We start from the raw sequence: 237,387 nt of genomic DNA, 5'->3' as shown, positions 1-237,387 counted from the left end.
CGGGGTTTCACCGTGTTAGCCAGGATGGTCTCGATCTCCTGACCTTGTGATCCGCCTGCCTCGGCCTCCCAAAGCCCTGGGATTACAGGCGTGAGCCACCGCGCCCGGCCTATTTATTATTATTATTTTTTTTTTGAGACGGAGTTTTGCTCTTGTTGCCCAGGCTGGAGTGCAGTGGTGTGATCTCAGCTCACTGCAACCTCCTCCTCCCGGGTTCAAGCGATTCTCCTGCCTCAGCCTCCCCAGTAGCTGTGATTACAGGCATGCACCATCATGCCTGGCTAATTTTTGTATTTTTAGTAAAGACAGGGTTTCACCATGTTGGTCAGGCTGGTCTTGAATTCCTGACTTTGTGATCCGCCCGCCTCGGTCTCCCAAAGTGCTGAGATTACAGCCATGAGCCACCACACCTGGCCAAGACCCTGTCTTTAAAAACAATCTTTTTAAAAATTTCCAGCCCTCGTTCTGTGTTGCCCATTTTCAATCCAGCGCAACTAGGACTTCAGTATTTTGGAGGGCTGGACCTCTGAGTCTTAGGTGTCCCATCTGCAAAATATGAGAATCCTAACGAAGTTGATGCGGGGATTGAACAGGGGCTTGGGCACAAGGGTCTGACACACACACAATAGGTTCCCGAAAAATGTTCATAGGGAAAAGCAGTCACTCAATAAAGCTATTTGTGTTTACTTTTGAGATAGGGTCTTGCTCTGTTGCCCAGGCTGGAGTGCAGTGGTGCGATGACAGCTCACTGCAGCCTTGACCTCCTAGGCTCAAGTGATCCTCCCACTTCAGCCTCCCAAGTAGCTGGGAATCACAGGCGTGAGTTACCAAGCCTGGCTAATTTTTGCATTTCCTGTAGAAACAGGAAATGTTGCTATGTTGTCCAGGGTGGTCTTGAACTCCTGGCCTCAAGCAACCCTCCTATCATGGCCTCACTACTGCTGATGGAGCTGTTAAACCTCCCCCTTAGGGACGTATGATCCAGGCCTGGCTGATCAGAACACCATACAACTCTGGAACATGACTAGCTCTTAATTGTAGGTCATGTAACCCCCCAGGGAAGTCCAGTCATATCTAGGTGCTGAGAGAACTCTGCCTTGACCTGGGTTGGGGTCTGGGGAGTGGTTGGAGCCATCATATACCTTTCGATTTATTGGGGGGTAAGCGGGGCACACTGACTGGCAACCATGTAGTACCCTCCCCAATGGCAATGTTGTCCTGGCACCTGGATATAGCCAAACCTGAAGCTGTTGTCTTGGCTTTTTCATCTTTTTTATTTTTGAACTTTTCATTTTTATTTGAGAAAAGCTCTCGCTCTGTCACCAGGCTGGAGTACAGTGGTGCGATCTCAACTCGCTGCAACCTCTGCGTCCCAGGGGCTTTTTCATCCACAAGAAAGCAGCCACTCACCTTTGCTCAGTGGCTAAGTTTTCCGTCACTTGCAATGAAGGTGATCCCAATTAACGCAAAGTGATTGGTGTGGACTTCGGTTAACGAGTCTCAAATTTTTATTTTGATGGCAAAAATCACACAGGGAAGAACAAAAATTATCCATGACAAACTAGGAGTGGAAATGGGCTGGGAAACACGGAAGATGGGTGCCCACAGTTCCTGGGATCCCTCCTGGAATCCTGGGTTTCCCTCCTAGGACCCCACAAGGTACCCTAGGTGCCTCCTGGAACCCCCTGACCCCAGAGGTCCCAAGGAACCCAGTATGAGAACCAAGGCTTTAGGCCAAGGACTTCCTTGCACAAGAAGATGCAGATGTACAGGGATGATTCAGACAGTGGCCTCAACCTCAGTGGCTTCATCCTCCTCCTCCAGCAGGCTGTAGGAAGCGTGGCTCTGGCAGGGCCGCTGCAGGGGGTGGGCCAACAGTTTTGCCATGCAGTTGTGCAACTCCAGGGCTGGCCCAGCCAGCGCCACCTCATACTTGTAGCTGGTACCCTTGGTATCCAGGCTGCCCATGAAGGCAAACATGTCCTGGGGAGGGGCGGGGGTCAGTGAAGGACTGTTCAGGCAGAGGTTACCCCAACAGGCCCTTCATATCCCTGGAGGGCTTCTCAGAAGAGGGGACATCTGGGGTGGGTTCTAAAGGGTGAAGAGGAGTTTGCCAAGCAGAAACCATTCATACATTGAGCAAACATTCCCTGCCACGGACCCAGTGTTAGGGATCCGAAGAGGTCCTAGTCATGGACCCCAAAGAGTCCCCAGTGTGGAGAGACACAGTCAGATACAGACACATTCTCCTGGCCCCCACTTTGATCCTTCTTGAAAAACAGGGAGGGCTTCTCAGAGGAGGGAGTTTTTATTTTACTTTTTTTTTTGTTGAGATGGGGTTTCGCTGTGGTTCCCAGGCTGGTGTGCAATGGCACCATCTCAGTTCACCACAACCTCCACCTCCCAGGTTCAAACGATTCTCCTGCCTCAGCCTCCTGAGTAGATGGGATTTCAGGCATGCGCCACCATGCCCGGTTAATTTTGTATTTTTAGTAGAGACACGGTTTCTCCACATTGGTCAGGCTGGTCCGAACTCGTGACTCAGGTGATCCACCTGCCTCGGCCTCCCAAAGTGCTGGGATTACAGGTATGCACCACTGCTGCCTGGCCCGATTTTTATTTTTTGACACAGGGTCTCCGCCCTGTCACCCAGGCTGGAGTGCAGTGGCTTGATCATAGCTCACTGCAATCTCCACCTTTCGGGCTTAAGCGAGCCTCCTGTCTCAGCCTCCCGAGTAGCTGGGACCACAGGCATACACCACCACCCCTGGCAAGAGGGGGGACTTTTGATTTGGGTATTGAAGTATGAGGAGGAGCTGGTCTCAACTCCCTGTTCATAGTTGGGTAAACTGAGGTTCAGAGAAGTAAGTAGTCCACTCGAAGTCCCACAGCTAGTTCAGGTCTGGGATGTGAAGGCCCAGCAGGGCCTTTGTAGTCCAAGAGGGATGGATGCTCCAGGCTGAGGGCACAGCGAGGTCAAAGGCAGGAAGAAAGGGAAGAGGGAGCCGGTCGCGGTGGCTCACGCCTCTAATCCCAGCACTTTGGGATGCTGAGGCAGGCAGATCACCTGAGGTCAGGAGTTCAAGACAAGCCTGGCCAACATGGTGAAACCCCGTCTCTACTAAAAATACAAAAATTAACCTGGTGTGATGGCAGGTACCTATATTCCCAGCTACTCGGGAGGCTGACGCACGAGAATTGCTTGAACCCAGGAGGCAGAGGTTGCAGTGGGCCGAGATCGTGCCACTGCACTCCAGCCTGGGAGACAGACAGACGGAGACTCTGTCTCAAACAAAAAAAAAAAGAAAGGAAAGCAAGGAACACTGGGGATGGGGGAGGCAGGACTCAAGATGTTTGCCTGGACCATCGTCCCAATGGCTTTCACAGCAGACAACTGGGAAACAGCTGTTCAATGACCAAATGCCATGACCCACCCCGGCCAGGGCTCCAGGGCTACCAAATGGAGGTAGAGACCCCCAGACCCAGCGCAGGTGTGTTCCAAGACATCCTGTCCACGCCCGCCTGCCACTCACACCTGCTGCGGCCTCTCACCTTCCAGCTCATCTCCTCCTCCTTCTCCTCGGTGCCATTGTGGATGTAAACAACGTCAAAGAAGAAATATGGGCACTGGAACATTTTCTGTGGGGGAAGTAAAGAACACCAGCCTCTGGGGCTTGGGTCACCCCATGCCCCACATCTATAACTCCCCTATTTCTGCCTCAGACTCTGGGAACTTGCCTCTAGGCACCCCAGCCTCTGTGGTTGGGAAGTCCCTCCTGGTGTCTAACCACCATCCTCATGGCTGCAGGCACCCCTCCCTCTCCCAGGCCTCACCCACCTTCATGGGCTCCGTCAAGGAGAACTGGGGCTGGCAGGGTGGACGGCTGTAGACAAGGATGGTGCGGACCACATATGGCGGGGGAATCGTCTGCACGTTCTCTGTGACCGGAAGCTCAGTTTTCTGCTGGCTGCATACCCGGGAGGAGGGAGCAGTCAGAGCAGCCTGTGGGGGTCTGCCCCTCTTATTACCCTCAGAGAGACCCTAGATGCTCACCGGGCAGGTGAGGCCCCACTGATGTCTCCCAAGTTCACTGCTGCCTGTGAGGCGTCCCGTAAGCGGTTCCCTCTGCCCTGAGCATGTGCCCAGCCTCACCCCTCTGAGTGCAATGGTGAGATCTCGGCTCACTGCAACCTCTGCCTCCCAGGTTCAAGGAATTCTCCTGCCCCGGCCTCTCAAGTAGCTGGGATTACCGGCGCCCATCACCACGTCCAGCTAATTTTTGTATTTTTAGTAGAGATGCACTTTCACCACACTGGCCAGGCTGGTCTCAAACTCCTGACCTCAGGAGATCTGCCTGCCTCGGCCTCCCAAAGTGCTGGGATTACAGGCCTGAGCCACCACGCCTGGACCACCCTCAGTGTCCTGAGCATCCACCATCACTGCTGTCAGCTGGAGCTGCCTAGCAACACGTGCATCTCCATCGGCCCCCATGCTCCCAAGACACATAAATGAGGAATTGCTCAGGGCGAGGTTGGAAGGGAGGAGGCTTTAAGGCTCTCTAGATTATTTCTGGGCTATTTGGGGCTTCTTCCCACAAGTGACCCTTCTCTTTGAAGGTGAGTAAGAATTTCTCCGCAGGGGACTTACATGAGGCTGAAAAGTCCTTCCAGATCTGGTGGGGATGCTAAGGAGAAGGCTGGTAGAGCACGAGTGAGCAGGAACAGGTGGCTTCCCTGGTCCTGACGCCAGAGGAGACCCGGCACCCCTGCAGACGCACCATGTGACCCTGGCCAAGTCACTTGCCCTCTCTGACACTCGAATTCCCCTCAGCATGGATCACAAAATAGGGTGCTGGCACCAGATGACTTTAAGACTCTTGGTATGCCAGGCACAGTGGCTCATGCCTGCAATCTCAGCACTTTGGGAGGCCAAGGCAGGTGGACCACCTGAGGTCAGGAGTTTGAGATCAGCCTGGCCAACATGGTGAAACCCCATCTCTACTAAAAATACAACATTAGCCGGGCCTGGTGGCGCATGTGTGTAATCCCAGCTACTTGGGAGGCTAAGGCAGGAAAATTGCTTGAACTTGGGAGGTGGAGATTGCGGTGAGCCGAGATCGTGCTGCTGCACTCCAGCCTGGGCAACAAGAGCGAGACTCCATCTCAAAAACAATAATAAATAAGATCCACAGGGAGCCATGGGAGGTTTTGGACCAGAGATGGGATGGAATCTAATTTGTTTTAAAACAGAATGGGGCCGGGCATGGTGGCTCATGCCTGTAATCTCAGCATTTTGGGAGGCTGGGGTGGGAGGATCACTTGAGCCCAGGAATTCAAGACCAGCCTGGGCAACATAGCAAGACCCCGTTTCTAAAAAACATACAAAATTCGCCGGGCGTGGTGGCTCAAGCCTGTAATCCCAGCACTCTGGGAGGCCGAGACGGGCGGATCACGAGGTCAGGAGATCGAGACCATCCTGGCTAACACGGTGAAACCCCGTCTCTACTAAAAAATACAAAAAAACTAGCTGGGTGAGGTGGCAGGCGGCTGTAGTCCCAGCTACTCGGGAGGCTGAGGCAGGATAATGGCGTAAACCTGGGAGGCGGAGCTTGCAGTAAGCTGAGATCCAGCCACTGCACTTCAGCCTGGGCGACAGAGCTAGACTCCGTCTCAAAAAAAAAAAAAACATACTAAATTAGCTAGGTGTGGTGGTGCACACCTATAATCCCAGCTACCTGGGAGGCTGAGGCAGGAGAATCACTTGAACCTGGGAGGTGGAACTTACAATGAGCCAAGATTGCACCATTGCACTCAGCCAGGGCAATGAGAGCAAAACTCCGTCTCAAAAAAAAAAAAAAGAGCAAAAAAAAAAAAAGCTCCCCTTTCCTGCATGGCTGGGGCCACTGTCCTCAAAACAAAAGAGCCAGGGGTGTTCTCGTCCTCCTGAAAAAAACTCTAACCATTTTTTACCGTTTTAACTTAGAAGAGTCCTATTCTATTTCAGTTTGGGGCCACATATGAGCCTTTTATGTCCAAATTACCATAAAATGTCCTGCGCCCAGGTTCAAGGGGCTGTAGGAGGAATGATGACATTTCTGTCACACACTGCCATTTATTGAGCATCAACTGTATGCCCAGCCCTGTGTGAGGTGATCCCCTTGTGGGTAAATTCTGGACCTCATAAGTACAAAGAAGGTACTTTTTTTTTTTTTTTTTTTTTTTTTTTAAGATGGAGTCTCATTCGGTCATCCAGGCTGGAGTGCAGTGGCGAGATCTCAGCTCACTGCTACCTCCGCCTCCCGGGTTCAAGTGATTCTTGAGCCTCAGCCTCACAAGTCGCTGGGATTACAGGCGGGGACCACCGTGCCTGGACCAAACAAAGTACTTTCACTTCTGTATTATTACAGCATCTCCATGGGGTAGGCAGCTTTGTGCCTTCCACAGTACGGATGGGGAAACTGAGGCTCAGAGGGGTGACCTTCCCAGCCTTGGCAGGACCGAGATCTGAACTTCAGCCAGCCAGAGTCAGAACTCAGACTTTCCTGAGCCCCAAGGACGACAGAAGGAGACAGCCCCCTTCACAGGGACACCTCTGCCAGGAAGGATACTGAAGGTGGAACAGGAGGCCGTCTCCAGATCATAGAGGCAGCTGCAGAGCTCACGGGGGTCGGAGGTCAGGCCGGACAGCTGCAGGGAAGCAAAGGTCTCAGCGCGGTGCTCCCCGGGCCCCAGGGGACCCCCAGGCACCCAGCGCCTGCCCAGGCCTCACCCAGGCCGTGTCGTCATTCACCACCACCAGTGCAAACTCGTGGCTTTTGTCGATCTTGTGTTTTGTCCGTACGAACATCTCGATCATCTTCTGGGAGACGTTGAGGGCATTGGTTTTGGAGCTGGAGAGGCAGAGTAGAGGGGAATTAAGGTTCCCTCAGGGCCGGGTGCGGTGGCTCACGCCTGTAATCCCAGCACTTTGTGAGGCCGAGGCGGGTGGATCACGAGGTCAGGAGTTCAAGACCAGCCTGGCCAAGATGGTGAAACCCCGTCTCTGCTAAAAATACAAAAAACTTAGCCAGGCGTGGTGGCGGGCGCCTGTAATCCCAGGTACTCAGGAGGCTGAGTCAGAGAACTGCTTGAACCCGGAAGGCAGAGGTTTCAGTGAGCCGAGATCGTGCCACTGCACTCCAACAGAGCGAGACTCCGTCTCAAAAAAAAAAAAAAAAGATTCCTTCAGCCACCCTCCTCTGAGAACCCTGTACCAGCTAGATAAGGCCCTAGAGGTACAGGTCACACTGCAGGGGGATGGCGGAGCTCAGCCACAAACCCAGTAGTCTGGCTGACGTCTGAGCTCCTGCCCTCTCCAAATGGTCCCTCTGTGCATATGGGGATCAAGGTTCGTCTAGACTCACTGCAGGAACTTTGCTCAGCCATGGGCTGATTGCCGCTGAGGGGAAGGAGGTGCCATCTTCAACATCTCCAAGGAGGCCCTCAAGCCCCATCCAGGCCCTGCCACTCAAACTGCCTCCTACCCCAGATACATGACTCCAGGCAAGGGCTTCAGGGCCAGCTGGGCCTGGGTCCCAATCCTGGCTCTGCCCCATTGCTCTGAGCCCTCAACTGAGCAGGTCACTTTGCTTCTTGGCATCTCCAAGTCATTGCTATGAATGGAGGCTCAATGGGTCATAGCCTTAACATTACCAGTTGTCCTTACTACTCTTTTTTTTTTTTTTGAGACGGAGTCTCGCTCTATTCCCCAGGCTGGAGTGCAGTGGTGCGATCTCGGCTCACTGCAAGCTCCGCCTCCCGGGATCATGCCTTTCTCCTGCCTCAGCCTCCTGAGTAGCTGGGACTACAGGCGCCCGCCACCGAATCCGGCTAATTTTTTTTTTGTATTTTTAGTAGAGACGAGGTTTCACCGTGGTCTCGATCTCCTGACCTTGTGATCCGCCCGCCTCGGCCTCCCAAAGTGCTGGGATTACAGGCGTGAGCCACCGCGCCCAGCCACTACTCTTTTTTTATTTTGCTTTTTGTGAGATGGAGTTTTGTTCTTGTTGCCCAGGCTGGAGTGCAATAGCGTGATCTCGGCTCACCGCAACCTTCGTCTCCCGGATTAAAGTGATTCTCCTGTCTCAGCCTCCCGAATAGCTGGGACTACAGGCATGTGCCACCGTGCCCAGCTAATCTTTGTATTTTTAGTAGAGGTGGGGGTTTTACTATGTCAGCCAGGCTGGTCTCAAACTCCAGACCTCGTGATCCGCCCACCTCGGCCTCCCAAAGTAATCCCAGCACTTTGGGAGGCCGAGGCGGGTGGATCACGAGGTCAGGAGATTGAGACCACCCTCACTAACACGGTGAAACCCCGTCTCTACTAAAAACACAAAAAAATTAGCCGGGCGTGGTGGAGGTGGGCACCTGTAGTCCCAGCTACTCGGGAGGCTGAAGCAGGAGAATGGTGTGAAACTGGGAGGCGGAGCTTGCAGTGAGCGGAGATAGTGCCATTGCACTCTAGCCTGGGCGACAGAGCAAGATTCCGTCTCAAAAAAAAAAAAAAAGAGACAAGGTCTCGCTCTATCACCCAGGCTGGAGTGTGGTGGCAAAATCATAGCTCATTGCAGCCTCAAACTCTTGGGATCAATCGATCCTCCCAGCTTGCCCTCCCAAGTAGCTGGGAGTCCAGGAGCATGCCACCATGCCCAGCCAAGGCAGGCAGACTTCAGATCAGGAGTTTTGAGACCAGCCTGGCCAACATGGCAAAACTCTTGTCTCTACTAAAAATACAAAAATTAATCGAGCATGGTGGTGCATGCCTGTAATCTCAGCTGCTCAGGAGGCTGAGGCACAAGAATCACTTGAACCTGGGAGGTAGGGGTTGCAGTGAGCTGAGCTCACTCCATTGCACTCCAGCCTGGGCAAGAGAGTGACACCCTGTCTCAAAAACAAATAAATGAATAAATACATATATATATATTTTTAGAGAGATGGGGTCCATGTTGCCCAGACTAGTCTTGAACCCCTAGCCTCAAGTGATCTTCCTATCTCAGCCTTCCGAGTTACTGGGATTACAGGCATGAGCCACTGCACCTGGCTCTTGCTACTCTCTGATACTGCCAGTCCTGAAGCCAGACCAAGCTGGTGTGAGTTTCAGAGTAAGAGCCCCATATCTTTTGGGCTGGACCCTCCCAGCCATGGCCGCATGTTCAAGCCCTAAAATGTCCCTCTTACCCGTTGAATGACTCCAGCTTTGGCAGTGACATTTCCTCTGACAGGTCCAGGCAGATAATCTGCAAGGTAGTTGGAGGGTGGTGAGCGTCCTCTGACCTTAACGTTGGCCCCCACACCACTCACTGGCCCTCTTCAAGCTGCCCTGTCTGAAAAGGCAGTACGGTGACCCCTAATCGTGAGCCAAGCCATCCACTTTGAAAAGCAATGGCTTAGAAGCATGGGTGCTGAACTGGGAGTCCATGTAGAAAAGCAAATCAATGAGCCAGAGAATGTGTGACACAGAAACACAGAAATGAGGATATAGTGGGTCGAACTGTGGCTCCCAAAAGACATGTCCACCCAGGCCGGGCGCGGTGGCTCAAGCCTGTAATCCCAGCACTTTGGGAGGCCGAGACGGGCGGATCACGAGGTCAGGAGATCGAGACCATCCTGGCTAACACAATGAAACCCCGTCTCTACTAAAAATACAAAAAAATTAGCCGGGCGAGGTGGCGGGCGCCTGTAGTCCCAGCTACTCAGGAGGCTGAGGCAGGAGAATGGCGTAAACCCGGGAGGCGGAGCTTGCAGTGAGCCGAGATAGCGCCACTGCACTCCAGCCTGGGCGACAGAGCGAGACTCCGTCTCAAAAAAAAAAAAAAAAAAAAAAAAAGACATGTCCACCCAGAACCTGAGAATGTGACCTTATTTGGCCAGGCACAGTGGCTCACAGCTGTAATCCCAGCACTTAGGGAGGCCAAGGAAAGCAGATCACTTGAGGTCAGGAGTTTGAGACCAGCCTGGCCAACATGGCGAAACCCCATCTCTACTAAAAATACAAAAAATTGGTTAGGTGTGGTGGCATGCACCTGTAATCCCAGCTACTCGGGAGGCTAAACCAAGAGAATTGCTTGAACCCGGGAGGTGGAGGTTGCAGTGAGCCCTGATTGCACCACTGCACTCCAGCCTGGGTGACAGAGTGGAACTCTGTCTCAAAAAAAAAAAAAAAAAAAGAGGCCAGACATGGTGGCTCCCACCTGTAATCCCAGCACCTTGGGAGGCTGAGGCAGGCAGATCATGAGGTCAGGAGATCAAGACCATCCTGGCCAACATGGTAAAACCTGGTCTCTACTAAAAAATACAAAAAGTAGTTGGGTGTGGTGGTGAGTGCCTGTAATCCCAGTTACTCGGGAGGCTGAGGCAGGAGAATCGTTTGAACCAGGGAGCTGGCGGTTGCAGTGAGCTGAGATCACGCCACTGCACTCCAGCCTGATGACAGAGCGGGACTCTATCTCAAAGAAAAAAAAAAAAAGAATGTGATCTTATTTGGAATCAGGGTCTCTGCAAATGTAATTAAAGTAAGGGTCTTGAGATAAGATCCTGTTTTGATGACAAGTGTCCTTATAGGAGACAGAAGAGAAGACAGTGAGAAAGGCTTTATGAGGACTGGACAGAATTGGGCAAAGACAGCCGAGTGCAGTGGCTCATGCCTCTAGTCCCAGCACTTTGGGAGGCCAAGGCGGGTGGATCACCTGAGCTCAGGAGTTCGAGACCAGCCAGGCCAACATGGTGAAATCCCGTCTCTCCTAAAAATTAGCTGGGTGTGGTGGCATGCGCCTGTAGTCCCAGCTACTAGGAGGACTGAGGCAGGAGGATCACTTGAACCCAGGAGGTGGAGGTTGCAGTGAGCTGAGATCGTGCCACTGCACTCCAGCCTGGGTGACAGAGTGAGATTCTGTCTCAAAAAAAAAAAAAAAAAAACATTGGGCAAAGACTAGAGTGATGCAGCCATAAGCCAAGGAATGCCAGGAGCCACCAGAGGCTAGAAGAGGCAAGAAGGGGCCAGGTGGGGTGGCTCATGCCTATAATCCCATCACTTTGGGAGGCCAAGGCAGGCGGATCACCTAAGGTCAGGAGTTCAAGACCAGCCTGGCCAATGTGGTGAAACCCTGTCTCTACTAAAAATACAAAAATTAGCCGGGCGTGGTGGCGCACGCTTCTAATCCCAGCTACTCGGGAGGCTGAGGCAGGAGAATTGCTTGAACCCGTGAGGCAGAGGTTGCAGTGAGCCAAGATCGTGCCATTGCACTCCAGCCTGGGCAACAAGAGCGAAACTCCATCTCAAAAAAAAAAAAAAAAAAAAAAACAGACAGACAAAAAGAAGAGGCAAGAAAGAATCCTCCCTTAGAGCCTCCAGAGGGGGCGTGGCCCTGCCGACACCTGACTTCTGGCCCCAAGAACTGTGAGAGAATAAATTTCTCTGGTTGAAAGCTACCAAGTCCATGGTGACATGTGGCAGCCACAGGTAACTAATACAAAGGGAATGTCTGTAGAGTGAATCCCAAAAGACAAGATGCTAGGTTTCCTAGCATCTTAGAGCCCCAGGCCACCCCTTCTACTTACCACCTTCTCTGGACAGTTGACCCTTGGTGTCCGAATTTGGACCTCAGGGGCTGGCGGGGGCACTTGCCAGGACTTAGGGCCGGCTCCTGAAGTGTTGGGGCTCCCATCATCAGCACTGGCGGCCTCACCCTCACCCTCGCTGCGGCTGCCCACGCTGGCCTGTGCCCCCACCGCCCGGTCCTCAGCCCCTTCAGGATTGGAGCGAGTGCGGGGCCGAGGCTCTGCTGCGTGCTCCTCTTCCTCCTCCTCCTCTTCAGTGGGGCTGCTGGGCTCCACCACTTCCATGGCTCCTGTGTGGCTAGATGGAACACGGACAGGGGAAGCCAGAATCCTCCCCTTGGGAGTTTTAAAAACATTTGGTTACGGTCAGGCATGGTGGCTCATGCCTGTAATCCCTGCACTTTGGGAGGCCGAGGCAGGCGGATCACCTGAGGTTGGAAGTTCGAGACCAGCCTCACCAACATGGAGAAATCCCATCTCTACTAAAAATACAAAATTAGCCAGGCGTGGTGGTGCATGCGTGTAATCCCAGCTACTCGGGAGGCTAAGGCAGGAGAATCGATTGAACCTGGGAGGGGTGGTTGCAGTGAGCCGAAATCCCGCCATGCACTCCACCCTGGGCGACAAGAGTGAAACTGTCTCCAAAAAAAAAAAAAAATTTGCTTACTAAGAAGGAAGAGGGGCCATGAGCTGCTTACTGATGATGAGTCACTCCTCTTAGGGAGTCTGTTTCCTCAGCTGTAGAACGAGTGCCTTTTACACCTATCAGCCGAGCAGTCACTCTGACATAAGATAACAGTCCCCCCTCTTTTTTCCTCTTTTTTTTTTTTTTTTTTTAACGTAGTGCTAGCCTCATGCCCCTACTCGGCCAGTGAGCACATCCCAGCTCTCTGGCCACTGAAAATGGCTCGGGGATGGGCACATGACCCAAATCAGGCCATTGAGTGGCAGCTCTGCAACTTCTAACACTGCCATCAAGGAAAAGAGACTCCCATTAGAGTTGCAGAGCTGGGAGAATAAAGTTGAGAGCTGCGAGGCGCCCCTTTTGCCTCTAAAGTAAAAAGCGAAATGGTCTCTACCCAGAAAACTGCTGATCGAATTCTGACCACCTGGACCCAGCTCCTATTAGACCCAATCTATAAGCCACTAACTTCCTTTTCTTCCTTAAGCCACATTGAGTAGGGTTTTCTATTACCTAAAACTGAAAACGTCTTGGTGAATAAAGGAATAATAACCTCTAGGACACCCTCGTGCCTAGCGGGTGTCTGCATGAGGGAGAAGCAAAATATTAGGACTGTGGTTCCTCTTGGAGAGAAACAGGACACGAATGGAACAGTTTGTCTATCTGGGCAATAGGCACGGGCTTCCCAAGATGGTCTTTGAGCTCCTTGCAGTCCCCACGCCTCTAAGGAAAACAAAGCTTTAGTGACAGCAAGAAGGATGGAGGCTAGACTGCAGGAGAAACCAGAAATAAAGGCGGAAGCCCCAGGAAAGGCTAGGAGCTGGATCTCTCGGGGCAAAGGGAGCTGGGCCCCTAGGAACAGGCCCCGCACGCTTTCACCACCCAACTTCGGCTCACCGTAGCCTGAGCCTCCTTCTAAATCAGCCGCCGACTCTCTAGGAAGCCGCCATCTTTACAGCCGGAAGTTGTGCGGCGCAGCCCCGACGCCTCCTGGGAAATGTAGTTCAGCGGGTCGCAGAACAAGCGGAGACAGAAACTAGTTGCGGCTAAGAAGGACTTGGAAGCTGATAGGCTAATACTGGGCTAGGGGGTGGGGTTTGGAGTGCGACAGTGTCAGTGCTTCTACCCTGATAGGCTAAAACGTGGACTACAGGTGGAGTTTGCAATGTGATAGGCTAAGAGGGACGAAGAAGGCCGATTTAGGGAAAGAGGAGGAGCTGATTGGTGATTGGTGGAGCTGGCCTGAGCCTCCGTGTGAGGCAGCTATTCCCATGTGGGCGTGGCCTAAACATCCAGGACCCCTCCCAACTACTTAATTCCTGCTCCTTATTTTACATATATTTGCATGAATCAAAAAATACTTACTCTGGTCTTATTGGGTCACTGTAGGTGGAGGGAAGCTAAGTCAGGCCTATTTCAAGCCTGCCTCCTTTTTCATGGTTTTTTTCTTTCTTATTTTTAGAGACAGGGTATCGCTCTGTCGCCCAAACTAGACTGCAGTCACGCGATCCTGGCTAGTCACTACAGCTAAGCGATCTCTCAAGCAGCTGGGACTACAGGCGAGGACCACCGCTCAGGCTAAACCAGCCTTCCATTTTTTTTTTTTTTTTTTTTCAGACGGAGTCTCACTCTGTCGCCCAGGCCGCCGTTGTCTTCTTAGTGCACACTTCCCCCTTAGCCCCAGAAGTATTTATTTATTTATTTATTTATTTACTTATTTATCTATTTGAGACGGAGTCTTTCTGTCGCCCAGGCTGGAGTGCAGTGGCGCGATCCGCCGCCTCCCGGGTTCACGCCATTCTCCTGCCTCAGCCTCCGGAGAAGTTGGGACTACAGGCGCCCGCCACCACGCCCGGCTAATTTCTTTGTAGTTTTAGTAGAGACGGGGTTTCACCGGGTTAGCCAGGATGGTCTCGATCACCTGACCTCGTGATCCGCCCGTCTCGGCCTCCCAAAGTGCTGGGATTACAGGCGTGAGCCATCGCATCCGACCTTCTTGTTGTTTTTTGGTTTTGGTTTTGGTTTTTTGGGAAGGAACCTCTCTGTGTCGCCCAGAGGTCTGTCGCCTAGAGCAGCTCTTTGAAGGCTCTAAGCCTTTGTCCAGGCAGTTCCTTCTGCCTGGAATGCTGTTCCTCCTGTTGCTTTGCTGGCAAGTTCTTCATCCTTCAAAGATCACCTTTACACAGCCCCTCCGGCTATTCTCGAATTAGAGCCTGGCCAATGTGGCAGGCTTCTTTGACCCTTAAAAAAAAAAACTGAGGGGTTGGGGGCAGTGGCTCACACTTGTAATCACAGCATTTTGGGAGGCTGAGGTGGGCGGATCACGAGGTTAAGAGTTGGAGATCAGCCTGGCCAATATGGTGAAATCCCGTCTCTACTAAAATTACAAAAAATTATCCGGGTGTGGTGGTGCACACCTGTAATCACAGCTACTCGGAAGGCTGAGGCAGAAAAATCGCTTGAACCCAGGAGGTGGAGGTTGCAGTGAGCCGAGATCCCGCCACTGCACTCCAGCCTGGGTGACAGAGCAAGATTCCATCTAAAAAAATAAAATAAATAAATAAACTGAGGCTTCAAGTGGCTCTTAAACATTTCTGGGGCTGGTGGGGTGGATGACTCATGCCTGTAATCCCAACACTTTGGGAGGGTGAGGCAGGTGGATCACCTGAGTTCAGGAGTTTAAGAGCAGCCTGGCCAACATGGCAAAAACCCATCTCTAGCCGGGTGCAGTGGCTCACGCCTGTAATCCCAGCACTTTGGGAGGCCAAGGCCGGCGGATTACTTGAGGTCAGGAGTTCAAGACCAGCCTGGCCAACATGGTAAAACCCTGTCTCTACTAAAAACACAAAAATTAACCAGGCGTTGTGGTGGGCACTTGTAATCCCAGCTACTCGGCAGGCTGAGGCAGGAGAATTGCTTGAACCCAGGAGGTGGAGGATGCAATGAGATCGCACCGCTGCACTCCAACCTGGGCGACAGAGCGAGACTCCATCTCAAAAAAAAAAAAAAAAAAAAAAAAAAGAAGGTTGGGCGTGGTGGCTCACGCCTGTAATCCCAGCACTTTGGGAGGCCAAGGCAGGTGGATCACGAGGTCAGAAGATCGAGACCATCGTAGCTAACACGGCGAAACCCCGTCTCTACTAAAAATACAAAAAAATTAGGTGGGCGTGGTGGCGGGTGCCTGTAGTCCCAGCTACTCGGGAAGCTGAGGCAGGAGAATGGTATGAACCCGGGAGGCAAAGGTTGCAGTGAGCCAATATCGCACCACTGCACTCCAGCCTGGGCGACAGAGCGAGAAGAGAACTGTCAGCCCACAGTGAAGAGACAGGCAGAGAAGAAGAGTTCACAGGGGAGCCAAATAAAAGCCATATCAGCTCAGGGGAACATTCTAGCTCTTTTTTTTTTCTTTCTTTTTGAGACAGGGTGTTGCCTTGTTACCCAGACTGGAGTGCAGTGGCGTGACCATGGCTCACTGCAGCCTCAACTTCCAGGTGTTAAGCAATCCTCCCACCTCAGCCTCCCGAGTAGCTGGGACTACAGGCATATGACACCACTCCTGGCTAATTTTTATATTTTATGTAGAGACGGGGGTCTTGCCATGTTGCCCAGGCTTGTCTTAAACTCTTGGGCTCAAGCGATCTGCCTTCCTCAGCTTCCCAGAGTCCTGGGATTACAGGCGTGAGCCATGGTGCTCGGCCCATTCTAGATCTTGAGAAATAAAATCCAAGCGTCAGAGCTAGAAGGGCCATGGGCTTGGAGGCTGAGACGAGGAGGGGCTGAAACCTTGGGAGTCAGGTATGTGTGCCCCGCTAGGGCTGCAGGAAGCTGCTGTCCTCAAAAAGGAAACAACACAATAACAAGTCACATGACCAGGGGAGTGGGTTCCTGTTTCCTGGTCCCTCCCAGGCCAGGCTTGGCCAGCCCAGGCCTGACCAGGCAGTGGCCAGAGTGACCCCAAGACGGCGTCCAGGGACTCAGGCCTCTGATCAAGTTACCCCCAGAAGATCAGAGAGGTAGAGAGCTGAACCCGTCATTTAGGAGGGCCGCGGAGGAGAGGGAATTATTGAGATTGCATTTCCAGGCTCAAAGAGAGGAGGGAAGGGGACAAAGACGTAGTGAAGGTAAAGAAGGCAGAGAAGAAGGGGGAGATCCAGACAACCTTGTTAGGTAGTGAGCTGCCTGTCCAGGAGGCATTCAAATGTGCCCAATCAACATTGATCACAAAATCCCTTCCTGAGGGGTAGTCAATGTCCCATTTCACAGCAGAGGAAATTGAGGTTGTCCTTTGTCCAGGACAACAAAGGCAAGAGGTCATGGCAGGCTGTGGTTTTAGGGGTTGACGAAGGAGAAGCATTCAGAGAGCACTGGCTTCTGGACAGCAATGAGTGCCCGGGCCACGCGGCCCCGAAGCCGGCGAGGGAGGCATGCTCCACCCGTAAGTGTCGCCCTCTCCCCTCCACACCCAGCTCCTGGGGACCCCAAGGTCCCATCCTGCCTGGCTCAGAGCGGGGCCACGGGGGTCATTTGCAGGGTGAACTGGACCCCGTGGCTGAGAGTTCAGAGGAGATTGAGGCAGCCAGTGGGAGCTCCAAGCTCAGCTTTGCCCCACCTCCTGTGAGCTCCGGGCTGGAACAGCTGGGCCCCATGGAGGAGGTCAGTGGCCAAGGCCTAGGAAGCAGGTAAGACCCCCTTGGTCTGTGCCCTTCACTCCAGTCCACATGCATCTTTGCCATCTGCAGATCTGCTGATGTGCCCTCTCTGCTCACACACCTACCATAGCTCCCTGTTGCCTTCAGCCTGACTTTCTTTTCTTTTTTTTGAGTCTTGCTCTGTCACCCAGGCTGCAGTGCAGTGGCACAATCTCCACTCACAGCAATCTCTGCCTCCTGGGTTCAAGAGGGAGCCTCAGCTTCCCGAGTAGCTGGGATTACAGGTGTGTGCCACCACACCCAGCTAATTTTTGTATTTTTAGTGAGACAGGGTCTTGCCACGTTAGCCAGGCTGGTCTTGAACTCCTGACCTCAGGTGATCCCCCCACTTCGGCCTCCGAAAGTGCTGGGATTACAAGTGTGAGTCGCTGCCCCAGAAGACCCCATTTCCAGAATCTTCTGTCTCTCACCTTCAGGACTTTCCCACTGCCCGTCACAGTCCAACTTACTATTCACTCTGCTTCGTAGCCCCAGGTCTCCCCTCCAACTTCTCCACCACCTCTGTCCAGCCTCTTCCCTGAATTCCCAGCCTCCCAGTCTCTCCCTGGGATGCAAGTCCCAGAACACGCAGCTCTTGCCAACTCTGCCCCGCTCACACCTCCCGAAGACCATGAAGTTTAAGCCCTAAGAATTCCCTGCCCTGGGCTGAGCGTTGTGGCCCATGCCTGTTATCGCAGAACTTTGGGAGGCCAAGTCGGGCGAATCACCTGAGGTCAGGAGTTTGACATCAGCCTGGCCAACATGGTGAAACCCTGTCTCTACTAAAAATACAAAAATTAGCCGGGCGTGGTGGTGGGCACCTGTAATCCCAGCTACTTGGGGGACTGAGGCAGGAGAATCACTTGAACCCAGGAGGTGGAGGTTGCAGTCAGCTGAGATCGCACCACTGCACTCCAGCCTGGGCAACAGAGTGAGACTCTGTCTCAAAAAATAAAAAAGAATTCCCTGCCCAGCATGGAGCGACTCAAGTGCCTGAGTTGGTGTCCACAGGACCGACAAGAAGACGGATGGGGGCTCTGGCAGGGGACTGGCCTCAGCCCCCGAGGTGCCCCACAAACCTGCAGTGGAAGCCTACCAGGCCCCAGAAGCAGCCCTACAGTACAAGGAGACTGTGCCCCCTGGGATTGGGGCCCCCGATGTGTTTCAGACCCTCCAGCACGCTCTGAGCTCCCTGGAGGCAGCGGCTGCAGCCTGGCGCCACCGGCCCCCCAGCCATCCTGGGCCAATGGAGTTGGAAGACACAAGCAAAGGGGGACCAGGTCCCCTTGGGAAGCAGGAAGGGGCAGGGAGCAGCCAGCGAGAGGCAGCTCGCCTGGCTGAGAGGAATGCCTGGCTCCGGCTGGCCCTGAGTAGCCGAGAGGATGAGCTGGTCCGCACGCAGGCCTCCCTGGAGGCCATCCGAGCTGAGAAGGAGACGCTGCAGAAAGAGGTGAGTGGGGCCATCCTGAGTCCTATGTGGCTCTCTGTCTGAGGGAGGAGGCAGGCCCGATGTAGGCAATATTCATTCATCTGTTCATTCCAAAAACCTTTTGAGGCTGGGTGTGGTGGCTCACGCCTATAATCCCAGCACTTTGGGAGATGGAGGCAGGAGGATCCTTTGAGGCCAGGAGTTCAAGACCAGCCTGGGCAACACAGCAAGACCCCTACCTCTGCAAAAAATAAAAAATAAAAATCAGCCAGGTTGGCCAGGCACGGTGGCTCACACCTGTAATCCCAGCACTTTGGGAGGCTGAGGTGGGCGTATCACAAAGTCAGGAGTTCAAGACCAGCTTGGCCAACATGGTGAAACCCCATCTCTACTAAAAATAAAAATAAATAAATAAATAAAAGCCAGGTGTGGTGGCATATGCCTGTAATTCCAGCTACTCAGGAGGCTGAGGCAGGAGAATCACTTGAACCCGGGTGATGGAGGTGGCAGTGAGCTGAGATCACATCAATGTACTCCAGTCTGGAGAACAGAGTGAGACTCTGTCTAAAAAAAAAAAAAAAAAAAAAAAAAAAAATCAGCCAGGTTGGCTGGGTGCGGTGGCTCATGCCTGTAATCTACACCAGCACTGTGGGAGGCCAAGGTGGGTGGATCCCTTGAGGCCAGGAGTTAGAGACCAGCCTGACCAATATGGTGAAACCCTGTCTTTACTAAAAATACAAAAATTAGCCAGGTGTGGTGGCACGTGCCTGTAATCCCAGCTACTCAGGAGGCTGAGGCAGGAGAATTGCTTGACACAATTCTGCAGCTACCAGGGAGGCTAAGGCACAAGAATCGCCTGATCCTAGGAGGCAGAGCTTGCAGTGAGCCGAGATCGCACCACTGCACTCCAGCCTGGGTGACGGAGAGAGACTGTCTCAAAAAAAAAAAAAAAAAAAAGCCAGGCATGGTGGCTCACGCCTGTAATCCCAACACTTTGGGAGGCCGAGGTGGGCAGATCACAAGGTCAGCAGATCGAGACCATGCTGGCTAACACGGTGAAACCCCATCTCTACTAAAAATACAAAAAAATTTAGTCGGGCGTGCTGGCATGCACTGGTAGTCCCAGTCCCAGCTACTCGGGAGGCTGAGGCAGGAGAATTGCTTGAACTCAGGAAGCGGAAGTTGCAGTGAGCCGAGATCCCGCCATTGCACTCCAGCCTGAGCGACAGAGGAAAACTCTCAAAAAAAAAAAAAAAAAAAAAAAAAAAAAAAAAAAAAAGAAAAGAAAAGAAAAAGAAAGAAAACTGAGGGTGGTGAGATCAGGCCCTGGGGTGGCAGCATGACTAGCCTGTTCAAGGAACCCGAAGGACGCCAGTGTGGCTGGAACACAGGGCGTAACAGGGAGAGTGTGGGGAGCCAGAACAGAGGGAGGACAAATGCAGATGGCGCAGGGCCTCGTGGGCTGCAAGGAGGCACTTCACTTGGGCTTTGCTCTGATTAAGGTGAGAGCCCCGGAGGGTTCTGAGCAGAGGAGGCCGTGCTCGACGCAGGTGTTCAGAGGCGCCCTCTGGTGGCAGAGGTAGGAACCGTCTGAGAGGGTGAGGGTGGACTCTTGGAGAGCCAGGAGGTGACTTCACTGGTCCAGACACGCAGGATGGTGGAGGTTGTGGAGGCGGAGAGATGCGGACGGATTCTGGGTGATGTGGACGGATTCTGGGTGATGTGGACGGATTCTGGGTGATGTGGAAGATGGAACTGACAGGTGTGAGCATGAAGGCTAGAGAGAACTTCAGGCTTTGGGACCTGAAGCACTAGAAGGGAGAGATGGAGGAGCTACAGGGTAGGCAGGTTTGGCTGGTGGTGACCAGATCTCTTTAGCCCTTGATAAGCTCCAGTGCCCATGAGACATCCACGTGGGGTCCTCAAGGGAGCAGCTGTATGTCTGAGTCCAGGGCTCAGGGGAGACAGCAGGGCAGGAGGGAGACACTTGAGCATCCTTAGCATGTAGGTGGCATTTAAAGCCATGTGGCTGCCGGGTGCAGTGGCTCATGCCTGTAATCCCAGCACTTAGGGAGGCTGAGGCAGGTGATCAACTGAGGTCAGGAGTTTGAGACCAGCCTGGCCAACATGGTGAAACCCCATCTCTACTGAAAATACAAAAATTTGTCAGGCATGATGGCAGATGCCCATAATCCCAGCTACTCAGGAGGCTGAGGCAGGAGAATCACTTGAACCCAGGAGGCAGAGGTTGCAGTGAGCTGAGACTGTGCCACTGCATTCCATCCTGGGTGACACAGCAAGACTCCATCTCAAAAATAAAAATAAAAATAGAAAAGTCATGTGGCTGAATGAAGTATTGAGAGGGAAACCCTCATCTCAGGCTGGTAGGAAAATTCGAGGCTATGGGAGCCCAGTCCAGGGATTCATTTTCCTCCACAGTGGGGCCCATTTTTCTGCTGGGAAAAATAAAATCCTCAGCAGCTGGCAAACATTCCCAAGGTCAGATAGTGAGATTTTTGGCAGGCTAAGTATCCAAGCCTCCTGCCTTCCAGCTAGGGTTCTTGCCACTTCCCCAAGAACAGGCCTTGGGGAGGGAAGGCTGGTGGTTGGTTTCAGCCCCTAGGCCTGACATTCCCCCTCATCCTTCCCAGGTTCAGGAGTTGCAGAATTCCCTCTTGAGGCTGGAGCCCTTCCCACGTCTTTCCCACAGCCAAGCAGGTGGCTCAGGCAGTGGTTCTACCAGCTCTGAGGCAGACAGGGAACCCTGGGAGACTCAGGTGAGTGTGAGAAGTTCAATCCCATGGTCTTGATGTCCTTAGTCTTCAGGGGGATGAGACTCAAATCTTTGTCATGGGATCCAACAGCTTCTGGGGTTGCAAAATGCCTACCATCCCAGGCTCTTGGTGACAATTGGGGTCAATTACATCACCTGTTCTTGGCAGGACTCCTTCTCCCTGGCTCACCCCCTGCTTCGGCGCCTCCGCAGCCATTCCAGCACCCAGATCCTTGGGTCTCTTCCCACCCAGCCCCTCAGTCCTGAGATGCACATCATGGAAGCCCAGATGGAGCAACTCCGAGGGTAAGAGACTCAAATGCTGAGCTCATAAGGGCACAGGCACCTCCTCCAGCTGAGTTAGAAGGCCTGGAGTCTGAAGCTGCAACAGGAGGGAGGGTAAGGGTGGAAATTGAGGCCTGACTGCCTTAGAAGGCCTCTGACTTTCCCTCTTCCCCACCTTCGGGGACAGGAGCATTGAGAAGCTCAAATGCTTTAACCGTCTGCTATCGGCTGTGCTCCAGGGATACAAGGGCCACTGTGAGGGCCTCAGCATGCAGCTAGGCCAGCGGGAGGCTGAGGCCACAGCATTGCATCTGGCCTTGCAGTACAGGTCAGTGCACCCTGCCAGTGATGTCACCAGCTGGGGAGGGAATGGGCTTTCTGAGGATGGCCCCAATCCACAGAACCCTCACTGGAGAGCACCTTCCCCACTTCAGAAATTAATTTTTTTTTTTTTTTTGGGACAGAGTCTTGCTGTGTCACCCAGGCTGGAATGCAGTGGCGAGATCTCAGCTCACTGCAACCTCTGCCTCCTGGGTTCAAATGACACTCATGTCTCAGCCTCCTGAGTAGCTGGGATTGCAGGTGTATGCCACTATACCCAGCTAATTTTTGTATTTTTAGTAGAGATGGGTTTCACCATATGGGCCAGGCTAGTCTCGAACTCCTGACATCATGATCCGCTCGACTCGGCCTCCCAAAGGGCTGGGATTACAGGTGTGAGCCACCTTGCCTGGCCCAGAAATTAACTTAAGGCAATTTTAGTTCAGGGTTGGTAAGGGAGTCTACATGCTTCCAGAGTTGAGGACAGTGGGGAGAAGAGGAGTTCAGGAGCAAGTGGGGACTGGCACCTATAGAGTGAGATGTAGCTAAGCATTTTTTTTTCTCTCTTTCTTTTTTTTTGAGACAGAGTCTAGCTCTGTCACCCAGGCTGGAGTGCAGTGGTGCCCTGTTGGCTCACTGCAACCTCCACCTCCCTGGTTCAAGCGATTCTCCTGCCTCAGCCTCCTGAGTAGCTGGAACTACAGGTGCGTACCACCACACCTTGCTAATCTTTGTATTTTTAGTAGAGACGGGGTTTCACCACGTTGGTCAGGCTGGTCTCGAACTCCTGACCTCAGGTAATCCTCCCGCCTCAGCCTCCCAAAGTGCTAGGACTACAGGTGAGGGCCATTGCACCCAGCCAAGCTGAGTGTCCTGAAGCACTCAGAACCAGTGTCCCATAGTGAGCACTGTGAAGAGGCATACAGGGTTCTTCTTGCTCTGCGGGAGGCCAATTCAGAAGCAGGAGACGAAGCCCCCACGAGTGACCTGCAAGCAGCTGAAGAGGAAGCATGGAGGCTGCTGGCACAAGAGGAGGCCACCATGGATGCAGGGGCACGGCAGAATCCACAGCCAAGGTACCTCCCCGGAACCCTGGGAACTGGCCTGGTTGAGGAGTGGGGTCTTGACTGGGGATTGGGGCTCCCAGAACTCACCATGTTTGGGGGCTTGGTGTGGCTGTGTCCAGCAAGGTCGGTATGGAGCACACTGTAGTTGGTTGACATGAGGCTCAACTGCAGTTGGCCTGTTGCTACTTGACAAAGTTAGCATGGTGGTTGACAGATATTGCAGTTGGCGTGAAGATGGATAATGATGCCTACTGGTTAAAACTGGCACCCACAGCCGGGCACAGTGGCTCACGCCTGTAATCCCAGCACTTTAGGAGGCCAAGGCAGGCAGATCACTTGAGCTCAGTAGTTCAAGACCAGCCCTTGTAACATGGCAAAAGTCCTTTTCTACCAAAACTACAAATAAATTAGCCGGGTGTGCCCATGTAGTCCCAGCTACTTGGGAGGCTGAGGTGGGAGGAAGCCTTGAGTCTGGGAGGTGGAGGCTGCAGTGAGCTGAGATTGCACCACTGCACTCCAGCCTGGGTGACAGAGTGAGACCCTGGTTTTTTTTTTTTTTTTTTTTTTTTTTTTTGAGACGGAGTCTGGCTCTGTCGCCCAGGCTGGAGTGCAGTGGCTGGATCTCAGCTCACTGCAAGCTCCGCCTCCCGGGTTTGCGCCATTCTCCTGCCTCAGCCTCCCGAGTAGCTGGGACTACAGGCGCCCGCCACCTCGCCCGGCTATTTTTTTGTATTTTTTAGTAGAGACAGGGTTTCACCGTGTTAGCCAGGATGGTCTCGATCTCCTGACCTCGTGATCTGCCCGTCTCGGCCTCCCAAAGTGCTGGGATTACAGGCTTGAGCCACCGCGCCTGGCCAAGACCCTGGTTTTTGTTTTGTTTTGAGACGAATTTTCACTCTTGTCACCCAGGCTGGAGTCCAATAGTCTGATCTCGGCTCACTGCAACCTCCGCCTCCCAGGTTCAAGCGATTCTCCTGCCTCAGCCTCCCGAGTAGGTGGGATTACAGGCTCCCACTATCATGCCTGGCTAATTTTGAATTTTCAGTAGAGATGGGGTTTCTCCATATTGGTCAGGCTGGTCTCGAACTCCCGACCTCAGGTGATCCACTTGCCTCTGCCTCCCAAAGTGCTGGGATTACAGGCGTGAGGCACTGTGCCCAGCCCCAGCTAATTATTTTATAAAGACGGATTCTCACTCTGTTGCCTATGCTGCTCTCAAACTTCTGGCTTCAAGCAATCCTCCCACCTCAGCCTCCCAAAGTGCTGGGGTTACAGGCGTGCATCACCACACCTGACCAAAATGTGGTCTTGATGGAAGATGGTGCCTAGTGGGGTACGTTGGTGTGACAGGGGCCACCACAGATGGCAAAGACTCCGTCGTGGCCAGTGAGATGGAAGATGATGGACCCTACCAGGATTGGCATGAAGTTAACCCACCTATGCCTGCCGGTGTTAACATAGGCACATCTTCTGTTTTCTGTAGCCCTGAGGGCAGCAGTGTGGATAAGCCCACACCACAGGAAGTGGCTTTCCAGCTCCGAAGCTATGTCCAGCGTCTCCAGGACCGCCGTTCTCTAGTGAAGATTCTCTCAGAGCCTGGCCCCACCTTGGCATCCATGCCCACTGTGCCCCGTGCAGAAGCCATGGTACAGGCCATTCTGGGGACCCAGTCTGGCCCAGCTCTTCCCCGACTGGAGAAGACACAAATTCAGCAGGACCTGGTGGCCACAAGGGTACAAATGGGCTGTGGTCACTGTCAGTTTTTCTTGATGGGACAAAATCCTTTACTGAGGTTGGGGGATCAAGGAGCAAAGGAGAATTCTCCTGGGCTGGGTGCAGGCATTGTGAAGGAGAATTGGAACTGGGGTTTTGAGGGATTAATAGGAGTTTGTCTTCTGGGGTTCATTGTCTCAATAGACTACAAATCTGGCTCTCCAAAATGCCCTTCGTATGGGAAGAGATGGGAGCAAAGAACACAGTCTTGGGTTTGTAGCTTGGCATGAAAACCTTGAGGTTCTGAAGCTGGAGAAACTCCAGAAGCTTTGACAGAACTGCTCTATGACCTATGTAAGCTACTTGCCCTCTAGGAAATGCCATTTCTACAGCTGTGGTTTTTTTTTTTTTTTTTGAGACGGAGTCTCGCTCTGTCGCCCGGGCTGGAGTGCAGTGGCCGGATCTCAGCTCACTGCAAGTTCCGCCTCCCGGGTTCACGCCATTCTCCTGCCTCAGCCTCCCGAGTAGCTGGGACTACAGTAGACCGCCACCTTGCCCGGCTACTTTTTGTTTTGTTTTGTTTTGTTTTGTTTTTTTTTTTTTTTTGTATTTTTTAGTAGAGACGGGGTTTCACCGTGTTAGCCAGGATGGTCTCGATCTCCTGACCTTGTGATCCCCCCATCTCGGCCTCCCAAAGTGCTGGGATTACAGGCTTGAGCCACCGCGCCTGGCCACAGCTGTGGTTTTTATGGGAGGAAGATATTTCCACCTCACAAAAACATGGTGATCCTGGCGAACCCGGTGAAACCCCGTCTCTACTAAAAAATACAAAAAACTAGCCGGGCGAGGTGGCAGGCGCCTGTAGTCCCAGCTACTCGGGAGGCTGAGGCAGGAGAATGGCATAAACCCGGGAGGCAGAGCTTGCAGTGAGCTGAGATCCGGCCACTGCACTCCAGCCTGGGTGACAGAGCGAGATCCCGTCTCACCAAAAAAAAAAAAAAAAAAAAAAAAAAAAAAAAGAACATGGTGAAGGTCCTAGTTTGTTTTTTGTTTTTTTTTTTTTTGAGACAGAGTCTTGCTCTCACCCAGGCTGAAGTGCTGTGGCGCTATCTCGGCTCACTGCAGCCTCTGCCCCCACCGGGTTCAAGTGATTCTCCTGCCTCAGCCTCCTGAGTAGCTGAGATTACAGTTGTGCACCACCACACCTGGCTATTTTTTGTATTTTCTGTGGAGACGGGGTTTCGCCATGTTGGCCAGGCTGGTCTCGAACTCCTGACCTCAGGTAATCCACCCACTTCGGCCTCCCAAAGTGCTAGGATTACAGGCATGAGCCACCGTGCCCAGCCAAAGGTCACAGTTTTTGTCTGAATAGGCCTCAGTGGGTGCCTCTTGGGGCCTCAGTTTCCCTGCAGTTGACGGTAGAAGCAGAAATTCTCTCCCCTCTCCTTGGTCCCGCAGGAGGCCCTGACGGACCTGATGCTTCGGCTGCAGCTGGTGCGGCGTGAGAAGCGGGGCCTAGAGCTGCGGGAGGCTGCCCTCCGAGCTCTGGGTCCAGCTCACGTGCTCCTGCTGGAGCAGCTGCGGTGGGAACGGGCGGAGCTTCGGACTGGTGGGGCAAACAGCAGTGGCGGACATAGCAGCGGAGGTGGCAGCAGTGGGGACGAGGAAGAGTGGTATCAGGTGAGCCGCCCTGCCTGAACCTGGTAGGGGTAGTAGCTTACTAACGAGAACATAGCCCTTGTCAATCACAGACCCCCCCTTTTTTTTTTTTTTTTTGAGACGGAGGTTTGCTCTTGTTGCCTAGGCTGGAATGCAATGTTGCTATCTCTGCTCACCGCAACCTACGCCTCCCAGGTTCAAGTGATTCTCCTGTCTCAGCCTCCTGAGTAGCTGGCATTACAGACACACACCACCACATCTAGCTAATTTTTGTATGTTTTGTAGAGATGCAGTTTCACCATGTTGGCCAGGCTGGTCTCGAACTCCTGGCCTCAAATGTTTCGCCTGCCTCCGCCTCCCAAAGTGCTGAGATTACAGGCATGAGTCGCTGCGCCTGTCCTTAATGCAGCTCTTTGAATCATCTCTCCCACCTCCAAGCCTTTGTACATTCTGTGTCCCTGCCAGGAACTTCCCTCTTTGTGTCATAAAGTCCTTGACCTCCTGTAGATCTCAGCTTAGACATCAGCTCCTCAAGGAAGCCCTCCTGGAGTGACTTCAGATGAGGTTTCCTGTTATTTATTTCCCTTATCAGGTTACCCAGGCAGGGTGGTCCCAGCTACTGGGGAGGCTGAGGTGGGAGAATCACTTGAACCCAGGAGTTGGAGGCTTCAGCGAGCCACAATTACGTCATTTCACTCCAGCCTGGGCCACAGAGCGAGACCTCATCTCTCTTTATTTATTTATTTTTTGAGATAGAGTTTTGCTCTTGTCGCCCAGGCTGGAGTGCGATAGTGCAGTCTTAGCTCACTGCAGCCTCCGCCTCCCGGATTCAAGCAATTCTCCTGCCTCAGCCTCCCAAGTAGCCGGGATTAAAGGCGTCTGCCACCGTGCCCAAATGTTTATTTATTTATTTATTTATTTAGAGACGGAGTGTCGCTCTGTTGCCCAGGCTGGAGTGCAGTGGCACAATCTCGGCTCACTGCAACCTCCGCCTCCCAAGTTCAAGCGATTCTCCTGTCTTAGCCTCCTGAGTAGCTGGGATTACAGGGGTCTGCCACCATGCCAAGCTAATTTTTGTATATTTAGTAGAGACAGAGTTTCACCATGTTGGCCAGGCTGGTCTTGAACTCCTGACTTCAAGTGATCCACCCGTCTCGGCCTCCCAAAGTTCTGGGATTACAGGCGTGAGCTACCACACCTGGCCCCTAAATTTTATTTTTAGAGATGAGGTTCGAGACCAGCCTGGCCAACATAGTGAAACCCCGTCTCTACTAAAAATACAAACAGTAGCCAGGTCTGGTGGCATATGTCTGTAATGCCAACTACTTGAAAGGCTGAGGCAGGAGAGTCGCTTGAACCTGGGAGGCAGAAGTTGCTGTCAGCCAAGATCGTGCCACTGTACCCCAGCCTGGGTGGCAGAGTGAGACTCTGTCTCAAAAAAAAAAAAATTTTTTTTTTTAATTAAATAAGGTATTTCCCTTATCAGAGTGTAATTTCGCTCTTATTGGGGTATGGAACCAGACGGGGGTCTCTGAGAGCACAGCAGCTGCCACTGTCTGGGCAGCTTCAATGTCCAGTGAGGGCCAAGCACGGACTTGGCCCAGGTTAATGTCACTTTGTTGTCTTCTCTCTCCCTTAGGGCCTTCCTGCTGTCCCTGGTGGCACCAGTGGCATTGATGGTGGCCAGGTGGGCAGGGCCTGGGACCCAGAGAAGTTAGCCCAGGAACTGGCAGCATCGCTCACCAGGTGTGTGGCTGGGTGGGGATGGGCAGCCTATGTGACAGCCCCCGGGGGGGCTGTCTGCAGCAGAAGCTAAGGTGTACCCCTGTGTACCGGTGTGTTTACATGACAATACTGTGGGCAGGTGGGTAGGAGGAGACGTGGGAAATAGGATGGGCTAGGGCTGTGAGCCCTCCTCTTCCCCTTCGCAACAGGACGCTGGACCTGCGGGAGCAGCTGCAGTCTCTGCGCAGGGAGCTGGAACGGGTGGCTCAGAAGGGGCGAGCCAGACGGTCTCAGAGTGCCGAGCTGAACAGGGATTTATGCAAAGCCCACAGGTGGGACCCCTGTTCTGCATCCCTCCAATCCCCCTGGCACCATCCCCCACCAGGATCTCAGAAGTATCCCTGGCTCTCTCTGGGCCTTAGCCTTCCCCGCTGCCCCAAAATAGGCAATAAAGGCCAGGCACGGTGGCTCATACCTGTAATCCCATGTTGGGAGGCTGAGGCTGGCAGATCACCTGAGGTCAGGAGTTTGAGACCAGCCTGGCCAATGTGGTGAAACCCCATCTCTACTAAAAGTACAAAAATTAGCTGGGCATCTTGGCACGTGCCTGTAATTCCAGCTACTTGGAAGAAAGGAGAATTGCTTAAACCCAGGAGTTGGAGGTAGCGGTGAGCAGAGATCACACCACTGCACTCCAGCTTGAGCGACAGAGCAAGACTCTGTCTCAAAAAAAGAAACAACAGGCTGGGCCAGGCACAGTGGCTCATGCCTGAAATCCCAGCACTTTGGGAGGCCAAGGCGGGCAGATCACCTGAGGCCGGTAGTTCGAGACCAGCCTGACCAACATGGAGAAACCCCATCTCTACTAAAAATACAAAATTAGCCAGGCGTGGTGGCGCATGCCTGTAATCCCAGCTACTTGGTAGGCTGAGGCAGGAGAATCGCTTAAACCCGGGAGACAGAGGTTGCAGTGAGCCAAGATCAGGCCATTGCACTCCAGCCTGGGCAACAAGAGCAAAACTCCGTCTCAAAAAAACAACAACAGGCCGGGCGCGGTGGCTCAAGCCTGTAATCCCAGCACTTTGGGAGGCCGAGACGGGCGGATCACGAGGTCAGGAGATCGAGACCATCCTGGCTAATATGGTGAAACCCCGTCTCTACTAAAAATACAAAAAACTAGCCGGGCGAGGTGGTGGGCGCCTGTAGTCCCAGCTACTCGGGAGGCTGAGGCAGGAGAATGGCGTAAACCCGGGAGGCGGAGCTTGCAGTGAGCTGAGATCCGGCCACTGCACTCCAGCCTGGGCGACAAAGCGAGACTCCGTCTCAAAAAAAAAAAAAAAAAACAACAACAACAAGAAAAAACAGGCTGGGCACAGTGGCTCACACTTGTAATCCCAGCACTTTGGGACACCAAGGCAGGCGGATCACCTGAGGTCAGGAGTTCAAGACCAGCCTAGGCAACATGGTGAAACCCTGTCTCTATTAAAAAATACAAAAAAATTAGCTGGGCATGGTGGCGGGTACCTGTAATCCCAGCTACTTGGGAGGCTGAGGCAGGAGCACTGCTTGAACCCAGGAGGCAGAGGTTGTAGTGAGGGGAGATCTTACCATTGCACTCCAGCCTGGGCGACAAGAGCGAAATTCTGTCTCAAACAACAACAACAACAAAAAGACCAGTTAGCTGGGACCCTGGGAGACCCAATGTGAAAAAGCCCCCATTCTGGGAGTGGGAGTACATGGCCCCTGCCTTGGGTGGAGTCGGGGGCTATTTCTTGACCCAGCCACCCACCCCTTCCAGCGCCCTGGTCCTGGCCTTGCGAGGAGCCCACCGGAAGCAGGAAGAGCAATGCCGGAAGTTGGAGCAGCAGATGGCACTCATGGAGGCTCAGCAGGCTGAGGAGGTGGCGGTGCTCGAAGCCACTGCAAGGGCCCTGGGGAAACCCAGGCCGCCCCTCCCGCCTCCCCAGCTTGGGGATACCATTCTGTAGGCCCCTTACCCAGCCATGTCTGGACATGCCAGACCGCTGTGGCATGTCATAAACTATCCTGGAGTGACATCATGTCATGTTGCATGATTTGGCGTGTTGGGGCACATTTGGCATGAGGGAAGCTGGTGCACATGGGTGTCCAGGGCCTGATGGGTGTGGCCACGCAATGCAGAAAGACTTGGGTGTCTTTGGCCTGGCACCAAGTGGAATGTGAACTTCACATCAGTGGGGTCAGGCCAGAAGCAACCTGGGCTGTGGGACCAGGTCTCTGGGACTGACGAATTTTGGAGGTCCGTGAGGTTGCATAGCCACAGCTGAAGTTCCAACTGGCCTGTCTCCCGAAGCCCAGGGAGGGATTCATGGGGACTGGACAAAGCTTCTCCTGGCAGCTCCTTCCCAAGGAGATGCTGGGTTTGGCTGGCAGATTTTCCTGAAGGGGGCCGGGCGCAGTGGTGCACGCCTGTAATCCCAGCACTTTGGGAGGCCAACGTGGGTGGATCACTAGAGCCCAGGAGTTCAAGACCAGCCTGGACAACGTGGTAAAACCCCATGTCTACAAAAAAAAAATACAAAAATTAGCCAGGCATGGTGGCATGTGCCTATAAAGCTATCTAGGAGGCTAAAGTGGGAGGATCACTTGAGCTTGAGAAGCAGAGGTTGCAGTGAGCTGAGATCACACCACTGCACTCCAGTCTGGGTGACAGAGTAAGACCCTGTCTCAAAAAAACAAAACAGGCTGGGTGTGGTGACTCACGCCTGTAATCCCAGCACTTTGGGAGGCTGAGGCGGGGAGGATCACCTGAGGTCAGGAGCTTGAGACCAGCTTGGCCAACATGGCAAAACCCCTGTCTCTACTAAAAATACAAAAATTAGCGGGGTGTGGTGGTGCATGCCTGTAGTCCCAGCTACTCAGGAGGCTGAGGCAGGATAATTGCTTGAACCCGGGAGGCAGACATTGCAGTGAGCTGAGATCACGCCACTGCACTCCAGTCTGGGTGACAGAATAGGACCTTGTCTCAAAAACACAAAACAGGCCGGGTGCGGTGGCTCACACCTGTAATCCCAGCACTTTTGGAAGCTGAGGCGGGCAGATCATGAGGTCAGGAGATGGAGACCATCCTGGCTAACACGGTGAAACCCTGTCTCTACTAAAAATACACAAAATTAGCCGGGCGCAGTGGCAGGCACCTGTAGTCCCAGCTACTCAGGAGGCTGAGGCAGGAGAATGGCATGAACCCAGGAAGCAGAGCTTGCAGTGAGCCGAGATCGTGCCACTGCACTCCAGCCTGGGTGACAGAGCGAGACTCCGTCTCAAAAAAAAAAAAAAAACAGGGCCAGGCACAGTGGCTCACGCCTGTAATCCCAGCATTTTGGGAGGCCAAGGCGGGTGAAGGCGGGTGGATCACAAGGTCAAAAGATAAAGTCCAACATAGTTAAACCCCATCTGTACTAAAAATACAAAAATTAGCTGGTCGTGGTGGTGCATGCCTGTAATCCCAGCTACTTGGGAGGCTGGGGCAGGAGAATCACTTGAACCAGGGAGTCGGAGGTTGCAGTCAGCCGAGGTTGCGCCACTGCACTCCAGCCTGGTGACAAAGCGAGAGTCCGTCTCAAACAACAACAACAAAAACAGGCCGGATGTGGTGGTTCATGCCTGTAATCCCAGCACTTTGGGAGGCCGAGGCAGGGAGGATCACCTGAGGTCAGGAGTTTGAGACTAGCTTGGCCAACATGGTGAAACCACCGTCTCTACTAAAAATACAAAAATTAGCTGAGTGTGGTGGCGCATGCCTGTAGTCCCAGCCACTAGGGAGGCTGAGGCAGGATAATTGCTTGAACCTGAGAGGCGGGAGTTGCAGTGAACTGAGAGCGCCAATGCTTTTCAGCCTGGGCAACAAGAGCAAAACTCTGTCTCTAAATAAATAAATAAATAAAACACAAAACAAAACAAAAAGGAGGATGCCTATATTCCAGAGGGAAGACTGAAGCTGGAATGGTTCAGATTCAGGATGATGAGTTGCTACTAACTCAAAGCTAAGGTCAAGGGTTTCTGGACTCCATGTAGTCGAACTTGCCTGTAATCCCAGTGTCTCAGGAGGCTGAAGCAGGAGGACTGCTTGAGCCCAGGGGTTTAAGACCAGTTTAGGCAAAATAGGAGAGTCTGTTTCAAAAATAAATAAATAAAATAAGGTAAAGGGTTTCTGGGTGGGGGACAGGCATAGCAAAGGTAACAGTCTGGGACTCAGGTGGCATTGTACTTCAAGAGAAACTCAGAACGAATGCCAATGGGGGCCAGTTCCAGCTTTCTCCTGGGGGCCCAGGAGCTGTGGGAAGTGTCAGGTTAATAGCAGGCAATGGATTAGCACGTCATTTGCATAAGCCATATCTCCCCGCCCCTCCACACCAGAACTGGCTGAGTCCGGGAAAGGGGAGCTTGGAATGATCCAGCCAGGCTTGGATTAGTGGCCAGCTGTCCCCCTTCAGGGCGGCAGCTGAAACCCAAGACGGGGATTAGAAAGGTTTTCATTCCCAGCCTTGGGGGCGGGTGCTCCACGCCTCACCTGTGCAGGTGTGTTCACCGCCTCTCCCAGGGCAGGACCACGCCAGCCTGAGATCAGCGCCAGTCAGCGGCCTGGACTCGAATCCAGTCAACCTGACCCCAGAAACAGAACAAGAAGTATGGTAGGGAGCACAGTCCCCTCCAGCGAGGTCTGGGGCTAGTGACCTTCCGACCTACACGCTGTTCCTGGACTTGGGCCAACTTTGAAAAAAGCAGGGAAACGGAGGCAGACCACCTTGCTCGTTTTGGGGTGGGGCAGAGAAGCGGAATTTCTTCTCTGTATCCCGCCAACCCCCAGAATCTAAGCCCCTGTGTTCTTGGTCCCACCAGGTAGTTGCCTGTGGAGGGGGCAAAGGGAGCCAAGGTCACATGTGGGGGGGGGTGGGGACAGGTTCCCAGGCTGCCCCAGCAGGATCTGGCCATTCCCACTGGTGCTCCCTCGGCAGATGGGCCTAGGCCCCTTTGTCCCCAGTTTGCGGCCGCCTCAAGGTCAAATGTTACCGCGGGGCCGCGGGCAGGGGTCAGGGAGGTGGAGTAGAACCTCGATCCACCCCCAGGCGGGTCCCAGGGGGCACAGGGGTGGCCAGGCTACTGTGAGGGGGTGGGGCAGCCTTTGGGACGGGTACTACTGGAGTTTCTGGGATCTGCATGGTGGTCTTTCTTCACCCGTCTCCCACCCAGCCCTCAGCCCCCTCGCAAGACTTGTCTCCCTCAAACCTAGTTCTCTGCTCCCTCCCCTTCACAATCCTCCGATTCCTTGAGTCTTCCCTCCCTCTTCTTTTTTTTTTTTTTTTTTTTTTTTTGAGACAGGGTCTTGCTCAGGCTGGAGTGGAGTGACGTGATTATAACCCACTGCAGCCTTGAACACCTGGGCTCAAGACAAGTCTCATTTTATTGCACCGGCTGGTCTTTAACTCCTGGCCTCAAGTGATCCTCCTGATTCGGCCTCCCAAAGTGCTGGGATTACAGGCGTGAGCCACAGCGCCTGTCTGTCTCTCATCAAAGTCTCTTTTCAATCCCTTCGGTGAGACCTCCACCCCAGTGCTCCCCACCAAACATCCTAGCAGGTCCAGGCAAGGGGCCTAGGATCCCTGTCCTCACAAATTACTAGTCGCATTCCCATGCAGCCTCAGAACCAAAGGGTCTTCTCTGCCCACCCACGCCTTCCTCTCTCCCAGCAGGGATTACATCAGGCTGTAGGCAGAACCCGACTCTAGACCCACGGGAAGTCCTTGCTCATGTCTAATCCTAGTCCTTCCTGCTTTCTGTATTTACTAACGCCTCCTCCTCCACCTTGCAGGCAGCCAGAACGTCCCTGGAACAGGTCGAGAGGCCCAGGGCTGGGTGTGCATGGCTCTCCCAGAACCTCAGTTTCTTTTTAAGTGTTGGGAGATCTCTAAGCATCTTTTCCCCTACTCCAGGGAGGGCAATTCTTCAAGTCTCATCGGGGCTCTGGGAGGCAGAGGAGGAGGTGCGCAGAGGGCACAGTCCTGGCCGGAGCTCTCAGAGGCCCAGCTGCATGCTCTGGTGTCCAGCTCTGGGCTCAGGGTGGGGTGGGACCACAGTCTGGGTGGCTGGAGCCGCAAGACTCCGAGGTGAAAGGTCACTCCTGGAATAACTTTTCCAGCCGGTTAAAGGTTAACCTGTCCAGAGCCAGAGGCTCGGGCTTTTCCAGCTCGCCAGCCCGGACTTCGCATACAAAGGGTGCTTAATAAATGCTGGTCAGGCGGGCCCCAGCCCCGGTTCTGGGGGATGGGGTGAGTTGGAGGTGGCGGCAGCTGCGAGGCTCCAGGGCGCCTGGAAGAGACATCTGCAGTCCAGCCGGCCGCCAGGCCAAGCCCTTTCTGCAAAGCACAGAAAGAAAAGGAAATGAAAAGGGAAAAGGGGCAGGCCCCCGGCAGGGCTGGTGGGCATGCCTGTCGCCTCCAGCCGCGCGGGGCGGGTGGGCGCCCTGCCCCCGGAGGCCAGAAATTCTGCAGAGGGGCTCCCTGACCTCGCGGCCCCGGCCAGCCGGTCTCAGACCACAACATCCCTTCCCCCTGGAGATTCCGGGCACCAGGTGTTAACCCGAGCAGAGAAAGGGTGGGGTGGGGGTCAGACGCGGCGACTTTCTGGAAGAGGAAGCAAACACAATCTAGGATGTGTGTGTGTGTGTGTGTGTGTGTGTGTGTGTGTGCGTGCGTGTGTGTCTCATGCGCGCGTGTGTCTTGCGCAGGGGCGTGCCCCCCCCGGGTGCCACTGGCCCCCCATCATTGCTTTGCCGGGAACGGTGGGGTGGGGGGAGGTTCCGAGGGGCGCCTCGAGGGTGATCGAGCGACCCAACGTCCAAGGCCAGAGGTGGAGGGGAGGGCCTTGGACAGACATCTTGGTGAGGCTCGAGGAAGGGCAGAGGGCAGGCGCGGTTCAGGCTCCCGCCGCGGCCCGGCAGGGGTTAAGGCTGAAGCCGGGCGAGGGCGAGGGCGGGGGTGCGGGGGGGAGGGGCAGAGGGAGGCGGAGGAGGGTCAGGCCCCGCGGCCCCGCGCTCGGCCCCCGTCCCTCCCGCCGGCCCGTTCGCCGGGCGCCGCGCGCGGCCACCCATGCCCTTATAAGGGCGGCCGTCGCCGGGGCAACGAGCGCCCGCCCCCAGCCCGCGGCGCGCGCCCCTGCCCCCGCCCCCGCCCCCCGCCCGCCCCGCGAATGGAACGCTGTGTGTCAAACCGGCCGCAGCGCGAGGCCGGCGCGCGGGGTCGGCGGCGGTGGCGGCGGCGAGAGCGAGGCTCGGGCTCAGGCGCAGGCCCAGGCCAGGCGGGAGCGGCCGCAGCGGGAGCGGCAGCTCCAGAGGCGCCGGCCCAGCGGCCCTGCAGGCCCGGAGCGGCAGCCGCGGGCGCCGGGGGACCCAGGGGGCGCGGCGACCGGCCCCGGCGCGCACCCGCCGCCCCTCCCCCCCCGTCACTGGCGGCCGCGCAACTTGCGGCCAAACTTTCCCCCCGGCCTCCCGCGCTCGGATGGCTGCCCGCTGAGTTGGCCGCAGCCCCCGGGCGAGCGGCGGCCAGGCCAGAGGACGCCCCCTGCGCGGCTCGGGCCGGGCCATGGCCCGCGCGCCCCCGCCGGGGCCCCAGGGCGGCGGGACGCGAGTCCTTTGGGCCCCTGGCCCTCGCCTCTAGCGCGCCCCTCCCGGCCCCGGGCCCGGCCCCGCGCACGCGTGGGAAAGTTGGCCTGGAACCGGCCCGACCAGTTCCGCCCGGGCGCGCGGACCGGCCGCAGGAAGTTGCTGCAAAACTTTTTTGGGGGGTGCAGCCCGTGTCCCCCGTGCGCCGGGGCCGGATGCGCGCAGCGTAGGGTCCCCCGGGCCGAGAGGGGTGCCCGGAGGGAAGAGCGCGGAGGGGGCGCCCCGGCCCCGCTGCCCTGGGGCTATGGCCATGGTGACCGGCGGCTGGGGCGGCCCCGGCGGCGACACGAACGGCGTGGACAAGGCGGGCGGCTACCCGCGCGCAGCCGAGGACGACTCGGCCTCCCCCACTGGTGCCGCCAGCGACGCCGAGCCGGGCGACGAGGAGCGGCCGGGGCTGCAGGTGGACTGCGTGGTGTGCGGGGACAAGTCGAGCGGCAAGCATTACGGTGTCTTCACCTGCGAGGGCTGCAAGAGCTTTTTCAAGCGGAGCATCCGCCGCAACCTCAGCTACACCTGCCGGTGAGCCCCCCATCCGCGCGCCGCCGCCGTGCACCCCGCCCCGGCCTGGGGCAGGCCTCTGACCTGCTCGGTCACCTTGGGCCTGGCGCTGACCTTCCCTGGGCCTCCACTGCCCCCTCTGAGATAGGGGCACAGCACCCGCCTCCCGCATTCCATGGCTGGGATTGTGTATACAGTCGGCGCTGCATCATTGCAGGTTTCCCCCCATCAGGTGGTCCCTGGAGGCTCTTGCCCCAGTTACTTGCTTCTCCTTCCCCCCTGCTTTTCTCTGGGGAGGGGTCATCTCCGCGCTGGGGTGGGGGTAGGGGTGCTGTCAGGGGTGGCAGCCCAACCCCAGGGCACCCGTTCTCGGGGATCCCAGCGCGCGGGATGCCCTCGAGGGAATCGAACGTGGAACTTGGACCGTGGAGCTCGAAGCGTCCAGGGGCCATTGTCTGCGGCCGCGCGGATCGATACGGCGCGCCCTTGGGGTCAAATATCACTTCCAAAGTCGCTGTGGCTACGGAGGCGGCAGACGGAAGGAGGCTGGGGTGGCACGGGGCGGTCTTCTTCGAGTGAGGGGCCCAGCGGTGGGGGTGGGGGTGCGAGCTGGCCTTGCCCATCCCGGGGAACCCCTCTGGGCTCACTCGGAGCCTTGGGTCACCGGAAATCGCCACTGGAAGGCCGGCAGGGCCACCGGAATTGACTGAAACGTCCCCCTCCCCCAGGGGTGGGTGCAGACCTGGGGCTCCTGGAAAAATCTCTTAAACTTTGGGTGTCTCTGAGACGGGCAGGGAGTGAAACGTTTCCGAGCAGGATCGCTGGGCTGTCCCAGGTCGGAGACCTCTCTGGCAGGGCGTGGCCTTTCTAGCTGTTCGGGCGGAAGGTCCCCAGGGAAAGCGATCGGGGTTGTCCAGCTCTGGAGTTCTTTTCTCACTGTTCCCGGGCGAGCATCCGATCTGTCCGTTTATAAGCCCCTACTGTGCATCCCAGGAACATGCAGGGTGTCTGTAGAGCCGGTCTAGACGGTCCCATTTCCCAGCTGCACAAAACAGAGGCCCAAAGGCCCAGAAAGAGGTCCTGGTGCCTGCTTTGCGTTGGACATGGAGGGACCCTGCCCGAGTTGGGGCTTTGCAGGGGGGAACTGTGGGACCAGGTAGGGGACCGCTGAGTTCGGATCGGGGTGCCCCCAGGGAGAACGGCTGATGGAAGGCTTGTTGGCTGAGGCCACCAAATAGGGCCTCAGGTACCCGCGGGTGGAGTTTGACCCCAGGTCCCGGGTCAGGGCTGGCCTGGTGTGACCATGTGTGGCGGAGCTGCCTTGCTCCCTCCTCCAGCACAAACTGGGCCACTAGACTTTGGCCTCATTCTTGCTGCTGGAAAACCGGCTTCTCTCCCGTCATGTCTTTAGGGAGGGGAAGGGAGGGGGCTCAGGCAGTTTTGGGGTCCCAGGGGCTTCCTGAGGGTGGGGTCAGGGAGCACCAGTTTCGGCGGGGATTGGGGGGGGGGCCTTGCTTGGAGCTGGCAGGTTTGTGCTGTGTGAGTTGTGTGACCTGGTGAAGTCACCATTCCATTCTGAGCTTCAGATGGATTTAGCAGGGTCTCGCTGGGGCCCATCCTGGGTGGTTTGATGCCAGCCCCTGCAGAGAGACCCCAGCTCCAAGTCTAGCTCCTGAGAAGCCCCCAGTCTGGAGGAGACACAATGAGACAGATGCCCCAAGCCTGCGGGATCTGGGGTCCCAGGGAGACAGCAGAGGCTCTGCCTGGAGGAGGCTAGGGGACATGAGCCTTGAAGCATGGAGTTGGCAGGTGGAAGAAAGGCCACAGGGGCATGCCAGTGTGTGGCCCAGACAAAACATTTAGTGGCAGACTGGGGGAGCTGTGCTGTAAGAGGGGACCGCGCAGCCATGGGAGAAATCATAGCCAGGTGGGCCTGAAATGCTGGCTGAGGGTGATGGGGAGCCTTGGAGGGTGTGTGAGCAGGGGAGGGCTCTGATCAAATTGGACTGGAGGTCAGAAGCTCAGGGAGGAAGCTGAGTTGGGCCATGGGGTTGGGCAAAAAAAGCATGCACTCTTTAGGTGGGATAACAGGAAGAACTTAACTGCTTCCCTCCTTGGAGGGACGGATCTGTCCCAATTCTACAGCTGGGGAAGTTGATACAGAAGGTTCAGGGCCTCCCCTGAGGTCAGGGGAAGTTGATACAGAAGGTTCAGGGCCTTCCCTGAGGTCAGGGGCCCCTGAGCCGGGCCTCTCCCTGCCTGCAGGGCCGCCCCAGGCCAGGCCGTTTCCACCCGGCTGCCCTGGATCCTCCCACCACCCTGCGGCTGGGCTTTGTTCTGGTTCTGCCTGAGCTCCCTCTGCCCTAGTGGGGCCTCTTCCCAGGGGCTCAGCGGCTGGTGCTGCGGGACCCAGGCAGTGGTTGGGGGTTAGGGGAGGATGGGGGTGTTGGGGAGATGGGCTCAGAGCCTCAGCTTTCCTAAGTTGGGTTCCTCGCCTGGGGTCTGGGTCTTGACACTGTCCCCCGTGAACCCCTCTGACCCAGTCCATCCCATATAGGACGGTATCTGGCCTCCCATTTTCAGATGAGGAAACCAAGGCTCAGTGGGGCAGTCACCACCTGAGGGGTGGGGCTGGGTGTCTGCAGCTGAGATTCATCTGGGTTTTGTTTTGTTTTTGAGACGGAGTTTCACTCTTGTTGCCCAGGCTGGAGTGCAATGGTGCGATTTCGGCTCACTGCAACCTCTGCCTCCTGGGTTCAAGCGGTTCTCCTGCCTCAGCCTCCCAAATAGCTGGAATTATAGGCATGCGCCACCACGCCTGGCTAATTTTGTATTTTTAGTAGAGACGGGTTTTCTCTATGTTGTTCAGGCTGGTCTTAAACTCCCAACCTCAAGTGATCCGCCTGCCTCAACCTCCCAAAGTGCCGGGATTACAGGCATGAGCCACCGCATCCAGCCTTTTTTTTTTTTTTCTTTTTTTTTGAGGCAGAGTCTCACTCTGTCGCCCAGGCTGGAATGCAGTGGGTCAATCTTGGCTCACTGCAACCTCCACCTGCCCAGTTCAAGCGATTCTCCTTCCTCAGCCTCCCAAGTAGCTGGGATTACAGGCATGCGCCACCACGCCCAGCTCGTTTTTTGTATTTTTAGTAGAGATGGGGTTTCACCATGTTGGCCAGGCTGGTCTTGAACTGACTTCAGGTGATCCACCCTCCTCCGCCTCCCAAAGTGCTGGGATTACAGGCGTGAGCTACCACAGAGATGCATCTGTTTAATTCCCTTAAGTGAGGGTTCTACTCTGTGACTGTTTCTGCGTATCCCCTGGGTGGCCCCAGCTGGGACCCCACAGGTAGTTGCTCCAGGCGCAGGCCTTGGAGAGCCCCCAGCTCCCGGTGGCAAGAGACCAGGGGAGTCCAAGGGAACGGGCCAAGGGGAGAAGGTTCTGGGGACATTTGAAGAATAAGGCCTGGACCTTCCTGCTTGGGGCTGATCCAGGACGGGGAGCTCACCTCCTCCAGGGTGGGGCCCCCTGTCTCATCCCTGCAAGAGGCAATGGTATTCACTGAGGGCTGACCAGGAGAATCTCGAGCTTGCATAGGGGTTGGGTGGTCCTCCCAGAACACAGCAGTGGGGCCTTCAGGGCAGAGGACCCGAGTGACTTTGTTTACTTATTCATTGGTGTGGGCTTTGTGTGGGTGATAATGCAGGGGCCCCACAGACCACTAGCCTCTGGCCTGACCCCTAGTTAACTCACAAAGCCTAGCTTTCTGACCATGTCGTCTCTGCCTTCACATCATTTTGGGGACAGTGACCCTGCTCAGCCTGACAGTGACCAAATAAAATGAAACCCTTTAGGCCTCCATATTTGTGTATTTCAGCCGTTTTGCTCTGGCTATACTCTGTCTGTGGGATCACCCCTCCAGTCACCTGGAGAACTCCTATTCATCCTTCAAAACCCAGTGCCAATGTACCCTCCCTGGGGTGCTCATCTGCTTTTCCACAGATTCCGCTTCATCCATCACCACCCATCCAGGTTATCCTGTCTGCTTTGCAGACCTGCAAGCTGAGCTCCTGTACCCCTTCGGGGCTACCTTCCCAGTCTAGAGGGCCCCTACTAGTATTTCTGAGGGGCAGCCTCCAAAGGCAGCTCATAGGCTGGTTGGGGGAGGAGGACATGGGGGTCTCAGGGAGCCCTGGCTTCTGTGTGCCCCCAGGTCTAACCGTGACTGCCAGATCGACCAGCACCACCGGAACCAGTGCCAGTACTGCCGTCTCAAGAAGTGCTTCCGGGTGGGCATGAGGAAGGAGGGTGAGTACACACTGGGGACACACTGGGGACGATCACAGCAGCTAGGGCTGGGGTGAACAAACAGCTTCTTCCTCCCTTTTTCCCTCCCTTTCACAGGGGTCTAGGTGCCTCAGGGGGTGGGGCCCAGCGCCTGCTAACCTCATTACCACTGATCCCTTGATCCAGTGGGCTGTGGTCTGGCCCTAGGCTGGAGGAATCCAATTAGGATCCCTGGCCCCCTGGTTGCTGCCGTGGAGCTGAAGAGGCCAGGGACGCCCCACAAGGGACTTTCCCCAGCCCCATTCTCTTGCAGGAGCTCCCCTCCCCAGTTACCCCCGAGTCCGGCCTCAGAGGCCGGTTCCCTGGCCCTGACACCTTGGTGACCTCTTGTCTGCTAGCGTGGCCACTGCTTTCTGAACAAGGATGTGTGTGTGTGGTATTTTTTTTTTATTTGATTTGCTTCCCCTCCACCCTTCACCCATGCTTTTTGTTTGCCCAAGGCAGGAACTCTGCCTGATTAAGGCAAAGGGCAGCTTACCCTTTCTCCTGACCCGGGGCACTGGGAGCAAGAGTGAGGCCCAGCTGTCCCTGCTCAGGGAACCTGGGTGGATGGGCGTATTCTGGGCCAGTGGGCCTAGAACTCTGTCAAACCCCCTTAGAATTCAAGTAGAACCCAGAGATTTCCATATGGATTTCTAGGGTTCAGGAATAGAATCTAGCCTATTGGTGGCTCACGCCTGTAATCCCAGCACTTTGGGAGGCTGAGGAGGGCGGATCACGAGGTCAGGAGATCGAGAGCATCCTGGCTAACACGGTGAAACCCCGTCTCTACTAAAAACATAAAAAATTAGCCGGGCGTGGTGGCGGGCGCCTGTAGTCCCAGCTACTCGGGAGGCTGAGGCAAGAGAATGGCGTGAACCCCGGAGGTGGAGCTTGCAGTGAGCCGACATCGCGCCACTGCACTCCAGCCTGGGCGACAGTGAGACTCCGTCTCAAAAAAAAAAAAAAAAAAAAACCAGCCTATTGGACGAGATCTCCTGTGCTGGGTTTCAGGTTCCTCTGGGGACTGCGTCGTGGGCCAGGCTGGCAGTTCTTTCTAGTGTCTAACCTGAGCCTCTCTTGCTTTGAAATTTTTTTTTCTTTATTTTATATTTTATTTTATTTTATTTATTTTATTTTGAGATGGAGTCTCGCTCCATCTTCTAGGCTGGAGTGCAGTGGTGTGATTTCAGTTCACTGCAGCCTCTGCCTCCCGGGTTCAAGTCATTGTCCTGCCTCTGCCTCCTGAGTATCTGGGACTACAGATGCAGGCCAACACGCCCAGCTAATTTTTGTATTTTGTTTTGGTTTGTTTTTGAGACGGAGTCTCGCTCTGTTGCCAGGCTGGAGTGCTGTGGCTGGATCTCGGCTCACTGCAACCTCCGACTCCCTGGTTCAAGCGATTCTCCTGCTTCAGCCTCCTCAGTAGCTGGAATTACAGGGATACGCCACCATGCCCGGCTAATTTTTGTTTTTGTTTTTTTTTTTTGTTTGTTTGTTTGTTTGTCTGTTTTTGAGACAGGGTCTCGCTCTGTCGCCCAGGCTGGAGTGCAGTGGCCGGATCTCAGCTCACTGCAAGCTCCACCTCCTAGGTTTACGCCATTCTCCTGCCTCAGCCTCCCGAGTAGCTGGGACTACAGGCACCCGCCACGTCGCCCGGCTAGTTTTTTGTATTTTTTAGTAGAGACGGGGTTGCACTGTATTAGCCAGGATGGTCTCGATCTCCTGACCTCGTGATCCACCCGTCTCGGCCTCCCAAAGTGCTGGGATTACAGGCTTGAGCCACCGCACCCGGCCTGTATTTTTAATAGAGATGGAGTTTCACTATGTTGGCCAGGATGGTCTTGATCTCCTGATCTCATGATCTGCCTGCCTGGGCCTCCCAAAGTGTTGGGATTACAGGCATGAGCCACCGCGCCCGGCCTAATTTTTGTAGTTTTAATAGAGATGGGGTTGGCCGGGTGCGTTGGCTCAAGCCTGTAATCCCAACACTTTGGGAGGCCGAGGCGGGTGGATCGCAAGGTCAGGAGATCGAGACCATCCTGGCCAACATGGTGAAACCCCGTCTCTACTAAAAATGCAAAAAAATTAGCCGGGTGTGGTGGTGGGCACCTGTAGTCCCAGCTACTCAGGAGGCTGAGGCAGGAGAATGGCGTGAACCCGGGAGGCGGAGCTTGCAGTGAGCCGAGATCGCGCCACCGCACTCCAGCCTGGGCGACTGAGCAAGACTCCGTCTCAAATAAATAAATAAATAAATAAATAGAGATGGGGTTTCACCATGTTGGCCAGGCTGGAGTCTCCCAACTCCTGACCCCAGGTGATCTGCTCGCCTCAGCCTCCCAAAGTGCTCGGATTATAGGCATGAGCCACCCCACTCGGCCGCTTTTTAAATTTATTTTCTAGAGACAGGGTCCCACTGTGTGGCCCAGGCTGGTCTCGAACTCCTGGCTTTAAGTGATCCTCCCACCTTCGCCTCCCAGACTACTGGGATTACAGGAATGAGCCACCATACTTGGCCTAAAGCTGTTGTTTTTTGTCTAGGCCTTGGTGGGAGAAGCTGAGAGAGGCAGCTGAGGAGCTTTCTTTTAAAACTGATCCCTCCCTGTGGCCCCTTTAAGTTTGGGGGTAACTTTCTTGGCCCTGCCCCCACAACATGGATTTTGCCTCTACTTGTCTATTTTACCTGATATCCTCATATATCTCAAGTCATGGCCTCAGAGCAAACAGCCTTGCCAGAAGTCTCCAAAAGCCTCGGGTGGAAATATGTATGATGACAGCTCATGCTTTTTTTTTTTGAGACGGAGTCTCGCTCTGTCGCCCAGGCTGGAGTGCAGTGGCCGGATCTCGGCTCACTGCAAGCTCCGCCTCCTGGGTCCACGCCATTCTCCTGCCTCAGCCTCCCAAGTAGCTGGGACTACAGGCGCCCGCCACCTCGCCCGGCTAGTTTTTTGTATTTTTAGTAGAGACGGGGTTTCACTGTGTTAGCCAGGATGGTCTGGATCTCCTGACCTCGTGATCCGCCCGCCTCGGCCTCCCAAAGTGTTGGGATTACAGGCTTGAGCCACCTCGCCCGGCCAACAGCTCATGCTTTAAGCACAGTCCTGCCTCAGGGCCTTTGCATGTGCTGCCTGGAGTGCGCTTTTTCCAGATCTGTACATGGCGCCCTCCCTAACCTTGCCTTCAAGGTTTGCTCAAACATCACCTCCTCAGGGAAGCCCTCCTGATCCCCCTGTATTTGACGCCATCTGCCTTGTTCTTTTTTTGTTTTGTTTTTGAGAGGGAGTCTTGCTCTGCCAGGCTGGAGTGTAGTGGCGCCATCTCAGCTCACTGCAACCTCCTCCGCCTCCCGAGTTCAAGTGATTCTCCTGCCTCAGCCTCCTGAGTAGCTGGGATTATAGGCATGTGCCACCAGGCCCGGCTAATTTTTTGTATTTTTAGTAGAGACGGGGTTTCACCGTGTTAGCCAGGATGGTCTCGATCTCCCGACTTCTGGATCTGCCCGCCTCGGCCTCCCAAAGTGCTGGGATTACAGGCGTGAGCCACCGCGCCCAGCCCTCCCTTGTTCTATAATTTGCTTACACCCAGAATGTCCATTCCCTGTGGGCAGGTATTTTTGTCTATCTTGTTCCCCAGCGCGTAGACCAGGGCTTGGTACACAGTAGGTGTTCAATAAATGGTCCTTGGCTTGAATTACCATCTATTTAGCCCTTCCTATGTGGCAGGCATTATTTTAAGTTACATCGATTCTCATTTAATTCAGTGATTGGTGACATCATTTTTTGAGACAGGGTCTCACTCTGTCACCCAGGCTGGAGTGCAGTGGTGTGATCATAGCTCACTGCAGCCTTAAACTCCTGGGATGAAGTGGTTCTCCCACCTCAGCCTCCTGAGTAGCTGCAATTATAGGCGTTCGCTACCATGCTCGGCTAATTTCTTAATTTTTTGTAGGGATGGGGTCTCGCTATGTTGCCCAGGCTGGTCTCGAACTCCTGGGCTCAAGCCTCAGCCTCCCAAAGTGCTGGGCTTGCAAATGGGAGCCACTGTCTGCATTTTACAGATGAGGAAACTGAGGCACACAGCAGATTGGTGAGGCCATCTCTCAAGAGAGCAACAGAGTTGTGATTGGGATTTGAACCTCCACAGTCTGGGCTAAAGAGCTGGAGAGTGGTTTGGGGAGGAGTGAACAGAAAGTGCAAAGGTCAGCTGGGCGCAGTGGCTCACGTCTGTAATCCCCGCACTTTGGGAGGCCGAGGCGGGTGGGTCACGAGGTCAGGAGATTGAGACCATCCTGGCCAACATGGTGAAACCCCGTCTCTGCTAAAAATACAAAAATTAGCAGGGCGTGGTGGCAGGTGCCTGTAATCCTAGCTACTCGGGAGGCTGAGGCAGGAGAATCACTTGAACCCGGGAGTTGGAGGCTGCAGTGAGCCGAGATCATGCCACTGCACTCCAGCCTGGTGACAGAGTAGAACTCCATCTCAAAAAGAAAGAGAGAGGAATAAAGGAAAGGGAAGGAAAGAAGGAAGGGAGAGCGGGAGGGAGGGAAAAAAGAAAAAGTCCATAGGCCCTGGGGTGGGAATGTGGCCATGTGAGGGAGTGGTGGCTGCTCACAACCTAGTGAGCAAAGGGGGAAGAAGCTCCCTGGAGGACCGGGGAACCACTTTTGGGCCTCGTCCGCCTGTCCTCATTTGACAGTTGACTTAGACTCAGGGACCCCTTGGAGCGGGCTTCAACCCGGGTCCCGGCTTCTCCGCTCAGCGCTGTTCGCCCCCGGATTCTGCCCGCATTCCCCTCTGGTGTTTGCTGTATGCAGAGTTGACCTGGAGTTCACGGAGGTGATGAGATGGGGCATGCCAACTCATTAAAGCTCATTAATTAGTCTGCTGGCAACCAGCCCAGTCTGCCCTGCCACCCTGCCCACCGCGGCACAAGCCAGGCAGGCACGTGGCCAACCCTCTGCCTCTTTGTGCCTCAGTTTCCCTTTTCTCACCCACCTGCTCACTGCGGACATGTGCCCAAGTCAGCAGCAGGGCCTCCCCGCTTCATAAGCAAGGCTACTGATGGCGACTAATGTTTACTGAGGACCTACTGCAGCCCCCCCAGGACACCTCCCTACTGTGGGTCCCCCCCAAACCTTCCCTGCATTGTGGCCTCTGCAGGGACCCAGACCGGCCCTCAGGGGTCATCATCTGGTGGGGAGGGGATGGAAGGTAGAGAAATGATCCCCGCTCCATAGGAGACAGCTAGTGCTGGGTGGGTATTGATTTCTTGCTTTGGGGACCAGGCTGGCCAGGGTCCCCAAGTCCACCTTGGCCCATCCTCAGCTCTGGGAACCCCGTGACTAACAGATGGAGGCTCCAAAAGGTTTATTAGATGCTCCTCCTTGTCCCCAGGAGCTGGGGGTGGGGAGTGGTGGCTGGACCTGGACAGGGGCTCCTGGACCCTGACTTTAACCAGCCTGGTGCCCATGGGGTGGGGTTAGGTGTTCTGGGAAAGGCTGGGCCTGGGGGCTTTGGAGGGGAGGGCCTGAGTGACCCCTTAATGACTTTTGTCTCCCTTCCCCGTTATTCTCCTTACTTTTCCTACCTTGTCCTTCCCTACCTGCCCCGCCCCCCATGTCTCTCTGGGCACCTACTTGGCCCCTCATTCCTTCCCCTCTCTTCTGTGCCTCTCCTCTCTCTATACCCCTCGCTCCCCTTCCTGTCTGCCCCATCTCCTATCTCCATTCCTCCCGGCCTTCTGTGCCCCGCCCTCCCCCATCTCCTGTCCCTCCCTCGTTTCCTGCTGCGGCCACCCCCTCCCCCCCCCCCCCCCCCCCCCCGCCACCCGCATCCCCTCCCGCCCGCATGTCCCTCCTGTCCCTGCTTCCCGCAGCGGTGCAGCGCGGCCGCATCCCGCACTCGCTGCCTGGCGCCGTGGCCACCTCCTCGGGCAGCCCCCCAGGCTCGGCGCTGGCGGCGGTGGGGGGCGGCGGAGACCTCTTCCCGGGGCAGCCGGTGTCCGAACTGATCGCGCAGCTGCTGCGCGCTGAGCCCTACCCTGCGGCGGCCGGACGCTTCGGCGCAGGGGGCGGCGCGGCAGGCGCGGTGCTGGGCATCGACAACGTGTGCGAGCTGGCGGCGCGGCTGCTCTTCAGCACCGTGGAGTGGGCGCGCCACGCGCCCTTCTTCCCCGAGCTGCCGGTGGCCGACCAGGTGGCGCTGCTGCGCCTGAGCTGGAGCGAGCTCTTCGTGCTGAACGCGGCGCAGGCGGCGCTGCCCCTGCACACGGCGCCGCTACTGGCCGCCGCCGGCCTCCACGCCGCGCCCATGGCCGCTGAGCGCGCCGTGGCCTTCATGGACCAGGTGCGGGCCTTCCAGGAGCAGGTGGACAAGCTAGGCCGCCTGCAGGTCGACTCGGCTGAGTACGGCTGCCTCAAGGCCATCGCGCTCTTCACGCCGGGTGAGTCACGCTCCGAAGGGGGCCGCGGGATGGGGGGACCCAAGGGAGGTTAGGAGGAGGGCAGCCTAGACCCAGACTCCAGCCACCATAGCGCCCCGCTCGCTGCCTAGGCCTGGCGCCCTGCAAGCTCCGTGAGCGAACGCTCATGGGTGGCCATAGAGGGGTGATGTAAGCAGTGGGACACAGTGACACCCCCACTGCGTGATTCCAAGACTCTTGGAGAACTCTGAACCCTGGACCCCAGACCCCTCTTCCTGTTCCCAGGCTCCCTGAGACCCCCTACTCCCTCACCAAAGGTCTCTTCACGCTCAGTGAGCACTGATAGCACAAAGTTAGGGGAACGTGGGAGGGACGGTCCTAACCCCGTGTTTCTCGCCCCCTCTGGCCCCCAATGCCTGATTACTGGGCTCTCAGGGCAACCTGCAGGTAGCCAGGATTGTAGGGATCTGGGTAGGGGCGTGGCTCGGAGGCCCCTCCCATTGAGGGGCGGGGCAGCCCCAGAACCTTCATAACCATCAACTATCGAGCAGTGCTAGCCCTATCGTATTCCAGCGACTGGCGGTGCAGCCAGCTTTTTTTTTTTTCCCCACTTTATTTTTTTATTTGTATTTCTATTTTTTGAGACCGGGTCTCACCCTTTCACCCAGGCTATGGTCCGAACAGGGTTCACTGCAGCCTCGAACTCCAGGGCTTGAGCAATCCTCCCTCCCACCTCAGCCTCTTGAGTAGCTGGGACCACAGGCGTGCACCACCATTCCTGGCTAATTTTGTTTTAAAAGTTTTCTGTAGAGACACGGTCTCACCATGTTGCCCAGGCTGGTCTTGAACTGGGCGCAAGCAGTCCTGCCTCAGCCACCCAAAGTGCTAGGATTACAGGCGTGTGCCACCATGCCTTTAGACAAAGATCTTTCCAGTGTGTCTCCTGGGAGTTCTTTCACCTACTGGAAGCCTCTAGATCCCATCAGAGGTATCTTTGGGGCTAGGAACCAGATCCAGGCTACTCTGGGAGGTGGCTTTCATTTGATAAATACGGTTTTGGTCCTGCAAGGTGGCTCAGGCCTGTAGCCACCGCACTTTGGGAAGCAGAGTTGGGAAAATCGCTTGAGCCCAGGAGTTCCAGGCTCCAGTGAGCTCTGATTACCACACTGCACTCGAGCCTGCGCCAAGAGTGAGACTGCGTCTCGAAAATCAATCAATATGGCTTTATTTATTGTTTTCTCAGAAGATTCTTCTTGGCTTCCCATCGTCTCGGGTCTCTCTAGAGGCTGCCACATTCTCTCACACCACAGGCCCTTCTGGGCTCTGTCTTCCTCATCAAATTCCCTTCCCAGCCCCACCTTCCCTGCGAGCTTCCTTAGAACCTGTCTCGTTGGCCAGGCCGCTGGCTCTGTAATCCCAGCATTTTGAGAGACCGAGGTGGGGAGATTGCTTGAGATCAGGAGTTCAAGACCAGCCTGGCCAACATAGCGAAACCTGTAAAAATACAAAAATTAGCTGGGTGTGGTGGAGCGTGCCTGTAATGCCAGCTACTCGTGAGGTTAAGGCAGGAGAATCACTTGAACCCGGACGCGGAGGTTGCAGTGAGATCGTGCCACTGCACTTCTACCTGGGGGACAGTGTGAGACTCCATCTTTTTTTTTTTTTTTGAGACAGAGTCTCACTCTGTCACCCAGGCTGGAGTGCAGTGGCGCGATCTTGGCTCACTGCAAGCTCCACCTCCCGGGTTCACGCCATTCTCCTGCCTCAGCCTCCCGAGTAGCTGACACTACAGGTGCCCGCCACCTCGCCCGGCTAATTTTTTTTGCATTTTTAAGTAGAGACAGGGTTTCACTGTGTTAGCCAAGATGGTCTCGATCTCCTGACCTCGTGATCTGCCCGCCTCGGCCGAGACTCCATCTTAAAGGAAAAAAATTAGGCCGGGTGCGGTGGCTCACGCCTGTAATCCCAGCACTTTGGGAGGCACGTGCCATCACACCGGGCTAATTTTATTTATTTATTTATTTAGAAACAGGGTCTCCCTCTGTTGCCCAGGCTGGAGTGCAGTGGCACGATCTTGGCTCACTGCAACTTCCGCCTCCCAGGCTCAAGCGATCCTCCCATTAGCCTTCTGAGTAGCTGGGACTACAGGCACATGCTACCATGCCTGGCTAATTATTCTTAATTATTAGTAGAGATGGAGTTTCACCATGTTGGCCAGGCTGGTCTTGAACTCCTGACCTCAAGTAATCCACCTGCCTTAGCCTCCCAAAGTGCTGGGATTACAGGCGTGAGCTACCGTGCCTGGCCCCAACTAATTTGTTTTTGTAGAGAAGGGATCACACTGTGTTGTCCAGGCTGGTCTCAAATCCTGGCCTTAAATGATGCTCCTGCCTCGGCCTCCCAAAGTGCTGGGACTGTGGCCGTAAGCCCTCATGCCCAGCCCCCTGTTCTTACCCACAGTTGCAAGTGGTAGCCCCTAGTCACCCCTGTGGGCCCTGTGTTCTCTGGCTGTCTCCCACCCTGCCTGACTTACCTTTGTCCCCCTAGATGCCTGTGGCCTCTCGGACCCGGCCCACGTGGAGAGCCTGCAGGAGAAGGCACAGGTGGCCCTCACCGAGTATGTGCGGGCGCAGTACCCATCCCAGCCCCAGCGCTTCGGGCGCCTGCTGCTGCGGCTGCCCGCCCTGCGCGCAGTCCCTGCCTCCCTCATCTCCCAGCTGTTCTTCATGCGCCTGGTGGGGAAGACGCCCATTGAGACACTGATCAGAGACATGCTGCTGTCGGGGAGTACCTTCAACTGGCCCTATGGCTCGGGCCAGTGACCGTGACGGGGCCACGTGTGCTGTGGCCAGGCCTGCAGACAGACCTCAAGGGACAGGGAATGCTGAGGCCTCGAGGGGCCTCCCGGGGCCCAGGACCCTGGCTTCTCTCCTCAGACTTCTATTTTTTAAAGACTGTGAAATGTTTGTCTTTTCTGTTTTTTAAATGATCATGAAACCAAAAAGAGACTGATCATCCAGGCCTCAGCCTCGTCCTCCCCAGGACCCCTGGCCAGGATGGAGGTAAGGGATGGAGGGTCCAATCCTGGGACAGCCTTGTCCCTCGGCACCCCAAGCATGAACTTGTGGGATGGTTGGGTTGGCTTCCCTGGCATGATGGACAAAGGCCTGGCGTCTGGGCCGGAGGGGCCGCTCCCGTGGGCAGGGGTAGCTAGCGTGTGCCAGGCAGATCCTCTGGACACGTAATCTATGTCAGACACTACATGATGACTCAATCAAGGCCAATAATAAAGACATTTCCTACCTGCACAGCCTCCCTGGTCTTTTTTTTTCTTTTTTGAGACAGAGTGGTACTTCGTCACCCAGGCTGGAGCGCAGTGGCGCGATCTCGGCTCACTGCAACCTCTGCCCCACAGGTTCAGGTGATTCTCCTGCCTCAGCCTCCCCAGTAGCTGGAACTACAGGCACCCACCACAATGCCCAGTTAATTTTTTTTTTTGTATTTTTGGTAGAGATGGGGTTTCACCATGTTGACCAGGTTGGTCTCGAACTTCTGACCTCACGTGATCCACCACCCCTGCCCTTGGCTTCCAAAAGTGCAGGGATTACAAGTGTGAGCCACCGCGCCTAGCCTCACTTAATTATTTTTTTTGGTCGGCTCTTAATCTTTTTTTTTTTTTCTTTTTGCGATGGAGTTTCGCTCTTTCACCCGGGCTGGAGTGCAGTAGTACAGTCTTGGCTCACTGCAACCTCTGCCTCCCGGCTTCAAGCAGTTCTCCTGCCTCAGCCTTCTGAGTAGTTGGGATTACAGGTGTGCACCACCACATTCAGCTGATTTTTGTACTTTAATTAGAGATGGGGTTTTGCCATGTTGGCCAGGCTGGTCTCGAACTACTGACAGGTGGTCCACCTGCCTTGGCCTCCCAAAGTGGTGTAATTATAGGCATCAGCCACCAGGCCCTTAATCTTGTTTGGGCTCCGATGTCCTTGGGAGAAACCTCTGAGGCCAGTCCTGTCACATGATCTCAGGCCAGCCAATCAGACCACCATTCCGTGGGCCACAGCAACTGGTTTATGGAGGGCCTGAGATTCCAAACTAGCCAGTGAGATTCCACAGCAGGATTTGGAACTGGGAGAATCTAATTAAAGCAGAGCCAAGGATGGAAGATCAATTTCCCAAGATGCCTTTGGAGCCCCTGGATCAAGCCATACCTGAAACCCTCAGGTGTTTTAAGTTCTATGAACTCAGTCGTCCCCCTTTTGTGCCTGAGTCAATCTGACTTCAATTTTTTTTTCCTCACATGGAACTAAAAATCTGTTTCAGAGATTGACGTTTGGGAGGCAGGGACCTAGAAGGCCAAGACTTTGAAATGTGGGCTTCACTGGGTGATACGGAATCATGTGGGGTACCAGGGACTCTCCCGTCCCAGCCTCGGGAGTCTGTGGCACCGCTCTGTGGTGGGAAAGGCACCTGTGGAATTGGGCACCAGAGCTGTAGGGGGGCAGAGAGAAAGGGCCCGAATGGTGGTGGGGGTGGCACCTCTCACTGATGTGCTGTCAAGCAGAGGCAAGTCCTCCATCAAAGATGCCCTTCTGTAGCCAGGCGTGGTGGCAGGAGCCTGTAATCCCAGCTACTTGGGAGGCTGAGGCACGAGAGTCACTGGAACCTGGAAGGCGGAGGTTGCAGTCAGCTGAGGTTGCACCACTACACTCCAGTCTGGGCGACAGAGGGAGACTCTGTCTCAAAAAAAAAAAAAAAAAAAAAAAGATGGCCTTGTGAAAACAGCAAGGGAAGAAGTCAAATCTGTCACGCTGCTTGCTGGGCCAGTGCTCAGCCCTTATGCAGCCCCAGTTTGCCAAAATGGTCCCCAGTCTCCCCATGTCCATCTTGAAGACAGCCTTGGAAGATGAGAGATTAGGCCCCTCCTGTGGAGTCGGTGAGGGTCTCTTGTGGGCAGGTTCCCAGAAGGGAACTGAGGCAGGGGCGGGATGGAGAGGACACCTGGTTCCCATTGAAGGCTGCACTGGGTTCTGCATTAGGCCAGGGTTTCCCACAGTGTCCCGTGAGTGAGTGGGTCCATGTCTACAATCAAACTGGACAGCAAGGTCCCATTTATCTAATGCATGGGACATCTGAGGGTTGAGTGAGACCATGGTGTCCTGCTGTTTGGCCCCAGGCCAGAGATCTGGATGTCTGTCCAAGGCCTGACTGCCGAACTCCTACTTTTCCTACAAAACCCTACCCACATGGCCCTTCCTGCAAGACGAGATCTTGAGCCTCCCTGGCTATTAAGACTCTGCTGGGCAGCTTTCTGTTACTGGACTCAGGGCTATCTTCCCCAGACTAGGGCCTTCTTGAGGACAATCGTGGTGGCTCAGTGGTTGACACTGTCTTCCCTGCATGTAATTGGTCTTCCTGGTTGCTTCTGTCCCCTGTGGCTCCCTTGGGAGACTAACAGAGCACAGCTTCTGGTCTGCTGTTACATGGCCCCCATGGGGAGACTGGCTCCACCTGTGCCCCACCCGTCACAGCCAGGGCCTGGGATGGGTCGGACACTGGAAGGCCCTCCCCCTAGGCCATGCATATGGATGTGCCCACACAGTGCCTGGGGTCAGCTGCTGTCCTGAAGTGCCCAGGGAGACACAGAATGGAGGAATCCAGCTGGGTGTGGTGGCTCATGCCTGTAACCCCGGCACTTTGGGAGGAGGAGGTGGTGGGCAGATCACTTAAGGTCAGGAGTTCGACACCAGCCTGGCCAACATGGTGAAACCCCGTCTCTACTAAAAATACAAAAATTGGCTGGGCACGGTGGCTCAAGCCTGTAATCCCAGCACTTTGGGAGGCCGAGACGGGCAGATCACAAGGTCAGGAGATCGAGACCATCCTGGCTAACACGGTGAAACCCCGTCTCTACTAAAAAATACATAAAACTAGCTGGGCGAGGTGGCGGGCGCCTGTAGTCCCAGCTACTCGGAAGGTTGAGGCAGGAGAATGGCGTAAACCCGGGAGGCGGAGCTTGCAGTGAGCTGAGATCCGGCCACTGCACCCCAGCCTGGGCAACAGAGCAAGATTCTGTCTCAAAAATAATAATAATAATGATAAATAAATAAAATAAAAATACAAAAATTAGCTGGGCGCAGTGGCAGGTGCCTGTAATCTCTGCTACTCAGGAGGCTGTAGCAGCAGAATCACTTGAACCTGGGAGGCAGAGGTTGCTGTGAGCCGACTGCACTCCAGCCAGGGCAATAGAATAAGACTCCAACTCAAAAAAAAAAAAAAAAGTGGAGGAATCCATTTGTCTGGGGTGCATTCATGGCCTCCTGCAGGGCTTCCAGGCTGAGCCCACTCCCTTTAGGTGGACCCCAGCATGGCATCCCTTGGATCTTCCAGAAGGCTGTTCTACCAAGACTGGCGTCCTAGCGATCTTGTCTCCATTATTAGACCCACAGAAACTCTTGGTCCCAGCCAGGCAGGGTGGCTCACACCTGTAATCCCAGCACTTTTGGAGGCTGAGGTGGGCGGATCATTGGAGGTCAAGAGTTCCAGACCAGCCTGGCCAACATGGTGAAACCCCGTCTCTACTAAAAATACGAAAATTAGTTGGGTGTGGTGGCAGGTGTCTGTAATCCCAGCTACTCGGAAGGCTGAGGCAGGAGAATCACTTGAGCCAGGGAGGCGGAGGTTGCAGTGAGCCGAGATCATGCCACTGCACTCCAGCCTGGGCAAGAGCGAGACTGTCTCAGAAAAAAAAAAAAAAAAAAAAAAAACAACTTTTGGTCCCTGGTGTTCCCCGGCAAGCCTGGCCGAGGACGTGACGCTGGATGTTGGCCTCTAACTGGAAGGCAACTTGAGGCTCTTGGGGGAGAGAGAACCCCCATTAAGGGTTCAAACCCTACCCAGAGATCCTAGACAAATCCCTTTTGTGGAACCTTTTTTTTTTTTTTTTTTGAGACAGAGTTTCACTCTTGTTGCCCAGGCTGGAATGCAATGGCAAGATCTTGGCTCACCGCAACGTCCGCCTCCAGGCTTCAAGTGATTTTCCTGCCTCAGCCACCATAGTAGCTGGGATTACAGGCACGCACCACCACACCCAGCTAATTTTTTTTTTTTTTAAAGTAGAAACGGGGTTTTACCATGTTAGCCAGGCTGGTCTCGAACTCCTGACCTCAGGTGATTTGCCAGCCTCGGCTTCCCAAAGTGCTGGGATTACAGGAGTGAGCTACAGTGCCCAGCAGGAACCTCATATTTTTTCTCCTCTGGAAATGAAGGAACAATTTTGTGGTGATGGCTGGGTGCAGTGACTCATGCCTATGATCCCAGTACTTTGGGAGGCTGAGGCAGGAGGATTGCTTGAGCCCACGAGTTTGAGTCCAGCCTAGGCAACATAGACCCCATCTCTACAAAAAATAAACAAAATTAACCGGGGCGTCATGGTACATGGCTGTGGTCCCAGCTACTCAGGAGGCTGAAGTGGGAGGATTGCTTGAGCCTGCGAGGTTGAGGCTGCAGTGAGCCATGATCGCGCCACTGCACTCCAGCTTGGGCGACAGAGTGAGACACAGTCAAAAACAAAAACAAAAAACTTTTTGTATGCATGACAACTGAGTGAAATCAGAAGTGTTAAGTAATTATACTCAGTAGGTGTCTAATATATGTTTATTTCACTGGGATGGAGAGCAGGCCCTACTTCCAGGGAACAGGTTGAGATCTGGAGTCCCTATAGGGTCAAAGCTAGAGGGCCCAGAGGAGGAAGACCTGGAAGGCCTTCCTGGAGGAGGAGCTGTCAGCGCCGAGTCCAAAATGAAGAGGCATTTGCAATCCTGGAGAAAGCTACCCCTGGTAGGGGGAGCTGCAAGAGGAAAGGCTGAGGAGATACCAAGAAAAGCAAGGGGCCTGCATCCCCATGCAGCCCTCTGCCCATCTGCAGGGGCACTCAGAAGTACACAGAGCCCTCGCTGTCTCCTTGGTCATTGAATTTCTGGATCTGAGTCTTGAGATGCCTCAGTTTACCCTTCAGGTAGTGGCAGCGAGCCTGCTTGTCCAGGAAGCCAGGATCCTAGGCAGGGGGAGACCCGGAAGTCCTTGCAGCAGTCTGCCCTGTGGCCCTCAAGCTGCTCAACCCTCTGCCTTTCATTCTCCGAGCCTTAATTTTCTCTCCTTGAAACTGGGCACAGGCAACTGGGTGAGCTGGGTGAGGTGGCTCATGCCTGTAATCCCAGCAGTCTGGGAGGCCGAGGTGGGCGGAACACTTGAGGTCAGGAGTTCTAGACCAGCCTGGCCAACATGGTGAAACCCTGTCTCTACTAAAAATACAAAAATTTGCCAGGCGTGGTGGTGAGCGCCTGTGATCCCAGCTGAGGCAGGAGAACCGCCTGAACCCGGCCGGCTGAGGTTGCAGTGAGCTGAGATCTTACCACTGCACTCCAGCCTGGGCGACAGAGCGAGATTTTGTCTCACAAACAAACAAACAAACAAAAAAACCGACACAGGCACCCCAGCCTCACAGAAGTCTCGGGGTGCAAGACCAAGCTGTGGGATGCAAGACTCACCGTTCGCTTCTTCTCAAACTCCCTCCAAACCCGGGCTGCAACTTGGGCCTCCTTCTGCAAGGCGAGGAGTAGAAAGGGGGTTTAGGGAGAGTTGAACTCAAGGAGGGATGGGGAAACTGAAGCTCAGACACACTAAATGCCCATCTAGTGGGGACTTCAAGGGCTGACCTAAGCCATGTGTCGTGTGGCGCCCAGCCAACCTAGAGTAGAAAGAGTCCCAGAAATCTGGATCCAGTGGGTGTCCCACAGGCTTGTGTCGGGCCACTCAGAAGGGCTGTGGGGCAGGGCTTTCTCCCCAGTGCTGACCTGGCTTTGGGGTGGGGGCAGGGAGCTCAGCAGGGCCTCCAGCTGCCTGAGCTTTGCCTGTGCACACCCCACCTCCCGCTGGAGCTCCACGAACTCTCCGTACTGGTCCTGGAACACTGCGGCGTAGCGGCTCCGCTCCCTCTCACTGCTCACCGGTGGGTACTTACTACCAGGTTGAAGGGGGTCAGAATGTGAGCGTAAAGAACCCCACCCTTTCCCCCAGTCAGTGTAATTTGCTTTCCTTTGTCCATGCCGGGCCCCTACTAAAAATGTTCCTTTTCTCCTCGTCTTTTTATTATTATTATTATTTTATTTATTTATTTTTTTTGAGACGGAGTGTCGCTCCGGAGTGCCGTGGCCGGATCTCAGCTCACTGCAAGCTCCGCCTCCCGGGTTCACGCCATTCTCCTGCCTCAGCCTCCCGAGTAGCTGGGACTACAGACGCCCGCCACCTCGCCCGGCTAGTTTTTTTGTATTTTTTAGTAGAGACGGGGTTTCACCGTGTTAGCCAGGATGGTCTCGATCTCCTGACCTCGTGATCCGCCCGCCTCGGCCTCCCAAAGTGCTGGGATTACAGGCGTGAGCCACCGCGCCCCGCCTTTATTATTATTTTTTGAGATAGAGTCTTGCTGTGTTGCCCAGGCTGGAGTGCAGTGGAGCGATCTCGGCTCACTGCAACCTCCACCTCCCGGGTTCAAGCAATTCTCCCACCTCAGCCTCTTCAGTAGCTGGGATTACAGGCATGCGCCACCATATCCAGCTAATTTTTGTATTTTTAGTAGAGACGGGGTTTCACCATGTTGGCCAGGCTGGTCTCGAACTCCTGACCACAAGTGATCCACTCACCCCACAAGGGATCCTTTTCTTTTTACTCTTTGGTAAACTCTTATTCAACTGTCAAAGCCCCAGCCTCAGTGCCCCTCTCTGATCTCAGGCATGAAGAATCACATGGGGGACACTCACAGCTCATAGTCGGGCACTGGGTGGGGCCTAGGCTTATGCCCCTTAGGGATGGCTCCAATAGGCTTCTTGGCATCCAGGAGGGCCTGGGAGAGCAGCTCATCCTCAAACACAATCTTCCTGGGCTTTGCCTTGTGGGGTCCCGGCTGGGGCTGGCACGGAGGGCGGGGGGCGCTGGTTTTGAGGCCTCCAGGCGCCAGTCCTTGCAGCTGCCACAGGAATCGTGGTTTGGAGTTAAATCGGGGTGTCGGGAAACCGGAGTCCTTCAAACTGGGGGGACTAAATCTTTTGCCTAGAGGCCCGGCCTGGGGACCCCCTCCCGGTCAGGCTCACCGGGGGCCCAGGCCCAGGCGGGTGAGTCTGCAGGTGCCCCCGGGAGCCGCGAGTCTTTGGGGGCTCCTGGGTGGGCATCGGCCTCCGGGAGAAGCAGCTCGTGGGTTTCCGGGCTGATGGGCGGGTCCTGCGGGGGGTGTCGTGTCCCGCGCGTGGCGGGGGTGGTCTGCAGGCGGCCTGTGGGTGGACACGCGGAGAGGACACGCCTGGCGACGCGCACGGAGAAAGGACGCGCGGGCAGCACGGCCCGAAAGCAGCCAACTCTCACCCAGCGGGAGCAGAGTTCCCCAGCGCGGCCTCTATTTGCATAGACGCACGCGATTGGTCCGCAGCGACCTCCAGACCCCGCCCACGACTGCGTAACCCAAAAGAGCGCTATGTAAACGAGCTCTGACGTCGCCGCGCAGCCTGGGACCTGCTCTAGTTAACCCCCGCGCTGCCGGAGCCTCGCCCTCTGGGGCACGCGGAGCCCACGGACAACCGCGCCCGAGGAGCTCCCCGGGACCTCCGCCCCACCTGTAAGGCCGTCCGGCTGGCTACCGCCCCGGGTCACCTGTCCCAGCGTCTGGAGCTCCGAGCCTGGGTCCGCTGTCAGAGAGGCACTTCCGTCCCAGTTGTGCATTTACTGCAGGACGGACCCGACCAGCGGGGTCGCTCGGCAGGGCAGTGGGGCGGGGTCTGACGGGAGGGGGCTGGGCCTGACGGCCTGGGGGCGGGGCTGACCTGGCTGGGCGTGGCCACACACCTTCGAAACGTGGCCGACTCCGACCTCGACTCTCAAGTTTGTCTGATAAAACGGGATGGTTTTGCAAATTTAAACTTATTTATTTTTTCAGCAATTATATGAAAAAAAAATTTAACAAGAGCCTCGCTTGCCCAGGCTGGAATGCAGTGGCGTGATCTCGGCTCACTGCAGTCTCCGCCTCCCGGGTTCAAGAGTTCTCCTGCCTCAGCCTCCCGAGTAGCTGGGACTACAGGCGCCCGCCAACACGCTTGGCTAATTTTTTCTATTTTTTAATAGAGACGGGGTTTCACCGTGTTAGCCAGGATGGTCTCGATCTCCTGACCTCGTGATCCGCCCGCCTCGGCCTCCCAAAGTGCTGGGATTACAGGCGTGAGCCACCGCGTCCGGCCTCTCACGTGTACTTTCAAAGTTGAAAATACTGACTACTCAGGCCAGGCGCGGTGGCTCACGCTTGTAATCCCAGCATTTTGGGAGGCCGAGGTGGGCAGATCATGAGGTCAGGAGTTCGAGACCAGCCTGGCCAACATAATGAAACACCGTCTCTACTACAAAAAATTAGCCAGGTGTGGTGGCAGGTGCCTGTAATCCCAGCTACTTGGGAGGCTGAGGCAGGAGAACCGTTTGAACCCAGGAGGCAGAGGTTGCAGTGAGCCAAGATTGCGCCAGTGCACTCCACCTGGGCGACAGTTGAGAGACTTTGTCTCAAAAACAAACAAACAAAAAAGGCCGGGCGTGGTGGCTCATGCCTGTTATCCCATCACTTTGCGAGGCCGAGGCGGAAGGATCACCTGAGGTCGGGAGTTCAAGACCAGCCTGACCAACATGGAGAAACCCCATCTCTACTAAAAATACAAAATTAGCTGGGGTAGTGGCGCATGCCTGTAATCCCAGCTACTTGGGAGGCCAAGGCAGGAGAATTGCTTGAACCCGGGAGGTAGAGGTTGCGGTGAGCTGTGATCGCTCCATTGCACTCCAGCCTGGGCAACAAGAGCGAAACTACGTCTCAAAACAAACAAAAAAACAAACAGGAAATATTGCCTATTGCATGAGTGAAAAAATTTAGAAACTATTTCATAAGTCTTTTCCTGTTATATCCTGCAAATGTTTTTGCTTGTTGATTTTTAGAGTTCTTCAGGCCGGGCGTGGTGGCTCAAGCCTGTAATGCCAGCACTTTGGGAGGCCGAGACGGGCGGATCACGAGGTCAGGAGATCGAGACCATCCTGGCTAACACGGTGAAACCCCGTCTCTACTAAAAAATACAAAAAACTAGCCGGGCGAGGTGGCAGGCGCCTGTAGTCCCAGCTACTTGGGAGGCTGAGGCAGGAGAATGGCATAAACTCGGGAGGCGGAGCTTGCAGTGAGCTGAGATCCCGCCACTGTACTCCAGCCTGGGCGGCAGAGCGAGACAACGTCTCAAAAAAAAAAAAAAAAAAAAAAAAGTTCTTCAAATGTCAGCTGGGCAAGGTGGCTTATGCCTGTAATCCCAGCAGTTTGGGAGGCCAAGGTGAGTGGATCACTTGTGGTCAGGAGTTCGAGACCAGCCTGGCCAACATGGTGAAACCCCGTCTTTACTAAAAATACAAAAATTAGCCAGTCATGGTAGCATGCACCTGTAATCCCAGCTACTCAGGAGGCTGAGGCAGGAGAATCACTTGAAACTGGGAGGCGGTGGTTGCAGTGAGCCATGATTGTGCCGCTGTACCACTCCAGCCTAGGCGACAGAGCGAGACTCCAAAAAAAGTTCTTCAAATGTCAAGAAAATTCTTGTAACCAGGCAGTGTATCTTTTTTTATTGCTGCTATAAATGGGATGCTTTAATACATTTTAAAGCTATATACATATATAGTATACAAGAAATGAATTTTAAAATATCCCTAAGTCTCTTGCTAGCTTATAGAATTCTTTTATTGAAATATCTTTAGTCACATTGCTTGGGCCTATCATATATACAGTCATCTGCAAATAATTTTGCCCTCTCATTTCTTATTTTTCTTCTTTTCTTATTTTTCAATCTCATTTCTTTCTTCTTGTTTTAGAGACAGGGTCTCACTCTGCCACACAGGCTGGAGTGCAGTGGCGCCAACATAGCTCACTGCAGCCTTGAACTCCTGGGCTCAAGTGATCATTTGCCTCAGCCTCCTGAATAATTGGAGCTACAGGCGTGCACCACCACACCTGGATAATTTTTTTTTTTTTTTTAAAGATGGAGTCTTGCTCTGTCTCCCAGGCTGGAGTGCAGTGGTGTGATCTCGGCTCACTGCTACCTCCGCCTCCTGGGTCAAGCAATTCTTCTGCCTCAGCATCTTGAGTAGCTGGGATTACAGGTGCTCGCCACCACGTCTGGTTAATTTTTGTTCTTTTTGTTTTTTTTTTTGAGAGGAAGTCTCACACTGTCGCCCGGGCTGGTATGCAGTGGGGTGATCTCAGCTCACTGCAGCCTCCACCTCTCGGTTTCAAGCGATTCTCCTGCCTCAGCCTCCCGAGTGGCTGGGACTACAGGTGTACACCACCACACCTGGCTAATTTTTGTATTTTTAGTAGAGATAGGGTTTCACCATCTTGGCCAAGCTGGTCTCAAACTCCTGACCTCGTGATCCACCCGCCTTAGCATCTCAAAGTGCTGGGATTACCGCCATGAGCTACTGCACTCAGCTGATAATTATTATTTTTTTGAGATGGAGTCTTGCTCTGTTGCCCAGGCTGGAGTGCAATGCAATGATTGTGGCTCATTGCAATCTCTGCCTCCTGGGTTCAAGCAATTCTCCTGCCTCACCCTTCTGAGTAGCTGGGATTACAGGCACCTGCCACCACGCCCAGCTAATTTTTGTATTTTTTAGTAAAGACAGAGTTTCACCATGTTGGCCAGGCTGATCTTGAACTCCTGACCTCAAGTGATCCACCTGCCTTGGCCTTCCAAAGTGCTGGGATGACAGGCGTGAGCCACACCAGGTGGCCTACATCTGGATAATTTTTACATTTTTAAATTTTTATTGGTAGAGATGGGGTCTCGCTATATTGTCCAGTCGGGTCTTAAACTCCTAGGATCAAGTGGTCCTCCTGCTTCAGCCTCCCAAGTAGTTGGGACTAAAGACATGAGCCCCATGCCTGGCATTTTATTTATTCTATTTACAGGGTCTTGCTATGTTGCCCAGGCTAGTCTCTATCTTCTGGCCTCAAGCAATCCTCCTGCCTCAGCCTTTGGAGTATCTGGGACCACAGGCATGCACCACCATATTTGGCCCCATTTCTTTTTTTCTTCTAGTTGTGCTGACTACCACCTCAAGACTATGTTAAATTATGGAGGCAGGGTGACTGTGAGCATCCTTCCCCATTCCACTCCCCCAGTTTTTTTTTTTGTTTTTTGTTTTTTGTTTTTTTTTTTGAGACGGAGTTTCACTCTTGTTACCCAGGCTGGAGTGCAATGGCGTGATCTTGGCTCACTGCAACCTCCGCCTTCCCACAACCTCCGCCTCCCAGATTCAAGCCATTCTCCTGCCTCAGCCTCCCGAGTAGCTGGGTTTACAGGCACGCGCCACCATGCCCGGCTAATTTTGTATTTTTAGTAGAGACGGGGTTTCTCCATGTTGATCAGGCTGGTCTTGAACTCCAGACCTCAGGTGATCTGCCTGCCTCGGCCTCCCAAAGTGCTGGGATTACAGGCATGACCCACCGCGCCCAGCCTTGTTTTTGTTTTTTAAGCCAGAGTCTCACTCTTTTACCCAGGGTGGAGTGCAGTGGTGTGATCTCAGCTCACTGCAACCTCTGCCTCCCAGGTTCAAGTGATTCTCCTGCCTCAGCCTCCTGAGTAGCTGGGATTACAGCCACGTGCCACCATGCCTGTCTAATTTTTGTATTTTTGGTAGAGACAAGGTTTCACCATGTTGGCCAGGCCGGTGTCGAACTCCTGACCTCAAGTGATCTACCTCTTTCGGCCTCCCAAAGTGCCGGCGTTACAGGTGGCGTTAGCCACTGTGCCTGGCCTATTCCTCATTTTGATGGCAGAAATTTTGAGTATTTGCCCATTAAAGTCGACACTTCCTTTGGTTTGAAATTGTTCAGTGAAGTGAGGAACATCTCCATCTATTTCCTTTCTTTTCAAATTAGGAGCCTTTGGGTAATGGAGGCTAAACAGTACAATTTGTCATTTTAGCATCTGTGATTTTGTTTTCTGAGGCATTAATGTACTGCCTTTTGCTGCTGTTGATGTTTGAGACAGGGTCTTGCTCTGTCGCTCAGGCTGGAGTGTAGTGGTGTGATCACAGCTCACTGCATCCTCGAACTCCTGGACTCAAGCCATTCTCCTGTCTCAGCCTCCCAAGTAGCTGGGAGTATTTTTTGTAGAGATGGGGTTTTACCATGTTGTCCAGACTGGCCTCAAACTCCTGAGCTCAAGCAATCCTCCCACCTTGGCCTCCCACAGTGCTGGCATTACAAGGCATGAGCCACGGTGCCCCGGCCAATGTGGTTTTCTAATAAGGAATCATCCCTCTGTCTCAGGCATAAACTTCCTTTTTTTTTTTTTTTGTTTGAGTAGGGGTCTCACTCTGTCACCCAGGCTGGAGTGCAGTGCCGCATGATCACTGCTCACTGTAGCCTCCAATCCCTGGGCTCAAGGGTTCCTTCTGCCTCAGACTCGCCAGTAGCTAGGATTGTAGGTGTGAGTCACCATGCCTGGCTCAGTCTCCTTCTTATGATCTACTTTTTTTTTTTTTTTTTTGAGATGGAGTCTCGCTCTTGTTGCCCAGGCTGTAGTGCAGTGGTGCAGTCTCAGCTCACTGCAACCTCTGCCTCCTGGGTTCAAGCAATTCTCCTGCCTCAGCCTCCCAAGTAGCTGGGATTACAGGTGCCCACCACCATGCCCAGCTAATTTTTTGTACTTTTAGTAGAGATGGGTTTTCCCCATGTTGGCTAGGCTGGTCTTGAACTCCTGATGTCAAGTGATCCGCCTGCCTCAGCCTCCCAAAGTGTTGGGATTACAGGCGTGAGCCACTGCGCTCGGCTCTATGATATACTTTTTTTTTTTTTTTTTTTGAGACAGAGTCTCTCTCTGTCGCCCAGGCTGGAGTGCAGTGGCTGGATCTCAGCTCACTGCAAGCTCCGCCTCCTGGGTTTACGCCATTCTCCTGCCTCAGCCTCCCGAGTAGCTGGGACTACAGGCGCCCGCGACCTCACCCGGCTAGTTTTTTTGTATTTTTTTTAGTAGAGACGGGGTTTCACCGTGTTAGCCAGGATGGTCTCGATCTCCTGACCTCGTGATCCGCCCGCCTCGGCCTCCCAAAGTGCTGGGATTACAGGCTTGAGCCACCGCGCCTGGCCTTGATCTACTTTTTAAAAGCTGCCAGTAGCGCTTTTAAAAATCTCTACTTGGGCCGAGCACAGTGGCTTATGCTGTAATCCCAGCACTTTGTGAGGCCGAGGCAGGAGGATTGCTTGAGGCTAGGAAGTCAAGGCTGCAGTGAGCTATGATTGCACCACTGCACTCTAGCCTGGACCACAGAGTGAGACCCTGTCTCAAAAAAAAAAAAAAAAAAAAAAAAAAAAAATCCCTACCTAATGATTTTACTCACTGTGTGATGGGGTCCATTGGGTGGGGGGTCCACTGGGCACCTCCGAGGGTCTCCACAATGCCGTCATGCTGCCATGGGGCAGACACCCCAAGCCCTTGTCACCAAGCCCCTCAGCTGCTCCCTTACAGGCTGTGCCCTGTCTGGAGCTGGTGTGAGAGCAGGGCTCAGGACCCCAGAATTCCTACTCCATGACCCTTTTCAGGACCCCTACCCTAGTACCCACCCAGTTCTCCTTTGAAATGATCAGACTATGACCTGGGGAGGGCAGGGTCTCCAGGGAGCGCTGGGCACGACCCATGTGTGTTTGTTGAGTGACTGTATGAGGGATCTGTAGTGTCCCAAGAGCTGGGGCTGCAGTGTGGCTGAGCTGTGTCCTCAAACTATTGCCTTCAATTCCAGGGAAGACCTAGTGTTGAGACCCCCTCCTCCAGGATGAGCTCCTGTCATTACCCCACTCCTCCTCGACCCTCCAAGCCCCTGTCCTACCCTTTGGCCTCACTCTGGCCTCACATTGCTGAAGGCATTGAGTTTGGCTGTGAGTCTGCTAATCGGAGGCTCCTAGGGCCTCCTGGGGCTGGGCCTCGTCCATTATGGGGTAGGCTCCAGAGGAACATGGGCGGAGGGAGAGTTTGATGAGTCACCACCCGCCAGCCTGACTTTTTCTGTTTTTTTTTTGCAATAGAGTCTTGCTCTGTTGCTCAGGTTGGAGTACAGTACCGCGATCTCGGCTCGCTGCAACCTCCACTTCCTGGGTTCAAGCGATTCTCGTGCCTAAGCCTCCCAAGTAGCTGGGACTACAGGCATGTGCCACCATGCCCGCCTGAGTTTTGTATTTTTTGGTAGAGACGGGTTTTCACCACATTGGCCAGGCTGGTCTCGAACTCCTGGCCTCAAGTGATCCACCTGCCTTGGCCTCCCAAAGTGCTGGGATTCCAGGCGTGAGCCCCCGCATCTGGCGCTGAGGTTCTTCTTTCCCTGCTCACACACTCTCTGTGGCTCTTCAGGGACCTCCAAAGACCCTCCCATCTCATTGCCCACCCTGAAAGGCATTGCTGGATGGGGACAGGGGACAGAAGGAAGACAGACAAGGTGGGCGGGGGTCTTTATTTGAGTTTGGGCATGATTCGAATGAAGAGGATCATACTAATGAAGATGAAGCAGACGATAATGAGCATGGCCCAGAGGAACCAGTTGACTGACTTCTGTGTGTGCTGCTCCAGCCGCTCTGACTCTGTCTTCAGCTTCTCCAGGTTCTGGTCTGCCATTTTCAGTGAGTGTGACAGGGTCTGCGGGGAAGGTGGAAAGGGTGTCAACAGGACTGGGGCCTGAATAGCTTCTCTCTACTTCCCTGGGGCTGGCCTGCACCTCTTGTCGCTTGCTGGTGCTGTGCCCTCTGCAGGGAATGCGATTGTTGCCTTCTACAAAACTCCTATTCATCCCACAAAGCCCCAGCCACCATGCTCCTGTGCTGGGAAGCCTTCTCTGATGCCCCAGGGCAGAGGCTGGAGAGCTCCCCCAGTTTCCACACCTGGTTGTCCTTCTTGATGACACTCTGGGCGGCCAGCGTATTGGTCTTGAGGCTCCGGGCCAGTCCTAGCATCTCTTCCGCCAGCTTTTCCTGGAGATTCTGATGTCGCTGCAGGACGAGGTCTAGCTCAGCTGCCGACTGCTTCTCACTCACTGGCTGGGACCCTGCCACTCCACTGATCTCACACATGGTGGGAGGAGGGCATGAGAGATGGAGTGGGAAAGAGGAGAAGACCAATACATTTTCTTGTTTTTTTTTTTTGAGACAGCGTCTCGCTCTGTCGCCCAGGTTGGAGTGCAATGGCGTGATCTCAGCTCACTGCAACCTCCACCTCCTGGGTTCAAGCGATTCTCCTCCCTCAGCCTCCTGAGTAGCTGGGATTACAGGGACCCGCCACCATGCCCAGCTAATTTTTTTATATTTTTAATAGAGACGAGGTTTCACCATGTTGGCCAGGATGGTCTCAATCTCTTGACCTCGTGATCCGCTCGCCTGAGCCTCCCAAAGTGCTGGGATTACAGGCATGAGCCACCGCGCCCGGCCAACCAACACATTTTCAAAGCAAGCCAAAGGTCATGGCTTCAGCCACAGCCCTGCGTGGGACTCAGTTTCCCCTCCTCTGCTTTGACTTTTTTTTTTGGGACAGAGTTTCGCCCTTGTCACCCAGGCTGGAGTGCAATGGCACCATCTCAGCTAACTGCAACCTCTGCCACCCGGGTTCAAGCGATTCTCTTGCCTCAGCCTCCCAAGTAGCTGGGATGACAGGTGCCTGCCACCACACCTGGCTAATTTGGTGTTTTTAGTAGAGATGGGGTTTCACCATATTGGTCAGACTGGTCTCGAACTCCTGACTTCAGGTGATCCACCCGCCTCGGCCTCCCAAAGTGCTGGGATTACAGGCGTGAGCCACTGCATCCAGCTCTTTTTTTTTTTTTTGACTGAGTTTCACTCTGTTGCCCAGGCTGGAGTGCAATGGCACCATCTCGGCCCACTGCAACCTCCGCCTGTCGGGTTCAAGAGATTCCCCTGCCTCAGCCTCCTGAGTAGCTGGGACTACAGGCGCTCGCCACCATACCCGGCTAATTTTTTGTATTTTTAGTAGAGACAGGGTTTTGCCATGTTGGCCAGGCTGGTCTTGAACTCCTTGCCTCGGGTGATCCGTCTGCCTCAGTTTCCCAAAGTGTTGGGATTATGGGCGTGTGCCACTGCGTCTGGCCTACTTTGACTTCTGCGAAGAGCATCCACAGAAGTGGCTTCTGGTTCGTTTAGATCCTTGTGGTAGTGCCTCAGTGGTCCAGGGTTTGGCCAGTGCCACCCCGTCCCTGCCGCACCACCCAATTGCCACTACTGCCCCCCAGGGCCACAGACACTCACGTTCTCTTCCTTACGTCCATCTCAGGCTCTGAAAGCAAAACAGGCCAAGCAAAAAGGCAAGTGTTTGTTTCCTGTTTCCGGCATCCTAACCATTGCCTGTGCTGGGCCTACTGTTTGGAATGTTGTTTCCTCATCTTGTCTGCTGCCCCGTTGGCTTCTGACCATGCTTGAATACCCCCTCTTCTAGGAGAGTCTCCTTACTCCTGTCTCATTTCCCTCAGACCCCAGATCCCTCCCTCCAGCCTAGCCTTGGTCCCATAGGCTGGGCGTGCCTAGCTTTAACAAATTTATCTATTTGCTTATTTTTGAGATAGAGTCTTTCTCTGTCAACCACGCTGGAGTGCACTGGCGCGATCTCAGCTCACTGCAACCTCCCCCTCCCAGCCTCAAGCAATCCTCCTGCCTCAGCCCCCCAAATAGCTGGGACTATAGGTGTGCGTCACCACGCCTGGCTAATTTTTTTCCTTTTTTTTTTTTTGAGAGGGAGTCTTGCTGTGTCACCCTGGCTGGAGTGCAGTGGTGTGATCTCAGCTCATTGCAACCTCCACCTCCTGGGTTCAAGCAATTCTCCTGCCTCAGCCTCCTGAGGAGCTGGGACTACAGACAGGCGGCACTGCATCCGGCTAAGTTCTGTATTTTTAGTAGAGACAAGGTTTGGTCATGTTGGCCAGGCTGGTCTCAAACTCCTGACCTCAAGTGATCCACCTGCCTCAGCCTCCCAAATTGCCGGGATTACAGGTGTGAGCCACTGTGCCCGGCAGGAGTGCCTAGCTCTGTTTCCTCTCGGGGTCATTTCCTCTGTCCTGGCTCTTCCTCCACGTGTAATTTGGTTATGTTGCTGTTGGAGTCAGGCTGGGCATGGAGGCCCCAGGGCAGCAAGGATGTATGTCTTGTCCTAGGCAGCTGGCCCTCAAGTCCTGTTGTGTTCATGGTGACTCACCTGCAGAGTCCTGTGGAAAGAAGTAAGTGGCATGAGACTGGGTGCGGTGGCTCACTCCCAGCACTTTGGGAGGCCGAGGTGGGCAGGTCACCTGAGGTCAGGAGTTCGAGACCAGCCTGGCCAACGTAATGAAACCCCATCTCTACTAAAAATACAAAAAATTAGCCAGTTGTGGTAGGGGTGCCTGTGATTCCATGGCTCAGGAGGCTGAGGCAGAAGAATCTCTTGAACCCAGGAGGCGGAGGTTGCAGTGAGCCGAGATCGCCCCACTGCACTCCAGCCTCGGCAACAAGAGTGAATCTCCATCTCAAAAAAAAAAAAAAAAAAGTAAATGCCATGAAGTCACCCCCCTTGTCTTGTTCCCAAACCTGTCCCTTCTGATCTCAACCTTTTCACCTTCAGTCAGGACATAGGGAAATCCCATGACCTCTGAGCCTGTTTCCTCAACTATAAACTGGTAACAACCACTCATATATATATATTTTTTGAGATGGAGTTTTGCTCTTATTGCCCAGGCTGGAGTGCAATGGCTCAATCTTGGCTCACCGCTACCTCTGCCTCCCAGGTTCAAGCGATTCTCCTGTCTCAGACTCTTGAGTAGCTGGGATTACAGGCATGTGCCACCACGCCCAGCTAATTTTGTATTTTTAGTAAAGACGGGGTTTCTCCATGTTGGTCAGGCTGGTCTCTAACTCGCGACCTCAAATGATCTGCCCGCCTTGGCCTCCAAAGTGCTGGGATTACAGGCTTGAGCCACCGCGCCCGGCCAACAACTCATATTTTAAAAGATTGAGCTGATCCACATAAAGTGCTCAGAAAGGAACTTGTCATCTTCTTTTACAGCTGAAGAAACTTTCGTGTCTTGTAAGTTGCAAGCCAGGACTCAAACCCTGCTCTTGGGCCAACTCTGGGGCTTAACCTGACACGTTCCATTTCTGCCTTGTACCAAATTTGCTATTCATCTAGCAAAGCCTTAGCCACAGTGCCCCTCTGTTGGGCGGCCTTGTGTGATGACCCAGGGAAGCGATTGCTGGACCCCCTCAGAGCCCCTGTATCTGACAGTATTGTGGTTCCGGCTGCCTGCAGGCATAGAACCCCCGTCCCTGTCCAAGGGGTTCCCAGGGACCAGGAAAGGAGCCCTACCGTGCCTAGTAGCTCACTCCGCATCTCGCTGGTGTACCGCGCCCGTGACTGCAGATGCACCGTCTTTGTGGCGGGCACTCGCTCTCTGGCTGTGGTTGGCACACGGCCAGGGGCCAGGAACTGGTTGGCCAGTGCTTTCTCTGAGGAGGAGGTCTGCAAAAATGTGGGAAGAGAAGTCACTGGAGGGGCAGGTCCTGGGGACGAAAGTGAGCAGTGATGGGGGCTGAGGGGGAGGGGCACCCCTTCTCACCAGCTTCTCGGCTTGCAGCATCCCCTTCAGAAAATCCACCTTCCAGGAATATTCATTGATCACCTCAGAGGCCGGTTTGCTGGGAGGTAGGAAGAAGAAAAAGAAAACCTGTCCATGGTCCCCAGCTCAGGGAAGGGTCCCAGCTGGGACAGCGGTACTGGGATGTCCCAGAATAGCCACGTGCTGATGTGAAAGCAGTAAGGCTGCCTGCACTCACCTCGCGTGGACCTTCAGGGCCTGCAACATGTCCTCCAGGGCTCCCACGTACTGGGGAGGAAAAGTGGATTGTCACCCGGGGGTCGTTCCCACGTCCTGCTCATGGGAGTGGGGGGCGGGGCCGACAAATGGGAGGGGTCAAGCGCAAAGGAGGCGGGGCCAGTGGGGGAGGGGCGGAGTCCCAGGGACGGGGGCGGAAGCTACAGGTAGACGTGGCGGGACTGACCGGAAAGGGCGCTGCCCGAGAGGCTACTGGGGCAGGGGAGTCCGGCTAGGTGGCTTCCAACCCTAGGAACCACCCCCCGGGAGTCGGACTCTACGCGGCAGTGCGAGATCCCCTCACCTTCTCCAGGCGCCACTCGTCCGGGTCCCGTTTCTCCGCTGCCATCGCCTCGCAGCGGGATAGTAGCCGCACCAGGTTCAGCTCCAGCCTCGACGCCGCCATTATCGCCCGGTCCTACCCCGCCCCTTCCGCCGGCGCCATGTTAAGAGAGGGCGGAAGTGCCTTCAAGTGGCCTTCCGGGCGGATGTTTCGCCTGCTCCAGTTCGCTGGCCCATCTTTGTTTGGAGCAGAAGTAATACCTTGTTTTGAGGCGGGGCGCTGGGCCGGGCGCGCTGCCTCAGGGCTGTAATGCCAGCATTTTAGGAGGCGGAGTTGGGAAAGGATTGCTTGAAGCCAGGAGTTCGAGGCCAGCCCGGGCAATATAGCGCGACCCTACCTCTATTTTAAAAAAATAGGAGAGGCGCCACCCCATTCTTTCTTACTCAGGCGAATCACTTCCTTTTCTTCGAGAGCGTGTTAACCCTTCGGGAATGATAGGACGACCGGGATCTTCGGGTGTCAGACCCCCCTGCACTGTGCCCTCTTGTTCTGTTTTGCTTGCTCGAAGTACCTCCCCCCACCCCACTACTACCTGGATTCTTCCCAGTCGGAGCTGTTTCACCTCCGCGCGCCCTTCCCGATTTCTCTTGTAGGAGGGGCTCTAGCCTGGAATTCAGGAATCCAAGGCTTCCCCCACCTCAGCGGGGCTCATCCGTATTGTGGTTATGAGCTTCCAGGTCACAGCTCCAGCTCTGATTCCATCCCCGGCCCTGGGCGAGTTTAACTTTTCTTGATCCGTTTCTTACCCCGGGAAATGTACAGTGTGACAGTACCTGCCTCAAGGGTGATATGGGGCAGCTCTGCCTCAGAGTGAGCAAGGTGGGGCTGGGTCCCCCCTAACGCCCAGACCCCCGTGGAGAGAACCCCTTCCCAGCCCACCTCATTACCTGGAAGCTGAGTACCCCTATGCCTGCAGTGCCACGCTTCTGGAGTGAGAGGATGAGGGTGGGGGCTTCACAGGGACCAGGGCCTGGCATGCAGCCCTCATGTTTTCCCATACCTTAGATCACCTGTATCTTGGTCACACCAGTGGGCCTGATGTCCTTGAAAAATATCATAGACGGATGGGCGCAGTGGCTCACGCCTGTAATCCCAGCACTTAGGGAGGCTGAGGCAGGTGATCAACTGAGGTCAGGAGTTTGAGACCAGCCTGGCCAACATGGTGAAACCCCGTCTCTACTAAAAATACAAAAATTAGCTGGGTGTGATGGTGGGTGCCTGTGATCCCAGCTACTTGGGAAGCTGAGGCAGGCAAATCGCTTGAATCCAGGAGGCAGATGTTGCAGTGAGCCAAGATTGCGCCATTGCACTCCAGCTTGGGCAACAGAGCAAGAATCCATCTCAAAAAAAAAAAAAAAAAAAAAAAAAAAAAAGAAAAATACAATGGAGGGCTGGGTGTGGTGGCTCATGCCTGCAATCCCAGCACTTTGGGAGGGTGAGGTGGGTGGATCACTGGAGGTCAGGAGTTTGGAGCAGCCTGGCCAACATGGTGAAACCCTGTCTATCAAAAAATACAAAAATTAGCCAGGGGTGGTGGTGCACACCTGTAATCTCAGCTACTCGGGAGGCTGAGGCAGGAGAATCGCTTGAACCTGGGAGGTGGAGGCTGCAGTGGGCTGAGATCGTGCGAACTGCACTCCCGCCTGGGCGACAGAGACCATGTTTCAAAAAAACAAAGAAACAAAAAAAACCCACAACCATGGAGACCAAACCCAGGGCCCATCAAAGGGGCCTCTAGAGGCTGGCAGGGCAGAGTCTAAATCCCAGCCATGCCCCTCCCAGCTGTGTGGCCTTGGACAAGCCCCTCAACCTCTGGCATGTGCAGTCTGGACTTGGGTTCTTCAGGGCCCCCGAACCAACACCAGCCAGCCAGTGCCCACAACTCCCATCTGATGGCAGCCTGGGAGCCCATCTGTTCCTGTCCTGCTGGGCCCACAGGGAACTGGCTACCTCTGATGGATGGGTGGTGGCTGCAGCTGACATTTAGGCTCCAGAGACTGGGCATTGAAACAGGGAGGCCAGAGAGGCTCCCAAGGACAGCAGGTGCTCCTTGCCAAGTGAGGCTCTGCTGGGAGCTCCATTTGCTGGAGGGTCAAGACAGATCTTTGAGGACAGTGTTCCACCATCCCCTGCACCCTTCTTGGCTGAGGCCACAGGGCAGACCCCCCCTCCCCGGCCCTGCTCTTCCAGGCCCGATCCCACATGAGCAGGCATCCCAGGCACACACTTCTCAGGCACTTTTTATTTCACGCCGTGCGGAGGGCCCTTTGTCCCAGATTTGTGGCCATGTGTCCAGGTGTCTGGGGGAGTGGGCCAAGCCTGAGAGAGGAGGGCCCTGCTCCAGAGATCCCCAGGTTGTCCCTGTTGACCTGTAGGGAGGTCTGACTTCAGGCATTGCCCTCCTGGTCCGTGAGCAGTCCTGAGTCACTGGCTCCTGTTCTGTCACATGGGGTGGGTAGTGCCAAGAGCAGCCAGCCTCCTGCAGCCCTTGGCGTCCGGAAGAGTGACAGCCACATTCAAGTCTCCCTGGCATGTGAGGTCTGTGGTGCCCCTGACTCATGTCCTGGCTCCAGCCAATAGCCTAGACCCCCATAGAAGGTTCCAGCACGTCCTCACATGCACATTGGCCAGGTGGCTGTCCCCCGGAGACATGTGTCAGACGGGCACGGGTCAGGTGGCCCAAGTGTCCAAAACTCTCATGGAGGGTCCCAGCCCACTGGCCACCCCAAGCCAACCATAGCAGGGGTCTGAGCCTCAGACGCACAGGGGCCTAGTGGCCTCCGCTCTGACAGCTCAAGTCCAGGTTATAAGGGAGACGGGCAGCGTTAATAGAAAACTTTGTACATACACATATAAAAAACCATTTGGTCTTCCATTAAGGCTGTTACAGTTTAAAGTTACGTAAACCACGTACAAAGAAACGGTTAAACGTACAAAAGGGGAGTGGGGAGATGTGAGGCTGCAGGCGGAGATGTGGCGCTCCCCGCAGGTGCGTCGGTGATTTGGGGGCTGGGTGCGAGGGGGGCCTGGCTCCAGCCGGCCTCTCCCTGCCTTGACTCTGCACTTGGGGCCGGTGCCCACCTCACGTCGCTCTTGAGCTTTTGATTCTGGATCCTTCTCTGAGGGCCGAACACTAGCTCTGCAGCTCTGGCGCCCAGCTCCAGTGCAGGGGCCGTCCTCGGACATGCAGACTTTGTCAGCTGTGGCCCTCAGCCATTGGCCTGGCCCGAGGCGGGGGGCAGGCAGTACTTTGGGGGGTCCGAGTACCTTCGCTTGGCCCCAGGTGGCTGGCCATCCTCTTCTAGGGGCTCCAGGGCGCCCTGCGTTGGCAGGTGGACCCCGGGCGTGATGTACACGGAATGTACCTGGTCCGGGCGGCGGGCAGGTGGCTCCCGGCGCCGCACTGGGGCAGCCACCTCCCGGGCACCCGGTGCCCAGCAAGGCAGGTGGGAGGGCAGGCCTGGTGGGAGCTTGATGTTGGCCGTGGGCATGATGGGGGTCCGCCGGGGGGTCTTCACTCTGACCGTTACGAAGGACGACGGCCTTCGTCGTGGAGGGGCAGCCACGGTGGGGAGGGGGCTCGGGGCGGGCGCGCCGGGGCAAGGGAGAGCAGGCGCAGGGGGCCCTTTTGAGAGACAGATGGCAGGGTTACTGCAGCTTCAGGGCCGGCAGTCGGAGGACCCTCGCCCTGGGGCCTGCTGGGATGGATGGGAAGGAGAAAAGCAGACGCTACCTTAATACTGACCTTCCGAGGCCCCCCGCCCGGCCCGCTCCTCCAGCAGGCTCTCAGTGCTGGCCGACGTCTCCGAGTCCAGGTTCTCCTCGTCTGAGCCCCTTGGGTCCAGCTCCGGCAGCCGATAGGTGATGTCCTCCCTGGAGGAAAAAGCGTCGTGGTGTCCAAAGCCACTCCACCAAAAGTGCCAGGCCAGTGTGGAACAGAGCAGGCCGTCCTGCTCCTAGATGTAACTCCATGTCCCCAACCTCCCCCCACCCCAAGCAAGAAGATTGCTTGAGCCCAGGAGTTTGAACCCAGCCTGGGCAACATAGGCAGACCCTGTTCTACAAAAAGTAAATGAATTAGGCAGGCGTGGTGATGTGCACCTGTGGTTCCAGCTACTGGGGAGGCTGAGGTGGGAGGACCCCTTGAGCCTAAGCGATTGCGGCTGCAGTGAACCGTGATCGCATCACTACAATCCAGCCTGGGTGACAGAGCAAGACCCTGTCTCAGAAATAAAGGCCGAGTATGGTGGCTCACACCTGTAATCCCAACACTTTGGGAGGCCAAGGTGGGGGATCACTTGAGGTCAGGAGTTCAAGACCAGCCTGGCCAATGTGCTGAAACCCTGTCTCTGCTAAAAACACAAAATTAGCTGGGTGTGGTGGTGGGCACCTGTAGTCCCAGTTACTTGGAGGCTAAGGCAGAGAATTGCTTGAACCTGGGAGGCGGAGGTTGCAGTGAGCCGAGATCGCACCACTGCACTCTAGCTGGGTGACAAAGCGAGACTCCGTTTCAAAAAAGAAAAAAAGTGTTGTTTGCCCAGTATCAGGGATGACAGGACCAAACCTGGCGAGGCCAAGCGGACCACCAGGGATGGAACCTGCGCTCCAGCTTGCCCTAAACATGAAGGACTGAGGGAGGGGACCGGGCCACTTGCTTCTCCTCCTTGATGGACTGGATCCGTTCAATGAGAATCTCTTTTTCCCGGTCCTCATCGCCACCGGCTGCCTCCTCCTCCAGCAGCACCTCCAGCTCCTCCCCCTGGCTGTCCCGGGCCTTGGGGCTCTTGTTCTGAAAGAAAGCAGCAAGGGGTCTGACTGACTCCTCTGAGTGGGCGAGGTTAGTGCCAGAGGTGTGAGCAGGTCCCAGGTTAGTTCTGATGTGGATGCGCTGGGCTCTTAGTGAGACTTCTCTAGGAATCCCACGGGACAGAGTGGTGGTCGTGTGGCCGATTAGTCGTCCTGGGCACAGAAGCTCAGCAGGCAAGGGGCCTCCCCAGCATGCACTTCTGGAAGGTTAGGACAGGCTCCGTCTATCCTACGAGGGGCCCAGGGCCCCAGGGAACTCCAGCATGCACCGCACCGGGAGACATGCACTGCGGGCCCACCGAACGCGTACATACCAGGACCCCCTCATAGGGAGACGAAAACCCCAGTTTGAGAGGCCATAGCTGGGAGAGAGATGAACACAGGGTGACCACATGGGCCAAGACAGACACAGGCATGAGCTGGGGATACATCCAATGACCAGTACCAAGACAGGGGGTCCCTGGTTCCCACAGGAGCCCAGAGCCCGTTCCCCACTAACGCACCCCTGCACTGTGGGGCTGATTCTTCTGCTCTGGGGACATTTCCCGGGGGCAGAGGGCCCAGGTCAGAAAGGACAAGGCTGGACTGATGACCTGAACCACCAGCAAGTGGGAAACTGGTCCCCCACCTGCCTCACCTAGAGGGACACAATTGGAGTGAGGCTGAGCGAGGACCATCGTCTTTTGTTCAAGGCAGTAAGTCTGCCCCTGCCTGCACGGCCCGGTGGCCCCAGCCAGGCTGGTTATGGCTGTGGCCAAGGGTGTGGTAAGAGTGGGCGGGTAACTGGAAAGGGAGGCCCCGCCCGGCTACCCGAGACTACATCCACTACCCAGTCCCATCCTCGGCATGGGAGGTCCCGCCCACCCAAGGCCCCCCTCCCACCAAGACCCCGCCCAACAACCTTCCCAGCAACAAAGCCACGCCAAAGGCCCTGCCCAGCACCAGACCCCGCCCACCAAAGAGGCCCCGCCCCCGCGATCACCGGTACTCACAGCATTTTGTCGCAGGAGCGAAAGCCTGCGGAAGGCGATGCTCTCTGCAGCCTCCAGTTGGCTGATCTCCTCCATCTTCACTTTGTATTTCCTCATCTGCTCCTTGATCAGCATCTCCACGCACCTACAGAGAAGGCCCACGGGAGGAAGTGACTCAGTTACCGCCCCGGGCACATTTGAGGTCCAGGAGTTGGTACCTGGGGGGCAGTGGCTGAGGCTCAGAGACCAAGCAGTGCCTGGGACACGGCTGTGAAGGCTCCCATGCTGTGTGACCTTTGGCAGCTCACTCCACCTCTCTGACCCTGAGTCTCCTGTCTCTGCACGCCTCCTTGTTTGAAGGAGGGTCAGAGTGAACTGAAGCCCCTAGTCACCAGCAGGGTGGGGATTATCTTGCCTCCCAGAGAAGTCCAAGCTGCTGGGCAGTTTGTCCCAGGGGCAGCAGGCAGATGGCCCCAGGGGCTCCAGACATGTGCTCTGACCCACAGTATGCCCACTTGGTGGTCAAGGCCAGCCTGGTGGTGTCAGTATCAGAGGGTCTCAGCTCGGAGTGGTCAGAACCAGAGGGACTCAGCTTGGAGTGGTCAGAACCAGAGGGACTCAGCTCGGAGTGGTCAGTACCAGAGGGACTCAGCTCGGAGTGGTCAGTACCAGAGGGACTCAGCTCGGAGTGGTCAGTACCAGAGGGACTCAGCTCGGAGTGGTCAGTACCAGAGGGACTCAGCTCGGAGTGGTCAGTACCAGAGGGACTCAGTTTGGAGTGGTCAGTACCAGAGGGACTCAGCTTGGAGTGGTCAGTACCAGAGGGACTCAGTTTGGGTGAGCTCTGTGGTGCGAGCTGCAGGAGCTGCTGCTTGTTCCTTATCCTCCCCTGACAGGACGCTGTGTAGCAGAGACAGGAGTCCACTATCATTCGCCTATCATCCAGCCTTTGCTAAAAGTTCGGTTTTAGTACAATGGGGTGTGCTCATTAAAGCACATTCAGAAAGACACAACTGCTGGGACCACTGCCATCTGGATAGTTGCTTTTTTTTTTTTTTTTGGAGATGGAGTCTCGCTCTGTCACCCAGGCTGGAGTGCAGTGGCGTGATCTCGGCTCACTGCAACCTCCACCTCCTGGGTTCAAGCAATTATCCTGCCTCAGCCTCCTAAGCCGCTGGGATTACAGGTGCCTGCCACCACACCTGTCTAGTTTATATATGTAATTTCTTAAAATTTTCTTTTTGAGACGGAGTCTCACGCTGTTGCCCAGCTGGAGTGCAGTGGTGCAATCTCAGCTCACTGTAGCCTCCGCCTCCTGGTAGCTGGCATTATAGGCACATGCCACCAGGCTCAGCTAATTTTTGTATTTTTTCTTCCTTTTTTTGAGACGGAGTTTCGCTCTTGTTGCCCAGGCTGGAGTGCAATGGTGTGACCTCGGCTCACTGCAACCTCCGCCTCCTGGGTTCAAGTGATTCTCCTGCCTCAGCCTCCCAGGTAGCTGGGATTACAAGCATGCGCCACCATGCCCGGCTAATTTTGTATGTTTAGTAGAGACGGGATTTCTCCATGTTGGTCAGGCTGGTCTCGAATTACTGACCTCAGGTGATCCGCCCGTCTCCGCCTCCCAAAGTGCTGGATTACAGGCGTGAGTCAACTTGCCTAGCTTAAGTTTTATATTTTTAATAGAGATGGGGTTTCACCATGTTGGCCAGGCTGGTCTTGAACTCCTGGCCTCAAGGGATCCACCCACCTCGGCCTCCCAAAATGCTGGGATTACAGGCATGAACCACCATGCCTGGCCTAATTTTTAAATTTTCTGTAGAGACAAAAATTTAAAATTTCAGAATTTTTTGTAGGGTCTCACTATGTTGCCCAGGCTGGTCTCAAACTCCTGGCCTCAAGTGATCCTCTTGCCTTGGCCTCCCAAAGTAGCTGGGATTACAGGTGTGAACTGCTGCACTCGGCTCTGGACTTTTCTTACACATTTATTTACACAGAGATGGATGGAGTTGTCGTGGGGTCCCGGGGCAGGGCGGGCACTCACGTGGTAATCTTGAGGACATCCTTCATGCTGGTCAGGGGGTCCGAGTTGTCAGGGCAGCGCAGGAGGCAGGGTGCGAAGATAATGGCCAGGGCCCCGGGCGACATGCGGTTGACATCCTCGAGCAGGGCCACCCTGCACAGTCACTGGCAGTTAGAGGACGGCTACGGCTGAGGGAGGGAGGTCCCAGGGAGCCCCGAGACTGAACTTCTGAGCCCTGGGGTGCCTGTTAGGAAAGCAGTGCCGCAGCCCAGCGCCGCAAGATGCTTCTGCAGGACAGAGAGGTACCTCAACGGACCCGGGCGGCCCAGCAGCCTGGCCCTCTCCCAGAACCCACAACAGCGGTCTGCATCCTGGTTCGAAACCACCACAGAACGCCAGCTCGGGTCTCCCTGGGAAATGCTGCCTCGGGGGTTCCCAGTGCGACCCTAACCCCACAGAGGGCAGGTGGGGAGGCACTTGCTTGACGAGGTGGAAGATGAGTCTCTCCAGGGAGTTGTGGTTGGCTTCCGGAAGGTGCTCCAGGACGGCATAGATGGCAGCCAGCTGCTCCTGCTTCTCTGGCAGCTCTGCAAGCAGTGGGGTTTGAGGGCGTCAGCTCCCAAGGGTCCCCAAGGTGCCTGTTGTCCCCACCAACACGACCTGAGATGCACGGGTGCCATCCACCCTGTGGTGCCCACGCAAGAATGGATGGCTACAGAGGTGTCCTGGCCCCACCCCAAAGTGGGAACCCGGTTTGGCTGGGCCGACTGCTTCGGGCCTCAGTTTCTCAGCTTGTGGACCGGGTGGTCCTGCCTCCTGGGCTGGTTACAGCAAGCGCTGTACCCTGGCCATGGCCACCTGCGGGTGGGGCTCACCAACGGCTCGGAGGAAGTCGCCGTACTGTGCGAAGGTCATGAGGGGCTCAGGCAGCTCCCGCAGCCACTGCTTCAGCACCCCCGTGATGGCATGGATGGGGAAATTCTCCAGCTTGACTGCTGTGGGGTCTGTGGGGTGAGTGGGGTGGGACTGGTGAGCGGCACACTGGTGAGACGGCTGCGCCTGGGGCCTGGCACTGCGCCCACCTGCCCGCAGTGCCCACCTGTCTGCAGCGCCTGCCGGAGCTCCCGAGTGCGGTTGGCGGCGCCCGACTTGCGGTAGAGGCCCTCGGTGTACAGGCCATGCATCTCCACGTGTTCCAGGAGCTTCTCCAGCACAATGGGCACTGAGGCCTTGTCGCTGGTCAGGCTGTCCACGCACACACCGAAGTGGCCCGGCTCAGCGCCTGGCTCGCCCTGCAGTGCCGGGTGTCGGGGGGTCAGGTCTGGGCCTGGCTGTCTTCCTCTCCAGCTGTCTCTGGGGGCCTGTCCCTCCTGGTCCCGCACAAGGCCCTCGGGGCTTCCTCTGCTGTTCTGTCCCTCCCTGTCTCCTTCTGCATAGTTGTTGGGGGTGTGGGGCTGCAGAGGTCAAGGCCAGTGTGGCAGCCACTGGGTAGGGGCTTCCTTTGTAGGCTACCCAAGGCATGGGTGGTCCTTCGTGGGGTGAGAGCTATAACCTGGCCCCCACAGCCGCCTCACAGAAGTAGACCCTGACTCTTGTTGCACCCCTACCACCCAGGACCCCATCCTTAGGCACAGAGTTGGGGGGCCTCCCTCTACATGGCTCAGGACTCTCTCGGGAGCAAGGATGAGCAGGGCTGGGGGAGCTGAGACACACACACAGGCCTGGGCCCTGCCTGGGGGCCTCAAGGGGTTTGGACAGAACCAGGGACAATGGTGTATTCTGCAGAACCAGAGGCCACAGCTGCCCCCTGCTGGCTGCTCAATGCTGCGCTTGGCCCTCACATCAAGCACCACCTCCCGGTGCACCCGGCTCTGAGTGGAGTGTCATTCTAGAGAGTTCCAGGCCTCCTGCACTCACCTTCCTCCCGTAGGTGTAGGAGCAGTGGCTCTGAATCTTGTGCACACACTTCTTGTGGCAGGTCATCTTGCACACTAGGAGGTCACAGGGTGGGAGTCACAGAGGGTGCTGGGGACCCCAGATTCCTGCAGCTGCCCACCCAGCTGGCCGGGGGCCGCCGACTGCCTTTTTTTTTTTTTTTTTTGAGACGGAGTTTCACTCTTGTTGCTCAGGCTGGAGTGCAATGGCGCAATCTTGGCTCACCGCAACCTCTGCCTCCCGGGTTCAAATGATTCTCCTGCCTCAGCCTCCCAAGTAGCTGGGATTACAGGCGTGTGCCACCACGCCTGGCTAATTGTGTATTCTTAGTAGTGACAGGGTTTCTCCATGTTGGTCAGGCTGGTCTTGAACTCCCAACCTCAGGTGACCCGCCCACCTTGGACTCCCAAAGTGTTGGCATTATAGGCGTGAGTCACCGCACCCGGCCTGGATTGCCTTCTTTTTGGTTTTTGGTTTCCTTTTTTTCGTTTTGAGACAGGGTCTCACTCTGTCACCCAAGCTAGAGTGCAGTGGTGCTATCATAGCTCACTGGAGCCTTGACCTCCCAGGCCCAGGTGATCCTCCCAAGTAGCTGGGACTACCTCCCAAGTAGCCATGCCTGGCTAATTTCTGTATTTTTTGGTTTAGACTGGGTCTTGCCATGTTGCCCAGGTTGGTTTAGAACTCCTGAGCTCAAGCGACCCTCCCTCCCCGGCCTCCCAAAGTGCTGGGATTACAGGTATGAGACACTGTGCCTGGCCTGCCGACTTCTAAACCCACACTGCAGGCACCTGTGCCCTGACTCCTGAGAGAGGAGGCCGTGTGGGCAGGCTTCAGAGCTCAAGGTGGCCATTCGTGGCCTCAGACCCAGTCTGGCTAGTGGAACCACGAGCACGTGTTTGTGGGGACCTGTGACATCCTTGCCCCAAGGCCTCAGGGCCAACTCCTGGCAGAACTAAAGGTCTAAAAGTCCTGCCAGGAGGTGGTTTTGGGGCCTTGGGATGAGGATGTCATGGGGCAAAGACAATGCTACTTTTCCTTCTTCCAACCACACTGAATCCCAGGCCACCCAGCTGACGTCTTGGGAGAGGGTACACTGGCTACGCTAAAGAAGAGAGTGTCTGGCACCTGGGAAGGATGGAATCAGGTGAGGGGATGGGCCTGGGTCCCGCATCTGTGTCTCAGGACCATGACAACTGACTGTTGGACAGATGTGGGGTGGTGGGGCTGCTTTCTGGGCTGAAAAGACCCTGGCCCGACTGGTTCTGGCAGAAACACACATACGGGAGAGGCCCTCTTGGCCCTGCTGGGCCTCTGGAGGCTGCCTGGGCTTGGGTCCTGGCTTGGCCACCTCAAAGCTGTGTGACCATGGATCGGCTGGGTCATTCCTGGGCCCTGTCTGTCTCTTAGGGTCCCCTGGGGCTGAGTCTGGCCTACAGGGGAGGGACCATGAGGAGCCTGGGGAAGGAGGGGCCAGTGGTTCAGGCGGTGGAGCAGCGTATACAGACAGAGAGGCAGGGCCCAGGAGGAGAGGAGGCTGCAGATGGGGGTGGACGCTGGCTACTGGGGGCCTCAGGGCCAGCTGAGAATTGGGCTCTGCCCCTCGGGTGATGGTGGACAGTTTGAGGGGGTGGGATATGGCTGGGGCAACGGTCCAGAAAGATCTGACCTGGTGGCTGGGCTGGGGTGAAGACCCTTTTTTGGTTTTTGAGACTGAGTCTTGCTCTGCTGGCCAGGTTAGAGTGCAGTGGCGTGATCCCGGCTCACTGCAACCTTTGCCTCCCAGGTTCAAGTGATTCTCCTGCCTCAGCCTCCTGAGTATCTGGGATTACAGGTGCCCACCACCGTGCCCAGATAATTTTTGTATTTTTAGTAGAGATGAGGTTTCACCATCTTGGCCAGGCTGGTCTCGAACTCCTGACCTCGCTATCCCCCTGCCTCGGCCTCCCAAAGTGCTGGGATTACAGGTGTGAGCCATTCTGCCTGGCCCTGAAGCCCTCTTGAGCAGTGAGGGGTGGTGGGGGACGTGGAGGGGTTTGGGGCCTGGGTGGGGAGCCACTCACCGCTGCAGAGCAGGGCCTTGTCCATGAGCCAGATATAGGAGAGGCACTGCTCGCACGACTGCGGGATGCTAACCTGGTAGCTGGCGAACACGTGCCCGTTGTGCTCCTGGACCTGTGAGGCCAGAGAAGGGCGCTGGGCGGGGGAAGGGGAAGGCAGCCCTCCCCAGCCACTGGTGGATGATGGCCCACGGGATCTCAGGGGTGGGTCTGCTTATTCAAGACTACGGCTCCGTATGTGCTGGGGAGAAAACACACTCACACGTATCCACGCACACATACGTGTGCAGACGGGCCCATGCACACACTGACACTGACACACACGTGCACGCTCCTGCCAACGTTCGCCTGCTGGGACTGTCATCCACGTGCAGCCTACTCACAGCGCGCTCCTGCTTCCGCTTCTTCTTCTGAGCTTTGCTCTGCTGTGAGGAACACAAGGAGGAGGTCGACGGGGGCCCCCTGGGAAGTGACCCAACCCACCCCTGGCACCCCATAACCCAGGAATCTGGGTACCCTGAACCCTCCCTCACCTGGAGTGGCATCATTGTCCCTAACACCCCCCATTCAGACACCCCACGCCCAGAAGTGAGGCCCTGTTGGGGAGGGTGCAGGACTCCCCACCAGGAGGTAGGCGTAGCACAAATGGGTGTGGCATGTAATCATGGCAAGCGATGGGTAGGCATAGCATGTTGCATGTCATAGGCGTGGCATGGGTGGGCGTGGCATGTCAGGTGGGTGTGGCATAAGTGATCATGGCAAGGCACAGGTAAGCATGGTGTAAGCGATCATGGCATGGCATGGTGGGCGTGGTATGGGCAGGGCATGGGTGGGCGTGGCATGTCAGGTGGGCTTGGTGTAAGTGATCATGGCAAGGCATGGGTGGGCGTGGCGTGCTGGGCTGCCCACCTTCACTGGCTCGAAGTCATTCTTGGTGTAGCCACGGGTGAACTCATCTAGCAGTGACTGGAAGAGGTTGAGGACCAGGTTGGTGTCCTTCTCGCCGCGCTCAGTGGCCAGGTTGCTGACGACGATCTGGTAGTTCTCCATCAGATCCTTGTAGCCCACGTGGATCTTCCCGTTCTGTGGGAATGCTAGGCGTCACCCCGCAGGCCCGGGCAAGGGGCGGATGGGAATGACGGGTCTGAGCAGGGTATGGGAAAGGCTGAAGGCCGGGCCGCCACATACCGGGACAGAGTACATCGTTTTGATGTTGCTCCTGAACTTCTCGGTGGCTTCGATAAACAAGCTCTCGATGGGCGTCTTCTGGGAACGGAGGTCATTTATCTGGAAGGGGAGAGGAGCTGACCCTGCGTGCCTCAGGCCTGGGGACCTGCGTACCCGAGGAGGTGCCCAACGGGTCACTTGTATCCTCTCTTAAGTCATCCCCTAGGCTCTTGGGATAAAATCCAGTCCCTCTGGCCAAGCCTGATCTCTCCTCTCAGAGTTATAAATGTCAGAGTTATAAAGCCACTGATATTCACGGCAGGACTACTCTCCACAGTGGGGCCTGCCCTGTGCGCCACAGCAGGTTAAGCAGCATCCCTGGCCTCTACCCACCAGAGGCCAGCAGCGCCCTCCCTCCAGGTTGTGATAACCCCAATGTCCCCAGACATTGCCAGTGTTCCCTGGAGGGCAGAATCCCCCCTAGATGAGAGCTACAGGTCAGTTCAGGGCCTTCCTGCTGCCCCACACAAGGGTTCAACACCCAGCCATACCTTAGGACCGGGATGTCTGGAATGGTCTGGTCATTTCGAGATGCCTCTACTCCTAGCAGGGTTTCCTGATCCTTCTGTGTCCCCATCGACCCCCTGTGGCCGCTGTGCAGCTCCCAAACGTAGCTCTATCTGCTGCAGGATGGCCCAACCCCCACCCCCATGGGGTATAACCCTCCTGAAGGCAGCCACAGCTTGCTCGCCTCCACTTCCGTTGCACACGGTGCTTCATCAATCTTTGCTTTGAGACCAAATATGCATCATTATTATTTTTGAGCCAGGGTCTGCTCTGTCGCCCAGGCTGGAGTGCAGTGCTGCGATCATGGCTCGTGGTGCCTCAACCTCTTGGGCTCAAGCGATCTTCCTGCCTCAGCCCCCAGAAGCTGGGACTACAGGTGTGTACCACCACACCAGCTAAAATCTAAACCTTTTGTAGAGATGGGGTCTTTCTGTTGCCCAGGCTGGTTTTGAACTGCTGGGCCCAAGTGATTCTTCTGCCTCAGCCTCCCAGGGTGCTGGGATGACAAACATGAACCGCTGTCCCCGGCCTGAGCCTGCGCTTTGTATTCTTGACCTGCTAAGCCCTGTGGTGTGTGTTTCAGAAAGCACTGCCTGGCTGTGATGGTTCCCCTGCGGACCGGGCCTCATGCCCCTGGCTCTCCCCTAGTGGTCCCACCTTGTTGAGCAGGAACTCGTCCAGGTACTTGAGCTCATTGGCATTGGTGATCTGGCGGAATACCGATTCCCGCCACTTCTCTGACACCGTGATCTTCCCAATCTTGACGTTTCGGTTCTTCTTCCCTTTGCCTCCTGGCTCCTTGGTGCGCTTCTCACCTGCGGCGTGGCGGTGCTGGTGTCCGGAGGGGGCTGAGGATGGGACAGGAAGCAGCTGGTGAGGGTGGGTTTGGGGGAAGGATGCAGAGGACCTCCTACGGCATGCCTTTATCCAGGGCCAGAAACCCCTGGCTTTGTGCCTAGGGTTTGGCCCACAGCCAACTCAAGGCCCCATTTGGGGACAATGAATGTCCCCAGGGACACTGGTGGCTCTGCTGTCCCTGAGGCTGCAGGTGACCAACCTTCCAGGCCCTTCTTCATGGTGGCAGTTTCCAGCACCACATGCCCGGACACAGCATTCTCCAACTCCTCCACGCCCTCCAGGCTGTATTTTTTATCCTTGGTTTTATGCAGAAATAGCCTCTTAAACGTGGATCTGCTGGAGAAAGTACATGGCTTAAGTCTGAAGTGAGAATGGACATGAGGCCCAGCCTCCCTGTGATTGGACACATGGCAAATGCTCTATCATTGCCTGACTCAAAAAAGGATCTGGGCCGGGCGCGGTGGCTCAAGCCTGTAATCCCAGTACTTTGGGAGGCCGAGGCGGGTGGATCACGAAGTCAGGAGATCGAGACCATCCTGGCTAACATGGTGAAACCCCGTCTCTACTAAAAATACAAAAAACTAGCTGGGCGTGGTGGCGGGCGCCTGTAGTCCCAGCTACTCGGAGGCTGAGGCAGGAGAATGGCGTAAACCCGGGAGGCGGAGCTTGCAGTGAGCCGAGATCGGGCCACTGCACTCCAGCCTGGGTGACACAGCGAGACTCCGTCTCAAAAAAAAAAAAAAAAAAAAAAAAAGGGATCTGGCCTGGCGTGGTAGCTCACGCCTCTAATCCCAGCACTTTGGGAGATCGAGGCATGTGGATCAACTGAGGTCAGGAGTTCAAGACCAGCCTGGCCAACATGGCAAAACCCTGTCTCTATTAAAAATACAAAAAATTAGCCGGGCGTGATGGGTTCCTGTAGTCCCAGCTATTTGGGGAGGTTGAGGCAAGAGAATTGCTTGAACCCAGGAAGCGGAGGTTGCAGGTTGCAATGAGCTGAGATCGCACCATTGCACTCCAGCCTGGGTGACAGAGTGAGACTCTGTCTCAAAAAAAAAAAAAAAAAAAAAGAAAGAAAAAACCACGGATCTGGCTAGGTATGGTGGCTCTCACGCCTGTGTAATCTCAGCACTTTGGCAGGCTGAGGTGGGTGGATCAGCTGAGCCCAGGAGTTTGAGACCAGGCTGGGCAATATAGTGAAACCCCTTCTGTACCAAAAGTACAAAAAAAAAAAAAAAAAAAAAAAATTAGCCGTGCATGGTGGTGCACACACGTAATCCCAGCTACTTGGGAGGCTGAGGCAGGAGAATCGCTTGAGTCTGAGAGGTGGAGGTTGCAGTGAGCTGAGATCATGTCATTGCACTCCAGACTGCCAGACTGGGCAACACAGTGAGATTGTTTCAAAAAAAAAAAAAAAAAAAAGGATCATCTTATAAAGAGCAATAGCCCTTTCTTTGTACTGGCAGAGGAGTTACGTGAAGAAAGAAGGATACCAAACAGAAGCCACAGGGGGACTCCATTTTCTTTTCTTTTTTGTTCCAGTTGGGGTGTCACTCTGTCACACAGTGTGGAGTGCAGTGGTGTGATCGTAGCTGACTACAGCCTCAAACTCCTGGCCTCATGAGCACAATCCTCCCACTTCAACCTCCTGAGTTGTTGGGATTATAGGTACGAGCCATGCGCCTAGCTCATTATCTTTTTTTTTTTTTTTTGAGACGGAGTCTCGCTTTGTCGCCCAGGCTGGAGTGCAGTGGTGCGATCTCTGCTTACTGCAAGCTCTGCCTCCCGGGTTCCCGCCATTCTCATGCCTCAGCCTCCGAGTAGCTGGGACTACAGGCGCGCACCACCACGCCTGGCTAATTTTTTTGTATTTTTAGTAGAGACGGGGTTTCACCGTGTTAGCCAGGATGGTCTCGATCTCCTGATCTCGTGATCCGCCCGCCTCGGCCTACCAAAGTGCTAGGATTACAGGTGTGAGCCACCGCGCCTGGCCAGCTCATTATCTTTTAAGTTAGAAAAAGTTTTTTTAGAGACAGAGTCTCATTCTCTTGCTCAGGCTGGAGTGTAGTGGTATGATCACAGTTCACTGCAGCCTTGAACTCTTGGCCTCAAGGGATCCTCCTGTTTCAGCCTCCGGAGTAGCTGGGACTACAGGCATGCACCGTCCTGCCTGGCTATGTTTTGACATTTTTTTTATAGAGACAAGGTTTTGCCACACTGCCCAGGTGGTCTTGAACTCCTGGCTTCAAGTGATCATCCCACCTTGGCCTCCCAAAGTGTTGGGATTACAGGTATGACCCACGGCATCCATCCAGTCATGTGTCCTTTTAAGGGACAGAAGACAGAAGATAGACACAGAGGGGAAGGCCAAGTGCTGATAGAGACAGAGATTAGAGTAATGTAGCCATAAGTCAAGGAACACCTGGAGCCCCCAAAAACCAGAAGAGGCGGGAAGGATTCTGCCCTAGAGGCTTTTTTTTTTTTTTTTTTTTGAGACGGAGTCTCGCTCTGTCGCCCAGGTTGGAGTGCAGTGGCCGGATCTCAGCTCACTGCAAGCTCCGCCTCTGGGGTTCACGCCATTCTCCTGCCTCAGCCTCCCGAGTAGCTGGGACTACAGGCGCCCGCCACATCGTCCGGCTAGTTTTTTGTATTTTTTAGTAGAGACGGGGTTTCACCGTGTTAGCCAGGATGGTCTCGATCTCCTGACCTCGTGATCCACCCGTCTCGGCCTCCCAGAGTGCTGGGATTACAGGCTTGAGCCACCGCGCCCGGCCTTTTTTTTTTTTTTTTTTGAGACGGAGTCTCGCTCTGTCGCCCAGGCTGGAGTGCAGTGGCCGGATCTCAGCTCACTGCAAGCTCCGCCTCCCTGGGTTCACACCATTCTCCTGCCTCAGCCTCCTGAGTAGCTGGGACTACAGGCGCCCGCCACCTCGCCCGGCTAGTTTTTTGTATTTTTTTTAGTAGAGACGGGGTTTCACCGTGTTAGCCAGGATGGTCTCGATCTCCTGACCTCGTGATCCGCCCGTCTCGGCCTCCCAAAGTGCTGGGATTACAGGCTTGAGCCACCACGCCTGGCCAGCTTTTTTTTTTTGAGATGGAGTCTTCCTCCGTCACTCAGGCTGGAGTGCAGTGGTGTGATCTCGGCTCACTGCAACCTCCACCTCCCGAGTTCAAGCGATTCTCCTGCCTCAGCCTTCCGATTGGCTGGGATTATAGGTGTGTGCAATCATGCCCAACTAATTTTTGTATTTTTAGTACAGATGGGGTTTCACCATGTTGGCCTGGCTGGTCTCCAACTCCTGACCTCAAGTGATCCATCCGTCTCGGCCTCTCAAACTGCTGGGATTACAGGCGTGAGCCACCACGCCTGGCTGCCTCATGCAGTTTCTACTGAGCAAATGCCTTCGCGAACGTGCTTTGTAAGTATGATTGGTTTAGGAGGCCACAATGCTGCGAGGCCCTGGCAGGGACCCCGGGCATCCTCTGGTGGCCTGAGTTCCCCGCAAGCCCCATACTTACTTAGAGTCGACCTGAGAGCCCGGGGACAGCCCTGCGTCTGGGATGGAGGATGCGTCACCTGACTTCTTCTTCTGGACAGCCGGCTTCTTCGTGCTTCGCTCTCCGTCTGTGGTTTCTGTTGCAGGCTGCAAGATGGTGCGGGGAGGGCTGCTAAGGAAAGGCTGGCAGGCCTGTACTAGATGGTGAAGCCCCTGCAGGCATTTACACTCCATCCACCCACCTCACTTCCCGCTTTTTTTTTTTTTCTTTGAGACGGAGTCTCACTCTGTTGCCCAGGCTGGAGTGCAGTGGCTTGGTCTCAGCTCACTACAACCTCCGCTCTGCCATCGGGTTCGAGCGATTCTCTTGCCTCAGCCTCCAGAGTAGCTGGGGTTACAGGCACGCGCCACCACACCTGGCTATTTTTTGTATTTTTAGTAGAGATGGGGTTTCGCCATGTTGTTGTTACCTGAGCCTTGGCCGGGGATGGGAGGAGCTTGGAGACATCGCTCGTGGAGAAGGAGATGCGCCTCTCCCTGCGAGATCACAGAAACATGGCTTTTACTGACTAGAGCGAGTCAGTGGCATTCTCTTGTCTCAGTGGTTCTTAGGTTCTCACTTGGGCAGTTGTGACCCTGCCAGGGGACACTTGGCAATGTCTAGAGAGTTTTGGTTGTCACCACTGAGGTGGGGGGAAAGGAGTGGGTGGGTACTTCTGGCATCTGGTGAGTAGAGGGCAGGGATGCTACTCAATACCCTACAGAGAATGGTCTCCACTCCAGAGTGGTCCAGCCCCAGATGTTGAGTGTGAAGGGTAGGAAACCTTGCCTTAGCCCAAGAGAGCCTGTCTGCCTGCCTGCCTATCTATCTATCTATCTATCTATCTATCTATCTATCTATCTATCCATCCATCCTTCTACTAATTGTCTATCTAATCTATCTATCCATCCATCCATCCATCTATCCTTCTACTCATTGTCTATCTATCCATCCGTCCATCCTTCTACTAATTGTCTATCTATCCATCCGTCCATCCTTCTACTAATTGTCTATCTATCCATCCTTCTACTAATTATCTATCTATCCATCCATCCTTCTACTCATTGTCTCTACCTTCCACCCATCCATCCTCTTTATCTGTCTTCCATCTATCTCTTCATCTATTATCTCTACCTATCTTTATTTTATTTTTATTTTTTTAGATGGAGTTTTGCTCTTGTTTGCTCAGGTTGGAGTGCAATGGCGTGATCTCGGCTCACTGCAACCTCCGCCTCCCAAGTTCAAGTGATTCTCCTGCCTCAGCCTCGTGAGTAGCTGGGATTACAGGCATGCGCCAACACGTCCGGCTAATTTTTGTATTTTTAGCAGAGACGGGGTTTTGCCACGTTGGCCAGGCTGGTCTCAAACTCCTGACCTCAGGTGATCCATCTGGCTCGGCCTGGGATTCTAGGTGTGAGCCACCACACCCGGCTCTACTTATCTTCTACCCATCCGTTCCTCCATCATCTCTATCTTCCATCCATAATGTCTACCTATCTTCTCTCCATCCCTCCATCCATCAGCTCTCTATCTTCTAGCCATCTACCCATCCTTCTGTCTGTCCATCCATCCATCATCTCTACCTATCTTCCGTCCCTCCATTCATCGTCTCTACCTATCTTCCTTCCATCCATAATCTCTACCCATCTTTTTTTTTTTCAGATGGAGTCTCATCTCCGTCACACAGGTTGGAGTGCAGTGGCTTGATCTCAGCTCACTGCAACCTCCGCTTCCCAGGTTTAAGCGATTCTCCTGTCTCAGCCTCCCGAGTAGCTGGGATTACAGGCATGTGCCACCACGCCCAGCTAATTTTTGTATTTTTAGTAGAGACAGAGTTTCATCATGTTGGCCAGGCTGGTCTTGAACTCCTCTCAAACTCTCGGCCTCCCAAAGTGCTGGGATTACAGGCGTGAGCCATTGCGCCCAGCCTAATCTCTACCCATCTTCTATCCATCCATCATCTGTACCATCCATCCATCTATCCATCCATGCCTCTATCCATCATTACTACCTGTTTTCTATCTATCTATCCCTTCATCCATCATCTGTATCTGTCTTCCATCGCCTCTATCCGTTTTCCATCCATCCATCCCTCCATCATCTCTATCTTCCTTCTATCCATCCCTCCATCATCTCTATTATCCATCCATCCATCCATCCACTCACCCACCCATCCACACATCCTTCCCTTTCTCTCTCCCTCACTCCATCCATCGTCTATTTATGATACTCCTGGCACGTGGTAAGTGGAGGCCAGGGATGCTGCTCAACATCCTATGATACACAGGACAGCCCCACTGCAGAGAATGATCCGGCCCCCAGTACAAGCAGTGGGAGGCTGAGCAGGCCTGCTGCAGGGAAGGCCTGTCTCCTGCCTGACTGCTTTCCTTTGGTCCTGCAGGCCCTCTGGAAGAGGGAGCTGGAGATTCCAAGTCACCGACACTTGGCTTACTAAGGCTCAGGCAGAGCGAGCCCCTGCTCTTTTAACCCCAAGGAGTATAGTTAGTCCTGTTCACCAATTAGAAACCAAGGCCCAAGATTGCTGGGGAGCAGGGACCTTGACCTGAGGAGCCACCTCCCTCAAGGCCAGGACCTTTCTATATGAGCACAGCTCCTTCTGGGGACCCCTCAAGGCTCCGGGTCCCAGCCTGGGCCCTGGCTGGGTGCCTTGTTTTCACTTGGCCTTTAGCATGCCCTGCTTGTCCTCCTCCCTCAGGGCTCCCGCACACCCACTGGGCATGATCACACACGTGTTTCCAGGATGTGTGGTACTGCCCCTGGCCTTGCCCACCTGGTCTGGACCCTGGTGCTCAGACAGAAGAGGGTGTGGGGCTTACTCTGTGGGCGTGAGGGCGGCCCCTGTGGCCCGGTGTCTGTCGCTGAGGTCCAGGGACTGGCTGAGCATGGCACTAGGGCTGGCGGCGGCCACCAGCTTTTTGCCCCGCCACAGCTCCACGGCGCTGGCCAGCCGCTCGGAGTCCAGGTACCGCTGGATCTGTGTGGAGCCTCCGGGGCTGTCGGGCTTTTCCTGAACCCTTGGGCTGCCACAAGGTTTGCTCTTGTCCTCGGGGGTCTCGGGGGTGCTGCCGGGGGCTGGTGGGCTGATCCTGCTGTCCAAGGCCAGGCTGGTCGGTCGCTCCACCTGGCTGGGCCTGGGGCTCCCAGCCGGCAGCGTCTTCTCGGTTTCTTCAGAGACCTTGCCAACTGCCATGGCCTCGGGTTGCTCTGTGAGCTGCTTTTGGGACGTGTTCTCAGCCTCCGTCTCTACGATTAGAAGGGTTTCATCTTCTCTGCTCTCCTTTTTGTCTTCCAGGAGACTCACCCCTTGCTCCTGGGTGACCCTTCTGGAAGGTTCTCTGAGGGCGCTCTCCTCCTTGCAGGACTGAATGTGTTTGTTCTGGAACTTGACGTGCTCCAGCCCTCTTTGCCGACGCGACTCACGCTTCTCCCGGCTGCTGGGGACTTTCTCGTGACTTTCAGTGGCCACGGTTTTCTGGGGCGGGAGAGTCTTCTCCGGGCTCAGGGCCTCCTTCTCAGGTGAGGAGTGCTCTGGCGGGGACCTGTCACTTGGCCACACCTCAGGCTCTGATGCCAGGTGCCTGCCATCCTCTGCCGGCTCTGGCCCCTGCTCAGCTACCTGCTGCCCGCCGGCCGCCTGACCCAGCCCGCCCTCCTCAGCGCCTGCTCTTTCGGCTTCCAGGGCTTCCCTCTCCTTCTCCTCTGCCTTCTGCTTCTCCAAGATCATCTGGCTGAAGCTGGAGTGAGGAAAAAGCAGACAGCTGGTTCAGAAACAAACCTTCCTTCCACCTCCCACTGAGTTCCGATGGGACCTCCAGCCTGTGGGCTGCAGACGGGGCTTCGCCTGTGCCTAGTGGCCCTGAGAGATGTTTCTGGAAAGCAGGAATCTCCTCGATCAGGAAAGGAGGCTGAGGGTGGTGCCCCCTCAGTGTCACAGATACTCCTGCCCTGTGTCTGCCTGGCTGCCTTGTTAGGGGAGAGGACCCTTGTTGGGGCTGTGGTGGGTGGGTTCTGTTAAGAAGCCTCAAACTCGTTTGGGGTCCACTGTGGGCTTTCCCTTGAGTCTTTTTCTAGGAGGCTTTTTGTTTTGTTTTTATTTTTATTTATTTTATTTTATTTTTGAGACAAAGTCTCACTCTGTCATCCAGGCTGGAATGCAGTGGCACTATCTTGGCTCGCTGCGACCTCTGCCTCCCAGGTTCAAGTGATTCTTGTGCCTCGGCCTCCCCAGTAACTGAGATTATAGACATACACCACCACGCCCAGCGAATTTTTGTATTTTTAGTAGAGATGAGGTTTTGCCATGTTGGCCAGGCTGGTCTCAAACTCATGTGATCTGCCTGCCTTGGCCTTCCAAAGTGCTGGCCTTACAGGTGTGAGCCAATACGCCCAACCTTTTTGGTTTTTAGAGACAGTGTCTGACTCTGTCACTCAGGCTGGAGTGCAGTGGTGTGATCATAGCTCACTGCAGCCACCACATCCCAGACCCAGGTGATCCTCCTGCCTCAGCTTCCTGAATAGCTAGGGCTACAGGTGTGCATCACCACACCTAGCTAACTCTTTAATTTTGTGTAGAGATGGCATCTTGCTATGTTGGCCAGGCTGGTCTCATACTCCTGGGCTCAAGTGATCCTCCCACCTAAGCCTCCCAAAGTGTTGGGATTACAGGCATGAGCCATTGCACCTGGCCTAGGAGGCTTATTTGCACATGTGGGTAGGGCCTGCTCTGGGAGCTGGGATGTGACCTGTGGCAGAGCTGGGTCTGTGTGGCAGGGGAGAGGTGCACAGGGTGCCTAGGTCAGGGAGGGGCTGGGCTTGTAGCTGTGGGTGCCGGGACGGGAGTTGCTGATATCCTGCTGGGGGGTTCTCTGTGCCTGGTGGATGCCCCAGCTCCATGCTGAGTGTTGGGCTGGTCCAGGCGGTCCCTCCAACCCTGAATCCAGGTGTTCCCTGACCGATCCAGGTACAGGGGAGTCCCTGGGCAGAGAATGGGTGCAGCCAATGGCAAAGCAGAGCTTTGTCCCTGAGTGCTGCCTGCCAGCCTCAGAGCCCCTCTCTGTAGCCCATGTGTGTCCAGGCATCTAGTTTCCCACCAACCCTTCCCTGTGTCCAGAATGACATCCCCTTAGTGCCACAGGCCAGATGGTATATCATGGGCAGCAATTTGGTGAGTGACCCTTTTGGCTTCTGGAATATTCTGGGGAGCGTGGCCTGGCTCTGCTCACCTCTTGCGCTGCAGGTGCCCCCGGCAGAGGCTCTGCAGGCGGATGATGCTCTGTTTCCGGCGCCGGTAGAGCTTCCGCTGCCAGTAGCCCCTCCATGCGGCCTGGAGGTACACCGCGGCCTGCGTCCTCTCCAGAGCCCTCCGGACCCGGTAGGACCGCCAGCAGGCCTGGATGGTGACGGCGGCCCGCTTCATCTGCAGGAAGTGCCGACGCTCCAGCACCATCCGAAACCAGCTCTGCAGCAGCAGGATTTTCCGCACCACCTCCCGGTGTAGCGTCTCCTGTAGGGCTTGCCGCTCCGTCTCCTTCAGGAAGACCTGGTGGGCACGGGGTCAGGTGGGGTCAGCCGCGCTGCCCCTGACACCACCTCTGTGCCTGGGAGGTCTGCAGAGCCCACTCCAGAGTGAGACCCAGGCTGCTGTGCTGACCAACCAGGGCTTTATTTATTTATTTATTTATTTATTATTATTTTTTTGAGATGGAGTCTCACTCTGTTGCCCAGGCTGGAGTGCAGTGGCGCCCTCTCGGCTCACTGCAACCTCTGCCTACTGGGTTCAGGTGATTCTCCTGCCTCAGCCTCCTGAGTAGCTGAGACTACAGGTGCCCATCACCAGGCCTGGCTAATTTTTGTATTTTTAGTAGAGACAGGGTTTCACCATGTTGGCCAGGCTGGTCTCGAGCTCCCAACCTCAATTGATCTGCCCACCCTGGCCTCCCAAAAATGCTGGGATTACAGGCATGAGCTATTGCACCTAGGTGTGGCTCTGTTTTTTTTTTTGAGATGGAGTCTCACAGGCTAGAGTGCAGCGGTGCGACCTCAGCTCACTACAACCTCTGCCTCCCGGGTTCAAGCGATTCTCCTGCCTCAGCCTCCTGAGTCGCTGGGACTACAGGTGTGTGCCTGTAACGAAACCCTGTCTCTACTGAAAATATAAAAATTAGTCAGACGTGGTGGCGGGCACCTGTAATCCCAGCTGCACGGAGGCTGAGGCAGGAGAATCACTTGAACCTGGGAGGTGGAGGTTGCAGTGAGCTGAGATCGCACCACCAGTCTGGGTGACAGAGTGAGACTCTGTCTCAAAAATAAAAACAAGAAAGAAAAAGAAATGAGGTCTCGCTTGGTCACCCAGGCTGAAGTGCAGTGGTGCAATCACAGCTCACTGCAGTCTCAAACTCCTGCCACAGCCTGCCAAGCAGTTGGGACCACAGGTGCATGCCATCATGCTTGGCTAATTTTTAAATACTGTATAAAGACGAGGTCCTGCTATGTTTCCCAGGCTAGTCTGACACTCCTGGGCTCAAGGGATCCTCCCACCTCAGGCTTTCAAGTAGCTGGGACTCTGGGCGTGTGCTACCTCGCTTGGCTGGAAGGGAATTTTTTTACACCGGGTGAGGCCTTTGGGGGACTGACCTTGGCACTTGTTAAACAAGGGTGGCTGAATAATGCCCCCACAGCAAGAGGCAAACACATGCCCAGAGATGGGAGACGATCTCTGAAAGGGACGACAATTGCAGGCCGCCTCCCACCTGATACTGTAAAGGGGATGGACCAGCTCCTAAATCCTGCCAGTTAGCATGATCGTCCCTTTCCTACCTGTGACGCAGCAATAAACAGGTGATGCAGAGGGAGTCTCTGAGCCCCGCTGAAGAGCAGCAGGTGGGGCTCAGCCAGGGCGGCCCCTATCCCTTAGGTGCAGTATTCTGCTGGGTCCCTAGAAATGCATTTCCTAGACAGAGCCCTGTATGTTTCAGAGAGTGGCCCTGGGGGCCTGGGAAGACACGGTGTGCGGTGGAAGGCAGGGTGTGGGTTTGCAGTGCCCCGAGGGGCAGGAGCACTGACCTTGGTCTTCCCGATCTGGTAGTTCCTCTTGTCTACCTTCATCTTCTCCAGGAGGGTCGAGATGACCTCCCTGCAGGGCTGGGCATCCTTGGGCAGGAGCACCTGGAACTGCTCGGTGAAATCCTACATTATTTGGGCAGAGAAAGGAGAATCTGGGTGAGTGTTGCGGCCAGCGATGAGGAGACGGGGATCTGGTGACCCCGGTTAAGGTGAAATTGGGTTTGATGGGAATGGTAATGACAAATCTGAAATTTCAGGCTTTCAGAAATAGCCTGGGCTGGGCCGGGCGCGGTGGCTCAAGCCTGTAATCCCAGCACTTTGGGAGGCCAAGACGGGCGGATCACTAGGTCAGGAGATCGAGACCATCCTGGCTAACACGGCGAAACCCCGTCTCTACTAAAAACACAAAAAATTAGCCGGGCGAGGTGGCGGCGCCTGTGGTCCCAGCTACTCGGGAGGCTGAGGCAGGAGAATGGCGGGAACCCGGGAGGCGGAGCTTGCAGTGAGCTGAGATCTGGCCACTGCACTCCAGCCTGGGTGACAGAGCGAGACTCCGTCTCAAAAAAAAAAAAAAAAAAAAAAAAAAAAAAAAAAAAAAAAAAGAAATAGCCTGGGCTGGGCATGGTGGCTCACACCTATAATCTCAGCACTTTGGGAGGCCGAGGCGGGTGGATCACCTGAGGTCAGGAGTTCGAGACCAGCCTGGCCAACATGGGGAAACCCCATCTCTACTTAGCTGAGCATGGTGGCACACACCTGTAGTCCCAGCTACTTGGGAGGCTGAGGCAGGAGAATCATCTGAACCTGGGAAGCTGAGGTTGCAGTGAGCCAAGATCACGTCATTGCAATCCTCCTGCCTCAGTCTCCCCGGAAGCTGGGAGTACAGGTACTTAGTCCTGTAGCCACCACGCCCGGCTAATTAAAAAAAAAATTTTGGGCCGGGCGTGGTGGCTCAAGCCTGTAATCCCAGCACTTTGGGAGGCCGAGATGGGTGGATCACGAGGTCAGGAGATCGAGACCATCCTGGCTAACCCGGTGAAACCCCGTCTCTACTAAAAAATACAAAAAACTAGCCGGGCGAGGTGGCGGGCACCTGTAGTCCCAGCTACTCGGGAGGCTGAGGCAGGAGAATGGCGTGAACCCGGGAGGCGGAGCTTGCAGTGAGCCGAGATCCGGCCACTGCACTCCAGCCTGGGCAACAGAGCGAGACTCTGTCTCAAAAAAAAAAAAAAAAAAAAAAAAAAAATTTTTTGTAGGGACAGGGTTTCACCATGTTGCCCAGGCTTGTCTCAAACTCCTGAGCTCAACCTATGAGACCAGCCTAGCCAACATGACAAAACCCTGAATCTACCAAAAATTAGCCAGGCATGGTGGCAGGCGCCTGTAGTCCCATGTACTGGGGAGGTGGAGGCAGGAGAATCACTTGAACATGGGAGGCAGAAGTTGCAGGGAGCCGAGACGCCACTGCACTCCAGCCTGGGCGACAGAGTGAGGCTCTGCCTAAAAATAAAAAAAGAAAAAAGACATGGGTTCTTAGCGGGGTGCAGTGGTGCCTGGGTCATGTGACCCAAAGTGCTAGGATTGCAGGCTAAGCCACCATGCCTGGTCAATAGTCTGTAATCTTAAGAAAGACCACTGCAGACACAAGGTCCTAGGTCTTTTAGATGGTCGAGGTGGCTGGGAACCGGGGCCACCCTTGCAATGGGGCTTACAGTCTAGGACTTGTGAGGGAGTTAGATCATAGCTGGAGGAACATGTTTTTTTTTTTTTTTTGAGACAGTCTCGCTCTGTTGGAGTGCAGTGGTGCAAACATGGCTCACTGTCGACCTCCCAGACTCAAGCAATCCTCCTGCCTCAGCCCCACAAGTAGCTGGAAGTACACTGCATGCCAGCACGCCTGGCTTCTGTATTTTTGCGTGGAGATGGGGTTTCACCATGTTGCCTGGACTGATTTTGAGCTCCTGAGCTCAAGCAATCTGCCTGCCTTGCCCTCCCAAAGTGCTAATTACAGGAGTGAGCCACCGCACTGGGCCTCTAGTTTTTTTTGAGACAGGGTCTTGCTCTGCCATCCAGGCTGGAGTGCACTGGCTCAGTCATAGCTCACTGTAGCCTCAAACTCCTTGGGTTCAAGTGATCTTCTCACCTTAGCCTCCTGAGTAGCTGGGACCACAGGTGCACAACACCTTGTCTGGCTAATATATATATATTTTTTGAGGCAGAGTTTTGCTCTTGTTGACCAGGCTGCAGTGCAATGGTGCAATCTTGGCTTATTGCAGCCTTCAACTTCTGGGTTCAAGAGATTCTCCTGCCTCAGCCTCCCAAGTAGCTGGGATTACAGGTGTGCCCCACCGTGCCTGGCTTTTTGTTTTGTATTTTTAGTAGAGATGGGGTTTCACCATGTTAATCAGGCTGGTAACGAACTCCTGATCTCAAGTGATCCACCCGCCTTGGCCTCCCAAAATGCTGGAATTACAGGCATGAGCAACTGCACCTGGCTAATTTTTAAATTTTTTGCAGAGACAGGGTCTCTCTAGGTTGTCCAGGCTGGCCTCAAAACTCCTAGGCTCAAGTGATCCTCCTGCCTTGGCCTCCCAAAGTGTTGGGATTACAGGCGTGTGCCACTGCACCTGCCCGGAACATTTCTTTTTGGTGAAGTATTATTTCAAATATTTAAGGGTCAAGTATTGGTAAAACACACCAGCATTTCTGCATTTTTTATAATTTTGCCTTTCTTATCTGCATAGGATTAGAAAGGCATTATTTCTAGTCAATGGATGAGAAAAGAGGCACATTATATTATTCTAGTCCCTGGGGCTATGAAGGGAAAGCATGAAAGGGAACCAGGCGCTGTCATCTCTGGCTTTGGGCTCAGGGTGACACAGGTACCAGCTCTTGGCATGAGGCAGGGGTTTCTTTCTTTCTTTTTTTTTTTTGAGATGGAGTCTTGCTCTGTTGCCTAGGCTGGAGTGCAGTGGCTCAATCTCGGCTCACTGCAACCTCCGCCTGCTGGGTTCAAGGGATCCTCCTGCCTCAGTAGTTAGGAGTACAGGCAGCTGCTGCCACACTCGGCTAATTTTTGTATTTTTAGTACAGATGGGGTTTCATCACGTTGGTCAGGCTGGTCTTAAACTCCTGACCTCAGGTGATCTGCTCGCCTCGGCCTCCCAAGGTGTTGGGATTACAGGCGTGAGCCACGGCGACTGGCCAACCTGCTGGGTTTACGTTCCAGCAAGGAGCTCTCTTTGGAAGAGGGCGATTGCCTTTGCCATGAAACAGGTGTGTCCAGGTACGTGTGCTTGTGGCCTACCTGGAATGTGTACTTGGCACTGTACCCTGACCTCCGGATGCGCACGGTCTCCAGCATACCGGTGTAGCGCAGCTGCTGCAGGACCAGCTCGTCGTCAAAGCACAGCTCTTTCTGAAATGAGAATGTGAGAGATCACGCAGGTGGCCTTGACCGGACAGGATGCCCAAGCCTGTCGGTGGCTCAGGCCTGGGAACTGTGAGATTAGGGCACTGTGCCATGTGACCACTGCCCCTTGGGATCCCTAACACAGACTTGGTCAGGGTGTACATGTGGGTGCTGGCTAGCCGACCTGGGAGTGTTCTACGGCACAGCAGCCAGGAGTGCCTGGACAAGGGGTCCTTCCTTGCTCCAGACACTCCTTCTGGAATGAGGCCAAGATGAGAGGATCAGTTGAGGCCAGGAGTTTGAGACCAGCCTGGGCAACATAGTGAGACCCCATCTCTAGTCATTTAAATTTATTAAAACAAACAAACAAACAAACAAACAAACAAAACTAAATGCAAATGTGTCCTGGGCTTGTTCTCCGTGGCAGGCACGGGGTAAGTGCTGGGGATTTGGTGGAGAAGAGAGCTTGGTCTGGGGGCAGGAGCCACACACAGGTGATAGAACAGGCAGGGAGCAGCTGGGTGGAGGCCGAGAGGAGGAGGAAGAAGCCAAGGGGCTGATGGGGACACAGGGAGATGCTTCCTGCCAGGGGAGAGAAGAGGCTGGAAATGCGGCTGCCTCAGTGGGCTTTAAGCCTGGAGCTCAGGGGTCTGGACTTCACCCTGGTGGGCAGTGAGGGATAAGGCATGGTGTTGTTATAAAGACAAACGGTGCTGGGCGCGGTGTCTCACGCTTGTAATCCCAGCACTTTGGGAGGCTGAGATGGGTGGATCACTTGAAGTCAGGAGTTCAAGACCAGCCTGGCCAACATGGTGAAACCCCGTCTCCACTAAAAACACAAAAATTAGCTGAGCGTGGTGGGCACCTGTAATCCCAGCTACGTGGGAGGGTGAGGCAGGAGGATGGCTTGAACCTGGGAGGTCGAGGCTGCAGTGAGCCGAGATCGCACCACTGCACTCCAGCCTGGGTGACAGACAGAGATTCTGTCTCAAAAACAAACAAACAAAACAAACAAACAAAAAAAGGCAAACAGGAAAGAATGGGGAGGGTTGTCATGACTGGGGGTGGATGTGGGGGCCAGGGATGCTGCCTGACACCCTCCAGTGCACAGAATGGCTCTTATCATAGAGAACCATCTGCTGGCACAGCCCACGAGCAGAGACGGTGCACGACGGAGCATCTCCCCAGGTACAGTTGGTGGGAGGTTCCTGCCTGGCTGTGTGCTCACATTTGTCTGGGAGCCCACACCCCTGCTCCGTCCCTGGTAAAGTCCCCGAGCTGTCCTCCCAGGGATGGAGTGGACCTCTGGGGTAAAGGAAGCCTGTGCCAGTGCTGAGCCTGAAGCCCCCCCTGGTGCTTCCACTGGGGCTCCGAGGGTCTCTCTAGACACTTGCAATGTGAGCAGCGGGCTGTGTGTGCCTCTAAGACTCTGCTATGTAACCTCAGCTCTTGCCTTTTGGTACACTCCTTGCACTGGCTACTCTTTGGGATGTATCTGAAGAGCACCCCTGACCTGTCGCTCCCTAATCAAACCTTCTCTGGGCCTCTCCATGTTCCAGATGATGTCCCTACTCTTGAATGGCCACTTGGGCCATCCTCACTGCTAACCCTCTATCCCCAGCTGCCTCTGGATGGACTGCTGCACTGTCCCCCATACTGAGTGGAGGCTGGGGCTGGATGCAGGGACACCGACACCCCTAAGAGTCTGGCATGGGCCTTCTCCTCCCAAACACCTTAGAGAAACTCACCTTTTCAGCATTGGAACGGATGCACCGGATAAAGAAGGGCTCTGCTTTCCCCAGCGCCTCCAAGAGCTTGTTAAGGGATGTCTGTTAAGGGAAAGAGAGAGCATTTGGGTTGAGTTAGGGACCCTGGCAGCCGCTGTTCTGTGGGAGACCTGGGATGCTCTAGCATCAGTGTGTGGTGGATGGGGTCTGCACAGATGTGGGTCCCTGGTGGTGGGACACAAGAGGTTCCAGCTGGACGTTCTGACCCGAGCCTGCGCTATCCCTGGAAACCCTCGAGGGAGCTACGTGGTCCCCATGGTCCCAGGGCCACCAGTGCTTGTCTCTGCCTCAGGTGGAAGGCTGGGGCTGGGGAGGACCGGACAAACGCTTTCTGGAGATTTGAAACATGTGTCAGCCTCTGAAGGGACCATGGATGTAGTGTTGTTTTTTTTTTTTGAGACAGAGTCTCACTCTTGTTGCCCAGGCTGGAGCGCAATGGCCTGATCTTGGCTCACTGCAACCTCCGCCTCCCAGATTCACGCAATTCTCCTGCCTCAGCCTCCCAAGGAGCTGAGATTACAGGTGCCCACCACACCTGGCTAATTTTTGTATTTTTTTTTGAGACGGAGTCTCGCTCTGTTGCCCAGGCTGGAGTGCAGTGGCGCGATCTTGGCTCACTGCAAGCTCCACCTCCCGGGTTCACACCATTCTCCTGCCTCAGCCTCCCGAGTAGCTGGGACTACAGGTGCCCGCCACCATGCCCAGCTAATTTTTTTGTATTTTTAGTAGAGATGGGGTTTCACCGGGTTAACCAGGATGGTCTCGATCTTCTGACCTCGTGATCCGCCCGCCTCGGCCTCCCAAAGTGCTGGGATTACAGGTGTGAGCCACTGCGCCGGGCGAATTTCTTTATTTTTAGTAGAGACGGGCTGTGCTCGGTGTCGGGTGAAGCTACACAAGCGTAAGGCTGAGCTGAGCACCGCCTCCCGCCTCTCCTGCTGCACCCACCTGGAACTGGGCGCTGATGCTCGGTGGCTTTTTCTTCTTGTGCAGGTGCAGCAGGGACTTGGTGGTGCGGTCGTGCAGGGTCATGCTGATGATGAGTTTCAGGGACTTGGAGTCCAGCAGGTTCTAGGACAGACACATGGGGTCCGGCCTGCCCTCCCACAGCCCACACGGGCACAGGAAGGCATCACAGCGTCCCCGGAGCCAGGGCAGAACAGCGTCCCCGCAGCGAGTGCCCAGGCGGCAGCTCTTAGGTTTGGTCTTGGGACCACGCTGTTGGAGAGGGCCCAGTGGAATGAGGTGGGCTACACTTTGCACACAGCGCTGGTTCCGGCAGGGCTGATGGCAGCCTCTTTCACCGCCTGAGTGGCTGCCCCATTTCCCCTTCCTCTGGGTTAGAGAGGAAGCCAGTGCTACTGAACCTGGCCGACCCTCTCCTCTGCACAGCTCCTACAGTTTACGTTACTTGAGGCAAGAAGGGCCAGGTCTTTTTTGTGCCATCCGCATGAGCTCATCGGACAGGCCACCCTCATGTGTCAGCCAGTTCTATCAGCTGACAAGAGGAATTAGCCCTCTCCCATCTGCTAACTAGACTGCAAGGCTAGTCTTACTCTTTTTGCCAATTTCCTAAATTGCTGCACTTGTACGTGGAAACGAGACAGAGCGCTTGGGAGGTGCTCTGTCCCATCTGGAAGTGGCCCTGTAGCCAGGGACTGAAGATGGGGCTGTTAAACGGAAGGGTCCCATTACCTTGGGGCAGGATGAGCTCTATGGTGCTATGAACCCACTAGAGCTCCCTGTGGGACCAGGCTGAGGCCAGACTTCAGCTGCGCTTATGCCCCTGGCTTCCTCCCTCACCCCTTCTCTCTGCTTTCTCCTGTAAACCCCCCTCCATAAGCCGCTGTGTGTGCAAATATCCCCATCTCAGACCGTGCTTCTGGGAAACCCATAAAGAGCCAGCTCCAAATCATCTCAACACAAGAACATTTTTTTTCTTGGAGGGAGGGGGAGATAGTGGGAAGAAGGAGGTAATGAAGCTGCAGAAGTGAAAGCTCTCAAGACGGGCAGAGAAGCAAGATATCTTGGAATGTGTCGCGCGGGGTGTGTGTTTTTTTTTTACCTTTGGAATGATCTGCTTTTGTTTGATACCTTTACTTTTCCTGTCAAAATATTAAAAATGGTTTTGTGAACAAAAGGAACACAGCGTCGGGATTTGGGTTAGTTCAGCAAGCCACGCCTGGCGGGTTAGACTGAGACAGAGAGAGATGGGAGAGAGCGAGAAGGCGCAAGTGCAACGAGGCCGCCGCCACCTCTCCACACCGCACACCGAGGCGTGCCTCAGCCACTGTCTGTGGACACCAGTTTCCCTGGGATGGCGGCAGCCGGACTCTGCTGGTGGCTGCCCCAAGGCTAAGAAAAGCATTTGGTCTGGGGGCCATTCGGATGTCTGAGAAGTAGGAGGGGCTGGCTAGGAAGCTACAGGGTAGGACGTGCATCCAAAGGGGCTCGCTATGGAGGAACTGACATATCCCCAAATCACGGCAGGATGCCCTAAATGGGGCAGAGGAAGCCTGAGCAGTCCTGGTGGAGACCAGGTGACCAGGCTGTCTTTGCCATGCGCTGGTAGACACCAAGCAGGCCCAGAGGCCCTTCTGGAACCCTCTGCCGGCAGGGCAGGGACTTGCCTTGCAAAATAACCAAAATGGGGCCTGGGTGGGAGCTCCTTTCAGGATCATGCTGGTGGGAAAGAAGAAAACCAAAACTGGCCAGGCGCGGTGGCTCACGCCTGTAACCCCAGCACTTTCGGGGGCTGAGGCAAGTGGATCACTTGAGGTCAGGAGTTCAAGACCAGCCTGGCCAACGTGGTGAAACCCTGTCTTTACTAAAAATACAAAAATTAGCCAGGCGTGGTGGTGGGTGCCTGTAATCCCAGCTACTCAAGAGGCTGAGGCAGGAGAATCGCTTGAACCCAGGAGGCGGAGGTTGCAGTGAGCCGAGATTGTGCCACTGCACTCCAGCCTGGGTGACAGAACAAGACTCTGTCTCAAAACTCCCCGCAAAACCCAAAGCTGCTCTTTTGGCCGAGGTAAGGAAGCGGGCAGCTCCTGTGTTCTCAGACACCTTATGAAATCTTGCAGACCAAGGGGAAAATAAATAAATAAGTAAATATATTTATTTATTCAAAAGGCCTGGTGCCTTTTGAAGACCGGCTAAGGAGATGATAGCTTGCAGATCTGTGAGATGCCTAGCCGTTCGCAGTTGCATTCAGTTTCACCTGAATCCCTGTGGGGTAAAATAAGGCATAACAACAACAAAAGTTTGAGGCTGAGGTGGGCGGATCACTTGAGGTCAGGAGTTCGAGACCAGTCTGGCCAACATGGTGAAATCCCATCTCTACTAAAAACACAAAAAAATTAGCCAGGTGTGGTGGTGCACACCTGTAATCTCAGCTACTTGGGAGGCTGAGGCAGGAGAATTGCTTGAACCCGGGAGGTGGAGGTTGCAATGAGCCTAGATTGAGCCACGACACGCCAGCCTGGGCGACAGTGAGACTCTGCCTCAAAAAAAAAAAAAAAAAAAAAAAAAAGGAACAAAAGTTTGAAACAGGCTCCTGCTGGGTACAGGGGCTCATGCCTGTAATCCCAGTGCTTTGGGAGGCTGAGGCAGGAGGATCGCTTGATCCCAGGAGTTTGAGACCAGCCTGGCAGCCTGGGCTATAACATAGCAAGATTCCACCTCTACAAATAGTAAAATTAGACAGGTGTGGTAATGCACGCCTGTATTTCCAGCTACACTGGAGGTTGAGGCAGGAGAATTGCTTGAGCCCAGGAGGTCGAAGCTGCCGTGAGTAGTGATTGTGTCACTGCTGTACTCTAGCCCGGGCAACAGAATGAGACCCCCATCTCTTAAAAAAGAAAAAAAAAAAGGGCCAGGGACGGTGGCTCATGCCTGTAATCCCAGCACTTTGGAAGGACGAGACAGGCAGATCACCTGAGGTCAGGAGTTCAAGACCAGCCTGGCCAACATGGTGAAGCCCTGTCTCTACTAAAAATACAAAAAGTTAGCCAGGCGTGGTGGCAGGTGTCAGTAATCCCAGGTACTTGGGAGGCTGAGGCGGGAGAATCGCTTGAACCTGGGAGGTAGAGGGTGCAGTGCGCTGAGATCGTACCCCATTGCACTCCAGCCTGGGCAACAAGAGTGAAACTCCGTCTCAAAAAAAAAAAAAAAAAAAAAAAAAGAAAGAAAGAAAAAAAGAAACTGGCTTCCATTGGCTCCCATGCAGGTGCAAACTTTGCTCTCAGCCAGCCCACACCCCAATGGCCACTAAAAGGCGGGATGTGGTGACCGCAGGTGGATGTCCTGTCAGCTGAGGCTGCTGCCTGCCTAGTGCTGGGTCAGCATAATGGAAGCATGAGAGTCATTACCCCATTTGGAGGCCGAAAGCATAGAATACTCAGGTCCCACAGTGTGCTAACGGTTGGGATCCCAACCCAGTTTATGCACCTTCTGGGCTCTCTCGACTGGCTTATGTGGCCACCTGCAGACAGCAGGGCCATCCTCTCAGGAAATTGCATGCCCTGCTGCAGACGGCTTCTCTGCAAACTCACAGTGGCAAAGGCGGGAGCAAGCTTTGCTCTGCAAGCCAGACAGGCACGGGGAGGAGACGGAGGATGGCACGTTTGCGGGTGGAAAATTAGATGCCTCGAGGAAGGAGCGCTCCTGGGAAGCTGCCCCGTGTGTTGGGAAGCTGGCCGTGCCTGGGCCACAGTGCAGACAGCGGCCAGGGGTGTTATTGATTGGCATTTAGTGATGGCTGGGGGGTGAGCTACCAGACAGCATTGTGGTTTTAGTGGCCGATGCAAATTAGGAAGACTGCAGGCCCCGCCAGGGTCGTGGGAGTAGGGGGAGGCGGTTGTTGCACTTGTAAGCAGAGTCTTGCTGGGGGACTCACAGGATGAAGGCGCGGGGTTTCTGGAGCCGACTGAGGGACTGGAGAAGCCTACGGGGGTCCTCGCCCTGCCAGGGCAATCCTTTGATGCTCTTGATCATTTGGTTATGCAAATCGCTGAGGGGAGGGTGGGGAGGGCGCAGTGACAGAAAGAAGATGGAGTTAGAAGCATGCCTGCCACCTTGGGGTTCCCAGAGCCATTGGGACCGTCCCCAGGCCACTGAAGCTAAAACATGCAGCTGGGGAAAGACACTGAGCTCAATGCTGCCCCTCTCTCTTCTGCCAGAAATGGGGACTGGGTCAGCCTCCCCAAGACCTGCAGTGGGGTAGGGCTTTGAGGCAAATTGGACTTGGCCACACGGATCATTGATCCTTTTCAATATATCATTTCCAGCTGGGCGCCGTGGCTCACGCCTATAATCCCATCACTTTGTGAGGCTGAGATGGGTGGATCACCTGAGGTCAGGAGTTTGAGACCAGCCTGGCCAACATGGCGAAACCCTGTCTCTGCTAAAAATATAAAAAGTTAGCGGGGCATGGTGGAGGGCACCTGTAATCTCAGCTACGTGGGAGGCTGAGGCAGGAGAATTACTTGAACCCAGGAGGCAAAGGTTGCAGTGAGCTGAGATAGCGCCATTGCACTCCAGCCTGGGAGACAGAGCAATACTCTGTCTTTAAAAAAAAAAGAAAAAAAAATTATTTCCATCTGATCATTCCACTTCATTGGATCCTTTTCATCTGGATCACTGAGGAAGTTCTCATATTTAAGAGGCTTTGGGTATATTTATTTACTTGTTGAGACGGAGTCTCGCTCTTTCTCCCAGGCTGGAGAGCAATGGTGTGATCTCAGCTCACTGCAACCCTACCTCCTGGGTTCAAGTGATTCTCCTGCCTCAGCCTCCTAAATAGCTAGGATTACAGGTGCGCACCACCCTGCCCGGCTAATTTTTGTATTTTTAGTAGAAATGGGGTTTCATCATGTTGGTCAGGGAGGTCTTGAACTCCTAACCTTGTGGTCCACCCACCTCAGCCTTCCAAAGTGCTGGGATAACAGGTGTGAGCCACTGCATCCAGCCGGGGATATTTATTTAGTTTTAAATTTATTTTTATTTTATTTTATTGAGACAGAGTCTCACTCTTTTGCCCAGGCTGGAGTGCAGTGGTGCGATCTCAGCTCACTGCAACCTCCACTTTCCAGGTTCAAGCGATTCTCCTGTCTCAGCCTCCTGAGTAGCTGGGATTACAGACATGCATCACCCTGCCCAGCCTATTTATTTTTAAAATTCCATGACAGGCTGGGCATGGCTCATACCTGTAATCCCAGCACTTTCGGAGGCTGAGCGGGGCAGATCACCTGAGGTAGGGAGTTCAAGACCAGCCTGGCCAACAGGGTGAAACCCTGTCTCTACTAAAAACACAGAAATTAGCCGGGCATGATGGCGCATGCCTGTAATCCCAGTCACTCCAGAGGCTGACGCATGACAATCGCTTGAACCTGGGAGGCAGAGGTTGCACTGAGCCGAGATCGCGCCACTGCACTCCAGCCTGGGTAACAGAGTGAGACTCTGTCTCAAAAAAAAAAAAAAAAAAAAAAAAAAAGGCAGTTGGGGAAACTCAGAAAAGAAGACCCTAAGGAGGGTCTCTGTGGGAGGAGCAAATTAGTCTCTCTCCATGATTTTGTGGCCAGATGTCAAACTCCTTGTTGGCTTCATTAAGGCCTTTGGAGGAATTAATTTGAATACAAGAGCCACAGGTTGAGCACAGCAACTGGGGTGGTACCATCTCCATCAGGGGACATTTGCCAATGTCTGCAGACATTTGTGGTTGTCATGACTTGGGGGTGGGGGTGCTCTCCTGGCATCTGGTGGGTGGAGGCCAGGGATGCTGCTCAACACCCTATAGTCCACAGGACGGGTGTCACCCCAGAGAATGATCTGGCACAGTGCTGAGGCTGAGAAACCCTAGTTTTTTTTTTTTTTTTTAACAGAGTCTTGCTATGTTGCCCAGGCTGGAATGCAGTGGTGCGATCTCGGCTCACTGTAAACCCTGCCTCCCAGGTTCAAGTGATTCTCCTGCCTCAGCCTCCCGAGTAGCTAGGATTACAGGTGCACACCACGCCTGGCTAATTTTTGTATTTTTAGTAGACACAGGGTTTCACCATGTTGGCCAGGGTGGTCTTGAACTGCCGACCTCAAATGACCTGCCCACGAAGGCCTCCCCCAAGTGCTGGGATTACAGGGGGTGAGCGACTGCACCCGGCCAGAGAAACCCTAGTTTAAGGGGGTAATAACCCTCAAAGCACTCAACCTTACTCGCTTCATTTTGTTTGATGGCTGTGGGCTTAGGCTTGAGCATGCACGCTAGAGGTGCAAACTTTGGCACTGATAACGTGTGTGAATTAGAATGCCTTAGAAATGAAAATTGGATGCTTTCAAACTAAATGTTAGTGAGGAATGTCTAAATTACAAATGTTTTTGACAGAACTTCTAGAAATGAGGATCTCGTTTTTCCTGTTTTTTTTTTTTTTTTTTGAATTCCTTACTCCAGACATTTTATTTATTTTTTCTTGTAGAGGTGGGGTCTTGTTATGTTGTCCAAGCTGGTTTCAAACTCTTGGCCTCAAGTGATCCTCCCGCCTTGGCCTCCCAAAGTGCTGGGATTACAGGTGCGTGCTACCGCGTCCTGCTGGCAGTCGTTCAAAGCACATGTTTTAGCTCTGGGCAGGTGGCCTGGAAGGACCCAACCCCAGCCCCTGTGCTCCATGCACCATGCCAAGTGTCCACATGGCCCCACTTACCTGTTTTCCCCAGCCCTCCAGGGAGGCAGAGCAAAGGCAACAGAGGGGTCGCCTGTCACCTCTATATGCGAGTGGCCTTCATACCCAGGGTGGTCAGTGCAGCGGCCACGGCTTGGAATGATGTCCATGACTTTGGCCCACCCCTAGCCCTGCCGACCCGGCTAAATCTGCAAATCTGGCAGGAGTGGCCCCTGTGGGCCGTGGCATTCCCTGAATGGCCAGTCCTCTCTGTCTGTGCCCTGGACGCAGCACTGAGCGCCTGGGGAAGATGGCTCCCCTCGGTGCCTTGCTGGCCTCGGGATCAAAGGCCCTTTCTGCACTTACTTCTTGCTTTCATATAAAGCAATGATGTCCTCAAAAGCGTTAATATCGAACTCCTCAGAGCCGTCAAATGAGAAATCTAGCATTGAACAGCTGAAAGGGAGAATCTGTATAAACTTAACATGCTCCTGGGGTGGGACCCGCAGCCCTGTGGCCAGGCCCTGGGGAGATGGATGCTGCTTCTGCTACCGCAGGTCAGAAGTTACTTTGTCTTTGAGGTAAGGGAGGCAAGGAAAAAAACAAACGAGGACTGGGTGTGGTGGCTCATGCCTATAATCCCATCACTTTGGGAGGCTGAGGTGGGAGGATGCCTTGAGGCCAGGAGTTCGAGACTAGCCTGAGCAACATAATCAGACTCCGTCTTTATAAAAGGAAAAATTAGCCAGGCGTGGTGGCCTGTGCCTGTTGTCCCAGCTACTTGGGAGGCTGAGGCGGGGGGATTGCTTGAGTCCAGGAGGTCGAGGCTGCAGTGAGCTGTGATTATACCACTGCACTCCAGCCTGGTCTCAAGCAAAACAAAACAAAACAAAATAAAACAAAAATGCAACCCATACAACAAAATAGAAGGAAGCTTTCTAGCTCTTGGGAACTTGGGGGACCCCCCCCCAAAAAAAACCAAACATAATAGAGGAATGCATTCTCCTTTCTTGCGTCCCATTTTGGGTGAAAAAGGTGATTCCTAAAACTTTTATATATTTATTTTTTTTGAGACAGAGTCTTGCTCTGTCACCCAGGCTGAAGTGCAGTGGTGCGATCTTGGCTCACTGCAACCTCCATCTCCCGCGTTCAAGCAATTCTCCTGCCTCAGCCTCCCGTGTAGCCGGGACTACAGGTGCCCGCCACCGTGCCCGGCTAATTTTTGTATTTTTAGTAGAGACGAGGTTTCACCATGTTGGCTAGGCTGGTCTTGAACGCCTGACCTCAAGTGATCTGCTCGCCTTGGCCTCCCAAAGTGCTGGAATTACAGGCGTGCACCATCATGTCCAGCCAGCCTGCTCACTTTTCTACCCTGGTGCTGTCACATGCTTGGGTGCATGCAGGGCCCTTGGGGTCATTGCTAGGGTCCACAAAAGACCCCGCATCATCTCATGTGCAAATCAAAGTGTATGTGTTTCTGACTGTGAATGAAGTAACTTGGCAGAACAACTTTTGGGCCACCCCAGGCAGGACGAGGGAAGAACTCTCCAATCAATCAAGCCCGTCTCTCCACACCACTAGCGATACTTAGGCTTCACCTCCCAGTGCCCACCCTAGGCCATAAAATGGATCCTTTGTAAACTGAATCTCCTCCCATCTCCCTAAAGCGCATGATGCACCAAGGCGTGCTATTCTGTGTTTAGAAAAGCAGCCACCAAATGCTACTTGGTTCTAGAGGGTCTTTCTGGTTCTAAAGGCAGCTCAGTGACTTACTCAGAGCAACCCTGACCTGGGTTTAGAATGTAGCATTCCCCGGTGGCTCACGCCTGTAATCCCAGCACTTTGGGAGGCCGAGGCAGGTGGATCACCTGAAGTCAGGAGTTCAAGACCAGCCTGACCAACATGGAGAAACCCCATCTCTACTAAAAATACAAAATTAGGCCGGGCGCGGTAGCTCACGCCTGTAATCACAGCACTTTGGGAGGCTGAGGTGGGTGGATCACGAGGTCAGGAGATCGAGACCATCCTGGCCAACAGGGTGAAACCTCGTCTTTACCAAAAAAAAATACAAAAAAAAAAAAAAAAAAAATTAGCCAGGCGTAGTGGCAGGCGCCTGTAGTCACAGCTACCAGGGAGGCCGAGGCAGGAGAATGGCGTGAATCTGGGAGGCAGAGCTTGCAGTCATCAGAGATTGCGCCACCGCACTCCAGCCTGGGCAACAGAGCAAGTCTCTGTCTCACAAACAAACAAACAAACAAACAAGAGGTCAGCTGAGGTCAGGAGTTTGAGAACAGCTTGACCAACAGAGTGAAACCCCATGTCTACTAAAGACACAAAATTAGCCAGGCACAGTGGCACATGCCTGTAATCCCAGCTACTAGGGAGGCTGAGGCAGGAGAATCAGTTGAACCCGGGAGGTGGAGGTTGCAGTGAGCCAAGATCGTGCCATTGTACTCCAGCCTGGGCAACAAGAGCGAAACTCTGTCTCAAAAAAAAAAAAAAAAAAAAAAGAATGTAGCATTCCCTAAGTTGTTTGGAACAATGCTGCTGCCACCTAATGATCTCAGTATGGGCAAATTAGGGTCTTGCTCACCGGTAAAGTTTTTCTGAAGGGGTGCTGGCTCCTCTTGGCAGCTCTTCCGGGTGACTTTGGGCACCAGGGCTGCTCATACCTGCTGGAGACACAGAGTGGACGCTGGTTGGGATGGCCTCCTGTGGAGGCTGCAATTATTTTCACCCATTTTATTTATTTATTTGAGATGGAGTCTTGCTCTGTTACCCAGTCTGGAGCACAGTGGCGTGATCTTGGCCCCCTGCAACTTCTGGCTCCTGAGTTCAAGTGATTCTCCTGTCTCCGCCTCCTGAGTAGCTAGGACTACAGGCCACTGTGCCCAGCTAATTTTTGTATTTCCAGTAGAGACAGGGTTTCGCCATGTTGGCCAGGCTGGTCTTGAACTCCTGACCTCAGGTGATCTGCCCACCTTGGCCTCCCAAAATCCTGGGATTATAGGCATGAGCCTCTGCGACACCCCCCCACATTTTTTTTTTTTAAATTGTTTACCGACAGGGTCTTGCTGCATTTCCTAGACCGAGTGCAGTGGTGCGATCACAGCTCATGTAACCTCCAACTCCTGGGCTCAAGCAATCCTCCTGCCTCAGCCTCCCAAGTAGCTGGCGCTAGAGGCACATGCTGACACACATGACGAAGTTTCAACTTTTCTGGAGAGATGGGGTCTCACTATGTGGCCCAGGCTGGTCTCAAACAGCTGGCCTCAAGTGAGCTGCCTTGGCCTCCTAAAGTGCTAAGACTACCAGTGTGTACCATTGTACCCTGACACTTCGACCCATCTTATTATTCATTTATTTATTTATTCACTTACTTTTTGAGACAGAGTCTTGCACTGTCGCCTGAGCTGGAGTGCAGTGGCACGGTCTCGGCTCACTGTGACCTCCGCCTCCCAGGTTTAAGTGATTCTCCTGCCTCAGCCTCCTGAATAGCTGGGATTACAGGCGCCTGCCATCACGCCTGGCTAATTTTTTGTATTTTTAGTAGAGACGGGTTTCACTATGTTGGCCAGGCTGGTCTCAACTGTCTGACCTAGTGGTCTACCCACCTCGCAAAAGTGCTGGGATTACAGCGTGAGCCACCGCGTCCAGCCTATTTATTTATTTTTTGAGACGGAGTCTTGCTCTGTCATCCAGGCTGGAGTGCACTGGCATGATCTTGGCTCACTACAACCTCCGCCTCCTGGGTTCAAGCGATTCTCCTACCTCAGCCTCCCTGTGGTAGCTGGGACCACAGGCATGCACTACTATGCCTGGCTAATATTTGCATTTTTAGTACAGATGGGGTTTCACCATGTTGGTCAGGCTGGTCTTGAACTCCTGACTTCAAGCGATCGTCTGCATCAGCCTCCCAAAGTGCTGGGATTTCAAGCGTGAGCCACTGTGTCTAGTAGACCAATCTTAAAAAGCAGCTCATCGGCCAGGCTCATGCCTGAAATCCCAGCACTTTGGGAGGCTGAGGCGGGCAGATCACGAGGTCAGGAGACCAAGACCATGCTGGCTAAAACAGTGAAACCCCTTCTCTACTAAAAATAAAAAAAATTAGCCGGGTGTGGTGGCAGGCGCCTGTAGTCCCAGCTACTCTGGAGGCTGAGGCAGGAGAACGGCATGAACCCGGGAGGCGGAGCTTGCAGTGAGCCAAGATTGCGCCACTGCACTCCAGCCTGGGCAACAGAGTGAGACTCCGTCTCCACACACACACACACACACACACACACACACAAAGCAGCTCATCACTCAAATGTGGGCAAAGTCGGGTTAACGGTGAAGTTTTGGATCCCCAAAACAGAGCACTGTCTATTTCCTATTTCTCATGAAAGCTTTATCCTTCCTCCTTTTCATCAAGCCCCTTCCGGAGACAGAAGCCACAGCTGATAACTGAAACTGAAGCTGAGGACGGAAAGTCGGAGCCCTTAGACCCGGGTGAGCCACTCAACCATGCAGGCCTCAGGTTGCTTTGGGAAAAATGAGGACATAGCTTTCTGCCGTCCTTCTATCAGCAATTCTATAGGGCTGACCCAAGTCTTCAGTGGATCAGGCACACCTCCTGCTTCAAACCATCTCTGTCTAGGACAGGGGAACAGAAATGTCCCTTTGAGGCTGGGTTCCCGGTAGAGAGTGTCCAGATAAGAGAAGAGGCTGAGGCCGGGCGCGGTGGCTCACACCTGTAATCCCAGCACTTCATGAGTCAGAGGCAGGCGCATCACTTGAGGTCAGGAGTTTGAGACCAGGCTGGCCAACATGGCGAAACCCCATCTCTACTAAAAACACAAAAATTAGCCTGGTGCGGTCGCCTGTAGTCCCAGCTACTTGGAAGGCTGAAGCAGGAGAATCACTTGAACCGGAGAGGCGGAGGTTGCAGTGAGCCAAGATTGCGTCATTACACTAGTGCCTAGGCAAGAGAGAGAGACCCTGTCTCTTAAAAAACAAAAAAAGAGCAAGAGAGAGAGAGAGAGAGAGAGAAAGAAGAGGAAGGGCACTAGGAAGAGTTACATTATCACAATCAGCAAACTCCCAGGGCCAGCGGATCAGGAGGCATCATTAGCAAAGGAGAGGCCGGATGGAGCTGCTGAGAGCATGCCCTGAGGTTAAATTACACTCGCAGGTCGAGTTTCTGTTCAGGGTGATGGGAACACTGCAGGTAGACAGGTGGCGTTTGCACAACATAATGCATGTACTAAATGCCAATGAACTTTTAAGACGAACTCAGGATGTGCCCCCCTCTCGACAGTGACGCTTGTGTGGGCTCACGCCCCAGCTCCCACCTGCAGCCTTTTCAGCCCTCTCAGCCCGCAGACGTCCGGCCTCCCGAAGCACAGCCATGGCCCGGATAGCGGCCCGGAGCACAGCCCAGCGGAACACGGCCACAGGGTCCATGCCAATGAGCTCCCGCACGTAGGAGCTGTCACTGCCCCGCAGCAGGGCCACGATGTCTGGCCGCATGTAGTCCATGTTCTTCTCCCGGAAGTCCTGGTGGGGGATGGATGTGGGCGGTCACTCAGGGATAGTCACCAGTGCCTACCAAAGACCCGGGGCTGGCGCAGGAAGGGCTGGTGGTGGGGTGGGGTCCATCCTAAGCGCAAATGGCAGTTCTTGAGCTATGGAGTCTTGGGCATTGGAGCTGGGGATTCGCGGTGGGTTCTGAGCACCCTAGAACCTTGGCCACAGGAGGATCCTCCCACGTGGAATTCTGGGCTGACTATGGCTTCCCTCAGGCTTCCGCCAACGGTGATGGGCAGACACCTACCTTGATCTGATATTTCACCTTCCCTGCGAAGTGCTGGATGATGAAGGCTGGCTCCATGACCGGGGTGCCCAGGAAGTACTTATTGTCCTCATGCTGCTGTTTGAACTTGGCCAGCAGGGTCTGGCTCGTGGCGTGGGGGAAGCTGGGAACAGAACACGGAACCTTTGCAGGCATGAACAGCGGCTGATTTACCTGCTGTGTATTTTACCTTGCAGACCCCTGGTGCGCAAGGTGGGTGGGTGCACAGGGTGGGCAGAGCAGTGAATTGGCACAGGGCTCTGTGAGCAGAGGGGTGGGTGAAGGAGCGAAGAAAAGAAGGAATGACAGTGAGCCTGCCTGCCTCATGCCAAACATGCCAGCGGAGGGCTGGGACGCTGCTATCTGCGTGCGCCTGCCTGCCTCATGTTGAACACGCTGGCGGAGGGCTGGGACTCTGCTCTCTGCGTCAGCAGGCGCAGCCGCAGCCTGGTACAAGGAGGCTGAGGGTGAAGTGATGCTCTCAAGGCTTCAGGATTTTTAAAACAAAAACATATTTTTTCCTTTGGAGACAGGGTCTCACTCTGTTGCCCAGGCTGGAGTGTAGTGGTACGATCACAGCTCACTGTGGCCTTAACTTCCTGGGCTTGAGGGATCTTCCTGCCTCAGCTACCTGAGTAGCTGGGACTATAGTGCAATGTTTTTCTTTTTTTAAGAGAAGGGGTCTTGCTATGTTACCCAGGCTGGTCTTGAACTCCTGGCCTCAAGCGATCCTCCTGCCTTAGCCTCCCAAAGGACTAGGATTACAGGCGTGAGCCACCGTGCCCAGCCAAGGTTGCAGAATTAACATTGAGTAGCTCAGTGCCTGAGTCTGGGTGGCTCACTCTCTTTGTCCCCACATGGCTGTTTTCTAGGGGGCTTGGAGAGAGGTCGCTGACCAGGCTTGGTGGCATCTGCAAAGTCTGTCCCGTGGGAGGTCTGGATCTGTTACCCATCGTAGGCAGCTCCTAAGAATAATCCTGGGCCCGGGTGACTTCTGGTCTTGGAGCCATTTGTACCTGAATGCCATACGTTGGACAGGGGGTCCTTCTCCTGCACCACAGTTGGAAGGAGAGGCTGGGAGAGGAGGATGAAGCAGGGCTCTGTTGTGCTCCGGGGAGGGGGAGGTTGTGGGGGCAGAATAAAGGACTCCTTGTACCTGACTGCTTCTACCTCCCAGGAGGGAAATGATGTTGTTGGTTTGGCAAACGCTGCCTGAGCCTGGCCCTACTTTTGAAAACACAGGCAGCGGAATGCCTGTATTTTCATCGGGGGCTCCGTGTTAACGGGGCCAAGGAGGGGAGAGTCTGTAGCTACGAAAAGTATCATTTCCAGAACCGTAAACACAGTATGGAGTGTGAGGCATCTGCCTTGAGTGTCCCCCAAAACCCTCAGTCATTGAGATAGGTAATATTTTAGCACACTATTTCAGAAAATCTAAATCAATGTGCAAAAAGAAACAAAAAATTCCATGATGAGCAAAAATAGCAAGATTTTAAATAAAGAGACCTGAGCCTGCTGGGCTAGGCCCTGCCTCACGGGCTTCCCCTGATCTGGCCCTGGGAGTTTCCTGGTTGTGATGATGTAGCTCCTCCTACTGCCGTCTCTACTTTTTTTTTTTTTAATTTTTAGAGTTGGGGTCTTGCTCTGTTGCCCAGGCTAGAATGCATTGGTGCAATCACAACTCACTGTAATCTTGACTCTCTGGGCTCAAGTGATCCTCCTGCCTCAGCCTCCTGAGTAGCTGGGACTATAGGTGCATGCCACTGTGCCCAGCTAGTTTATTTATTATTTTTCTGTAGAGATGGGGTCTCACTATGGTGCCCAGTCTAGTCTTTAACTCCTGGTCTCAAGTGATCCTCCACCTTGGCCTCCTGAAGTGTTGGAATTAAAGGTGGGAGCCACTGCATCTGGCCCAAATGCTCTTCTCTTATCTGAACATTCTCTACCTGGACCCCAGCCTGAAAGGGATGTGTCTGTCCCCCTGTCCTGGACAGGGACTAGGTTTGAGGCAGGGGATGTGCCTGATTCATCTGAGACTCTGGCCAGTCCCTTAGAGATGTCACTGGCAAGGGATGGGTCTGATAGAGTTGCTGATAAAACAGTATGTCCATATCTTAACCCCCTCCACCGACTTTTGAATGTGACCTTATTTGGAAAATAGGGTCTTTGCAGGTGTAATTAGTTAAGATGAGGTCATCATGGTGGGACCTAGTTCCACATGGATGGTGTCCTTCTAAAAAGAGGAGACAGGGTCAGGTGTAGTGGCTCACACCTGTGGTGCCAGCACTTTGGGAGGTCAAGGTGAGAGGATCGCTTGAGCCCAGGAGTTCAAGACTAGCCAGGCAACATAGGGAGATTCCATCTCTACCAAAAAATTTTTTAACCAGCCTGGCCAACATGGTGAAAAAACCCCATCTCTACTAAAAATACAAAAATTAGCTGGGCATGGTGGCAAGGCACCTGTAATCTCAGCGACTCAGGAGGCTGAGACACGAGAATTGCTTGATCCTGGGAGGTGGGGGTTATACTGAGCTGAGATGACGCCAATTAACTTGAGCCAAGATGGTGCCACTACCCTCCAGCCTGGGTGACAGAGACTCTGTCTCAAAAAATATAAAATAAAATAAAATAAAACGTAGCTGGGTGTGGTGGTGCATGCCTATAGTCTCAGGCACTTGAGAGACTGAGGCAGGAGGATGGGAGCCTGAGAGGTCGAGGCTGCAGTGAACCAAGGCTGTGCCACTGCACTCCAGCCTGAGCAACACAGCAAGAGCCTGTCTCAAAAAAAAAAAGGAGGAGACAGGACTGAGAGATGAGAGATGGAGACACAGAGGGAAGAAGTCCATGTGAAGAGGGAGACAGGGACTGGAGTGATGTGGCCAAAAGCCAAGGAAAGCCTGAACCCCCAGAAGCTGGAAGAGGCAAGGAAGGGTCCTCCCTTGGAGCCTCTGGAGGCAGCACAGCTCTGCTGACACTTTGACTTTAGACTTCCAGCTTCCAGAATCGTAAGATAATAGATTCCTGTGGTTTTAAGAACTCCACCTCCTGGGTTCAAACGATTCTCCTGCCTCAGCCTCCCAAGTAGCTGGAATTATAGGCACCCGCCACTATGCCTGGCTAATTTTTGTAGTTTTAGTAGAGATGGGGTTTTGCCACGTTGGACAGGCTGGTTAAAAATTTTTTTGTAGAGATGGAATCTTTTTTTTTTGGGACAGAGTCTTGGTCTGTCACCCAGGCTGGAGTGCAGTGGCGCGATATCCGCTCACTGCAACCTCCGCCTCCCAGGTTCAAGTGATTCTCCTGTCTCAGCCTCCCGAGTAGCTGGGATTACAGGTATCCGCCACCATGCCTGGCTAATTTTTGTATTTTCAGTAGAGACGAGGTTTCACCATGTTGGCCAGGCTGGTCTCCCAACTCCTGACCTCAGGTGATCTGCCTGCCTCGGCCTCTCAAAGTGCTGGGATTACAGGCGTGAGCCACTGTGCCCGGCCAAGATGGACTCTTTCTATGTTGCCCAGGCTGGTCTTAAACTCCTGGACTCAAGAGCCCACCTGGCTTGTAGTGATTCCTTAGGGGAGCCACAGGAAAGTAGTTCAGTACATGTCACGTGACTTCAGTGACTACAACTGGGTGACCCAGCATGAGGCGCCTTATTGACCTCCCTGTCTGCCTTCACGGTACCCTGTGGACTGCGGGGATGAGTGTGGAAGGCTCAGAAGTGAGTTCAGAGCCCGGCAGCATCTGGGTCCCAGTTCCACACACTGTACTGCCCTTTGCAAGAACTTACCAATCCTGTCTCTTGCTCCATTGCTCAGGCTGGAGTGCAGTGACACGATCACAGCTCACTGCAGCCTCGACCTCCTAGGCTCAAGGGATCCTCCTGCCTCAGCCTCCTGAGTAGCTAGGGCCACAGGTATGCCCCACCATGCCCGGTCCCCATCTCTATTTTCTAGACACAGGCCCATAATCCTTTGCTGAAAACTCCTGGTGGATGTGCCTCAAGTGTACAAATTAATCACATGTGTTGATGTTTTCACAGTGAGGTGTTTGTGCATTTTGCACACACAAGCTTGGGTTTTGTGGTCAAGTGAAATTGAACAGACACAAGTTCTCTGGACAAGGCCTGGTGTGGTGGCACACGCCTGTAATCCCAGTACTCTGGGATGCCGAGGCGGGAGGATCCCTTGAGCTCAAGAGTTTGAGACCAGCCTGGACAACGTGACGAAACCCTGTTGCTACAAAGAAATAGAAAAATTAGCCGGGCATGGTGGTGTGACCCTGTAGTCGCAACTACTGGAGAGGCTCACGTCGGGGGATCACTTGAGCCCAGGAGGTCGAGGCTGCAGTGAGTTATGATTGCACCACTACACTCCAGCCTGGGTGACAGAGTGAGATCCTGTCTCAAAAATAAAAAGGAGTTTTTGGGAAAGTCTGGATTTGGGGTAAGGCTCTGGGGGCTGCAGAACCCGACCCAGTGCCCATGTGTAGATGTGCCGGGAGGGATGGGGTGTGGACACTCACTTGCTCTCCTCGTCCAGCAGGTAGAAGAGGCCCGTGGGCTTCTTGCTGATGAGATGGATGCAGCCGACATTGTCTGTGTAGCCGATGTTGTGCCACGTGATCCCCTCGCCCTGATACTCCTCCTGCAGGGGTGATGTGGGGTCAGTACGTTTCTTATCTCCCAGATATGTAATATCTACATAACATGTATTGCGTACAGGTCGAGTATCCCTAATCCGAAAATCTGAAATGCTTCAAAATCGGAAGCTTTTTAAATTGATGCGTGGCTTACAATTAACTCTAATAGGGCAGGGCACGGTGGCTCACGCCTGTAATCCCAGCACTTTGGGAGGCCAAGGCGGGTCGATCACCTGAGGTCAGGAGTTTGAGAACAGCTTGACCAACAGAGTGAAACCCCATGTCTACTAAAGACACAAAATTAGCCAGGCACAGTGGCACATGCCTGTAATCCCAGCTACTAGGGAGGCTGAGGCAGGAGAATCACTTGAACCCGGGAGGTGGAGGTTGCAGTGAGCCAAGATTGTGCCATTGGTCCTACTCTAGCCTGGGCAACAAGAGCAAAACTCTGTCTCAAAAAAAAAAAAAAAAAAAAAAAAAAAAAGCTCTAATAATACACTTAATTTAATACTATATATCCAAAATGTGATCATGTTAACATGTAATTGACATAAAAAGTAACTGAGAGGCTGAGGTGGGAGGATCGCTTGAGGCCGCGAGCTCAAGACCAGCCTGGACAACATAGCAAGATCCTGTCTATGCAAAAAAAAAAACAAAATACAGGCCGGGCGCGGTGGCTCACGCCTGTAATCCCAACACTTTGGGAGGCCGAGATGGGCAGATCACGAAGTCAGGAGATCGAGACCATCCTGGCTAACATGGTGAAACCCCGTCTCTACTAAAAATACAAAAAAAAGGCCGGGCGCGGTGGCTCAAGCCTGTAATCCCAGCACTTTGGGAGGCCGAGACGGGCGGATCACTAGGTCAGGAGATCGAGACCATCCTGGCTAACACGGTGAAACCCCGTCTCTACTAAAAAATACAAAAAACTAGCCGGGCGAGGTGGCGGGTGCCTGTAGTCCCAGCTACTCAGGAGGCTGAGACAGGAGAATGGCCCGAACCCGGGAGGCGGAGCTTGCAGTGAGCTGAGATCCGGCCACTGCACTCCAGCCTGGGCGACACAGCGAGACTCTGTCTCAAAAAAAAAAAAAAAAAAAATACAAAAAAAAAACTAGCCGGGCGTAGTGGCGGGCGCCTGTAGTCCCAGCTACTCGGGAGGCTGAGGCAGGAGAACGGTGTGAACCCGGGAGGCGGAGCTTGCAGTGAGCCGAGATCGCATCACTGTACTCCAGCCTGGGCGACTGAGCAAGACTCCGTCTCAAAAAAAAAAGAAAAAAAGAAAAAATAAACAAACAAAAAAAAATTGCTAGGTGTAGTGGCACATACCAATAGTCCTAGGTACTTGGGAGGCTGAGGCGGGAGGATGGCTTGAGCCCAGGAATTTGAGAACAGCCTGGGCAATATAGCAAGACTCCATCCCCCCCCCAAAAAAAGAATCCAAAACTTTTGGACTGCCAATGTTATGTGATGCTCAAATACAATGCTCATTTAAGCATTTCAGATTTTGGGTTTTCAGATTTGGGATGTTCAACCAGTAAGTATAATACAAATATTGAAAAATCTGAAAAAAATCCCAAACCTGAGACACTTCTGGTCCCAAGCAGTTTGGATAAGGGATCCCCACGCTGTAGGAACGTATTTGTGTATCAATAGGCATGTTTACATGTAAATGTATCTGCATGCATGTATCCTTTGCAGCACTACGCATAATAGCAGAGAAATGGAAGTAACCTAAATGCCCATTAATGGATCGAGAAAATGTGGTGCATATACATCAAGGAATACTATCCAGCCATAAAAAAGGAAAGAGATCATGTCCTTTGCAGGAACATGGATGGAGCTGGAGGCCATTATCCTTAGCACACTAACGCAGGAACAGAAAACCAAATATTGCATGTTCTCGTTTATAAGAGGGAACCAAATCATGAGAACACATGGACACACAGAGGTGAATAACACACACTGGGGCCTATTGGAGGTAAAGGGTGGGAGGAGGGAGAGGATCAGGAAAAAACAACTAATGGGTACTAGGCTTAACACCTGCATGATGAAATAATCTGTGCAACAAACCCCCATGACACAAGTTCACCTACATAACAAACCTGCACATGTACCCCTGAACTTAAAAGTGAAAAAAATATACATAAATATATCAATAACAAAATGCATATGAGTACATCAATATGAATACATTAATAGTTATATAAACTTACTAGATAAACGAATGATTGTAAACAGGAAACAAGAATGCACATTCTCAAATACTCACCACAGCTTGGTGCTTTAAATATCACACTTAAGGGCTGGGCGTGGTGGCTCACGTCTGTAATCCCAGCACTTTGAGAGGCTGAGGCGGGCAGATCACCTGAGGTCAGGAGTTCAAGACCAGCCTGGCCAACATGGTGAAAACCTGTCTCTACTAAAAATACAAAAATTAGCCAGGCGTGGTGGCGCATGCCTGTGATTCCAGCTACTGGAAAGGCTGAGGCAGGAGAATTGCTAGAACCTGGGAGGTGGAGATCGCATTGAACTGAGATTGCACCATTGCACTCCAGCCTGGGTGACAGGGCAAGACTCTGTCTCATAAAAAAAAAAAAAAAAGAAAGAAAAAAAAAATCACACTTTAAACCATCTAGAGGTTGGCAAACTTTCTCTGTAATGGGCCAGATAGCACCTTATGAACCAGAAACTGTCTGCTGCAACTAACAGTTGTGATGTGAAAACAGCCACAGATGATAATGTAAACCAATGCCAATAAACCTTTATTTATAAAGACAATTTGTGGGACTAGATTTGACCCATAGGCTGTGGTTTGCTGGCCCCTGCTCCAGAGCTATGTTGTCCAACAGGAATCTTCACATTTTCTTTTTTTCTTTTAAGAGACAGGGTCTCACAGTGTTGCCTACACTGGAGAGCAGTGGTGCAATCATAGCTCACGGTAGCCTCAAACTCCTGGGTTTGAGTGGTCTACCTGCCTCAGCCTCCCCAGTAGCTAGGACTACAGGCAGGTGCCACTATGCCTGGTTAACAAAAAAATTTTTTGGCTGGGCGCAGTGGCTCATGCCTGTAATCCCAGCACTTTGGGAGGCCGAGGCGGGCGGATCACAGGGTCAGAAGATTGAGACCACCCTGGCTAACGCAGTGAAACCCTCTCTCTACTAAAAATAAAAAAAATAGCCGAGCGTGGTGGCGGGCGCCTGTAGTCCCAGCTACTCAGGAGGCTGAGGCAGGACAATGGCGTGAACCCAAGAGGTGGAGCTTGCAGTGAGCCGAATTTGCGCCACTGCACTCCAGCCTGGGCGACAGAACGAGACTCCATCTCAAAAAATTAAATAAAATAAAAATAAAATATATAAAAAATAAAATAAAATAAAATAAAATAAAAATTTCTGGCAGAAACTCTGTCCCAATTTTTTTTTTGAAGACACAGGGTCTTGCTCTGTTGCCCAGGATGGAGTTCAGTGGTGTGACCATAGGTCACTGCAGCCTTGAACTCCTGACCTCAAGCAATCCTCTTACTTTGGCTTCCCAAAGCACTGGTATTGTTAGCATTAGCCACGATGCCCAGCCTCAAATTTTCTAATAATCACATGTAAAAAGTAAAAGAATAGGTGAAATTAATTTTTTCTTTTTTGAGACAGGGTCTCGTTCTGTCACCCAGGCTGGAGTACAGTGGCACAACTGTAGCTCGTTGCGGCCTCGACCTCCTGGGCTCAAGTAATCCTCCCACCTCAGCCTCCTCAGTAGCTACAGATATGTGCCTCTGTGTATAGCTCAAAATTAACTTTAGTAATACACTTAATTTAACCCCGTATATCTAAAATGTGATCACGTTAACGTGTAATTGACATAAAAAATGACGGAGAGGCCAGTGTGGGAGGATCACTTGAGGCCAGGAGTTCAGGACCAGCCTGGGCAACATAGCAAGACCCTGTCTCTACAAAAAATAAGACCAAAAAACTAGCTGGGTGTGGTGGCGTGCAACTATAGTCTCAGCTACTCGGGAGGCTGTGGTGGTAGGATCATCTAAACCTCAGTGTTCAAGGCTGCAGTGAGCTACTGAGACAGTGTATGTTCTTTTTCCTCACACGCTAAGTCTTCACAATTTAGTGTGTATGTCACCCTTCCTGCACAACTTAATTCTGACCAGCTACACTCCTAATGATTCACTGCCAAAAAGCTTAATAGAAAAATCAGCTGGATATTTACATAAGCCTGCCAGTTTCATTTTCCCATCGGAATCATCAATGTGAAGGAGAAGACATGAATAAGGATGGTTGACTATTTAGCTGTGAAAAGACACGTCAGGGCCGGGCGCGGTGCCTCACTCCTGTAATCCCAGCACTTTGGGAGGCCAAGGTGGGCAGATCGCCCGAAATCAGGAGTTTGAGACCAGCCTGGCCAGCAGGGTGAAACCCCATCGCTACTAAAAACACAAAAAAATTAGCCGGGCATGGTGGCACGTGCCTGTAGTCCCAGCTACTTGGGAGGCTGAGGCAGGAGAATTGCTTGAACCAGGGAGGCACAGGTTGCAGTGAGCCAAGATCGTGCCACTGCACTCCAGCCTGGGCGACAAGAGACAGACTCCATCTCAAAAAAAAAAAAAAAAGACACATCAGATAGGTTATCAATGTCTTTGAGCTAAGCAAATCCTTAAAAGGCAGCCCAGTTTCTCTCTCATCAAAAAGATTTTCTGTTTGGACAGAGAAGCCCCCAAATGAACTATGGCTCAAAACATCCCTGACATTTGCCTCATCCCAGGCTGGGTGGGTTTTCTTAAATTTTCCTTCTGACTGAGAAAAATTCTGCAGCAAGTTCACCAACGATCTGGGCCTCCAGGGAGATTCCAGTTCTAGCTCATTCTATTTTCCCTTTGGGCTGGGTGTGCAACAACATGGTATTTCCTTATAAAATGCTGCAGCTGTTATGGAAAACAGTATGGTGGTTCTTCAAAAAAGTTAAAAACAGAATTACCATAGGATCCAGCAAGTCCACTTCTGGGTATATACCCGAAAGAATTGAAAGCAGTGTCTTGAAGAGATATTTGCACACCCATGTTCAAAAAAGCATTATGCACAATAGCCAAAAGCTGGAAGCAACCCAAGTGTCTACTGAAGGATGGATGAACAAAATGTGGTACATCCAGAAAATGGAATATTACTCAGCCTTGAAAAAGAAGGAAATTCTGACACATACTACCATGTGGATGACCCATGAGGACTTTATACTATGTGAAATAAGCTGATCACAAAAACACAAATAATGTCTAATTTCGCTTACATGAGGCACTTAGTAAAAAATGACAGAGACACAAAGTAGAATGGGCCAGGCACGGTGGCTCACAACTGTAATCCCAAGTACTTTGGGAGACCGAGGTGGGCAGATTGCTTGTGCTCAGGAGTTCGAGACTAGCCTAGGCAACATGGCAAAACCTTGTCTCTACAAAAAATACAAAAATTAGCCAGGCATGGTGGTGTACACCTGTGGTTTCAGCTACTCGGGAGGCCGAGGAAGGAGGATCACTTGAGCCTAGGAGTTTGAGGCTGCAGTAAGCTATGATTATACCACTCTAGCTGGGTGACAGAGCAAGACCCTGTCTCAAAAAAAAAAAAAAAAAAAAAAGTGGAATGGTGAGTTCAGGGCTTGCAGGAGAGGGAATGGGGAATGAGTATTTCATGGGGACAGAGTCTCAGTTTGGCAAAATGAAAGAGTTCTGGAGATATATGGTGGTGGTGTTTGCATAACTGCGAATGTGTGAATGCACTTACCGCCGCTGAACTGAATATTTACAAATGGTTAAGATGGTAAATTTCACGTGATGTCTGGTTTACCAAGTTCAAAAAATTGACAAAAAAGCCCTTTCCGCACCTGCTCCAGCTTGAAGATGTGCTGGTTGAAGTAATACTGTAGCTGCTCATTGGCGTAGTTGATACAGAACTGCTCGAAGCTGTTCCTCTCGAAGTCTTCAAATCCGAAGATGTCCAGGACCCCGATGGACAGGCACTGGGAGAGACAGAGAAAATGGTCACTGCCCGCAGGTGCCCCCCGTGGGAGCCAGCCTTCATGAGAGGGGCTGGCTCTACAGGCTGTGACCTGTTAGGTCCTGAGTCCCCGCTGCTTGGCAGAACACTTTGCCATTACCAGCATGGAATCCATACTTTTTTTTTTGAGGCAGGGTCTTGCTCTGTTGCCCAGGTTGGAGTGCAGTGGCGCCACCACAGCTCACTGCAGCCTTGACCTCCTGGGCTCAAGCAATCCTTCTGCCTCAGCCTCCTGAGTAGCTGGGACCACAGGTGCATGTCAGAATCTGTCGTTTTTGAATAAGGGGCCCTGTTTTCATTCTGCCCTGGGCCTGAATTTTGTAGCCTGTCCTGTTTCCTGGTCCCGCCTGTTGGGGGAAACAGCCTCTTGACTACAGATGCCTCGGCTCCGGATGTTCTAGGTTGCCCACCAAGGATGTTGGTAGTGAGGATGTGGCCTCCCCTGACCTAGCTTGAGGGAGGAAATGGGGGCACTCACCGAGACTGCCTCTTCCACGTCCTTCTTGTTGAGGAGTGCGTGGTTGATCCGCAGCACAATCCAGTCGAACAGGGCGCTGTACAGAGACTTGGCCATGGAGTCGCGGGCAGTGATGGCCTATGGACACAGAGCGGGTGGCTCACCTCCAGCACGGCAGGCCCTGCACTGGAGTCTTGCTCTGTCACCCCGGCTGGAGTGCAGTGGCACGATCTCGGCTCATTGCAGCCTCCACCTCCTGGGTCAAGCGATTCTCCTGTCTCAGCCTCCCAGGTAGCTGAGATTACAGGTACGCACCACCATACCTAGCTAATTTTTGTATTTTTACTAGAGACGGAGTTTCACTATGTTGGCCAGGCTGGTCTCAAACTCTGACCTTAGGTGATCCGCCTGCCTTGGCCTCCCAAAGTCCTGGGATTACAGGCATGAGCCACTGTGCCTGGCCAAGATGGCCCTTGGTATATATATATTTTTTGACATAGGGTCTCACTCTGTTGTCCAGGCTGAAGTGCACTAGTACAATCTTGGCTCACTGCAAACTCCACTTCCTGGGCTCAAGTGATCTTCCTGCCTCAGCCTCCCGTGTAGCTCGGGCTACAGGCGCACAACACCACACCTGGTTAATTTTTGCTTTTTTTTTTTTTGAGGTGGAGTCTTGTTCTGTCACCCAGGCTGAAGTACAGTGACATAGTCTTGGCTCACTGCAACCTCTGCCTCCTGAGTTCAAGCGGTTCTCCAGCCTCAGCCTTCTGAGTAGCTGGGATTACAGGTACACACCAGCATGCCTGGCTAATTTTTGTACTTTTAGCAGAAAGGGGTTTCGCCATGTTGGCCAGGCTGGTCTCGAACTCATGGCCTCAAGTGATCTGCCCACCTCAGCCTCCAAAAGTGATGGGATTACAGGCATGAGCCACCGTGCCTGGCCTTAATTTTTAATTTTATTGTGGAGACGGGGGTCTCACTATGTTGCCAAGGCTGGACTCGAACTCCTGGGCTCAAGCAATCCTTCTGCCTTGGCCTCCCTAAGTGTTGGGATTACAGGAGTGAGCCACTGCAACCAGCCAAGGTGGTCTCTGTCAATATTCAACTCATCCAACACACATCTTTCACCCTGTCCTGGAGGACGTGCCTGCACACTAAGGCTTTAACAGACCCAGTGGCCTCTGGAATGGCCACGGAGGCCTTTCCATACACTCCTCAGAGCAACCAAAATTGCTTCTGAGTGAGGAACTTGGGCTCAGGGAGGGGGTGGGGCGTGCAATTGTGGTAGAACCAGCAAGGAGGGTCTAACTAACTTCAGGCCCCTTATTCTTCCAGGGGCACCATGTGGCTATCACCATGTGCATCAAAGCTCTTTTGTGGCCGGGCGTGGTGGCTCATGCCTGTAATGCCAGTACTTTGAGAGCCAAGGCGGGTGGATACCCCGTCTCTACTAAAAATGCAAAAAAAAAAAAAAAACCAACCAAAAAAAAAAACCAGTCTGGGCACAGTGGCTCAAGCCGGTAATCCCAGCATTTTGGGAGGCCGAGGCGGGTGGATCACCTGAGGTCAGGAGTTCAAGACCAGCCTGACCAGCATGGTGAAACCCTGTCTCTACTAAAAATACAAAATTAGCCGGGTGTGGTGGCACATGCCTGCAATCCCAGCTGCTCAGGAGGCTGAGGCAGGAGAATTGCTTGAACCCAGGAGGCGTAAGTTGCAGTAAGCCGAGACTGTGCCATCGCACCCCAGCCTGGGCAACAAGAGCGAAACTCTGTTTCAAAAATAAAATAAAAATAAAAATGCAAAAATAATTAGCCAGGCCTCGTGGTGCACACCTGTAATGCCAGCTACTCAGCAGGCTGAGGCATGAGAATCACTTGAATCTGGGAGAAGGAGGGTGTAGTGAGCCGAGATAGTCCCACTGCACTCCAGCCTGGGCGAGAGTGAGACGTTATCTCAAAAAAAAAAAAAAAAAGCTCTTAAGGTCCAATCTATATAGAATAAATTGTCTTTTTTTTTTCCACATATTCAGGTCGCAACTCTGACAGATGTATTCACCGGCAGACAAGATCTAGAATGTGTCCCCTTCGTTTTGTATTTCTTGGGTGTCAAGGAAATGGAGCCACACAGAATGCAGCCCCTGTCGGGCACCTTTGGCTCTGCGTGGAGCCTCTCGGGGCACCAGTGCTGCTCGGGTCTTGGGTGATGTGCAGCAACTTCCTGGCAACATCACGTGGTGCCCTGGACCCATGTAGGCTCAGAATGTCCCCGGTGCCTGTTTGAAATGCCACAGCAGCTTCCCATTGGGTGAGGGGCTAAAAATCCCCATTGTGACTAGGTACTTTCCTATTGTTAAACAAGCTGCAAGTGATCCTGCTCTTGAGATGTAAAAATGCAAGAGAAATACAGCACAGAGAAAACATCCAGGCTGGGGCAAAGACCAGAGGGAGGCACCTTAACAAGGTTTAGAGTCACAGGCTTGAGACTTATAGGCTGGGAGTTACATAAGGGTAGTCAGTGTCATGTTCCGGAGTCCAGGGATGGGCAAATTTTTTTCTGGGAGGGACCAGGGAGTCATTATTTTTGGCTCTGGGGCCTGATGTTCTCTGTCGCAACTGCTCTGCTTAGCTGCTATGGCCCCAAAGCAGTCTTAGGTGGTATGTAAATGAATGGGTATGGCCATGTGCCAATAAAACTTTATTAGCAAAACCAGGTGGAAGGCTGGATCTGGCCAACTATTGCTGGTGAGAATCAGCACGCACACGGAACATATAGAAACACAGATATGAATGCATGTGGCTCAAGTTCTGGCCTGAGGGCCATGGTTTGTGTCCCAGGCTGGCCTGAACTCACATGACAATCAGAGGCACTGCCTGGGTTCCATTCTAGCATTTCAGGGACAGGAACGGCCCACTCACGCCAGCTCTTTCCAAAGACCATTCCCGCTTGGGTTTTGGGGTCTGGCACTCTGTGAGTGCCTGGGCAGCGCTCACCTCGCTGAGGCTGTAGGGAAGGATGAGCTTGTCGTTGACGGTCACCGTTTTTCTTTTGGTCAGAACCTCCACCAAGATTTCTCGCTTTACCTGTTTGGAGGTCAAGGAGAGGGAGAAGGAAAAGGGAGATGGAGGGCATATCAGGCATGTCCTGGTGTCACTGAGGCAAGGCCCGGGGCCAGAGGCAGCTGGGAGACGGACCCTCAGCAGCCAGGCCTGGAAGTGGGCCCTGAAGCCTGCCCACCCACCCACGATGTGCTGTTTTTTGTTTTTTTTTTTTTTTTGAGACGGAGTCTCGCTGTGTCACCCAGGCTGGAGTGCAGTGGCGCGATCTCGGCTCACTGCAAGCTCCGCCTCCCGGGTTTACGCCATTCTCCTGCCTCAGCCTCCGAGTAGCTGGGACTACAGGCGCCCGCCACCACGCCCGGCTAGTTTTTTGCATTTTTAGTAGAGACGGGGTTTCACCATGTTAGCCAGGATGGTCTCGATCTCCTGACTTCGTGATCCACCCGCCTCGGCCTCCCAAAGTGCTGGGATTACAGGCTTGAGCCACCGCGCCCGGCCTTTTTTTTTTTTTTTTTTGAGACAGAGTCTCACTCTATCGCCCAGGCTGCAGTACAGTGGTGTGATCCTGGCTCACTGCAACCTCCGCCTCCCGGGTTCAAGCGATTCTCCTGCCTCAGTCTCCCCAGTAGCTGAGGTTACAGGCGCCTGCCACCATGCCCAGCTAATTTTTGTATTTTTTGTAGAGATGGGGTTTCTCCATGTTGGCCAGGTTGGTCTTGAACTCCTGACCTCAGGTGATCCGCCTGCCTGGGCCTCCCAAAGTGTTGGGATTACAGGCATGAGCCACTGTGCCTGGCCTGCGATGTTGTTTTATACTTGGCAGGTTTCAGAATTCCCACATAGCATGGGCTTGCTGGATGCTCACCCCGTGGCGCGCACAGGCCTTATGTGAGTGTGAGCCATGGGTCCAGGTGGCGCCCGGTGACCAGCACTCACTGCTTTGCCTGTTGGAGCTGGTGGCTCCCATCCATTGCACAGGGGCTGGGCTTAGACTTTACCCAGACAGCCGACATGCTCATCCCTCCCCCAACTGCCAAGCTACCTGAGCTGGTGGTCTCTGCCCACCAGCAGCAAGAGTGGGGAATAAGCGGCGGCCTTCTCTCTCTCTTTTTTTTTTTTACATGGAGTCTTGCTCTGTCGCCCAGGCTGGAGTGCAGTGGCGCAATCTTGGCTCACTGCAACTTCTGCTTCCCGAGTTCAAGTGATTCTCCTGTCTCAGCCCCCTGAATAGCTGGGACTACGGTGTGCGCCACCATGCCCAATTAATTTTTGTATTTTTAGTAGAGATAGGGTTTCTCCATAATGGTCAGGTTTTGGGGCCTGATGTTCTCAAACTGGTCCCGAAGTCCTGACCTCAGATAATCCACCTGCCTCAGCCTCCCAAAGTGCTGGGATTACAGGCGTGAGCCATCGTGCCCGGCTGGCAGGGGCTTTCTCTGAATATCCCAGCAGATGCTCACATATCCCCAAGAACTCAACAGAAGCTGGGGCTCCTGTACCAAGAATGGAACGCTAAGCATAAATGGATTAAAACACAAAAGACTGGGGTAGGGTTCCTCGGCCTCACTGCCTTTTGCACTTGGGGCTGGATAATTCTCTGCCGGTGGGGGGCTGTCCTGTGCACTGCAGGGTGTTGAGCAGCATCCATGGCCTCTACCTAGCAGATGCCAGGAGCAACCCAGAGTATGGCAACCAGAAAGGTCTCCAGACATTGCCCAGTGTGTCCTGGGGGCACAACTGCCCCTGGCTGAGAACCAGTGGAGGAGGAAGGGATGGCAGGTCCAATGAGAAAATGATCAAACCAGAAGTTTTTGTTTTTTAAGAGATGGGGCCTTACCCTGTCACTCACCCCAGCTGGAGTGCAGTGGCACGATCACAGCTCACTGCAGCAATGAACTCCTAGGCTCAAGTAATCTTCCTGCCTTGGCCCCCTGGGTAGCTGGGATTACAGGAGCACACCATCAACACCTGCACGCAGCCCCAAGCTATAGTTTTTTTCTTTCTTTGAGACAGAGTGTTGCTCTGTCGCCCAGATTGGAGTGCAGTGGCACAATCTTGGCTCACTGCAGCCTCTGCCTCCCAAGTTCAAGTGATTCTCGTGCCTCTGCCTCCCGAGTACCTTAGACTATAGGCACGTACCACCATGCCTGGCTAATTTCTTTTTGTATTTTTAGTAGAGATGGGGTTTCACCATGTTAGCCAATCTGGTTTTGAACTCCCAACCTCAGTTGACCCTCCCACCTCGGCCTCCCAAAGGGCTGGGACTACAGGTGTGAGCCATCGCACCTGGCCCCTGAGCTGTAGTTTCAGAGAGGCTTTCACTTGAGGGTGGGAGGAGGAGATGCCCCCGTCCACAGAGCTCATCAGAAATGAGGAAGCAACACTGTAGAGATGAGAGCGGCAGACGTAAGGTCCTGGTTGATGAAACCTCAGCCTACGTAGGAAGTTCTGGGTACGGTCCCTCGTATTGAGAGATAGCCAGCGGCCCTGAGTCAGGCCTGAGGAGGGACAGAGATGGTGATCAGTACCTTCAGAAGCTGCGACAGGGTGTCCAGCACCTCGGGCGGCCCGACCTCCAACCCTTCCTCTCGGCCTGTAGCTCTCTTCTTGTAAGTGACGTTGCCTAGGTACAGGATGGCCGAGAGGACGGCAAAAATCCTGGGAAAGAAAAGGCACTCACATTTGGGCAGTTTCTACATTCCTAAGACATCAGATTCTTCCAGGGAACTGGGCTGAATCCATAAAACCAGCAAATTTTGTTCAGAACGCATGAAGTTGGAAAAATATCTAAGGCCTCTGTTGAAGACTGCCTCTGTGGAATGTGACTTTGCAGACAGTTACCTTTTTCCTGAGATTTGATCTGGCTCTGTCGCCCAGGCTGGAGTGCAGTGACACAATCATAGCTCACTGTAACCTCCAACTCCTGGGCTCAAGTGATTCTACTGCCTCAGCCTCCTGAGTAGCTGGTACTACAGGCCACCACATTTGGCTAATTTAAAAACATATTTTTAAAGGGATGGAGTCTTGCTACGTTGCCCAGGCTGGTCTCAAACTCCTGGTCTCAAGTGATCCTCTTGCCTTGGCCTCCTGAATACCTGGGATTATTGGCATGAGTCACTGCACCTGGCTAGACAGCTATTTTCTCTTTTTATGAAACAGGGTCTCACTCTTGTCACCCAGGCCGGAGTGCAGTGGCACAATCATGGCTTACTGCAGCCTCAACCTCCCTTGGCTCAGGTGAGCCTCCTACCTTAGCCTCTTGGGTAGCTGGGACTATAGGTTTGCACCACCATGCCTGGCTAGTGAAACTGTTTTTTTTTTTTTTTTTAAAAAATGTGTACAGATCCCTCTAACTAGCCTCCAGACCAAGAAATAGAACATTCCAAGTCCTGGATCCTGGAGCCCCCCAACCCCAGAGGAACCACTGTCCTGACGTTTAATGCTGTCTGTGAACTTGATGGGATGTCTGGCCAGTCACTGGCTATATTGTCCAGGCTGGAGTCCACTGGCTATTCAGAGGCGCTATCTTTTTTTTTTTTTTTTTTTTTTTGAGACAGAGTCTTGCTCTGTCACCCAGGCTGGAGTGCAGTGGCACAATCTTGGCTCACGGCTGCCTCTGCCTCCCGTGTTTAAGTGATTCTCGTCCCTCAGCCTCCTGAGTAGCTGGGATTACAGGCGTGCACCATCATGCCTGGCAAATTTTTCATATTTTTAGTAGAGATGGAGTTCCGCCATGTTGCCCAGGCTGACCTTGAACTCCTGAGCTTAGGCAATCCACCTGCCACGGCCTCCCAAAGTGTTGGGATTACAGGCGTGAGCCACTGCGCCCAGGCCAGAGGTGCCATCTTAGCTCATTGTAGCTGTGAACTCCTGGGCTCAAGTGATCCTCCTACCTCAGCCTTCCAAGTAGCTGGGACTACAGGTGTGTGCCACCATGCCTGGAAAATTAAAAAAAAAAAAAAAAAAAAAAAGATGGGGTCTTGCTATGTTACCCAGGTTGGTCCCAAACTCCTGGTCTCAAGCGATCTTCCTGCCTTGGCCTCCCAAATAGCTGGGATAACAGGCGTGAGCCACCACGCCTGGTTTAAAAAAATTTAAATTGCTGGGAGCGGTGGCTTGTGCTTATAATTCCAGCACGCTGGGAGGCTTACACAGGTGGATGGCTTGAGCCCAGGAATTCAAAATTAGCCTGGGCAACATGAGGAAACACTGTCTCTACAAAAAATCGTCTGGGTGTGGTGGCACGCGCCTGTAGTCCCAGCTACTTGGGAGGCTGAGGTGGGAGGATCACCTGAACCAGGGGAGGTCAAGGCTGCAGTGAGCCATGATCTCACCACTTCACTCCAGCTTAGGTGAAAGAGTGAGACCCCACCTAAAAAAAAAAATAATTAAATTGTAGTAACATAAGCATAATATGAAATTCACTACCTTAACTTCTTTGATTTTTAGAGACAGGGTCTTGCTCTGTTGCCTGGGTGAAATGAAGTGGCACAATCCTAGCTCACAGTCTTGAACTCCTGGCTTTAAGTGATCCCATTGCCTTGGCCGTCCAAAGCACTGTGATTACATGTGGGAACAACCGCACCCAGTATTCTTTAAACTATTTTTTGTTGAGACTGGGTCTCCCTTTGTCACCCAGAGTGGCGTGATTACTTCAGTGGCGTGATCGTGGCTCACTGCAGCCTCTTCCTCCCTGGCCCAAGTGATCCTCCCACCTCAGCGCCACAAGTAGCTGGGACCACACGTGTGTACTACCACGCCTGACTAATTTTATTTATTTTTTGTAGAGATGGGGTTTCACCATGTTGCCCAGGCTGGTCTTGAACTCCTGGGCCCATGTAATTCTCCACCTTGGCCTCCCAAAGCGCTGGGATTACAGGCGTGAGTGAGCCACCTGGCGCCTGGCCAAACCATTTTTAAGGGTACAGCTCGGCAGCGTTAAGTATGTTCACATTACCTTTAATTGGCATCGCCTGATGACCAATGGCTTGAGCCCCTTCTCATGTGCTCACTGCTATTGGGCCACACTTCCTATGGCGGCTCTGTTCAGGACACTGCCTGCCCGTTTTCACTGGGTTGCAGGTTAGACCTCAGAGTGACTGGTAAGGGACATGTGCGCCCCCTGTACGCTCTGAGGGACGGTCCCCGGGACCCGCACACTTACTGCTTCTTGGTGGCGGGGAGGAAGCCCACCATCTCCATGGCCTGCTTGAGCCTCTCAAAGTCATGCTTCAGGTCCTCCCCATCTTCAATCTTCAAGTTATGCTGGAAAACAAAGGCGTCGGTACTTTGGGCATTCCTGGGCCGGCGAGGGTGGCGTGCCAGAGTGATTTTGGCTGGAGCTAGCGGGGCAGGGCCCCAGGACCAAGGGAATGAATGGGTTCTTTTAATGTTGCCTTCTGGGAGCGGGTTTGGGGGCCAGGGCAGGCTGCCTCTGACTTCCTGGCTGTGCATAAACAGCTTGAAGCCGGGAACAGAGGTGGCGTTTGTGACTGGGGCTTGAGGCTGTTTACCTGGTTGAGGTAGAAATAATCTTCAGGCTGCTTGAGCTGAAATTCTCGGCGCTCTTCCTCGCTGACCCCGAGTAACAAATAATAAAACACGTGGTAGTTCCTACAGGTCAAAATTGGGAGGAACACAGTTGTTTTTGGAGGCCAAGCAATAGCTACTCTGCAAACCACTACTAACATGGCTTTGGAGAGCACACCTCAAATATGTACAAATTTAAAACAGTAAGTCAGTTCTTATGTCTTAAAAAAACAAAAAGAAACAAATGAGCATCTTGAGCAAACAGATTTCCGGAGGACTGGAGGTGGGTGGGTGTACATCTCACTAACTTGTCAACTGGAAATATTTCTTTTTTTTTTTTTTGAGATAGGGTCTTGCTCTGTTGCTCGGACTGAAGTGCAATGGTGTGATCACAGCTCACTGTAGCCTCGACTGCCTGGGTTCAAGTGATCCTCCCAGGTCAGCCTCCTGAGTAGCTGGGACTACAGGTGTGTGTCACCATGCCCAGCTAATTTTTTTTTTTTTTTTTTTTGCAGAGATGGGATTTCGCCATGTTGACCAAGCTGGTCTGGAACTCCTGGGTTCATGTGATCCTCCCGCTTAGGCCTCCCAAAGTGTTGGGATTACAAGCGTTAGCCACTGCTACAGGCCTGTTTTTTTTTTTTTTTCTTAAAGAGACAAGGACTGTAGCCGGGCGTGGTGGTGCATGTCTGTAATCCCAGCTACTTGGGAGGCAGAGGCATGAGAATCGCTTGAATCCAGGAGGTGGAGGTTGCAATGAGCCGGGATGACACCACTGCACTCTAGACTGGGTGACAGAGCAAGACTCTGACTCAAACAAACAAACAAACCAAAAAAAAACAAAGAAAACAAAAAAAACAAAACCCAACTAACCAAACAAAAACAAAGAGACAAGGATTTGCTCTATTGCCCAGGCTGAAGTGTGGTGTCTAGCTCACTGCAGCCTCAACCTCCTGGACTCACGTGATCCTCCCGCCTAGACCTCCCGAATAGTTAGAAGACTACAGGCACATGCTACCATGCCTAAGAAATGCTTCCAATCTAATTTTCTATATTTTGTGCAGACATCTGAGCACGTACTGGGGATAAAACCTCCAGGGAGGCACACAAAGGTGGCTTGGGAGGTTTGAAAACAAAGTGTGAGGCCATAGGAGCAGGTCTGGGGAGAAGATGGATGGGCAGGCCCTGCTCCTGTGAGAGCCTCCACGGCCTCCCCGAGTTCTTCTGACCTCAGGACATTTGCTTTGCTTCTCTCCTCTGTAGGAAGAAACGCAGACATGACGTGGCATTCAGAGATTTCCGGGAAAACGTTCTCCTACCTCTCATCCTTCTCCTGAGACACCAGGCGAGACTTTTCAAGCAGATATTTCTCGACGACAGCTCTGTCATTAAGAGAAAAAGAGAAAGAATAAAACGTTACATTTTAGTATTGTGTTAATATTGAGGTGTTTTTTTTTTTTTTTTGAGATGGAGTCTCGCTCTGTCATTCAGGATGGAGTGCAATGGTACAATCTTGGCTCATTGCAACCTCTGCCTCCCGGGTTCAAGTGATTATGTTGCCTCAGCCCCCAGAGTGGTTGGAATTACAGGCGTGTGCCACCATACCCAGCTAATTTTTGTATTTTTAGTAGAGGTGGGGTTTTGCCGTGTTGGCCAGGCTGATCTCGAACTCTTGACCTATGTCAAGTGATCTGCACACCTTGGCCTCCCAAAGTGCTGTGATTACAGGCATGAGCCACCACGCCTGGCCAATATTTGTTATTCACTGTCTTTTTTATTCTAGCCATCCTAGTGGGGGTGTAGTGGTATGTCGCTGTGGGCTTTTTTTTTTTTTGAGATGGAGTATCATTCTGTTGCCCAGGCTGGAGTGCAATGACGCGATTTTGGCTCACTGCAACCTCCACCTCCTGGGTTCAAGCAATTCTCCTGCCTCAGCCTTCCGAGTAGCTGGGATTACAGGCATGTGCCACCATGCCTGGCTAATTTTGTATTTTTAGAAGAGATGGGGTTTCTCCATGTTGGTCAGGCTGGTCTCGAACTCCTGACCTCAGGTGATCTACTTGCCTCAGCCTCCCAAAGTGCTGGAATTACGGGCATGAGCCACTGCAGCATTTGTTTTGAGGCAGGATCTTGCTCTGTTGTGCAGGCTGGAGTGCAGTAGCACAATAATGGCTCAATGCAACCTTGTCCTCCTGGGCTCAAGTGATCTTCCCACCTCGGCCTCCCGAGTAGCTGGGACTACAGGCTAATTTTTGTAGTTTGGTAGAGACGGGGTTTCGTCATGTTGTCCAGGTTGGTCTATAACTCCTGGCCTCAAGTGATCTACCTGTCTCAGCCTCCTGAAGTGTTGGGATTACAGGCATGAGCCATGCATCTGGCCTGTCACTGTGGTTTGGATTTGCATTTCCGTGATGACCAATGATGCCGAACATCTTCTCACGTGCTGCCTGGCCATTCACAGGTCTTCTCTGATAAAGTATCCATTGATGTCTTTTGTGGTTTTCTTATTGGGGTGTTGGTCCTATTATTGAGCTATAAATGCTCTTTCTATATTCTAGATTCAAGTCCTTTCTTGGTTCTGATTTGCAGGTACCTTCTCTGGGTCTGGGGCTTCCTCTCCAATTTTGTCACAGTGTCCTTGGAAGCCCAGGGGTCTGTGATACCCATCAATACTTGGTTGTATCCATACGGTCTGGTGTTCTGCCGTTTGCCGATCATTTTCTTTTTCTTTTTTTTTAGACGGAGTTTTGCTCTTGTTGTCCAGGCTGGAGTGCAGTGGCGTGATCTCTGCTCACTGCAACCTCCGCCTCCGGGGTTCAAGCAATTCTCCTGCCTCAGCTTTCCAGTAGCTGGGATTACAGGTGCCCATCACCACGCCAAGTTAATTTTTGTATTTTTAGTAGAGACAGATTTCACCATGTTGGCCAGGCTGGTCTCGAACTCCTGAACTCAGGTGATCCACCCGCCTCGGCCTCCCAAAGTGCTGGGATTACAGGTGTGAGCCACTGCTCCTGGCCTTGCCAATCATTTTCTCTGTGCCAAGCAGTTAAGGTGTTTCCTCCAAATTAAATTCTCAGAGGTCCTTCAGGAGGCACCTGGCATCATGTGGGACCTTGAGTCTGAGGGTGCCAGCACAGGGACTAGGGTGTCTCTGCAGCCCCAAATATCTCTCGATGCTAAAAGTAGTGGCAGGGAATGTTTTTTCGAGGACAAATACGTTCTAGGCATCATTTGATATATTTCTCAGGGACTCCTCTCACACGCTGGGGCAGGCACGGTGGCTCCTGAGGAGTGGACAAGGAGCCGAGGCTTGGTGAGACTACGTGCTGCCCAGGGTCCTGTGGGAGGCGGGTGGCCTGGTGGGATCACTTCGCGCCAGCTGGGGCTGGCTGAGTCTGGTGGGGCCGGTCTATCACGGGGTCCGCCATCACTAGAGATGTGAGCTCACTGGGGGCTCCAGATCACCCTCATCTGAGCTTATCCTGTTATGCAGGAGACACAGCTGGTGCCCAAGGGGTGGCAGGGCCAGGGTACAGCACAAGGTTCCTGATTCAGGGCCTGCTGAATGCCGCCTGCCTGTCTCTCCAGGACAGCAGTCTTTTTTTTTTTTTTTTTTTTTTGAGACAGAGTCTCACTCTGTCACCCAGGCTGCAGTGCAGTGGCATGATCTCGGCTCACTGCAACCTCTGCCTCCCATGTTCAAGCAGTTCTCCTGCCTCAGCTTCCCGAGTAGCTGGGATTACAGGCATGCGCCACCACACCCAGCTAATTTTGTATTTTTAGTAGAGATGGGGTTTTGCCATGTTGGCCAGGCTGGTCTTGAACTCCTGGCCTCACGTGATCCAACCGCTTCAGTCCCACAAAGTGCTGGGATTACAGGCATGAGCCACCATGCCCAGCCCAGGACAGCAGTCTTTTGTCTGCAGGCTCACACAGGGACATACACGATGCACAGGTGACTTTCGATGGGCCTGGCCTAGGTCCTCTCTTCTTTCAAATAGGAGAAAAAAATGTTTCCTTCTATTCCTTTGCCGGGCTAGTAACCAGTTTCAGCACCTGCAGCCTCATAAATTGGGGAACTGGGCAGGGAGGCTTGGACTACGCCTGATCCTTGGCTTTCGTGGGAATGGCATAGAGAAGTGTCACCTGCCTGAAGGTAGGCAAAAGCAGAACCGGTCCGAGCCGGCTCCTTGTGATTGCTGCGGCCATTCTTGGGATGGGAAGTGCGCCTCCCTCCCTGGGGTGAGGATGGCCACATTCCTGAGGTTGTGGGTGGAGGCAGGACTCCTTTTCCTGAATCCAAGGCCACAGATATGACTTTTCAAAGCTGGTCTGGGAGACCTGGTCACAGAGGGCCACTGGTCCTGAATATGACAGCACCCTGGGGAAGGCAAGGGAGGCTGAACCGTTTAGCTATGGGCTGGGCCAGGACAGCCCTTCTGGTGTGTGGTCCAATGGCGGGCCCTGGAAGTTATGCCTCCTGGAACCTGGGGATGTGACTTTATCTGGAAAAAGGAAGCTGGGCGCAGTGGCTCATGCCTGTAATCCCCAGAGCTTTGGGGGGGCCAAGGTGGAAGGATCTCTTGAGGCCAGGAATTCAAGACCAGCCTGGACAACATAGTGGGACCCTGTCTCTACGGAATAAAAATAAAAAATTAGCCAGGTGTGGCGGTGTGCACCTGTAGTCCCAGCTGCTCAGAAGGCTGAGGCAGGAGGATCACTTGACTCCAGGAGTTCAAGGCTACAGTGAGCCATAATCAAGCCATTGTACTCCAGCCTGGGCAACAAAGTAAGATGCTATCTCAAAAAATAAAAAGGGTCTTTGCAGAGGCCATTAAGTTAAAGACCTCAAGATCATCCTTAATAATCCAGGAAGGCCCTAAATCCAATGTCAAATGTTCTTATAAGAGAAGAGGGGGTCGGGGGTGGTGGCTCACGCCTGTAATCCCGGCACTTTGGGAGGTCGAAGCAGGCGGATCACTTGAGGCCAGGAGTTTGAGACTAACCTGGCCAACACAGTGAGGCCCTGTCTTTACTAAAAATAACAAAAATTAGCTGGGTGTGGTGGCACATTCCTATAATCCCAGCTACTCGGGAGACTGAGGCACAAGAATTGCTTGAGCCTGGGAGGCAGAGGTTGCAGTGAGCAGAAATAGCATCACTGCACTCCAGCCTGGGCGACAGGGTGAGATTCCGTCTCTAAAACAATAAAAATAAAAAAATAAAACAGGAGAGACATAGGCCACCTGAAGACAGAGGCAGAGATTGGAGTAATGTGGCCACAAGCCAAGGGAGCCACCAGAAGCTGGAGGAGGTAGCCAGGATCTTTCCCTAGAGCCTCCAGAAGGAACCAGCGCTGTGGACACCTTGATATCCGATTTCTGGCCTCCGGGATGTTGCGAGAATAATTCCTGCTGTTTCAGCCATATGGTTTGTCGTACACTGTTATGGCAGTCCCTCCTAGGAAATGCAGACAGAGATACTGTGGGAAAGGGGGCGGTGCCCATACGGAGGTGAATCCTGTAGTGTCTGTCCAGAGCCAGCTGGACACCCAGACAAGACGAGGAGGCAGCTTAGTTTCTCCCCAAGGGAGGCCTGGAACTGTAGCAACAGTATCTGTGTCATCTTCCCAACAAGGTACCCTGAACGCTTCCTGTGGGCTAAAAATCTCTGCAATGTGGCAGATAGGATCGTACAAAAGACGGACCCATGGGAAGAAAAATAAAATCAAAGATAAGAGGTGGGGACCTTTGTGCATTGCTGATGGGAAGGTAAAATGGTGTGGCTTCTGTGGGAAACAGTATGGCGGCTTCTTAAAAAATTAAACGGCCAGGCGTGGTGGCTCACGCCTGTAATCCCAGCACTTTGGGAGGCCAAGGTAGGCAGATCACCTGAGGTCGGGAGTTTGAGACCAGCCTGACCAACATGCAGAAACTCCATCTCTACCAAAAATATACAATTAGCTGGGCGTGGTAGTACATGCCTGTAATTCCAGCTACTCAGGAAGCTGAGGCAGGAGAATTGCTTGAACCCAGGAGGCGGAGGTTGCGGTGAGCCGAGATTGCGCCACTGCACTCCAGCCTGGGCAATAAGAGCAAAACTCCGTCTTTAAAAAAAAAAAAAAAAAAAAGAAAGAAAAACTAAACATAGTGTCTGGGTGCAGTGGCTCACACCTGTAATTTCTGGATCACAGGCATGCACCACCACGCCCAGCTAATTTTTTTTTTTTAAGATGGACTTTCGCTCTTGTCGCTCAGGCTGGAGTGCAGTGGCATGATCTTGGCCCACTGCAAACTCCGCCTCTTGGGTTCAAGCGATTCTCCTGCCTCAGCCTCCCGAGTAGCTGGGATTACAGTTGCCTGCCATCATGCCTGGCTAATTTAGTAGAGACGGGGGTTTCACCACATTGGACAGGCTGGTCTTGAACTCCTGACCTCAGGTGATCCACCTGCCTCAGCCTCCTATAGTGCTGGGATTACAGGTGTGAGCCACCATGCCCGGCCTTATGTTGTGTATTTTAACCCCCAAAATATGAAGTGAAAAAGGTGGGGTCTTCATGGAGAGAAGGTCAGGGCCTGGAAGACAGGTGGGACAAGTGGCTGTTCCAGGTGTCTCTGATGAACTGGGCACACCTGTGTGGGCAGATGGTAAGAGTTGGGGGGCCACTGACTGCCTTGTGGGGGCTGAGGCCGAGGGGCCAGAGCAGCCCCTGACATTTGTCAAGGGCCACTCACCTACACCACTGCCTACTGGAGCCTGGGCAGTGGGAAAAAGGAATGAAGCTAGAGGCGGAAGGGTTCAGGAGAACAATGTGCCTGCTTGTATCTTGAATATGGACCATCAGTTGAAATGATCATCAGTCAGGTTCAGACAGACAAAATCTTGGGACCTTTACAAATCCCACTGACACAGCAGCCCCTCAAACGAGAATCTGTAGTTAGGTGGGGGATCCTTGTGAGTATCCAGGCCTTGGACCCTGTCAGATGCCATCTAAGTACTCATCTATCCATCAATGGATCCATACATCCACTGATCAAGCCCATCCAATTTACCCATGAATCTATCCATTTGCTAAATGACACATCCACAAATCTCCCCATTTATTCATCTACCTACCCATGAATCTACCCATCCATCTATGAATAATCCATGTACTTATCCATCCATGAATCTGTCCACCCATGAATCCGTCTATCTATCCATCCATCCACTCATCCACACACCCACAACTCTACCCATTTATTCAACCGCCTACCTATGAATCTATCCATCTACTTGTAAATCCATCCACCCATGAATCCATCTATCCAGCCACCCATGAATCCACTCACGCATAAATCCACCTATCTATTCATCCATCCATCCATCCATCCATCCATCCACCCACCCACCCACCCATTCATTATATGAATCTACCCATGTACTCATCCACCTACCCATGAACCCATCCATCCACCCATGAATCCACTCATCCATTAACCTATCTATCCATCCATCCATCCACCCACCCACCCATTCATGAATCTATTCATCCATCCACTCATGAATCCATTCACCCAAGAATTAATCTATCCATCCATTCAGCCATCCATGCATGAATCCATCCATCCATCCATCCATCCATCCATCCATCCATCCACCCATCCATAAATCTGTCCACCCATCTACCTGAAAATCCATTCACCCATGAATCCATGTGTCTGTCTAACCAACCATCCATCCATTCATCCATCCATCCATCCACCCATTCACCCACCCATTCATTATATGAATCTACCCATTTACTCATCCACCTACCATGAATCTACCCATTCACCTGTGATGGATGGATTCATGAGTGTACAGGTAGATCCATTCATGAATCCATCCATCCACCCATAAATCCACTCACCCATTAACCTATCTATCCATCCATCCATCCATCCATCCACCCACCCACCCACCCATTCATGAATCTATTCATCCATCCACTCATGAATCCATTCACCCAAGAATTAATCTATCCATCCCTTCAGCCATCCATGCATGAATCCATCCATCCATCCATCCATCCATCCATCCATCCATCCATCCATACATACATCCACCCACCCACCCATCCATATATCTGTCCATCCATCTACCTGAAAATCCATTCACCCATGAATCCATCTGTCTGTCTAACCAACCAACCCAGCCATCCATCCATCCATCCATCCATCCTCCATCCATCCATCCCCTCATGAGTCTATCCACCCACCCACCCTTCAGTATTCCCAATGCACAACCACCTCACTTTGCTGCTCTCTGCTTGTCATTTTCTTTCTTTCTTTTTTTTTTTTGAGACGGAGTCTCACTCTGTCACCCAGGCTGGAGTGCAGTGGCCAGATCTCAGCTCACTGCAAGCTCCGCCTCCCGGGTTCACACCATTCTCCGGCCTCAGCCTCCCGAGTAGCTGGGACTACAGGCGCCCGCCACCTCGCCCGGCTAGTTTTTTGTATTTCTTTTTTTTTTTTTTTTTTTTTTTTGAGACGGAGTCTCGCTCTGTCGCCCAGGCTGGAGTGCAGTGGCCGGATCTCAGCTCACTGCAAGCTCCGCCTCCCAGGTTCATGCCATTCTCCTGCTTCAGCCTCCCGAGTAGCTGGGACTACAGGCGCCCGCCACCTCGCCTGGCTAGTTTTTTGTATTTCTTAATAGAGACGGGGTTTCACCGTGTTAGCCAGGATGGTCTCGATCTCCTGACCTCGTGATCCGCCCGTCTCGGCCTCCCAAAGTGCTGGGATTACAGGCTTGAGCCACCGCGCCCGGCCATGCTTGTCATTTTCTGGCTGAAGGGACACATGTTTGGCAAAGGCCAGAGTCTATATCCCTATTGCCTGTGACACCCCTAAGACCTACTAAATTTGAAACTTTATCAAGACAAGAAATGGGCTGCGCTGTTGTCCTTGCCTGTTTTCGGTAAAGCCCATTACCTCTAGCCATGTCCCCCAGACCCTGCCCACATTTCCTACCTCAACCTACTGCTCCAGACCTTCACGTCAAAGACTTTAAATCACACTCGCTCTCCTGTACAAAGCATAAACATTCGCACAGCCATGATCTCCACATCTCACTCCCATATGTGTCGGGAAGCAACAGCGCGTGGGGCCGGCTCCCACCAGTAGGGACCCCGGGACACTGACTCACCCTCTCACAATGCCACTCTCCAGGTAGCTGACTTGGATGAACTTCCCAAACCGGCTGGAGTTGTTGTTGTGGGCTGTCTTGGCGTTTCCAAAAGCCTGCAACGAAATCAAAAGCAGGTTTTCAGATCAGGAGGATGGAATTTTTCTTTTTTTTCCTTTCATTTTACACTGTGCCTTTATTTTTATTTTGTATTGTTCAATTTATCTATTTTTTCTCTTGGAGACAGTCTCGCTCTGTCACGTGGGCTGGAGTGACACAATCTTAGCTCACTGCAACCTCTGCCTCCTGGGTTTAAGCAATTCTCATGCCTCAACCTCCTGAGTAGCTGGGACTACAGACACGCGCTACCATGCCAGCTAATTTTTTGTATTTTAGTAGAGATGGGGTTTCACCATGTTGTCCAGGCTGATCTCGAACTCCTGAGCTCAGGCAGTTTGCCCGCCTCAGCCTCCCAAAGTGCATGAGTCACTGTGCCCGGTCTCTATTTTTTCTTTTTCTTTTTTTTTTTTTGAGATGGAGTCTTGCTGTGTCGCCTAGGCTGGAATGCAAGGGTATGATCTCGGCTCTTTGCAACCACCGTCTCCCGGGTTCAAGCAATTCTCCTGGCTCAGCCTCCCGAGTAGCTGAGATTACAGGCGCACACTGCCACGCCTGGCCAATTTTTTGTATTTTTAGTAGAGATTGGGTTTCACCATGTTGCCCAGGCTGGTCTTGAACTCCTGAGCTCAGGCAATCTGCCCGCCTCGGCCTCCCAAAATGCTGGGATTACAGGCATGAGCCACCACCCCCGGCCTCTTATTTTTTCTTTAACTGTTCCTGCAAAGCAGGGCTACCCAGTAAGCAGAGAGTAGCCCATTTTCTTTCTTTCTTTTTTTTGTTTGAGACAGGGTCACACAACGTCACCCAGGCTGGAGTGCAGTGTTGCGATCTTGGCTTACTGTAACCTCTGCCTCCTGGGCTGAAGCGATCCCCCTGCCTCAGCCTCCCGAGCAGCTGGGACCACAGGCATGCGCCACCACGTCTGGCTAAGGTTTTGCAGAGATGGGGTTTTGCCATGTTGCCCAGGCTGGTTTGGAACTCCTGAGCTTAAGTGATCCACCCACCTCGGTCTCCCAAAGTGCTGAAATTACAGGCAAGAGCCATCGTATCCGGCCTTGGTTTATTTAGTTAATATTTTTCAGATTGTGACATAATTTGCAAAAACATCATTTTATTTATTTGTTGTCTAAATAAACTTTATTTTTCAACCTTTTAATATTATTTTTGAGACGGGGTCTCGCTCTGTTACCCAGGCTGGAGTGTAGTGGCACGATCTCGGCTCACTGCAACCTCTGTCTCCCAGGCTCAAGGGATCCTCCCGCCTCAGCCTCCCAAGTAGCTGCGACCACAGGCATGTACCACCATGCCCCGCCTTAACTTTTAAGGTTTTGGGGTACACACACAGGTTTGTTAAGTAGGTAAATTCGTATCACAGGGGTTTGCTGTACAGATTATTTTGTCACCCAGATACTAAGCCTAGTATCCAATAGTTATTTTTTCTTTTTCTTTCTTTCTTTTTTTTTTTGGAGACAGACTCTTGCTCTGTTGCCCAGGCTGGGGTGTAGTGGCACGATCTCGGCTCACTGAAACCTCCGCCTCCCAGGTTCAAGCAATTCTCCTGCCTCAGCCTCCCAAGTAGCTAGGAATACAGATATGTGCCACCACGCCCAGCTAATTTTTGTATTTTTAGTAGAGATGGGGTTTCACCACGTTGGCCAGGATGGTCTCGATCTCTTGACCTCGTGATCCGCCTGGCCCGGCCTCTCAAAGTGCTTGGATTACAGGCGTGAGCCACTGCGCCCGGCCCCATAGTTATTTTTTTCTGCTCTTCTCCCTTTTCCCATCCTCCAGGAGGCCCCACTGTCTGCTGTTCCCCTCTGTGTGAACATGAGTTCTCCCTATTTAGCTCCCACTTGTAAGTGAGAACATGCAATATTAGGTGTTCTGTTCCTGTGTTGGTTTGCTAAGGATAACAGGCTCCAGCGAGGATGGAGCTGCTATAGGCCTCAGCCTGGAGCCCTGGGCCTTCCTCCTTCTGGGCTTTGAGGATACTCACTTATTCCTGAGACAGTAGGCTATAAGTCACTTAGAAGCCCAGATAAGACCTGGAAAATACAGAGGTCTATAGTCAAGGCCCATTCCAACATTTCTCTCTTTATCTTTGTGTCTGAGGTTGTGTAAGGTGCTCAAGTTTTTTTTTTTTGAAACAGAGTCCTTACTCTGTTGCCGGGCTGGAGTGCAATGGCATGATCTCAGCTCACTGCAACCTCTGCCTCCTGGGTTCAAGCGATTCTCGTGGCTCACCCTCCTGGGTAGCTGGGATTACAGGTGTGTGCCACCATGCCTGGCTAACTTTTGCATTTTTAGTAGAGATGAGGTTTTCCCATGTTGTCCAGGCTGGTCTCAAACTCCTGACCTCAGGTGATCTGCCCGCCTTGGCCTCCCAAAGTACTGGGATTACAGGCATGAGCCATCGTGCCTGGCTGGTGTTCAAGGTTTAAGTCTCTGACATTAAAAATGGCAATTGCCTGAATTCTTTTCAGTTATAATCATTCATCTGATAGGGTAAACCACACCCTGTGGGTCAAATCTGGTCTGATGCTTGTTTTTTTAATTGCCTGTGAGCCAAGAATGATTTTCACATTTGTAAATGGCAAAACAAGAAACAAACAAAAACCCAAAGAAGAATATTTCCTGGTGTGAAAAACCTCTTCATATTTCAGCGTCCATCAATAAAGTTTTACTGGTGTACGCCAGGCTCATTCAATTGTGTTGCAACAGACACTACCATCTAGTCTGCAAAGGCAAAAATATTGCCTATTGGGCTCTTTGCAGCAGGAATTTTGGGCTGATCTGGACTCTGGGTTCACTGCTGGACACAAGGCAGGGTATGTGGAAGCTCCTTCGAGGAGCCCTACAGTTTGGTGGGAAGATAAGTGGGTTCAAAGAGCAATTTAAAAAAAAATTGGGGGCCAGGCGTGGTGGCTCAAGCCTGTAATCTCAGCACTTTGGGAGGCCGAGATGGGCGGATCATGAGGTCAGGAGATCGAGACCATCCTGGCTAACACGGTGAAACCCGTCTCTACTAAAAAATACAAAAAAACTAGCCGGGTGAGGTGGCAGGCGCCTGTAGTCCCAGCTACTCGGGAGGCTGAGGCAGGAGAATGGTGTGAACCCGGGAGGCGGAGCTTGCAGTGAGCTGAGATCCGGCCACTGTACTCCAGCCTGGGCAGCAGAGCGAGACTCCGTCTCAAAAAAAAAAAAAAAAAAAAAAAAAAAAAATTGGGGTAAAACTAACATAACATACAATTAACCATTTTAAAGTGTACAATTCAGTGGCATTTAGTACATTCACAATGTTGTGCAGCCATCGCCTTTATCTGGTTCCAGAACATTCTGATCCCCCTAAAAGGAGACTGTCCCCATCAGCAGTCCCTCCCCATTTCCCTCCCCTAGTCCCTGACAACCACCAATCTGCTTCCTGTTGTGGGTATTTCAGGTCAATGAGGTCATACACTGTACGGCCTTTTGTGTATGGTTGCTGCTGCTTTTTTCTTTTCTTTTTTCTTTTTCTTTTTTTTTTTTTTTTTTTTGAGACGGAGTCTCGCTGTGTCGCCCAGGCTGGAGTGCAGTGGCCGGATCTCAGCTCACTGCAAGCTCTGCCTCCCGGGTTTTTACGCCATTCTCCTGCCTCAGCCTCCCGAGTAGCCGGGACTACAGGCGCCCGCCACCTCGCCCAGCTAGTTTTTTGTATTTCTTAATAGAGACGGGGTTTCACCGTGTTAGCCAGGATGGTCTCGAACTCCTGACCTCGTGATCCGCCCGTCTCGGCCTCCCAAAGTGCTGGGATTACAGGCTTGAGCCACCGCGCCCGGCCTTCTTTTTTCTTTCTTTTTTTTTTTTTTAATTTAAGAGGCAGGGTCTTGCTCTGTCGCCCAGGCTGGAGTGCAGTGGTGTAATCATAGCTCACTACAAGCCTCAACCTCCTGGGCTCAAGCAATCCTCCTGCCTCAGCCTCCCAAGTAGCTGGGACCACAGGTGCAGGCCACCATGCTTGGCTAATTTAAAAAATTTTTTTTTTTTTTTGAGACGGAGTCTCGCTCTGTAGCCCAGACTGGAGTGCAGTGGCCGGATCTCAGCTCACTGCAAGCTCCGCCTCCCGGGTTCACGCCATTCTCCGACCTCAGCCTCCCGAGTAGCTGGGACTACAGGCGCTGCCACCTCGCCCGGCTATTTTTTGTATTTCTTAGTAGAGACGGGGTTTCACCGTGTTAGCCAGGATGGTCTCGATCTCCTGACCTCGTGATCCGCCCATCTCGGCCTCCCAAAGTGCTGGGATTACAGGCTTGAGCCACCGCGCCCGGCCAATTTTAAACATTTTTTGTAGAGACCACGTCTCTCTATGTTGCCCAGGCTGGTGGTGAACTTCCGGCCTCAAACAATCCTCCCGCCTCGGCCTCCCAAAGGGCTGTGATGACAGGCACGGTGGCTCAATGTTTCATTCCTTTTTCACAGGACAATCTTTTTGCTCTGTACTGACGAGCCCACACATACAGGGAAGTGTGTGCAGTGCAGGGAGTGTGTAGGGGTCCCCTCTGGGGCCTTCCATGTAACCATCACCTGAATGAAGATGGGGGACACCTACTCTCTGTCCAGATTCCTGGGGTGCCCCCTTCCCATGAGGGACTTACTGCTCCAGAGTGTTTAAGATGGAGCCCTGGGGGAACTCGAGGCAGGGAAGGTGCCTGGCACAGGACAGAGAAGCTGGGAAGAGGTGGTGGCTGGGGGAAGATGGGGGCCTCTTTTGTTTAGGGAGAAAGAAGATGGGGTGAAGCCAGCAAGATGCGGGCTGTGAGGCCTGGCAGATGAGAGAGAGGCGGCAGAGCTGGTCCTGGGGCCTGGTGTTCCACTATCCCAGTCCTTGTGACCATTAGGTTTGGGGAAGAGGTGACATGGCAAGGGGAGGGCACAGGGACAGGGGGCACACCCTGGGCACGCCACACGTGGAAAGTCTGGCAGCAGTGATGTTCCCGTTTGAGAGGCGGGGGAGCCTAGGGAGGATAGGAGAGCGCAAGGCCACAGTGTGAAGGAAGTGGCAAGGCCATTGCCAAGGTCCCATTGTAGGGGGTGGTGAAGGTGGTGGCCAAGCACGCCGGGGAGGCAGAAACCGGAGACACAATGACACAGAGAGACAGGATCTTCCTGAAGGCCTCATTCCACAGGGGGATGGATATTGGTTGTTATGGACTTCATGTCTGTGTCCCTCACCAATTTTTTTTTTTTTTTTGAGACAGGGTTTTGCTCTTGTTGCCCAGGCTGGAGCGCAATGGTGCGATCTCGGCTCACTGCAATCTCCGCCTCCTGGGTTCAAGTGATTCTTGTGCTTCAGCCTCCTGAGTAGCTGGGATTACAGGCACATGCTACTGCGCTCGGCTAATTTTTGTATTTTTAGTAGAGACGGGGTTTTACCATGCTGGCCAGGCTGGTCTCGAACTCCCGACCCCAAGTGATCTCCTCGCCTCGGCCTCCCAAAGTGCTGGGATTACTGGCTCGAGTCACCATGCCTCGCCCCTGACAAACTTTATATGTTGAACTCTAAGCCTAAGGTGATACGTTCAGGAGGTAAGGTCTTCGGAAGGTGATGAGGTCACTTACATGGGGCCCTCATGAATGGGATTAGTGCCTTTATAGAAGAGGCCCCCAGAGAGCTCCCTCACTCCTTCCACCATGTGAGGGCATGGAAAAAACGCCATCGATGAACCAAGAAGTGGGCTTTCACCTGACAGCAAATCTGCCAGAGCCTTGACCTTGGACTTCTCACTTCCAGAACTGTGAGAATATATTTCTGTTGTTTGAACCACCTGGTCTACGTGATACAGTCATGCACTACACAGCAATGACGATCGAACGATGGACTGCATATACGACGGTGGTCCCATAAGGTTATAATACTGTATTCTTACTGTACTGTTTCTATGTTTCCATCCATCCATCCATCCACCCAATCTTTGTTTTGAGACAGGGTCTCACTCTGTTGCCCAGGCTAGAGTGCGGTGGCATGATCATGGCTCACTGCAGCCTCAACCTCCAGAGCTCAAGGTGATCCTCCTGCCTCAAGCTCCCAGGTAGCTGAGACTACGGGCACGTGGCAGCACACCTGGCTTATTTTCTTATAGAGAAGAGGTTTCACTGTGTTGCCCAGGCCAGTCTCAAACTCCTGGGCTCAAGCAATCTGCTCACTTTGGCCTCTCCAAGTGTTGGGATTACAGGTGTGAGCCAAAGTAACCAGTCTATCTATTTAGAGACAGAATCTTGGTCTGTCGCCCAGGTTGGAGTGCGGTGGTGTGATCTTGGCTCACTGCAGCCTCGACCTCCTGGGTTCAAGTGATTCTCCTGCATAGGCCTTGCGAAGTGCTAGGATTACAGGAATGAGCCACCAGGCCTGGCCTATGTTTAGATACACAAATATTTACCATTGTGTTACAACTGCCCACAGTATTCAGTAAGGTAACATGCTGTACAGGTTTGCAGCCTAGAAGCAATGGGCTATACCTATTTGTTTTTGCTTTTTTTGAAATCGAGTCTTACTCTGTTGCCCAGGCTGGAGTGCAGTGGCATAATCTCGGCTCACTGCAACCTCCGCCTCCCAGGTTCAAGTGATCCTCCTGTCTCAGCCTCCACAGTAACTAGGACTACAGGCACGAGCTACCACGCCCAGCTAATTTTTGCATTTTAAAATAGAGACAGAGTTTCACCACAGTTTGAGGCCAGGCTGGTCTTGAACTCCTGACCTTAGGCGATCCACCTACCTTGGCCTTCCAAAGTGTTGGGATTACAGGCGTGAGCCACTGCACCCAGCCAGCTACATCTATTTGTATAGGTATACCCTATTAGTGGTTATATACTAACACACCTATTAGTATATAACCTACTAAACATCTACAGTGCTGGGCGCGGTGGCTCAAACCTGTAATCCCAGCACTTTGGGAGGCCGAGATGGGCGGATCACCAGGTCAGGAGATCGAGACCATCCTAGCTAACACAGTGAAACCCCGTCTCTACTAAAAAATACAAAATACTAGCCGGGCGAGATGGTGGGCGCCTGTCGTCCCAGCTACTCGGGAGGCTGAGGCAGGAGAATGGCGTAAACCCGGGAGGCGGAGCTTGCAGTGAGCTGAGATCCGGCCACTGCACTCCAGCCTGGGGGACAGAGCGAGACTCCGTCTCAAAAAAAAAAACCAAAAAAAACCAAACACCTACAGCCTAAGTGTGTAGTAGGTTATATCATCTAGGTTTGTGTAAGTTCACTCTAGGATGTTTGCATGACCACAAAATCACCCAATGACGCATTTCTCCCATAGGTAAGCTATGCGTAACCATATTCTGTGACAGTAGCCCAAACAGATTAAGACACTGGCTGACCACTGAGTGGAGGCTTTTGTGGGGCAGCCTGAAGGGGGAAGTCCCATTAAAAATGCAACTGACTGGCTGGGCACAGTGGTCATGCCTGTAATCCAGCACTTTGGGAGGCCGAGGCAGGAGGATGGCTTGAGGCCAGGAGTTCAAAACCAGCATGGGCAACACGACAAAACCCCAAATCTAGAAAAAACAACAAAAAAAAATTAGCCAGGTATGCAGCAATCTCATTACCGGGCATATACCCAAATGATTATAAATCACGCTGCTATAAAGACACATGCACATGTACGTTTATCGCAGCACTATTCACAATAGCAAAGACTTGGAACCAACCCAAATGCCCATCAATGATAGACTGGATTAAGAGAATGTTGCACATATATGCCACGGAATACTATGCAGCCATAAAAAAGGATGAGTTCATGTCCTTTGCAGTGACATGGATGAGGCTAGAAACCGTCATTCTCAGCAAACAAACACAGGAACAGAAAACCAAACACTGCATGTTCTCACTCATAAGTGGGAGTTGAACAATGAGAACACACGGACACAGGGAGGGGAACACCACACACCGGGGCCTGTGGGGGGTGGGGGGCTAGGGGAGGGATAGCATTAGAAGAAATACCTAATGTAGGTGATGGGTTGATGGGTGCAAGCAAACCACCATGGCATGTGTGCATCCATGTAACAAAACTGCACGTTCTACACATGTATCCCAGAACTTGAAGTATTAAAAAAGAAAAAGAAAAAGAAAAAAAGAGCCAGGTATGGTAGTGGGTGCCTGTAGTTCCAGTTACTTTGGAGGCTGAGGTGGGAGGATTGCTTCAGCCCAGAAGGTTGAGGCTGCAGCTACATTTGCACTCCTGCACTCCAGCCTGGGCGACAGAGCGAGACTCTGTTTCCAAAAAAAAAAAAAAAAAAAAAAGGATCTGACCATGCAAGGCCCAGATACTCCCTTGGAGAAGGCTCCATTCAGCTGCAAAGCCTCGGGCAGAGCTTGAAGCCCGGATAGTAGCAGTGGCTGGACCCGTGTGCGGGTCACGCTCCTCAAGGAGCTGGCTCTTTGGGTCACGGGACAAGGAAACAGGGAGGAGCTCGAGATCATGGGGGCACGGAGCCAAGCAGGAAGGTGAGAAGGAGGGGGCCCCAGAGAGAGAGATGACCTGGCCCTCTACAGAGAAGGGGGTCTGGGCAGTAGCCGGGTGCTTTTGGTGGGGGGGACTGGGTCACTACATGAACCTTGCTCACCTGTTGATTTTTTTTTTTTTTTTTTTTTTTAAGGCAGGGAGACAGGGTCTCAGTCTGTCGCCTAGGTTAGAGTTTAAGTGGTGCGACCATAGCGCACTGCAGCCTCAACCTCGACCCCTAGGCTCAGGCGAGCCTCCCATTTCCGCCTCCTAATGAGCTGAGACCACAGGTATGCATCACCGTGCCTGGCTAATTTGTTTTTTTTTTTTTTTTTTTGAGACAGAGTTCGCTTTTGTTGCCCAGGCTGGAGTGCAATGGCGCAATCTTGGCTCACTGCAACCTCCGCCTCCTGGGTTCAAGCGATTCTCCTGCTTCAGCCTCCCGAGTAGCTGGGATTATAGGCATGCGCCACCACATCCAGCTAATTTTGTATTTTTAGTAGAGATGGGGTTTCTCCACGTTGGTCAGGCTGGTTTTGAACTTCCGACCTCAGGTGATCCACCCTCCTCGGCTTCCCAAAGTGCTGGGATTACAGGCGTGAGTCACTGCCCCCAGCCTAATTTTAAAAATGATTTTTGTCAACACGAATCTCACTATGTTACCCTGGTTGGTCTGGGGCTCTTGGACTCAAGTGATCCTTCCATCTCGGCCTCCCAAAGTGCTGGGATTACAGGTGTGAGCCACTGGGTCCGGTCTGACCTGCTGAACTTTGAAACAGTCTCTGGAGGGTCTAATGAAACCCGGGGGGCTTGTCGGTGGGTGGGAGCCACCAGGGGCTCTGCTGGTGAAGTTGGCTTTCCTGGGTGCCTATGGGACTTTTGGGGGGTGAACCACCCTGGGTGATGGGGGCGTCCTGTGCACTACACAGTGTTGAACAGCATCCTTGGCCTCCACCTACCCGACGCCATCTGGGATAACCAAAGACTGTGCCCAGAGATCGCCAAATCACCCCGGCTGGGGAGCACTGATGTACACAGACGGAAATAAAAGGGGGTTGCAGGGCTGGGTAGTTGGGGCTCACTGGTCCCTCTGTCCCTTCCATAGGCTCCTGTGCACGCTGCATTCTAGGTGCTGAGGAGATCCCTGCGGTCTTTCTAGGTTTCATTTCCAGCTGTCCAGGGGGTAGCTGGAGAACTGTGTTTTTTGTTGTTGTTGTTTGGAGTCCGCAGTCTCGCGGCACCGACTCCCTCGTTTCCTTGGATGCTCACGGGACCCTGCAGGGCCATAGTCTGGAGCTCACGCAGGAAATGAGCTTCAGCCTGGGGACCGGTGCCCAGGCCTAGGCCCTCCTCCTTGCTCCGTGTCTGACAGCACGAAGCCCAGCCTCGCCTATGTGGTCCCATGACCAGACTCTCCTCCCAATCAAGCTCAATTCAAAGAGATCTGTCAGGCAAACCCTAAAATAATGTCCCAGGAAGGGGCACAGAAAGCTCCCCTTACTTGGCCTAACTATAAGCAGATGGCGAAGGGATGCCTGTCCTCGAGGGTGAGGGGGGGAGGACAGTCCTGTTGGTTGCCCTGGGGTGTCTGCAGCAGGAAATGGGTCCTCTCTGAGTGGGGTCCCCCCACCTTGGTGTAAAGCCTGGTCTGTGGCAGAGGTGTCCCAGAAATGTACATTCATACCCTAAAGAGCCACAGTGCTCACTTTAAACCCAGCGGCCAAGTCTCTGCAGTGACTTCTAATATCACAGCCAGGCCTGGTGTCTTGGGGACACACGACAGGGAACGCCTTTGGGATATGAGGGGCCCCTCCCACCACCGTGGCTGCCCAAGGGCGGGCTTTCTGGTTCTGCGATTACCCCGTGCACCAATTACCCATGCACACAGGCTGCTCCCAGGCCCGGTGACCTCACGCGTCTGGTATGCGGTCTCAGCACACTGCGACTTTTCAAAGCCCATCTAAAAATATCCGGTTGGTGCTATTATACATCCGAGGGGGAAGTGCAGCCCGGCGCTCGCAGCGAGGGGTGCTATTGTGTTGCTGCTCGGCTGGGCTGGCCAGGGGCTCGCACAGTCTCAAAGCACAAGGGGTGGCTGGTGTGCCTGGAGGATCATGTGGGGTCCAGAGTGGACAGGAGGGAGGACATGGGACCCCGGTGTCAGCATCTATGCGATATAATCTGGCATACGCACCCGGAAGGCGGATGCCATGGTTCCCCAAGGCTACAAAACCCACAGCACTGGACATGCTCAAAACCAAAAAAGGCCTCTCCTTTCACAGAAACACATTTTTTTTTCTTTTATGATATAAAAAACATGTTTCTAATATAAGTTGCAAACTTTGGAAAAAAAATATTATCTCACTAGGTCCAGCAATCCCACTTCTGGGTATATATCCAAAGGAAATGACATCAGTACGTGGAAGAAATGCTTGCATTCTCATGTTCATTTCAGCACTAATCACAATAGCCAAGACGTGGAATCAACCTAAGTGTCCATCAACAGATGAACGAATAAGCTGGGTTCAGTGGCTCACTCCTGTAATCCTAGCACTCTGGGAGGCCGGGGCGGGTGGATCACTTGGGGTCAAGAGTTTAAGACCAGCCTGGCCAACATGGCGAAATCCCATCTCCACTAAAAACACAAAAATTAGCTGGGCGTGGTGGCATGTGCCTGTAACCCAGCTACCTGGGAGGCTGAGGCAGGAGAATCGTCTGAACCCAGGAGGTGGAGGTTGCACTGAGCTGAGATCGCGCCACAGCACTCTGGCCTGGGTGACAGAGCAAGACTCTGTCTCAAAAAAAAAAAAAAAAAAAAGAGATCCCGTCATTTGCAGCAACATGGATAAAGCTGAGGGATACTATGTTAATAAGCCAGGCACAGAAAGGCAAATACTACATGATCTCATTGGTGTAGAATTTTTGAAAGCTGAACTCATAGTGGGAGGGGGGAAGGGAGTGAGGGTTGAAAAGTTACCTATTAGGTACAGTGTTCGAGATCTGAGTGACGGGTATATTAGAAGTGCAACCCTAACCATTACCCAATATATCCCTGTAACAAACTACACATGTACCCCCACTCCAAAAAAAAAAAAAAAACTCATAGAAGTGCAAAGTAGGGCTGGTGCTGTGGTTCACACCTGTAATCTCCCAGCACTTTGGGAGGCAGAGATGGGAGGATCACTTGAGGCCAGGAGTTTTGAGACCAGCCTGGGCAACATAGTGACATCCCATCTTTACCAAAAATAAAAAATTAGCTAGGTGTTGTGGGACACACCTGTTGTCCCAGCTACTCAGGAAGCTGAGGCAAGAGGATCGCTTAGGCCCAGGAATTCGAGGCTGCAGTGAACTGTGCCACAGCACTCCAGCCTGGGTGATGGAGCAAGACCCTGTCTTAAAAAAACAGAAGTAGAAAGTAGAATACTGGTTACCGGGGGTGGGGGCAGGGTTGGGGAGATGCTGGTCAAAGGATATAAATTTCAGTTAGAGAGAGGAATAAATATTTAAACAATCTATTGTATAACATGGTGACTGTAAATATTTTTGTATTTTGAAAATTCCTGAGAGAGTAGATTTTAAGTGCTTTCATCACAAAACATGTTGAGTATGTCAGGTAACGCGTATGTTAATTAGCTCCATTGACCCATTCCACAATGTATACATATTTTAAAATGTCATGTTGTATGTGATGAATATATACAACTTTCATCAATTAGAAATAAAACAGGCTGGGAGGTGGCTCATGCCTGTAATTCCAGCACTTTGGGAGGCCGACGTGGGCAGATCACAAGGTCAGGAGATCTAGACCATCCTGGTTAATACGGTGAAACCCTGTCTCTACTAAAAATACAAAAAATTAGCCGGGTGTGATGGTGGGTGCCTGTAGTCCCAGCTACTCAGGAGGCTGAGGCAGGAGAACGGCATGAACCTGGGAGGCGGAGCTTGCAGTGAGCCAAGATTGCGCCACTGCACTCCAGCCTGGGCGACAGAGCGAGACTCTGTCTCAAAAAAAAAAAAAAAAAGAAAAGAAATAAAATAAGCCCTGGTGTTGTGGCTCACACCTGTAATTCTACCACTTTAGAAGCCAAGGCGGGTGGATCACGTGAGGTCAGGAGTTCAAGACCAAACTGGCCAACATGGTGAAACCCCGTCTCTACTAAAAATGCAAAAATTAGCCAGGCGTGGCGGCACGCGCCTGTAGTCCCTCCTACTTTGGAGGCTGAGGCGAGAGAATTGCTTGAACCCAGGAGGTGGAGGTTGCAGTGAGTCAAGATCGCGCCACTGCACTCCAGCCTGGGTGAGAGAGCAAGACTCTGTCTTGGAAAAAAAAAAAAAAGAAAGAAATAAAATAAGCCGGGTGCAGTGGCTCACACCTGCAATCCCAGCACTCTGGGAGGCCAAGGCAGGAGATCACCTGAGCCCAGGAAGTTCAAGAACAGCCGTGAGATCCTATGTCTACAAAAAAGAAAAAATTAGCCATGCGTAGTGATGCATGCCTATAGTCCCAGCTACTCAGGGGGCCGAAATGGCAGGATCACTTGAGCCCAGGAGGTCGAGGCTGCAGTGAACCATGATTGTGCCATTAATTACACTCTAGCCTGGATGACAGAGTGAGACCCTGTTACCCGCCCCGCCCCACCCCCCCAAAAAAATTAAAGACAATTTTTAAAAACCTCATGAAAAGTTTATATCACAGAAGAAATCCATAAAGCTACTGGTCATAATTCAGCTTCCCCCCAGTCACGGTTTCTAGGTAAAACTAACGTAGAGGCAGTCTTGCCCCTTCCTCTGACAGGGCTGGCCTAGGCGTGGGTCCAGTGGGGATGCCATGTGCCCACCAGGGACACTGAGAGCTGGAAGAAGTCTGGCCGCCTTCCAAATGCCCCTGCCTCTGAGATTTTTCTTCTGGGCAATTTAAAAAGATTTCTTGAATTGAGAAAGCTAGAGAAGAATTATTCAATGGGGCCAGGCGCCGTGGTTTACACATGTAATCCCAGCACTTTGGGAGGCCGAGGTGGGCAGATTACTTGAGGTCAGGAGTTCAAGACCAACCTGGTCAACATGGTGAAACCCCGTCTCTACTAAAAATACAAAAATTAGCCGGGCATGGTGGCAGGCGCCTGTAGTCCCATCTACTCGGGAAGCTGAGGCAGGAGAATCGCTTGAATGTGGGAGGTGGAGGTTGCAGTGAGCTGAGATCGTGCCACTGCACTCCAGCCTGGGTGACAGAGCAAGACTCTGTCTCAAAAAAGAAAAAAAAAAAAAGGTATTATTCAATGGTACTCACGAACACACGGGCAGGATGCCTTTATTCTCACTATTGTGATGGGGCCTTCCAGTGTGGAGAACGATTGGGCTCAACTCTGAAGATGGCTTGGGCAACCAGGGAGCAGGGTGGGCGTCAGTGGATGGAAAATCACTAAGAGGAAACATGGAGTGTATGGCAGTTTCTAGCTAAACCGACCTAACAGGATTCTTGCTGAAGACAGGCCAGGGTGATCAGATAGTACCTGGGGTATGGGAGAAGATGAGGAGTCCGATCAGACACCAAGCGTGATCAGCTCTCAAGGACGGAGGGTTCCTGTTAAACTGTCTTAGCAGGGTCTCAGCTGAAACTGGATTTTACAAAGAAGTGCTCAGATGGGACTGGGAAAAGGTTCAGAAGTCTAATGTTCGGTCAAGCAGAGAATCTTTGAAAAGAGACATCCAGGGTTGAACGTCCTATGTAGGCAGAAATTCTAGATCTTCTTTTTTTTTTTTTTGAGACCAAGTCTTGCTCTGTCACCCAGGCCAGAATGCGGTGGCTCACTGCAACCTCCGCCTCCCAGGTTCAAGTGTTCTTCCTGCCTTAGCCTCCTGAGTAGTGGGGAGTACAGGTGTGCACCACCATGCCCGGCTAATTTTTCTACTGGTAGTAGAGACGGGGTCTTGCTATGTTGGCCAGGGTGGTCTCGAACTCCTAGCCTCAAGTGATTCACCCACCTCGGCCTCCCAAAGTGTTGGGATTACAGGCGTGAGCCACCGTGCCTGGCCAAAACTTCTAGATCTTCTGGCCGGGGGCAGTGGCTCATGCCTGTAATCCTAGCACTTTGGGAGACCGAGTTGGGTAGATCATGAGGTCAGGAGATCGAGACCATCCTGGCTAACACGGTGAAACCCCATCTCTATTAAAAAAAAAAAATGCAAAGAATTAGCTGGGCATGGTGGCGGGCGCCTGTAGTCCTAGCTACTCAGGAGGCTGAGGCAAGAGAATGGCATGAACCCGGGAGGCGGAGCTTGCAGTAAGCCGAGATTGCACCACTGCACTCCAACCTGGGCGACAGAGCGAGACTTCGTCTCAAAAAAAAAAAAAGAAAAAAATATTCTAGATCTTCTATCTAAAGGATGGCTCTCCTCTTGGTTGGAATGCCTGATAACATTTTAGGGAGGCCAGGCAGGTGGCTCACATCTGTGATCCAAGCACTTTGGGAGGCCAAGCCAGGAGGATCGCTTGAGGCCAGGGATTCAGGACCAGCTGGGCAACATAGCAAGGCTCTGTCTCTTAAAGAAAAATAATTGGAAAGTTCGCCAGATCTGGTGATACACACTTGTAGTCCCAGCTACTTAGAAGGCTGAGGGAGAAGGATTGCTTGAGTCCAGGAGGTTGAGGCTGCAGTGAGCTATGATCGCACCACTGCACTCCAGCCTGGGCAACAGAGTTAGATCCCATCTGAAAAAACAAAACAAAAAAACATTCTCCCTAAAACATTTTAGGGAGAACAGTGACTATGACATATCATGACCTGTGGTGAGGAGTGGCCCCCCAGGGGCATATGCTGTGGGATTCAAGACTCCCTCTTTAATTCGCATTCCTTTAAGAGGCAGACTTGCCATCCCCATTTCGGATGAGGAGCCGGAGGCACCAAAAGGTCTGCCGGCCTCCCTGAAGTCCAAGAGCAGGAGGCTGATGCATCCTTGGCTCCCCTGCCCTGATCGGGCGGGTGTGGTGGCTCATGCCTGGGCAGGCCCATGCCCTGCCTACCTGCCCTGACACATGTGGTCACGTTTAGCCACAGCTCAGGTGTCTCGGCCTCTGGGAGCCTCCCTGGACCTGCCTGGACAGAGTGGGCTGCCTGCTTCCCGGAGCCTTGATGCTGTTTCTTTTTGTTGTTGTTGAGACTCCGTCTCGCTCTGTCGCCCAAGCTGGAGTGCAGTGGCACGATCTTGGCTCACTGCAGCCTCCACCTCCCGGGCTCAAGTGATTCTCCTGTCTCAGCCTCCCGAGTAGCTGCAACTACAGGAGCCTGCCACCACGCCCAGCTAATTTTATTGTATTGTTAGTAGAGACAGGGTTTCACCATGTTGGCCAGGCTGATTGGTCTCAAACTCCTGAGCTCAGGCAATCCACCTGCCTCCGCCTCCCAAAGTGCTGGTATCACAGGTGTGAGCCACTGTGCCCAGCCCCTTGATGCTGTTTCTTCCTCCCTCTGCAGCACCATCTCTGCGTGAAGCCTCTGCCCCCTGCTCAGACCATGAGCCACACACAACTTCTGATCTCCCCTGTCTGGTCAATGCCATGCGGGCACCGAGATGAAGGACTGACCAGTATTCCTGAGAGGCTGCGGCTGGAGAAAGAACATCTGCAAATATCGAGCCACCACAGAGCCTAAAGAAAGGGGCTGAAAGAGGGAGACTGTCTCCTTGCTTTTCAGTTTGCAGAAGTCCTTTCTCCTTCCAGCTATGGTAAGGTGGAGACTGCCACATGACACTGGCCAGGGCCTGGCAGCCAGCTTGGAACTCCTGTTATTTCTTTCCTGTGTTCTCCAAGTTCCTAGCAGAACTTTCTACCTGAAACAGCACTTGGTCCGAGGCCACGGAGTAGGGGACGCCCTCCCGGGGACACTGACAGCAGTCAGACCCAGATGAGAGCTGTGACCCTGCGCGTGGGTGGTTCAAGCCGGCAGCCAGAGGCCACATCCCAAGGCTGTGCCAGGCTCTCATGGACACAGGAGCCCTGTGGGCGGTGCTCTGTCCCAGGAGGCCCGAGGGGCCAGGGGGTTCTGCTCTGCCAGGTCTGCCAATCTAATAGCCATGGGGCAGCCACTGGGAGCTGGGACTGTGCTTCATGGAAATGCCAGGGAAATACACCCCCAGGTTGCCATGGGGTTGCAGGCTATTTCTTTTTTCAAGACAGGGTCTTGCTTTGTCACCCAGGCTGGAGTACAAAGGCGCGATCCTAGTTCACTGCAGCCTCAAACTCCTGGGCTTGAGTGATCCTCCCTCCTTAGACTCTTAAGTAGCTGGGACCACTGGCGCATACCACTGTGCCTGGCTGATTAAAAAAAAAAAAATTTCGGTATAGACAGGGTCTTGCTATGTTGTCCAGGGCGGCCTTGAACTCCTGGGCTCGAGTGATTCTCCCACCTCGGCCTCCCAAAATGCTGGGAGTACAGGTGTGAGCCCCCATGACTAGCCAGGTTGCAGGGCGACTTCTGCTGAGACACTTTGCAAGATTCAGTGGGTTCTGGTGGCCAGGGGGAGGGTTGGAGGCTCAAGGTTACTGCTGGGCAATTTGGGCAAATTAGTTCATGGCTCTTGGATTTCAGATTTCTCTCCTGTAAGGTAAGGTTTTGGAAAAATCCCTGCCTTAGCAGATGGAGGATTAATCAGGATTTTCTGTGTGAACCAGGGGCCAGTGAACTTGTTCTGCAAAGGGGCAGGTGGTGAATATTTCTGGCCCCATCTGCTGTCACCGCTCAGCTCTGCCAGTGTGGCAGGAAAGTGGTCACAAACAGGTAGGGGCATGGGTGTGGCCACATGGAGGACACCCTCCTTGTACCAGTGATCTCTATCAGGGGTCTGCAAAGTGCGGCCAGTCACCTATTACTGTACAGTCTATGTTCTAGGGACAGCTTTCACATTTTAAAAATGCTTAGGGGGTCGGGCGTGGGAGCTCACACATATAATCCCAGCACTTTGGGAGGCCAAGGAGGGAGGATCACTTGAGGTCAGGAGTTCAAGACCAGCCTGGCCAACATGGTGAAACCCCTTCTCTATCCAAATACAAAAGAAATTAGCCGGGTGTGGTGGTGTGCACCTGTAGTCCCAGCTACTTGGGAGGCTGAGGCAGGAGAATCACTTGAACCTGGGAGGTGAAGGTTGCAGTGAGCCAAGATTGTGCCACTGCACTCCAGCCTGGGTGACAGAGCAAGACTCCATCTGGAAAAAAAAAATGCTTAGGGGAGAAAAAAAGTCAAAACATCGGCCGGGAATGGTGTATCACGCCTGTAATTCCAGCACTTTGGAAGCCCGAGGGGGGTGGGACACAAGGTCAGAAGTTCGAGACCACAAGGTCAGAAGTTCGAGACCAGCCTGGCCAAGATGGTGAAACCCCATCTCTACGAAACTACAAAAGAAATGAGCTGGGCGTCGTGGCATGCACCTATAGTACCAGCTACTCGGGAGGCTGAGGTAGGAGACTTGCTTGAACCTGGGAGGCGAAGGTTGCAGTGAGCCAAGATTGCGCCACTGCACTCCAGCCTGGGCGACAGAGCAAGACTCCATCCGAAAAAAAAAAAAAAAACCAAAAATGCTTAGGGGAGAAAAAACGTCAAAAGATCGGGCGAGTGTGGTGGCTCATGCCTGTAATTCCAGCACTTTGGAAGGCCGAGGTGGGTGGATCACAAGGTCAGGAGTTTGAGACTAGCCTGGCTAATATGGTGAAACCCCGTTTCTACTAAAAACACAAAAATTAGCCAGGCATGGTGGTGGGCGCCTGTAGTCCCAGCTACTCGGGAAGCTGAGGCAGGAAATCCCTTGAACCTGGGAAGCGGAGGCTGCAGTGAGCCAGGATCGCACCACTGCATTCCAGCCTGTGCAACAGGGTGAGACTCCATCTCAAATAATAATAATAAAAAAAGTCAAAAGATCTCTGGATGGCTGAAATTGATGTGAAATTCAATTTTCAGCAGCAGCTAATGACGTTTTCCTGGCACGCAGCCACATCGGTCTGGGTCTGGCCTAAGCCTGCATTTGAGTTCCAATAGCAGAGTCAAGTCATTCTGACAGAGACTGGGTGGCCCCTAGGACCTGTGTGAAATAGACTGTCTGGTCTTTGTGGGAAAAGAGTGGCCAGGGGCCGCTGTTCTGGATCCTCTGTTAAATGCCCCCTTTTCTGGGGATCCCAGACACGGCTCCAGCAGGATGGGTCGGCAGGAGGTGAGTGTCGCCTGGAGGTGAGTGTCGCCCTGGATGACTGGTCTCCCCAGGCCATGGCAGGGAGGTGGAGAAGCAGGCCTGGGAAGCACCCAGGACAAAATGGGTCCACAGGGTCATGTGCTCAAGGAGGGCTGGGTGAGAAGAGACTCCCTAGGAGCTGGGAGCAGAGGTCAGCAGGCAGGGCTGGAGGCGAGGAAGTGAGAAGTTGGGCTGATGTTTTCAACAGAGTTCAGAGCTGTGGTGAAGGCGGGGCCGAGGCAATGAGGAGGTTGGTGGGGGCTGTGTCGGGGATGATGCCAGCCAGGCGCAAGGAAGACCCTGGGAAGGGGGCGGGTGTCATGGAGGTGAGGAGGCAGCTGTGGGGTGGAAGACAGGACTTCCCACACCCCCAAGCCCAAGCCTGCACAGGAGGCAGCTGCAGGCTCAGTTGGCCTCTGCGGATGTGGGGGCAGGAAGTGGAAGAGTCACCCCAACCTCATGGCTCCCCCATTCGCAGAGGAGGAAGTGGAAGCTCGCCAGGGCCCCTAGCCTAGTCAGGTTTTGTTCTTTTCTGGTTGCTCAAGGGGCTTGGGGCACCCCGACAGGCTCTCGATAGCTGCTTGCTGGTCAGATGGACAGACAGCAGGGATGTACAGAGAGCTGAGTGCTCCCAACCCCATATGCCCCAGTTCACAAGGGACACCAACTGTCAGCCACAGACGCAGATAGCATCACGGCAAACACTGAAACGCAGCAAGGACTCCCAGGGCTAGGACGGGGCCCTTTAAGAAGGACAGACTCCTACCATGCGCTAAAGTCTGACAGCAAACCCTACAGGGGTGGGGTAGGGGGAGCCTTAAATAACAACAAAAACCCAAGTGTGAAACAAGTTACTGAAATCTTACATATGTCACTAAATTTGGGTTTAGGTTATCACGAAACCATGTACTAGGTCACAGAAAGAATACAGAACAAACCAGGCTTTGATAGGAGAAGGTCCTGTTTGGTTCTCAAGGCTGTGAAAACATCTGAAGAATTTATCATATTTCCCCTAGGGCTCATCTTACCCATTTTTTTCGGGGGGTGGGGTGGGGGATGGGGTCTTACTCTGTTGCCCAGGCTAGCGTGTAGTGGCGTGATCTTGATCTTGGCTCACTGCAACCTCTGCCCTCCAGACTCAAGCGATTCTCCAACCTCAGCCCTCCAAGTAGCTAGGACCACAGGCATGTGCCACCACGCCTGGCTAAGTTTTTGTATTTTTGGTAGAGATGGAGTTTCGTTATCTTGCCCAGGCTGGTCTCGAACTCCTGAGCTCAAGTGATCTGCCTGCTTCCGCCTCCCAAAGTGCTGGGATTACAGGTGTGAGCCACCGGACCTGGCCTCATCTTGCCCATTTGATGCCCAAATCATTCTCTTTGGGGGTTACTTTGTTCTTTTTCTCAGCTTGAGATAGGACATGAATTCATTTACTTCCACTCTTTCCTATTTGTGGATCTAATGTGTGTTCAGCTATGCGGTGTCCTCTTACCATTGCTTTAAATATAGCCCATGGATTTTGATAACATATGGGTGTTTGTCATTGATTTTCAGAAAACCTGCAATTTTGGTTTGTTTGTACCTTTTTTTTTTTTTTTGAGACAGAGTCTCACTCTGTTGACCAGGCTGGAGGGCAGTGGTGCGATCTCGGCTCACTGCAACCTCTGCTTCCCAGATTCAAGCAATTCTCTTGCCTCAGCCTCCAGAATAGCTGGGATTACAGGTACCCGCCACTACGCCTGGCTAATTTTTGCATTTTTAGTAGAGACGGCGTTTTGTCATGTTGGCCAGGCTGAGCTCGAACTCCTGACCTCAGGTGATCTGCCTGCCTTGGCCTCCCAAATTGCTGGAATTACAGGCATGAGCCCCCACGCCCGGCTGTGTTTCTATCTCTTCATCTAAGAGTTGCTCAATAGAAGTTTACTTAAAAAAAAAATTCCACGTAGTTTTATTGCATTGTTAGAGTGTCACTGGTAATTGTTCTACTTTGGGAAGTTATAAATGCTTTCTCTTTACCTGACATAGGAATGATTTTTATTTGTAGAGATGGGGTCTTGCTATGTTGCCCAGGCTGGTCCTGAACTCCTGGGCTCAAGTGATCCTCCTACGTCAGCCTCCTGAACAGCTGGGATTACAAGTGTGTACCACAACACCTGACACTGATACAGAAATGATTTTTGAGGCCAGGTGTGGTGGCTCACACCGGTAATCCTAGCACTTTGGAGACCAAGCTAGAAGGATTGCTTGAGGCCAGGAGTTGAAGACCAGCCTGGGCAACATAGTGAGACCCTGTCTCTACAAACAATACAAAAACTGGCCAGACGTGAGGGTGGTAAGTGCCTGTAATCCTAGCTGTTTGGGAGGCTGAGGTGAGAGGATCGCTTGAGCCCAGGAGACTGAGGTTGCAGTGAGCCAAGAATGCACCACTGACCTCCAGTCGGGGTGACAAAGAGACCCTGTCTCAAAAAAAAAAAAAAAAAAGAAAAAGAAAAATGATTTTTGAGAATGTTCCACGTATGTGTAAGGAGGTTTATTCTCTTAGAGTTCATGATATGGCCACAATGTCTGCCTTAAGTATGTGGTTTGGGCGTCTTAACATCCTTGCCTATTTTCTGTCTACTTAACCAAGTTGTGTGTGTGTTTCTCCTAGTATCTTTTAGAATTTCTACTTTGTGGCCAGGCGTGGTGGCTCACACCTGTAATCCCAGCACTTTGGGAGGCCGAGACAGATGGATCACCTGAGGTCAGGAGTTCAAGACCAACCTGGCCAACATGTTGAAACCCCGTCTCTACTAAAAATACAAAAATTAGCCAGGTGTGATGGCATGCACCTGTAATCCCAGCTATTTCAGAGGTTGAGGCAGGAGAATCGCTTGAACCAGGGAGGTGGAGGTTGCAGTGAGCTGAGATTGTGCCACTGCACTCCAGCCTGGGTGACAAGAGTGAAACTCCATCTCAGAAAAAAAAAAATTTTTTTTTCTACTGCATAAAGGCAGTGGCTATGTTGTTTGGTGCATAGATATTCACAACTATTATACCTTTATTGCAAAGTGAGGCTTTTGGCATCATAACCAATCTTTCTCACATGTAACGTGCAGAGGCCTGAACTATGTCTGAATTGCAGCTCTGCTGTCTTCTGTTTCTCACTGCCTGGTACACCTGTGCTTGCTTTTCGTTTTTAACTTCCTGAAGCTCTTTGATTTACGTGTGTCTTGTGTATAAAGCAAGGAACTGAACTTGCTTTATATACTTGCGAGCCAAGATGAATATCCTTTCGTTTTATTTACTTATTTAATATTTATTTACTAAGACAGGATCTTGCTCTGTCCCCCAGGCTGGAGAGCAGTGGCGTGATCATAGCTTACTTCAGCCTCCAATTCCTGGTGTCCTGCGGTCCTCCCACCTCAGCCTCTTGAGTAGCTGGAACTACAGACCTTGCACCACCACGCCTGTTTAATTTTTTAATTATTGTAGAGACGGGGTTTTGCTTTGTAGCTTAGGCTGGTCTTGAACTCCTGGCTTCAAGTGAGCTTCCTGCCTTGGCTCCCCAAAGTGTTGGAATTACAGGCATGAGCCACTGAAACTGGCCCTGAAAGATGTCATTTAAATTTAGCAGCATCATGGCCTCATTCGCTCCCGAGGCTCTGTCCACCATGGTCGAACCTCTTTCCTGCCTGCTAACCGATACCTGCCTGTCACTGGCTGTCTGTGTCTGTGTGCCAAACTCCTGGGCTCAAGTGATGCTCCTGACTCAGCCTCCTGAGCATCTTGGATTACAGGCATGTGCCACCACACCTGGCTATGATGTAGGAATGATTTTTGAAACTGTTCCATGTAGACTTAAGGAGGTATGAGGGGAGTGATTCTCCAGATGACTTGTTTTTTCTGAGGCAGAGTCTTGCTCTGTTGCCCAGGCTGGAGTGCAGTGGTGTGATCGCCCAGGCTCAAGTGATTCTCCTGCCTCAGCCTCCTGAGTAGCTGGGATTACAGGCACGAGCCACCACACCCAGCTAATTTTTGTATTTTTAGTAGAGATGAGGTTTCACCATGTTAACCAGGCTGGTCTCAAACTCCTGACCTCAGGTGATCTGCCCCGCCTCTGCCTCCCAAAGTGCTGGGATTATAGGCCTGAGCCACTGCGCCTGGCCTCCAGGCAACTTTTGATGACTTCCTGAAATCATGCATCTTTTGCAAGAAAAAGATTCTCAACCTCACTTGGCAACCGACTTGTACCGCATGTGCATCATGGGAGGAGCCAGTCTTAGGCTGAGCTGAGAAGGGAGTCTGAGTGGAGGCTCATTCTGCAAGTGTTCAGCTCATTAGGAAAGGTTTCATCTTGAGATGACGTTTGCTTCTCCACACAATCCCCAAACCGCAGGGACTTCCAGTACTGTTTTTTTTTTTGAGACAGGGTTTCACTCCTGTCGCCCAGGCTGGAGTACAATGGCGCGATCCTGGCTCAACACAACCTCCAACTCCCGGGCTCAAGTGATTCTCCTGATTCAGCCTCCAGAGTAGCTGGAACTACAGGCATGCAGCACTGTGCCTGGCCAATTTTCATATTTTTAGTAGAGACAGGGTTTTACCATGTTGCCCAAGATGGTCTCAAACTCCCGACCTCAAGCAATCCAACCGCCTTGGCCTCCCAAAGTGCTGGAATTATAGGCGTGAGCCACCGTGCCTGGCCCTTCCAGTACTTTTAATGCAGCAAAAGCGAACATTTGCACATGTAAAGAAAGGTAATCTCCTTAGGGGGGGCTGGAAGGAGGTTCTGTAGCTACTACAGCACCTCTCTGCTCTCCCTGCAGGCGCCACTGCCTCTCTCTGTAAACTTGGGGTGGGGGATGCCTCTTGGGGCCCCCAGGCTCCCCTTGGACCCACTCTCCAGGGCTGGGGTCAGCAACCCATCACCCTGTGGTGGCAGCTCTTGGACAGATTTATATATATATATGGAATGTATGTGTCTGCTGGAAGTGTGAGTTCCCTCACTTATGGCAGTGGAAAAAGCAAGTCTGAATCATCAAGATTTCAGTCTGCCCTTATCTCCCGAAACTCAGTGTGGGACCACTGCTGTGTCCCTTCAGTGGGCTGTGGTGAGGAAGAGAAAAAGTTGACAATCCAAGTACAAGTAAGGGGGTGTGTTAAAAATAACAGGCCAGGGGCTGTGGCTGATGCCTAGAATCCCAGCATTTTGGGAGGCCAAGGAGGGTGGTTGGCTTCAGTCCAGGAGTTCGAGACCAGCATGGACAACATGGCAAAACCCCATCTCTACTAAAACTACAAAAATTAGCTGGGTGTAGTGGTGCACGCTTGTAGTCCCAGCTACTTGGGAGGCTAAGGTGGGAGGATCTCTTGAGTCCAGGAGGTGGAAGCTGCAGTGAGTTGAGATCACACCATTGCACTCCATTCTGGGTGACGGAGCCAGACTCTGTCTTGAAAAACAACAAGAAACCCCAGACCAGATGTGAGGGCTCATGCCTGTAAATCCTAGGGTTCTGTAATCCTCCTGCTTCAGCCTCCTGAGTTATCGGGGACTACAGGCATGTGCCACCATGCCAAGACTAAGCTGCCCTATATCGGCTGTATCTCTCTCTCCAGAATATATACTCCAAGAGCAACTGCCACAAACCCACTCCAGCCAACTTCTTCAGCACTCACCATGAGGACTGTTACCAATGAGCATAAAAGGATATATATATATATTTAGATATCTATCTATCTTTTTTTTTTTTTTCTGAGACGGAGTCTCGCTCTGTCCCCCAGGCTGGAGTGCAGTGGCGCTATTTCTGCTCACTGGAAGCTCCGCCTCCCAGGTTCATGCCATTCTCCTGCCTCAGCCTCCCGAGTAGCTGGGACTACAGGCGCCCGCCACCACGCCCAGCTAATTTTTTATATATTTTAGTAGAGATAGGGTTTCACTGTGTTACCCAGGATGGTCTCGATCTCCTGACCTCGTGATCCGCCCGCCTCGGCCTCCCAGAGTGCTGAGATTACAGGCATGAGCCACCGTGCCTGGCTTTTTTTTTTTTTTGAGACAGAGTCTCGTTCTGTTGCCCAGGCTGGAATGCAACGGCGCGATCATGGTTCACTAACTATAACTCTGCCTCCCAGGCTCAAACGATCCTCCTGCCTCAGCCTCCTGAGCAGCTGGGGCTACATGCACATGTGCACATGCCACCGTGCCTGGTTAATATTTTTATTTTTTGTAGAGATGTGGTCTCACTATTTTGCCCAGGGTGGTTTCAAACTCCTGGCCTCAAGCAATCTTCCCGCCTTGGCTTCCCAAAGCACTGGGATTATAGACGTGAGCCTTACTGACTGGCCCTTCATTCCTTTTCGTGGTTAAATAATCTCCTTTGAATCCACTCTGCTCTGAAAAGGGGCAGTAGCGGTGGCTGCCCAGCCTGTCTTGGGCGCTCGCTCCAAAGCTGAACAGTACATTGTGTGGCATCCTCCTTGGGTCTGGGGAAGCCACGGCAGGCACTGCCCTGTGCCCAGAGGGATCATGTGATATAAAGTCCTTTGATGCTCCTGACAGTTGGGCATTAGCCGCTCCTCATCACCTCCATCTTGGTTGACACATCCTGCTTTTGACATATCATGGGCCTGCAATCCTCCCACCTTAGCCTCCTGAGTAGCTGGGACTACAGGCATGCGCCAGCATGCCTGGCTTGTTTTTGTATTTTTTTGTAGCGATAGGGTTTCGCCACGTTGTCCAGGATGACCTCAAACTCCCGAGCTCAAGTGATCCTCCTGCCTCGGCCTCCCAAAGTGCTGGGATTATAGGTGTGAGCCACTGGGCGTCTCTGCTTTTCTTTATGTGGCAGTTCCAGAGTAAGGATGGGCACGCGCTCAGGCACAGGAGGACTGCCCAGGCTCCCCTCCTTGGCCTCCCTGCTGCCTCGGTGTCCTGTGACTCCATCTCAGCAATCGCTCATTCCTGGCTCTTCCTCAGCCGACACCAGAAGCCGGCTGTAAGAAGCTGGCTGTAAGAAACACGGGGTCGCTGAACAGAGCCTGCTCAGAACCTCAGGGTACAGGGCAGTGGAAGCCACACCCCATGCTTGCCCACCACCCTGGATCTGTGCTCTGAATCTCCCAGTGTTGCTGTGCGCTGGCACTGAAGGGACATGGAGGCCTTGGGGTGGGACTTAAAAGGATGAGGGTGGCAAGAGTATTCCAGATTGAGGGTGCAGCACATGCAAAGGCCCTGGGGCACGAGAGATCAGGAGGCAGAACAGAGAGGTCAAGTGACTTGCTGCAGGTCACACAGCATGCAGGCGGCCAAGCCTGCACTCAAACCCCCACGTCTGGCTTCCTGGCCATTCCCCTGAACTCCCGGAGCTGGTAAACTCTGGTTTGTAGGGGAGAAGTGAGAGGTGCCGAGAACCGGTTCAGGCACTTTGGCAGGACTGGAGATGTCCCCTCAGGCCGGCCTGCCCTGAGGGCCTCTCTGGGGGCTACCTGCCCTTGTCATCTTCTCCTCCTCCTTGAAGGACAATCTTATTAACAATTACACCGTCCACAAACAGCTCCCTCCATGCAGGTGGTGGCTTTATTTAAAAAAAAAATCAAATTTAAAAAACAGGCTGGGCATGGTGGCTCATCCCTGTGATCCCAGCACTCTGGGAGGCCAAGGCGGGCGGATCACTTGAGGCCAGGAGTTTAAGACCAGCCTGGTCAACATGGCAAAACCATGTCTCTACCAAAAAATACAAAAATCAGGTGGGCGTGATGGTGCATGCCTGTAGTCCCAGCTATTCGGGAGGCTGAGGCAGGAGAATCACTTGAACCTGGGAGGCAGAGGTTGCAGTGAGCCTAGATTGCACCACTATACTCCGGCCTGGGCGACGGAGTGAGACTCTGTCTCAAAAAAACAAAAAACCACAAAAACAAACAAACAAAATAATAATAATTAAAATAAATAAATAAATTCATTAAAAAAATTTAAAAATATAGAGATGGGCTCTCGCTATGTTGTCATGCTGGTCTCGAACTCCTAGACTCAAGCAATCCTCCTGCCTCAGCCTGCCAAAGTGCTGGGATTACAGGCGTGAGTCACGGCGCCCAGCCTCCATTCAGGTGATGGTTTCTGAATTACCACCGCTCCCTGCAGATTCTGCCCACAGCGCCAGACCAGATTTTCAAAAACACTCTCTAAAGGCCTCTAAACTTAAGCAGGTCTCTCTGCCTCAGCACTACTGACATTTGCGCCGGGTCATTCTTTAAAGAGGGGGCCGTCCTGTGCGCTGTGGGGCATTTAGCAGCATCTTGGCCTCTACCCACCAGAAGCCAGTAGCATCTCTCCCTCCCCAGCTATGATAAGCAAAAATGTCTCCAGGAGACATTTGCCAAATATCACCTGATGGCAGAATCAGCCCTGGGCGAGAACCTCAGTTCACATACCTCACATACCCGCTAACTACAATCCCGTATATGTCTATTTATTTATTTATTTTGAGGCAGAGTCTCGCTCTGTCACCCAGGCTAGAGTGCAGTGGCGCAATCTTGGCTCACTTCAACTTCCGACTCCCGGGTTCAAGCCATTCTCCTGCCTCAGCTTCCTCAGTAGCTGGAATTACAGGTGCCTGTCACCACGCTTGGCTAATTTTTGTATTTTTAGTAGAGATGGGGTTTCACCATGTTGGCCAGGCTGGTCTCGAGCTCCTGACCTCAAGTGATCAGCCTGCCTCGGCCTCTAAAAGTGCTGGGATTACAGGCGTGAGCCACCGCACCGGGCCGAGAATACTGTAATAACACTGACAAAGGCACAGGTGGCTGTAATTCACTCCTCCTTAAAGAAGTGATGATACCAGGGCCGGGCGCGGTGGCTCAAGCCTGTAATCCCAGCACTTTGGGAGGCTGAGACGGGCGGATCACGAGGTCAGGAGAACGAGACCATCCTGGCTAACACGGTGAAACCCCGTCTCTACTAAAAAATATGAAAAACTAGCTGGGCGTGGTGGCGGGCACCTGTAGTCCCAGCTACTCGGGAGGCTGAGGCAGGAGAATGGCGTAAACCCGGGAGGAGGAGCTTGCAGTGAGCCGAGATAACGCCACTGCACTCCAGCCTGGGCGACAGAGCCAGACTCCGTCTCAAAAAAAAAAAAAAAAGGAAGTGATGATACCATCCGGGATTTACAGAGAACCCCCTCTACGGAAGGTGTTGGGTGCTGGTTTTTGATCACTGCTAAGTCATCCCTTTCTCTCCTTTACCCAGGAGGAACCACGTGTCGGGGTCACAGGGCCGGTCAGCAGCTGGGCAGAAGATGCCAAGTGGCCTCTGGGCACTTTCGGGAATGGGGGTCTCGAGGGGGCTGGTTTTAGGAGCTGGTTCTGGCTTGCTGTGGCCAAGTCACACAGAAGGAAACCATAGGTGGCAACTGCACTGTGACATTGGGGACTGAGCTGCCCTGGGCGGGGCCTGCAGAAATCGGATCTATCCTGGATAATCACTAGGAAACAAATCGGCGGCCAGGCCCTGTGGCTGATTGATGCCTGCCCACACTCCCGCCCCAAACATTGAGGCACACATGGCGGAAAGACAGATGGGTCCCCCGTCTCCATAACCGCGGAACAGTAAAACCCCCAGAACATTCAGGGAAGGCGGGGCTGCGGCAGGGGTGTCCCAGACCTTACGCTTTAGCTTTTAATCAACTTTCTCCAAATTCCAAGGAGACCTTTTTATGGCGCTTAAAATATACCCCGTAATTTTACTCTTCTCTTAGATGCAGCATTCCCCAAAATATAACTTCCCCTTTTGTCTAAAATAGCCTTAGATCATTCTAAACATCAGGGCTGTGATGTTTTATGTGGCAGGGCACAGAAAGGAGGCTGAGCGAGTACCTGGGGATTTGGGGGTGGGGTGCCCCTTCCGCCTGGGGGTCAATGCAGCCTCCACCCTCCCTGGTGGTGCCAGGGGCCTCAGCACTCAGCTGTAGGGCACCCCCACCCTCTCCATACCCACCAAAGACACCTTTGGCTCTGATGTGCCCCACTTTTCAGCTTGGAGAGGCCTCTCTGAGGTCTGTAGCCCTCTTTCCCACCCAGGCTGCCCCTCACAGCTCCCGCTGCTCTCTGTGCTCTGTGGGGGGAACACCCAGGCCTGCTGGTTTGTCTCCAGAGCTGGGAAAAGGCACCGGAGCGGGGAATGCTGCCGGGTCACACTGACCACTGCCTTGTTCCCGGCCGCCCGACTCCGGTTCGCCTGTCCTTGTGCCGTAATTCACTCTCCCTTAAAGAGGTGGCCCTCTGGCTTAATTATCCCCCAACTGTAAGCTCCAGTACACCCTCTGGTTCCTAATCACACTTCTGACACCCCAGATGCCAGCTTCCTCCTGGGGGGTTTGTGGCCTTGGGCATGTACCTCTGGTCAGGCTGTCTCAGCTACAGTGAGGAAGGGGGCTGGTGTGAGAGACCAGGAGGATGACAGGGTCCTGCTCGGTGACTCTGGGCCCATGGGTTCCATGATCCTCTTCCCACCGTGTCCCTGGCAGGTTGTGCACCCTGCAGGCAGGATACATGCCATCTCAGAGCTCAGGAGGCAGCTGGAAACCCTCCGAGAGATGGGGCCTGCTGGTGTTCAGCCTGTGAGGGGGTTCAAGGCAAGGAGGGAACCCTGCACAGCCCCTGCCAGCCTCAGCCAGGTCCCAAATGCATGGGCTGTACAATCACTCCCAGCTGCCTGTGGGGCAGAGAGACGGAGGGAGTTAGCTCTGCCGAACCCTGTAGGACATCTCTATCTGTGCCCTCCTTTCCTGACTCCCCAAATTGCTTTATGACTCTGTGTGGGGAAGTGGACGCTTATGAACACATATGTATGTCTATGGCACAGATACAAATGCAGAGATTCCAGTTGGTGATCTGGGCTGTCTGGATCTAGGATGGGAAGCTGGTTTCATTACATCTGGGAAGGGGGAGCTGAGCAGAAGATACCTGGGGGCCGGGTGCGGTGGCTCACACCTGTAATCCCAGCACTTTGTGGCGGCTGAGGCGGGTGGATCACTTGAGGTCAGGAGTTTGAGACCAGCCAGGCCAACACAGTGAAACCCTGTCTCTACTAAAAATATAAAAATTAGCCAGGCGTGGTGGTGGGTTCCTGTAATACCAACTACTCAGGAGGTTGAAGCAGGAGAATTGCTTGAACCCAGGAGGCGGAGGTTGCAGTGAGCCGAGATTACACCATTGAACTCCAGCCTGGGTGACCAAGCAAGACTCCATCTCAAAAAAAAAAAAAAAAGACATCTGTGAAATGTTCACCTTTATGGGGTTCTGGAACATTCTACAAAGTGGTGGATGTACTGGGGGGGACCAAGGAGAAAAAATTCCTATAAACGGCCAGGTAGTAAATATTTTCAACTTTGTGAGCCATGCAGTGTCTCGGGTGCAATTACTCGGCTCTGCACTCATGGTGCCAAAGATGCCAGGGATGATATGTAAATGCATGGACGTGGTTATGCACCAATAAAACTTTATTTGTAGAGATAGGCACTGGCAGATTTAACTCGTGGGCTGTAGTTTGCCAATCCCTGGTAGATACCAAAAGAAATGAAACCTTGATGGCGTGGTGGCATGTGGCTGTAGTCCCAGCTAATTGGGAGGCTGAGGCAGGAGGCTCACTTGAGCCTAGGAGGTTGAGGCTGCAGTGAACTATGACTGCACCACTGTACCTCAGTTTGGGTGACAGGGCCAGACCCTGTCCCTAAAAAAATTTTTTTTAAAGTTAAAAAAGATGAAAAGACACTAAAAAGACTAAGTGTCATATTAGAGGGGAAAAAAAAAAAAAGCGGAAAAGCAGCTGGGGGAACGAAAAGTGATAACGAAACGTGTCATGGTTCTGCCAAAGTGGGGAATCTCTGGCCGCTGATCCTGTTTCCGGGCAGTGGTTCTTGACTTGTTTCCTGCTGGGGAGATGCTTAAAGGAGGGAGACCTGAGCCATAGCCAGCACCTGGCACAGGTTTCAAGAAGTCACCCCAGTAGGACAGGGAGGACCACAGAATCCAGGGCGCACAAACCAGCACTCGCCTGGATCAGAAAACCGGCAAACCTCTTTGATTACATTCCTTTGCAAAAAACCCAGCAGGGAGCATGTCACCCTCAGTGCAGGCCAAGTCCTAAAATCAGGGACTGCGGTTTTTGGCATGGGGAGCAAGTCTTAAAAACAACATTGTAAGACGTCACTCAGTCCACCTGGAAGAGCAAGCTCTTGGAAAGCCAGATCCTCACACACCTAGGGCCGCTTCATCATTGGTGTCACGAGGACATGCCTGACCGTGGGTGGGCAGTGACCGGCTCCGGGTGGGCAGGGGGTGAGAGACGAGGAGGCACACCAGTCACCTCCCCCCAGGGATGAGGGAGAACACCGGACTGAAACTGCTTCCCACCACCCCTAACAGCCGCTCCACAATGGTGCCGAATATGGTCGGGTTGATGTGTAACTCCAATGGCACGATGTTACTAAGAAGAAAAGAATCTAAAAATATTTAGGCAGAGAACATCTGTTACAATGAAATCTATCTTGTCATCCAGTTGACCTAAAACAGCAGTTCTCAACTGGGGTGGTTCTGCTCCTCAGGGAACACCTGTCAACATCTGGAGACGTTTCTGGTTGTCGGGACTAGGGGCGGGGGTGCTATGGGCATCTAGTGAGCAGGGACCAGGATGCTGCTCAGTCCCCCACAATGCACAGGACAGCCTGGCCATAACAGAATGATCCAGCCCACATATCAACAGGGCAGTGGTTGGGAACTTGGGTTGGACCAGGAAGTCTGGCCTCTGTCCCTGAGGGTTTCTGATTGTGAGGTCTGAAACTGACCCCATATGATGGCTTATTCCGCTTTCTCGTCGCCTGTGGGGTTTGCCCTGCCCCATCTCCTGCCTGCCCTGCATTCGGACCCCAGCTCCTATTTCCTCCTCTGGGCTGCTCTGCAGACCCAGGGCCCCCCAAAACTGCTTCCCTCCACCTTTGTGCAAACATCCCGGGGAGGCCACACAGGAGAGGCAGCCAGAGATTGATTCTATCCTTGCTTCCTGTGGTGCCCGGGGTGCCCACCTCACCCCCCTCAGGGACCTTCGGTAGCTCGTGGTCAGGGCCACGTTGTACCTCCTCCTTCTGTCCTTGTACCACCCTGTCTCCCACACATGCCTGCCTGTGTGGATGGGTGACCCGGATGTTTGTGTGGATAACCATTCCACTGCTCAGCCTTTTGGATGGCCTGGGCTAGCCTGAGTCTTGACCGCTGGTGGGGCGAGGGTGGAGACTCCTGAGAGCCCTAATTCTGCCTCCTCTTTCCCCACCACAGCAGTGCACCCACCCGAGAGGAGGACGGGCACCCGGTGACCCTGGCCCTGCTCCCCCAACACGGCCCTGGACACACGGGCCTTCCAATCTCCCTTTGAAGTGCACCAGGCTGCTGCCCCGGACCCTCCTGAGTCCAAGCTCCCTGCCCACCCTGCTGCCCACTGATGCTCCCACCTTCCTTCTCCCTCAGCCCAGAGAAGTGACTCAGGGACCCTCAGCCTCAAATACCTCTGCATTCACGTAACACAGACACAACCCAAGCCACTGGGGGCTCCTGGACCCTTCGACAGACAGACGGGCGCTGATTGCAGGTATTGCTCTTCCTCAAATAAACGCTGGCTTCCCTTTGCTGCTCGGGACATGGGTGACTTCTGCCTTCTGAGGCCTTGGCCCCATCCTGACCCTGAACCTCCTCCGGTCTATGGCCCATGCCCTGAATCTCATCCCTGAAATGTCCCCCCATGAGGAGGGGAGCCACACGCCCCCTCTCAACACTTACTTCTGCCAAACTCACCTCGCCGCATGGCTAACAGCCAAGGGTTGGGTGAGTGCCTGGCTGGGAGGTGCCCCAGCTTGCTGTCTGCCCCCAACCCCTCTCTGACTGGGTCATGCAACAGGATGGCCTCTGAGGCCTGATGAGTGCTGGGGCTGTGGGGTTCTTTGTGTGGCTGGTGCACAGCCCTGGCTGCCCCATCAGCTGCTTGAACGAAGCACTCCAAACCAAATTCACCAGGACTGGCCTCCAGGCGGTGTCCCTGCAGCCATTTCTGACCCCCTCTCCTCCTCCCCTGGGACCTGTCTGTCCTCGGCTGTCAGCCTCAGATCTGGCACATCCCTGAGGCTGGGGTTGCTCCCAGGACTCCCCCTCTGTTGCACTTGCAAACGCTCCTGCCTGAGTCCAGGGTCCCTGTCAGCCAGCCCGTCCGCCATGCTCCCTGCAGCCAGCCTCCCTCTGGCCACTGGCTTCTCAACAGGCTGGAAAGGACATGCAGATGGACGTCCCTGCTGTGCCTGGGCACACCTGCCCCCGCCTCGGTTCCTCCCACCCCTGCTCCTGGTCCCACCTGGTGTCCCTCAGTGGCTCCAGCCATTAGCACGCCCGGAGCAGCCTGCTGGACGGGACTGCTCTCCTCCTTCCCAGGGCTCATGACAGTCTCCAGGAGATCCTCTGTGTGAGTGACAATCCTCCCACTCCCCAACATTGTTCTTGTGGGGGGCACTGATGGGGGAGGTTGGCCTGGATGGGGCAGGGGTCCAGGAAAATCCCAACCACATACCAGCCATACAAAGGAATGAAATGCTGATACAACTAGCGGGCAGAGAAACAAACCATAGTCCATCATCCATCCAGGCCATGGAATATGATGCAGTCATGAAAAGGAAGGAAGCACTGATCCATGCTATGATGTGGATGAATCTCAAGAACATGATGCCAAGTGAGAGAAGCCAGACACAAAAGGCCACAGAGTGTGAGAGATTCCATTGATCTGAAATGTCCACAACAGGCAGATCCGTAGAGACGGGAAGCAGATTAGTGGTTGCCAGAGCCTGGGAGAGGGAAGTGGGGAGTGACTGCTGATGGGGATGGGGTCTCCTTTTGGGGGGACGGAAATATTCTGGAACTGGATAGAGGCAATGGTTGCATACTACTGCGAGTGTACTAAATGCCACTGAATTGCACACTTTTGCCTGAGGCCAGGAGTTCGAGACCAGCCTTGCTGACATAACAAAATCCAGTCTCTACAAAAAAATAAAAAACATTAGCCAGGTGTGGTGGCGTGCCCCTGTAGTCCCAGCTGCTTGAGAGGCTGAGGTGGGAGGATCACTTGAGGCCAGGAATTTGAGGCTGCAGATGTAATTTAATTTACAGGCTTATAAACTGCAGATAAAATTTAATCTATATATTTATAAACTGCAGGTATAAATGTATCTATTTATAAATAGTAAATAGGTAAATTATATCTCGATAAGCTCTTAAACAGAAACCTCAACTTCAGAGGCATTAGAGTTGGCATATGCCCGGTTCAGGAACTTTCTATTTCTGCCACCCTTGCTGAGTGGTTCGTGTACCTCACGTCAGGTGGAAGGGGTCAGTCTGTCCACGTCAGGATGTGGCGAGGATGTATGAGATGATGCCCCCAACGCTGGGTGGAGGCTGGCATCCATCTGCGTCTCGCCCGACAGACTCAGGGGGAAAGGACGTGGCCCAGGCAGGTGTCCTTGAGGGTGGAGGTCGAGGTGGATAATGACACTGTGGTCTGGGTGACCTGCCCCAGTGCTGACTGTGGGTGGGGGAACAGAGCTAGTGGCCTGGCTGATGGCGGAGGGGCTGGGGAGTCGGGGGGAACATGAGACTGGGTTTGTGGGGCCCCTAAGGAGGAGCTCAGGACCTGGTCCAGGTAGATACAAGTCCTAGGTTCCTTTGCCCCAAGAGGGGGGTCTAGGGCAGTGGCTAGCTCAGGACCCTTCCTCAGTCCCTCACTGGAATGTCCTGGGATTGGCACGACTTCGGGTGAGCTTGGCTCCACCAGCTGGGGGCGTCCCTCTGTGGCCCGCAGCCCATCACTGTCACCGTGTCCCACTGTGGGCCAGGCCAGGGGCTCCATGGAGTCTGGGGACCCCTGGGACAACAGCCTGACAAGCAAGGATCCTTGTTTTATTTCTGCTTTCAGAATGAAAACTCCACGCACGCCGCCAGCTGCACTTGCTACAGTTCAGGACGGATGAAGGGAACTCCAGCCTTTGGCCCCTTGGACTCAGCCTGCTCTCAGAAGGGCACCGAGGCGAGTGCCTGGTAGATCTGAGGCTGTGGGCGAAGGGAGAGGAGCGTGTTCTGGGTGTGCTTTGCGGCGAGCCCCCATGGCCGATGCCGTGGGCTGCTCTATCCGCAGCCCCTGGGCTGTCGAGGGGCGCCTGCACTGGGAGGCTGGAGGCCACATGGAGGACGGGGAGACCCATGGCTTCTGCAGCCCCCAGACTTGGTGAAAGGTGATGGCAACAGTTAACTGCAGTGGCGGACAGATCAGCTGATTGGAACCGGCTTTCCACAGTGCTCCCTTCCTGTTTTTTGGTCAGCATTGCACAGCAAGGCTGCAACCCTTGCTGGGGGTGGGGGTGGGGGTGGGGAGGTGCGCCCAAACCTCAAAACAGCTCAACTTCTCCTTTTGGGGAGCTGAGAAAAAAATCCCCAATCGATACTGTGAGTTGTGCTGATCTCCGGCTTTCTGCAGCCTGGGCGAGAGAGGGGAGAGCAGAGAGGCAGCCTGAACGGGGGGCCGGGGCTCAGGCCGGGTTGAAACCCCGGGTTAGGCTGTGGCTGTCTGCAGTGTGGCCTGGGGAATCCACCTGTGGTGGGTTGACTTGTGGCTTCCCAAAAAGACATGTCTAAGTCTTGACCCCTAGAACCTGTGGCTGTGGCCTTATTTGGAAACAGGGTCTTTGCACACGTCATGAAGATAAGCGTTTTGAGATGAAGTGATCCCATGAGAGAAAGACAAGGGAGATTGGACACGCACAGGGGAGAAGACCAGGTGACGACGGAGGGAGAGGGCAGAGCAATGTGGCCACAAGCCCAGGAGCTCCAAGGACGACTGAAGCCACCAGAACCTGGGAGAGAGGCCTGGGACAGACTCTCCCTCAGAGCCTCCAGAGGGACCCAGCCCTGCCCACACCTTGATTTCCGACTTCCGGCCTCCAGAACTGTGAGAGAATCAACCACTGCTGTTTGAGGACTTCCAGCCCGTAAAATGTATAGACACCTCAGGAAACTTGTGCATCCACGTGTCTCTCTGGGGCTCAGTTTCCTCATCTTTAAAATGGGCAGAGCTGCCGTGAGGGCTTAGAGATGATGGAGGAAAATCAAGAAGCATAAACCCTGATACCCAGTGGGCCTGAGGCATGATTTAGCTAATTATTCCTCTTATTGGAAGATGATTCTTGGGGCCAGGCATGGTGGCTCACGCCTGTAATCCCAACACTTTGGGAGGCCAAGGAGGGCGGATTACTTGAGGTCAGGAGTTCGAGATCAGCCTTGGCCACCATGGTGAAACCCGTCTCTACTAAAAATGTAAAAATTAGCCGGGCATGGTGGTGGGCGCCTATAGTCCCAGCTACTCGGGAGGCTGAGGCAGGAGAATCACTTAAACCCAGGAGGCGGAGGTTCCAGTGAGCTGAGATTGTGCCACTGCACTCCAGCCTGGGGGATAGAGCAAGACTCTATCTCAAAAAAAGAAAAAAAAGAAAATGACTCTTAAGTTAGCACAGAACAGATGGAACTCATGGGTAATTTCTAAAAGCTCAGTGGCTGCAATGAACAGTGATTGGGTCTTATGGGAAGAACTCAAAAGACAGTGGTTCTATTCCCAGGGGACATCAGCAGTGCCTGGAAGCTATTTTGTTAATACCTCTCTAATCAAATGAAATGTCTGGGGACACTTCTGGTTGTCACACCTGCGGGGTGGGGAGTGCTCCTGGCATCTGTTGGGTGGAGGCCAGGGATGCTGTTCAATGTCCTTCAATGCACAGGACGACTCTTTCCCCAGAGAACGATCCAGCCCTGAATGTCAACAGAGCCGAGGTTGAGAAATCCAGCTCTCCGTGAAGACAATCATATCCCTTTGCAAACAGTCGCCCCAGGAAGCACGTTTATTGCCATGACGTGGATTTGGCTCAAGCCTGTTTTGGAAGCCAGCGTGGGCACCACCCTCGAGCAGCTTAGAACCGCTGGAGAAAACCGGCCTCGCCAGCCCCCACTGCTGAGGCCCCAAGCAGGGCGGCCTGGCAGGACCAGGGGTCTGACTCACGGAGGGTGACTAATGGCTGTCGAAGGCATACTGGAGACTGTGCAGGCGTGGAGGCTGGAGGGAGCTTTGCTGGCATCCGGGGAGGAATTACCGGTACCCAAGACAATTGCGGATCTGGGGCAGACCTCGAGGACCCAGGCACAAGATGTCACCAAGTGGGACTTGCCAGGGGCCAGGTGGGACCTGAAGCTGGCCAGGTGGGACTCTAGGACTCTACGGGGGATGCTGTGGGCTGACTTGTGCTCCCTGTCCCCAAAATTATATCCACATCCTCACCCCTGGAAACTGTATGTGACCTTATTTGGAAATAGGGTCTTTGCAGATGCAATTAGGTAGGATGAGGTCATGCCGGAGTAGGATGGGCCCTACATCCCATGAGTGGTGTCCCTGTTGTAAGAAAGCCACGTGAAGACACGGACACACAGGAAGAACACCCCTGATGGTAGAGACTGACGTGATGTGGCCACAGGCCAGGGCACATCTGCAGCCGCCAGAGAAGCTGGAAGAGGCCTGAAGCATCCTCCTCCAGAGGCGGGAGGGAGCGTGGCCCCGTGGACACCTTGATTTCAGACTCTTGGCCTCCAGGACCATGAGAGCCTTCATCCCTGTTGTTGGAGACTCCCTTGCCCCTAACACTTTGTTACCTAAGCAACAGGAAACTCATCCACGCCCTGGAGGGTCCCAGGGAGATGGAGCTGTGGAGGCAGTAACGTGGTGGGGAGGACATGGACCCTGAACTGAGACCTAGGTGGCAATCCTGCCTCCTGGCCATTCCACGTTGAAACCTTGGGGCTGGGTGTGTCATTTCTGTGGGGCTCAGGTGTTCACCCACCTGCCTGGTCCCATTTGGCAAAATGTCTGACATGGTAAACATTGGATCTACCCTCTCGTTCATTCACCTACTAAATTTTTGTTGTTTATATTTTTGACACAGGGTCTTGCTCTGTCACCCAGGCTGGAGTGCAGTGGTGTGATCATAGCTCACTGCAGTCTTGAACTCCCGGGCTCAAGCAATCCTCCCACTTCAACCTCCTGAGTAGCTGGGACCATAATTTTTTATTTTTATTTTTAATTTTGAGATGGAGTTTTGCTCTTGTTGCCCAGGCTGGAGTACAATGGTGCGATCTTGGCTCGCTGCAACCTCCGCCTCTCATGTTCAAGCCATTCTCCCGCCTCAGCCTCCTGAGTAGCTGGGATTAGAGGTGCCTGCCACCACACCCGGCTAATTTTTGTATTTTTAGTAGAGACGGGGTTTCACCATGTTCGCCAGGGTGATCTCGAACTCTTGACCTCAGGTGATCCACCTGCCTTAGCCTCCCAAAGTGCTGGGATTATAGGCATGAGCCACTGTACCCAGCCTAGTTTTTAAAATTTTTGGTAGAGATGGGGTCTTGCAATGTTACCCAGGCTGGTCTGGAACTCCTAGGCTCACGCAATCCTCCTGACTCAGCCTCCTGACTCTGGGATTACAGGTGTGAGCCATACATGCTGAATTTCCAAGGTCACTGTTTTATCTCTGATGTGGATGCCAGGCACTGATGTTTTGGCCTGGAGAGCCATCGAGCCCCCTGGCCACCAGGTAGGAGGACACTGGGGCCACTGGCAGTTTCACTGTGGCTGAGTCTCAGAGCTGGGATGACGCCAGGGTGGCCTCGGGACCCCAGAGCTGGGTTGCATCCACGTCTGCTCAGAACCTCTACAGTTCCTGCGTCACCCAGAGTCCTCTCTGAGTTCTACCTGGGGAGAATTTTGTGTTCACTTTGGCCACCACATAGTCCAGTGTCTGTATCACAGTCTGCCACATAGCAAATGCTCACACAGCGATGAATGGGTGGTCTGGGTTTATAATGTAATGCACACAAGACAAAGCATATTAAAAACCGCTGAAGTGGGAGGATCACTGGAAGCCAGGAGTTCGAGACCAGCCTGGGCAATGTAGTAAGACTGTCTCTACAAAAAATTTAAAAATTATCCAGGCATGGTGGTGCACACCCGGAATCCCAGCTACTTGGGTGGTTCGGGGGGGAGGATTGCTGGAGCCCAGAAGCTCCAGGCTGTGGTAAGTGACGATTGTGCCACTGTAATCCAGCCTAGGTAATGGAGACACAGGACAGGACAGGACAGGACAGGACAGGACATGAACAGAACAGAAAGAAAATGGACATTCTATAGTGAAATTGCTCAGCGGTTTTATTGAAAGCTGATGTAAACAATGACAATGAATCTCTGTGTTACTTGTACAGGAGAAAACAGAAATAGGCTACATATGTCGGACGAGGGCTAAGTTGTATGACCCCAATTAATGTCTTGCTGATGACCTCAGAGAGGAAGAGGAACTGAAATGCATTCCGTAGGCACTGCTTAGATGTGATTTCAGTGAAATGTGCATGGCAGCTCTCAGCTTGTGAGGACTAACAAGAGGCCAGAGGTCAAGGCTCCAGGGAGGGTGGGGTCTGACCCTGGCCCCAACTCCCTCTCTCCACTGAGGGGGCTCTCAGGATCCTAAATGTGAAGAAACTGACATATTCATATAATGGGCTATAATTCAGCAAAATAAATGAGCTCTCAAGCCACAAAAAGACATGGAGGAATCTCCCCTCCCCCTTTTTTGGGGGGGACAGGGTCTCACTCTGCCACCTAGGCTGGAGTCTAGTGGCCCGACGTTGACTCACTACAGCCTCAACCTTCTGGGCTCAGGCAATTCTCCTGCCTCAGACTCCCAAGTAGGTGGGACCACAGGCACACAGCACCATACCTGGCTAATTTTTGTATATATATATATATTTTTTGTAGAGACGGGGTCTTGTTATTTGCCTAGGCTGATCTGGAATTCCTGGGCTCAAACGATCCTCCTGCTTCGGCCTCCCAATGCACTGGGATTACGTAAGCCACTGCGCTGGACCGACATGGAGGAACCTTAAATGCACGTTGTGAAGTGGAAGAAGCCAGTCTGAAAAGCCTGTACACTGGGACTCCAACTACAGACAGCCGGGAAGAACCAGAACTATGGAGGCAGTCAGAAGAAGCGTGGTTGCCAAAGATTATGGAGGGATGAACAAGGGGAGCATGGAGGAATTTTAGGGCAGTGACACTACTCTGTGACACTCCAACGGCGGATACATTCATTATACTTTTGTCCAAACTCAAAGAACTTGCAACACCAATAACCCTAATGGAAAGTATGGCTGTTAGTCAGTAACAGTGTCAATGTGGATTTGAATCAGTTGCAACTGACACATCACGCTAATGCAAAATATAAAGAACGCGAGAACATGGGGGTGGGAGGGGTACATGGGAACTCTCTGCACTATCTGCTGGGTATTTCTATAAACCTCAAACTGCTGTAAAACAACTAAAGTCTGTTTTTTTGTTTTTTTTTTTAGAAAGCGGGGCTGGGTGCGGTGGCTCACGCCTATAATCCCAGCATGTTGGGAGGCCAAGGTGGGAGGATCATTGGCGTCCAGGAGTTTGAGACCAGCCTGGGCAATACAGTGAGACCCCCATCTCCACAAAAAATAAAAAATAAAAATGAAAAATAAGCAGACCCCACACCCAGAGGTGCAGACCCCTGAGGCCACACGCTGCCCCTGGCCCTCACCAGGTGACGATGGTTGTGTTGTTCTGAGACATGTGGATGCACCTCATCCTAAAACCCTTGGAATGATGGGTGCTGTGTGGTCACTTCTGCAGCCCTGTGGCCACAAGACTCACCCACAGCGGCACACAGAGGGCTCCCGTGGGGTTTGGCTGATCAGGGCACTGAACAGCGGACAGAGGGCATGAGGCATGAGAGCCTGGGTTGGTCCCTTCTCTGCTGCCTCTACAGTGGAACCAGTGGCCCCCTCCCCTTGCCCACTCTGTGACAATGCCTTCCCATCCCCTTAACCCCCAGGCCTGCCGTACGCCTTGCTGGCTTCCTTCCACCCTGCCGGTGCCCCTAGAAATGCCCCATTATGAAGCACTCCTCAAACTGGTTTGAATGCGCCAGCCTTTTCTTTCAGGCACCTTGAGAAGGAATGGCCATGATCTGGAAGCCAAATGTGTATTAACTGTGACCCTTTTTTGTTTTTTTTTTTTTTTGAGACAGAGTTTCACTCTGTCACCCAGGCTGGAGTGCAGTGAAGCAATCTTGGCTAACTGCAACCTCCACCTACCGGGTTCAAGTGATTCTCCTGCCTCAGCCTCCCAAGTAGCTGGGATTACAGGCACGCACCACTATGCCTGGCTAATTTTTATATTTTTAGTAGAAACAAGGTTTCATCATGTTGGCCAGGCTGGTCTCAAAGTCCTGACCTCAGGTGATCCACCTACCTCGGCCTCCCAAAGTGCTGGGATTACAGGCATGAGCCACCACACCCAGTGACTTTTTATTTTCTGTATTTTTGATGCTCTGACATCTGGGGCCAGGCTGACCCCAGAGAGACGGCCCTTTCCAATTCCTAGATTGGTTCTAGCCAATTCCTAGAGATGGTTCGGGTCTTGCCTTCCATATGCAAACCAACTAGCCCAGAGCCTACACCCCAGCCACCTCCTCTGTGGGGCTCTCACACTCTAGCCCACTATCCCCTGCTCTCATCACCCCAGGCCCTGGCACCTAACAACAAGGGGCAGCCCTTATGCCCCAGAGTCCATTGAAATAATTCAAACAAGCCAATCCTACGCCAGCTTACTCTGCCTAGCACATTCCGATGCATGAAAATCACAATAAAGGTTCCTGCCTCTCTCCGCTCCCTTTTTCCCTCTCTCCCTCAGTCTCCTGACGTGTTCCAGTGCTTCCCCCTGTGGCCTTCCATGGCATTGCACCCTCTTTAGGGAACTGTGAGTAACAAACTCTCTTTCCAAGGGCAGTTGCATCCTGACCAGTTGGCCTCGCAGTACCTGAATAATAACAACTATCAGAAAACCTCCACTTTTTCTCTCTTTAGAGGAAGGGTCTCTTTCTGTTGCCCAGGCTGGAGTGCAGTGGTGCGATCATAGCTCCAACTCGTGGGCTCAATTGATCCTCCCGCCTTAGCCTCTCTAATAGCTGGGACAACAAATGTGTGCCACCGTACCTGGCTAATCTTTGTTTTTGTTTTGTTTTGTTTTTGTAGAGAGGTGGCCTTGCTATGTTGCCCAGGCTGATGTTGAACTCCTGGGCTCAAGCAATCCTCTTGCCTTAGGCTCCCAAAAACCACTGGGATTATAGACATGAGCCACCACACCTGGCCTGAAATTTCTTTCTTTCTTTTCTTTTCTTTTTTGAGACGGAGTCTCTCTCTGTCATTCAGGCTGGAATGCAGTGGCATGATCATAGCTCACTGCAGCCTCAAACTCCTGGGCTCAAGTGATCCTCCTGCCTCAGCCTCCTGAGCAGTTGGGACTAGAGGTGAGCACTACTATGCCTGCTTGGCTGATCATTTTTTTTTTGTAGAGAGAAGGTCTTGCTATGTTGCCCAGACTGATCTTGAACTCCTGGGCTCAAGCAATCCTCCCACCTCAGCCTCCCAAAGTATTGGGATTACAGACGTGAGCCACTGCGCTTGGCTCAAAACCCACATTTTCCAAACAAAGGCCCCCTCCCACAGACCAACCAGCTTCCCTGCTCACCTCCAGCACGGGGCCAGCACCCAGGATGGTCCTCTCGACGCCGCTGGCATAGCCCTTCTGGCTGAGGGCGGTGAGGCAGTGGATGAGGAAGTTGGTGCTCTGGGTCTTGCCAGAGCCGCTCTCGCCCGAAATCACGATGCACTGGTTCACGCGCTTCCTGAGCATGGTGTAGTAGGCCACGTCGGCCAGCGCGAAGACGTGTGGCTCCAGCTTGCCCAGCTGCTGGTTCTCATACATCTTCACGTACTTGGGGTTGTAGATGGGCAGGAACTTAAAGGGGTTGATAGCCACCAGGATGCTCCCCGCATATGTGTAGATCTTTTGTTGCAGGAAGCGGTGCTTGAGGTTCTTCAGGAGGTTGCCCTCGGTCAGCTCAGGGAGGTTACACAGGTCATCAAAGTCCGCCTGCTGCCGTGGCAGGAGGCCACGCTCCACTAGGCGTCGGGTGGCCGTGGCCTGCGCCACCAGCTGCATGTGCACGTACTTGATGGTCCCGTCTGCATTGCGCTCCTGCAGCAGGAAGTAGTAGCCATCCTCCTGCGGGTGCTCGTCCTGCGCCCGCCGGGGCCACAGCAGCACCCGGTGCACAGGCGAGTCGTTGGCGTCCAGCACCCATTCCTCGCCGCCCGACTCTTTGACTTCCACCAGCACGTAGCATTTGGTGCCGTCCAGCCGCAGGCTGGCGATGGCGTCCTTGATGACGTCCGAGGTGGTGCTGTCCTTGGTGGCGGTCACGCGGCACGAGGCCTGGCTCTCCGTGGTGGACAGCTGGGGGTAGATGTGCAGGTGGTAGGCCGCCTGCTCCCGGCGGCCCGAGCTGCCTGCCTCTTTCACACTCATCCTGCCGACCGCCTGGCTTCAGCATGCCTCCCAGGCTCGGGGCGCGCGTGTCCTGGAGCTGGAAGGGAGGTCAGAGCCAGGCACAGTCAGAGAGGTGGGGGAAGTTTAAGGGGCATGTGGAGTCCCACTCCTGGGCAGATAGCACCTGACCCAATGCTGGAGTTCCCCACCCGACTAGGCTCACCCAAAAAGCCAGAGGCAACCAGTCACGGCATCCCGTGAGGGTCTGTCTGTCCTTCAACATGACCTCAGGCTCATGCAGTGGCTCATGCTTATAATCCCAAAACTTTGGGAGGCCAAGGTGGGAGGATTGCTTGAGGCCAGGAGTTTGAGACTAGCCTGGGCAACATAGGAAGACCCCATCTCTACAAAAAATAAAGACATGGTGGTGCTCAACTGTGGTCCCAGCTCCTCGGGAGGCTGAGGTGGGAGGATCAATTGAACCCAGGAGATCGAGGCTGCAGTGAGCCGTCATTATACCAGCCATGCTCCAGCCTGGGTGACAGAGAGAGACTCTGTCACTTAAAAAAAAAAAATTTTGATAGTGGTTTTTACAAGTGACATCATCAGACAACCCCCAAGACCTGACCCTTCCCCCTGAGTTTGCTCCATCCCAGCCCCCAACCCACCCCATCCAGAGGCAGCCTTTCAACTTTGAAGCCCAACAGCCATGACCCTCTTTCTGCTATGCCCTTCCCAGCCCACATCCTTCCTGACCTCATCTCTGAATAAACCTCCCCAGCAGCTCCCCAAGCAGATGAAGGCTCGGCCCCACAAGCCTTGGCCACACACCGGTAACAGTGAGAGGCATGTGGGGATGAGCAAGACTGAACCAGTCCTGAAATATGGGATTCCCAAAACTCCAGGGTCCTTGAAACCCAACCTAGGAAGACAAAGTCTGGGAGAGCCACAAAAAACGCACTCAGGCAAATGGCTTAGAGGGCGGTTGCTTCTGAAGCCACAACTCCAGTCTACTGGGGAGAAGAACATCAGGCAGGCCCAGGCAGGGGGCATCCTGCAGGAATATGGTCGGTGCTCTCAAGATTGCCAAGGTCACGGGCAACAAGGAAAGACTGAGGAGCCAGCTGTCCAAGACCACAGGAGACTCGCAATGCGATAGGATTCCCCGGAAAGGATCCTCCGCCAGAGAGACGGCTTGAATAGAAGAGCTAGTGACATCAGAAGCACACCAGGGGGGTGGTAAGTAGCAGTCTGCCAATACCAATTTCTTTTCTTTTCCTTTTTTTTTGTTTTTGAGACAAGAGTCTCACTCTGTCGCTTAGGCTGGAGTGCAGTGGTGCAGTCTCGGCTCACTGCAACCTCTGCTGCCTGGGTTCAAGCAATTCTCCTGCCTCAGCCTCCTGAATAGCTGGGACTATAGGCATGTGCCACCACACCCGGCTACTTTTTGGCCAGGCTGATCTCGAACTCCTGACCTCAGGTGATCTGCCCACCTCGACCTCCCAAAGTGCTGGGATTAGAGGGGTGAGCCACCACGCCCGGTCTACAAGTGCAGGTTTCTTATATACATATATTGTGTAGTGATGAAGTCTGGGCTTGGCTTTTCTTTCTCTTTTTTTTTTTTTTTTTTTTTTTGAGATGGAGATTCGCTGTTTGTTGCCCAGGCTCTAGCGCAGTGGTATGATGTCGACTCACTGTAACCTCCGCCTCCCGGGTTCAAGTGATTCTCCTGTCTCAGCCTCCCAAGTAGCTGGGATTATAGGCACCCGCCACTAAGCTCAGCTAATTTTTTTTGTATTTTTAGTAGAGACAGGGTTCTACCATGTTGGCCAGGCTAGTCTCGAACTCCTGACCTCAGGTGATCCGCCCTCCTCGGCCTCCCAAAGTGCTGAGATTACAGACGTGAGCCACTGTGCCCGACCTTTTTTTTTTTTTTTCCCTTAATAGAGACAGCCTTATTATGTTGGCCAGGTGGCCTTGAACTCCTAAGCTCAAACGATCCACCTGCCTAGGCCCCCTAGAGTGCCGAGATTATAGGCATGAGTGACTGTGCCCAGCCAAGTTTATTCCTAAAAAATGCATTTGCTTCTGAAGGTTGCAAGAAAAAGAAATGCTGGTGCCAGCCCACCTGGGGGCTTGGAGCAAGAGCCATAAATGCGGCACGAGTCAACCAAGAATGGCTGAGGGTGTGAAGATGGGGCCCAAAGACAGGCAGGAGAGGCTGGTACGCAAACAGACGTGAGTGCAGAGGTGAATCCAGCGCAATGGTTAAAAGACACACAGTAGGAGTGATTATCCTAAAGAACAAGAGAAGACATTAGGGGAGTGGGAATATCTAAGAGGGGTTCTGAGTCCAGGCGCAGTCACTCGCACTTGTAATCCCAGCACTTTGGGAGGCCAAGATGGGTGGATTGCTCGAGGTCAGGAGTTCAAGACCAGTCTGGCCAACACGGTGAAACCCTGTCTCTACTAAAAATACAAAAATTAGCCGGGCGCAGTGGCAGGCGCCTGTAATCCCAGCTACTTGGGAGGCTGAGGCAGGAGAATCACTTGAACCCGGGAGGTGGAGGTTGCAGCGAGCTGTAATTGTGCCACTGCATTCTGGCCTGGGCGACAGAGTAAGACTCCATCTTGAAAAAAAAAAAAAGAGGGGTTCTGAAGGATGAAGAGGAGTTCGTTCATGAGGTGAGTAAAAGAGTAAAGGATAGTATGATAGGCACACCACCTGTTTTTATAAATAAAGTTTTATTGGAAGGCAGCTTTGCCCACTCATTTCCTTATTGTCTGTGGCTGCTTTTGCTACAAGAGCAGAATGAAATAGTTCAGGTACAGACTGTAATATTACGGCCTGGAAAGCCTAAAATATTTGCTATCCAGCCCTTCAAAGCAAAGGTTTGCTGACCTCTGCCCTAAAGAGAAGCATGACTCAGCACTGTGTCTGAGTGGGGTCAGGGCCACCAGAGGCTCTGGGAATTCCTGCAGAAGTGTTAGAAGGGCTGAGGCTGAAAGAAACGATAACTTATGAGGCTGAGGCAACAGTTCACACAGGGATAGGGAGTGGCGATAGGGAAGAAGGCTAGGGGACATTTAACTCTTAAAACTTTCTCTTAAAACTTCCCCCAAGTGAGTAAGTAACTGTCGTGTTTTCTTCCAGGGAAACAGATATACACTGTATATAGCTTAATGAAATTTGGATTGTCTTATTCATTCAGCTGTAAAACCTAATTCTTCCCTTGACATGTCAGTGCATTTGAATGTTCCTCCAGGTCATGAGATAAAGCCTTGAGAGGCAGGTTTGGTTTTTTTTTTGTTTGCTTTTATTTTTATTTCATTTACTTAAGACACGGCATGAGCAACAGGGCGAGACGCTGGTTTATTTTTATTTTTATTTTTTTGAAATGGAGTCTCACTTTATCACCTAGGCTGGAGCACAGTAGTGTGATCTTGGCTCACTGCAACCTCCGCCTATCGGGTTGAACCGACTCTCCTGCCTCAGCCTCCTGAGTAGCTGGGATTACAGGCGCCCACCACCATGCCTGGCTAATTTTTATATTTTTAGTAGAGACGGTGTTTCACCATGTTGGCCAGGCTGGTCTCGAACTCCTGACCTCAGGTGATCCACCCTCCTCGGCCTCCCAAAGTGCTGGGATTTACAAGCGTGAGCCACCATGCCCAGCCGAGACTCTATGTCTTAAACAACAACAACAACAACTACTATCTGAACGAGGCAGCTCTTCCACTTTTTTATGTTTTGAGACAGGGCCTCACTCTGTCACTCAGGCTGGAATGCAGTGGCATGATCTCAGCTCATTGCAGCCTCGACCTCCCAGGCTGACTGGGCTCAAGTAATCCTCTGACCGCACCACCATGCCCAGCTAATTTTTGTATTTTTTTTGCAGAGACGGGGTTTTGTCATGTTGCCCAGGCTGCTCTGGAACTCCACCTGCCTTGACCTCCCAAAGTGCTGGGATTACAGGCATGCGCTACTGTGCCTGGCCCTCATCCGCTTTAGAAAACACTTTAGCAGTTTCTTTCAATGTTAAAACACATACCTAGCACGTGACCCAGCAATTCCCCTCTCCGGAGTTACTCAGGAGAAATGACGCAGATGTCGAGACAGAGACATGTAACTTCTGAGACCCCCAAACTGAGAACCCAAATGTCCACCAACTGAATGAACAAACTGACCACACCATGGAATATGGCTCAGCAATGAGAAGGAACCAACAAGTTCAGGATGGCTGGTTCCTGATGCTCACAATGGTAGGAAAGCAACTCAGAATTGCTGGGCTGAGTGAAAGGAGCCTGACACGGCCGGGCGTGGTGGCTCATGCCTGTAATCCCAGCACTTTGGGAGGCCGAGGCAGGCGGATCACAGGGTCAGGAGGTTGAGACCATCCTGGCTAACACGGTGAAACCCCGTCTCTACTAAAAATACAAAAACAAAAACAAAAATTAGCCAGGCATGGTGGGGGGCACCTGTAGTCCCAGCTACTCAGGAGGCTGAGGCGGGAGAATGGCGTGAATCCGGGAAGCGGAGCTTGCAGCGAGCCGAGATTTGCCAGTGCACTCCAGGCTGGGCGACAGAGCGAGACTCCATCTCAAAAAAAAAAAAAAAAAAAAAGAGACTACATACAGACCTAGCAATTCTGCTCCCAGGTATAGACTCAAAAGAATGGAAATCAGTGACTCAATTCCTTGTACCCCAACGTTCACTGCGTCTCTATTCACAACAGTCGAAAGGCGGAAACAACCCAACGTCCGTCGGCAGATGAACGGATACACACAACGTGGTCCATCCACACAACGGAATATGACTCAGCCATAAAAAGGAATGAACCACTGCTCCATGCTACAACATGGATGAACCCCAAAAACATGAGGCTGAGAGAAGCCAGACACAAAAGGCCATAGCCACACACAAAACGCCACTGGGTGTATGATTCCGTTGATACGAAATGTCCAGAACAGGCAAATCCATAGAGACGGGAAGCAGATTGGCGGTTGCCAGGGACTAGGGGAGGGGGAATAGGGAGTGATTGCTAATGGGGACCGGGTTTCCTTTTAAGGGGATGAAATGTTCTGGAATCAGACAGAGCTGGTCGTTGCACAACACTGTGAATGCACTGACTAGCACACTAATTTTTATTTTATTTTTGAGACAAAGTCTTGCATTCCATTGCAGTGCTGCGATCCTGGCTCACTGTAACCTCCATGTGCTGGGTTCAAGCGATTCTCCTGCCTCAGCCTCTCTTCCAACCTCAGGGAATTACAGGCACCCGCCACCATGCCCAGCTAATTATTGTATTTTTAGTAGAGATAGGGTTTCGTCATGTTGGCCAGGCTGGTCTGGAACTCCTGACCTCAAGTGATCTGCCCGCCTCAGCCTCCAAAGTGCTGGAATTACAGGCATGAGCCACCATGCCTGGCCAAATTTTTATTTTTGAGACAGGATCTCATTCTGTTGCCCAGGCTGGAGTCCAGTAGTGCAACTGTGGCTCACTGCAGTCTCAACCTCCCCTGGCTCAAGCAATCCTCCCACCTCAGCCTCCCGAGCAGCTGGGCCACCACGCCTGGCTAATTTTTGTATTTTTAGTAGAGACTGGGTTTCACCATGTTGCCCAGGCTAGTCTCAAACTCCTGGGCTCAAGCAATCTGCCTGTATCAGCCTCCCAAAGTGCTAGGGTTACAGGTTTGAGCTACCACACCCAGCCAAATTGCACGCTTTAGATGGTGAATTTTACATTTTGTGACTTTTCCTTAATTAAGTTTTAAAAAGGGCCTATACTGTCTGACTTTTCCTTAATTAAGTTTTAAAAAGAGCCTATACTGTCTGACTTTTCCTTAATTAAGTTTTAAAAAGAGCCTATACTGTCTGATTTCATGTATATAAAATTATAGAAAATGCAAACTGATCTATGAAGACAGAAAACTGATTGGTGGCTGCTTGGGGATGTGGGGCGGGGAGGGATGACAAGAGGCCTGAGGACAATTTTCAGATGATGGATGTGTTTATGATGGTCATGGTGGTGGGCTCATAGCCGTTTGTACACTTAGTAAGTACAGCCTATTATGTAACAATTTCATCTGGATAAAACTGCTTAAAAAGGCCAGGTGCTTGGCCGAGTGTGGTGATTCATGCCTGTAATCCCAGTACTTTGAGAGGCCGAGGTGGGCGGATCACCTGAGGTTGGGAGTACGAGACCAACCTGACCAACATGGAGAAATCCCGTCTCTACTAAAAATACAAAATAAACTGGGCATGGTGAGGCATGCCCTCCCAGCTACTCAGGAGGCTGAGGCAGGAGAATCGCTTGAACCCAACAGGTGGAGATTGCAGTGAGGTGAGATTGCGTCATTGCACTCCAGCCTGGGGAAGAGAGTGAAACTCTGTCTTAACAATAACAACAACAACAACAACAACAACAACAACAACAACAACAACAAAGCCAGGTGCTGTGGCTCATGCCTATAATCCCAGCACTTTGGGAGGCCGAAGAGGGCGGATTGCTTGAGCTGAGGAATTCTAAACCAGCCTGGGCCACACAACAAGGCATCTCTACAAAAAAAAAAAAAAAGAAAAATAGCTGGGCATGGTGGCACACACTTGTAGTCCCAGCTTCTTGGGAGGCTGATGTGGGAGGACTACTTGAGCCCAGGGGGTGGAGGCTGCAGTGAGCAGTGACTGTACCACTGCACCACAGCCTGGGCCACATGGCAGAACCTGTCTCAAACCACCCCCTAAAAAATACTGCTTTAAAAATTACATGGATTTAAAAGATCCCATTTCCCCAGGAGTTTATCTTTTTAAAACTTCTTGCTCTGTATTCAAAAGTTCAGCCCTTGAGCCCAGGCACAGTTCCTCAGACACCATGGCTGGGAGATGGTTGCACATCTAAAGGTACGTCAGGTTCCCAGCTGCCACATGGTATCACTCACCTGGTTGTACCAGGACGCCACGAGAGTTAATCATGGAATGTTCTCAGGCAGCTCCATAGGGCCAAGGAAGATGGACAGAGGTTTACACACTTCCAAGCCAAGTGAGGAATACAGGAGCCCAAATTAAGGATACATGTCTTTTTCTTTTTTTTTTTTGAAATGGGAGTTTCACTCTTGTTGCCCAGGCTGGAGTGCAGTGGCATGATCTTGGCTCACTGCAACCTCTGCCTCTGGGTTTAAGCCATTCTCCTGCCTCAGCCTCCCAAGTAGCTGGGATTACAGGTGTGTACTACCACACCCAGCTAATTTTTTATTTTTGATTCGGATGGGGTTTCACCATGTTGGCCAGGTTGGTCTCCAACTCCTGCTGACCTCAGGTGATCCGCCTGCCTCGGTCTCCCAAAGTGCCAGGATTATAGGTGTGAGCCACTGTGCCTGGCCAAGATACATGTCTTAATCACACCTGCACGAATGTGTGTGTGTGCTGGCATATGTACTTCCATGTGCTTGCATGTACACAGAGGACACACATGTGAATACACATGCTTGTGTGCACACAGTACACACAACATAGGACACATCCATGCTCATATAAACACATCACACACGGACACACTATGCACACACGCTTGTACACATATTCACATGCCTGTATACACACTCACATGCATGCACATACATACAAGGACACAGGTATGTAGGAACATATGTGCAAGCGCTTTTTTTTTTTTTTTTTTTTTTGACGGAGTCTTGCTCTGTCGCCCAGGCTGGAAAGCAGCGGCGCGATCTCAGCTCACTGCAACCTCTGCCTTCTGGGTTCAAGAGATTCTCGAGCTTCAGCCACCCAAGTAGCTGGGATATAGGCATGCATCTCCACGTCTGGCTAATTTTAGTATTTTTAGCAGAGACGGGGCTTTGCCATGTTGGCCAGGCTGGTCTCCAACTTCTAGCCTCAAGTGATCCAGCCGCCTCGCCCAGCATATACATCCATATGAACACTCATGCACACACACGTGCACAGCCACACGTACATGCTTGTACACAAAACATTTGCATGCAGATGCCTACCCCCATGTTCATGCCTACACACATGCGTGCACCTGTGTATGTGCACAGAGCGAGGCCCAGGCAGAGTTGGCCTGTCCTGTGACGTTCACTTTTGTGACCAGGGGCTCAGTGCAGCTCCCAGCTAGCGGGCTTTGGGCTGACTTACGGCTGAGCTGCCTGGATGTAGGCGGTGCAAAGCTCACTGGGATATGCCTACTTCCTCCTTCATAGCAGAGAGCTGCTCTGAGCGAGAAGCCAGGAGAACCCAAGGATGGGCTCTTTCTCCTGCTTCCTGCAGCCTCTGCCATCCCCCGAAGGGAGGGCTGATGCTAGCTCACGGAATGACAAGGGCTGAAGGCCACACGGATGGCTGCACTTGAGACTGCTCCACGTCCTCCAGGGACTGCTGACGGAGCACCAGGAGCCCTCTGAGCCCTGCTGGGAACACAGCCTGTGGGGGCTTCTGCAGCTCTGGGCCCCTGATGTGCGAGGCAGAAGGACAGACACTCAGGAAACCCCACTCTCAGAGATGGGGCTGAAGAGGATGGTCACAGGACTGGCAGATGTGTGCCCTTCCCCCAGGCCAGGAGGAAGTGGATAAGGCTTGCTCAAGGCAGCTGCTGAGCAGCCAGGGCTGTGGGGAAGGGGGTTGCCAGAGAAGGGACGTCCCTCCCTGGCAGTGGGATGGGGGTGGTGGGAGCAGAAACAAGCTGGGACCATAAGCTGGAGTGCCCCCTGCAAGGCTCATCGGCCTGGTCCTCTCCTGCTCCCACATGGGCCTGTCCTTTCACCCACAGCTCCAGGCTGACCCCCTCTACCTGGGCCCGAACACTACCATACCCAGCTAATTTATGTATTTTTAGTAGAGATAGGGTTTCACCATGTTGGCCAGGCTGGTCTCAAACTCCTGACCTCAAGTGATCTGCCAGCCTTGGCCTCCCAAAGTGCTGGGATTACAGGTGTAAGCCACTGTGCCTGGCCACAAGACCCCATCTCTATAAAAAAATTTAAAAATTAGCTGGGTGTGGTGGTGCACGCCTGTAGTCCCAGCTACTCGGGAGGCTGAGGCAGGAGGGTTGCTTGAGCCCATGAGGTCAAGGCTGAAGTGAGCTGTGATCATGCCACTGCACTCCAGCCTGGGCCACAGAGCAAGACCATGTATCAAAAAAACAAAAAACGAAACAAAACTGCTTCCAAACAGGGAAGCAACTGTTTTAATGCCTCTTGTGAAAGAATCCTTCCCTCCCTGGATTGGGGAGCCTCCTTTGTTAAATACTACACATGGAATTATTTTATATGTGTGGTCCACCTCTGGGCTGCTGAGGCTTGTGAGGTGCCACACTGTTTTGATTATCAGAGCTTCAGAGAATGTTCTGACTTGGCAGGGCTCAGTCTTTTGTGGTTTCCCAGGAGACCTGGGACCTGGAAATTAGTCTTGCTGTGGCTTAAGATCCCTGCCCCAAGTGGATGTGAAACCTGCCCTTGGAGAATCCCCTGGTTCTGGTGGGAATGGAAGGAAGCAGATGGGGCTGGAGGAACCAGGGACCTGAAGTCCCTGTGGGGGACAGCTCAGCCAAGTGGCAACCTCGGGTTGTGGTTGTGTTTTGGGGTCTGGGTCCTGCAAACGTGTTTCCTTCCTTAAACCGAATTGTCTCACCAAAATACCCCAAGGCTAGCATAACCACTCTACCCCGACTGCCCATCCCACGCACAGACAATGCGAACGGGAAGCAAAACACATCCTCCAGCTGATAGCATCAGTACGACCAAGGCCTTTTGTAAGAACGATCCCCTTGTCACCAAATGAAAATCAAACTGTCAGACTACAAAGATCCTCGAAGAAACGCCAAAAAGTGCTAACAAAGTGCCTGTTAACAGATGAATGGAAAAACACAACGTGGCCCATTCATCCAATGGAATATTATTTGGCCATAAAAAGAAATGAAGGCTGAGTGAGGCGGCTCACGCCTGTAATCTCAGCACTTTGCAAGGCCGAGGCTGGCAGACCGCTTGAGTTCACGAGTTCGAGACCAGCCTGAGGAACATGGCGAAACCCCGTCTCTACAGAAAAAAACACAAAAATTAGCGAGGCGTGGTGGCGTGTGCTTGTAATCCCAGCTACTTGGGAGGCTGAAGTGGGAAGATGGCTTGAGCCTGGGAGGCAGAGGCTGCAGTGAGCCGAGATCGTTACACTGCACTCCAACTTGGCCAACAGAGCCAGATCTTGTCTCAAAAAAAAAAAAAAAAAAAAAAAGGAAGGAAGCACCGATTCATACTATAACGTGGATGAAACTAAAAAACACGATGCTGAGTGAGAGAAGCCAGACACGAAAGACCATATGGGGTGTGACTCCATTTATAGAAATGTCCAGAACGCCAGAACAAATTCACAGACACAGAAAGTGATGAGTTGTTGTGAGGAGCTGGGGGACGAGGAGTAGGGAGAGATGGCTAATGGGGATGGGGACGGGGTTTCCTTTTGGGGGATGAAAGTGTTCTGCAATCAGATAGAGCTGGTGTTTGCACAATACTGTGCAAAGAGAATGCACTGAATATTACTCATTATAAATTACACGTTATGTGCATTTCACTAAAATAAAAATGAATACTCCTTTTAAAAAAACAGAGTGGTGCAAAAAGAAATGGCTTCGTAAAAGCCAGGCCGGTATATGCTTTCTGCACTCTGAAAAAATGCCAATCTCAATTCAGAGCCTTTTCCTTGCGTTCTCATAGAAAGGAGGTGTAAGGAAAGGCACGACAACGAAAAAAACAGGCCCTGGGGGTGGGGGGGTCAGTGGCCGGATGTGAATTAGCTGCTCTCAAGGCCGGCTACACAGAAAGTAGGGTTCTGCCTACCAGTTTGGTGGAGGATTCGGAATTTACTGGAAGATAAAGGCCTCCGGACGGGGCCTCCAGAAAGTGTAGCGTAGCCGTTTCGTTTATATAAGGCCATAATTTGAAGCCACATGTTTATAGGATGAAATCATTCTCAAGCTAAGAGAAGGCTAACTAGCATTGCAGCAGACTCCTTTAGGATGCATCCTGCAGCATTCAGCGCATGTCACGTTTCGCGTACATTTCGCTGATCCTGTTGAGGATTTTTTTTTTTTTTTTTTTTTAAGAAGAAACCTCATGGGCCCTATGGGAAAGATGGAAACACACACACGGAGGAATGACCACAAAGTCAGTCTGTCGGTCAGGGTGGCTCAGAGTGGGAGGACGACTTAGAGGCCTTTGTCCTCATTTTTCTACATCTCCAACCTAACCGTAAGATGGCCATGCTCACGTGCCAGTCGGGAGGAAGTGGACACTCACGAGAAGAAACTGTTAAGAAAACTCTAAGGGATGGCGCAGTGCAGGTGACAGGAGGGAGGAACTAAGCTCTTTTGGGGCATTTCAAAAAGTGGGGATATGGCCAGGTGTGGTGGCTTATGCCTGTAATCCCAGCACTTTGCGAGGCTACGTGAGCCTAGGAGTTTGAGATTAGCCTGGGCAACAAAGAAGGAACCCCCCCCACACCAAGTTCTACAAAAAATAAGAAATGAGCCGGGCATAGTGGAGTGCACCTGTGGTCCCAGGTACTCAGGAGGCTGAGGTGGGAGGATCACTTAAGCCTGGGAGATCGAGCCGTGATAGTGCCAGGGCACTCCAGCCTCGGCAACAGAGACAGATCCTGTTTCTCTCTCTCTCTCACACACACACAAACAAGTAAATAAACAAAGTAAGTGGGGCTGCTTCCAAGATTCCACCGCAGAGGTGAATGGGCTCATATCACAGGCTGGCACAGGACATCACAGGAATTGGTGGGCATCACTGGTGGCCCAGGCCCTGCTAACGGGCCAAGTCCTAGGGGTGGGACAGAGCAGGGATGGGAAACTCCTTGGGGAGCCAGCAGGGCCAAGAAACAGCATCCGCAGGGCAAAATCACAAAGAGAGGCATTTCCAGTGGGGAGTTCATTCGTGTTCCCCAAAACTCATGCTTACCCTGAAACTCAGAATGTGACCTTGTTTGGAAACAAAGGCTTTGGGGATGTAGTCAGTTAAGATCCGGTTGTACTGGACTAGGGTGGGCTCCAAATCCAAAGACTTGTATCCTTATAAAAGGAAAAGAGACACATGTGCACACAGAGGGAAGACGGCACGTGAATAAAGATGGAGGCGGGGATTGGAGTGATGTGACCACAGACCATGGAATGCCTGGAGCCCCAGAAGCTAGAACAGGCAGGAAGAGTCCTCCCCTAGAGCCTCCAGAAGGAGTGTGGTCCTGCTGACACCTTTTTTTTTTTTTTTTTGAGATGGAGTCTTGCTCTGTCGCCCAGGCTGGAGTGCAGTGGTGCGATCTCAGCTCACTGCAACCTCCACCTCCCGGGTTCAAACAATTCTCCTGCCTCAGCCTCCCGAGTAGCTGGGATGACAGGCACCCACCACCACGCCCAGCTAATTTTTTGTTTGTTTGTTTGCTTGTTTTTGAGACAGAGTTTTGCTCTTGTTGCCCAGGCTGGAGTGCAATGGCGTGATCTCGGCTCACTGCAACCTCCGCCTCCCAGGTACAAGCGATTCTCCTGTCTCCGCCTACCAAGTAGCTCAGATTATAGGCATGCACCACCACGCCTGGCTAATTTTTTTGTATTTGGTAGAGACAGGGTTTCACCATGTTAGTCAGGCTGGTCGTGAACTCCTGACTTCAGGTGATCCACCCGCCTCGGCCTCCCAAAGTGTTGTGATTATTGGCATGAGCCACCGTGCCCAGCCAACACCTTCATTTCAGACTTGTGGCCTCCTCAGCCACCCCAGGATAGGTACTTAGTTATGGAAGCCCCATGACATGAATCCAGTTGCCCACTGCCGAAGGCCTTGAGTGGAACACTCAGGCCAGAAAGTAGCTGGGTGAGCCCTTCAGTTGCTCCAGTCTTTTTTCTGCCTTAACTGAATATTCCCAAGAAGCTCATCGCAAATGCTCTCTCGTGACTTCTGCCAATTCCACGCTCAACTTCAGAGTTGAATGTGTTCTTCTGAACCTGTTCAGATTGTCCCTTGTCTTCCACAAGGCATTCCCCCAGACCTTCCATCCGGCCTGACTGTTCTGAGCCCCACGCCCCGGAGAAAGTCCCTTCCCAGGTATGTGTTGTTTCAGCACGTTCTGGCCACCCACCTCCCCACAGCCCAAGTGCTCTCCGACCTGTGCTATATGCCCACCCCTCCAGGCCCTGGGGTCTCCCTCCCTGGGATCTGTGCTGATGTTTCAGAGGAGGCTGTCTTCTTTCAACATATGGTTAACAAATGTTCCTCCAGTGCTCATCCCGGGCCAGGCTGAAGTTGGGCACAGGAGACAGAACGTGCAGGTGAAGGAGACGGAAAACACACTCACCACAAAGCAAGGAGGTATTTGCAACAGCGATAAGTGCTTTGGGGAGGAAAAATCCAGCATAACTGTGCTAGCACAGCAGTTCTCAGCCAGGAGTGAGTCTGTCCCTGCTGGGACAGACATCTGTCTCGAGACTTTTTTTTTTTTTTTTTTTTTTTTGAGATGAAGTCTTGCTCTGTTTTCCAGGCTGAAGTACAGTAGCGCTATTTCAGCTTGCTGTCACCTCTGCCTCGCGGGTTCAAGTGATTCTCATGCCTCAGCCTCCCAAGTAGCTGGGACAAAATGCACCCGCCACCACACCCAGCTAATTTTTGTATTTTTAGTAGAGATGGGGTTTCTCCATGCTGGCCAGGCTGGTCTTGAACTCCTGGCCTCAAGCGATCCGCCCGCCTCAGCCTCCCAAAGTGTTGGAATTACAGGCGTGAGCCACTGTGCCTGGCCATGGAGACATTTTGGATGTTACCACTTGTGGCAAGGGGACACTGCATCTTGTAGGTGGAGGCCAGGGATGCCGCTCAGTGTCCCATAGTGCACGGCATGGCCCCTACAGCAAAAAATAATCGGCCCCAATATGAGCCAGGGCAAGGTGGGGAAGCCAGGGATAGGAACCCATGGGGCAGTGCTCAGGGCAAACGGTTGCTGAGGCCTGTATAGTGCAAATGAGCTGGACGTGCCTGGAGCTTGAGGACAGCAGCCCAGGCGAGGGCGGGGAGCGGGCAGGCGGGGTCAGAGCGGGTCTGAGAACAAGGAGCCCAGTGTGGCCGGTGGGTCCAAGGCTGGAGGCGGGGAGAGAGAAGCCGAGATGGGGAAGGTCAGATCCTCCAGGGCCCTGCAAATGTGGTTAGATTTTCATGCAAGTCCGACAGGGGAGCCCCATGTGGTTTGATGCAGGGGCACCAGGACCAGAGTGACATTAAGAAAATGTTACCATCTGTGGCAGATGGACTGTGGGGGGCCTGGGTGGAAGCACGTCCTGTGGGTGCCTTGGGGGGAGCTGACATTTGCCTGGATCAGGCCCATGAGACTCTGCAGGTGGGTTCTGGTCACAGGTAGAAGGCCGAGCCACTGGGCCCCGCAGGTGGCTGGGCTGCAGGTCCTTCCCGGGTGACCTGTGGGCTTGTAAACGAAGATGGGGAGGGCAGTCAGGGACATGGGTCTGGAAGGGCAGACCCCTCTGCAATCACACAGCCCATCTGTCGTCACGCCCAGAGGGAAAGCCATCTCGAGGGTAAGAACAGGCGTGCCTATGTTGCCCAGGCCAGGCTCGAATTCCTGGGTTCAAGCAATCCTCCCACCTCAGCTTCTGGAGTAGCTGGGACTACAGGTGCAAGTCCACACTCAGCTAATTTTTCCATTTTTTTTTTTTAAGATGAGATCTCCCTACGTTGCCCAGGCCAGTCTCAAACTTCTGGGCTCAAGTGATTCTCCTGCCTCGTCCTCCCAAAGAGCTGGAATTGCAGGCATGAACCACTGCCCCTGGCTAGAACATTTACATCACCTTAAAAAGAAACCCTGTACCTTTTAGCTATCACCTATCCCACTAATCCCCCAAAAGACCCCCAAATTTATTCCCATTCTCCACATCTGCTGAGCTGCCTAGGTGGCTCACGACCTGGCCACCCATCTGCCCCAGGCTTCTGGCTTCCACGTGGAGTGCTCTCTGCATGCCAGGATCCCCCCATGCCGCCCATCCGCGATCCAGCCCTTGTGGCCTTCAGCTAGATGCTCCTCCTCCTGGCCAGGAAATCCACCCTCTGCTCAGTTTCTACAAAGGACCTCCCAGGCTCAAGCTGGTTCCACTTTCTGATCACCTGAGAGCGAAACCAGATGGGGGGGGCAATGGTCCCAGGATTTGCTGCCACCAATGTCTTTGGTGAAACAGCCACTCCCCAGCTCCCCTTGAAGCTCATCCCTGTGCCAGGGACTCTGGTGATCACAACATGAAGGCAGGTGAGAAACGAGTAGCCTCAGGCCAGTCATGGGCTTGACCTGCAGGTCTCAACAGGCTCTGCTTGCCCCTCAAAAGCTTGGTGTTCTTCTATATCAGTGTTTCTGCCCTGGAACAGACTCTGCCCTCAGGGGACACTTGGCAACCTCTGTCCTGAGACATTTTTTTTTCCCTTTGAGACAGAGTCTTGCTCTGTTGCCCAGGCTGGAGTGCAGTGGCATGATCTTGGCTCCCTGCAACCTCTACCTCCTGAGTTCAAGCTATTTTTGTGCCTCAGTCTCCCAAGTAGCTGGGATTACAGGTGCACACCACCATGCCTGGCTAATTTTTTTTTTTTTTTTGTATTTTTAGTGCAGACAGGATTTCGCCATGTTGGCCAGGCTGGTCTCCAACTCCTAGCTTCAAGTGATCTGCCCGCCTCAGTCTCCCAAAGTGTTGGGGTTACAGGTGTGATCCACTGCGCCTGGCCCTGAGACATATTTGGTTGTCGGGACAGGGAGGATGCTATCAACATGAAGAGGGTTGAGGCTGGAAATGCTGCTCCACACCCCGTGGTGCTCAGGGCCCCACCACAGAGACGGACCCAGCCACAAATATCAGCAGTGCTGAGGGTGAGAGACCCTACATTAATTATTTGGAAAAAAATTGATTCCGTCTTCACACTAAACACCAGAATGCACAAAATACATTCCTAATAATTTTTTTTTTTTTTGAGATGAGTCTCTCTCTGTCACCCAGGCTGGAGTGCAGTGGCACCACCTTGGTTCACTGTAGCCTCGACCTCCCAGGTTCAAGTGATCCTCTGGCTTCAGCCTCCTGAGTAGCTGGGACCACAGACATGTGCCAACACACCTGGCTAATTTTTGTATCTTTTTGTAGAGACGGGGATTCACTATGTTGCTGAGGCTGGTCTGGAACTCCTGGGCCCAGGGGATCCTCCCACCTCTGCCTCCCAAAGTGCTGGGATTACAGGCATAGACCACCGCACTTGGCGCCCAGTGGGCTACTAACCAGGAGAATCTACCTAGTCTCTCTGATTTCTCTCCTCTCTCCTTCCCCATTCACTTTGTGTATTTAAATGTGTGAGCTGGGCGCAGCAGCTCACGCCTGTAATCCCAGCACTTTGGGAGGCTAAGGCGGGTGGATCACCTGAGGTTAGGAGTTCAAGACCGGCCTGGCAAACATGGTGAAATCCCATCTCTACTAAAAATACAAAAATTAGCTGGGCATGGTAGTGGGTGCCTATAATCCCAGCTACTTGGGAGGCTGAGGCAGGAGAATCGATCACTTGAACCCAGGAGGTGGAGGTTGCAGTGAGCCAAGACTGTGCCATTGCACTCCAGCCTGGGCAACAAGAACGAAACTCCATCTAAAAAAAAAAAAAAAAGAAAAAAAAAATGTGCGCAGCATCCTAGGACTTCAGTCAGTCAGATGACGACAGACGCAAACTCACTTAGGAGTCAACAGAACCCCGAACTAGTGTTTCTCACCCAGGGCTGACTCCACCCTCCAGGAGACACTTGGCCATGTCTAGAGACATTTCTGGTTATCCAGACACGGAGGAGGGGGTGCTACCGGCATCTGAAGGGTGGAGGCCAGGGACGCTGTTCAACACCCTACAGTGCAGACAGCAGCTCCTACCCAAGAGAACGATCTGCCCCCAATGTCACCAATGCTGCGGCTGAGAAGCTATGCTTTAAATCAATCAGAAAAGTGGCTGTGCGTGGTGGCTCATGCCTGTAATCCCAGCACTTTGGGAGGCTGAGGCGGGTGATCGCTTGAGCCCAGGAGTTCCAGACCAGGCAACATGGTGAAACCCCGTCTCCAAAAGCAATACAAAAATTAGCCTGGCATGATGGTGACTGCCTGTAGTCCCAGCTACTAGGGAGAATGAGGTAGGAGGATCACTTGAGCCCAGGGAGGTCGTCAAGGCTGCAGTGAGCCAAGATCATGCCACTGCGCTTTAGCCTGGGTGACAGAGTGAGACCCTGTCTCAAAAAAAAAAAAACATTTGCATACTTTCAGCCTCCTAAGGACTCATGGGCCCTTGACACATTAGCACGGTTCCAACCCCATGCTCACTTGGCTGCAGGATATTGAGAGTGCGGGGTGCAAGAAGGAGCCAGCCTTGTGGAGGCACCTGCCCCGGTTCAGGCCACTTTCTTCACTCCAGGACACCCCAACCCTTACCTTCTCCCTTCCCTGCTAAATCATGAGGCTGACTCCCAAGGGACCACCCAGGGAAAAGGAACCAGTTTCCATGGCGCCTACGGGCCAAATAAGTACGATTGCACTTTCTCTGCCTCTCTTCTTCTCGTGCCCACCCAATAAATAGCATCTCCACATGACAAGACGAGGACCTCAGGGGTCTTCCCAAGCAGTGGACAAGCTACCCCCTGACCCCGATGGCACATTCACCAGGAAATTAAAGCCCTGCGTGAGTCCCCATACCCTGGGAATCAAAATCTCAAACGTCACCCTCCTGCCCCCGATCTCATCTGCCCTGGAATGGGATGCAGGAGGTGGCAGATGCCTCCTCGTGGAGATGCTCTGAGCAGTGAGCCTGGGAAGATCCACAGCAAAGCCTTGAGCCTCCCACTGCTGCTGTGCCGCTGTGACTTCACTCATGAGGAAGCAGCGGTGCCCACCTCCCAGGCAGATGACCCATGGTACGGCTGACGGGGGAAGCTCTCGGGTCTCCCACTTCCCCCATAAGCGAGTCCCCAGGCCAGGCAGGCTCCCATCACAGGCTCGCCCGCTGCTGGCACCTTCACAGACCCCACTGGGCTATTAATTTGACTTCCATGCTCGTGACTCCTGGCTGAATATCTGAACAGAGGCGAGGGCTATTTCTGTTCTCCTCAGTCTCCCCAAGGGCCAGCTCTGAGCCTGGCTCCCAGCCAATACTTCCTTTTTGCTGAAGGATTTTAAGACATTCCAGAAACTTCTTTTGTTCAATCACTTGTGACAGCAGTTGATCCTAAGGTCACTTGGGTCCCTGAGTGGAGTTACTTTGGATATCCCTTGCCCCTGACGCCGGCAATACTGACAGCAGAGACACCCCCGCCCCATGCCCTGTTTGTAAACCTCATCCTGCTTCCCCACCAGGCACACACGGTCTCGTGGGCCTGGCCCTCAACACATCTCCTGTAAAATCCCACGGGATCCACTCCTCCCTGGGCTGGGTCCTCACCTCTGTTTTTTTTTTTTCCTTTTTTTTTTTTGAGACGGGCTCTCACTCTCTCGCCCAGGCTAGAGTGCAGTGGTGCGGGATCACGGCTCACTGCAACTTCTGCCTCCTCGGTTCAAGCAATTCTCCTGCCTCAGCCACCCAAGTAGCTGGGATTACTGGTGCGTGCCACTATACCCGGCTAATTTTTGTATTTTTAGTAGAGACTGGGTTTCATCATGTTGGCCAAGCTGGTCTCAAACTCCTGACCTTAGGTGATCCTCCCACCTCGGCCTCCCAAAGTGCTGGGATTCAGGCATGGGCCACTGCATCAGGCCTCTCACCTCTCTTTAGTCACCCTTGAATGTATGAGTGTGAGATCTGGAAAATTCCCAACAGGGAGCTTCCAAAATTGATGCAGCCAACCAACCTACTCACCCTTAAAGTGTTTATTTAAAGGAGTGAGAAAAGACAAAATGGACCTGTTCTCTATTGACACGATCATTTCCCCCCAGATTCCTGTATTACCTAAAAATGTAATTTGAGGCTGGGCACGGTGGCTCACGTCTGTTATCCCAGCACTTGGGGAGGGCGAGCGGGCGCATCACCTGATGCCAGGAGTTTAAGACCAGCTGGTCAACACAATGAAAATCCATCTCTACTAAAAATACAAAAATTAGTTGGGCGTGGTGGCGCACACCCGTAGTCCCAGCTACTCGGGAGGCTGAGGCAGGAGAAGCACTTGAACCTGGGAGACAGGGGTTGCAGTGAGCTGAGATCGCATCACTGCACTCCGGCCTGGGTGACAGTCCCCCCCCAAAATAAATAATAAATAAAAATGCAATTTGAATTTGCCCCTTTTTCAGTGTTATGGGCTGAGCTGTGTCCACCACTCCCCTCCACGAACAAATATTCATATATTGAAATCCTAAACCTCAGAACTTCAGAGTATGAGTATATTTGGGTCTTTTATTTTTTTTTTTTTTTTGAGATAGGGGTGTTGTTCTGTCACCCAGGCTGGAATGCAGTGACATGATCATAGCTCACTGTAGTCTGAAACTCCCAGGCTCAAGTGATCCTTCTGTCTCAGCTTCTCAAAGTGCTAGGACCACAGGCATTCACCATTATGTCCAGCTAATTTTAGTATTTTTTTGTAGAGATGGGATCTTGCTATGTTGTCCATGTTGGTCTTAAACTCTTGGCCTCAAGCGATCCTCCCGCCTCGGCCTCCCAAAGGGCTGAGATTACAGGCGGGTGCCACCAACCCTGGCCTAGAGACAGGGTCTTTATGGGGATGATTCACTTAAAATGACGTCATTAGGGTGGGCCCCCTTCCCTATGACTGCCGTCCTCATAAGATGAAATCTGGACACAGAGACAGGCACAAAGGGAGCACGATGTAAAGACCCAGGGAGAGACGGCTGTGTCTGAGCCATCAGAGAGAGTCTTGGAACAGATCTCACAGCCCTCTGAAGGCACGAACCCTGCCAACACCTTGATCTTGAATGTGATCTTAAACGTCTGGCCTCTAGAACTGCGGGCCAATATATTTCTGTCATTTTGGCCACCCAGCGTGCGGTTCTGTTACAGCAGCCCTAGCAAACTCAGGCACCCAGCAACAACAGCCATGAAACACGCCTAGCGGGGCTCCTTCTCTTGCACACACAGCCCTGTGCAGCAGGGCAGAGAGGGGTTTTAAACAAGTGAGTCAGACAAGGATATCTTATTCATCGCTCCGACGAACCCACGGGCTGAACCCTTGAATCACTACTTTATTTATCATCGGGCTCGGGCTCAGAAAGTCTGGCTGAGGAAATGAGTAGAACCCAAACTCGTCAGCTGCATTTCTGAAACATGCCTAATCTCTGAGGCTCTTTCCCAGCCACGATAGAAACTGAAAGGGAACGGGGCTCTGGGCTGTGGCGGTGGGCTGGTGTGGAGACAGAGCCCTTTGTTCTGCCACTCCAGGGACCACGAGGGCAGAAGAGAAGGGCTTGTCTTGCTCTGCCGAGAGGCCGCCCGGGGCTGTCTGAATGGCCGGCCGAGCAGGGGCAGCCTGGCACAGCTGGGCTGGGGATGCCGGGCACACAAAGGGCTGGTGGGTGGGGTGCGGGGGCAGCACCCAGAGGGGACCGTCAGTCCCGTGGCCCTAGAGCGTTTCCTCCAATCAAGGGAAAGCAGCAAAGTCACGGTCAAGGAGGGGGCCAAGCAGGGAAGGGGAGAGCAAGATAGACCAAGAACAAAAATTCAGCAGTGTGTGCTTGGGAACGGGTGGGCGAAAGGGTCCACGGAAGAGATAACGCAGCTTACAAAAGCGACGTTTATCCAGGGCAACCTCCAAAGTAGCTCTTGGGAGAGAATCTAATACCTCTAATCTCAGAAGAAAAGCAACAGATCGTTCTAAGACGAGGACAGTTCCTCCAGAAATCCAGGTCAGTCGTAAGACAAAGAAGAGAAAGACAAGGGCACCCGCTGTCCACCCTCGGGCACGTTGCCTAACCCCCCCCCACAGTCAGTTCCTAACTGTTCCTCCTTTTTATCGAGACCTGCTCCCTCCGATTAAGAACTGACTGGATGGCAGGATTCAGTTCCTGGTCTCTGCCCCCGTTCCCACTCTTAGTGGCAGTTTCTCAGGGGGCTCCACAAACACCAAGGACCCACTGAGGCAACGATGGGCCCTAGAGGGGAACCAGGTTGTACTAATGAGCATCGCATTTCACCTGCGGAGGTGATTCTGCCTCCACCCCCCCCAAGGGGACACGTGGCCATGACTGGAGTCATTTTCGGTTGTTACCCCTTAGAGGGAACGGAATACTACTGGCATCTCATGGGTGACAGCCAGGGACACTATTCAACGTTCTACAGTGCACAGCCCCAAATGTCAATGGTGGTGCGGTTGAGAAACTGCCCTGGAGATCTGGGCTTCCCCAGTTAAAGGTTACTAAGGATCCTGCATGTTTCTAGAAAGCTCAAGGAACCATCTCTGAAGTTATCACCTGCCTGGGCCTTTCTGTATCAGGAAGATAAGAACAAGGACCCTCGTGCTGCCGGTTGGCAGAATGAGAGAGCTGGGATGCTCTGTACAGGCCGGGCTTCAAAGGTATCTGCTTGAGCAATCCCCTCTGCCTGGCGTGGTTTAACATGTGGTATCTTTCCAGGTTTGACCTGGGGCCAGCCACCACTTCCAAGGAAACCTGCTGGAATCCCCCTTGTCCTAAAGCTTGCATTGGTTGTTCCTAATTCTGCCCCCATAATATCTTGTGGCCCCTCTGTTGCTGTACTGATGACCTGATCTGAATTCCATTCCTTTTTATTTTTTTATTTGTTTATTTTTGAGGGTGTCTCGCTCTGTCCCTCAGACTGGAGTGCAATGGCACCATCTTGGCTCACAGCAACCTCCACCTCCTGGGTTCAAGCAATTCTCCTGTCTCAGCCTCCAGAGTATCTGGGATTATAGGCACACACCACCACACCCGGCTAATTTTTGTATTTTTAGTAGAGACAGAGTTTCTCCATATTGGTCAGGTTGGTCTTGACCTCCTGACCTTGTGATCCACCCGCCTTGGCCTCCGAAAGTGCTGGGATTACAGGCGTGAGCCACCGCGGCCTAGCCTGAACTCCATTCTTTCTGAAGAGGAAGTGCAAGGTTGCAGCGGGGGTGGGAGTGGTGGGAGGGGGGCACCTCTGTCCCCAGGAATCTACCAAGCGCCTGGCACAATCAGCCCTTGCCTAACTGAAATCTAGGCCCACCCAAGACACACCATTTGGAAGAGATGAGGAATGGGAGGCAGCAAGTTAACATGTCCCAGTGGGGAGAAAATAATGAATCCTACAGCCAAATAGAAAGGGGAGATTCCCACATCTCTACCTGCTCCACTGAGTCACCAGACTGGACCCGAAGGAGGGTACTGCCTCGGGATTTCCAGAAATTTGCAGTTTCCAAAGCTTTGGGAATAGGTGCAACGTGCAAAAGCACTTTCGACAATGCAATTTTTTATTTGGACGATGAAGAAGCGGTAAAAATCAATCAACCAATCAATCAATCAATCAATCATTTTTGGATATAAACTGTAGAATAGAAAACGGAATAAAAGCAGGATCATTGTAGCCAGGAATGAAGAGTGGGGGTGCTGTGTGGAGTTCAAGGCCGGGAGTGGGGGGACACGGACTGGAGACAAGACAGTGATGAGAAGAGTTGGGTTTCACGTTGAAAAACGCTGATGGAGGTCAATTCATTCATTTTGCAGGTGAGAGGGCAGAAACAGGAACAGAGAATTGAGCAAAGCCAGGATCTCCAACACAGTGCTTCCTCCACAAGACCCTGCTTGGCCATTCTCTAGTGGCAGGAAGAGGTGATCGCAGGGCTGTGGGATCAGAAGATCCCGGTCCTGTTCATTGGGGTGTCTTGGCCAGGGCAAGCCCACAGTTCAATGTCTGCAGGAGGCATGACTGTGGGCTGTCACTGCATGTCCTGGGGCAAGCCAGGCCAAAGCCACCTTTCCTAAAGGCTAGGATATTCTGGAAGTGAAGGGGGTACTTATCTTTCTGTGGCCCTCTGTATATTCCAACTACCCAGGTTCATCTCCTGAATGAGCTATCAACTAAATATAAGCTGGGGTTCCCCAGCCCTTCTGGCCGATCCCAGATTAAGATCCCTACAGTTGGGAAAGGGGAGAAAGCACCCTGCACAAAGTCCCTGCCAGGGCCACAAGAGTCAGGCCTGTCAGATGTGAATAACTTTCCTGTCTCCCAGGTCACCTCCAGCTGCTCCTGGACACCCTAAGATTCTGAAGACTCCAACACCAAAAAACAAACCGAGTTAGGACCCTCTGGCTGCAAAACACAGAGTCCCCACCGGCTCCCACCTCAGACAGAGGCACAGAGAAGCCTTCCCTTAAAGACCCCTCGCCTCCAGGGTGCCCAGGAAAGAAAGGAGGACTGGTGGCTGTCGTGCCTCTCCAGGGCTGAGCTCAGAGCAACCGGGGGACAGATTTCCTGTATGTCGTTTTACCCATTTAAGTCCAAGGATGCAGCTCTGCGGAGGTGGCTACAGTCCTGTACATGAGGGTGCATGCACACTCCCTCCTGAAAAACAGTTCCGGCCTCACAGCCGGCCCTGAGGTCTCTTCCTTGGATCGAGGGAATCCCAGAATCCCGCTAGTCCTGTCTTAAAGGGAGGGTGGTGCCTTTTCCAAGACCAGGAGACTGGCACAGAGGGTGTTGGGACACGTCCCCGGTCACCCAGCTGTTGAGTGTGAAGTCAGGAAGGACATGAATCAAGAGGGGAGGGTGGGCGCGACGGAATCTCCAGGAGCTGCACCTCAACATCTATCTGCACGGGGCCATTCTAACCCCTTCCTTCTCTTCCCTCCTCTCCTGGCCCTCCCTCCCTAAGCCTACCCTTAGTTCTTACCATGACTTCTACTCCGTTTACTTCCCTTTCAGCTCCCATTTCCCCGCTTCCCAATAGCCGGCTGCCGCATCAGTTAGTTCAGAACCCCCCGCACTCACTGAGCGCCCACTGGGGGCCAGGCGCCGCCCTCTTCTCAGACACCCTTCCTTCAATCGCGCGGGCAGACGTCCCCAGATTGGTCTCGCACCCCTTCCCCCCAACCGCACCCCGGCTGTCCCGCCACTGGCCTTGCCCACTCCCCCAGCCTGGGCCTCTCGTTCCCGCCTGCTTGCCTCCCCACAACGCCGTTTCCTGCGACCCCCCAATTACCACTTAAGCCACGTCCTCTTCAGAGAAGCTGCTCAAAGCCACAAGACTCACCCCCCCCCACGCCCGCGAACTCCCTCACCAGCTCCATCTCCATCCACTTTCTCCTTCACCATCTCGCTTCCAACTCATCCCCAGCAACCTCTCCAAGACCCCTAGGCTCGTTCCCGCCCCCTCGACCCCTGCCGTCGCGTCCCCCATCAGCCCTCAGCTCCGTCCCTCTTCTGCGCAGCCCCCACAGGCAGGCTTCGAGCTCGAGTCGCCAACCCGAGGCCGCCTGGAACTCACCTGGCCTCGGCCGCCGCGCGCCGCCGGTCCCGGGCCGGGTCCCCGGTCGGACGACCGCCTGCCAGCCCGCCGCTGCTCCGACCGCTCCGCCCCGCCGCGCCCGCCGCTCCCCCGCGCGTTCCCGCTTCCGGGTTCCGGAGGGGCGGGGACGGGGGCGTGACGCCAGCGCGCCTAGGGGGCGGGATATCACGAAAAGCCCCGCCCCTACTTTCCGACAGCTCAGGCCCCACCCACCACCACAACCCCCTACCGCCGATGGTGGGCGAGACCAAGCGCGAGGGGAAGACAGGCAGTGCACGCGTCGGGGGCCGCGCTCTCCGCATTTAGCCGACGCTGCCCTACGCCTGGCAGCCACCCCTCCTGAGGCTCCACAAATGGTCCGACCCGCAAGCAAGTGGGCGGGTCCGGCTTTGAAAAGCCGGCGGGTCGGGCCTTGAGGTGGAAGGCGGGAAAATGGCGGATTCCTCGGGGCGCGGCGCTGGGTGAGTTGAGGCGCCCGCAGGTCTGGATTTGTAGACGCCAGAGGGCTGGAGAGGATGGGCAGCGGAGTTGGGGAGTGGGGATCCTCGGAGTGAGTTCGGGTTCGACCCCGCCAGAAACTGCGCGGGCCCCTGAACACCCCGATGGCGTGCTGCCTCTGCGCATGCTCCGGAGCGCGGACACCGGACCGGCCCCGAGTTCCGCGTCCTCGGCTGGGACGCGGGGCGACCTCGGGCAAGCAGCCTGACTGCCCGGTGCTTCGCTTCCTCCGCTACGAAATGGGGCCGATGACGCAGCTGAACCTCGTAGGCGTCGTGTGAGGCTGAAACGCGCTTAGATCGGCGCCTGGGTCTTTACTGTGATGTCGCTCTTGGAATTACCGTTATGCGGTGAACAAGTGGTGGGCGACCAAAGTATCCCCTTTAATCCTCCCATGAGCTTTATTCTGTGCTCCCAGTTTACTGGGGAGATGATGGAGACCCAGCAAGAGGAAGTGACTTGCCTAGGGTAACACCCCATGAACAAGAAAGAAGTTGAATAGTGACCGAGAGCTAGGCATGAGTGATCCTGAGGCTGTATTTTTCTAGTTTTGTTAATTCTGCCAGTGTTGATCGTGCCAGGTGCAAACTGAAGTGAAATTGGACAGCAAGAGGAATCACTCCACCGCCCCTTGGCCGTAACCGATAGATTGACAGTAGCACTTCCCAGGTACAGGTGTACCTGAGGTTCGCACAGGTTGTAGGGACCCCCCTCTGGTCGCAGCAGGTTCACCCAGGAGCCCATTCGGTTTGAGGCCACAGCCCTAGCTCAGTCCCCAGAGGGAATCTGTGCTCTTGTCTCTTTCTGGCTCTGAGACTGCCCCGTGGGTGACCTATGTAAGACCTGTGTGTCTTTGTTTTGCAGCGAGGAAAAAGGAGGTAAAAGCAGGTGTGAACCGTTAGGAAGCTGTCGGGTTAGGAGGAGCCTGTGGGCGACCACAACTCCTGGCACCTGGCGAACATTTACTAAGTTGCCTCTCCCCACGGTGGCCTGGAAGTGTCCCCAGCATTGCCTGGGTCTCACTTTGGGGTCCTGGGAGCCCGCTTCAGAGGAGGTGGCCGCAGGGACCAGTGGAGCCGCCCTTGGTGATGGGAGCAGGAGTTACAGTGCCCTGGGCGTGGTCCTGCCCCTTCACTTGCCCCCCCCACTACTTGCCCCTCCTGTGTTGCTGGTGTCTGTTCCTGGATCCCTTCTCTTCCCACTAGATCAGGCTGAAACCCTGAAACCCCTAGTCATCCCAGACTCTCCCTCTCCTGCACCCCCACGGCTAATGAGTCAGCGATTCCTATCTCAGGGTTCCTTCTTCCCTATTACATCAGGCTTCATTCTATTTTTATTTTTATTTGTATTTATTTATTTACTGAGATGGAGTCTCACTCTGTTGCCCTGGCTGGAGTGCAATGGCGTGATCTCGGCTCACTGCAACCTCTGCCTCCCCGGTTCACGCCTTTCTCCTGTGTCAGCCTCCCGAGTAGCTGGGACTACAGGTGCATGCCACCACCCCGGCTCATTTTTGTATTTTTAGTAGAGATGGGGTTTCACCGTGTTAGCCAGGATAGTCTGGATCTCCTGACCTTGTGATCCACCTGCCTCAGCCTCTCAAAGTGAGATAACTGCCAGGACCACTCCTAGTACCTGTCTGTCAAGATGTTGATCTTCCCTTTCTTTGAAGGAGCTCTGTGTTTTGTTCACCACTATGTCTCTACTGGTATGCAGTCGGTGCATCAATGTCTGGTGAATGAATGAACCCAGGGATAATTTGAGATCTCCTGTGATCTCTTCCACGGAGCTCTCATTACCCTCCTCTCTTCTCAGTTCAGATGTTCACCTATGCCTTCTTGCCCAGGTGACCAGGGCTGGCTACTCCTTTTGTCCCTCTTCCTGTTGAGGTGGCTCAGCCTCACTGAAATTGTCCTCAGGCAGCCCTTGGACTGGGCTATCTGAGCCCTGGTCACCTGGGCAAGAAGGCATAGGCACCTCACCGGCTTCCCTGTGCTTCTTGGGCAGTGAGATGAACAAGACCCCTCTCTCTCTTCTCTTGCAGGAAGCCTGCAACCGGCCCCACCAATCCTAGCAGCGCCAAGAAGAAGGAGAAAAGAGTTCAAGGTGAGCAGTATCAGGATCTCTTTAAGGAACATGGTTTTATTCTTTCATTACGTGCTTTTGGAGGAAGGAAAAAACAGGCCAGAAAAGGCGGCCTATGGCTTTACTTCCTTGTAGTCACACCTCTGGGGATTGTGGGTTTGGCCGTCCAGCCCTGCGGCGAGGGCTGTGTCAGGAACCGTGGTGGTCATTTTGAGCAGTGGCTTCCCTTGCGGCCATGGGGGTCATGGGCTGTGTCCAGGACATGTCCCCTGGAAGCATGGGTGTGGAGACCATGGAGATCGTTATCTAAAATCAAACTCTTGTCTTTTTTTTGAGACAGGGTCTCGCTCTGTTGCCCAGGCTGGTCTCGAACTCCTAACCTCAAGTGATCCTCCTGCCTCCGCCTCCCAAAATGTTGGGATTACAGGCATTAACCACTGCCCCCGGCCTAAAATCAAACTCTAAATTCCCACTGCGTAAGCGTGTCAGTCTCTATGAGGGGTGCCTGTACGTCTGATGTCCACCTGTTGGTCTGGGGTCACCGTTAACAGCCTCCCCTACAAGCCAGGTTCACACCGCTGCACTCCAGCCTGGGCGATGGAGTGAGACTCTGTCTCAAAACAAAAAAAAAAGGAAATGTGGCTGGACATGGTGGCTCACGCCTGTATCCCAGCACTTTGGGAGGCCGAGGCGGGTGGATCACGAGGTCGAGAGTTCGAGGCCAGCCTGACCAACATGGTGAAATCCCATCTCTACTAAAAATACAAAAATTAGCTGGGCATGGTGGTAGGTGCCTGTAATCCCAGCTACTCAGGAGGCTGAGGCTGGAGAATGGCTTGAGCCCGGGAAGTGGAGGTTGCTGTGAGCCACGACCACGCCACTGCACTCCAGCCTGGGTGATGAGCGAAACTCTATCTCAAAAAAAAAAGGAAATGCTCGGCTTGCATGGTAGATTCTAGAGTGCATCATTGGAGGTCAAGACAATGATACAACGAGGTATTTTCTCAGTGTGTGCAGTGTTGCAGGGCCCGATTCAGTGAGCTTAGAGCAGGATTTTATTTCCAAGTAAGGCAAGGTTTGTGTGTTTCAGCATCACTGGGTGAGTTGTCTTTTTATTTCCCGACCACTTATTCCCAAGTTCTAAACATCGCATGTTAATCTCACATATGACACCTGGCATATGTATGAGCTACCTCATTCTTGGACAAGAATTGTATCCTTTTTTATAACATTGCTTTTGTGGAAAATTCAGCCTGTTTATTTGTCTATTTATTTTTTTGAGATGGAGTCTCACTCTGTCACCCAGGCTAGAGTGCAGTGGTGCAATCTTGGCTCACTGCAGCTCCTGCCTCCCAGGTTTAAGCGATTCTCTGCCTCAGCCTCCCGAATAGCTGGGATTACAGGTGCGCGCCACCACCCTGGCTCATTTTTGTGTTTTTAGTAGAGACAGGGTTTCACCATGTTGGCCAGGCTGGTATCGAACTTCTGACCTCAAGTGATCCGTCCACCTCAGCCTCCCAAAGTGCTGGGATTACAGGCGTGACCCACTGTGCCTGGCCAGCCCGTTTAAAAAGTTGTATCCTAGTTTTCTGGAAACTTGAAAGTGCTTTTCTTTCCCTACCGTCCAAGGCAGCCCAAGCCTGAGATCCTTCTTGTTGAGCACAACTGTTTGCTGATACTACTAGAAAGACCCGGGCTGGATGGTCTCTCTGCTGGGAACTGGGGATATCCTTTCTCTCAGCTGTTCGATCATCATCCAGGGGGAGACTCTTTATGTGGCTTGGTTCTGTCCCTGGGACCCCACCTGGTCCTGGCCTCAGCCCTTAGAGACCTGTATCATGAGCATGGCCTCCCAATTGTCCATATCTGCCGGGCACCCACCTGCACCCACACTGGCTCTGCAGGCATGGCGCATTCCTGCCCTGAGGCTGCCCAGATTGACAGCCCGGCCCTTTGGCTGACTGCAGGATCCTTGTTAACTCTTGAGGGCACCTCCTTTCCTCTCAAGGTAGCAGCTGCAGCCCCAGTCCCCAACAGAAGAATCAGCTGGCGCAAAGATGTGGTTGAAGTCACAATCCACTTGACTGAACTCTCAAGCTGTGTGACATTGAGGATGTCGCTCTCCCTGGGTCTCTTCAGTACAAAGGCAAACCTCTGAGCTCTATGGCACTGATACGATGCCGAACTATTCTTTTTTGTTTTTTTGTTTTTCTGTTTTTTTTTTGTTTGTTTGTTTTTTGAGACAGAGTCTCGCTCTGTCGCCCAGGCTGGAGTGCAGTGGCGCGATCTCGGCTCACTGCAAGCTCCGCCTCCCGGGTTTACGCCATTCCCCTGCCTCAGCCTCCTGAGTAGCTGGGACTACAGGCGCCCGCCACCGCGCCCTGCTAATTTTTTGTATTTTTAGTAGAGACGTGGTTTCACCGTGGTCTCCATCTCCTGACCTTGTGATCCGCCCGCCTCGGCCTCCCAAAGTGCTGGGATTACAGGCGTGAGCCACCGCGCCCGGCCACTTTTTTGTTTTTTATGAGACAGAGTCTCACTCTGTCACCAGGCTGGAGTGCAGCGGCACAATCTCGGCTCACTGCAGCCTCCGCCTCTCGGGTTCCAGCGATTCTCCTGCCTCAGCCTCCCAAATAGCTGGGATTACAGGCATGTGCCACCATGCCTGTCTAATATTTGTAGTTTTAGTAGAGACGGGGTTTTTCCATGTTGGCCAGGCTGGTCTCGAACTCCTGACCTCAGGTGATCCGCCTGCCTCGGCCTCCCAAAGTGCTGGGATTACAGGCGTGAGCCACTGCGCCTGGCCTAGAATCATTCATTTGACATATTCTTGAGTGCCTACCGCGTGCCAGGTGGTGGAACATAGCAGCACGCAAAGGAGACAAAAATCCCAGGCCCCTGGGGCTCTAGGGAGGAGGTGGGCATTGCATGAGAACCATAAGGAGGCTGTGGGTGCGCTAGCAGATGCTGTGACAAAATGGCAGGCAGGGGCAGGGGTGCTGTGGTCTGAACTGAGCAGAGCCTTGAGGGAGGGAGGTGCCTGCAAGGGGATGCACAGCAAGGAGGTCCACGCAGCAGAGCGGCCGAATAGAGCACGTGAGAGGTGACAAAGTGATAAGGGTAGAGGCAAGTTGCTGGTGACACAGGGCTCAGAAGGTTCCTGGAGGCACTCAGGCTTCCTGAGCCCATGGACCCAGCACGCCAGCCTGTCTCAGCCCTGAAGGGCAGCTGGAGGCTGATGGAAGGTTTCAGGAAGGAGAGGGCGAGCAATGGTTGTGCCTGGTGGCTCAGATGACCAGGACTGAGAATGGACCACTGGGCTCAGGAGCAAGGGAGGTCACAGTGGTCTTGTCCAAAGGTGTTCTGGTGCAGTGGTGTGTCTGCAAGCTGGACTGTTGGGGGTGGGATTCAAGGGAAGAAGAAAGGAGAGGAAGAGGAGCTGGTGACTAAAGAACTCTGGAGTGTTTGCTGTCGAGGGGTTGGGAGAAATGGGGGAGGCATCTTGTGGAGAGAGGAGCTGTGGGGACTGAGGCAGGGAGGTGGGAGTTGCGGGGCGTTTCCTTGCGGAAGTGAGGGCTGGGCTTTAGCGCCCAGAATGGGGGCGCTTTACCTGGGAGCACAGAGGTCCATTCACAGGGCCAGGGGGATGCAACCCTCAGGACTGGAGGTGACTGCTTGTAGTGGCTGGAGGGTCTCCTGGGGCCACTTCTGTCTTTCCAATGAAGGAGGAAACGGGTCACCGGCTGAAATTGAGGGTTGGGCCAGGCGTAGGAGGTGGGAGGAACAGGTTTGGGGGGGCGGTCCGGGAGAGGGCTGGGGGACAGAACGGAACCAACCGGATCCAGTCCAGACTCCTACCCCCAGAAGCTGAGGTGACAGGTGGCATTTGTTTATCCACAGTCATGCTCCCAGGAGTAGCCCTGGCAGGAGACGTGGGGTCGGGCTGTCACCAGGGATTTGGCTCTGTCTGAAGAGGGCCTGGGTGTTGGGTATGTCTCAGGGCAGGGGGTCCCAAACTGAGTAAGGGGCAGGGGAAGTAAAAGATAGTACCAGGAGTGAGTCCTAGACACACGCAGTGTGGGGAAGGGGCCTTTGGGGTCACATGAGCTGGGAGGAAGGAGTAAGCCACGTGGAGGCTGAAAGCTCTTCTGTCCCTCCCCCTTGTCTGAGTGCACTTGCAGCTTTGACCTTGGGGGGTGTTCCTTGATCTTAGTTCCTCAGGAACTCTGGGACTCCACAGATGGCTTGGGACTTGCATACAGTAGGCATCCCATGCATGCTCGAGGCTGCTGAAGGATGTGATCAGAGGCAAGCAGGAAGAGTGATGACCTCTGTTCTGGTCACTGAGTGGGGAGGGCCCCTGGCATGTGGGTCTCTGGGGCGTGGGGTCTGGGTATGTGGGGTCTTCGGTGCTTTGTAGTTTTGTTGTGACCAACAGTGTGTCTCTACAGGTGGAAGAGTGATTGAGTCCCGTTATCTGCAGTATGAAAAGAAGACAACCCAGAAGGTAAGGCCGCACCCACCTTCCGTGTGCAGCAGATCTGAGCGTGGTTCTGAGTAACTGGGATTCTGAAACTAGTCATGGGAGGCAGTCACAACCTGGTCCTGAAGGAAGCATTTTGGGGTCTTCACCCAGGTGCTTTTGAGACCATCAGCCCTTCATGCTGCCAATTGTGAGTCTCTGTCATCGGCGGCTTATGGCTATAAGCATCTCTTTTACGAAGCTCTGATCTCCATTGAAACATAATATCATTCTTACCTTTTTTTTTGTTTTGGAGACAAGGTCTCTCTCTGTCATCCAGGCTGGAGTGCAGTGGTGTGATCACGGCTCACTGCAGCCTCAACCTCCCAGGCTCAAGCCATCTTCTCACCTGAGCCTTCTGAGTAGCTGGGACCAAAGGCATGTGCTACCATACCAGCTAATTTTTAAACGTTTTTGTAGAGACGGGGTCTCCCTGTGTTGCCCAGGCTTGTCTTGAGCTCCTGACCTCAAGTAATCCTCCCGTCTTGGCCTCCCAAAGTGTTGGAATGACAAGCGTGAGCCCTTGCTATGAGCCTAGCCCAGGCTATTCTTGCCTTTCAACCCAGTTAATTTGCTTTCTGGATTCTGAAGCTGTCTTATGGAGTGCCCAGCACACACTTCTTGGTGTCTTGCTGGTATTTAAAAAAACAGCTACTTTGGGAGGCCGAGGCAGGCGGATCACTTGAGGCCAGGAGTTCGAGACCAGCCTGGCCAACATGGTGAAACCCCGTCTCAACTGAAACTACAAAAATGAGCCGGGCGCAGTGGCGTGCGCCTGTAATCCCAGCTACTCAGGAGGCTGAGGCAGGACGATCACTTGAACCTGGGAGGCAGAGGTTGCATTGAGTTGAGAGTACACCACGGCACTCCAGCCTTGGCGACAGAGCGAGACCCTGTCCCCTGTCTTAAAAAAAGAGAGAGTAAAAAAAAAAAACAGGTACAGGTTTTTAGAGAAAAACTATGGGAAAAATGACATGCTTTGATCACTCTGAATTGGAGGAAGAATTTAGTGAACTATCATGTAGGCACACCATGAAATACTATGAAACCATTGAAACTAATGGCATGAAAGATATTTAACCACGTGAGAACATGCTTTGTGTGAGAGTTGGTGTGAACAATCAGTAGATTATACAATTGGATATTTTCTTTCAGTGAAGTCAAGGTTGGATTCTTCCCTCTGCTTTCCAAATCTTGGTTTATGATAAAATTAAGTCAAATTCCCACTGCCTGTCTTCCACTCTGGTTGGCTGGTGGGTTCTTGACCCTGTGACTTAAGATTCGGCTTGAGAAAAGAGGATACCTTTGCACAAACATATTACTCTCAGAGCAATTTTCAACAAAGAGTCAGTCTTCGCGCTCCAAATTTTCATGTTGTCGCCAAGACTTGGTTACAGCGCCCCCGTGTGTCTGCGTGCTGTAACATTTTAGCCCTTTAGATCTTTTCTGTTTTTTCCTTCCATTTTTAAAATCAAGGTATCATTTACATGGAGTCAGCGTCTTTTTTTTCAGCATAGGGTCCTCCCCCTTTTGACAGACATAGACTGTCATGGAACCGCCTCTGTATTCAAGCTACAGAATGAGTCATCCCTAAATTCCCTTGTGCTCTGATAGGACCAGCCCCTCTCCCACCCCCAGGCAACCACAGATTGGCTTTCTGAATCTGCAGTTTTGCCTTTTTTAGAAGGTCATATCTGTGGCATCACAGTTTGCAGCCCTTGCCTCTGACTCCTGACACTTAGCAGAGTGCCTTTCAAGTTCCTCTGTTGTTGCATGTATTGCAGGTAGGTTCTTCCTTCTTTTTTTTTTGTTTTTGTTTTTTTTTTTGAGATGGAGTCTCGCTCTGTCACCCAGGCTGGAGTGCCGTGGTGCGATCTCGTCTCACTGCAACCTCTGCCTTCTAGATTCAAGCCATTCTCCTGCCTCAGCCTCGGGAGTAGCTGATATTACAGGTGTGTGCCACCCCACCTGGCTAATTTTTGTATTTTTAGTAGAGACAGGGTTTTGGCATGTTGGCCAGGCTGGTCTCGAACTCCTGGCCTCAAGTGATCCACCTGCCTCAGCCTCCCAAAATGCTGGGATTCCAGGCATGAGCCGCCAAGCCCGGCCTGGTTCCTTCTTATGGCCGAATAGTATTCCATCAAGTGGATGGACCACAGTGTGTTCATCTGTTCATTGACTGACAGGCAGTCACTTGATTTCCTGTCTTGGTGATTATAAATAAAGCCTCCGTAAACATTCTTGTGTGGTTTTTTGTGTAGACGTGTTTTTATTTCTCCCAAGAGGAGGATTGCTGGCTCATAGAAAAACTCGGACTGTGTTTCCTGCTCTCCCACTCAACAGCAGTCAACACAGGACTTCTGTGACCGATGTGAGGGAGGGTTCCCCACCAGCAAGCAGCAGCCACCAGCTAGGTGTCTTCCAATTCGATTCTGACACACTCTACCTGGAAATAGCATCAGAACCTATAGGGTGAGGGCTCAGTCCCCAAGACTGCCCCTCTTCTGCCACTAGAACTTCTGACCAAGTTCAAATCGGGATTCCCATGACCCCCCCTTCTTTGGGTTCAGTTAATTTACAGGAATGACTCACAGAACTCAAGGAAACTCTTAGGTTTACCAGTTTATTATAAAGGATATTACAAAAGATACAGATGGAGTCGAGTGTGGTGGCTCATGCCTGAAATCCCAGCAATTTGGGAGGTCGAAATGGGAGGATTATTTGAGGCCAGGAGTTCCAGACTAGAATGGGCAAGACCCTGTCTCTGAAAAAAATTTTTTTTCAATAGCCAAGTAAGTGGCTGGGCATGGTGACTTAGGCTTGTAATCCCAGCACTTTGGGAGGTCAAGGTGGGAAGATTGCTTGAGCCTAAGAGTTTGAGGCCAGCCTGGGCAACATAGCAAGACTCTATCTCTACAAAAAAATAAAAATAGCTAGGTGTAGTGGTGCGTGCTTATAGTCCCAGCTACTCGGGAGGCTGAGGCAGGAAGATTGTTTGAGCCCAGGAGGTTAAGTCTGCAGTGAGCCACTGCACTCCATCTTGAGTGACAGTGACATCCTGTCTCTTTTTTTTTTTTTTTTTTTAAATAGATAAGAGATGTGTAGGGTGAGATATGGGGGAAGGCGCACAGAGCTTCCATGGCCTGTTCAGTCATACTACCCTTTAGGAATCTCCACGTGTTCAGCTATCTGATCAGAAATCTCTCCAAGCTCTGTCCTTTTGTGTTTTGTTTTGTTTTATTTTATTTTTGAGATGGAGTCTCACTCTGTTGCCCAGGCTGGAATGCAGTGGTGCGATCTTGGCTTACTGCAACCTCCGCCTCCCGGGTTCAAGCTATTTTGCCTCAGCCTCCCAAGTAGCTGGGATTATAGGCGCACACCACCATGCCCAGCTAATTTTGTATTTTTAGTAGAGACGAGGTTTCTCCATGTTGGTCAGGCTGGTCTTGAACTCCTGACCTCGTGATCCACCCACCTTGGCCCCCCAAAGTGCTGGGATTACAGGCACGTGCCACCACGCCCAGCTCCTTTTGGGTTTTTATGGAGTCTTCATGACTTAGGCATGATTGAAGCATGGACAGCCCTGTGGAAATATGATTGGTCAAAAAGGGTATGCGCTAAACCCAGCAAGGCCTATCTGTTCAGATTCGTCTTGGCCTCTGTTGCATTTTTTCCTCTGGGGTATGAGGCAGGACCCTCTCTGGCAGATGAAAGGAGTGTGGGAGGTCAGAGAGGTCCTGCTTACTGTAACAAGGGCTTATAGGAGTTACAAGCCATGAAATGTACATGAAAACATCTGTCTCTATATAATGGTAACAAGAAACTACCTGTTATCCACAGTGGCTGCACCATCTTTATGTTCCCACTAGGCACATAGATGAAGAGTACAAGTTGTTACTTTCACATTCTAGCCAGTCTTGTGGGTGTGAAGTGATACTTCATTGTGGCTTTCATTTGTGTTTTCATAATAGCCAATGATATTGAGCATCTTTTCACGTGCTTATTTGCCATTCCTATATCTTTGCTGATGTGTCTGTTGAGATCTTTTGTCTGGTTTTAAGTTGGGTTGTTTTCTTATTATTGAATTTTGAGGGTGCTTTCTATATTCTGGATACCAGCTCTTTGTGGTGCTTTGCAAATATTTTCTTCTAGTCTGGCTTGTCTTTTCATGCTGTTAAGTATTTTAATTTAAGAGGCAGAAGTTGTCGACTTCGATGAAGCCCAGTTGATCACTTTCCCCATTTGTGGATTGTGCTTTTGGAGTCTTACCCAAGATAGCTCCACCTAATCCAAGATCACAGATTTTCTCATGTTTTCTTGTAGGAGTTTTGTAGTTTAGGTTTTGCTTTTAAGTCTGTGAGTTAGTTTTTGTGTATGGTGTGATGTTTAAATCAAAGTTCATTTTTTCATGTATGGGTATTCAGTTGTTTCTATCCCATTTATTGAAATGATTTTCCTTTTTCTCATTGTATTCTCTCATCATCTGTGTCAAATACCAGTTGACCATATATGTGGGCATCATGTCTGGGCTCTGTTCTTTTCCATTGTTCTATGTATGCATCCTTATGCTAGTTTCACACTACTGAGGTTAGTGTAGCTTTGCACTAAGTCGTGAGATCAGGTAATGTGAGACCTCCCACTATGCTTTTCCAGGACTGTCTCTTCTGGTTCCTTTGGCTTTCCATAGAGATTTTAGAATTGTCATTTTCTAGAAAAATATCTGCTGGATTTTGATTATATTGAATCCATAAATCAGGAAGAATGTCTTCTTAATAACATCGAGTCTTTCAATCCATGAACATGGTATGCTTCTCCATTTATATTTAGATCTTCCTGGATTTCTTTCAACTTTGTTTTGTAGCTTCCAGATTATAGATCTTACACATATTTTATTGGGTTTATAACTAAGCATTTGGTGTTTAGTGTCATTGTATATGGTACTCTCTTTTAATTTCAGTCTCCAAACTTGTTCATTGCTACTTCATTGCTAGAGATGTGAACTTTTACATAGTGACCCTGCGTCCTGCACCCTTGCTGTATTAGAGTTCTCCAGAGAAACAGAACCAATCAGAAATGCTTATAAAAGGATATGAATATATAAAAGGGGGATTGGCTTTTTTTTTTTTTTTTTTTATGCGGGATTGGCTCATGTGATTATGGAGGCTGAGAAATCCCAGGATCTGCTGTCTGCAAGCTGGAGAGCCAGGAAGGTTGGTGGTTTAGTTCAGTGTGAGTCTGAAGGCCTGAGACCAGGGGAGCCAAAGGTGTAAGTCCCAGTTTGAGGGCAGGAGGAGATGGGGTAAGATGTCTCAGCTCAACCAGGCAAGCAGGAAGCAAAAGGCATGAATTTCTCCTCCTTCCACTGTTTTGTTGTATTCAGGCCCTCAAGGGATTGGATGGTGCCCATACACACTGGGGAGGGCAGTTTATTGCATCCACCAATTCAAATGCTGATCTCATTAGTAAACACAGACACACCCAAAAATGTTCAGTCTGGGGCACCCCATATCCAGTCAAGTTGACACACAAAATTGAAAGAAAACTCCTGTGAAACTTACTTACTAATTTTAGTAGCAGTTTTGAAGATGTTTGGGGATTTTCTACATGAAAAATTACATCTGTAAAAACAGTTTTACTTTTCCTTTCCAACCTGTTTGCCTTTTACTTCTTATCTGAGGACCTCCACTGTGATACTGAATGAGAATGGTGTCTGTGCATCGTCGTGTCCTTGCTCTGGTCTCGCTCTGTCTCCCAGGCTGGGGTGCAGTGGTGCGATCATGGCTCACTGCAGCCTCAAACCCCTGGGCCTGAGCGATCCTCCCAACTCAGCCTCCTGAGTAGCTGGGACCCTGGCCGTGGCCACTGCACCTGCCCCTTGCTTTTTATAAGGTTTTCGTTTTGCTTTTGGTTATTAGAAGGGCAATGTTGCATGTGTTACTTAAAAAAAATATATTTTTGACAATATATGTGTAAAAACTTTGTGTTTCCTGATGACCAAAGTTATATGTTCTCTCTAGCAAACTAGCAAATACTGAAATGTGTCTAGAAAAAAATCAGTCATCTGTAATCTGCCATGTCAGGAATCACCAGCAAACATTTTGGTAGTTTCCTATGTTCTCTGCAAGTGAGCGTCTACATTTTGACAAAAGTTGTTTGTCCTGTATATATGAGGTAAAATTTCAAACCTCTTTAAATGTCTCCCCTGCCTCAAAGTAAGAGCAGTTACAAAACACAGTGCAGACCACATCAGGGCCCCTTGTTGTGAAGAGAGGATGTCTTGTCCTCTGAGTGTCATGTGTTCCCATAACAGGCTCCTGCAGGAGATGGGTCACAGACCCGAGGGAAGATGTCTGAAGGTGGAAGGAAATCCAGCCTGCTCCAGAAAAGCAGAGGTGCGAAACAGCACTGGTCCTCGGGCGGTGATGAGCGCGGCGGTACATTTTGTCTCCATGGGTGCTAAGTTCAAGTTCCCTCTTTCCTTTCTGGAAAAGGTCAGAAGCAGTGAGCAACGAGTTGGCGCTTAAGGACAGCCTGGGGGGATGTGGGGAGGTGAGCGGGGATGCCGAGAAAGGGGGAGATCACTTCTTCCCTGTGTGGCCCCAGAGAAAAGCCACACTGGCATCATGGTACTGCTTTGTGACATCAGTTGCTTGTCTACGTGACTGTTTTCCTTCTGGTGCTCTGAGAGCAAGACTCTTAGAGAGGCTGTGAGGACTCATCCTGAGGTCGGGAGTTCGAAACCAACCTGACCAACATAGTGAAACCCCATTTCTACTAAAAATACAAAAATTAACTGGGCATGGTGGCACACGCCTGTAATCCCAGCTGCTTGGGGTGAGGGTGCGGAACTGAGGCAGGCGAATCACTTGAACCTGGGAGGTGGAGGTTGCAGTGAGCCGAGATTGCGCCCTTGCATTCCAGCCTGGGCAACCAAGCGAGACTCTGTCTCAACAACAACAAAAAGACTCAACTCTGCTGTTTGTAACATTAAAAACAGCCCCAGTCCAGACACAGAGGAACAAGTATAGCTGTGTGCCAATAAAACTATTTACAAGCAAAGGAAGCAGGCTGGATTTGGCCTGTGGGCTACAGTTTGCCACTCCTGGTGTAGATGTTTGTGAGAATTCGCACTACGCCCTTCCCAGGCGTGGTTGAGAAGCAGAAACAGCCACACTAGAGCCAGCCTGCTAGTCTTCCCCCATCTAACTGGGTCGAAGGCCATGCATGAAGCTGGGAATGCTGGTGTGGTCAGGGGACCAGAGACTGGGCCTGCCACACCTTAAAACCAGTTCTCACTCAAGGGTGATTCTGACCCCCAGGGGACTCTGGCAGTGTCTGGAGATGTGTTTGGTTGTCATACCTGGGGGAAGGGGTTTTACTAGCATCTGGTGGGTGGAGGCCAGGGAGGCCACTCAGTGTCCTGCAATGCACAGGACACCCCCACCACAGCAAGGAAGGATCCAGCCCCACGTGCTCGCAATGCCATGGCTAAGAAACCTTAATTTAAACCTCACCATAATGATTTCAAAGGACTGCTTGTTTGAGTTCCATTGTATGGCTTTGTAGAAAATTAATTTTCTTAGTTCAAATGCTATACATGCTGGTGATAAAATATTCCAGGGCAAAAGCAATAGCAATAAAAAGTTACCACCTCTAGCTGGGTGTGGTGGCTCACGCCTATAATCCCAGCCAGCACTTTAGGAGGATGAGGTGGGTAGATCCCTTGAGCTCAGGAGTTCAAGACCAACCTGGGCAACATGGTGAAACCCTATCTCTACTAAAAATACAAAAAAATAAATTATGTGGGCGTCGTGGCACTCGCCTGTATTCTCAGTTACTCAGGAGGCTGAAGTGGGAGGATTGCTTGAGCCCAGGAGACAGAGGTTGCAGTAAACCTAGATTGTGCCACTGCACTCCAGCCTGGGTGACAGAGCAAGACCCTGTCTCAAAAAAAAAAAAAAAAAAAATTCCACCTCCTCACCCCAGGCTCCCAGTCTGTGCCCTGAGGGCATGTGCTCTCAATAGATTTTTGCTGATCTTTCCAGATTAAGAATTTCAACACAAATGGTTGTTTTGTTGTACCCTACAGTTGCGGTGACCTTCCTTTTTTCATTTCCAGGTCATTCGTTTCCTCAGCTGCATAGTTGTTCATTGAATAGTCTCATGCTTAGTTCCTAACACAACAACGTATCGTACATGCCATCTGTTGGCGTTTGCAGCACTCCTGGGCTCTTGTATAATGGTAGCATACTGTATGCCAGTGCCCATCTTAGCATAAGGCTTAATTTTACAGTTTAGAATATAAGTTAAAAGACGAAGGGACCTCCCAGGGAAGACGAACAGTCCAGAAGCTGCAGAAAAAAGATGGAAAGATTACTTGGCTGAGTGTGGTGGCTCATGCCTGTAATCCCAACACCTTGGGAGGCTGAGGTGGGTGGATCACCTGAGGTCAGGAGTTCGAGACCAGCCTGGCCGACATGGTGAAACCCCGTCTCTACTAAAAATACAAAAATTAGCCGAGCGTGGTGGCGGGTGCCTGTAATCCCAGCTACTTGGGAGGCTGAGGCAGGAGAATCGCTTGAACCCCGGGAGGCGGAGGTTGCAGTGAGCTGTGATCGTGCCATCACACTCCAGCCTGGGTGACAAGAGTGAAACTCCATCTCAAAACAAAAAAGATGGGAAGAGAGTAGAGGGTAGAATGGGAGTATGGCATCGTATCCCACCCTTAGCATCCTGGAAACTAGCAGAAAGGCTTATTTGCGTCCCTTTGGTTATACAGAATGTCTCTCTCTTCTAGTGGTACTTTAAAAATAGAGTCAAGGCGATGGCTGGGAATTTCCACAGGTTTGTGGTTTTTTGTTTTTTTTTTAATTTTTTTTTAGCCTTTCCACCTTGGACGAAATTGGGTTTTTAGAAGCAAGTGGTATTGTTCAAAAACACGGCCTCGTTTCCTGGCTTCAATGGAGAGTGTCTCTTGACGGTGCTGACTTTTGGGGATTCTTTTCTTAACAGCAGATAGCAGTGGGGTCGGAAAGGGTGACCTGCAGTCCACGTTGCTGGAAGGGCATGGCACGGCTCCACCTGACCTGGATCTCTCTGCCATTAATGGTAAATCATTTGTTTCGCCCCTTCTGTCACTCGCTGGGGGTTGCAGTAGGTCTCAGTGGGCTTCCAAAGTACAGTTGCCCCTTGGCCTATGTTGAGGTTACATCCAACAAACCCATTGTAAGTTGAAAAATTGTACATCAAAAATATACTTAATACCTTGGTAAAGGATATTAAACTTGCCTTTTGCCCCTTGCAAAGTTGAACAACTGTAAGCTGGACTGTTATAAGTCCATATACTCCTCAATTTATGATGGGGTTACATTCCGATAAACCCATCATTTAAAAAAATGGCAACCAGGGACCGTCTAGATACGCTACTCACCGTTAAAAATGCTGTGCTTTATCTTAGACAAAAGCATCATCAGAAAGACGCCACAGTTAGCAAAAACAATAGCAAAGAAACCCGAGTCGACATCGTTTTCTGCCCCTCGGAAAAAGAGCCCAGTAAGTGTTTGAAACAAGAGGGCAGCCACAGACGGGCTGCATAGATCTGATTTAGATTCCACTCCGAACCAGCTGCCGAGTGCCCACAGATCCAAGAACAGATAAGACACCCATGCCCTTTAGGACAAAAATCAAGACCACAAATGTTCTTAGACCGTTTGTAGAGTGTACATTTCCCCGAGTACACATTCAGTAGTGGATACCAGTGTGGAACCATGTAAAAAATGAGACAGGGGACTTCTCTGTGCTCACGCTGTGCTAGGAAAGGCACAGTGCCAGGCCCTGTTCCTTGGTGGGAGGACGGCTAGGCTGTGGTCTCACTGGGGTGAGGACTGGACTGGTGGGTGGGGGACCAGCAGGTGGGGAGACTGCATTCTGGTCCTGGTGCAGCACCAAATTGGTGGGTATCCTCAGCTTGTCCTTGACTACCCAGCTGCTGCTGTCTCTTCGCCTGCCACAGGCCAGGGGAAGGAAGGTTGTGGACCTCCCTCTCTCATCTCAGAGCACCGGAGAAAACCAAAGAAAATAGAAGCAATAGACCCACTACAGCAGAGAACTACCAAATATCAAACTGAATACAGAAAATCCACACAAGCCAGAGTTCTGCCCCTGCTGGGAAAAGAGCTGGATTTATACCACTTCATCAGGAATTGAGAGGGTCTTTTTCTTTTCTTAAGGATTTATCTGAAGCGATGGAAATGATGGAGTCTCAGACACTACTGCTGACGCTACTCTCCGTAAAGGTGAAAACAGTTCCTCGTTCACGTACGCCATGGATGGAAGGGTGGCCTCCATTCGCCATGGGGAGGGAGGCCCCACCCGCCTGAGCTTTTCTTTCACATTTAACAGATGGAGAACAATCTTGCTGAGTTTGAAAGAAGGGCAGAAAAGAATTTATTAATAATGTGTAAGGAGAAGGAAAAGCTACAGAAAAAGGCCCATGAGCTGAAGCGCAGGCTTCTCCTCTCTCAGAGGAAGCGGGAGCTGGCAGATGTCCTGGATGCCCAGGTCAGTTGTAAGTGACACTCTGTGACCAGTGAGTGTTCCCTGTGAATCTGTCCCATCTCCACTGTTTCGGGTAGCGTTCGTACTAGGGTGCCATTGCTCACTGGCTTCTCACTCTGTGTTAGGCTTTTAATGCCAGCCACACTTGCTGTGGTCCTGGTGTTGGTCTGTGATGACACTTTTAGAGGATGAGGTTACAAAATGAAGTGTGAACTAGTAAGGGAGGCGCGCACCTTCTACGCCCTTGTGCAGAGACTTCCTGAGCGCCCAGTGATCATGGGCAGCAACAGGACGACGCACTGTGGGACTCCCCTGGAGGGTCAGGGTGCTGGTGGGAGGCACACCACTCCTAGTGCTGTGTGGTCAGCGGTGTCCGTGTGGGAGAAGGACAGGAACGAACCCCTGGAACCCAGAAAGGGCTGGTAGGCAGGGGCGGGCCCCCCCACCCACTGGATGAGTTTCCTGTGGTTGCCGGAACAGAGTCCCACAACCTGGGTGGACAAAACAACGGGAATCCATTGTCTTACGGTTCCGGAAGCTGGAAGACGGAGATTGGGGTGTTGGTGGTTGGCTGTGTCTGAGGGCTGCGAGGGAGAATCTCTCCTGGCCCTCTCTTTGGCCTGTGAATGGTTGTCTTCTCTGTCTGTTCACATGTCCTTCCCCCTGTGTGTGTCTGTGTCCCCCTTTCCCCACAAGACACCAGTCGCGTTGGATTAGCACCCCCCACAAAACCCCCTGATCACCTCATGGTAACTTAATGACCCTGATCAAGTCCCTATTTTCAAATAAGGGCACATTCCAGGGTACTAGAGGTTGGAACGTCTGGTATGAATTTGGGGAGATACAGCTCAACCCCTAACATACAAAATTTTCGTGTGAGTACCCCTGCAGCTAGACCCTGGACTGAGTACAGGGTCCCTGGACTGAGTACAGGGTCTCTGACCTTAGGGAGCTTAAAATGGAAGAAAAAGAGACAAACCCAGTTGACCCTCAAACAGCAAACCTGAATTTGAGTGTGAGGTTCTTACATGCAGACTTTTTTCTTTCTTTTTTTTTTTTGAGGCGGAGTCTCGCTCTGTCGCCCGAGCTGGAGTACAGTGGCCGGATCTCAGCTCACTGCAAGCTCCGCCTCCCGGGTTTACACCATTCTCCTGCCTCAGCCTCCCGAGTAGCTGGGACTACAGGCGCCCGCCACCTCGCCCGGCTAGTTTTTTTTTGTTTTTTTTTGTTTTTTTTTGTTTTTGAGACGGAGTCTCGCTCTGTCGCCCAGGCTGGAGTGCAGTGGCGCTATCTCGGCTCACTGCAAGTTCCGCCTCCCGGGTTTACGCCATTCTCCTGCCTCAGCCTCCCGAGTAGCTGGGACTACAGGCGCCCGCCACCTCGCCCGGCTAATTTTTTTGTATTTTTAGTAGAGACGGGGTTTCATTGTGTTAGCCAGGATGGTCTCGATCTCCTGACCTCGTGATCCGCCCGTCTCGGCCTCCCAAAGTGCTGGGATTACAGACTTGAGCCACCGCGCCCGGCCTTTTTTTGTATTTTTTAGTAGAGACGGGGTTTCACCGTGTTAGCCAGGATGGTCTCGATCTCCTGACCTCGTGATCCGCCCGTCTCGGCCTCCCAAAGTGCTGGGATTACAGGCTTGAGCCACCGCGCCCGGCCCATGCAGATTTTTTTCAATAAATATATTGAAAAAAGTTTTAGAGATTTGTGACAATTTGAAGAAACTCAGCTGAACCTCATAGCCTAGAAATACTAAAAAAATTAAGAAAAAGTTAGGCACGTCATGAATGCATACATATTTGTCCCAGCATGGGCAACATAGTGACATCCAATCTCTGCAAAAAACATTTTTTTTTTTTTTGAGAGGGAGTCTTGCTCTGTCACCCAGGCTGTAGTGCAGTGGTGTGATCTCAGCTTACTGCAACCTCCGCCTCCCAGGTTCGAGTGACTTTCATACCTGAGCTTCCTGAGTAGCTGGGACTATAGGCATGCACCAACACGCCCAGCTAAATTTTGTATTTTTAGTACAGACAGGGTTTTGCCATGTTGGCCAGGCTGGTCTCGAACTCCTGACCTCAGGTGATCTGCCCTCCTCAGCCTCTGAAAGTGCTGGGATTATAGGTGTGAGCCACCACGTCTGGCCAATCTCTATAAAAATTAAAAATTAGCCAAGTGTGGTGGCATATGCCTATAGTCCCAGCTACTTGGGAAGCTGAGGCAAGAGGTTTGCTTGACCCTGGGAGGTGGAGGCTGCAGTGAGCTATGATCACTCCACAGCACTCCAGCCTGGGCAACACAGTAAGATCTGTCTGTAAAAAATATATATGTGCAGTGGCTCACGCCTGTAATTCCAGCACTTTGGGAGGCTGAGGCGGGTGGATTACTTGAGGTCAGGAGTTCGAGACCAGCCTGGCCAACATGGTGAAACCGCGTCTCTACTAAAAATACAAAAAATTATCTGGGCATGGTGATGCGTGCCTGTAACCCAGCTACTTGGGAGACTGAGACACGAGAATCGCTGGAACCTGGGAGGCGGAGGTTGCAGTGAGCCGAGATTGCGCCACTGTACTCCAGCCTGGGAGATAGAGCAAGACTGCGTCTGAAAATTTGTGTGTGTGTGTGTATGCGTGTATGGTGTGTGTGGGGGGTGTGTGTGTGTATAGATGCATGTTTATTATTTACATGTTTATTGAATGTTTGTTATCAGTAAGGTTTCAGTCAACAGTAGCTATCAGTAAATTTGGAGGAAGTCAAAAGTTATATACAGATTTTTGACTGCACAGGAGTTGATGCCCCAAACTCCCATGTTGCTCAAGGGTCAACTGTATATCATTTCAAACCCCCATGAAGACCCACACAGCATGTTTGGGATGGGAGTGGGCCGTGCCGGGAATGGTCTTGTGGAAGGCAGACGTTTAGGCACAGTGCTCTAAAGCAGGTGGGCCCAGCTTAGGGCCTAAGCCTAGAACCACTGGAAAGCAGACGTGCATTCTCAGTAAGGGGCCTGGGCTGCCGTACCATCCACTTGGCTCTCTTGGGGAGAGCTCACCACACCCTTGGAAACTTCCTGAGCTCTGAGCCCCTCGGGGGTCGTGAAGAACAGTGCTGTATCTTAACCCTGCACAATCCGTTAAGCTTCCAGAGAGGGGACTCCAGGGTCTACCTCCATTATCCCTTCTGCTTACAGATCAACATGCTCAGCCCCTTCGAGGCAGTGGCCACACGCTTCAAGGAGCAATACAGGACGTTCGCCACGGCCCTGGACACCACCAGGCACGAGCTGCCTGTGAGGTCCATCCACCTGGAGGGAGACGGGCAGCAGCTCTTAGGTAGGAAACGGGACATCCCAGCGCGTGTGCAGCAGGCGGGGTGAGGAGTGTGTGGGTGCTTCCCATGGGCCCGACGTCATCGCCACAAGTGTCCTCTTCCCCATCTAAGGCAGAGGATGGGGAGGGCTGGTCAGGCTGTGGTTCCTCCAGGGTCTCGCCCTGAGTAAGTAACCACACTGGGATTTGAACCTTGGGCAGTGGGATTCACAGTGATCTGTCCTGCCGAAAGGCATTTTGCAGGGACAACCTGTAGTCTCCTGAGTCCTGCGCCCAACAAATGTGCCTTCGTGGTCGCGGGGTGACAGGACCACCAGCCGCACCCCGGCTTTCCCCCTCAGCAGAGCAGTGAGGTCCCTTTCAGGCATAGGCTTCCCACCTAATCTCTAACTTGAAAACTTTGGCAAGTGTGAAAAAACTGCCACGCTGCATCTTAAATTCTCTTCAGAACAGGTATCTTCCCAAAGACAGCGTCTCGCTCTGTCGCCCAGGCTGGAGTGCAGTGGCACAATCTCAGCTCACCGCAACCTCTGCTTCCTGGGCTTAAGTGATCTCCCACCTCAGTCTTCTAAGTAGCTAGGAGTACACATGTGCACCACCAAACCTGGCTAATTTTTTTTTTTTTTTTCTGTAGAGACGGGATTTCACTATGTTGCCAAGACCGGACTTGAACTCGAGTTCAAGCAGTCCTCCCACCTTGGCCTCCCAAAGTGCTAGGATTATAGACATGAGTCTCCATGGCCTGCCATTGTTCTTTTTTTTTTTTTTTTTGGAGGTGGAATCTTCTTGCGTAGTCGCCCAGGCTGGAGTGCGGTAGTGCAATCATAGCTCACTGCAGCCTCGAACCTCTCAGGCTCTGCTCAGATCCTCCCACCTCAGCTTCCTGAGTAGTAGCCTCCCTAGTGCTTCAGGCATCCACCACTGCACCTGGCTAATTTTTCTTTTTGAAACGGAGTTTTGCTCTTGTTGCTCAGGCTGGAGTGCAATGGCGCAATCCTGGCTCTCTGCAACCTCCACCTCCGGATTCAAGCGATTCTCCTGCCTCAGCCTCCTGAGTAGCTGGGATTACAGGCACGCGCCACCATGCTCGGCTAATTTTCTATTTTTGGTAGAGACGAGGTTTCTCCATGTTGGTCAAGCTGATCTTAAACTCCTGACCTCATGTGATCTGCCTGCCATGGCCTCCCAAGGTGCTGGGATTACAGGCATGAGCTGCTGCGCCTGGCACACCTGGCTAATGATTGTTTATCTTTTTGTAGAGATGAGGTCTGGCTATGTTGCCCAGGCTGATCTAGAACTGCTGGACTCAAGTGATCTCCCACCTTGGCCTCCCTAAGCACTGGGTTCCTGAATAGGCGTAAGCCCCCCGCCCGGCAGGTTTCTGATTTTATGACTACGGTCACCTCCACATCTGTACTCTCAGAAAACGCTCAGTCTCTTAGGTAGTTGCTGGGAACTGGCCTAGGGACTGTGTTGAGTTTTCTGGGGCTGCCATACCAAGTGACTACAGAATGGGTGGTTTGAAACAACAGAGATCCTCCCTCCCAGTTCTGGGAGTCTTGATTTCAGCCAGAAGTCTGAAATCAAGGCATTGATGGGATTGGCTCCTTCTAGGGGCTGTCGGGTGAGCCCATCCTGTGTCTCCCCCACCTGCTGGTGGCTGCCGTCGTACCTTGGTGTTCCTTGGCTCTGGCTGTGTCCCTCCATTCTCTGCCCGTCTTCACGTGGCCTCCTCCCTGGCTGTCTTGTTAATGAAATTTCCTGCATCAGTATGGTGGCGCACGCCGGTTATCCTAGCACTTTAGGAGGCTGAGGCAGGGGATCACGAGGTCAGGAGTTCAAGACCATCCTGGCCAAGATGGTGAAAGCCCGTCTCTACTAAAAATCCAAAAAAAATTATCCAGTTGTGGTGGCAGGAGCCTGTAATCCCAGCGACTCGGGAGGCTGAGGCAGGAGAATGACTTGAACCCGGGAGGCGGAGGTTGCAGTGAGCCAAGATTGCGCCACTGTACTCCAGCCTGGACAGCAGAGCCAGACTCTGTCTCAAAAACAAAAAAAAAGAAATTTCCCGCATCTGATGAGGACACCAGTCACTGGATTAGGCCCACCCATCTTAACTCCACCCCATCCACAAAGATCCTGTTACCGGTTAAGGTCACTCACTGGGAGTGGAGAGTTGGAGTGAAATGTACGTATTGGGGAGGGCATAATTTGGTCCACAGCTGGAGGGAGAAGACGCTGGCTGATACGGCGCTTAAAAGGCTCCCAAAATGTGACTCTCATGTACGACTGGCCTTAATGTGACGTGCGTTGGGGAAGGGGGCGTGTTGTCCTAGTGCGGGTGACAGGTCCCGTAGTTGCAGGCATCCCTCTGCTCAGTGGCGCAGGGAACAAGGACTGTTTTTCAGTTGCTCGTGGTCTGGCTGGGAGGCCTCAGGCATTCTCCCTGGCACAGCACAGCCTTTTTCACATTTGCATTGGTTTCTGTTGAGGATCCCAGAGTGACATTTCATTTCTGTTCCAATGTCCTCCTGGATGGTGGACGTGCCTGTCCCACAATCTCAGAGCACAGGACGGAGAAGGCACGAATGTCTTCCTTGGCTTCCGCTTCTTCCCTGTGCGCTCTCCACGGTTCCAGCACGATAGCCGAGCATCGGGAGAGAAGCCTGTCGGCCACTCCACTCCTGCGTGTCTTGCGTGGGGCACCTTGCCATCATCGCCCACCATGCCTCTTCCCCTCCAGATGCCCTGCAGCGTGAACTGGTGACCACTCAGCACCTCCTGGCAGCACTTGACGTTGGCGATTCGGAAGAAAATGTGCAGGTGCTGGACTTACTGAGCGAACTCAAGGACGTGACGGAGAAAAAGGACCTTGAGCTCCGAAGGTACCTCAGAAAATGCTTTAAGAAAGAGGTGGCACCCTGTTTGCTCAGGGCTGTTGGTGGCTGCCCTGTTGGGGTGGTGCCGAGTTCCTATTAGAGTTCAGAGGAGGTTCAGCCCCCTGAGCGAGCTGCTCTTTTCCCAGACGTTGCATGATATGAGAATGGCCAGCAGGTGTCAATGTCATCCATATTGTGGATAACAAAATCTCCAAGAGCACCTGCCTTGCCTTCCCTTGCCGTTTTTTTTTTTTTTTTTTTTTTTTTTTTAAGACAGGTTCTCACTCTGTAGCCCAGGCTGGAGTGCAGTGGCAGATCTCAGCTCGCTGCAGCCTCGGACTCTTGGGCTCAAGTGATCCTCCCACCCCAGCCTCTTCAGTAGTTGGCACTGCAGGTGTGTCCCACCATGCCCGGCTAATTTCCCTTTTCTAGCCCACTTCTCAGTCGTTTTTGAGTGAATGGGGATTCTAGGTGAAGTGAGGATCAAATATGCTGTAAGATGGGTCCTAGATTCACAGAGTGTAAGACTCAAGTAGAGCAGGGGGGATAGAAGAGCAAACGAGCTCATTGCCCACTTGGAAACATCCATGGAAGGGCCGGGCGCACTGGCTCACACCTGTCATCCCAGCACTTTGGAATGACAAGTGCTGGGATGACAAGTGCTTTGGGAGGCCAAGGCGGGAGGATCACTTGAGGCCAAGAGTTCAAGACCAGCCTGGGCAACATGGTGAGACCTTGTCTCTATTATTTATGTATTTATTTATTTATTTTGAGACAGAGTTCCCCAGGTTGGAGTGCAGTGTCACGATTTTGGCTCACTGCAATCACCTCCCAGGTTCAAGCAATTCTCCTACCTCAGCCTCCCAAGCAACTGGGATTATGGGTGCCCCCCACACGCCCGGCTAATTTGGTATTTTTAGTAGAGACAGGGTTTCACCATGTAGGTCAGGCTGGTCTCGAACTCCTGACCTCAAGTGATTTGTCCACCTTGGCCCCTCAAAGTGCTGGGATTACAGGCATGAGCCACCACACCGGAACACTCTGTTTAAAAAATACAAACATTAGGCACAGCGGTGCATGCCTGTGGTCCCAGCTACTCAGGAAGCAGAGGTGGGAGAATCATCTGAGCCCGGGGAGGTCAAGGCTGTAATGAGCTGTGGTCATTAGTGTAAGACCCTGTCTCAGAAAAAAAAAAAAAAAAAATCCATGGAAGTCCTCAAGCAGCTGGCGGAGAAAGAGTGTCACCTGTCATTCACATCCTCAAAGTAACCCAGCAGCACAGGCGCCCTCACATCAGCCGTGTTGGTGTTTTCAACGCCTTCTGGGGTAAGGTCCCAGGAGGATGTTTTTTGAACTTCTGATTGATAGAAATGGCCCAGATCTTAAAGGACTGTGCAGTGGCTTTCACAGAGCACATATCCTTGTGGGTCCAGACCCCCAAAACCCATCAAGACCCCCCCTTTTTTTTTTTTTTTTACCTCCCCCAGGAGGTTTCTAACCACGCGCTTTTCTCCACCTCTTCCAGAAGACTATCTTTTCTCTTTTTTGCAATGCTAAATTTTTTTCTGAGTGCTTAAAATATTGGAAAAGGACTTATGCAAAACAACTGCCAACCACTGTGGCATTTCTTTCTCCTGTGGGTGGCCATGGATCAATTCAGGAGACATCAAAGGGTTATAAAGCCACAGTGCCACTCCCGGGCTGACTCATTCACCCATGAACGGCAGAATGCTGATTGACCCAGTCACCTGGGTCAATGGGTTAAAGGGCCCACCTCTCGCTGCTGCCACATTGGGGATTATTATTATTATTGAGATAGGGTTTCATTTTCATTGCTTAGGCTGGAGTGCAGTGATGTGATCTCAGCTCACTGCAACCTCTGCTTCCGAGGCTCAAGCGATCATCCCACCCCAGCCTCCCAAGTAGCTGGGACTACAGGTGTGCACCACTGCACCCGGCTAATTTTTTTTTGAGACAGAGTCTCACTCTGTTGCCCAGGCTGGAGTGCCAGTGGCGCGATCTTCGGCTCACTCCAACCTCCGTCTCCTGGGTTCAAGCGATTCTCCTGCCTCAGCTTCCCCAATAGCTGGGATTACAGGTGCCCACCACGCCTGGCTAATTTTTATATTTTTAGTAGAGATGGTTTCACCATGTTGGCCAGGCTGGTCTTGAACTCCTGACCTTAGGTGATCCACCCGCCTTGGACTCCCAAAGTGCCGGGATTACAGACGTCAGCCACTGCACCCAGCTTTTTAAATTTTTTTTGTACAGACGTGGTTTTACCATGTTGCCCAGGCTGGTCTCGAACTCCTGGCCTCAAGCTATCTGCCTGCCTCGGCCTCCCAAAATTCTGAGATTACAGCACTTTAATCCCACCTCGCCCGGCCAGGGGATTAATTTTTTAATGGGCGTTTGGGTGGGGACAGAGACTTCCGCCACAGCAGCAGCACAGCACGGAGCTCCGTGAACATTTCTTGGATGAATGAGTCTCTGCTTTTGTGCCTGGTGCTGTTCTTGGGGGGTTTCCCTGATTGCGTCTTTTCAGACAGATCTTGTTTGCTGCTCCTTTCCCACTGAGCACGTGGGCTGTGTGAAAATCCGCCTCCCCGCATGGCAGCGCCTCGTTCACCACACGCGTGTGCTTCACCTCAGAGGGTGAAAGCCGTTCTTTCTCCCGTCCTCAACAGGAGCTTCAGCCAGGTGCTGGAACTCTCCGCAGAGGTGAGCAAAGAGGCAGCCTTGGCAAACCAGGAAGTCTGGGAAGAGACCCAGGGCATGGCGCCCCCCAGCCAGTGGTATTTCAATCAAGATGGTGCCTGCAGAGAATCTCGGGGAGCACCCAAGAACACGCCCCTGTCTGAGGACGACAACCCGGGTGCCTCATCAGCCCCCACTCAGGCCACGTTCATCAGCCCAAAGGAAGACTTTTCTTGAAGCAGCCAGGGAGAAGTCCCGCCCTCGGTCTCTCGTTCAGGGAGGGACTTGTGGTGACTCGTGGTTACATTCAGGACACTTGAGCACTTTATACACTACCGTAGCACTGTAGCTATTTTTATGTGATAATCTTGTTTGATACTTAAACAGTAAACCTGTTTTGCAGTTGAAGCCTCCGTTTTCTATGAAGGGGGCCAGTTGGAAGGCCTGTGTTGTCTCGAGTTCTTCTGGATGACTGGTCCTGAAATTCAGGGCCTCCACGACATGCCCAGTATCCCACCGTCAAGATTATTTCATGTCCTTCAGTCACAAGGGTGGTTTTGGGACAGCAAATTAGGAATTGGCCCTCGAGTGGACATGCTTTGTTTTATTTATTTATTTATTTAGGGAAATGCAATTCTTTATTAGAACTCAAGTTTGCATTTGTAAACATTCAACAGAAGGAGTAAAACAAAAACAATCCACATCATCCTTCCCCCGGCCCCAGCTTCTGGGGCTGAAGTAGGGAGCTTCCACTTTAACAACCCCGACTGGCTCTGGCTCCAGGGTCTGAGATGCCTTCATAATCGGGTCATGGTCCCAGGCAGCCTCGAGAAACTGCTGGGTCCCTGCCTTGCTGGCAGCTTCGGGAGGTCGCTGGGTCCTCGTCTCGCTGGCAGCCTCAAGAGACTGCAGGGTCTGGCTTCCCACACCTCCACCAGGGAACCCTGGGGCCCGGCCTCCAGGACCTCCACCGAACGCTGGGGCCCAGCCTCCAGGACCTCCACCGAATGCTGGGGCCTGGCCTCCAGGACCTCCACCGAATGCTGGGGCCCAGCCTCCCACACCTCGACTAGAGTGGACATGTTTGAGTTCCAGGTCTCAGTAGTTGCCACCGGGAGATGCTCAGGCTCTTGCCATAAACCCCATCTGTGCTCCACTGGGGCTTTGGCCCAGAAAATTTTCCTGTAACTCTCCAGCTTCCACCCCACACGGTGTGGGCTTTGGGAACTTACTGATCCCCATGTCACACTTCCAATTCGTATCACTGGAAGTGTGGGTTTTGCTGCCTGGT

General features: G+C 52.8%; 7 protein-coding genes across 46 annotated transcripts; 3 read left to right on the top strand and 4 right to left on the bottom strand.

Moving 5' to 3' along the window:
* Window positions 1-1,490: 1,490 nt before the first annotated feature.
* BABAM1 (BRISC and BRCA1 A complex member 1) lies at window positions 1,491-13,248 on the bottom strand. Of its 15 annotated transcripts, none has more exons than XM_065535168.1 (10): window positions 13,175-13,248; window positions 12,263-12,333; window positions 11,596-11,893; window positions 9,217-9,275; window positions 6,770-6,890; window positions 6,609-6,687; window positions 4,649-4,697; window positions 3,839-3,968; window positions 3,553-3,639; window positions 1,491-1,983 (listed from the first exon to the last, which is right to left on the bottom strand). In XM_065535168.1, the coding sequence occupies exons 2-10, from the start codon at window positions 12,280-12,282 to the stop codon at window positions 1,780-1,782; spliced, it is 1,047 nt and encodes a 348-aa protein (XP_065391240.1). In that variant the 5' UTR covers window positions 12,283-12,333; window positions 13,175-13,248; the 3' UTR covers window positions 1,491-1,779. The 15 variants fall into 15 exon arrangements, with proteins under 15 accessions (XP_065391240.1, XP_045236682.1, XP_065391241.1 ...); XM_045380747.2 differs by having other exon boundaries at window positions 1,491-1,857; XM_065535169.1 differs by having other exon boundaries at window positions 4,649-4,673.
* A 2,967-nt stretch (window positions 13,249-16,215) lies between these two features.
* On the top strand, window positions 16,216-29,997 carry USHBP1 (USH1 protein network component harmonin binding protein 1). 6 transcript variants are annotated; one of them, XM_005588358.5, is made up of 13 exons: window positions 16,216-16,290; window positions 16,611-16,712; window positions 16,808-16,956; window positions 17,977-18,415; window positions 21,046-21,171; window positions 21,337-21,473; window positions 21,640-21,780; window positions 22,676-22,849; window positions 24,324-24,573; window positions 26,012-26,233; window positions 27,852-27,958; window positions 28,147-28,269; window positions 29,736-29,997. In XM_005588358.5, exons 2-13 carry the CDS (start codon window positions 16,659-16,661, stop codon window positions 29,923-29,925), a joined length of 2,112 nt encoding a protein of 703 aa, XP_005588415.3. In that variant the 5' UTR covers window positions 16,216-16,290; window positions 16,611-16,658; the 3' UTR covers window positions 29,926-29,997. The 6 variants fall into 6 exon arrangements, with proteins under 6 accessions (XP_005588415.3, XP_073882425.1, XP_073882424.1 ...); XM_074026324.1 differs by having other exon boundaries at window positions 17,940-18,415; XM_074026323.1 differs by having other exon boundaries at window positions 17,258-18,415.
* Window positions 29,998-35,157: 5,160 nt separating this feature from the next.
* On the top strand, window positions 35,158-50,186 carry NR2F6 (nuclear receptor subfamily 2 group F member 6). Its single transcript, XM_005588355.5, has 4 exons — window positions 35,158-36,155; window positions 40,346-40,440; window positions 46,333-46,899; window positions 49,426-50,186. Exons 1-4 carry the CDS (start codon window positions 35,878-35,880, stop codon window positions 49,698-49,700), a joined length of 1,215 nt encoding a protein of 404 aa, XP_005588412.1. The 5' UTR covers window positions 35,158-35,877; the 3' UTR covers window positions 49,701-50,186.
* Window positions 48,081-57,709, bottom strand: OCEL1 (occludin/ELL domain containing 1). Of its 7 annotated transcripts, XM_074026332.1 has the most exons (7): window positions 57,580-57,709; window positions 57,027-57,203; window positions 56,697-56,902; window positions 55,734-55,899; window positions 55,428-55,481; window positions 51,418-51,614; window positions 50,708-51,016 (listed from the first exon to the last, which is right to left on the bottom strand). In XM_074026332.1, exons 1-6 carry the CDS (start codon window positions 57,646-57,648, stop codon window positions 51,435-51,437), a joined length of 852 nt encoding a protein of 283 aa, XP_073882433.1. In that variant the 5' UTR covers window positions 57,649-57,709; the 3' UTR covers window positions 50,708-51,016; window positions 51,418-51,434. The 7 variants fall into 7 exon arrangements, with proteins under 7 accessions (XP_073882436.1, XP_045236679.2, XP_073882433.1 ...); XM_074026335.1 differs by lacking the exons at window positions 50,708-51,016; window positions 51,418-51,614 and adding an exon at window positions 48,081-48,372 and having other exon boundaries at window positions 57,543-57,709; XM_045380744.3 differs by lacking the exons at window positions 50,708-51,016; window positions 51,418-51,614 and adding an exon at window positions 48,081-48,372.
* A 6,717-nt stretch (window positions 57,710-64,426) lies between these two features.
* On the bottom strand, window positions 64,427-69,252 carry USE1 (unconventional SNARE in the ER 1). Its single transcript, XM_005588353.4, has 8 exons — window positions 69,134-69,252; window positions 68,792-68,841; window positions 68,575-68,653; window positions 68,325-68,477; window positions 67,182-67,191; window positions 66,242-66,269; window positions 64,868-65,042; window positions 64,427-64,625 (listed from the first exon to the last, which is right to left on the bottom strand). The coding sequence occupies exons 1-8, from the start codon at window positions 69,233-69,235 to the stop codon at window positions 64,443-64,445; spliced, it is 780 nt and encodes a 259-aa protein (XP_005588410.1). The 5' UTR covers window positions 69,236-69,252; the 3' UTR covers window positions 64,427-64,442.
* A 2,147-nt stretch (window positions 69,253-71,399) lies between these two features.
* On the bottom strand, window positions 71,400-209,609 carry MYO9B (myosin IXB). 8 transcript variants are annotated; one of them, XM_065535165.2, is made up of 41 exons: window positions 209,512-209,609; window positions 184,236-185,133; window positions 141,747-141,841; window positions 133,901-133,963; window positions 132,566-132,665; window positions 132,217-132,317; window positions 129,581-129,710; window positions 126,987-127,076; window positions 124,015-124,131; window positions 123,364-123,498; window positions 117,379-117,500; window positions 112,840-112,981; window positions 112,358-112,562; window positions 109,621-109,702; window positions 107,394-107,483; window positions 104,276-104,389; window positions 101,444-101,483; window positions 100,327-100,449; window positions 99,340-99,420; window positions 97,487-97,597; window positions 94,180-94,302; window positions 92,340-92,656; window positions 89,934-90,851; window positions 87,527-87,593; window positions 87,079-87,203; window positions 83,759-83,895; window positions 83,359-83,549; window positions 82,156-82,254; window positions 81,877-82,050; window positions 81,351-81,392; window positions 80,971-81,082; window positions 78,890-78,963; window positions 78,072-78,264; window positions 77,848-77,976; window positions 77,454-77,559; window positions 76,994-77,125; window positions 74,971-75,094; window positions 74,293-74,340; window positions 73,824-73,961; window positions 72,906-73,041; window positions 71,400-72,797 (listed from the first exon to the last, which is right to left on the bottom strand). In XM_065535165.2, the coding sequence occupies exons 2-40, from the start codon at window positions 185,073-185,075 to the stop codon at window positions 72,907-72,909; spliced, it is 6,165 nt and encodes a 2,054-aa protein (XP_065391237.1). In that variant the 5' UTR covers window positions 185,076-185,133; window positions 209,512-209,609; the 3' UTR covers window positions 71,400-72,797; window position 72,906. The 8 variants fall into 8 exon arrangements, 7 of the variants coding, with proteins under 7 accessions (XP_065391237.1, XP_073882413.1, XP_073882414.1 ...); XM_074026312.1 differs by having other exon boundaries at window positions 72,918-73,041; XM_074026313.1 differs by having other exon boundaries at window positions 72,918-73,041; window positions 81,351-81,389.
* A 342-nt stretch (window positions 209,610-209,951) lies between these two features.
* Window positions 209,952-236,504, top strand: HAUS8 (HAUS augmin like complex subunit 8). 8 transcript variants are annotated; one of them, XM_015440501.4, is made up of 11 exons: window positions 209,952-209,993; window positions 212,075-212,136; window positions 216,567-216,622; window positions 222,948-223,029; window positions 225,653-225,745; window positions 226,095-226,189; window positions 226,867-226,932; window positions 227,039-227,197; window positions 230,382-230,523; window positions 233,264-233,405; window positions 236,087-236,504. In XM_015440501.4, the coding sequence occupies exons 1-11, from the start codon at window positions 209,965-209,967 to the stop codon at window positions 236,331-236,333; spliced, it is 1,173 nt and encodes a 390-aa protein (XP_015295987.3). In that variant the 5' UTR covers window positions 209,952-209,964; the 3' UTR covers window positions 236,334-236,504. The 8 variants fall into 8 exon arrangements, with proteins under 8 accessions (XP_015295987.3, XP_005588404.4, XP_073882421.1 ...); XM_005588347.5 differs by having other exon boundaries at window positions 225,650-225,745; XM_074026320.1 differs by having other exon boundaries at window positions 225,650-225,745; window positions 226,650-226,932.
* Window positions 236,505-237,387: the final 883 nt, after the last annotated feature.

Source organism: Macaca fascicularis, chromosome 19 (genome assembly GCF_037993035.2).
Source record: "Macaca fascicularis isolate 582-1 chromosome 19, T2T-MFA8v1.1".
NCBI lineage: Eukaryota > Metazoa > Chordata > Mammalia > Primates > Cercopithecidae > Macaca > Macaca fascicularis.
Note: the sequence above shows the minus strand (reverse complement) of the source record. Positions and strands in the feature narration are given on the sequence as shown.

Coding starts and splice junctions, on each gene's coding strand:
- HAUS8 (XM_005588347.5), top strand. CDS start 209,965: ATGGCGGATTCCTCGGGGCGCGGCGCTGG. Junction 223,030..225,649: donor CCTGCTCCAGAAAAGCAGAG/GTGCGAAACAGC, acceptor TTTTCTTAACAG/CAGATAGCAGTGGGGTCGGA. Junction 233,406..236,086: donor AAGGACCTTGAGCTCCGAAG/GTACCTCAGAAA, acceptor CGTCCTCAACAG/GAGCTTCAGCCAGGTGCTGG.
- NR2F6 (XM_005588355.5), top strand. CDS start 35,878: ATGGCCATGGTGACCGGCGGCTGGGGCGGCCCCGGCGGCGACACGAAC. Junction 36,156..40,345: donor AACCTCAGCTACACCTGCCG/GTGAGCCCCCCA, acceptor GTGTGCCCCCAG/GTCTAACCGTGACTGCCAGA. Junction 46,900..49,425: donor CATCGCGCTCTTCACGCCGG/GTGAGTCACGCT, acceptor TTGTCCCCCTAG/ATGCCTGTGGCCTCTCGGAC.
- MYO9B (XM_074026312.1), bottom strand. CDS start 185,075: ATGAGTGTGAAAGAGGCAGGCAGCTCGGGCCGCCGGGAGCAGGCGGCC. Junction 132,318..132,565: donor ATTATTTCTACCTCAACCAG/GTAAACAGCCTC, acceptor TTTGTTTTCCAG/CATAACTTGAAGATTGAAGA. Junction 100,450..101,443: donor AAAAGCAGATCATTCCAAAG/GTAAAAAAAAAA, acceptor TGTCTGTCCTAG/AACCTGCTGGACTCCAAGTC.
- USHBP1 (XM_005588358.5), top strand. CDS start 16,659: ATGAGTGCCCGGGCCACGCGGCCCCGAAGCCGGCGAGGGAGGCATGCT. Junction 24,574..26,011: donor AGGACCTGGTGGCCACAAGG/GTACAAATGGGC, acceptor TTGGTCCCGCAG/GAGGCCCTGACGGACCTGAT. Junction 27,959..28,146: donor CTGGCAGCATCGCTCACCAG/GTGTGTGGCTGG, acceptor CCTTCGCAACAG/GACGCTGGACCTGCGGGAGC.
- OCEL1 (XM_065535172.2), bottom strand. CDS start 57,648: ATGCACAACTGGGACGGAAGTGCCTCTCTGACAGCGGACCCAGGCTCG. Junction 57,204..57,579: donor AGCTCCAGACGCTGGGACAG/GTGACCCGGGGC, acceptor GTCCACCCACAG/GCCGCCTGCAGACCACCCCC. Junction 55,900..56,696: donor CCAGTGCCCGACTATGAGCT/GTGAGTGTCCCC, acceptor TCAACCTGGTAG/TAAGTACCCACCGGTGAGCA.
- USE1 (XM_005588353.4), bottom strand. CDS start 69,235: ATGGCGGCGTCGAGGCTGGAGCTGAACCTGGTGCGGCTACTATCCCGC. Junction 68,842..69,133: donor ACGAGTGGCGCCTGGAGAAG/GTGAGGGGATCT, acceptor TTTCCTCCCCAG/TACGTGGGAGCCCTGGAGGA. Junction 64,626..64,867: donor TCATCAAGAAGGACAACCAG/GTGTGGAAACTG, acceptor CCTTCCCCGCAG/ACCCTGTCACACTCACTGAA.
- BABAM1 (XM_065535168.1), bottom strand. CDS start 12,282: ATGGCCCCTCTTCCTTCTTA. Junction 11,894..12,262: donor ATGGCCCCTCTTCCTTCTTA/GTAAGCAAATTT, acceptor TGTTCCATCTAG/CCACACAGGAGCCATGGAAG. Junction 3,969..4,648: donor GAAGGACTTTTCAGCCTCAT/GTAAGTCCCCTG, acceptor CCGGGTATGCAG/CCAGCAGAAAACTGAGCTTC.